This window comes from Salvelinus namaycush, chromosome 39 (genome assembly GCF_016432855.1).
Source record: "Salvelinus namaycush isolate Seneca chromosome 39, SaNama_1.0, whole genome shotgun sequence".
NCBI classification, from domain to species: Eukaryota; Metazoa; Chordata; class Actinopteri; order Salmoniformes; family Salmonidae; genus Salvelinus; species Salvelinus namaycush.
Window position 1 is genome coordinate 9670716 of NC_052345.1, and position 213290 is coordinate 9884005.

Consider the following 213290-nt stretch of genomic DNA (forward strand, 5'->3'; position numbering starts at 1 on the left):
TCATATTAGCGTCCACAATAAATAACATTGACGTGTTAGAGAGAGGATTGCATTTTTGTTCTTAAATAAGAAGATGAGCTTACGTTAGAATAATATACACAGTATTTTCCCAATTTTTATATCCATTAGCATCCATTTGTGGCCAGTGTATTTGTACATTTTTACAGTTTATCCTTCCTTTTATCCTTCCTAGTGTAGGCTAAATCATGGCCATTTTGCTGTAGAACCTGTCCACACTACATCCATCAGTCAATGCTATTGAAACAACCCGTCCAAGAGATGCTGCTGTGTCAGATTATATGTTAAGTCATGTTATGCTATGTTATGCTATGTTATGTTATGTCATGTTATGTCATGTTATGTTATTAGACAGGAGCCTTTGGCCATGACTGAAATCTTGTATCAGTGGTAAAGTGAACTTAACTTCTAAATGATTTCAACACCCAAATCTGATTTCAGTCTGAGTCCCTTTCAGTTTCACAGGAAAATCTATAGGCACCGCCAGTAAATCACTGCTCCCTATAAAAAGAGCTCTCATTTATCAGGTGAATACAATATACAGTACACACCTTGGCTTGCCCAAGGCTAGGGTCTCCGCTTAAATCAACAACACATTCTCAATCAGGGAACTTTGGAATGTTTATAGCAGAGAGAGAGAGAGAGAGAGTGTGAGCGAGAGAAACAGAGAGAGAGAGAGAGAGAGAAATAAAAAGAGAGAGAGTACTAGTAGTACATAATGCCAAAAATTGAGAAATAATTTGTAAAAATTCCATAAAAAATACAAATTCTGACAAATCTATATAGTTTGAAGTCCTGTTAGTTAGTTAGATATTTCCATACAGTAACTTCCTTTGATTTTTCTGCATGCACCAGTGTGATGAATGTGATGTAAAAAGACATACATGTTCTGTTATGAAACAGTTAACATGGGATGGACAATCTAACGACAACCAAGATTGTAAATGCTGGTGCCAGTGGCAAGGGTAAGAAGTCACTGAATATTCTAGAGAAAATACATGTTTTATTTTGCTTTGCTGTTTTGGCTTTATAGAAGCTTGTTTTGATTTTGGTACAGACTGAGGGTTTGGAATGACACACACAAATACAAATGTGTCTCTTTGTAGTGGTTCTCAATGACCAAATATGGTCTATAGATGTCACCTATCGGCCACAACACATTATTTGCAGTGTACCATGATATTGAACCTGGTACTCTTCAAATAGATTATTACAAGTGTGTTGACCAGGAATACATTTGAACATGAAACCTATTTATGAATTGTCAATGTATCTTTTTTTTCCATAGTCGTCAAAGAAACAGTAACCACAACAACCCGGTTGACATCACTGCCGCCAAGTGAGTTGTGTCCTTTCTGAAGGTTTTCGTAATTTATCCACACTACATGTACCTGTGAATAAATATCCCATAAATATGAATTTATCCTCTGTCCATCCGAACATTGAGTTTTTATAATTCATAAAAAAATATATTTTCATACTATCATTATTGGTAGTGAAGTTTATTCATGATCATTTTCAGCAGTCTGGGGCCTTGTTCAGAAATGCATCCTTCCTACCTTCCTTGATGCAATCACAGATCTGAATGGTTAGAATGGTGAAATAAATGGGTGGTAACCGTGCTTGCACCTATTCAACCACTCATAGTTCTGTGCTTACCTCAAGGAGAAAAAAAGGAGGATGCATTTCTAAAGTATTCAAACAGGACCAATGGTGTAAAGTACTTGAAAGTACTACTTAAGTAGTTTTTGGGGGGTATTTGTACTTTACTTTACTGTTTATATTTTTGACTACTTTTACTTTTACTTCACTACATTCCTAAAGAGAATCATATACTTTTTACTCCATACATTTTACCATTTTTAATGCTCAGCAGGACAGGACATTTTTTAAATTCACACCCTTATCAAGATAACATCCCTGGTCATCCCTACTGCCTTTGATCTGGCAGAATCACTAAACACACCCACTTCATTTGCAAATGATGTCTGAGTGTTGGAGTGTGTCCCTGGCTATCCATACATTTAAAAAACAAGAAAATGGTGATGTCTGGCTTGCTTAATAAAAGGAATTTTAAACTATTTATACTTTCACTTTTGATACTTAAGTATATTTAAAACCAAATACTTTTAGACTTTTACTCAAGTAGTATTTTACTGGGTGACGTTCACTTTTACTTGAGTAATTTTCTATTAAGGTATCTTTACTTTTACTCAAGTAAGACTTTTGGGTACTTTTTCCATCACTGAACAGGACCCAAGTCCTCAGCATTGGTCTTTGACAGTACCTCATTTCTCCACAAGAGGGAATCACTAACTCTATCGTCTCCAACCAGAAGAGCGTGTCCTCTAGCAGTTCTAGTGGAGTTTCAGTTGTGGAGAGGAAGGTCATCTCTCAGAGCAGTGGTAGCAGCAGCAGTAGCTATGCCATAACATGTTAAAGACATGCTCAGACAGAGCGCCAGTGGAAAAAGTCTACATTTAAAAAAAATCTAGATCCAAAAAAACATCTGTGTCATTTTTCTTTTTTTGGCACAGTGTGCCAGTTTTTAACACCTGCTCGTTTGGACTGCAGTCAGAATCCTGTAAAAGACAATTTTTCTTGTACTGTCAATCACAGCCTAAACTATTCCAATGAAAGAGTTTAGATGCTCCTATAGAACTCCTATGGTAACTGATATATAATCCATTACTTATAGGATTCAATAGATATATAGACACCTAAGCTAAATTCAGAGGCGTCATGCCCATAGGGGGCACAGGGGCAAGTGCCCCCTGAAATTTGTCCTATATAAAAAAAAGATATATACTTTTTTGGTGATTGTTTGTTTATTTTCTTTAATACCACTAGCCACTTAGCAATTTTATGAAGTTGGCTTCAGCTAGCTCAGATAGGTTCCCAATCTCCCAACCTCATAACTAGCTACCATGAAGCAATTTCAGGCTATCAATCAAGTTAGAGTAGCTAGCTTGTATAACTATCTTAGCTGGCATGCCTGCTGGCAAAGTTTGTAGACTTTAGAAAAGCAAACAATAACTAAATGTACTGAATAAGACTCACATTCCTTTCAATCTTTTACCCATATTTTACCAGAGAAAAAAACACACCAGTCAGGAGGTATGCTTAGATATGCAGAAAAATATACATATTTTTGACGTAGAATTAAGCATCATGATTATGGCTCTAGATTTCAGGAAAAAACAGTTTCAAGCGTTTGAACAATTTCCCCGTCCATACCCCCCCCCCAGCCATCCTCAGGTACTTTGTGCCCCTTCAGATTTTGGGGGTGCATGACCTCCCTGGCTACATTGTTATATGTCAGGCTACTGGATAAGAAAAAGTCACTCTCTCTCCGCTCTGTATAAGTCCTAATCATTATTTTTCTCTTTTCCTCCTCTAGCCTCAGGTGGTCTCTCTTCGAGGAGTGGGCTGCTCTCTATTGGAGGAGGAGAGTCTACCAGTAGAGCCATCACAGGAGGCAGTAGCTCAGTGCCAGTATCCTCCTCTGCTGCAGCCGGGTCTGGGGGTGGAGCTAAGTCTGGGTACGGAGGGGGATCCGTCAGCAAATCAACCACCATTAGCACTATAGAGTCCCCCTCTTTATCCTCCGGTGCTTCTGGCGTAGCTTTTCGGTCTTCAGGGGCCTCGGGGGCATCGTTTGGGGCTAGCAAAACCAGCGGTCTCATGTCAAGCTCCGGTTCCAGTTTTTTCACTGGTTCTCTTACTGGTGGTTCCAGTTCTGTTTTTGTCTCTAGTTCGAAAGGAGCAGGAGCAGGAGGAGGCAGTTTTGTCACTGGTTCCAGTTCTGGTTCTAGTTCTGGTTTTGCCTCTAGTTCTGGTACCGGAATTGGAGGAGGGGATTCTTCTAGTGCCAAAATGTCGGCCGGCGGCTTTGGTTCTGTGGCTGTTTCCACGGTTACCAGGTCCAACTACAGCTCCTCGGCAGGCGCGGGTTCAGGGGGCGTGAAGAGGGGCGGGGCACAGGGGTCTGCATCCTCTTCTGTCAGCTTCTCCCCCACCCCCATGGAGAGAAAGAGCATGACCACCACCATGACCGCACGCTCCATGGGCTACGAAGGTCAGTGACAAGGTCAAAGGTTAACCCTATTCATATGCTGGGTTCATAACCAAGTGGGATGGTGGTGATTAGCAGTTGTGAAGTCCTAAATACCAGTTGGATGCATTCAAGTGCCCTGAACTCATTGAGAAACACAAATTGGCTAATGGCCAACAAGCTGCGTCAACCATAAACTAAACGTACAGCTATCATGCTTGTAAACTAATTATAGGGTTCAAACACCATATTAATAGATTGCTTTTTTTAAATAATGTTTTGTTGTTGCATTTAATGGCTGAAAATGCTGTTATCAAGGTCATTTCCTTAGTAGATGTCAGAGGTCAGCATGTGGGAGAAGTCGAAGCTCAGGAATAATAGACAAGGTTCCCACTGGTAATTTCCAGTTGGAGAGGCATTCAAGTGGACTTTTCCCAGTCCCATGTGGTAAATACCACCTTCCCACTTGGTTATGAATGTAGCCTTATATCCAGGGCTAGGATTTTTTTCCTGACCACATGACCTCTGGGGCCGAAGATCAGATATCGGGCGCTTTCCTCTGCCCAGGTGTTGCTGATGCCTGCCAGATCTTACAACGCCTGGATAGGTATTTTACGTATTAGCTAACCACATCATATGTTATAGCAATCTGTCGGTCAATGACACAGTCGATGACGTGGCACGTAACCATTGGTTGACGCATGCAACGTCTGAGCGAGGGAGCGCAGCCATTTCTTGGTCATGTCATGTGGTCAGGAAACTACTGGCCCTACCTAAGGTCCTCTGATGCTCTTTAGTACAGGTGCAGATATCAATAATAATGTCATTAGGAATATCATTAGGAAGTTGAAGTATGACTTCAGTTATGACACGAAGAAGGAAAAGTAATCAATAGTGGTGTTTTTCTTCCGTGTATCCAGGAAGATCCAGTGGAAACTCATCTCCGGAATACACAAGGAGAGAATATGGTTACTACCAATCTTAAATGTGACTTCAAAATGTATTTAATTCCTAAGTTTAATAAAAGTGGATATTAAAAATGACATAATTGATTTTTGATAATTGATTGTTTCAGCTGCAGCAAGTGCAGCTGCCAGTACACCCACCAGAGGGCGGAGCCACAGCAGAGGTACTAGCTGTTAGCGCACAGCACCATCAATCAGACCATACACTACTGCAGAATGCACTTTTTTTTTTTTGCAATTATAAGTGGCTGTATTTGAATAAAATAGAACACATCTGATTACACTACTCTATTCTAATCTATTCTATACTTTTCTATTATATTCTATTCTATTCTGTGTGTCCTGTTCCAGAGAGTGAGATCAGATGCAGACTGCAGAGTGCCTCTCCCACAGCCAAAAGATGTGAGTTGCCTAATACCACGCGGGCTCTTATCACTAACCTATGACTCACCCAAACTGCCCTGGAAAATACACGTGGACCGAGATGATATTAGTTTGACTTTAACAAATAGGGAGACAATAAGACTCAGTCAGAAAACGTGGAAAGGAAATGGAACGTGAAAGCTTGAAGATAAGCTAAAAGAAGATAAATACAGTTTGATAAAAATCGGTCTTTATAATGAAAAAACGGTTGAAAAGCCTGCACACTGTACGTTTCCTAAGTGACATTAGATGACACCAGAGTCTGTTCCCCCGTGGCGTGTAGGGACGGAGCTGGATGATGTGAAGCGGCTGCTGAAGGGGAGTCGCTCCAGCAGCATCAGCCCCCCTCGCTCCCCCACCAGCACCCTCCCTATCCCCAGGAAGGCCAGCGTAGAGACCAGAACCATGCCAAACAGCTCCCAGTCAGGTACACACTCTCACCAGTATAATCATGATAAAACTAGGGAAATGAATAAATGCTGTAATAAATAAATGTTTAAATGCACTCTGAAGTAAATGAATAGGTACATAAGTAGTAATTACACAAGTAAATAAGTACATAAATAATCACTGATGCATTAGATGGCCAGAATATGTTCTTAACGGACTCACCTGGTTAAGTAAAGGTTAAATAAAGGTTAAATAAACATACATAAAACCAGTTAACCCTTTCCCTCTCTCCCAGGCCAGTACGACAGCGCCACCCTGGACTCAGGAATGCCTTCCTACGTGTGGTCAGGCCCCACGGCTGGAGGCTATGGTTACCACAGCAACACCATCAACCTGTCCCCCACCTCCACCCTCCGACATTCACCTACCACACTCACAGGTCAGCAATAGACATCACCAAATATACAGTCACAATTACTCTAATATGAATGGCATGATACGGAGTGATAATAGTGCCAACAGAAATGTAATCTGAATTTAATCCTTCACACCATCAACAAAGCTATTTATATAACTGAACAGATTTAATCCAAGAGATAAAAAGTACATGATTAAAATGAACTAGATTTGTGTGCGACATAAAAATCACAAGAAAGTATAAAAAAGAAAATGTCTCCTAATTTTCTCTTTGTCAATGAGTACTGTATATGTTACTGTGGGTGTGACCCAATCGATGTGGGTGTGTTTATCAATGTTTCTACAGCCACAGGGCTTCAGAACAACCTGGCCCTCAGCTCTACATCCATGAACTCTGGACTCTCTGCCTCTAGCACTGGTAAACATCTCCCTCAACATCTATCGTCTCTCTATCGGTGCGTGCCAAAAATCTTTCCTTTCTCCCAAAGTGTTCACTTGTTCCCTTCCCTTCACGGATTTGAAAGTAAGACTGGTATGCAGAGACGGGCAGTATTTGTATTACATGTATTTGAAATATGTATTTAAATTCTTTCTGAGTATTTAGTCATTTGTATTACACTGGGCTGAACTTCACTCCAATGTATTTTGTAATAAGTTACTTTCGAGAGCGGTAATTTGTATTTTTAAAATACAAAATACTTTTCTATACCATTTTTCAGTGGTGTAAAGTACTTAAGTAAAAATACTTTAAAGTACTACTTAAGTAGTTTTTTCTGGTATCTGTACTTTATTTAACTTTTAATATTTTTGATAACTTTTACTTTTACTTCAGTACATTCCTAAAGAAAGTAAAGCACTTTTAACTCCATACATTTTCCCTGACACCCAAAGTACTCGTTACATTTTGACAGGAAAATGGTCCAATTCACACACTTATTAAGAGATCATCCTGGGTCATCCCTACTGCCTCTGATCTGGCGGACTCACTAAACACAAATGCTTCGTTTGTAAATGATGTCTGAGTGTTGGAGTGTGCCCCTGGCTATCCGTCAATAAAAATATATATAAAATTGTGCCATCTGGTTTGCTTAATATAAGGAATTTGAAATGATTTATACTTTTACTTTTGATACTTAAGTACATTTAAAACCAAAAACTTTTAGACTTTTACTCAAGTAGTATTTTACTGTGTGACTTTCACTTTTATTTGAGTCATTTTCCATGAAGGTATCTTTACTTTTACTCAAGTTTGACAATTGAGTACTTTTCCAATGACAGCCATTTTTTTATATCGGTTCACAATTTTGTGGCTTCCTTTTCACTCTGCCCTGGTATCAGAAGTCTGACGGCACTATGGTGTCATAAGAGTGTCTGCTAAATTAACTAAATATAAATGTATATGTAAAAATGAACAATTGCAAAGCATTCTGTGTCAAGTGAAACGTTTCTGTAACTGTTACTGAGAATATTGTTGCTGTTTGGGCCGTTTACTTGCAAACGTATTTCTGTATTTTAAAATACAAAAGACATGTATTTTAATTAAATATATTTCAAAATGTTGATACATTGATCTTTATAGTATTTTGTCATTTTTGACAATCCCTACTGGTCTATAGAAACTCCCTCTAGCCCATGTCGACACCAATCCAATGCTTTAAGTAGTAGTAGTGTATCGAATGTTTTCTCTCCTTTGTCCAACTCTAGTTCACGGTATGCAGAATAACCTGGCCACCGCCACTGGCGGTATCCTAACAGCTAATGGAGTCAACGCACAAACAGGTATGGATGGAGTGTTGAGTGTTCAGAAATCCACTGGGATCAAGAGAATAATGCCCATGTTCATTGTGGGAGTTATATTTCACACGTGTTTAAATCATGTTAAATTCACCCTGCATGTCTTTCTATTTTTGGCAGTCTATGGTGTGCAGAAAAATGTCACAAGCACAGGGGTGTCCACAACTACAGGTGAGTCCAAAATACTTTGTTTTGCATCGATAACAATTAGGCAACCATGACATAAAACATTTGACTTGATGTATAGATGTACAAGCAGCAGCAGCACCAAGACAAGTATAGCGCTTTCCTGCAGTCAAATGACCAAATCGCCCTCTAGTTGCCTCATGGGTGAAATGTTATTCATATTTTTCCTCTTGTTTGATGTATATGAAGTGTAATATTGGGATGCAAACTCAAAATGTAATACATTTCAACTGTATATCTGACATGGTACAGGTGTCTTCTCTTTATTAAGCCCATAACCATGTGTGTGAGGTGTATACTTTTGTCTCAAAGTAGATGAGTTTAAGACTACCAAGAAACACTCTGTGTGACCCTGATTTAGCCCACTGCAGTAAAAGGATATCCTCTCCTACTCTATCTTATCATGTATTCATGACACTTACCAGTTTATACTGAATGTTTTTGCTGGCTATTTCTCAGTGGTGCCCAGCAGTCCTACCAGTGAAGAGGCCAAAGAATACAAATTCATGCTGCTGGAGAAAGAGAACGCTCCCGTCAAAAAGGAGACGGAGAGACTCATCATGGCCAAAGATACTGGCAAACAGTTCTCCTCTGCTGACACTGCTATTGGTAGGCAACACTCAAATCAAATCAAATGTTATTGATCACATGCTACGTCAACAGCAGATGTAGACTAACAGTGACATGCTTACGGGGCCCTTCCCAACAATGCAGAGAGAAAGAAAATAGAAAAATAATAGAAAAAGTAATAATACTGTTATGGCTCTCGTTGAAAGGAGTGGACCAAAGCGCAGCGTGGAAAGTGTTCATGATTTTTATTTTCAAAAAACACTCAAACAAAATAACCAAAGTGAAAACTAAAGCGCACAGTTCTGTCAGGTACAGACACAAAACAGAAAACAAGACTCCACAAAACCCAAAAGGAAAATGACAACTTATATATGATCCCCAATCAGGGACAACGAATGACAGCTGCCCCTGATTGGGGATCAACCACCCCAACATGGAAATAAGGAAACTAGAATGCCCACCCTAGTCACACTCTGACCTAACCAAAATAGAGAACAAAAACCTCTCTACGGCCAGGGCGTGACAAATACGTAATAATAAATACACAATGATTATATATACCGGGTACCAGGACTAAGTCGATGTGCAGGGGTACGAGGTATTTGACGGAGATATGTACATATAACTAAGAATAAAGTGACTAGTCAACAGGATAGATGATAAACAGTCGCAGCAGCGTATGTGATGAGTCAACAACAAAAAAAGGCTGAATGCAGATAGCCGGGTAGCTATTTGGTTAACTATTTAACCAACAATTTAGCAGTTTAATGTTTTTTGGGGTTGAAGCTGTTCAGGGTCCTGCTGGTTGCAGACTTGGTGCATCAGTTGCCATGCGGTAACAGAGAGAACAGTTTATGACTTGGGTGGCTGGAGTTTTTGACAATTGGTATAGAGGTCCTGGTTGGCAGGGAGCTCGGGAGTACTGGGCCGCTCTACACTCTGTAGCGCCTTGTTGTTGGATGCCAAGTAGTTGCCATACCAAGCGGTGATGCAGCCTGTCAAGATGCTCTTAATGGTGCACCTGTGAAACGTTTTTAGGATCTGAGGGCCCGTGCCAAATATTTTCAGCCTTCTGAGGGGGAAGAAGCGTTGCATTGCCCTCTTCGCGACTGTGTTGGTGTGTACGGACCATGATAGATCCTTAGTGATGTGGACGCCGAGGAACTTGAAGCTCTCGACCCGCTAAACTACAGCCCCATCGATGTGTATGGTGGCGTGCTCGGCCCTCCGTTTCCTGTAGTCCATGATCAGCTCCTTTGTCTTGCTGACGTTGAGGGAGAGGATGTTTTAAGAGCAATATGTTTGCAAAATTCCGGTAACTTTCCCAAAATTCCCAGGTTTTCCTGAAATCTTGGTTGGAGGATTCCAGATTCCCTGCTTATTCTGGGAATCTTCAAAGCATGATTTCTAGAAACATGGGAATTGGGGGAAAGTTACCGGAATATTGCAATACAGTACGTGAGAATAGCAGAAATGTACACATAGAGGAGGGTTTTCACTAAATACATAATATTAACTAAATATTCAATTGTCTGCTCAATTAGAAGAACCTTCTGAGGAAAAATGGTACCAGTCCTATCAGATCTTAAATGTTTCCATGCCCAATAACATACTACAGTCCCCCTGTCTTAGTGTTAGCCATTGCCTGTGAGTTATGGGGAAGTTTCTCTTTTCACATTTAACAGCCTATTCTGAGGACTCACTGAAGAAGGAGAAGAAGAAGGCGTCCAGCTTTGTGGAGACAGCTACAGCCGGAACCACAGAAACTAACGGTAGATAACGGAAGTGAATAGACATTTTCACCACACCTTGACTTGTGTTACTAACACACTGTTCTTCCACTGCTGTTTTTTAAAGCTGGATCCTTGATGGAAGTGTCAACGAAAGACAAAGCAACCTATGCAGGTTCTAAACATACTTTGAAATTGAAATGGCTGCATCCCAATGTAACAATCTTCAGCCCTGAATACCTATTCTTATGCTTTCTTCATGATACTCTACTGATGCTGGTTCTTGACCACCGTGTCCTCTATCTCGCTCTTCGATCAGTGATACGTAAGGACGAGTCTGGAGGAGGTCTGGGCTTCTGGTCCTGCTGCTCCTGGTGGAAGTGGCTGCTGGGCCTCCTGCTGGGTCTTCTGCTCCTCCTGGGGCTCCTCCTGGGATTCATCGCCCTGGGTAAGAGAGGAGGAGCGGAGCTGTAGGGCACTGGGGTGGTTTGATTTATGTGGTTGTCTCTGTCATAGAGAGCTAGAGTTACATCCGTGTCTAAGTAAATCTCTCTCCTGTATTTATCTGTTTCTCGCTTCTCTCACTCGATCTTTGTCCTTGTTTCTCTCTGTTTCCCTCTCAATTTTCTCCCCCTCCCTCTCTTTCTCTTCCAACCACTTACAGCCGAAGAAGTCAAACGTCTTAAAGCTCGTGTGGACGCCTTGGAACAAGCCTCCAGCTCTTCCTCAGCCCATTCCAGTCGCCTCTCCTCCTCCTCAGCCATCAACATCATAGACCCTCTGGAGTCTGCATACATAGACAAGACCTCCTCTCCCTCCTCTACCACACTGCTCCGCTCTGATAATGGTATCAATCTGGGAGTGGCAACAGGAGCAGGTCCAGGATCAGCTAATGGACCAGGCCATGACCCTGTAGCTCTGCAAAGGGCAGTACAGCAGATAGTCATGACTGAGCTGCAGTCAGATACTGTACGAGGTACAGAACCAGAACCAGAACTTACACTGTGCACCAGCCTTGTGTTTTGTGGGTATATGTTGAGCTTTTCAACCATTAAAACAAAGGGATATATTCAGTCAAAAATCCAAAATCATGCAAACTTGTGAATTGTATGAATATTTTTGAAAGATTTATACATGTGTGGTTTTTATTGGATTCTATATATTGACAAAAATGTTTATTTATTTGTTACAGCAACACTTGCACACTCAATGAAAGGAGCGAGAGGAGAGCCTGGGACCAAAGGTACTGTAGGGCATCCACTGCATGGACATGGAAACATACGTAGATGGATCCATCCATCCATAGATGGAAACAAACTGTATTGGCAGAGCAAGTGTTGGCTGTGTCTGTTGATTAACATTTCAGCTGTTTTATTTCAGGTGACCAAGGTGGTCCAGGAGTCAAAAGTCAGTGAGCCATAGACCTACATTTCATTTCAATGACGTCACACATGCAAATACTGTACACGTTAGAGTTATACTGTACAAATGGAATTCATTCATTCATTTCAGGTGATAATGGATTCCCTGGCCTACCAGGTAGGAATACAAACTACTAGTTTTATTCTGGAGTGACTACAGTAAATAACCATCTGCTGAATGATAGCAGACTGATGTTCGGCTTCTCTTCCTTAGGTCCTCCAGGTCAGATGGGTCACAGTGGACAGGAGGGCCCGAGGGGACCTAAAGGAAGTGCAGGTAATGCTTAAGGACACAATTTGACTTCAAATTACAAGATCTCAATCTTGCAACAAATGAGAAATGTATTGTATAGACTCTCACTCCCACAATGCATCTCTTCTCATCTGTGAATAGGTGAAGCTGGTGCAGAGGGCTCCCCAGGCCAGAGGGGCCGAGAAGGACCAACGGGATCACGTGGAGAGCCTGGTCCTCCAGGGTTTGGAGAGAAAGGGGACAAAGGTATGTTCATTAGTGTATTTGATGGCGTCACAGTATATCTTCAGAGAAAAAAATCCATAAAATGTATATATTTAAATGATGGGTTCCTGTTCAAGCTCTTAAGTAATGTTATGTGATGCCATAGGTTCTCCTGGTGAACCCGGAGGCCCCGGACCTGCTGGCACTGCTGGGCCTGTTGGGCCTAAAGGTAAGGCCAAAGGTCATCATCAATGCAGGAAATACGTCTAGATTGATGAGATACATTAAACTATCCCAAATTGTAAGTCACTCTGGATAAGAGCGTCTGCTAAATTACTAAAATGTAAATGCAATTCATCAACACTGAGACTGTAACTGTTGGCCGCCGTTGTGAAAGTATATTTATTTTTGTTTTCCAGGGTCAGTGGGTGGTCAGGGTGCTACAGGTATCCCAGGTGAGTGCTCTTTGCCCTTTTTGTGTACCATTGTATTGGAAGAAGACACAAGCATGTGATTTCTAAAGTTGTGTATTTGTCACTTTTCTTTAGGAACTCCTGGTCCACAGGGTTTCCGAGGTGAAGCAGGCGCTCCAGGACCGAAAGGTATTGCAGACCAACATGTTGAGATGATGTACAGTACTGTGTTGTATGCAGGCCTATTTCCTTGATTTAGATTCATAAAGAGAAAGCTACAAATATAGCTAGAAACCTTAGTTGATATATCCTTTTTTTTTTACTTAAACATTTATGATTCCCATTGACTGTTGAATAATATAACTTATTTATGCCTAATGAGCTTAGTTTTAACTGCCATACTCCATCAGAACTCCAAAAATAAGCTTGCTTTACTAACATTTTAGTAAAGAATGTAAATGTAAACAAAGACTGTATAGCCTCAAAACATGGTGAAAACTATACATTTGATACTATGGATGGTCAGTCCTTGCATCTGTAACCAGTGTGAAATGGCTAGCTAGTTAGCGGTGCGCACTGGTAGCGTTTCAATTGGTGATGTCACTCGGTCCGAGACCTTGAAGTAGTTGTTTCCCTTGCTCTGCAAGGACCACGGCTTTTGTGGAGTGATAGGTAGCTATGCGTCGAGGGTGACTGTTGTCAATGTGTCCAGAGGGTTCCTGGTTCAAGCCCAGGTTGAGGTGACGAGAGGGATGGAAGTAATACTGTTACACATCCTGCTCTCTATGAATTTGAGAGTGGGTACATTTCTCCAGCCCCCATCCCTTTGTTTTTTTCTAGTGAAAGAGTGGCGGGGAGGTGGCTTTGTTATTGTTTCAATGGAGGATTATAGCTTTAAGGTTGTAATATGCAGAAGTCGCTCTGCCATTTCCTGGTTGCGAAACATCTAATAGTTCGCCTAATTTCAGTTTGTGACAAACCGAGCAATTGTGTAGAGAATCATTGTGCCATCTAAACCTTTGTGAAATACCGTATCTTTTCAATAGCTGTTTGAAAAACCGAAAGTAAAAGACGCAAAAACGGAATTTAAGAATGGAAACATAGAAATTGAGCACATAGAACATATCAACCACTTCTTAGACTTACGTTCAATGAGAATGACGGATCTATAACTCACATTTCTATGTGAATTTGGTCAGGTCGCCCAGAAAGTGACATATTGCAGCATCAAACAAAGATCATATCAGTAAGGCTATTGTTTCTCTCCTCGTCCAGGAGAGAAGGGACCAGCTGGACCTCCAGGAAATAAGGGCGAGCCAGGAGAGAAAGGACCCCGCGGAACATCAGGTGTGTATCTGTCTGCCCTGAATAGTTAGAATCACATGGGATTCAGAACTTTGTGTCTCCTCTTTATTTCTTCTCTCCTCCTTCTCTAGGAAAACACATCATTGAGAGAAATATGCACTACATACGTAAACTGGTGTGAAAATGAGTTGTAAGCACATTTCATAGTGGTTATGTACCCTCTCCGTCATCATAGGTGACCCAGGTCAAAGAGGACTTCCAGGACCAGACGGAGCAAATGGATCCAAAGGACCCGCAGGTAAGTGAACAGAATAGTGAAGAAAAGATTGTGCTGCTAGAATAATCTCAGGCTGTCCGAATATTGACACCGTAATAGTGAAATTCTTCACTCTTATCAATTCTGTATGTGTGGGTGTAATTCAACAGGTGCTCCCGGGGCTGACGGTGAAAAGGGTTCTAGAGGTGAGAACAACAGCATCATTTTGTAGATAGAAACCACAACAATATATTTTGGTAGAAAAATCAAGTTGTCCATATGACAACTTTTAGATTTTTACAGGATAATTGATACCTGTATCATTCCAGGTGACAAGGGATTGGATGGGTTGCCAGGTCCCAGAGGACCAGCAGGACCTCCAGGAGATACAGGTCTCCCAGGTAAAATCAATTAATCAATTTATTAACCCGTATATCCATCCACCCATCGATGCTTAGTATTCACTATTTAAATTTCAATAACATACATTTTCCACTTGTTTCCGCTGTAGGCATTCCCGGGCTTCAAGGTCCACCAGGTATGACTCTTTGATGCAAAATCATTCCTTGATTTACATTTCAGATGCATGGTTCGTCAAATATTGTACAGTAGGCTATAACATTTTTGTAACCCTCCCCCTCTACCCCATATAGGTATACCAGGTAATCCAGGTCAGCCTGGAGGTAAAGGTAATGTACCTATTACATACTTCCTCTATATCTTTAGTCAAACAGGATTATGCTTTCATTCAATCTATCATCATGTTATCTTATAGGTGAAGCTGGAGAACCTGGTAGAATCATCAATGCAGGTAAGTCAGAGGAAACGATAAGGCGAATTAGAGACATCGCTACACTGGTGGATAGGCACTCTACATCTACAGCTGTAAATATTTCTTGAGATTACTTTATAGTACAGTGTCCACAGTAGGACAGCATCACATATCCTTAAGTAATGAATGGTCATTGGTCAATCTCCTGTTTGAATTCCAGCTGGTTCCAGTTCGGTTTCCATCCCCGGACCTCCAGGCAGCCCCGGACATGCTGGTGTTGCCGGATCCCCTGGACTCTCAGGTTGGTACTGAAGCTCTAAATTCTAAAATGTTCTAAGACAGGTATTCCCAAACTGGGGTATGCGGGGTATGCGCAATGCCGTCAGGGGTACGCCAAATAAAAATGTGATTCACTTTTTAAAAATTAAATAATGATATATATATATATATATTATTTTTTTTACAAAAAAAATGTCTTCACATTTTCAAATAGTACATTTATATTTTCCAACAGGGCTATACATTTGGGTGAGTTTTTTCTCTCGCCTGAGTAGCCTCATTTCACTGCCCAAAATAAAATTAAACCATCTAGTGTTCAGCGAAAAAACAACACAATGTCAAATACAGGTAGCCTTGTCAAATAATTAGCATCCAATCACATTAACCGTTACTCTCTCGTGGGAAACCTTCACTCTTACGACGTTTAGAAACGAAACATGACAATTTGAGAAATAAGCCACGGGAGTTTTTTGAGCGAGAATAAAGATGACTTTCGAGTAGTAAGACATGTATAAAAGCAACAGATATCATTACTAAGAAAGGGCAAGAAGCGTCTTATATGGTGAGCTACCGAGTGTCTAGGACAGGCAAGCCCTATACTATTGTGGAGGACTTAATTATTCCTGCTGCCGCAGATATGGCTGGGACAATGCTGGGGGAAAAGGCAAAAAAAAACTATACAGACAATGTCTTCATCAAACATCACTGTTTCACGACACATCAGTGACATGGCAGGAGATGTTTTGAAACAATTACTGTTTCACATACATGTCAGTGAATTATATGCGTTACAGCTGGATGAGTCAACAGACGTGGCGGGCCTGGCACAGCTCCTGGTATATGTCCGTTACGTTTATTGGAGGTCAATTAAGGAAGACATCCTCTTCTGGAAACCAGGACAACATGAGAGGATATTTTTAACCTCTACCGACCACCAAACCCGGATCCGGGATCCCCCCCAGCATAATTGCTGACTAGCATAGCCTAGCCTAAAGTTACAGGGATATCATAAAAAAAATTGTTCATGAAATCACAAGTCCAAGACACCAAATGAAAGATACAGATCTTGTGATTCAAGCCGTCATCTCTGATTTGTAAAATGTTTTACAGGGAAGACAAAATATGTAAATCTATTAGCTAACCACTGTTAGCAAAAGACAACAATTTTTTTACTCCACCATTTTCTTACTGCATCAGTAGCTATCACCAATTCGGCTAAACTAAGATATTGATAGCCACTAACAAAGAAAAAACCTCATCAGATGACAGTCTGATAACATATTTATTGTATAGGATAGGTTTTGTTAGAAAAATGTGCATATTTCAGGTATAAATCATAGTTTGCTATTGCAGCCACCATCACAAATCTCACCAAAGCGACTAGAATTACTACAGAAAGCAACTTGTATTACCAATTTACTCATCATAAAACATTTCTTAAAAATACACAGCACATAGCAATGGAAAGACACAGATCTAGTGAATTCAGACAACATTTCAGATTTTCTAAGTGTTTTACGGCGAAAACACAATAAATCGTTATATCAGCATACCACATATGCAAACGTTACCCCAGCATGAATTCAAGCCAAAGAGAGCGATAACGTAATCATCGCCAAAATATATTAATTTTTTCACTAACCTTCTCAGAATTCTTCCGATGACACTCCTGTAACATCATATTACAACATACATATATTGTTTGTTCGAAAATGTGCATATTTAGCCATAAAAAAACGTGGTTATACAATGAAAATAGTAGCAAATCAAGCCTCAAAATGTCTGACGTCATCTTTCAGAGTGATCTAGTTTAATTGAAAGCTAATCATATACTTGACTAAAAAATACAGGGTTGACAGGAATCGAAAGACAAATTAGTTCTTAATGCAATCGCTGATTTACATTTTTTAAATTATCCTTACTTTTCAATACAGGTTGCGCCAAGCGAAGCTATAGAAAACAAAATGGCGCCATAAGCGTTTAAAATTTTTCGACAGAAACACGATTTATCATCATAAATTGTTCTTACTGTGAGCTGTTCTTCCATCAGAATCTTGGGCAAAGAATCCTTTCTTGGGTCTAATCGTCTTTTGGTCGAAAGATGTCCTCTTGTCCGTCGAAATGCCCACTAACGTTCGACCGGGACCCCGAAACGTGCCCGGCGCTTCAAAGTGCAACACAAAGCAATGCCTCAAAATCGCACTAAACGGATATAAATTGCTATAAAACGGTTTAAATTAACTACCTTATGATGTTTTTAACACCTCTAACGAGTAAAAACATGACCAGAGAAATATTACTGGCTAAACTAAAGCTTGGAAGGAGGCGAGTCCGATGTCCTTCGCGTGCAAGGCGCAGGCAGCAAAGGGAAGCTACTTCCGGTATTTGCTGTTTTATACAGCCCCTGATTGCGCAATCGACTCCATTCAAAGCGTCATCACGCACTGACATCCAGGGGAAGACGTAAGACGTGTCTGTTTCTCCATAGCATTTACACGGACCTTCAAACTGACTCCAGATCAGTGGCCAAAATTTTGAAATCTGACTCCCTATCATGAAAAGTGCTGTAGATTGAGTTCTGTTTCACTCAGAGACAAAATTCCAACGGCTATAGAAGCTAGAGACTGTTTTCTATCCAATAATAATAATAATATGCATATTGTACGAGCAAGAATTGAGTAGGAAGCCGTTTAATCTGTAGTGCAAATTATGCTAATGCGAAACAGCACCCCCTATATTCGCAAGAGGTAGTACTGGACAGCTTTGTGACATCAAATGGACTTTGGTGGTCAAAATGTGTTGGTATCTGTACTGATGGTGCAAAAGCCATGACAGGGAGACATAGTGGAGTGGTAATGCATGTACAAACAGTTGCTCCCGAGACCACTTGTGTACACTGCAGCATCCACCGAGAGCCTCTTGCTGCCAAGGGAATGCCTGACAGCTTGAAAGACATTTTGGACACTAAAGTGAAAATGGTTAACTTTGTTAAAGCAAGGCCCCTGAACTCTCGTGTATTTTCTGCATTATGCAATGATACGGGCAACAACTATGTAACGTTTTTATAACATACAGAAAGAAGTGTGCTGGTTATCAAGGGGGAAACTATTGACGCGTTTTATAAAATTGAGAGACAAGCTTAAAGTTTTCTTTACTAACCATCATTTTCACTTGTCTGACCGCTTGCATGATGACGGGTTTCTCACACGACTGGCCTATCTTGGTCATGTTTTTTCTCGCTGAATGATCTGAATCTAGGATTACAGGGACTCTCCGCAGCTATATTCAATGTGCAGGACAAAATTTAGGCTATGATTAAGAAGTTGGAGCTCTCCTCTGTCTGCATTAACAAGGACAACACACAGGTCTTTCCATCATTGTATTGTTTTTTGTGTGCAAATTAACTCAAACTTATGGACAATGTCAAATGTGATATAGCGAAGCACCTGATTGAGCTGGGTGCGCAATTATGCAGGTACCTTCCCGAAACATACGACACAAACAACTGGATTCGTTATCCCTTCCATGCCCTGCCTCCAGTCCACTTACCGATATCTGAACAAGAGAGCCTCATCGAAATTGCAACAAACAGTTCTGTAAAAATGTTATTTCATCAGAAGCCACTACCAGATTTATGGATCGAGCTGCGCTCAGAGTTTCTTGCCTTGGCAAATCGTGTTGTTCAGACACTGATGCCCTTTGCAACCACGTACCTATGTGAGAGTGGATTCTCGACCCTCACTAGCATGAAAACTAAATACAGGCACAGACTGTGTGTGAAAGGATTTAAGACTGACACTCTCTCCAATACAACCCAACATTGCAGAGTTATGTACATCCTTTCAAGGACACCCTTCTCATTATGTGAGATGGAGGACAGAGGGCGCTGTTGTCACTTTGGGGGAAAAACGTGCCCAATTTAAACGGCCTCGTACTCAATTCTTGCTCGTACAATATGCATATTATTATTACTATTGGATAGAAAACACTCTCTAGTTTCTAAAACCGTTTGAATTATATCTGTGAGTGAAACAGAACTCATTTGGCACAAACTTCCTGACCAGGAAGTGGAAAATCTGAAATCGATGCTCTCTTCTGGGTCCTGCCTATAAATGGGCATGATACCTATTAGTATACATGCACGTCATACACCTTCCCCTGGATGTCAAGATGCAGTGAGAGAAGAAATGGAGTGTTTATCTTGGTCTGAGATGGAATACGTCCTCTTGGAATGACGTGTCACCCATTTCATGTTTTCAGGAAGGCGCAAAGTTGGACCTGGATTTGCCTTCTGAATAGCTGTCGTTATAGGCGACTACTATCTCCGGCTTTGATTTTATTTGATACATGTGACAATATCATCGTAAAGTATGTTTTTTTCAATATAGTTTTATTAGATTTTTGAAATTTATTCGGGACGTTAGGCGTGTTGCGTTGTGTGCCTTTGTTCAGAAAGGAGAGCTTCGCGCCACTTGGCCAGTGTGCTTGCTAATTCAAGAGGGAAAAACGATGTTCTAAATCCAAACAACGACTGTTCTGGACAAAGGACCCCTTGTCCAACATTCTGATGGAAGATCACCAAAAGTAGGACCCATTTTGTGATGCTATTTCATATATCTGTCGAACTGTGTACTAGTAGTTTTGCGCCCAGGTTTTGGCCACTCTCTCGCTATAACATAAGCCTTATGTCGTAATGAAGATATTTTTAGAATTCTAACACTGCGATTGCATTAAGAACTAGTGTATCTATCATTTCCTATACAACATGTATTTTTTTGTAATGTTTATGAATAGCTATTTGGTCAGAATAGGTGAGAGTCATAAAAATATCCGCACATTCTGGGAAAAAGAAGCTACGTTAGCATAATGGATAACCACTGATTTCAGCTCTAAATATGCACATTTTCGAACAAAACATAAGTGTATGTATAACCTGATGTTATAGGACTGTCATCTGAGGAAGGTTTACGAAGGTTAGTGAAAATTAATATCTTTTGCTGGTTTATTCGCTAACGCTAACGTGCCTATTGCTATCGCTAACGTGCCTTGATGAATGAATGCGGTAGTGTGGTAGGCTATTGTAGTAAGCTAATATAATGCTATATTGTGTTTTCGCTGTAAAACACTTAAAAAATCTGAAATATTGGCTGGATTCACAAGATGCTTGTCTTTCATTTGCTGTACACGATGCATTTTTCAGAAATGTTTTATGATGAGTATTTAGGTATTCCACGTTGGTCTCTATAATTACTCTGGCTGCTTCGGTGCTATTTTTGACGGTAGCTGTGATGGTAGCTGCAATGTAAAACTGATTTATACCTCAAATATGCACATTTTTCGAACAAAACATAGATTTATTGTGTAACATGTTATAAGACTGTCATCTGATGAAGTTGTTTCTTGGTTAGTTTGGTTGGTTCTTGGTTAGTTAGGTTGGCGTTGTGCATGCTACCTGTGCTGTGAAAAATGTCTGTCCTTTTTTGTATTTGGTGGTGAGCTAACATAAATATACGTGCTGTTTTCGCTGTAAAACATTTTAAAAATCGGACATGTTGGCTGGATTCACAAGATGTGTACCTTTCATTTGCTGTATTGGACTTTTTAATGTGTGAAAGTTAAATATTTCTAAAAAATATATTTTGAATTTCGCGCTCTGCCTTTTCAGTGGAATGTGGGAGGAGTTCCGCTGGCGGAACGCTGGAGCAGTAAAGGTTAAATAAAGAGCAAAATTATTGACTATTATTATATTATTATTTGTGCCCTGGTCCTATAAGAGCTCTTTGTCACTTCCCGCGAGCCAGGTTGTGACAAGATCTCACACTCATTCTTATGTTTAATAAATGTATCGTATAGTGTGTGTGTGGCAGGCTTACAATGATGGCAAAAAACAACATTTGAGAGTGCACTGACCCTGGTGCTAGAGGGGGTACGCAGCTGGAGGTTGAATATTTGAAGGGGTACGGGACTATAAAAAGTTTGGGAACCACTGTTCTAAGACGTTGTTCTACAGTTTGAGTAAACACTGTATCGCCTTGACCAGATCTGAAAGAAGATCTAGATGTTGGAGATCTTTATGAAGTTCCTCATAGACTTTCCATTGTAGTACAATACGATTTGTGCTCAGTGCTTCTGTCGTGTTTCCTCAGGTCCTGTTGGCCCTGCTGGTCTTCCTGGAACGCCTGGTAAGACTTATTTCTCAGATATCCAATGAGACATCAGGGTCCACATACTGTACGTACTTTCCCTTTGATTGTTAATTGTCTTTGTCTCTATAGGTCCCAGGGGAGAAAGGGGAGAGGAAGGAGAGAAGGGAGGCCAGGGAAAGCCTGGTATTACTCTACAGACTGTGGAAACCACAGAGAGTGAGTATGTTTGGCTGAAAATATGTTCTTGTTTTAGACTCGTTATAGTGTATGACTTTCTTATGACCTCTACACTTACCTTACCCCTTACAACAGGACGTGCACCTGTGGCTAGTCTTCCTGGCCCACCTGGCCCTCCAGGGCCCCCAGGACAACCAGGTGCCCAGGGTCTTCTAGGTAAGCCATGTGGTTCATTCTCCATGCACTTCAATGTATTTTTTGGATGGATAGCTGTTTTATTTTAGTTTGTTCAGATCCCTTTTTCTTATGGATTCTGTCCTTTTTAAAAAGCTACTTCATACCTTATTCCTTCTCAGGTAAGGGTCCCCCAGGTCCTGAAGGTCCTCAAGGAGAGCCAGGTGTACCAGGTAAGCCATAACATTTCTACCTGAGAAGAATGGAACAATATTATATTGAAATTATATTGTAAAATAATTAAGCTATTGTAAGAACTGGTTTGCGTCATCTGTTGCAAAGTTCCTTTTCAAACCATTTTGATGAATTTCAACTCAACCTGACCCATTCCTCTCACAGGTGTTGGTGTGCCCGGCCCCCGAGGAGATAAGGGAGAGCCAGGTAGCTTCGTGCCCAACTCAGGTAGATGGCACTTACCAAAACTACACTACACTCTCCATACTGTTACCATCTGATTACTCAACACAATCACAATGACTCTACTGTCAAAGATGTCAAGATAGAAGCTGTTGATCAGTATATATTTTACCTTTATTTAACTAGGCAAGTCAGTTAATTAAGAACAAATTCTTATTCTCAATGACAGCCTAGGAACAGTGGGTTAACTGCCTTGTTCAGAACAACAGATTTTTACCTTGTCAGTTCGGGGATTCGATCTTGCAACATTTCAGTTACTAGTCCAATGCTCTTGCAACCTTTCAGTTACTAGTCCAACGCTCTAACCACTAGGCTACCTGCCGCCCCATATGATATGGTATGATATGGAAGGTCACTTAATGTAATGCAATGTGATGTTGTAGTGTAATGCTGTGTTGCCTTTCAGGAACCTTCTTCGCTGGGCCCCCAGGACCTGCTGGCCCAACTGGTCTTCCGGGATCACCAGGTACAGAGGGGTCCAACTCACTGTCTATACCATTTGTGTTTTTATCATAGTCAATTTGGTCGAAACTGAAGTTATGTACACTCATCTTGTAAATCATTTTATTGTTTCCTAATGTAAACCAGGACCCCAGGGTTACCAAGGTAAGCAATTTTAAAGGCATGTCCATGTCAAAGGGCTGGATTGATATCATAGTAGGCTATGAACTGGCTCAATCACATACTATTTACATGGCAGACTTAGTGATAGACTTAAAATGTCGACCTTAACGCAATTTGATCTATGTTTCAGGTGACCCAGGTCAGCCCGGTTTACCAGGAGTTCCCGGAGATCCCGGTGTCGGTGGGTGGATCAAATATTTATCAGAAGCATAGTTAAACATTCAAGCCTACACCTGTGGCTTGGGTTACAATCAACATTTACTTCTGAATTTACTTGATCCTGGTGGGTATATGTTGTATTGTTCATTGTATTGTTTTCTCCCCAGGTTTCCCTGGACCCCAGGGACAACCTGGAGGTCCAGGACCAGAAGGGGACAGTGGACTTCCAGGGCCCCAAGGTCCAGAGGGCCCCGAGGGGCAACCGGGTCCAAAAGGTACACCCTTACACCCCTTTAAAGATGCAGTCTGGGATCTTAAGTACTTATACATTCGTAACATATCATACGAATTGCAAAAATAATTAAAACTGGGACCTGTTTTGGCTCATGAGCACTATTTTCAAATCTACTGGCTAAAATTATACAAAGGCTCTGGAACATCACTTTAACAATGTCTATCCCCCAATGTGGATAATTTGTGTAAGTTAATTAAGCCTACTTATATTTTTATTAGGTGAGGCTGGCGTTCCAGGTGCTCCAGGAATCCCTGGCTACTCCAGTGGGGGATCATCCAGGAGTTCACCTGGACCACCAGGTCCACCTGGACCTCCCGGGGACCCCGGCCGTGATGGGCCACCTGGGTCTGGGGATGGAACACCGGACGTCCGTCAATACATCACAGAATACCTCAAGAGTGAGTGAGATGATAGGATTTTAATTCTTACCTCCAATGAAAAGGAGTGGGGCTAAACTACGTCCATCCAAAGACCGTTACAATATTTGATAGCATACGTGACCTCCGTTGGACAATATGGTCGACAAACATGATTTAGATGTTGTTTGCGTAGTTGATGCTAACTAAAATGATGCCTAATGATCTAAAACCTTTTCTACGCTACTGTTTAGCAGTGCAGTAACTTGTGTATTGTGTTGTCCTTCATGGAGGCGATGGTGTCAGAGAGTACATGTTGGGTCCTCCGGGTCCTCCGGGTGTACCGGGGCCCCCTGGTGGTGGATCAGTGGAGTCAGTGGACGACCTTGCTAGTCGCGTCATCGCGTACATCCAGAGTGAGTCCAGACAAACCAACATCTTATCAAAAGCATTACATATATAAAGTATATCATATTGTATGTTTACCTGGATCTAATACTTCTGTTGACATTTCAGGTGGAGGTATTGCTAGTGGGGTGCCTGGACCTCCAGGCCCGCCTGGCGCTCCCGGTGGAGGCAGTACATCGCTAAATGACATCATCAGCCTTCTACAGAGTAAGTCAGATGTTTGAGCACAAATGTTGATAATCGGGACGGAATAAAGAGATAACATTGTGTCATGAGACAGTCAATGGTCAGTGAAGTGCCCTTGCCTGATCCGTACTTCTCTTAGGGGAGGAAGTGCGACACTACGTCATCGGTCCTCCTGGCCCTGCTGGACCTCCTGGCATCCCAGGGATCCCATGGAGAGGAGGCTATGGCTTTAATACCCATGAGGTGGCTGGACGAGTCCTCAATCTAATGAATGGTAAGGAATCACTGTGACACAGCCATGTCAGATTCACATTTAGATTCATACACACACCATTAGCTTCTTTAACCATAGTGTGTGCAAGTGTTTCCCAAATGGTGGGCCTGGACCTACAGATGGATCTTGGTAGTTCAATTGATTTTAAATAGTCACATGATAAGAATTCAGGATTGTGATTGGTTGTGGCATCTGTCTGTCATCAGAGCAGGGTATGGTGGGCATGCTCGGACCCCCTGGACCTCCTGGCCCACCAGGCCTACCTGGGTCCTACAGTGACATCTCTTATCTTCTGCAAAGTAAGAGCTCTGACTAGAGTTCCAAAATTCTGGGAACTTTCAATAAATATTTTTTTTTCTCCCAAAATCCCGGCTGGAGGATTTCCGGAATCAGAAGGGAATAGCAGGAAATCCGGAATCCTCCAACCGGGACATAAGAAAAACCTGGAAAGGAATAGAAAGTTCCTGGAATTTTGCAACCGTAGCTCTGACTACGGACTTTATACTAACATTAGCGTTTAGCACATGTTTTTTCCGCAAGAGCTAAAGGACACGGTTTTGGCCACACATTATATTCCAATCATCTATCATACAGTGCATTCAGAAAGTAGTCAACCCCCTTGACTTCTTCCACATTCTGTTACGTTACAGCCTTATTCTAAAATGGATTAAGTAGAATTTTTTTCCATCAATCTACACACAATATCCCATAAAGACAAAGCAAAAAGTTTCAGACATTTTGGCTAATTAATTACAAATAAAAACCTGAAATATCACATTTACATAAGTATTCAGACCCTTTACTCGTGCTTTGTTGAAGCACCTTTGGCAGCGAGCACAGCTTCAAGTGTTCTTGGGTATGATGCTACAAGCTTGGCACTAGGGCTGGGCGATATGGTAAATAAATTATCACGATATCTATATATTTTTTCATTCGATAACGATAATTATCACGATATTAATCAAATGATGTTTAAAAGGTGCATATCTGCTTCAGACTCAAGAATGCCTGAACAAACCAAAGGCTTTGGGGTGGCAGGTAGCCTAGTGGTTAGAGCGTTGGGCCAGTAACCGAAAGGTTGCTAGATTGAATCCCCGAGCTGACAAGGTAAAAATCTGTCTTTCTACCCCTGAACAAGGCACTTAAACCACTGTTCCCCGATAGGCCGTCATTGTAAATAAGAAGTTGTTCTTAATTGACTTGCCTAGTTAAAAAAAGGTTTTTAAAAAATGTATTATGTGAGCTACACATAAAATTACATTTAAGGAAAATTGTTCCATGTTTGCGGCCAGGGAACACGTACCTGGGGTCAATTAAATTGATAAGCCTCTTGAAAACTTACTTTTCGACTGTGCGAATTGGTAGCATGTCCTTAGCAATGCAATGCATAATAGCATTTGTGATGTCTTTGTCTTTTCAATGTTTGCTTGCAGGGCATAAACGCTGTCAGTGTTGACCGCTTCGGGCAAACATCCCTAGATTGGCTAGTGCTTGAGGGGCGTTTATCAATACCGCGGCGCAAACTCAAACTTCCTGCATGTTCCAAAGAGTGATTTTGCTTCAGATGTTGAAAATGGTTTGTCGTATTACCAGACTTGGTAGCCACCAATCTACGGCACAATTTGCACCGAACATTGCTCTGCTCTTTGTCGGACTTCAAAAAGCCAAACCACTTCCAAATTACTGAAACAGTTTAACCCTTTTTATCAATAATTTCTTAGTTGGAAGCTGCTCCTTCTCCATGGTTATCACTGCCACTGTTTTCGCCTACATCACTCATTTTTCGTGGTTAACAGTGGCTACTCCATCACTCGAGATGCTAAGTGGTTTTTAGTGGGCGTATACATCTCCACGTGCATATTGTCACTTCTCCGCACGTTCCTGCTGCGTCACAGAGGTGAAATGGACTGCTGTATCTAATTATTCTATATCGACATTATCGAAAATGAATCTAAACGTTTTTATATCCTTATTGAGTGAAGTAATTACCTCGATAATTATTGATATTGATTTATCGCCCAGCCCTACTTGGCACAACTGTATTTGGGGAGTTTCTCCCGTTCTTCTCTGCAAATCCTCTCAAGCTCTGCCAGGTTGGATGGGGAGCGTCGCTGCACAGCTATTTTCAGGTCTCTCCAAAGATGTTCGATTGGGTTCAAGTCCGGGCTCTGGCTGGGCCACTCAAGGACATTCAGAAACTTGTCCCAAAACCACTCCTGCGTTGTCTTGGCTGCATGCTTAGGGTTGTTGTCCTGTTGGAAGGTCACCCCAGTCTGAGGTCTTGAGCACTCTGGAGAAGGTTTTCATCAAGGATTTTTATTTTATTTAACTAGGCAAGTCAGTTAAGAACAAATTGTTATTTACAATGACAGCTTATCGGGGAACAGTGGCTTAACTGCCTTGTTCAGGGGCAGAATGACAGATTTTTACCTTGTCAGCTGGGGGTTTCGATCAAGCAACCTTTCAGTTGCTGGCCCAATGCTCTAACTAGTAAGCTGCTTGCTGCCCCAAGGCTCTTTTTGTACTTTGCTCCGTTCCTTCCCTCGATCTTGACTAGTCTACCTGTCCGTGCCAATGAAAAACATCCCCACAGCATGATGCTGCCACCACCATGCTTCACCATAGGGATGGCGCCAGGTTTCCTCCAGACGTGACGCTTGGCATTCAGGCCAAAGAGTTCAAACTTGATTTCATCAGACCAGAGGATCTTGTTTCTCATGTTCTGAGAGTCTTTAGGTGCCTTTTGGAAAACTTCAAGCTGGCTGTCATGTGCCTTTAACTGAGGAGTGACTTCTGTCTGGCCACTCTACCATAAAGGCCTGATTGGTGCAGTGCTGCAGAGATAGTTGTCAGAGTGGCCATTGGGTTCTTGGTCACATCCCTGACCAAGGCCCTTCTCCCCCGATTGCTCAGTTTGGCTGTGCGGCCAGCTCTAGGAAGAGTCTTCGTGGTTCTAAACTTCTTCCATTTAAGAATGATGGAGGCCACTGTGTTCTTGGGAACCTTCAATGCTGCAGAATTATTTTGGTACCGTTCCCCAGATCTGTGCCTTGACACAATCCTGTCTCGGAGCTTTACGGACAATTCCTTTGACCTCATGGCTTGGTTTTTGCTCTGACATGCACTGTCAACTCTGACACCTTAAATAGACAGGTGTGTGCCTTTCCAAATCATGTCCAATCAATTGAATTTACCACAGGTGAACTCCAACTAAGTTGTGGAAACATCTCAAGGATGATCAATGGAAACAGGATGCACCTGAGCTGAATTTCGAGTCCCTTAGCAAAGGGTCTGAATACTTATGTAAATAAGGTATTTCTGTTTTTATATTTGTAATAAATTGCACACATTTTTTAAAACCTGTTTTCTCATTGTCATTGTGGGGTATTGTGTGTAGATTGATGAGAATTTTTTTTATGTTGTGTTTTTTAATCCATTTTAGAATAAGGCTGTAACGTAACAAAGTCAAGGGATCTGAATACTTTCCGAATGCACTGAGCCAGAATGACTTACTGGACAGTTTGACTGATGTCAGTTCTGCCTGTCCTTTCTAGATGCTGAATACAGAGGTGTCTTGGGTGCTCAGGGGCCTCCTGGTCCACCTGGTGTCCCAGGCCCTGCTGGCCCTCAAGGCCCTGCCGGTCCTTCAGGACAGGCCCCCTACAGCAGCTCGGGATACAGGCTGGAGGAGGTCAAGGACTACATACAGAGTATGGTCAAATCAATAAGGGTTTCATAAATTGTTTTCGACTGAGTGGATAATGATATGGTTTTACAGTACTATCCAAAGACTCCTAGAGTTACAACAGTACAGAAAGAGTTAGTTTGCCATTATCCACCCTGTAGGTCTAAAACCAGGAAATAAAAGTTAATAGATTACTTGAAATGCATTGAGCCTGTACAAAAGGTTACACTAATTACATCACTTTATGGATGTCCTCCCCAAGATAAAAAGGTTACTTATTAAAATGAAAAATAGACATTGATAGGTGATTTTACGGACTCCCGTTCATTTCAAAGCAATAATTTACCCTTGGCATTGAGTTACTGCACTAGAGCAGTTGGTATCAGTGGGTATAACTGGCAAATTGTATTATCCTCACTAGGTGATGGTATAAGAGGGGGAATGTTTGGGCTTCCAGGCCCCCCAGGTCCCCCTGGATCCCAGGGACACAAGGGAGAGCAGGGTAGCTCTGGGTACAGCCACGCCTTCGACCACAGGACCAGCGAGGGAAGAAGGCTGGCTGAGACTGAGACAGACTACTCCAATATAGCGGTACGAGTGACTGACTACATCAAGTGTAAGTGAAACTGAATATCCAATACTGTCATCGCAGTGCTACAATATACTTTTCAGAGTTAGACACATTTAACTCAACATTTAAATGCAATTCTTCAAAGCTTATTTGTTTCCAATGACAATGGATCAAAGGAATGGCACATTGACTTGAATTGGGATGCCAGTTCTAGTAATTCTATTTCTATGCCAATGGGACACAGATGTTCATCAGTAAAGATAGCGACCATCAACAATGAATGAAGAGTCCTACTTTTGCTGGTCATTGGATGTAAATGCATATGCTATCTCTGATCTTGATTGTTTCCCATCCCGTAGACCATGGTCTGTTGAGGGACGTGGTTGAGAACCGGTCTCAGCTGGAGAAGTCACAGGTTGTTCAAGGACCCCCAGGACCCCCTGGCCCTCCCGGTGCGCCAGGATTCAGCCGTGTGTTTGGTTCCCATAGTAACGCCACTGACCTTGTGGAATACATCAGAGGTGAGAATAATACAGTATAAATGCAATTCATTAACGTACAGTACCAGTCAAAAGTTTGGACACACCTACACACCTAAGGGTTTTTCTTTATGTTTACTATTTTCTACATTGTAGAATAATAATGAAGACATCAAAACGATGAAATAACACATATGGAATCATGTAGTAACCAAAAAAGTGTTAAACAAATCAAAATATATTTTAGATTTTAGATTCTTCAAAGTAGCCACCTTGTGCCTTGATGACAGCTTTGCACACTCTTGGAATTCTCTCAACCAGCTTCACCTGGAATGCTTTTCCAACCATCTTGAAGGAGTTCCCACATATGCTGCGCACTTGTTGGCTGCTTTTCCTCAACTCTGCAGTCCAACTCATCCCAAATCATCTCAATTGGGTTGAGGTCGGGTGATTGTGCAGGCCAGGTCATCTTATGCAGCACTCCATCACTCTCCTTCTTAGTCAAATAGCCCTTACACAGCCTGGAGGTGTGCTTTGGGTCATTGTTTTGTTGAAAAACAAATGATAGTCCCACCAAACACAAACCAGATAGGATGGCGTATCGCTGCAGAATGCTGTGGTAGCCATGCTGGTTACGTGTGCCTTGAATTCTAAATTAATCACAGACTAGCAAAGCACCCCCACACCATCACACCTCCTGCTTCATTCTTCACGGTGGGAACCACACATGCGGAGAGTAATTTCTCTTTGCTTATTTGAGCTGTTCTTGGCATAATATGGACTTGGTCTTTTACCAAATAGGGCTATCTTCTGTATACCCCCACTACCTTGCCACAACACAACTGATTGGCTCAAACGCATTAAGAAGGAAAGAAATTCCACAAATTTACATTTAACAAGGCACACCTGTTAGTTGAAATGCATTTCAGGTGACTCCCTGATTAAGCTGGTTGAGAGAATGCCAAGAGTGTGCAAAGCTGTCGTCAAGGCAAAGGGTGGCTATTGTTCTACAATGTAGAAAATAGTAAAAATAAAGAAAAACCCTTGAATGAGTAGGTGTCCAAACTTTTGGCTGGTACTTTATTTCACATTATACATTTTAATTAAGAACAGTACCAAGTGTGAAGTCAAATTTGTCACGATTGAACATTGGTGGGGCTTTGCCAAAATGCTGATTGCAGCTTTAACTTTATATGAAATAACCTTATGTATCATCCATAGCCCATGGAAACATTATGGGACCCCCTGGAAGGCCAGGACAGAAAGGGGACATAGGACATACAGGTCACAAAGGCGAGAGAGGTACTTTTTGAACCATTACGCCTTTTAAATCTTTAGAGTTGCGCTCTTGATCATTTGCCAGGTCTTTGTAAACCATTGTGTTAAGCTACTCAGGCGAGACAAAGTCATAAAATCAGTCCCATTGTGACACTTTCACTCTGAATTCTGGTTAACCAGGACTAGATGGCATCCCAGGAAGTACAGGCCTCCCTGGTCTGGAGTGGAAAAGGGGGGGAAAGGGGGAGAAATGTACATCATGATAATCACAGAGAACCTATTCAAGTTTTCCCTACAGTAGGATCCATTCTAGGGACACTATATGTAATTCTAGGATGGTAGTACCCTCAATACAAGTGTCCCTGCTATGCATGATGTGTCGATCTGACCTAGTTATGCAAAAGAGACATGGCTTCATTAAGATTTCAAATTTTTTCCACAGGAGAACACACACTCGTGACCAACAGAAGAAAGAGGAATGTTGGTGTTTGAGAAACAAGTGATTGATAAATACTCATTAAATGTGAATGAAAGTCCAATGAAATATGTCATCAGCATACATGACTGTGGCCTAATGCCTTGGAGACATTACCGATGTAAATATATTGTTTTCTATAGGAGAAACTGTTGAACAGGACAGTATTCCATGCGCTGATGTATTGTGTTGTGTCCAAGATGTCTTTATGATCTATTTTTACTAGTATTTGATCTGGAGTATGTTTCCAAATCCCCTCCTTGCATGTTGATAGCAGGAATAGTTTAACTATGTGATGAAAAATAGAACAGGGTGTGCTATTTTTATTCAATAGCTTTTGTCCCATTATCGTTATTGTACTTTTGTACTTGAGGAAAAACACATTTCGTATATCGAACGAAACTCAAACCATTGTCAAAATCTCCTTTCAATGTACTGGTATCACTTTATAAAAATAAAGGTTGGTCTAACTTATTGAATCAAAGTGGAACGTAAGGTTCACATTGTTGCTATAGACTCACTGAGGAAACAAACAGGTACACGCTATATTGTATACAGGAAATTGTTTATTTACAGAACAATGCAAATCTACAGTACATAGGCATTCTATAAACTATAAAGTAAACAATTTTTTAATGGTAGTTCAATTTCAAAAAACATTCTGAAATCAATCATGATACAATTTGAAAATCAGAAGGAAATCATGACACTAATAACATAACACATATTGACATGATTGGTATTTAATTATATTTTCAATTCAGTTTAAGTTTCAGATTAGAAATGAACTATTTGACAATTGAGGAAACTACAATACTGTACCGTAAAGATACATTTCCACATAAATAACTACTGGCGGAGAATCTTCATTTTGTGTAAGGTGCACAGCACTCCTTCATTGTGTATGATGTTTTGTTTTTGTTTGCCACTATTACAGACCAATTATAAAATAGCATCGACTGATTGTTGTTCCTGCAGCCAATCAAAAAAGGGTGATAACAAATGGACCAATCAGAAGCCATGATGGCCTAAACCAGTCAGGTCCAACAGTTCCTTTTTAACAAATGATTTTCAACTGTATTGAAGGTTATAGGCTACCACCACTTTAGAGTAGATCATGCATATCTATCATAAAATAAGCTAAAACTGTAGTTCTGAAAATGTTATCAAAACTGTTCAACTCATGATAACGGCATATTCATTATCCTTAGATTAAATAAGTAACGAACAAAACATTTGACTATGATACAGTAGGCTATACGAATATAAAGATCACTTGAGGGCGGGACTTGAACTAAGTCTGATTAAAATAACTACAGAGGGCCACAACATGAATATCGTATCTTCATACATTTTGTTGAAAACATTAAGGCTATTAGCTAGTATGAATGATAATAAAACAGTATCATAGTTTCCTTACAAACAAACCCAAAAGCCATGCAGGTGAACTGATGAATATGGTAATGGGAGGCAATTTCATAAACAGTACACAGACATACCAAACATTTGCATGAAATCCTAACAAAACAGACCTTCATATAGGTCCTCACAGATTTCTATCGAATTATATAACAACGCCACAGTGAAAACCTTGTCTCTGTCTGGATATATAAACAAACACCATTTTAATACCCCCTCCTTGGTATGCTAAAACAAAATGGCCACTCGCCGACTACACCAAATTACAAAAAGAGAGAAACAAATCTCATGAGGCATGCTCATGAAACCTGAAGAAAGATACTAGCCTGGGAATCTCAACCATTTCACAAATGTTCAAGTAAAACAACAGTGAAAGTAGTGATTCAGTTTGGATTCCAGGCTAGAAGAAAGGAACCATTTCCGACAGAAAAATATAAATCCCAAACTGTTGTTAATAAGCTCCAAAAAATAACATTTGATACCATAATTATAACATAAGAAGTCAAACTTGCATTGAAATCCATGCACAACTTCAGGCAGTCACTCCCTAGTCCATTGGAAACTAAATTCAATATCTTGTGTGATTGCATAAAAATATATCATGCCTTTGTCAAGATTCATTATAAAAAATGTGCTTTTCATCCTTTACCAAAAGTACATTCTTATCAGATCATTAGCTCTCTCAAAACATCACCAAGGATATTGGATATATAAGTTTATAATATTGGACTTCAGTGGTACAAAATGTTACTTCATCCTTTATATTTAGTGCAGGGCTGCTCAACCCTCTTCCTGGGGGTCTACCGTCCTGTGGGTTTTCAGTCCAACCCTCTTCCTGGGGGTCTACCGTCCTGTGGGTTTTCAGTCCAACCCTAATTCAACACACCTGATTCTACTTATTAGCTGCTCAACAAGACCTTAACTAGCTGAATCAGGAAGAGGGTTGGGCAGCCCTGATTTAGTGCAAATAACTAATGGTATAAAAATCGAGCAGCAACAGTTTCTTTTCAGAGGAAGCTTACATTTGAAAAGCCAGTCCATTTAAATAAAAGTATACAGGCACTAGATTCTTCAAGAAAAAAAAAATTTCACAAATGAAAAAGAATCAGCAATAAAAGAAATTAAATCTGCCTGAGACACTTTAGTGACTTGGAGGTTAGGATTTGACGAACACAGTGCCAAAGTATCAAATTTGAAAATGCATAATGTCAAGAATCTCCTTCATAACTTATTTCAAAAGAGGAAGCTATAAGAAATAAAACTGGGTTTTGTTCAGTCAGTGGAAAATGATTTGAAATGGAGTGAAACGGGGAGGTACTACTTCTACAATAAGAACACAAATTCAAACTCTTGCTATGGTGTGCCCGACTGAACACGACCCTATACAATGAAAAAGAGGTAAATTATGTATAACAGATCACCATTAAAAGGGTCTTCATGATTAACACAGTCTGTAGCTTGAGGGCTACTGTCCCATCCTCGTCCAGAAACCGATAGAGGGGTACACACACTCTTAGAGGGGTACAAACACACCCCTCGGTGATATCGCCCCTTCGCCCCCCTGATTGTCATCAGTGGAGACGGGGCAAGGCAGCAGAGGCTCAGTCTTATTAGTCTGTGTGTGTGTGTGTGTGTGTGTGTGTGTGTGTGTGTGTGTGTGTGTGTGTGTGTGTGTGTGTGTGTGTGTGTGTATCCATCCAGAGTGTGTATATCTATTCATTGTGTGTGCCTTCAATATGTGGGTGTGGATATATGTTCATGTCCATCCGGAGTGTCATGAATAGGTTAACCCCTAGAAGCCAGTGGAGTGGACACTGGGGATGGGGTAGAACTTGGAGATGCGGCTCTGGGCTGAGGGGTTAAGGCACTCTGACTCTCCACTCATCTTAAAGAAGACCACCTGCTCCTGAAGCTTCCTGGCAAACTCTTCCTCCAGAGCCTAAGAACATCAGACAAATTGTTGGTGAGCGGATCACAAGCAAGAGATTACATAATAATAATTTGGCGGCTGCTTATATTTGTACTGTTTTACACATGTACAAGATACGCATGTGTGTTTTTTTTTACATATCCCCCTGAGACACCCTCAGAGAGTGGGGTCACAGTCAGGGTCAGGCATTATCAGTGGAGCAATTAGGGTTAAGTGTCTTGCTCAAGGACACATGGACAAATGTTTCACCTTGTCAGCTCTGGGATTCAAACTAGCGGATTTCGGTTACTAGCCCAACACTCGAACCGTTAGGCTACCTCCCACCCTACCTGCCACCATGTGTTTCAACTACAAGTATCTCATCTCCGAAACAAAATATGTGCCAAATACTCAATAGAAAGAGAAATAATTTCCTGTCAAGGGTTAACTGGTGTAATGGTTACCTTCTTCCTGGGTCGTAGTTTCTCCCTCCACTCCTTCAGCTCCTGGCTGTGCTCTTCATCCAGCTCCTTCAGCTTCTGGGTCTCATGCTCTATCAGGATGTGGCACTTCTCGTTCTGAAACACACAATACACACATTGGGTGTTACATGGTATACTGAATCACAGATGAGTCAAAGTGTGTTGGTGTGCTTATGTGTGTGTTTTCTATTGCACCTTGTGCAACTGCAGATTCCCTGATATGCATGTGCGTGCGCGTGCTATATATTTTATACCATACACTCTTGGAAATAAGGGTACGGTATTGTTCCCTGGAGTACAAATATATCAAAATACATATAATGTGGCTTCAGAGGTAAACATAATGATCTCACATGGTACTGTTTCGTACCTTTGAGGGTACATGTGCAGACAAAGAGTATAATGGTACATTTGAGTAATTTTGTTACCCATATTATGAATATAAAAAGGTACAATCATCACAGTCAAAAAAGGGGTACAATGTGAAGGCTATTTTTCCAGGTTCCAAATTCATTTTGTTTACCCTCAATACCCACCATACAATGCTGACTTTTTGCCACCTAAAAGGAACTAACGGTTTTGTCACTGGGGCGGTATCCCAAAAAGCCACATTTGTACCATAATTATTATCTTCATATTTCCCAGCATGCTCAACTGCAGGTTGATTTTTTAAAGAATTGTTTTTAATATCTGTGTTTTTGCATGTACTTTGATTGATTAATCTTATGCTACACAAAGATAAATAACATAAATGTTTCTAAACTAATCCAATCTGTTAGTTCGATTTTTTTCTCCCATTACTGAAATAGTTGTTCCAATTTAGGTAGTCTCCTCAAAATGTTCCTAACTCTGGCAGTCATTATGAATGCAGGTTGCAGGTGAATACAATTCCAACAGTTGGATATCTTAACTCTGTCTGGATTCCAATAGGAATTACAAATCACTTTGCAAACCAGCATAAAATGACTTGCAGGTAGACTTGCAAAATTCTGGTGAATTTCCCAGGTTTTCTAGAAATCACAGTCTGAAGATTCCTGGAAACAGGAGGGAATAAGGACGAAATGCTTCAAACAGAATTTTCCAAAAATCTGGGAATTTTGGAAGCAGGCCTGATGTGTCCTATAAACCATGAGTTTCATGACACTGTATTAGGGTAAAACTAGGCCTCAAAATAAGGCCTCATGAGATATGTAATATATTGTCATAAGGAGTTTAATTGTAATGGTAATATATGCTTAGGAACTCACTTGGTGAAGGCCACATGACTGAAAATGAAAGAATTTAACAACAACGTTTCTGTTACTAACAAATACAGTCATGGGTGGTAACTCTACAATTCAATCAAAAAGGCAAATTGGGAAATTGTATTTGAGGCTTGCCACAGCGGTGGAGTGCCTTTCAGATAGTTATTTTTGGCCACCCGTGAGTGGAAATATTGCACACGTTTAAGTGGTCTATGGTAGAGGTCCATTTTTGCCACTTACAAGGAACAAATCTACACCTTTATTTCTGAGAGTGTACCTGTAACTGCTGCAGCTCCCTGATGTTGGCGTCACACTGCAGCTGCAGGTCTCTCATCTGGTTCTCATGTTTCTGGTGCTGGTGGAGCCTCTCATTCTTCTGCCTCTTCTCCTCCTGGGCTGCAAACTGTCAAACACACAGCAACATCTCAGTTATTCAACTCCCACGAGTATTAAAATAGGCCCAATTACAGTTGGAACTTGATACATGCTTAATTTGCACTGGGAGTCTCAAGCTTGACCTAGCATTGCCGAAAGTACTGTAAATCCTTCAGTGCCTGGGAAAGTCCCTTTGACTTGGATCAACAAGCTCTGAGACTTTACTTCTGTCTCCACTGAAAGCAATGTCTATAATCCCTCATTAGCTGGCAGCATTGGCGCAAAACTGTAAGCGCAAACCACCGCATTTAACCATGGCAAGGTGACTGGGAATATGGTCAAATAGAAACAGTGTAGTTATTCCCTCCATAAGGCAATCAAACAAGCAAAACGTCAGTATAGAGACATAGTGGAGTTGCAATTCAACGGCTCATACACGAAACGTATGCGGCAGGGTCAGCAGGCAATCACGGATTACAAAGGGAAAACCAGCCACATCACGGACACCGACGTCTTGCTCCCGGACAAGCTAAACTCCTTCTTCGCCTGCTTTGAGGAAAACACAGAGCCACTGACGCGGCCCGCGCCCAAGGACTGTGGGCTCTCGTTCTCCGTGGCCGATGTGAGTAAAACATTTAAGCGTGTTAACCATCGCAAGGCTTCCGACTAAGACGGCATCCCTAGCTGCGTCCTCAGAGCATGCGCAGACCAGCTGGCTGGAGTGTTTACGGACATATTCAATCTCTCCCTATCCCGGTCTGCTGTCCCCACTTGCTTCAAGATGTCCAGCATTGTCCCTGTACCCAAGAAAGAAAAGATAACTGAACTAAATGACTCACTTCTGTCATCATGAAGTGCTTTGAGATACTAGTCAAGGATCATATTACCTCTACCTTACCTGACACATTAGACCCACTTAAAATTGTCTTACCGCCCTAATAGATCCAAAGACGATGCAAACGCCATCGCACTGCCCTATCCCATCTGGACAAGAGGAATCCCTACATCAGAATGCTGTTCATTGACTATAGCTCAGCCTTCAACACCATAGTACCCTCCAAGCTCACCATTAAGCTTGGGGCCCTGGGTCTGAACCCCGTCCTGTGCAACTGGGTCCTGGACTTCCTGACGGGCCTCCCCCAGGTGGTGAAGGTAGGAAAAAACACAGCTCAGCCCCCTCCTGTACTCCCTGTTCACCCATGAAAACGTGTGTGGCCACACAGTCAACTCAATCATTAAGTTTGCAGATGACAACTGATTACCAACAATGATGAGAACGCCTACAGGGAGGAGGTGAGGACCCTGGTGGAGTGGTGCCAGGAAAATAACCTCTCCCGCAGCGTCAACAAAACAAAGGAGCTGATCGTGGACCTCAGGAAACAGCAGAGGAAGCATGCCCCTATCCAAAGACAGAACCGCAGTGGAGAAGGTGGAAAGCTTCAAGTTCCTCGGCGTACACATCACTGACAATCTAAAACGGTCCACCCACACAGACAGCGTGGTGAAGAAGGCGCAACAGCGCCTCTTCAACCTCAGGAGGCTGAAAAAATTTGGCTTGGCCCCTAAGACCCTGACAAACTTTTACAGATGCACAATTGAAAGCATCCTGTTGGGCTGTATCACCACCTGGTACGGCAACTGCACCGCCCGCAACCGCAGGGCTCTCCAGAGGGCGGTGAGGTCTGCCCAACGTACTGCCTGCCCTCCAGGACACCTACAGCACCCGATGTCACAGGAAGGCCAAAAATATCATCAAGGACATCAACCACCTGAGTCACGGCCTGTTCACCCCGCTATCATCCAGAAGGCAAGGTCTGTACAGGTGCATCACAGCTGGGACTGAGAGACTAAAAAACAGCTTCTATCTCAAGGCCATCAGACTGTTAAATAGCCGTCACAAGCCAGCTACCACCTGGTTACTCAACCCGGCATCATAGAGGCTGCTGCCTTATATACATAGACATGGAATCACTGGTCACTTTAATAATGGAACACTAGTCACTTAAATAATGTTTACATACTGCTTCACTCATCTCATATGTATACACTGTATTCTATGCTACTGTATTTATTCAATGCCACTCCAACATTGCTCGTCTTAATTCCATTCTTTTACTTTTAGATTGTGTGTATTGTTGTGAATTGTTAGATACTACTGCTCTGTTGGAGTTATGTGTTCTTTGACCTTTATCTCTCACCTGTTTGACCTTCTCCCTCTCCTGCTCGGGTGTAATGGGGCCCCCAGTGATTCGGAGGCTCTTCTTGAACATGGCCATGCGCGTCTTGGCATCGCTGCGCTGGATCTTGGGTAAGCGGGCCCTCTCCTGTGTCTGCCTGTTCTTCATCTCCTCTATCAGACGCTGGTTGTAGCGCTGCATCTGCTCCATCTCCTACAGACAGAGAGACAGAGAGAGAGACAGAGAGAGAGACAGAGAGAGAGACAGAGAGACAGAGAGAGAAAGAAAGAGAGAGAGGGAAAGAAGGAGAGAGAAAGAAGGAGAGAGAAAGAAGGAAAGAGGGAGGAAGATAGGGAAGGTGGGAGGGAGAGACAGGGGGAGGGAGTGGAGAGAGAGGGGGAGAGAGGGAAATGATGTAGGGAGGGGGGGAAGGAGGTAGGGGGGTCAGAAACACATCATTAGCTTCCATAGAAATTAGATATTTGAGATACTAGAAGGGTTGCCAAAGTGTTAGCCATGTAGTTGTCTTGTCAACGTTACTCAGTCCGCATTTGGCAAAACAATGAGGCATCATTGTTGAATGCAGAAACAGATATACCCAGGCATATTTCCAATCTGATTTAAGATGTCAAAACTAGTCAAAACTAGTCATTCAGTATTATGCCTCACTCTTTCCCCCGAACTGTTCAGGTATTTTGCTCCTAGTGGTTCTGTTCAGGACTAGGCTTATGAGATCTGATCCTGAATCAGCTGTTGTTCGTCTATCTGGAAGCCTCACTGTACCTTCTCGTGTCTCTTGAGCAGCTGGTGTCTCTGCATGAAGTACTGGTCTTTCAGCTGTTGTTTAAACAACTGGTGTTTCTCCTGTAGGTGGCGCTCTTCCAGCTCCCACATGGCTGCTTCCCGTGCTGCAAGGACCAAAGACACAAACTCAGTACAAGGAAACACTGCATTACACGGAAGTTCAGCATATTATTACCAGACACAATACCACACCATTGTAATCAGATCTTTCATCTGTATTCCTTTGTATTTGACGTTGACGAATCTTGGCATCCAAAAACAACATGTCACTAGATTTGACTAACTGGTTAGCTTGGAATGTGTTTGTGAGACACTTCCTTCAGACGTTCATTTTCTTTATCTTTCTAACATGGTTCATACCTTTCAAATCAGCAAGTCATCAAGGCCTAGAGCTTGTGAACATTTCTGTGGAGCTATTTCTATAAGCTGATGTGTATGGGGTGACTGGAATCTGACCAGGCAGGGTTAGTAGGCTGCTCTTCAGTTCAGTTCATGTTAGGTTCTCAGCATTAATAGGCATTATAAACTGGGTGGTTCGAACCCTGCATGCTGATTGGCTGAAAGCCGTGGTATATCAGACAGTATACCACGGGTATGACAAAACATGTATTTTCACATTGGTAACCAGTTTATAATAGCAATAAGGCAGCTCAGAGTTTGTGGTATATGGCTAATATACCACGGCTAAGGGTTGTATCCAGGCACTCCGGGTTGCGTCGTGCTTAATATTGGCCATATACCACACCCCCCCGTGCCTTATGGCTCAACTAGAGTCAAGGCCTGACGGGGCCTTAGGTTGAACTCTGTAGAGCTTCTGTTTTCAGTTATATACTGTGTCACTGTGGGTTTACGGTTTCCATCTCACACACAGACAGTAAGGTTTACCATATTTCCTTTAAGTATGCTGGTGATAGCGGCTAGGGTAGACTGTGTTTCTATGTGGTGACTGACCTTTGTAAGGTAGTGTATCTATCCTAGTGCAATGTGCATCTGTGCTACTTGCGTCTCACACAGAGCTATGCATCTTCTGGTGTGTGGTTAAGGCCGGGTTTCTCCCCTCTGAAAGGTGCTATTACTGACTACCTATCTATAGTTTATGTATCACGCAGAGAGATGCATCTTCACCTCTGAGGAGCTGTTGTTTGTGGTTGAGACAGTCTCTCTCGATGGTGGCCAGCTCGTGTTTGTGTTGCTGGATGATCTTCTTCAGGTCGCAGTCCAGCTCCTGCTGCTGTTTCTGCAGGAACTCCTGCTCCTGAGGAAGAAGAGGGAAAGACAGCTGGATAAGTAAAGAATCTCTATATGCCTCTCAAACGACACTCTGGACCTTTCATTTTTTCATTGTTCCCCCTTGCATTTTTTCATTGTTCCCCTCTAATCAGGGACTGATTTAGACCTGGGACACCAGGTGTTTGAAATTCATTGTCAAGTAGAACAGAAAACCAGCAGGCTCCGGACCTCTTAGGGTAGGAGTTGAGTACCTCTGCTATACACTGTGTGATCCAGACAGAAGAAGAGAGAAAGAGAGTGATATTAGTCAAATGAAAAGGCCATTAGCAGGCCAACTGAGACCAAATTCATAGAACCAAAACACACCAGGAGTCACAGAACACTGTGTCATTTCTTAGTTAGTCGATGAGTTGTTACACTTACTCAGATTGCCAATACAGCCCTAAAACCAGGCCTACAATGTCACTTGAGTAAATTAAGAAACACCAGGAGAGAACTGTGTCGGTACAGTTTAAGAGATGAACAGAATAGAGACTCAAACGAACCGTAATAGCACAGCAAACAGAAACCACAGGCTGACGACGCCAAACAACACGTGTCTGTCCGTCAATTTGGAATGGCTGTCTTCACCTCACCTGCTCTAGTTCCCCCAGTCGACTCCAACAGCACGAGAGAGAGTCATCGTAGAGTAGCTGGCAGACAGATCTAGCTTGTTGATGTTAACCCCCCTCCCCCCCATCAGGACAGACGCGTAATCTGACCAACCCTACTGTATGGGGCCTGGGTCTGGGCTATGGGTTTCCATAAACATATATATTTTTTAAAGAGTTTACCTGGGGATAAGTATGGCTTGAGTTAATGGACCACACTGTGGAAGCTGGCAACAACGTGGCGACAGGACGTAGACTAGACGTGCTGGGTCATCGAAAACATAGAGCACCAGATGTCGACTGGCGGACCTGACTCGTTTATGGGCAATGCACTGTGAATGTTGTTTTTTCATTGCTAAGTTCCAGGTTGATTGAAATGCCAAGTTCAGGGTTGATGGCATTTCCTCTGTAGAAATGTGTCGGCCAAATCCCAAAATAGAACACTGCTGCATTCCCTTTAAACCAGCCCTCCACATGTTGATCAGTCCAGGTGTTAAGGAAAGGAGAACGCCCACAAAGCATTCCACTCACACACACGCACCAACATAAACCCCGCCGTCTCAAAGTCACTGAGTGAATCTACTGCCATGTGAGAGAGCAGTAAGAGGACACATTTCAAACCAGGGGGGGGGGGGGATCTTACAACTTACATCCTGCATGGGGGCGTTGAAGAGAGTGCAGGAGGACAACTGAAAAGATAGGTTCATACCCTGGGCCACTCCCTGTAGATCACAACAGATTAGACCTATACTCTACGAACTCATAACATGTAGCCTGAATGCCAGTCTGCTTGTTGCATTACTGCCAACACTCGTTATCATGCATGACCGTAAGGGAAAAGGAGTTGGCAATAGTGCACAAGCAGACTGGCACTCAGGCTCCATACAGCACAGTAACCTGGGCCACACATTGTAGACCAGAACAGATTATACACTACTAATCATCAGCCACTCATCCATAAACATTGCTGGCTAAGTTAACCATTCCACTGACACACTGTTACACCCCCGTAATATACAGGCAATGTGTTCCACTGTGATTCACAGGTGGGTGGATTGTGTTAGAAAACACATCAATAGGTGTTGGACCGTCCTGTAACTTATGCTGGAAGATACTGTAAACCTACTTGATTCGTTTTGAATGAAAATAATCTACTGTAGAATAATACATACACACACACTCTATTTTTAACCAAAAACAAACCACACAAAAGACAAGTTTTGGAAAAAAAGATTAGCCCCAAAAATTCCCAAAGGGGCTTAATGACAGTGATCTTGAAAGCAGTCAACAGAAGAATTGGAGACTGACATTGAAGGGACAGTCCAAGTAGGAAAGCCACACCAGAAGTTTTCCACAACAAACTACCTCTTCACGTGGAGTTGTGATTATGTCCTTTCCCCCCCGTTTCACGATAGCGTTTCTCTTGTGCCTGGGCGAGAGTCGCATTTCCTGTTTGAACTACGGCATGAGGCAGCCCACAAACAAACACACCACAGTGACAGCAGAAACAACACAGACACAACAAGGCTTTGATATGGATTTGTGTTTCAACTTATTAGCCAAAGTCTATGAGAAGTAGCCTGGTGCCAGATTTGTATGTATACGCTGCATGAGCCAACATCTCGGACTATAGCCTAGTCAGAATCATTTGGATACAGCACATAGGCTACAGATCTGGGATCAGGTGACGAGAAGTGACCGTTTCAGACTGATTTAGACACAGGTTATATGAACCCTATGAGAGAGATCTACTGTAACCACAGGTGTGTCAGTAAAACGCTAGCTGCTATAAATAGGCATTGGATTGTTGTGCTGATTGGGCTATCCTCTTACGATGGCACACTATGGGATTAATAGTGAGGACGAACTGGGGAGCACATGGATAGACATCTAAACATTCACATGACTGTCAATGCTAAACAAGAGAAACCCTTCCAAACAATATTGAGAATATATCATCTCTGTCAGCTGGACTTAACTACCCTGTGAAACGTAAGACATTGAAAATAAGACTAGTTCTTAGAATTTCCTGTGGCATGATGTCACCAATACATGCATATTAAAACCACTCTTAGTGATCCAGTTCAACAGTACATCATGCATATTAAAACACCTTTTAGTGATCCAGTTCAACAGTACATCATGCATATTAAAACACCTTCTAGTGATCCAGTTCAACAGTACATCATGCATATTAAAACACCTTTTAGTGATCCAGTTCAACAGTACATCATGCATATTAAAACACCTTTTAGTGATCCGGTTCAACAGTACATCATGCATATTAAAACCACTTCTAGTGATCCGGTTCAACAGTACATCATGCATATTAAAACCACTTCTAGTGATCCAGTTCAACAGTACATCATGCATATTAAAACACCTTTTAGTGATCCGGTTCAACAGTACATCATGCATATTAAAACCACTTCTAGTGATCCGGTTCAACAGTACATCATGCATATTAAAACCACTTCTAGTGATCCAGTTCAACAGTACATCATGCATATTAAAACCACTTCTAGTGATCCGGTTCAACAGTACATCATGCATATTAAAACACCTTCTAGTGATCCGGTTCAACAGTACATCATGCATATTAAAACACCTTCTAGTGATCCAGTTCAACAGTACATCATGCATATTAAAACCACTTTTAGTGATCCAGTTCAACAGTACATCATGCATATTAAAACCACTCTTAGTGATCCAGTTCAACAGTACATCATGCATATTAAAACACCTTTTAGTGATCCGGTTCAACAGTACATCATGCATATTAAAACCACTCTTAGTGATCCAGTTCAACAGTACATCATGCATATTAAAACCACTTCTAGTGATCCGGTTCAACAGTACATCATGCATATTAAAACCACTTCTAGTGATCCGGTTCAACAGTACATCATGCATATTAAAACACCTTCTAGTGATCCGGTTCAACAGTACATCATGCATATTAAAACACCTTCTAGTGATCCAGTTCAACAGTACATCATGCATATTAAAACCACTCTTAGTGATCCGGTTCAACAGTACATCATGCATATTAAAACCACTTCTAGTGATCCGGTTCAACAGTACATCATGCATATTAAAACCACTTCTAGTGATCCGGTTCAACAGTACATCATGCATATTAAAACCACTCTTAGTGATCCAGTTCAACAGTACATCATGCATATTAAAACCACTTCTAGTGATCCAGTTCAACAGTACATCATGCATATTAAAACACCTTCTAGTGATCCGGTTCAACAGTACATCATGCATATTAAAACACCTTTTAGTGATCCAGTTCAACAGTACATCATGCATATTAAAACCACTCTTAGTGATCCAGTTCAACAGTACATCATGCATATTAAAACACCTTTTAGTGATCCAGTTCAACAGTACATCATGCATATTAAAACCACTTCTAGTGATCCGGTTCAACAGTACATCATGCATATTAAAACCACTTCTAGTGATCCGGTTCAACAGTACATCATGCATATTAAAACCACTTCTAGTGATCCAGTTCAACAGTACATCATGCATATTAAAACCACTCTTAGTGATCCGGTTCAACAGTACATCATGCATATTAAAACCACTTCTAGTGATCCAGTTCAACAGTACATCATGCATATTAAAACCACTTCTAGTGATCCGGTTCAACAGTACATCATGCATATTAAAACCACTTCTAGTGATCCGGTTCAACAGTACATCATGCATATTAAAACCACTTCTAGTGATCCGGTTCAACAGTACATCATGCATATTAAAACCACTCTTAGTGATCCAGTTCAACAGTACATCATGCATATTAAAACACCTTCTAGTGATCCAGTTCAACAGTACATCATGCATATTAAAACACCTTTTAGTGATCCAGTTCAACAGTACATCATGCATATTAAAACCACTCTTAGTGATCCAGTTCAACAGTACATCATGCATATTAAAACCACTTCTAGTGATCCGGTTCAACAGTACATCATGCATATTAAAACACCTTCTAGTGATCCAGTTCAACAGTACATCATGCATATTAAAACCACTTCTAGTGATCCGGTTCAACAGTACATCATGCATATTAAAACCACTTCTAGTGATCCGGTTCAACAGTACATCATGCATATTAAAACCACTCTTAGTGATCCAGTTCAACAGTACATCATGCATATTAAAACCACTCTTAGTGATCCAGTTCAACAGAGCTCATCAATAACCTGGGAAAACTAATCTCTGCAAGAGTAGCTTAGTATATTTTTGTCTTTCAATAAGTGTTGTTGGTGTCGAAAAGACAACTAGTCCTTGTGGTCTTTTCCTACCAGCACTGACTTTGCTGATAGCTTCTTTACTGAGGACAAATGTACTTGCGACGACGGTGATATGTGGCGACGACGGTGATATGTGGCGACGACGGTGATATTCTCACCAAGCTATCTTAAGGTGACTGTAAGTTGCTCTGGATGAGAGAGTCTGCTAAATGACTGAAATGTCAAATGTAACAGCAAGACATTGTAGTGAAAACAATCCTGCAAATCACAGACAGCCAATGAGAGTCTAATCGCTGCTTAGCCTAATCTAAGATGGATCAACATGTTTCTTTTCCACAAATGTACTGTACACCGCAAGCACACACACAGCCAGACCTTTACAGCATCAGTTACAACATTCACATACCACACACACACTAGTGTTGTCATGATACCAAAAATGTGACTTTGATAACGATACCAGGATTAGTATCATGGTACTTGATACCATCACGATACCACGGCTAAAAAAGGCGCATTGGCCAAATGTACAGAATGGCACTTGATCCAGATAGCCATGTATGCGTTAATGAATCAATTATACGTTAATGAATCAATTATACAATTTGACTTCGTTTTTACTAATCTAAATACATAACATAATGGTAGTCATTTATTTGAATGGTAAATCTCTATTGATAAACTGGGTAAATCAAGATGTAGCATAGGCATATTCACAATACAGATGAATGCCCCTCCGTTTATATACATTTTAAAAAATGGCTCTGCCTTTTGGGCCCCTTATGTGCTTGGGCTTCGAGGAGTCAGCCCTTGTATTAATCAGGCGCTGGGAGTGTGTGCATGCTGGTTTTGGCTGATTTAATGTGGTAACAGATGAAAAACAATCCATTTCCCTTCCATTGTGGCCTTGTTTATTGTACCGATCAACAACATTTGCATAGCAGAAGCAATATCTTCTTTTATAAAAGTGTGCGCGCTGTGTCTAACACTTAATGATGTCATTCAAACACAGTGACAGGAGAGACCTGAGGCGAGGGAGACCAAGTGAATGAATAACGTTTTTGGCAATGACTGTATGGTTTTTGGTGACAATCAGCTTTGAAATCAGCATATTTTGCATTATGGTTTGCATTACTATCACAAACAAAGTCCTAGGGTAGGGAATTGACGTTAACGTCAGCTGTAAGCTAGCAAGATAACTTTTTAGCTTCCAGCTTTGTAGGCTAACTTATCTTATTACATTGTAAAGTGTTCTAGCCTGTAATGAACATTGTTTTGCAGACAGTAATTAACAGTTGCACAATTTCTACATGCTGTGTTGCATTATTCAAGTGTGTTAACTTCTGTGCAACATGAGAGGAGAGCTAACATGATGCAGCCCAGACTCCCAGTGAGTGTAGTGGTTCCTCAGGACAGACTAGTCAGTATGAGAGGGGAGCTAACATGATGCAGCAGACTCCCAGTGAGTGTAGTGGTTCCTCAGGACAGACTAGTCAGTATGAGAGGGGAGCTAACATGATGCAGCCCAGACTCCCAGTGAGTGTAGTGGTTCCTCAGGACAGACTAGTCAGTATGAGAGGGGAGTTAACATGATACAGTCCAGACTCCCAGTGGTTCCCCAGGACAGACTAGAGTCACTATGAGAGGGGAGCTAACATGATGCAGCCCAGACTCCCAGTGAGTGTAGTGGTTCCTCAGGACAGACTAGTCAGTATGAGAGGGGAGCTAACATGATGCAGCCCAGACTCCCAGTGAGTGCAGTGGTTCCTCAGGACAGACTAGTCAGTATGAGAGGGGAGCTAACATGATGCAGCCCAGACTCCCAGTGAGTGTAGTGGTTCCTCAGGACAGACTAGTCAGTATGAGAGGGGAGCTAACATGATGCAGCCCAGACTCCCAGTGAGTGTAGTGGTTCCTCAGGACAGACTAGTCAGTATGAGAGGGGAGCTAACATGATGCAGCCCAGACTCCCAGTGAGTGTAGTGGTTCCTCAGGACAGACTAGTCAGTATGAGAGGGGAGCTAACATGATGCAGCAGACTCCCAGTGAGTGTAGTGGTTCCTCAGGACAGACTAGTCAGTATGAGAGGGGAGCTAACATGATGCAGCCCAGACTCCCAGTGAGTGTAGTGGTTCCTCAGGACAGACTAGTCAGTATGAGAGGGGAGCTAACATGATGCAGCAGACTCCCAGTGAGTGTAGTGGTTCCTCAGGACAGACTAGTCAGTATGAGAGGGGAGCTAACATGATGCAGCAGACTCCCAGTGAGTGTAGTGGTTCCTCAGGACAGACTAGTCAGTATGAGAGGGGAGCTAACATGATGCAGCAGACTCCCAGTGAGTGTAGTGGTTCCTCAGGACAGACTAGTCAGTATGAGAGGGGAGCTAACATGATGCAGCCCAGACTCCCAGTGAGTGTAGTGGTTCCTCAGGACAGACTAGTCAGTATGAGAGGAGAGCTAACATGATGCAGCAGACTCCCAGTGAGTGTAGTGGTTCCTCAGGACAGACTAGTCAGTATGAGAGGAGAGCTAACATGATGCAGCAGACTCCCAGTGAGTGTAGTGGTTCCTCAGGACAGACTAGTCAGTATGAGAGGGGAGCTAACATGATGCAGCCCAGACTCCCAGGGAGTGTAGTGGTTCCTCAGGACAGACTAGTCAGTATGAGAGGGGAGTTAACATGATACAGTCCAGACTCCCAGTGAGTGTAGTGGTTCCTCAGGACAGACTAGTCAGTATGAGAGGGGAGCTAACATGATGCAGCCCAGACTCCCAGTGAGTGTAGTGGTTCCTCAGGACAGACTAGTCAGTATGAGAGGGGAGCTAACATGATGCAGCAGACTCCCAGTGAGTGTAGTGGTTCCTCAGGACAGACTAGTCAGTATGAGAGGAGAGCTAACATGATGCAGCAGACTCCCAGTGAGTGTAGTGGTTCCTCAGGACAGACTAGTCAGTATGAGAGGGGAGCTAACATGATGCAGCCCAGACTCCCAGTGAGTGTAGTGGTTCCTCAGGACAGACTAGTCAGTATGAGAGGGGAGCTAACATGATGCAGCAGACTCCCAGTGAGTGTAGTGGTTCCTCAGGACAGACTAGTCAGTATGAGAGGAGAGCTAACATGATGCAGCAGACTCCCAGTGAGTGTAGTGGTTCCTCAGGACAGACTAGTCAGTATGAGAGGAGAGCTAACATGATGCAGCAGACTCCCAGTGAGTGCAGTGGTTCCTCAGGACAGACTAGTCAGTATGAGAAGAGAGCTAACATGATGCAGCCCAGACTCCCAGTGAGTGTAGTGGTTCCTCAGGACAGACTAGTCAGTATGAGAGGAGAGCTAACATGATGCAGCCCAGACTCCCAGTGAGTGTAGTGGTTCCTCAGGACAGACTAGTCAGTATGAGAGGAGAGCTAACATGATGCAGCCCAGACTCCCAGTGAGTGTAGTGGTTCCTCAGGACAGACTAGTCAGTATGAGAGGGGAGCTAACATGATGCAGCCCAGACTCCCAGTGAGTGTAGTGGTTCCTCAGGACAGACTAGTCAGTATGAGAGGGGAGCTAACATGATGCAGCAGACTCCCAGTGAGTGTAGTGGTTCCTCAGGACAGACTAGTCAGTATGAGAGGGGAGCTAACATGATGCAGCAGACTCCCAGTGAGTGTAGTGGTTCCTCAGGACAGACTAGTCAGTATGAGAGGAGAGCTAACATGATGCAGCCCAGACTCCCAGTGAGTGTAGTGGTTCCTCAGGACAGACTAGTCAGTATGAGAGGGGAGCTAACATGATGCAGCAGACTCCCAGTGAGTGTAGTGGTTCCTCAGGACAGACTAGTCAGTATGAGAGGAGAGCTAACATGATGCAGCAGACTCCCAGTGAGTGTAGTGGTTCCTCAGGACAGACTAGTCAGTATGAGAGGAGAGCTAACATGATGCAGCAGACTCCCAGTGAGTGCAGTGGTTCCTCAGGACAGACTAGTCAGTATGAGAGGAGAGCTAACATGATGCAGCCCAGACTCCCAGTGAGTGTAGTGGTTCCTCAGGACAGACTAGTCAGTATGAGAGGAGAGCTAACATGATGCAGCCCAGACTCCCAGTGAGTGTAGTGGTTCCTCAGGACAGACTAGTCAGTATGAGAGGGGAGCTAACATGATGCAGCAGACTCCCAGTGAGTGTAGTGGTTCCTCAGGACAGACTAGTCAGTATGAGAGGGGAGCTAACATGATGCAGCAGACTCCCAGTGAGTGTAGTGGTTCCTCAGGACAGACTAGTCAGTATGAGAGGAGAGCTAACATGATGCAGCCCAGACTCCCAGTGAGTGTAGTGGTTCCTCAGGACAGACTAGTCAGTATGAGAGGAGAGCTAACATGATGCAGCCCAGACTCCCAGTGAGTGTAGTGGTTCCTCAGGACAGACTAGTCAGTATGAGAGGGGAGCTAACATGATGCAGCCCAGACTCCCAGTGAGTGTAGTGGTTCCTCAGGACAGACTAGTCAGTATGAGAGGAGAGCTAACATGATGCAGCCCAGACTCCCAGTGAGTGTAGTGGTTCCTCAGGACAGACTAGTCAGTATGAGAGGGGAGCTAACATGATGCAGCCCAGACTCCCAGTGAGTGTAGTGGTTCCTCAGGACAGACTAGTCAGTATGAGAGGGGAGCTAACATGATGCAGCCCAGACTCCCAGTGAGTGTAGTGGTTCCTCAGGACAGACTAGTCAGTATGAGAGGGGAGCTAACATGATGCAGCAGACTCCCAGTGAGTGTAGTGGTTCCTCAGGACAGACTAGTCAGTATGAGAGGGGAGCTAACATGATGCAGCAGACTCCCAGTGAGTGTAGTGGTTCCTCAGGACAGACTAGTCAGTATGAGAGGGGAGCTAACATGATGCAGCAGACTCCCAGTGAGTGTAGTGGTTCCTCAGGACAGACTAGTCAGTATGAGAGGAGAGCTAACATGATGCAGCCCAGACTCCCAGTGAGTGTAGTGGTTCCTCAGGACAGACTAGTCAGTATGAGAGGGGAGCTAACATGATGCAGCCCAGACTCCCAGTGAGTGTAGTGGTTCCTCAGGACAGACTAGTCAGTATGAGAGGGGAGCTAACATGATGCAGCAGACTCCCAGTGAGTGTAGTGGTTCCTCAGGACAGACTAGTCAGTATGAGAGGGGAGCTAACATGATGCAGCCCAGACTCCCAGTGAGTGTAGTGGTTCCTCAGGACAGACTAGTCAGTATGAGAGGGGAGCTAACATGATGCAGCAGACTCCCAGTGAGTGTAGTGGTTCCTCAGGACAGACTAGTCAGTATGAGAGGGGAGCTAACATGATGCAGCAGACTCCCAGTGAGTGTAGTGGTTCCTCAGGACAGACTAGTCAGTATGAGAGGGGAGCTAACATGATGCAGCCCAGACTCCCAGTGAGTGTAGTGGTTCCTCAGGACAGACTAGTCAGTATGAGAGGAGAGCTAACATGATGCAGCAGACTCCCAGTGAGTGTAGTGGTTCCTCAGGACAGACTAGTCAGTATGAGAGGAGAGCTAACATGATGCAGCAGACTCCCAGTGAGTGTAGTGGTTCCTCAGGACAGACTAGTCAGTATGAGAGGGGAGCTAACATGATGCAGCCCAGACTCCCAGTGAGTGTAGTGGTTCCTCAGGACAGACTAGTCAGTATGAGAGGGGAGCTAACATGATGCAGCCCAGACTCCCAGTGAGTGTAGTGGTTCCTCAGGACAGACTAGTCAGTATGAGAGGGGAGCTAACATGATGCAGCCCAGACACCCAGTGAGTGCAGTGGTTCCTCAGGACAGACTAGTCAGTATGAGAGGGGAGCTAACATGATGCAGCAGACTCCCAGTGAGTGTAGTGGTTCCTCAGGACAGACTAGTCAGTATGAGAGGGGAGCTAACATGATGCAGCAGACTCCCAGTGAGTGTAGTGGTTCCTCAGGACAGACTAGTCAGTATGAGAGGGGAGCTAACATGATGCAGCCCAGACTCCCAGTGAGTGTAGTGGTTCCTCAGGACAGACTAGTCAGTATGAGAGGGGAGCTAACATGACGCAGCCCAGACTCCCAGTGAGTGTAGTGGTTCCTCAGGACAGACTAGTCAGTATGAGAGGGGAGCTAACATGATGCAGCAGACTCCCAGTGAGTGTAGTGGTTCCTCAGGACAGACTAGTCAGTATGAGAGGGGAGCTAACATGATGCAGCAGACTCCCAGTGAGTGTAGTGGTTCCTCAGGACAGACTAGTCAGTATGAGAGGAGAGCTAACATGATGCAGCCCAGACTCCCAGTGAGTGTAGTGGTTCCTCAGGACAGACTAGTCAGTATGAGAGGGGAGCTAACATGATGCAGCAGACTCCCAGTGAGTGTAGTGGTTCCTCAGGACAGACTAGTCAGTATGAGAGGAGAGCTAACATGATGCAGCAGACTCCCAGTGAGTGTAGTGGTTCCTCAGGACAGACTAGTCAGTATGAGAGGAGAGCTAACATGATGCAGCAGACTCCCAGTGAGTGCAGTGGTTCCTCAGGACAGACTAGTCAGTATGAGAGGAGAGCTAACATGATGCAGCCCAGACTCCCAGTGAGTGTAGTGGTTCCTCAGGACAGACTAGTCAGTATGAGAGGAGAGCTAACATGATGCAGCCCAGACTCCCAGTGAGTGTAGTGGTTCCTCAGGACAGACTAGTCAGTATGAGAGGGGAGCTAACATGATGCAGCAGACTCCCAGTGAGTGTAGTGGTTCCTCAGGACAGACTAGTCAGTATGAGAGGGGAGCTAACATGATGCAGCAGACTCCCAGTGAGTGTAGTGGTTCCTCAGGACAGACTAGTCAGTATGAGAGGAGAGCTAACATGATGCAGCCCAGACTCCCAGTGAGTGTAGTGGTTCCTCAGGACAGACTAGTCAGTATGAGAGGAGAGCTAACATGATGCAGCCCAGACTCCCAGTGAGTGTAGTGGTTCCTCAGGACAGACTAGTCAGTATGAGAGGGGAGCTAACATGATGCAGCCCAGACTCCCAGTGAGTGTAGTGGTTCCTCAGGACAGACTAGTCAGTATGAGAGGAGAGCTAACATGATGCAGCCCAGACTCCCAGTGAGTGTAGTGGTTCCTCAGGACAGACTAGTCAGTATGAGAGGGGAGCTAACATGATGCAGCCCAGACTCCCAGTGAGTGTAGTGGTTCCTCAGGACAGACTAGTCAGTATGAGAGGGGAGCTAACATGATGCAGCCCAGACTCCCAGTGAGTGTAGTGGTTCCTCAGGACAGACTAGTCAGTATGAGAGGGGAGCTAACATGATGCAGCCCAGACTCCCAGTGAGTGTAGTGGTTCCTCAGGACAGACTAGTCAGTATGAGAGGGGAGCTAACATGATGCAGCAGACTCCCAGTGAGTGTAGTGGTTCCTCAGGACAGACTAGTCAGTATGAGAGGGGAGCTAACATGATGCAGCAGACTCCCAGTGAGTGTAGTGGTTTCTCAGGACAGACTAGTCAGTATGAGAGGAGAGCTAACATGATGCAGCCCAGACTCCCAGTGAGTGTAGTGGTTCCTCAGGACAGACTAGTCAGTATGAGAGGAGAGCTAACATGATGCAGCCCAGACTCCCAGTGAGTGTAGTGGTTCCTCAGGACAGACTAGTCAGTATGAGAGGAGAGCTAACATGATGCAGCCCAGACTCCCAGTGAGTGTAGTGGTTCCTCAGGACAGACTAGTCAGTATGAGAGGGGAGCTAACATGATGCAGCCCAGACTCCCAGTGAGTGTAGTGGTTCCTCAGGACAGACTAGTCAGTATGAGAGGGGAGCTAACATGATGCAGCCCAGACTCCCAGTGAGTGTAGTGGTTCCTCAGGACAGACTAGTCAGTATGAGAGGAGAGCTAACATGATGCAGCAGACTCCCAGTGAGTGTAGTGGTTCCTCAGGACAGACTAGTCAGTATGAGAGGGGAGCTAACATGATGCAGCCCAGACTCCCAGTGAGTGTAGTGGTTCCTCAGGACAGACTAGTCAGTATGAGAGGGGAGCTAACATGATGCAGCAGACTCCCAGTGAGTGTAGTGGTTCCTCAGGACAGACTAGTCAGTATGAGAGGAGAGCTAACATGATGCAGCAGACTCCCAGTGAGTGTAGTGGTTCCTCAGGACAGACTAGTCAGTATGAGAGGAGAGCTAACATGATGCAGCAGACTCCCAGTGAGTGTAGTGGTTCCTCAGGACAGACTAGTCAGTATGAGAGGGGAGCTAACATGATGCAGCCCAGACTCCCAGTGAGTGTAGTGGTTCCTCAGGACAGACTAGTCAGTATGAGAGGGGAGCTAACATGATGCAGCAGACTCCCAGTGAGTGTAGTGGTTCCTCAGGACAGACTAGTCAGTATGAGAGGGGAGCTAACATGATGCAGCAGACTCCCAGTGAGTGTAGTGGTTCCTCAGGACAGACTAGTCAGTATGAGAGGAGAGCTAACATGATGCAGCCCAGACTCCCAGTGAGTGTAGTGGTTCCTCAGGACAGACTAGTCAGTATGAGAGGGGAGCTAACATGATGCAGCAGACTCCCAGTGAGTGTAGTGGTTCCTCAGGACAGACTAGTCAGTATGAGAGGGGAGCTAACATGATGCAGCAGACTCCCAGTGAGTGTAGTGGTTCCTCAGGACAGACTAGTCAGTATGAGAGGAGAGCTAACATGATGCAGCCCAGACTCCCAGTGAGTGTAGTGGTTCCTCAGGACAGACTAGTCAGTATGAGAGGAGAGCTAACATGATGCAGCCCAGACTCCCAGTGAGTGTAGTGGTTCCTCAGGACAGACTAGTCAGTATGAGAGGGGAGCTAACATGATGCAGCAGACTCCCAGTGAGTGTAGTGGTTCCTCAGGACAGACTAGTCAGTATGAGAGGGGAGCTAACATGATGCAGCAGACTCCCAGTGAGTGTAGTGGTTCCTCAGGACAGACTAGTCAGTATGAGAGGGGAGCTAACATGATGCAGCAGACTCCCAGTGAGTGTAGTGGTTCCTCAGGACAGACTAGTCAGTATGAGAGGGGAGCTAACATGATGCAGCCCAGACTCCCAGTGAGTGTAGTGGTTCCTCAGGACAGACTAGTCAGTATGAGAGGGGAGCTAACATGATGCAGCAGACTCCCAGTGAGTGTAGTGGTTCCTCAGGACAGACTAGTCAGTATGAGAGGGGAGCTAACATGATGCAGCCCAGACTCCCAGTGAGTGTAGTGGTTCCTCAGGACAGACTAGTCAGTATGAGAGGAGAGCTAACATGATGCAGCCCAGACTCCCAGTGAGTGTAGTGGTTCCTCAGGACAGACTAGTCAGTATGAGAGGGGAGCTAACATGATGCAGCCCAGACTCCCAGTGAGTGTAGTGGTTCCTCAGGACAGACTAGTCAGTATGAGAGGGGAGCTAACATGATGCAGCAGACTCCCAGTGAGTGTAGTGGTTCCTCAGGACAGACTAGTCAGTATGAGAGGGGAGCTAACATGATGCAGCCCAGACTCCCAGTGAGTGTAGTGGTTCCTCAGGACAGACTAGTCAGTATGAGAGGAGAGTTAACATGATGCAGCCCAGACTCCCAGTGAGTGTAGTGGTTCCTCAGGACAGACTAGTCAGTATGAGAGGGGAGCTAACATGATGCAGCCCAGACTCCCAGTGAGTGTAGTGGTTCCTCAGGACAGACTAGTCAGTATGAGAGGGGAGCTAACATGATGCAGCCCAGACTCCCAGTGAGTGTAGTGGTTCCTCAGGACAGACTAGTCAGTATGAGAGGGGAGCTAACATGATGCAGTCCAGACTCCCAGTGAGTGTAGTGGTTCCTCAGGACAGACTAGTCAGTATGAGAGGGGAGCTAACATGATGCAGCAGACTCCCAGTGAGTGTAGTGGTTCCTCAGGACAGACTAGTCAGTATGAGAGGGGAGCTAACATGATGCAGCAGACTCCCAGTGAGTGTAGTGGTTCCTCAGGACAGACTAGTCAGTATGAGAGGGGAGCTAACATGATGCAGCCCAGACTCCCAGTGAGTGCAGTGGTTCCTCAGGACAGACTACAGCTAGCAATGGGTAAGTGAAGCAGGCACGGTGCTCTCGCGCTATAAGTAGACATTGGCTGTGCTGATAGACAGACTTTATCCTCTCTCAATCAGTAAACGACGTGAGACACATTTGACAGAAGAACCGAAAGTACTGAACCGTTTTTCATGTTCTAGTATAGAAAAAGCACAGAAGTTTGGGTATACCGTGCAACACTAACACACACTGCCAACTACTTCCTTACCTCTTTCTTGCGGTTCTTGAGCATGTTCTGGAACTTGGACAGCTCCTTGTCCTGCTCGGCCTTGATGCGCTTGGCCTCGTCCCTCAGCCGGTTGGTGTGCTCCTGCTCCAGCCTCTCGATGGTCTGCTTCTGCTGTCTCTCCAGGTTCTCCACTTCCTGATCGTAGTGGCGCTTCTTACTCTGTAGAATGAGGGTGTCATTTTGATTCGGTGTCAGTTCGTCCCTTTCACCAGAAATAGAACTAGTATCCAAACACTGGTCACCAAAGAATGACTGGCATATTACAGAAAGCCATGGCATTTCAATGGCATCCCGTTTGCCTTGGATTTACTAGCTGGCTAGTGGATTCAGTCTCTGTCTAAACTGTGAGTGGCAGGTTGACTGACATACAGGAGGATTTACCTAGTCCAGAAATAAGTCATGACGTAACAGGAGCAAAAGGCACATGGAAGCTGTGGTGAGGACGGGACATACCTCTGTAATACTGGGCAGGGACCAACTGGTCTTACTGGACTAATTCAGCTTACTGTTTCACAGTCATGTGTGGTTTAGCATGCTCCTTCAGGATTGGTTGTGACCACACCAGTAGGCAATCTTCTGTCACTGTGCTAGGTTGGACACAGTGTGACTGGGGCCAGGGTCGCGAATAGGCAATTATAGTACTACAGCACTACCTGCAATTACAGTACTACACGGTACCTTTCAATAGGTATCAAAGCACCTCCCACTGAGGCTTTGACAAAATAGATAGTGACTCACGGTCGTCTCCTGTTCGAAGCGGCGGCATATCTGCTCTTTCTGCTGCTGCAGTTTATTGCTGAGCTGCTGCTGGGCCCTCTGTTCCTCTTTTTGCAGGAAACGCAGCTCCCTCAGCTCCTGACGCCTGGGAGAGGAGGGGGAAAAAACCATGAGAGGAACATATTTTTCTCCAAAAGGAGATTAAACAACCCAAAGCAATGGAGGAAGGGTCTCTCTCAAGAGACCAATGAAAACGTTATATAACAAGATATCTCTATGCATGCGACTCAGTAGCACTTTGATATGCAAATGAACTGAGGGCAAAAGGGGGTGCAACTCAATATTAGGAAGGTGTTTCTAATGTTTTGTACACTCAATATACTAAAATAGCTACATTTGCTAGTTCAGTTAGAGCCTAAGCTTGAGCTTATACTGCAGGAGAGATGGATTATATCCTTGCATAATATTAGCATATATACATATATTTCAATGCATAATGCTCAAAGTGCTAATTCCTGCAACAAATCTTTACCTGAGGAACCTCATCTCCTCGTTCTTGGTGTCATTGTCGGTGATGATCTTCGACGTCGTCACGCTAACCTCGACTCCATCCACCACGAACCTACGGGTCTTCTTCAGTGTCTTCTTCTGGCGCTTGGTGTCCTGAAAAACAAAATGGTGGCAATAAATATGCCATCAATATACTGCAGTTGGACTACTTTATGGGATAAAGCGGTCATTATAAACATTACAATTCCTAAGCATTTATAACACCGATAATAATGTATGAAGCATTTATAATGGTGTATTCATGAGGGTTACTACTGGATTACTTAGCTATTACCAATGGATTTGATCAAAGACATCCTCTAAAGAGAGTGTATTGTGATGCCGTACCTGTATGGAGAGGGGTCCTGGCTCCTTGGTTTTGGTCAGGAAGCTGGAGATGGACAGGTTCATGTCTATGCTGCCGTTATCTGCAGCAGAACTACTCCCAGAGTCCGAATCCCTCTCCTTCTCATCCTTAGACTTCACTGGAGTCCCTGTCTCCGCAGTTGGCTTATACTCCACTCTCTCTTTCTCTCCTTGCTCCTCTTTCCAGACAGCTGAAGATGCAGGTGTGAGTTTGTCTTCCACCTTAGTCTCCTCTGGGGTTGTCACGGTAACCTTTGCTTCTTTGCTAGGCTCCTCGTTGGCTGGTTCCTCCTCAACTTCTATCTTGCCTTCTGTTGGCTCTTCCTTGGCCTCTGACCCTTCTGTGGTGATCTCATTCGTCTGGACCTCAGCTGTGTCCACTTCCTTTTCATCTTGATTGGATATGGCCAGTTGTTCCATCTCCTTGTCACCTATGGTGACTACAGCATTGGAAACGGTTCCTTCTGGTTGAGGCTCTGCTGGTTTCTCAGCTGGTTCTGAAGAAGCTATCTCACTGGGTTCTGTTGGGGAAACCTCTGTTATTTCTGGAACCTTCTCCTCCTCTTCCTTCACCTCTACTGGTTTCTCACTGGCTTCTGTTGTCTCTCCATTTATTGGAGCACCAAGGGTCTCATCCATTTTCTCCACTTCTGCAGGGACAGCAAGCTCCTCGACGAAGCTAGTGTCCACAACCAGGTTCTCCTCTGGCTTGACAACGCTTGGTTCAGGGATCTTTTCAACAATCTGTGGTGTTGGGATAACCGGTTCAGCCTTCTCCGGTAAAGACTCCAAGATGGAGGCTGAGGGAGACTGAGGGAGCTTCTCATCCTCCGAGCTGGCAACACTGGCATCGGACGGTGCACGTTTGTGACCCTGAAGAATACGTGATGAAAATCAAAATGTAGGTTAAAAATAATCAACAGATAATGTCTAGATTAGCAATTCAAATAATAGAAGATTCTAAATATATCCTTCTAACCAATAGTCAATCACTTTCCTTATTTTTGTCAAGTCAGTAGAAGTCAGCTTGTTCTTTATAACGAAGGATGAAGACCACAGAAGAATACTCACTGTCCATCTATAGCGTTTCACACTCTCATCTGGTTATTTTTCTAACTGAGCTGTCTGTGGTGTGACATACCCGTTGTGTCTCTCCGTCCTCCTCCTCCTCTTCCTCCTTGTGTTCCTCAATCTCCTCGTAAACCTCAGCCTTTGCTTCAGCGATCAGCTCCCTCAGCGGTCTGCTGTCTGTCACAGTACTCAAAAATGGATGCTGCAACGATAAAGAAAGAAAAAGATGCACAATATTGAGGACACTTTTAGATATAAAGACTGTTATGTCCCCTTGAAGTGGACTACTTACACTGCACCTGAAAAGACAACGTCAATATTTGTGCGATTTCAAAATTGCAGTCGAAGAGGTGCAATTGAGACATCACACAAATCAAGATTTAAAGAGAAAAAAAACCTGACATAGACTGACCAGGTGAATCCAGCTGGAAGCTATGATCCCTTATTGATGTCACCTGTTAAATCCACTTCAATCAGTGTAGATGAAGAGGATGAGACAGGTTAAATAACGTTTTTGAAGCCATGATACAATTGAGACATGGATTGTGTATGTCTGCCATTCAGAGGGTGAATGGGTAAGACAAAAGATTTAAGTGCCTTTGAACAGGGTATGGTAGTAGGTGCCAGGCACACCAGTTTGAGTGTGTCAAGAACTGCAACGCTGCTGGGTTTTTCACACTCAACAGTGAATAAAGAATGGTCTACCACTCAAAGGCCATCCAGACAACTTGACATAACTGTGGGAAGCATTGGAGTCAACATGGGCCAGCATCCCTGTGGAACGCTTTCTAAACCTTGTAGTCCATGCCTCTGAGTTGAGGCTGTTCTGAGGGCAAAGTGGGGTGCAACTCAATAGTAGGAAGGTGTTCCTAATGTTTTGTACGCTCAGTGTATATTTAGTCAAAAAATGTGAAGTACAATCTTCATAACAATCTGATTAATAGACAAAGCACACTGTCTTCCCTACTGTACTGGTACTGCAGTCATAATGCATCCCGTTTCCAAACAACAAAACCAAAGTCTTACCTTGTCCTTCTTTTGCCAGGACACCTGCTGAACATAATTAATCGCCGGCCTAAGAATTTGCAGCTTCTTCGCTATCAACACGTTCGCCGGTGGTAGACTACTGTTCTGTATTTTCGAGCCCATTTGACCTTTTGGTAAAAGATACCAACGATACTCCTGTTGCACTGTCCCACACTGAGCTCATGTGTGTTTATGTCCTCCGTACGCCATATCTCCTTACTGTCTGTCTGGCAGTCATTCTGTCTAGCTTGGCGGTCGCTCTTTAAACCCTTTTGGAAAGAAAAGCCTGTTGTGCTGACGGAGGCGCAGAGGGGATAAGTGAGTATCGTTAGCGCGCTAGCTAGCACACCAGGTACCTGGCTGACACAGATGTACCTTAGATGCACCGGCTGAGCAGCTATCGCATCATGATCAGGGCCAATATGGCCATGTATTTAATTTGACAGGTGGCCATGGGATGGATTGGCGCGGAGTGCTGTGCTAGGGGGCGGGGGGGCGAGGGAAAAAACAGGAGGAGGTGGGGTGAGGCGAAGAGGTGGTGGGCTGAGGAGGAGAGGTGGTGGGCTGAGGAGGAGAGGAGGTGGGGTGAGGCGAAGAGGTGGTGGGCTGAGGAGGAGAGGAGGTGGGGTGAGGCGAAGAGGTGGTGGGGTGAGGAGGAGAGGAGGTGGGGTGAGGAGGAGAGGAGGTGGGGTGAGGAGGAGAGGAGGTGGGGTGAGGAGGAGAGGAGGTGGGCTGAGGAGGAGAGGAGGTGGGGTGAGGAGAAGAGGTGGTGGGGTGAGGAGAAGAGGTGGTGGGGTGAGGAGAAGAGGTGGTGGGCTGAGGAGGAGAGGAGGTGGGGTGAGGAGGAGAGGAGGTGGGGTGAGGAGGAGAGGAGGTGGGCTGAGGAGAAGAAGAGGTTGGGTGAGGGAACAAAGAGGAAGGTGAGGGCAAAAGGGGGCAACAGGTGTGTCACCATTACCTGTAGAAGTTGTGCCACATTCCATCTGTTGTCCACATTCTTATCGAGACACTTTCTTAGGAAATCACTGAACTCTGGAGACCTGAAGAGAGTGAATGGAGATCCCTTGTCATAACTACAACATTGAAAATGGGCTACAAATAAACAGTGTCATGTATTCCTCTCAAAGGCATTGAGGTAAATTAGAATAGGTAGAACCATCAACAGATATGGCATGTGCAGAGAGGAGTGAATTAGTGATACAATCTCTCTAGGCAAGAAAGTGCAAGAAAAGGAACATTGTGCAGAGTGACAGCGTATCAAAGGGGCATTTCTTCCTTCCCATTTAATTGAAGGTTCCTGAGGCCAAACCTAGACAGAAATAACTTGTCTGCCAGGCTGCCACATCACTGACTGACACGCCAGACTTACCAGCGCGACGGCTGCATCAGGGTAGGAGGATCGGCCTTGGCTATTTTCAGCAGGACTCTCATTGGGTTCATCTCGTGGTTGGGAGGCTCAATCTGGGCCATCTCGATCAGAGTCACCCCCAGGGACCAGATGTCAGCCTTGTAGTCGTACGGACGGTCCTTAAACGTCTCACACATCACCACCTCCGGGGCCATCCTGGGAAGAACGGATAAAAAAGAACCAATCAGAGGATATGAAATGTTTCAGTGAAATATGAATGACCAATGAAAAAAAGGGACAAAATATATTAGATGAAATGTAAATGACAAAGAAACGAATTGTGTGGAAATGTGGAATTGTATCATTTTTGTACAGTAATATTGGGATTTTGTAGGCTATACATTAAGGTTTCTATAAATTGAAATGCAAGTAAATATTTTTTGGGTAAATACATTAAAAAGTAAATCATGATGCCTGGCCAATTCAGAAGAATGGGGAGAAAGAGTAATTTGATGAATTACGACAACATGACATGTTTTCATGTTTGACTCACCAGTATGGCGTCCCGATGAAAGAGTCTCTCCTCTGTAGTGTTTTGGTATTTTTGGCCGACACACCAAAGTCAGCTGAAACACAGAAGGGAAACAGTGCTGCTATTAGCAACTAGGGTACAACATGTTGGTGTTGTTCATAAGAATTAACCTAAACCAGGGGTATTCATCCTGGGGTCCGCGGCCCCCTAGAGGTACTGCAGGGGGTCCGCAAAAATATACACAGTATATATTGAAGTGCTTTAGATGTTTTTTTTACTTAAATGTTTTTAATAATATCGCTAGCATCAACAGAACATTTTTTAAATGACATACACTACTGTTATAAAGTTTGGGGTCACTTAGAAATGTCCTTGTTTTTGAAAGAAAAGCAATTTTTTTGTCCATTAAAATAACATCAAATTGATCAGAAATACAGTGTAGAAATTGTTCATGTTGTAAATGACTATTTTAGTTGAAAACGGCAGATTTTTGATGGAATATCTACATAGGCGTACAGAGGCCCATTATCAGCAACCATCACTCCTGTGTTTCTAAGTGACCCCAAATTTTTGAACAGTAGTGTACCTATACATGACTAACCTTTGTTTAACCAGATAAACAGATGCTCTTAGCAAAGATGTGTTTGGTGTTTCCATTCTAGCTAATAGGCCATGTTCAGAAACACAATGGAAATAAGCCTTTATTGTGTGTTATCCTCTATGATTTCACTCGTGTGCATGTATGTCTTTTTCAAGTGTGCTTGTTTTTTTAATATGGTCGAATTAATAAAACAATTGGGCTCCTGAGTGACGCAGCGGTCTAAGGCACTGCATCTCAGTGCAAGAGGCGTCACTACAGCCCCTGGTTCGAATCCAGGCTATATCACATCCGGCCATGATTGGGAGTCCCATAGGGCGGCGTACAATTGGCCAAGCTTCGTCCGGGTTTGGCCGGGGTAGGCCGTCACTGTAAATAATAATTTGTTCTTAACTGACTAGCCTAGTTAAATAAAGGTTAAATTAAAAATAATAAACCAAACAATTATGTGAGAGTTCCTCTTCCAATTATAACACAGCTAGAAGAAGGAGCCAGATGTCTCACCGGATGTACAAATCTGAAGCGTCCGCTTAAAACGACCAAATATAACGATGAGAGGAAGTCCAGTGGCGGGAAGCGGAAGAAGCTGAAACTAGATGAAACTTGCCGACATTCGACTAATTTACTCATTGATTAAACAATACAGTTCTCTTCCAAAAACTACAATAACTGTTACAAACAGAGTGCACTAAGTTTTGTAGACTTGACCCGTTAGAAAAAATTTGAAGAAATTGCATTGTTTAGGAGTGCAAGGGCGAATTGAGTTATTGCACACCCTCAGTTCACAGACTAGGCGTTCCCTAACAGAAATATGCAAATACATGCTAGAACGCGACAATAGGATTGTGCTAGCTGGTGCTTGGCTCTGCCCAAACCTGGCTTGTTCTGCCCATTGGGAACAACACCGTTGGTGTATCTTGGGTTAGTTACCAGTATCTTTGATTATGATGTGGGAGGACAAAATAATGAAAAAACTATCTACCAAATCTATTCATTTAAACATGTTATTTACTTATCCTTGCCAGTATCATTCACCTGATGATAAGACGTGACATGTTTGTTTTTGCTAACGTATGATAGTGGTCCCAGGGTCGCTGGCTTTCCTGGGAGGGGGTCGCTGGCCATGAAAATGTTGAAGACCCCTGGCCTAAGCCAATCTATACATGTTAGACAATGGTTTCTGAAATAGATATAGGCTTTCAGCCAAATCCAGGCTTATTCAAAAGCATAACAGTAATCATGTTAGCGACACGGAAAACATGCAGCAACAGAAAATATTTTTACGTAACATGTGCATCTGAACAATGACATGTGTTGTTTATAACAGAGTGTGTGTGTGTGTGTGTGTGTGTACGTGTGTTTGTGATTCATCTTTCCCACAAAGTCTCTCACTGCCTGTCACTGACATGCAAACAGGCACTTTCACAGCCACCTTTGTTATGTCACTGTACTGATACAAACCCTACTTTGTTCTGCATTATCACATCAAGCCTGTTACAGGCACAAAGTTACGACTCATCCTAATACACAACCTACTGCATGATGAGTCGGGAGCTCACTGTGTGGAGCACCCCTCACTGTGGACCAATATGACAGAACAATGATGACATGCAGGCTTTCCTAACACGCTATCGATTTGTAGGCAGTTAGCATTGCCATAATTGAGTGACATAACTGATTCGTAGATGAGCGCTACAATATTACGTGATGGAACATTTCTGTCTGTATACTGTGTTATAAATGTTATGATAAACATAACCAACAAATACCACCTTATTCCTCTTTTTTCTCTTCCACATCTGCGCTAAACATATTTGGTGTTTCATAGCGGTGATATCATGCGTTTATTTTTGACCAGATGCACTCTCTAACATCCAAGAACGCACTTCTATGGTGCATCCAAAAACTCCCCCTGGCCCTACTAAAAGCGGCAATATGTCACTTTTTGGGGAACCAACCAAATTCACATAGAAATGTGAGTTATAAATCTGTCGTTCCCATTGAAAGCAAGTCTAAGAAGCGGTAGATCTGTTCTACGCGTGCTATTTCTATGATTCCCGTTCTTATGCTTAGTTTTAGTGTCTTTTACTTTTGGTTTTGTACACCAGCTTCAAACGCTGACAATATGGTTGCAGTCATTGCAGCTAAAAGGTGGCACAACCAGTTATTGAGTGGAAGGGGAAAATTACTTTTTCACACAGGGGAATTGCTTGTTGCATAACTTTGTTAATTAAAGAAATAAAATAACTATACATTTTTTGGGGTTATTTCTAAACTCAGGTTCCCTTTATCTAATATTAGGTTTTGGTTGAAGATCTGATAACGTTCAGCATAAAAAATAAAGAAAATCAGAAAGGAGGCAAAGACTTTTTCAAGGAACTGTGCAATATTTTGGATGATTGAAAATATATTTCACAGTGGTTTAGATGGTACAATGATTCTCTACACATTGCTTGTTTTGTCACAAACTGAAATTAGGCGACCTATTAGAATTTTAGCAACCAGGAAATGGTGGAACGACAGTCGAATAGCCTTTTTTCTAAGAGTGTACGGTGGTTCATTCCACCTTAGTGGTGGTGTGCATTGACTGTAAAAGTGTCTTCTACTAAAGGACTACATGTACATGTTAAGCACGGATAGTTGGTTAGGACAGTGGTTTTCAAACCCCTCCTCGGGGACCCCTGGACGTTTCACAATTTTGTTGTAGCCCTGAACTACATCACCTGAAACACCTCTCCAGGGGTTTGATTGTTGACAAGTTGCGTCAGGTGTTCTAGCTGTGGAATAGTTCTAATACATGGAATGGCTGCGGGTCCCCAGGGAGAGGTTTGTGAAACACTGGGTTAGGTAACTCCCAGCCCCTCTTCTCCAGTCTCTTACCCAGTTTGACGTCTCCGTTCAGGGATAGCAGGATGTTCCCAGCCTTCAGGTCTCTGTGGATCACCTTGTTGTCGTGGAGGTAGAGGAGGGCCTGGAGGGTCTGCTTACACACCACCCGGATCTGGGGCTCCGTCAGGGGCCTCTCTAGCTCTGAGGGACCGGGGCCACAAACACACACTTAGCATTCCTCCTCACACACTGGGTTTCACTCACACAGTCACACACACACACCCTCAGTAATAGGACTGAGCCACCGCTCCACCTGCACAGAACTCTATCAGGATCTACAAAATAAGAGAAGAATGGTTACAGTAGATCCAGTACAGTGGATTAAAGGCTGTATCAATGAAGAATGTTCATACTGATACCTTATCAATGTAGTATGAGGGTGGTCTACATCGTGTTGGTGCTAATCACTTGTAGTTAAAATCAGTTAACTGTTACTATACTGTTATATCATCACATTTCAATCCCATAATATTGTTAAATACATTACCAATGATTTATCACTCATCTGCTTATCATATTCTTTAGAAGTAGGATATAGGAAGGCTGACTCACCCAGCATGACGGCATCCACCGCTCCACCTGCACAGAACTCTATCAGGATCTACAAAATAAGAGAAGAATGGTTACAGTAGATCCAGTACAGTGGATTAAAGAAAACTAACAGCATTCATCTAATAAGGTAAAAATACCATAACAGCTTAAATACCATAGTAACAGGTAAACACACCATACATTTACAACATGTGGTCTTTGTCAATGGAGTCCTGTCTGGACCCAGTAGCCTTACAATTCAATGCAAAGGGTCTTAAAGGGTCTCAAGTTCAATGATATCAAGACGCAACACACTTAACTCTACCTATCCATCACGTAGGCCTAAGTTGTTACACTATGGACCAGCAAACCTTCTCCCCTCCATACTTAAAAGCCCCCCCCCCCCCCCCCCCCGTCACCTGCTTCATACAAAAACAACACTTTAAAAGTCTCTGTGGCCCGTATTCTCAGAGTGTCTCGGAGTAGGAGTTCTAATCTAGGATCAGTTTTCCCTTTTAGATCAATGACTGAATATGATTATATGGACATTAGAGAGGACCTGATCCTAGATCAGAACTCCTACTGAGACGTTTTGTGTATACAGGCCCTGCTGTGTAAAACAATTTGAAAGTGAGTTGAACAGTGAACCTCCTCCTGCCCAGGTTCAGTGAATGAAACCTGCTGAGCCTTAAATGGTTTCAAGGAGCTCTCAATATGGCTGCCTTGCGCCGCTGAGGTAAGAGGATTGGCCAGAGGGGCCATTCTGTTGCTTTGCTCTGAAGGCTTTCTCAGAGTATGCACATGCAGCCTAGCCTAGCGTAGCAAGCCAGAACATAGCCCTTTCCCCAAATAGGATTAGGAGTTTCCATGCACGCCTCAGGTAGGAGGGGGCTATCTTTAGCTGTAGCAGCGATGAGGCTAGGTATTTGGAGGAGAGACACACCTAGCCATTCAGTGTAGGGAGGTAGTATCGTTAGACTAGCATAGTCCTGATACGTCAATAGACTTTGGACTGTATCAGGGATATAACCTAGCCTAGCATGCTGCTAACACTACGGATACAACAGAGAAACAATTAGGCTAACAAAAACTAAATAACAAGCTAAAGTGATCCACGGCCCTACTGTGCTCAATACAGTAGAAATGTAGTTAGTTAGGGCTGAGTAGAAAAGAGAAATGCTACTGACAGTGAAACAATGTAAGACATATTTGGTGAGAGGTGCCAAGAAGAGGCAGACAAAACACACTTTCTCAATGTAACACAGTCAATGAAAAATTTTAGGTACTCCCTATTCTCCTTTTGGCTAGTATTTAGAGAGAAGTTGACCTGTTCACCTATTGAGGTTTATAGTCAAACATAATTATTGCAACAACGACCCGTGTGAACTTTCTAAGAAGAGGGTGGGTAGATCATCTTATATATTGCAGATAGATTGTGGCTTCCATTAACGTAATTTCCAATCCCCCATAATTTTTTTTGTAAATATATATATACACACACACTTGAAGTCGGAAGTTTACATACACCTTAGCCAAATACACTTAAAACTCAGTTTCTCACAATTCCTGACATTTAATCCAAGTAAAAAGTCCCTGTTTTAGGTCAGTTAATATCACCACTTTATTTGAAGAATGTGAAATGTCAGAATAATAGTAGAGAGAATTATTTTATTTCAGCTTTTATTTCTTTCATCACATTCCCAGTGGGTCAGAAGTTTACATACACTCAATTAGTATTTGGTAGCATTGCCTTTAAATTGTTTAACTTGGGTCAAACATTTCGGGTAGCCTTCCACAACCTTCCCACAATAAGTTGGGTGAATTTTGGGCCATTCCTCCTGACAGAGCTGGTATAACTGAGTCAGGTTTGTAGGCCTCTGTGTTCGCACACCCTTTTTCAGTTCTGCCCACAAATTTTCTATAGGATTGAGGTCAAGGCTTTGTGATGGCCACTCCAATACCTTGTTGTCCTTAAGCCATTTTGCCACAACTTTGGAAGTATGCTTGGCGTCATTGTCCATTTGAAAGACCCATTTGCGACCCAGCTTTAACTTCTACTTGCACACAATCCCGGATCCGGGAGCACCCTCATCAGTAAAAAAGCTGACTAGCATAGCCTAGCATAGCGCCACACGTAAATACTAGCATCTAAATATCATTAAATCACAAGTCCAAGACACCAGATGAAAGATACACATCTTGTGAATCCAGCCATCATTTCTGATTTTTAAAATGTTTTACAGGGAAGACACAATATGTATTTCTATTAGCTAACCACGATAGCAAAAGACACAACTTTTTTTTCCCACCATTTTTTTCCTGCATAGGTAGCTATCACAAATTCGACCAAATAAAGATATAAATAGTCACTAACCAAGAAACAACTTCATCAGATGACAGTCTGATAACATATTTATTGTATAGCATATGTTTTGTTAGAAAAATGTGCATATTTCAGGTATAAATCATAGTTTTACATTGCAGCCACCATCACAACTCTCACCAAAGCAACTAGAATAACTACAGAGAGCAACGTGAATTACCTAAATACTCATCATAAAACATTTATGAAAAATACACAGCGTACAGCAAATGAAAGACAAAGATCTTGTGAATCCAGCCAATGTTTCAGATTTTTTAAGTGTTTTACAGCGAAAACACAATATAGCATTATATTAGCTTACTACAATAGCCAACCACACAACAGCATTGATTCAAGCCAACAATAGCGATAACGAATAAACCAGCAAAAGATATTAATTTTTTCACTAACCTTCTCAAACTTCTTCAGATGACAGTCCTATAACATCATATTACACAATACATATAGAGTTTGTTCGAAAATGTGCATATTTAGCGGCACAAATCGTGGTTATACAATGAGAATAGTAGCCAAGCTGCCAACAAAATGTCGGGAGAAATCTTGGGAGAGGCACCTAATCTAATCAGTAACTAATCATAAACTTGACTAAAAAATACAGGTTGGACAGCAAATGAAAGATACATTAGTTCTTAATGCAACCGCTGTGTTAGATTTTTAAAATTAACGTTACTACGACATACAGCGTGCGTTAAAGCGAGACCGCACCGAAATTAATGGCGGAATAGTAGTTTCACATTTTTCAACAGAACAACGAATTAACATCATAAATAGTTCTTACTTTCAGAATCTTGGGCAAGTTGTCCTTTGTCCAGAAGAATCGTTGCTCGGTTGTAGATTGTCGCCTTCAACTTTGGAATTAGCAGTAAACATTAGCCATGTGGCGAAGACGTGCCCAACTCACTATAACGCAGCACAAAGAAATATCCGAAAATCGCAATAAACTGATATAACTCGGTTTAAAATAACTACATTATGATGTCTTTAACACCTATATCGAATAAAATCAGAGCCGGATATATCTAAGGCCTATAACGAGAGCTTTCCAGAGCGCCATCCTGAGGTCTGTCTTGCGTCATGGCGAATGTTGAAAAGAGTGTACCCCACGTTCCAAAACCCTTTATATGGCCTCAGATCTGCCTAGCAACACCATTCCAATTCTCACCGCTTGCTGACATATAGGGGAAGGCGTATGCAGTGCATGTCGACCAATAGAAGACATGCAAATTAATAAACTGACCCTAGAACAGACTGCCTGATTTCAGATTTCTCGCTTCCTGACAGGAAGTTTGCTCCAACTTGAGTTCTGTTTTACTCACAGATATAATTCAAACGGTTTTAGAAACTAGAGAGTGTTTTCTATCTAATAGTAATAATAATATGCATATTGTACGAGCAAGAATTGAGTACGAGGCAGTTTAATTTGGGAATGTAATTATTACAAAGTGAAAACAGCACCCCCTATTGAGAAAAGGTTAACTTCCTGACTGATGTCTTGAGATGTTGCTTCAATACATCCACATAATTTTCCTTGCACATGTCATCTATTTTGTGAAGTGCACCAGTCCCTCCTGCAGCAAAGCACCCCCACAACATGATGCTGCCACCCCCGTGCTTCACGGTTGGGATGGTGTTCTTCGGCTTGCAAGCCTGCCTCTTTTTCCTCCTAACATAACAATGGTCATTATGGCCAAACGGTTCTATTTTTGTTTCATCAGACCAGAGGACATTTCTCCAAAAAGTACAATCTTTGTCCCCATGTGAAGTAGCAAACCGTAGTCTGGCTTTTTTTATGACGGTTTTGGAGCAGTGGCTTCTTACTTGCTGAGCGGCCTTTCAGGTTATGTCAATATAGGACTCGTTTTACTGTGGATATAGATACTTCTGTATCCAGAACCCGTCTCTTTCCTGAACGGTATGACAGCTGCGTGGTCCCATGGTGTTTATACTTGCGTACTATTGTTTGTACAGATGAACGTGGTACCTTCAGCTGTTTGGAAATTTCTCCCAAGGATGAACCAGACTTTTGGAGGTCTACAATATGTTTTTCTGAGGTATTGGCTGATTTCTTTTGATTTTCCCATGATGTCAAGCAAAGAGGCACTGAGTTTGAAGGTAGGCCTTGAAATACATCCACAGGTACACCTCTAATTGACTCAAATGATGTCAATTAGCCTATCAGAAGCTTCTAAAGCCATGACATCATTTTCTGGAATTTTCCAAGCTGTTTAAAAGGCACAGTCAACTTAGTGTATGTAAACTTCTGACCTGCTGGAATTGTGATACAGTGAATTATAAGTGATGCACAAAGTAGATGTCCTAACCGACTTGCCAAAACTATAGTTTGTTAACAAGAAATTTGTAGAGTTGTTGAAAAACGAGTTTTAATGACTCCAACCTAAGTGTATGTAAACTTCCGAGTTCAACTGTATGCATTTATGTATATAACAACAACAAAAATCCCTTATTATGTTCCCCTAACCCTTCCATCCCTCCCCCAATTGGAGTAAACTAATGGACAACAACTCTTAGGCTTCTACTTCCAGCTTATACATACTATATACATTTTACGGACACAGTATATTTTAAAATATTATCTTTTTGTTTGTTTTTAGTCCCATCCTTCAGCTCCACTCAACCCCTCCCATCTATCTCTGAACACCATCCAGTTGATTTCTATTTGCCATATATTTTTTGAACTGTGCTGTGATGTTTTACAAAAAAAGAATCAATTCTTAGTTTAGCCTTATTACAATCATATCAAACATAAAATTCAACAAAAACCTTTCTTTCTACCCAACAAAACTCTTGTAAAAAAAAAAAAAAAAGGCAGTATGCTCCGCCTAGCCTTGAAGCAGTCTTGTCATTCATACAGGCCCTTGTAGTGTTGTTTCACTGGTAGGCGGGCTGTTGTTTTAGTCCAGCTGCATGTACAATAGTGTACAATAGGCCAAACAGTGGGTCTTTACAGTGGCAGGCGGGTAGAGAGGAACTACAAGGCTGTCACCATGACTTCCTCTCCCAGCACACACACAGCCCTCTGAGGAGCCATTCATGTGGTGTAGAGAGAGACGGAGGACACAGCTCTGAGATAGCAGCTGCGTGGCTAAGATCCTAACCAAAGGTTAAAGGTCAGGTAAATTGTGGTTTGTGTGACAAAGATATGCAACATATGAAAAAAAATAGGTATATGATCTGACCCATGATTAGGCCTAACAGTCGAAGGTCAAGTACATTGTGGTTAGGATAGGAAATTAGAATGGCTGAGTCTGCGGATCTGTAGGTAACAGCCCCGTCCCTTTTCCCCAGAGCTGAAGATCTGAATCACGTACTGCGCATGTTTCTTTATCTTTACCCAAATAATGTTGTGGTCACCCTCCATTCACATTTCTCACTGTCAATCGTTAATGATCATTCTTTAAGTTTTACCAGTGAAATGTCCATGAAGCATCTGCATACCAACCATTTGATCTCAATCAGTTTCATGGGGATGTGCATTTACTGTGCCTTCGGAAAGTATTCAGACCCCTCGACTTTTCCCACATTTTGTTACGTTACAGCCTTATTCTAAAACGGATTAAATATATATTTCTCAGAAATACACACACAATACCCCCATAATGATAAAGCGAATGTATACATAAGTATTCAGACCCTTTGCTATGACACTTGAAATTGAGCTCAGGTGCATCCTGTTTCCATTGATCATCCTTGAGATGTTTCCACAACTTAGTTGGAGTTCACATGTGGTAAATTCAATTGATTGGACATGATTTGGAAAGGCACACACCTGTCTATTTAAGGTGTCACAGTTGACAGTGCATGTCAGAGCAAAATCTGAAGATCTGGGGAAGGATACAAAAACATTTCTGCAGCATTAAAGGTCCCCAAAAACACAGTGGCCTCCATCATCTTAAACGAAAGAAGTTTGGAACCACCAAGACTCTTCCTAGAGCTGGCCGTCCGGCCAAATTGAGCAATCGGTGGAGAAGGGACTTGGTTAGGGAGGTGACCAAGAACCTGATGGTCACTGACAGAGCTCTAGAGTTCCTCTGTGGAGATGGAAGAACCTTCCAGAAGGACAGCCATCTCTGCAGCACTCCACCAATCAGGCCTTTATGGTAGAGTGGCCAGACAGAAGCTACTCCTCAGTTAAAGGCACCTGACGGCCCACTTGGAGTCTGCCAAAAGGCACCTAAAGACTCTCAGACCATGAGAAACAAGATTATCTGGCCTGATGAAACCAAGATTGAACTATTTGGCCTGAATGCCAAGCATCACGTCTGGAGGAAACCTGGCACCATCCCTACAGTGAAGCGTGGTGGTGGCAGCATCATGCTGTGGGTATGTTTTTCAGCGGCAGGGACTGGGAGACTAGTCAGAATCGAGGCAAAGATGAACGGCGCAAAGTACAGGAGAGATCCTTGATGAATATCGTCTCCAGAGCACTCAGGACCTCAGACTGGGACGAAGGTTCATCTTCCAACAGGACAACGACCCTAAGCACACAGTCAAGACAACGCAGGAGTGGCTTCGGGACAAGTCTCTGAATGTCCTTGATTGGCCCAGCCAGAGCCCGAACTTGAACCTGATCGAACATCTCTGGAGACACCTGAAAATAGCTGTGCAGCAACGCTCCCCATCCAACCTGACAGCGCTTGAGAGGATCTGCAGAGAAGAAAGGGAAAAACTCCCCATATACAGGTGTGCCAAGCTTGTAGCATCATACCCAAGAAGGCTCAAGGCTGTAATCGCTGCCAAAGTTGCTTCAACAAAGTACTAAGTAAAGGGTCTGAATGTGATATTTCAGTTTTTTATTTTAAAAACCTGTTTTTGATTTGTCATTATGGGGTATTGTGTGTAGATTGTTGAAGGGGAAAAAAATAATTAATCAATTTTAGAATAAGGCTGTAGCCAACAAAATGTGGAAAAAGTCAAAGGGTCTGAATACTTCCCGAAGGCACCGTAGATCTTCTTGAGTTATACAGTGTTGTTTCGAGGTAGCCTACAGTGTTGTTTCGAGGTAGCCTACAGTGTTGTTTCGAGGTAGCCTACAGTGTTGTTTCGAGGTAGCCTACAGTGTTGTTTCGAGGTAGCCTACAGTGTTGTTTCGAGGTAGCCTACAGTGTTGTTTCGAGGTAGCCTACAGTGTTGTTTCGAGGTAGCCTACAGTGTTGTTTCGAGGTAGCCTACAGTGTTGTTTCGAGGTAGCCTACAGTGTTGTTTGGAATGATGTACAGTGAGCGCATTTTTAGAGCAGATGGTGTTAACAAACTGTATCCTACACGTGTTTAGTTTCAATCAAATCACATGTTTTACCTAGTGGCACGTTCTGTTATGTAGAACACTGTCATTATGTGATCTTGCAGACATTGATTCAGCTTTGATCTAACTTTATTAAACAAGCACCGTTCGCCAGAGTAGCCTGTTGTCTACGAGTAGAGCAGAGACTGTGGGCAAAGTAGAGAATCCTGTACATGTGCAGAAGCTTCAGGACCTTTAGCTGGTGGGAAGAAGGGTCCAGAAAAGGGGATTCCACAGCCACTATATAGGGCTAACTCTGGTCTATCCATTAACTTGCAAAGTAGGAACGTACATGGTAAAAGAGTTAGCTTCAGTCACACATTGTGGAAACCTAAGTGAAATTGAGGAAACATAAAATGGCTAAAGTCACTAATCTAACCCTTAAAAACTATAGTGTGGTTACCACATTGTTATTAGAGCCATATCAAATGAGGAAGACAAAATAAATCACGCTCCTCAGACTTGACTTCTACACAACCTTTTAGAACGTCTAGTCTTTCATCTACAGTAAGAGCTCCTGTGCTAATCTCTTGCTCTCTCTATTTACACACCAGCTACCATGTAAGCGGCATGTAGGCGCGGTAGGTAGCCTAGTGGTTAGAGCGTTGGGCCAGTAACCGAAAGGTTGTTAGATCAAATCCCCGAGCTGACAAGGCAAAAATCTGTGGGTTAACTGCCCCTGAACAAGGCAGTTAACCCACTGTTCCTAGGCCGTCATTGTAAATGAGAATTTGTTCTTAACTGACTTGGCTAGTTAAATAAAAAAATACAAATAAAAAGCCTAGATAATAATCAATACACAACCGCCATTGGGCTAGAAGCCATTGTTCGGCAGACAACAGAGAGGAAAGGGCCGGGCACTCAACAGAGCTGCATTGTAACCAAATACTGCAGGTAATCATCACAGCTTTTGATGAGTCCGATTACTGATAATATGTCTATGTGGATGTTTCTATGTCAGCAGGGAGGGAGACACAGGGAGCCACTGTGTCGTACCACTTATTATTTCCCAGCTTGAAAAAAGCAATGGAGCTTTTGTCTCGTTCTCCTTTGGAGCTCTTGGGAGGCTAGGGTATGTAACCTATCAGGTAGCACCTTAGAAGAACTGACCTTGTGGATTTAGACGTTATATTATGTATTATTTGTTGAATCCAGTTTTCCTGAAAAGGTAAAAATACCTTTGTTTTATATGTATTATATTCCTATATAGCTTGTTTCACTTTAGGTGTCCTATGCCAAGAAGACCAAAACAAAACAGACGGGCCCTTATTTACTAGCTAGTTAGATATGATTGAACTACTCCTTGCAATCCCTGAGTGCACAAATGTCCTAATTTATGCATGACCACTTTCCCAATGCAATTATTTCATCGTTATCTTCGGACACAGGGGTGCCCTGGGAAAAGTCATCTGAAACTAGATCCCCAAATCCAATCAAAATTCATAGGAAGTGACCACCATCCCCAAGGTGAGGACTAGAACAATGTGTACACGAAGAGAGGGTTATATGGCTGGACTCTAGTTATTTAGAGAGGTGACAGAAAGACACATCACTCAGTGATATCGTGACGATGAAAAAGGCAATATAATAATACACTGTAATACAAAAAATTAATTTCCATATCAGATATGGCAATAACCTACAAAAAATGCTGCTAGTATCTGTGCTAGTTTGAACTTTGACCCGGGAAGACGATAACAGAGGTCGCGTAGGTGTGAGAGGAGGATGAACATTCCATTGTACTGATGATCGCCATGACACAGGTCAGTCCTCACAACAGCCTAGTTAAGAGGTCCCAACAAAGGATGACACTGCAGCACACTGCTGATCTAAGCTGATTCTCCATGAACCATTCCATCTCACAACCAATGTTCCGGTGAATAGACAGAGTTTGTGCTATTCAGAGATTGTGCTATTACTAACATCAATACACTACTACAGCAGCACCGCTAACAAAGCACAGCCTCCGCTGAGAACGCCACTCCCCACTCACCCATAGCTTGCTGTCGTAGTAGAAGGCGTCCAGCAGCTTCACTATGTTGTGATGGTCGCAGGAGGCCAGGATATCGATCTCTACCATATAGTCCTCCAGCTCCTCCTCCGTCTTGGTATCGATCACTTTAGCTGCAGCCAGAATGCCTGTTAGCTTGTTCTGGGCCTAAGAGACACACAGGCAGAAGTGAGAGGGTTATTAATGGTGGCTTCTGACAATGGAATAGACTTGAGTTCTGTTGACATTAGCAGAAGACGCACCAAGGTTAAGTGAGTGTGTTATTTTGGGGGCTTCGTGACAATGGAAATTATAGAACAGAATGGGTCCCGTTGTTGCTCATAATAGGAGTCAAGAGAGAGTTGAAATCAGATTTCACATGCCGTTCGCAAAAAGCTAAACGCAGCCAACTGACACTTTTTTCAAATGTATTTATCACATCTTTGATGAAAACCCTCACAGCATAAGTCCCAATTCCATTTGAAGTTGAACTGTCTGCCGTTTGTTTTGGTTGTGTCTCATAGCAGGATGTGTTGGATGCGGTCCGCGGTGATATGGGATATGGCACTTCCTCTTAACCTGGGCGTGTTCCTCAGGTCACGTCTGCCATCGAAATGATTTTAATACATTATCCCGTATTATCACATCACACACGCTGGATCCATATTCAGCACACACAAACAGACTCTTCTCTTTCACTATGAATCGATGGGGTGTTTGGAGGCCGGTTCAAATAGGGCGACTCATCATGAGATTGCAACATATTATAGTTGGTATCGTAGAGAACGTTAGAATATTACTGGGAAATGTACTTCCCACAGATGTGCCTCGATTGGATTGTTGTAGCTCTAGTAATGCCAGAAAGGTCCATTATTTACTATTCTTAGGAGTAGTCTTATAGTAAATGTTGTTATGCTTTGTTCATGGAGCAGCCAAGAGTTTGGTAGTAGGCAACTTCACATGGCATCTGTTACTAAACTGACTAAGCCATATGGGATTCTCTACAATAATTAATAGTTCGATTTGGAAAACATAACTGACCACACACAGTTCTATTAATAGATCAGAAATAAATTGAAAACAGAGCACAATCATGGTAGGGATCCAGATAGCTATTATTATACCATTACACCATGCCCAAAAATAGGCTAGTGTCTACAGAAAAACAAACACGCTAATTGGAATAGCGTCGACAAAGCACCCCGCTACTGGTTTTGGCCCTCCACTCACGGGTGATCACATTCAATGTCACTCATGTAAACAAGGCTTTTTGCTCTGCCCATGCATTGAGGTCGGTGAAAACAATGCCACAATGTATTGGGACTCATCTAACATGGTTTAGGGCTGCTGTGAATGGCCTAACAATCAGACTTCAGGAAGAAATAGCTGTGCATGTGTGCGTGCGTGTGTGGACTGGAGGCAGTGTAGTTGCCATTGTTGACCAAAATGAAAAGAATGGCAGTCATTAATCCAATGTTGGGCTTAGTCCTAAACATAGAGTAAGAAGGAACATTTCCAGTCGTAGCCTAAGGGAAGAATTCCAAGGAACACGATGTAGGATATATTACTCCAATGGGTTACAACAGAGTGGACTGAGATGAACACACACACACGACACGATTGATGATTCTTGAAACATGGTTTTAAACTGTAAGTGTAACGTGTTTACAATGTCATCGTCATTGCTACAATGAATCAGAAGAGGTCTACAACGACCCAAAGGGACCTATCCTACCTTATAGACTTTTCCAAAGGCTCCATCCCCCAGTTCGCCAATGATCTCCCATATCTCCTCTGGGTTCTCGTCTCTGTGGACATGCTCGTACTGCTTCTTCTTCTTCTCTGCACCCAATTTAAAGATTTTACGGAAATTGAAAAAGGATGCCATTTTCAAGCCTGCCGTCTTCCGATAGACAGTTGACAAAGGAATGAATATCCAGCAATACAAAGATCATCCGTGCGTTCTACAGCGTAGGACTTGAATGGTTGTGTTGACTTAGGTCCCTCGGTGTGTTCTTCTGAGTCAAGCAGACTCTGAGGTGGCATATTCAATATGTTACAGTATTATAACAATTCAGAATGATTTCAAATACTGTTCAACTGAAATCATTGATGATCAACCCGGTATTATGGCAACGATATCACAGTTACCCCAAAACAAAATGAAGTTCAACCGAGATCATGGCCTATTGTTGATTCTTACACCAACCAATATTCACTTTGATGTCTCCTGGCATTGTATTTCCGTCCAAAGAATAGACTTTCACAGTGCAAAGTAATCACGGGAAGCTGCTGTTGTTCCAGAACAACCCACATTGGCCTGACAACGCAAGCGGCAGGGCTCTTTCCTCAACCAAAGAGCAGACAGTGAAGGTACAGAAACGACCCTTCCAAAGAATTCTATGCCATGAAATGTTATATTCGATCCCCCAAAGTCACTTGAATTTATATATAGCGAATAAAAACACCGTTGGTATAGTAAGACAATCTTCTTTCCCTTGGCGAGGCACGGGGTCCAGTAATCTAGAGGATTTGGTGTCAAATGCGCGTTCATGAGCCCGCAGCTGTAGTTCTTTCACTTCTTCACGCTTGATTGATGGTGGAGGAAAGAGCATCTACAGCGCGTTGTTTCCACCCTCAGCACTGGAGGCTAGCAATATGTGTTAGACATTATTCATAAATTAAAGAAAACTTTTAAATAATATTTTAAGGAGTACGACATTTTGTAGAAGCCTATTCAATACTTTTCTAGCCTAGGCCTATTGTTCAGCCCTGCAACATTTTGTAAATCCTAAGTAAAATTGAACGAGCAAGAAAAGCCATATAGCCTCATTAAAAAGGATAGCACATTTCCCCTAATATTGAAAATGTCCAATTCTGATAATTGCATCAATATGATAGATAATACAGTATCTGATACAATGATAGGTTTCTTTCTTCTCTCATTCAATGGCTTAAAACCACATGTCCCAGATACCCATGCGAGACGTGCATTCGCACGCACAGCCGCAAACTTTTTAACATTGTTATCTTTACCACATTTACATCTATTAATAATCGTCCTTCACGATTAAAAAATGTTTACATAAATGCATGGTTTATTTAATCTGTTCTATTTTCATCTATTTTCTATTTCACGTGACCGGAAACTCGGACTTTTGCGGAAGCTGTGCAAATATTTGCTAAAATCTCAAAACATTTCCCGGGAAAACGAAGTAAAACAAACTAACCAAGCGAGGGAAAGACGAGTAAGCTTTCTTAAGTAGGTTAGCTTGCTACTTTTGGTTGTCTTTGATCGCGTGTAGTGAGTCGCCTATGATGGTATGCAGTCTGAAGCAAAGGAACCAGAGGAGGATAGTGTATGGGAGGAACCTCCTTCAGTGCTGTGGGGACTGGACCCAATGTTCAACGCTTTCAACAGGCTCTATGTCAAAGACATCCTACAGATGAGAGAGTCCTGTCAAGTGTCAGGTATTGTTACCTTCAGTTTTGACAACATGAATGCCACTGTCATGTTTATTCAACTTTACTAGCTAACACATTTCATTTCCCCTAACCTAGGGATATATTTCTACAACTCTCACCCGATATTCAAAGTTGATGTGCTCGGGACTGTGGTGTACAAGCGAGAGCGAGAAGACTTCTTCTGTTACGGAGGTAATGATGAAGCTCAAGTGATTCGTTTGAAATATTCCTACTTTGTCTCTTCATATCAAACTATTATCCACATGCAAATATTGAGTCCATGTAAATCCAATATGGTTGCTGTTATAATTGCTTTACAGTTGATGATGGTACTGGTGTTATAAACAGCCTTTGCTGGAAAGATGAACAGTGGAGGGATCAAGGTGACCCTGCTACATGTAAGTGCAGATATTCTCATTATAACTATGTCAGCCCTGTTCAGATTCACGGTTGGCTGTATCATCTTCAGCAGGAGCAAGGTCTTTCGGTAGCAGCGCACGTGGAGACTTCAACCCAGCCAACGAGCTGAAGAAACTACGGCAAGCCCAACACAGCAGCTCCCACCTGGAGATAGGAGAACTGCTCAGGGTGCGAGGGCCCGTCAAGACCTCCAGACAACAGCGAGAGATAATGGCCTCTACATACTGTGAGTGGAGAGGTGACACATGTGAATATGGTCACACAGACGCGGGCATGCACGGTCATGCGCATATGGACACACACACACACTTCTGCATTTCGCAACTATACACAGTTTATTAAACCTGACTTATTGTTGTCCATACAATCTCTATTGGCCCCCCAATTCGTTGGTTGTAGATAAAGTGTCAGACCCGGTGATGGCGGTCCAGATATCCTGGATGATGGAGGTTCCTCAGCTCTACAGACAGTGCTATGATAAACCATTCCATCTGGACAGCAGTGCACAGAACCCTAACATTCAAGGGTAGGTCTGATAATCTCTAGCTGTATTCAATTGATGGTCAGTGAGGAGCAGCATCATTTTGGCTATTATGTATGATATTTCTTCAAACTTTGATTTTACTGACATTTTTGTGAATATCTTTATGGCTTATTTGGTATTTCCTACAGTGGTTCTGCTTCCTACCTGCTTGGCAGAGCCACTCGTATCCTGAAGGACTTCCTGAAAGAGAAAGAAGTCACCAGGTTCAGACCCTATGATGTCCAGGACCTTTTACAGCCTCTGGTCTCCAGACAACCTCAGAAGACAGCATCAGAACAGGTAGAACATCTATGAACATCTATGTAGGCCTATAAAGGGTTTGTGAAGGCATCATTAAGCTTTTAAGTTGTTCATTTTAAAGTGGGACTGCATTTTTTTCAAATGTGATTTGATGCTAGGAGCCTGAGGCTGGTCCATCATCGGGTCCACCAACATCTTTCAAACAGCTCAGGGAGCTACTCCAGAAGAGCCTTCAGATCCTGCAGGACGAAGGCCTGGTGTTCCGCAAGGTCAAATCTCAGGATGAAGTCTACCATGTAAGCAGCAGCAGCACATCAAGATGGATGTCACAGAGGATCTAAGTGCTATGTGAAGCTCATCAAACACATTGACCCTGAGGCTCATGGGATGTGGGACACAAGCAAAGTGCTCAGCATACAAGAATGAAAGATTTTGAGACTGATCTTTCATTGTATTACTGTGGTGACTGAGGGTTATATTGGAACGACACAAGTAAGTATTGATTCTACTGTATTTCGCCCCTTTAGGTAACGGAACAGGACAAGGATCTTCTCATGGCAATCAGAGACATTCTTCGGGAAGATTGCAGACGAGAGAAATGTAAGGGCATTTCCCCTCTTCTTACTCCTTCAGAGTACTTTACAATATACTGCTCCTCCAGTGCTATAACAGGGTATTATAATATGTATTGATGGTCTTTCTCTCGCGTTGCCAGATGCGGAAAAGGGTTGCCACATCCTGCACGTCCTGTCCAGTGTGAGACAGAGGTACAGTCGCAACGTGAGCAAGGCAGCCTTGGAGCTGGTCCTCAAAGCTCTGGAGTGTAATAGTGATATCATCAGCACCAGCGACAGTCATTACACTATCCTCTGACGCTGACTTAGACATTCTGGGACATTCCACAAACTGTCTGAAATGGAGTGAAACGGGGAGGTACCATCCGACCTTGTCCAATAAGAAACGCATGTTTTTGTTTTCCGTTGGAAAAAAATATATAACGTGTGACCTAATAAATATGACCCTTAATACATTTGATTATTACTTAACATGGCCATCTTCAAGATATCAGGTGCTATCAATCATGCTAGAGCTATGTACATTTGTAAGAATGTATATTTAAAGAGTACAGGACAAGCTGTTTTGTGCAATATATATATTTTTTTAAATGTGCAAAAGTTGTGTAAATGATGTGTATAATAACTGGATTTAGAATTCAACTTGGAGCATATGTTCATTTTGCACACGGGGGCAGTATTTCGTCGTTTAATATGCACCGCGATGCAGCCCATCGCTGATTGGTCCACTTTGAAACATCTGTATCCATACGTCCAAGCTATTGATGAGAGCAGCCTATAGCGTCTTATGACTCAGTTGCCACCTCTGTCAAAGAAACTGCGAGGCATAAGAAGCAATATATGGACTAGTTTATGCTATCTAGGCCTATGGAACAAATAGGTTGTTATAGCTATTTGTAGCCTTTTTAATTGTTTTTTAACCATAAATGTTTTTGATAAGGGAGAGAATTGAATTGTTATGCTGAAACCAATCACATCCATAAAAAGTATCCTTACATGGTCCAAGCGCAGTGTGACGTTCACATTTTTCTTGTCATTAGCTACATTGTAGCCACTCTTGGGAGCACTTTAAGGAAACGTTACAGCTTGTGAAGAGTATTACAATGCTTACGCATCTTTTCCAACATCATATCTAAATGTTTACAAACATATAGACATTTCCAAGATACTCAGAACTAGATGCAAGTATTCCATAAACTATGAGCTGGAATGGGACTTCAACCTTCTAGCACAGTTTACCTCAAGTGCTTCATCCCACTGGAGGACGCACGACAAGCAAGCCCATCCCACTAGCCCCCCCCCCCCCCAAAAAAAAAGAATTGCTCTGCGCCTTGCTTGCTTCTGGAGGCATTTGGCGGTGAATTCGGTGGCTTTTTTTTGCCTACCCCAACCCTATATAGCCTACAGGTATGCACCCCTCGCCGAAGGTATTGTGGTCCACACAAAGGAACTCGCTCCACTTTCCTATTTGAGGTGACCTCCTTCTCAGCACGCGACCGCTGGCCAGCCTGCCTTGTTGTCCAACGTGAAGATCTCGCCTTTTGGATTTCGGGCAGAATGTTTTAGCCATATATAAAGATAGATTCTCAATTGATAGGGACTATGATATATTCTGCATTTGGGTATGTTACGCATTGTCAAGGCAAGACATTTGATTCCTTGCGCCTGAACATTAGCTAGAATCGACAACCCAATCAATGAATGTCCTTTTTGAATTCTTCTCCAACGTTTCTTGAACTGCAGAGGCTATAGCCTACTACAGAAACTGGAATATTGCATTTATTGTATGTGTACGCTGTAGCCATTTCCAACGTCAAGATGCAGTTTCGGACAGTGTTGGATGTAAAAGTCGTGGACGTGGAGAAGCGGCGCAATCCGTCCAAACATTACGTGAGTAGGATATACCCCTCACCATTTATCTACCTACCTGGTTCCATTCAAAATCCGAACTACAATGACTACCTCATATATTCTGTATATATTTACGAATAGAATACACGGTGAAAGGTTTCACCACTTATAGCCTATACCAGTCATCGCAGCTCATCACAGTTTTGATTAAACTAGCCAATGATTCATGAGTTATTAATTCAGTCTGCCAATCAATATCTCCATTTATCAAATTGTGTAGGAGATGATATATTCTGTGTATGGCACTGGCCTCTTAGAACATATATGTCATTCTTGCCATTCATTTGAATGTGTTATAGCCTAACCAATGAATGTAAAGAAGGGTTATAACTAGTGACAATACAGACACTATAAGTAATGACAGGTTACAACTGTGCCATATCTTTTTCAATAACATGGGAACCCGAACTGTAATGCATTATTCAACTGGAACTAATATAGACTCGTTTTGTATATCTAGGGAGTTTCTTAGAATACCACATCTGTAGAGACTAGGTCATGAGAACGATAACAACCGTTGTCATAAATGGTGGTATGACATACTACTTATGACGTAAGTTGTCCAGTGTGGCTCAGTTGGTAGAGCATGGCGCTTGCACCGCCAGGGTTGTGGGTTTGATTCCCGGGGCCACTCGTTCGTAAAATGTACCCACGTATGACTAAGTCGCTTTGGATAAAAGCATCTGCCAAATGGCATATATTATATTATAAATCACAAGACCTGACATAGTTTATTGCCGATTCAAGCTAAAACAAATTTAATTAGACGGATTCACTGTTAGTACCGTACTTCCTGTCTAGAATCATGCAGGCGTTAGCCAAAGTGAATGATTGGATAGACTACCCTTAAATGTTTATCATAAACTCATCTATTAGTTTAGTAGTCATCCTCGGTGTTGTACAATTGAACACAGAACTACTGTAGTCTACCTATGGGTCCCTCAAGGCAGCTTACTGTACTCTTGGGAAAGTGATATTTTTGAACTTTGCCTACAGCAGGCATACGAATCAATATCTCATTACACTCCAGACTCCTGGGACCGCTATACATCGCTAACAAACAAGTTATTATAAATCTCATTAAATATGATCATACTGGATGTTGTCAACTCAAACACTCCATGTTGCTGTTGAAATAATCATGCACTCAGGCAAATATATTATATTTTCAGAATTTGCCTGTAGTGTGCTTATACATCAATATCTCTTTAAGATTTACACACATGCAGGCTTTTGGGATGTCATAGCTTACAGACCATATATTATACCTAACCTGCAAGGAACATCATGCACCAACAGCCATCAGATCCACATAGACCTACTCAACCATTAGACGTACTACATGTATTGCATGTTGTTAGTTGTTGCTGGTGATTCCCAGGCCAGTGTTGTGTTCAGTTGTGTTTTAGGGCTGTGCAGTCTCATAGGCCTCTCTCTGGCCTAGTTTCCGTTGCTACCATGCCCCTGGGATCACCGCTAGCTAGTCACTGTGAGAAGAAACTGGAGGGAGTAATCCCCAGACTGTGTGTGTGTGTGTGTGTGTGTGTGTGTGTGTGTGTGTGTGTGTGTGTGTGTGTGTGTGTGTGTGTGTGTGTGTGTGTGTGTGTGTGTGTGTGTGTGTGTGAGCGTGAGTGTTTGTGTGAAAGAGAGAAGTGTGTGTGTGAGCGAGAGGGAGAGAGAGAAAGATTCTGTCCCTCCACCAATCTCAACACTGTTGGTGAAAACAGCTGGAAACGCTTATCCTATGAGAACAGAGTGAGAGAAAGGGAATGAGACACAAGTCTTTGTCAGGGGTGAAGTGGTCATGTGACCCAGGGGGACACATCTGCTTAGACACAGAAGCTATTACAACACCGCTTCTGTCTTGTTCAGGTGAGATGAGTGTTTAAAGAGCTGGTAGCAATCCAGCAGTATTTGCTTTTCAAATGAAGCCACCGCTACTCATTCAAGCCAACAACACTTGGAAACCTTTTGGACGTCCCTTTAGTCAGAACCAGCCGTGCTAGTTGTTGTTCAGCATCGTAAAACAGCCCTCATGGGATTGTTTCCTATTGAAATATTTATTAAGTCATCAAAAACAGAATGATGACCTGAGTGAAAAGGTCTCTGTTTTCGAATGGTTACTGCTCACTGAGAGAATCACATTCAAGGGTTTTTATTAGGCCAGGCTTTAGGCTTGGCCCGTTGTTTTCCTCAGTTTGACGATGATAGGGTCCAGCAGGAAAGAGAGTGGTGTCTGTATGTGTGTGAGTCAGGGTGATGTGCTGACGTCTGTCGTCAGTGAAGTCATTGTACTCTGTTCACTTCACACAGGCTTCGCCCCGTCACTGAACAAGAGGCCTTGGAAGTGTGTGTGTGTGTGTGTGTGTGTGCGTTACATTTGATCGTGTGTGCCATTTTATCTATCCTCTCTTCCAGCTCGAAATGAGAACTCATACAAGCTCAGATCTCAATCTTGTTTTATGCAAACTGTTCCCGAAAATTTGAACAGAGCCTGGAAAAAGGTCCTTTCATTACTCAGCCCCCCTAGTCTGGAATTCCCTCCAAGCCACCCTAAAACTACAGGACCTGGTGTCCCTGGAGGAGTTCAAAGGGCAAATAGATGAACAGGTTGTTGAGACATGTAGCTGTTTCTAGTTGTCTCCCGATGTCACTAGTTTGCGTTGCCTTGTAAGGAAGCATGTGGTTTTAAATGACACATACATACATCTACTGTTTGTATTTGTGCTGTTGCCAGTGTCTTCTGTCTGTGTTGTCCGTTTTGTATTATATCATCTTTAATCATTGTTTTATCCCCTGGCCCCACATGAAGCGTTTTGCCTCGTCAGGCCGTCATTGTATACTGAACAAAAATATAAACGCAACATGTAAAGTGTTTGTCCCATGTTTCATGAGCCGAATTTAAAGATCCCAGAAATGTCCATGAACACAAAAAGCTTATTTCTCTAAAATGTTGTGGACAAATTGGTTTACATCCCTGTTAGTGAGCATTTCTGCTTTGCCAAGATAATCCATCCACCTGACAGGTGTTGCATATCAAGAAGCTGATTAAACAGCATTATTATTAAACAGGTCCACCTTGCGCTGGGGACAATAAAAGTCCACTCTGAAATGTGCAGTTTTATTACACAACACAATGCCACAGATGTCTCATGTTTTGAGGGAGCATGCAACTGGCATGCTGACTGCAGGTATGTCCACCATAGCTCTTGCTGGAGAATTGAATGTTCTGAAACAAATCTGTAAATGTTCCAGTTCTTGCATAGCCTGCATCACCAGACATGTCACCCATTGAGCATGTTTGGGATGCTCTGGATGGATGTATACAACAACGTGTTTTTAGTTCCGCCAATATCCAGCAATTTCACACAGCTATTGAAGACAACAAGGCCACAATCAACAGCCTGATAATCTCTATGCAAGCAGATGTGTTGCGCTGCATGAGGCAAATGGTTGTCACACCAGATACTAACTGGTTTTCTGATCTATGCCCCCACCTTTTTTTTAAAGGTGTCTGTGACTAACAAATGCATATCTGTATTCCCAGTTATATGAAATCCATAGATTAGGCCATAACTCATTATTTTTCTTTAAAAATTAAAAAAATTATTTTATCCCATTTTCTCCCCAATTTTCGTGGTATCCAATCGCTAGTAATTACTATCTTGTCTCATCGCTACAGCTCCCGTACGGGCTCGGGAGAGACGAAGGTCGAAAGCCATGCGTCCTCCGAAGCACAACCCAACCAAGCCGCACTGCTTCTTAACACAGCGCGCCTCCAACCCGGAAGCCAGCCGCACCAATGTGTCGGAGGAAACACCGTGTACCTGGCCCCCTTGGTTAGCGCGCACTGCGCCCGGCCCGCCACAGGAGTCGCTGGAGCGCGATGAGACAAGGATATCCCTACCGGCCAAACCCTCCCTAACCCGGACGACGCTATGCCAATTGTGCGTCGCCCCACGGACCTCCCGGTCGCGGCCGGCTGCGACAGAGCCTGGGCGCGAACCCAGAGACTCTGGTGGCGCAGCTAGCACTGCGATGCATTGCCCTAGACCACTGCGCCACCCGGGAGGCCCAGGGCATAACTCATTTATTTCAATTGACTGATTTCCTTATATGAACTGTAACACAGTAAAATCTTTCAAATTGTTGCATGTTGTGTTTATAATTTTTTTCAGTATAAATAAGAATGTGTTATTGATTGACTTGCCTGGTTAAATAAATCAAATAAAAAGGAGGGATTAGTGGATTTTATTACTGGAGCCCTGAACACATGTTGCTGAATGTCTCAACAACAGACAGATGTTGTCTAGTCACTTTGGAGAACTTTATTTGTCTGGAACAGTGGGAAGTCTTTTTCAACCTAAGTCTTTATGATTACTATAAAACAAACAGATTATTACAAGATGGGATGTGTATTAGGCAACACGTCTTAATCATCACCAACATGTACAAACAGTTATTTTTTATATATATATATTTTTTACAATATAAAATATGTAGCACATCCCATTATTTTGATATCCAGTAAACCACATGAAACATTGCCCCTGGCTCCATGTCATTTCTGTATGTCGACACATTCAGGAATCACAATGCGAAGACGGACGACAAGGGTGGGCATTATGTGGGGCTTGCAATGGTAGCCCTTGCCCTTACCGTGAGAAATTGGCCATACAGTATACTGCAACTGTACCTCACTGTGTGTGTAGTCTAGCAATGTGGCAATTTCAAAGTGAGGTCTCTAGGATTGCGTAACCAAGCTGTACTGATTGAAACAGGATACAATGAACAACTCTATGTGGATTGTTCTACTGTACATGACAAGACTGAAAGCAGAGAGTGAGAGAGGTAAGGGGAGAGAGAGAGGAGGAAATGACAGCTGAATGGACACTTTTCCGCTTTTTCCTTATCCCTCTCAGAAAAACTTCTGTTTGCCTGGTCTAGGCCTTCTCTTCCTGTTTCCTGTTGGCTGCTGCACTCTTAGAAAAAAGGGTTCCAAAAGGGTTCTTCGGCTGTCCCGATAGGAGAACCCTTTTTGGTTCCAGATAGAACCCTTTTGGGTTCCAGGTGGGACCCTTTTGGGTGCCATTTAGAACCTTCTGTGGAAAGGGTTCTACATGGAACCACAAAGAGATTTACATGGAACCAAAAGGGTTCTATCTGGAACCAAAAAGGGTTCTTCAAGGGGTTATCCTATGGGGACAGCTGAAGAACCCTTTTAGGTTCTAGATGCCACCTTTTTTTCTAAGGGTGTGGTTAGGGAGAGGAAGAGAGAGAGAAAGGAGGCATGCACTTCCTATGCCCTGGGTAGAGAACGTGGAGAGAGGCGAAGGATGTGAAAACTGATAAGGACCACAGTTTTAGGAGGGGTGTTTGTGTTGGTGGGCGATCAAGGGCAGTATATTGGCAGAGCTTATGCAAACCTGTATTAAAGGGGTTTCCCACCATAGAGCCACTGCCAAACCAAAGCCCTTGGTCTAGTTAAAGTTAGACTTGGATGGCAGGCTGTTTTCGTTCTCTTGGTACAGTATGACCTGGTGAATGAGTAGAGGAGATACACACACATGGACCACACAGGAAGCTGCTGAGTGAGGCTTATAATAATGTCTGGAATGGAGTGAATGAAACAGAATGAGATACCGTTCCATTCACTCCATTCCAGACATTATGAGAAGCCCTCAGCAGCTTCCTGTCGTCCACTTGTGTGGATCTCCTCTTCTCATGTGCTTGTTGAGTTCGATACCAGTCCATTTATTCTGTTACCGTGAGCCTGTCCTCCCCAGTGAAGGTGCCACAGACACGCATGTGCACGTCTTCAAGCTGTCGTGTCATCCGTAACCTCTTTTCACCTGTTTGTTTAATAAATCTGTCTCTATTAGCTTAGTTGTGGTTATTATGGAAAGGGGATTTCCCTTTAGACCTATTCTCAAGCGAATGATTTTTCCATCCTTGTACTTCATTCAATCCCCACGCATAATCCATATGAAAGTCATCTGGCTGGCAGTATGTAATGCCTTTCTGTTTTAGACGTTAGGTTAAGTATAGTGTTTTAGGCGGGGTTCGGTGTAATTTTGTGGCTAGGCCCACAGTCTATGCTCCACCAAGCCCTCTGCTCAGCCCTCCTCACTCTTAAACTAGGAAACTGGGAAACACAAGGGTTCTACAGAGACGGTAAGTCATTTTCTCCATTCGTAGACACAAACTATTGTAGTTTGGTTTATTTAGAGTCTTATATTGTGGTTGCTAGTCACTATATGTGGTGGAAAAGGGTGATTAATTTGTGAAAAGCTGAATAAAAGCTGTCAAACCATAACTAAGCTAATCATAGCAATGTGTAGCCTATGATTCGTGGTTGATTCATTGAAGAAATCAGAGATCCAATTTGCTCTTTTTAATCTTTCTCCGAAATGCCGGACATGAATGAGACTTACATTTACATTTACATTTAAGTCATTTAACAGACTTGATGGCAAGAGATGATGACGAACAAGGGCTTTCTCTTGCTAGGTCTGGGTGTCTGGGACACAAACTTGTTTGATTCATTTGTATTTGTCCATGCATGTACTTTCCCTCTTTGTTTTTCAATGTCTCATCAAACCCATTTGGCTGTTGACATGAGTGCAGAAGAATAGAATTGAATAAAAATTGAATATAATATAATATTTATTTGCTGTATTTCTTTTGGTTGCTGATGTCGCAGGGTATCCAGAGAGTAATACATGTAATTATATTGTAATAAACTATTATAAATAATTAAAATCACAGTAATAAACTGAATCACCATTTATAGCCGAACTAATTACCTTAACCTCCTATTTATATGATATATTATGTAATCTGCTACAGTGATTTACGATTTAGGTTGGGCCCATTGTTTACATAAATCTCCCCCACCCATCTAGCTGTCAAATGTTCCGGTTGCCAAACCAAGAAGTGGGTCTGATGGTAACAGCTGATCTTTAGAAGCTAGGGCTAGCGTGCCAGCCAGTACAGGTTTACGACTGGATTGCCAAGAGTGATTATGCAGGAAATGTTTAATGGTGTTAAATCTGGGTTCTCTGTGTACTGTAAGTACAAATCAAATTTTATTTGTATTTATGTGTCGAATACAACAGGTATTCGGTATGCACCTTACAGTGAAATGCTTACTTGCAAGCCCTTAACCAACAATGCAGTTTCAAAAAAAGGAAAAAAAAGAAAGAAAAGTAACAAATAATTAAAGAGCAGCCGTAAAATAACAATAGCCAGGCTATGTACACGGGGTTCCGGTTAGTCGAGGTAATTGAGGTAATATGTACATGTAGGTAGAGTTATTAAAGTGACTATGCATAGATAACAACAGAAAGTAGCAGCAGCATAAAAGAGGGGGGCATTGCAAATAGTCTGGGTAGCCATTTGATTAGATGTTCAGGAGTCTTATGGCTTGGGGGAAGAAGCTGTTTAGAAGCCTCTTGGACTTAGACTTGGTGCCCCTGTACCGCTTGCGTGCGGTAGCAGAGAGAACAGTCTATGACTAGGGTGGCTGGGGTCTTTGAAAATTTTTAGGGCCTTCCTCTGACACTGCCTGGTATAGAGATCCTGGATGGCAGGCAGCTTGGCCCCAATGATGTACTAGACTGTACGCACTACCCTCTGTAGTGCCTTGCGGTCGGAGGAGTGATGCAACCCGTCAGGATGCTCTCAATGGTGCAGTTGGTTTTGTCGTTCCCTCTTCATGACTGTCTTGGTGTGCTTGGACCATGTTAGTTTGTTGGTGATGTGGACACCAAGGAACTACAGTGTCGTAGAATAGAGGGTGTTATGCAGTAAAGGTAATGTTGGGTAATGTATAAACTTATTTATACATTTTGTAAACTTTTTGTTTTGTCTCTTTTGTTTTCTGTTTTGGAACTGCAACATTGTTTGATTTGCCCAGACATGCATACTATTGAAGAATGTCTAACCGTATGGCAAGGCCAGGATTTTATCTTGACTTGAACGATGCAGCAACACTTGACTACACACCATCTGGGATTCCATCAGCACACCTTCTGTTGCTGTGAAGACAACTCACTCTTATAACGCTGTGTTGTTCAAATGTGTTAAACCTTTGTAAAATGAGAAAACAAATCTAACTCCCTCTAACTGACAGTTAGTGAGTAACTTTGTGTGTGTGTGTGTGTTTGGTCCCCGAAAAAAATGATTCAGAGTGTTTTGGCTGTGTGGACCATCAGGTGCTCACGACTGGCTGTACTTGAACCATGAGTCAACCTGCAATGCATCGACATGCTATTTTAAAACGTTGCTGGAATTTTTTACCCTCATCTGAGAGTCGATGAAAAAATTACTTTTCAAGCTGTCAAATTTTTCACAAGTCAATCCTATATCAATCCAGAAATATAATTGAGGTGACACCTACAGTATAGGTTTGTTTTGCTTTCAGGTAGTGATGGGCTGTACTAGGCTGTTAACTCACATTCAATCCCATTCACTCCCTGAGGGATGATATAGTCTATTTTAGGTTGGACACAGGCATTAGGTTTAAGCTTGATATTTTGGGCATGGGTTGTGTGTGGTGTGGATATAGACTAGTTCTGTTTTCCATTGTGGTTGCTATGAGGACAGATCCATCTGTTCTGCTGGTTGGGATGGGATCGTTTTAACTGAGTCCGTGTCTTCCTTCCTCTTCCCTCCCTCCCTCTTTCCCTCCCTCCCTCCCTCCCTCCCTCCCTCCCTCCCTCCGTTGGCCCATCCCAGAGAGGTTTTTCTCTACGGTCAAATTAAGCGGCCAAGTGGCATCGGGTGGTGGAGGAGGGAGGATGACAACATGCCGTTCAGGTCAAAAGCATTTATAGAACAACACACCCACTCGCTGGAAGTCCGGGCAAGCCCACACACACTTGCTTGAGGTGCACGCACGCACGCACGCACGCACGCACGCACGCACGCACGCACGCACGCACGCACGCACGCACGCACACACACACACACACACACACACACACACACACACACACACACACACACACACCAGTACAAGTGCAGGCGGGCATGCAGCTCTTCCAGACCCTCCAAGGGAAATGGTCTCAGATAAAGTCCATATCTATGTGGATTGCTATGCTCTAACAGCATGAAGATATTTGGGGTATTTGGGATAAGGTCTTTACTCAGTATCAGACTCATTGCTGAGGCCTCATTCATTCACCAGTTTCTTCATTCATCTAACCTCCCTTAGTTTTGGCTTTCCGTTGTGATTCATTACGCAGTTTCTCATTTGGCCTTGAGCTGTAAAAAAATATGGTTTAATGTTTGGTGATGTATAGTGTTTCTGATAAAGGATAGCCTACTTCACTGAAGGTGGAACACAACACGTGAAGTCCTTACAGAATAACTTAACTGTCTGACTACAGACTCTGTAAAGACTCCAGTAAATACATTCACCAACCTCCAGCACCACTGACTTTGGCAGCAGCAATACAAATCAAGCCAAGCCATTGAAAGTGTGATCCTATGGAGTCACTAACGCATCATTAGCTAGCATAGCATAGCATGACAGACTTCAAGTGGACATTGCCATAGGAGTCGCTAACAGGTCATTAGCATGACATAACAGACTTCCAGTGGCTTTGATGTTAGCATAACATTTCCATGGGAGTGGAAAGGCGAGTGCTGGAGCCACTACTCGCTAACACAATACAAATCTAACCAAGCCGCTGACACTAACCCTATGGAGTCACTATCACGTCATTGGCTTAGCATTAGCATGACATACTTCCAGTGGCTTGGATGTTAGCGTAACATTTCCACAGGCGATAATTGTGAAAACACTAGCGTTGGAAGCTAGCCAGCAATAGCTGGTGTCATTCCAGCAGCAACAAGGCCTTTTAACACAGGGCTTTGTTCTTGGAAGGGTATTTTGTTTCAAGTGGCTGATTCTCTTACGTCAGGTCTCTTTTGTTTGGGATAATTCTTCTAAGGCTAGCTGTTATGACTGTTCTTGGCAGGTTGCTGCAGGGACCAGTGTGTAAAATGTATTAGGACGAGGGTTAGCTGTGCTAGTAGACCAGGGGATTAGGGTTACGCCTGTGTCTGACACATCACAAAGGGAACTTGAGTTTCAATGGCCAACATATCATGAGGTGATTTTCATCTATAGACATAGTGAAGACGGCAAAATATTTCATGAGGTGAATTGTTCCTATATTGACAAGTCGACGACATTTAGTTCTCAAAGTGCAACCATAGGCCTACACAGTGCTGTAGCTTCATTTAGCCTATTTGGATGGCTGACTTAATCTTATTTGATTGTCAATCTTTTGACAATGGCTGTTTTTGTTAGCGATCTTTGCCCTGATTTTGAGTGCACGCCAGATGTAAACATGTTTGACATGCTTTATGATTATGAAGTATATGGAAACTCTATGAACTTAAACAAATGGTGTTTTTTTGTAGTAGAGGTTGGGCTGAGAACAATGAAGCCAAATGGCCAATGGTATAGGTTTGTGACTTAACCTCAATGTCCTCAGTACTATAGCATATTAGAACTGTGAAAGGCTATGTTCAGTAGCAGTTAGCCTTGATTTTAACAGTCACGTTTCAAACATATGTTTGTTGCTTGCTATTTTGTGACTTCAAATAGCCATTTCACCAGATATCCTACTGTATATTGGCACAACACTTCCTCTGTAGATATCCATCATAAACCCGAGGTCCAGCCCATTCAACCCTCCTGACTGACCTCTCTTATGGGAATTTTCCAGACTCCTTGATATCTTTCCTATGTTCCGGTATGTTAGATTAAAGCGGAGATGATATCAGCATCAATTACATTACCAACCCTCCGGGTCTGGAACAAAATGGTCGGTTTCTATACGTCATCTATCATATAAATATAGTTACTGGAAGGAACAAAGCGCCTCAGACAAAGCCCCATCCACTTGAATGGGAATGGCTTTTGTAATTGTAACTCGTGGCTGGGGCAGGAAGTGCAGAGGGTCAATGTGTAGAGAAGGTGAATGAGATCACCATAATGTTCCCCCGCTTTTACGCCTTGGCAGATATATGTGCGTGTCATTGACCTTTGAAGTTCAGGGGTTGTTGCCTTGGAAGGCCGTGTGCCGGCTCCACAGTGTTAACCATGCGCTTTCTCTCATTGCAGGTGTATCTCATCAATGTCACATACTCTGACACCACCTCCCACATAATCTACAGGAGATACAGCAAATTCTTTGACCTTCAGGTAATGTTGACTCTCTCCTTATTCTCTATTATTCTCTAAAAACATGTCTGCACTACTATTCTCCACACATGGTTGAGTCAATGAATCAATGTGAGTTTTAGTAATTAGTCTGGGAGTGGGGGAGAGGTACGGTCTGTATCTCTTGTAGCCTCAGAGACGCAGTAGTGCTACAACACGTACACACACACACACACACACACACACACACACACACACACACACACACACACACACACACACACACACACACACACACTCTCTCTCTCTCTCTCTCTCTCTCTCTCTCTCTCTCTCTCTCTCTCTCTCTCTCTCTCTCTCTCTCTTTCTCTTTCTCTTTCTCTTTCTCTTTCTCTCTCTCTTTCTCTTTCTCTCTCTCTCTCTTTCTCTCTCATCTCTGCCTTGGCCCCAAAACGTCAAGGAGCTGACAGGCTGTTTTATAGTACAAGAGAAATCCACATGGAAGTCAATTTAATGTACTGTAGCATGTTTTATAGCGGCCTGCCGGGGGACTCTCAGGTGATGTGTGTGTGTGTGTGTGGTGACTGTTGGAGCGTTTCACATATAAGCTTACATGACTCTTGTGTTTAACATGCCAAAACTACCCTTCAGATTAGACCTGTATTTTCTTTGGAATGGGAGCTGGGCTGCTGCAGTAAAAACCCTGCAGGTTGAGGAGTGTGTGTGTGTGTGTGTGCGTGTGCGCGCGCACGCATACACTCTCTACACCCCTGCTCTTTGCAAGCTGATAGGCAGAGTAGCAGCATAGGTCTTGGGGTCTCCCGGTCATTCTGGTCAATATGAAAGAGCCATACATAGAGAAAGACTTGGGTTGATCTCAATAGCCTTAGTGTGCAGCCTGACAGGAAATGAAGGTTCCTACCCTCAAAGGTCCCATTGATAACCAGTGGGTGCAACGGAAAAAAGCCTCCCCCTTGGAAGTGATCACTCCCAATGTGTAATAAAGAAAAGGTAGAACAATAAACAGGGTTGACTGAGGAAGTTTGTATCTTGGTTCCACTGCTGAAATGTAGACTATGAGGAGATATAGGTGAGCGCACACACACACGCACGCACGCACACACACACACGCACGCACGCACGCACGCACGCACGCACGCACGCACGCACGCACGCACACACACACACACACACACACACACACACACACACACACACACACACACACACACACACGAGGGGTTCAAATTGCTGCTTGGGTGTCACGCCCTGGCCATAGAGAGGCTTTTATTCTCTATTTTGGTTAGGCCACGGTGTGACTAGGGTGGGCATTCTAGTTTCTTTATTTCTATGTTTTCTATTTCTTTGTGTTTGGCCGGGTGTGGTTCTCAATCAGAGGCATCGTTGTCTCTGATTGAGAACCATACTTAGGTAGCCCTTTTTTCCACCTGTCTTGGTGGGAAGTTAACTTTGTTTGATGGCACATTGCCTTAAGCTTCACGGTTTGTTTTGGTATTGGTTATTGTTTTGTTGGCGACATCTACTATTAAAAGTATGTACGCTCACCACGCTGCGCTTTGGTCCACTTCTTACAACGGCCGTGACAGAACTTCCCACCAACAACGTACCAAGCAGCGTGTAAGGAGGAGCAGCGTGTCCAGGATTCATGGACTTGGGAGGAGATCCTGGACGGTAAGGGACCATGGAGGCAGGCTGGGGAATATTGCCGTCCACGGGAGGAACTGGAGGCAGCAAGAGCAGAGCGGCAGCGTTACGAAGGGACACGGCTAGCAAGGAAGCCCGAGAGGCAGCTCCCTAATTTTTTTGGGGGGGGGCACACGGGGATTGTGGCTGAGTCAGGTTGGAGACCTGAGCCAACTCCCCGTGCTTACCGTGGCGAGTGTCATACTGGTCAGGCACCGTGTTATGCGGTGGAGCGCACGGTGTCTCCAGTGCGCGTGCACAGCCCGGTGCGCTACCTTCCAGCTCACCGAATCGGCCGGGCTAGAGTGGGCATCCAGCCAGGTCAGAGGATGCCGGCTCAGCGCATCTGGCCGCCAGTACGTCTCTACGGGCCGGGATATCCTGCGCCGGCTCTGCGCACTGTGTCTCCGGTGCGTCTGCACAGCCCAGTGCATCCTGTGCCTGCGCCCCGCATCTGCAGGGCGAAAATAACCATCCAGCCAGGACGGGTTGTGCAGGCTCTACGCTCAAGACCTCCAGTGCGCCTCCACGGCCCAGTGTATCTGGTGCCTCTGCCTAGGACAGGGCCTCCTGTATGTCTCTCCAGCCTGGTGAGTCCTGCGCCTAGAACTAATCCTCCCGTATGTCTCCCCAGCCTGGTGAGCCCTGTGGCAGCTCAACGTACCAGACTGCCCATACGTCTCCTCCCTCCAGTGATGATCCATGGCAAGAAGCCTCCAGTGATGATCCATGGCACAAAGCCTCCAGTGATGATCCATGGCAAGAAGCCTCCAGTGATGATCCATGGCACGAAGCCTCCAGTGAGGAGTCATGGAACGAAGGCCTCCAGTCCGGAGCCTCCAGCGAAGGTCTCCAGTCCAGAGCCTCCAGCGACGTTCTCCAGTCCGGAGCCTCTAGCGACGTTCTCCAGTCCGGTGCCTCCAGCGACGTTCTCCAGTCCGGTGCCTCCAGCGACGGCCTCCAGTCCGGAGCCTCCAGCGACGGCCTCCAGTCCGGAGCATCCAGCGACGGCCTCCAGTCCGGAGCATCCAGCGACGGCCTCCAGTCCGGAGCATCCAGCGACGGCCTCCAGTCCGGAGCCTCCAGCGACGGCCTCCAGTCCGGAGTCTCCTGCGAGGGAGCTCAGTCCGGGGCCCGCAACGAGGGTGCCCAGTCCGTGGCCCGCAACGAGGGTGCTCAGTCCGGGGCCCGCAACGAGGGTGCCCAGTCCGGGGCCCGCAACGAGGGTGCCCAGTCCCAGTGGTTATTGTTTTGTTGGCGTCATCTACTATTAAAAGTATGTACGCTCACCACGCTGCGCTTTGGTCCACTTCTTACAACGGCCGTGACATTGGGAGCTAATGGCCTCTAATGGGTTGTGGATGGTTTCACACAGAACCACTCAGTCACCAACAGAAAGATTGATTTTGTTAGCTTTTCTGATTGAGAAGGGCAGAGGTCCTCAGACTCGGTGGAGAGGCCAAACGTCCCCTAGACTAAGGCTATAGTTTATTGTGTTGTCAGAGAAAGCAGTATTCACAACCAAATGCATTTATTTATTTATTCAGCCTTTATTTATGCAGGTTTGTCTCACTGACTTACTATGTTTTGCAAGAGAGACCTATTAAAACCTTGATATAGGCTAATAATGACTCGTTTTCAGTCTTGCACATCTGGCTATGCAACTGTTAATATAGCTGGCTTTAAGGATCTCTTCATGTCGTTGATAGACACAAGAGTAGGTCAAGTTGCCCCTAACCACTAGTCCAGGGTCAGATGTTTCTTTAAATCCTCCTGAAGGTACGCTGTTTGGTATATGATACTCTGATCCTAGATCTGTGGTTAGTTAAGGGCACAACTTCTACCTCAAAGCTGAGACACACGGCTGTAGTCAGAGAGACTACCATTGGCAACAACCATTGGTCTTCTCTTAATACTCTCACACAGGGGGATGTTGTTAACTATTAACGAAGCCCTTATGCCAGGAGAAAGGATATACACGGGAAATGTCTGTCTGTCATCTCTCCGTCTCTTTCATCTGTCTGTTCCATCCCTCTTTTTCACCCTGTTGTTTTTAGACCTGGAGCCTCTCTTGTTGAAACACGTATCTGGTCCAAAGAGAGCAGCCTTTGCAAACCCTGAATGGGCAGCACCTCTCTATATCCACAGGCAGGAGCTGCTCAACTCTTACTCACAGCGGCTGACGTAATGGTTTTAGAGGGCGGGAGCTCGTTGCCTTTGTCCCGATGGCTCAGATGGTTACAGTGTGGTGTGGAGAAGGCCACCGCTGTGGGTTCAGTTCCAGCTCGGGCCACATGGTTCAGTTCCAGCTCGGGCCACATGGTTCAGTTCCAGCTCGGGCCACATGCACGGACTGTGTGCTCACTGTAAGTTGCTTTGGATGAATGCGTCCACCAAAATGACCAACTACTGTGAGGGTGGAGAGTTCCAAGCCGTGTAGGTAGACAAAAGCACCAGAAGTAGTTAGCACTCTGTACACGTGCAGAATATCCCATGACCTCTGACCTCTCTTTAAGGTAAAGTGTTTGGTGTATTGGTGACACAGGACCAGAGTGTAGCATAAATAAAGATATTTGGCCTCGGTTGAATGAGTACGATAATACACCCCTTAATTGGATTTAGAGTACACTGTAATGTGTTTTCTAACTCAGTGAGTTCATGAATGCATTAATGCACTGGTAACAGGATATATATTAGTGCTAGTGGGTGCCCACTGTAGTCTTTATGTGTGTGTCGCCAATGTAGAGAAGAAGCTATTAACTGGTAATAGAGAGACCATTCATTTCAAATGATACTAGAATCTCACAACAGGGAATCATCTCCTACTTAATCATTTGAATTATTTCCCCCCAATTTCTCAGCTTCAATGAAAGGGTTGGTCATTTTTGACAGGGCAGAGGAGAGTAGTCTCTCTCTCTCTTTCTTTAATTCTCTCACCTCTCCTCTCTCTCCTCTCTTCTCTCTCTCGCGCGCTCTCTCTCTCTCTCTCGCTTTCTCTCTCTCTCTCGCTTTCTCTCTCTCTCGCTCTCTCTCACTCTCTCTCTCTCTCTCTCTCTCTCTCTCTCTCTCTCTCTCGCTCTCTCTCACTCTCTCTCTCTCTCGCTCTCTCGCTTTCTCTCGCTCTCTCTCGCTCTCTCGCTTTCTTTCTCTCTCTCGCTTTCTCTCGCTCTCTCTCTCTCTTACTCTCTCTCTCTCTCGCTCTCTCGCTTTCTTTTATTTATCGCTCTCTCTCTCTCAATTTAGGTTGTTTATTGGCATGTAAACATATGTACAAAGCAAATGAAATAGATAATAAACAAAAGTGAAATAAACAATAAAAATTTACAGCTAACATTACACTTCCAAAAGTTCCAAAAGATTAAAGACATTTCAAATGTTAAATTATGTCTATATACAGTGTTGTAACAATGTGCAAATAGTTAAAGTACAAAAGGGAAAATAAATAAACTTAAATATGGGTTGTATTTACACTGGTGTTTGTTCTTCACTGGTTGCCCTTTTCTTGTGAAAATAGGTCACAAATATTGCTGCTGTGATGGCACACTGTGGTATTTCACCCAGTAGATATGGGAGTTTATCAAAATTGGATTAAAAAAATAAATCTTTGTGGGTCTGTGTAATTTGAGGGAAACGTGTGTCTCTAGTATGGTCAAACATTCTGCAGGAGGTTAGGAAGTGCAGCTCAGTTTCCACCTCATTTTGTGGGCAGTGTGCACATAGTCTGTCTTCTCTTGAGAGCCAGGTCTGCCTACGGCGGCCTTTCTCAATAGCAAGGCTATGGTCACTGAGTCTGTACATAGTCAAAGCTTTCCTTCATTTTGGGTCAATCACAGTGGTCAGGTATTCTGCCACTGTGTACTCTCTGTTTAGGGCCAAATAGCATTCTAGTTTGCCTTGTTTTTTTTGGATAATTCTTTCCAATGTGTCAAGTAATTATCTTTTTGTTGTCTCATGATTTGGTTGGGTCTAATTGTTTTGCTGTCCTGGGGGGCTCTGTGGGGTCTGTTTGTGTTTGTGAACAGAGCCCTAGGACCAGCTTGCTTAGGGGACTCTTCTCCAGGTTCATCTCTCTGTAGGTGATGGCTTTGTTATGGAAGGTCTGGGAATCGCTTCCTTTTAGGTGGTTGTGGAATTTAACGGCTCTTTTCTGGATTTTGATAATTAGCGTGTATCGGCCTAATTCTGCTCTGCATGCATTATTTGCTGTTTTACGTTGTACACACAGGATATTTTCCCATTTTGTGAATTCTTGGTTGGTGAGCGGACCCCAGACCTCACAACCATAAAGGACAATGGGTTCTATAACTGTATCAAGTATTTTTAGCCAGATCCTAATTGGTATGTCGAAGTTTATGTTCCTTTTGATGGCATAGAAGGCCCTTCTTGCCTTGTCTCTCAGATCGTTCACACATTTGTGGAAGTTACCTCTCTTTCTCTCACACACATTCTCTCTCTCTCTTTCTTTCCTTATTTATCAATTCAATTCATTTTGCTTTATTGACATGACGTAACAATGTACATTTTACCAAAGCTTATTTACAATATAAAAATGATAATCAAAATTGTCAATGGAACAACAGTAACAACAATAACCAAGTGTCAAAATAACCATACATTCAACAATAACAATAAACATACAGTAGAGGACATGTGCAGGTTGATTGGTCTGTCAGACACTGTCCCTCATCTTATGGCAGGCAGCAATGTAGTGCGCTGCCAACCCACAGCTCTCTGCGTCCTCCCCCAACAGGACGGGTACCCTACTCTCATCAGAGAGGTCTTTGAAACCTTGAATAAGGGTTTCAAATTTGTTGAAATGACACTCTCTAATTGTTTTATATTTTTGACATTTTGTCAGGAAATGCAGCTCAGTCTCAGGTTCTGCTGTTGTGCAGTGGTTGCACAGCCTTTCCTCTACAGGGAGCCAGGTTTTCCTGTGTCTACCCTTCTCAATGGCAAGAATGTGCTCACTGAGCCTGTACTTTGTCAAGGTTTTTCTAAGGTTTTGATCAGTAACCATGGTCAAATATTTAGCCACAGTGTACTGTCGATTTAGGCCAGATAGCACTGCATTTTGCTTTGTGTTTGTGCTTGTGTTTCCCAATAAGCAATATAGCTTTGTTTTGACTGTGTTGTAATTTGGTTTATCCTGATTGATTGGATATTCTGGTCCTTTCTCTCTCTCTCTCTCTCTCTCTCTCTCTCTCTCTCTCTCTCTCTCTCTCTCTCTCTCTCTCTCTCTCTCTCTCTCTCTCTCTCCTCTCTCTCCTCTCTCTCTCTCTCTCTCTCTCTCTTTCTTTATTTCTCTCTCTCTCTCCTTCTTTGTCTGTATTTTCTCTATCGTTCCTTTTCAGTAGTTCAGTTTGGGTTATGTGAGGCCAGAATTGAAAGATTGATTTTTCTCTCACTTCACCTGAGAAGTGGACAGGGCACGGGATGGAAAGCGAAGGATGAGATTAGGTGGAAAGAGAGAAAGAAAGAAAGAAAGAAAGGAAGAGGGACTGTTGTGGGGTGAGTGAATGAAACGACACAATCAGTTCCAAGAGGAAGAAAATACATTTTTTTTCAGAAAAAACACACTCACTCCCGCACTTTATACTTACCTCACCTTGACTTGCTATATTTAGAGTAAAACACTTCTAACTACTTAACATGTAGTGTAAATAAGTCCCCTCTAGTCTGTGGGAAACTGTACCTTCCATTGCTCTCAAACTCATTTCTGTACCTTCCCACATCCTGTTGATTACAAAACAACTCATCCTAGTCTTTACTACTAGTCAGGCACATGACTGGACCGTCCTGGCTTGTCTACAGTCACGTTAATATAGTGACTCTCCACTTCTGTTTCAGTTATGACCAGTTAGTCAACTACTCTGTTTCCAGGCGTCTGAAAGGAAACCAGTTGGAACAGGAACTAAGGTTGCTCATGGGTACTGGGAAGGCCAAAGACATTGATGGGAGCTTCTATTGCTTCTTATACCAGCTTTATCGTAATAGTGACACTGAAAACCCCTTTAATCCAGCATAGATCTTCAACATATCAAAACTGGCACGTCTTAGTTTAGGTTGTGATTAGTACGTGGAGTTTTTCCCAGTTAGGAAAAAGTCCCTTCCTTAATGATGAGTAGCCTTGCCATTTGAGGAACCTCTGAGGCATCTGTGAATGGGCCTGTGTCCTTCAGTCTGGCACAAGGCTGGTCTTTTTTAAAACCCTTCCGAAGGAGGGAACTAACAGACTGACTGATGTTTTTATGAGGCTCTCCTCCGGTTTTGTATTCCTCTCCACATCCCTACCTTTCCCTCTGTTTCGCAAGTCTCTCTGACTGACCATGGCTTCTGACGGAATATTTAGGTTTCGGGGAATGTTAATGCCAGGACTGAAGTTTGAAAGAATCTTTCTCAGTTGAATATTTGAGATTGTGTGTTGATAAAAAGAAATATGGATATTCACATATTTTGCCTTGCATTCCACTTACGTAGTCAAATTCCACTTGCATAGTTGATATATTTTATGCCCTTTGAAAAACATTCACAAAAGCCTACTGTATAGCCAGGACCAAGGCAGCCCGTATTCAATTCAACTCCGCTCGGTAAATTATACAGTATCCCTCTGCCAGAGCTTTTAAAACGAAGGTCGCCCAAAGTAGAATCCCTTACCCTCGGACCGAGGATTGTTTGATTGAAACACATCTAGACCACAAAGCATTATTGATATTCCATCTCCAAGGATGGATGGCTGAATAGCTTCAGTGCCCTCAGCTTCCTCGTTCCTCTCGGCCTTCTCGTCCTTGTGGGTGTTCTTTGGATGTTCTGTACTGTACTGCTGTGCTAGGCAAGGCTAGGCTGGGCTATAAGGGTTCCCATTGTCTGGGGTCAGGAATAAAGGACTACTTTATGAGCCCAGAGTGGAGAAAGAGGGAGGGAGAGAGAGAGAGAGACATAGGGAGATAGAGCGAGATGGCGAGGGATCAAATCGAATTGTGTTTGTCACATGCTTCGTAAACAGCGGCTGTAGGCTGACGGTGAAATGCTTACGTACGGGTCCTTTTCCAACAATGCAGAGTTAAAGATAAAAAAGAAAAAAGGAAATAGAAATAGTGACACTAAAAACACTGTGAATAACAATAACGAGTAAAAAGAACAATCAAATCACATTTTATTGGTCACATACACATGGTTAGCATATATTAATGCGAGTGTAGCGAAATGCTTGTGCTTCTAGTTCCAACAGTGCAGTAATATCTAACAAGTCATCTAACAATTCCCCAACAACTACCTAATACATACAAATCTAAAGTGAAGGAATAGGAATATGTACATATAAATATATAAACATGACTATATACAGGGAGTACCAATATCGAGTCAATGTGCAGGGGTACGAGGTAATTGAGGTAGCTATGTACACTACCTGTCAAAAGTTTTAGAACACCTGCTCATTCAAGGGTTTCTCTTTATTTTGACTATTTTCTACATTGTAGAATAATAGTGAAGACATCAAAACTATGAAATAACACATATGGAATCATGTAGTAACCAAAAAAGTGCTAAACGAATCAAAATATATTTTATATTTGAGATTCTTCAAATAGCCACCCTTTGTCTTGATGACAGCTTTGCACACTCTTGGTATAAGTATAAAATATATTTTGATTTGTTTTAACACTTTTTTGGTTACTACATGATTCCATATGTGTTATTTCATAGTTTTGATGTCTTCACTATTATTCTACAATGTAGAAAATAGTAAAAATAAAGAGAAACCCTTGAATGAGCAGGTGTTCTAAAACTTTTGACCGGTAGTGCACATATAGGTAGGGGTAATGTGACTAGGCAACAGGAAAGATAATAGACAGTAGCAGCAGCGTATGTGAAAGTGTGTGTGTGTGTGTGTGTGTGTGTGTGTGTGTGTGTGTGTGTGTGTGTGTGTGTGTGTGTGTGTGTGTGTGTGTGTGTGTGTGTGTGTGTGTGTGTGTGTGTGTGTGTGTGTGTGTGTGTGTGTGTGTCTGCCATCAGTATGCATGTGTATGTGTGTGTTGGAGTGTCAGTGTAAGTATGTGTGAGTGTGTGGCTAGAGTCCACTGTGTGTGCATAGAGTCAGTGCAAGAGAGTTATTGCAGAAATGGTCAATACAGGTAGTGTGGGTAGCTATTTGATTAGCTATTTAGCAGTCTTGTTTAGTCTTTTGGCTTGGGGGTAGGAGCTGTCGTGCCTTCTTCACAAATGTGTGGGTGTGTACGGACCATGATGGATCTTTAGCGATGTGGACACAGAGGAACTTGAAGCTCTCCACCTGCTCCACTACAGCCCCATCGATGTGGATGGGGGCGTGCTCGGCCCTCCGTTTCCTGTAGTCCACAATCAGCTCCTTTGTCTTGCTGACGGTGAGGGAGAGGTTGTTGTCCTGGCACCACGCTGCCAGGTGTCTGCCCTCCTCCCTATAGGCTACCTCATCGTCGTCGTGTCGTCAGCGAACTTGAGGATGGTGTTGGAGTCTTGCGAGGCCACGATGGAGGAGAGAGAGGGAGGCCCAGATTGGAGTGTTTTTCACCCGCGGGATAGGAAAGACAAGTACACGTCAGACACAGCTGCTATTCTTGTGCTTCGTGCTTTGCGCCGCTGGCGTACAATCGGGCACTTCACAGGACAGACTGGCTCGGGTCTTCACTCAGGTCGGGACGGAGGGGGAAATATGTAGCCGTTTCCCACAGCCTTGGCACAAGGGATTAGGAGAGAGAGCTAAATTTAGGATGAATAAACGGAGTTCAGTCCGTTTGTGGGACGTTTCATCGTGGCCCAAAGCTCACACTGTGGCTGAGCTGAGGTGCGTTTAGGGGGAGGGAGAGAGAGAGAGCGAGAGGGAGCGCTGGAGGGAAAGAGAGAGGAGAGAGAGACCCACCTAGGAGAAGGAGACTTCTGTGTGACTGCTTTGTGTTCTATGTGAAGAGGTTGAGAGCCCCTAGTCAAGGACTGAAAGTCATTGTGTGTGTGTGTGTGTGTGTGTGTGTGTGTGTGTGTGTGTGTGTGTGTGTGTGTGTGTGTGTGTGTGTGTGCGCATAACACGTACAGTATGTACACCACTGTGTGTGCCTGCTTGTCAGTTTCACACTCCAGTCTCTCTTTTGATCTACCGTAATTGCTGGACTATTAAGCGCACCTGAATATAAGCCGTACCCACTGAATTTTTTACAAATATGTATTTTGTACATACATAAACCGCACGTCTATAAGCCGCAAGTGCCTACCGGTACATTGAAACAAATGAACTTTACACAGCCTTTAAACGAAACACGGCTTGTAACAAAAATAAATAGGCTTTTAAACGAAACACGGCTTGTAACAAAAATAAATAGGCTTTAACGAAACACGGCTTGTAACAAAAATAAATAGCAGTAAACAGTAGCCTACCAAGAAAGTCAAACTTCATTGCGGTGGCGATTGTTTTGGCTTTCAGTCGGATCTGCACAGTTCCAACGTCTTATCATCGACTCATTAAGGCCAAGCTCCCGTGCAGCAGCTCTATTTCCTTTTCCAACAGCCAGATCGATCGCCTTCAACTTGAAAGCTGCATCATATGCATTTCTCCGTGTCTTTGCCATGATGAGGGTGACAAAATGACTACCGTAATCAGAATGATGGCAAGTTTGAGCGCGCTCGATTTACGTCACATTATGTGACGGTGCTCAGTTTTTTGGCGGCATGAATCTTGTGAAAAAAAAAAAAAAAAACATAAATTAGCCGCGTCATTGTATAAACCGCGAGGTTCATAGCGTGGGAAAAAAGTAGCGGCTTATAGTCCGGAAATTACGGTAGTCATATATTTCCAATGCCTTGCACCGGTCCAACAGCTCGTTCCTGTTTACTTCTCCAATCTAACCACCTGTTATCAGAAGATATATGGCCGCTGAAAGACTTGGTCTGTAGCTGCCTGGCTAGCTCTCTCTCTGTCTCTGTCTCTTTCTCGCTGTCTGTCTCTTTCTCTCTCCCTGTCTCTTTCTCTCTCTGTCTCTTTCTCTCTCTGTCTCTCTCTTCCTCCCTCTTTTTCCCTTCTTCTCTCTCTCTCCCTCTGTCGCTCTCCCTTTTTTCTCTTTCTCTACTCTTTCTCTCTCACTCCCTCCCTCTTCTGCCTTCTCTCTATCTCTCTCTCTCCCTCCCTCTTTCTCTCTCTCTGTCTCTCTCCCTTGCCTCTCACTCCCTCTCTGTCACTCTCCCTTTCTCTCTCTCTCTCTATATATATATAATTATAATTAATGAATGTAATTATATATATATATAATTACAGGCCTCCTGTTCAACTCCCTCAAGGTCTTCTCAGGCTGAGGGGGAGTCTCAGGTTTTTGCCTTCAACATCAATAGTTAGTGCTATGGCTTGTTTTGCACAATGGCTTGCAGAGTGAAGACTGTCAAGGTTTCATAGAAATGTCCTTTTGGATTTGATAAATAATACGCTTTTTATTGAAGGAAGGTACATCTCTTTGTCCGAGAATACAATGTGTAAACTGTTTTTAGTTTGCAGGGCGGTCGCAGTGGATAGAAATTATACAGAGTTGAAGGTTGATTGGAGAAATGGTATTGTTGTGGCAGTGACATCTCAGTATATTATGAAATAGCAGGGTTACATTTACAGCTACACCTCAGATAATGTGGTTAACAGGATATAGAATACATACCCATACATTAATAGGGTTCTGTGTTTTTCCTGATCAGGTCAAAGGTTCAGGACCATACCCATATAGGCTACAGGTACAATACTCTAGAGCAGCGATCATGAACTAGATTCAGCCTCGGGCCGATTTTGTCATGAGCAGATGGTCAGGGGGCCTGAACATAATTACAAATCATTTGTAGACTGCAAATTGATCGCAAGAAGCCCAAACATATATAATATTTGACTAAAACATAATCATTTCAAACCTTGCTTACATTTGTATACGATCACATATACTGAGTGTACAAAATGTTAGGAACAGCGTCCTAATGCTGCCTCAATTCGTTTCTCTCTCTGTCTCTCACTCCCTCCCTCTTTCCCCCTTCTTCTCTCTCTCTCTCTCTCTCTCTCTCTCTCTCTCTGTCTCTCTCTCTGTCTCTCTCCCTCCCTCTTTCTCCCTTCTTCTCTCTCACTCTCTCTGTCTCTCTCTCCCTCCCTCTTTCTCCCTTCTTCTCTCTCACTCCTCTCTGTCACTCTCCCTTTCTCTCTCTCTCTCTCTATATATATATATATATATAATTATAATTGGACTCAGGTGTCGGAAGCATTCCACAGGGATGCTGGTCCATGTTGACTCCAATGCTTCCCACAGTTGTGTGAAGTTGGCTGGATGTCCTTTGGGTGGTGGACCATTCTTGAAACACACGGGAAACTGTTGAGCGTGAAAACCCCTGCAGTGTTATAGTTCTTGACACAAACCGGTGCTCCTGGTACATACCCCGTTCAAAGGCACTTCAATCTTTTGTCTTGCCCGTTCACCCTCTGAATGGCACACATAGACAAGCTGTGTCTCAATTGTATCAAGGCTTAAAAAATCCTTCTTTAACCTGTCTCCTCCCTTTCACATACACTGATTGAAGTGGATTTAACAAGTGACATCAATAAGGAATCATAGCTTTCACCTGGATTCACCTGGTCAGTCTATGTCATGGAGAGAGCAGGTGTTCCTAATGTTTTGTACACTCAGTGTATATCTCTCTATTATGCGTGGGAATACTTTGGAACAGATTTCCAAAATTAAAATCATATATAATCACATATATGAATGTTTTTTGCTCAGAAACCTTGAAGGGCCAAATAAAATCACCCGCAGGCCAAATTCGGCAGGTGGGGAACCCTAGTTAACTCTGGTCTGACATATAAAACCACAAAGGACCTCTGTATGACGTGTCTCATGCCACTTCCCTGGTATTCTATCCTCCTTTGCTATAGGTAGCATTGGTTAGCGGACCAGGTGTCCTTCTATGCCATTGCAATAGCAATAGCTCCTCTCCAGCCTCCAGCCGAACCCTTGGTTAGTGTTAATGAACAATGGTTCAGTAAACAGCAGTCCTGTCTGTCTGTCAGCACACGGCTTCTCATCACTACCTCGTCAGCCTGGAACGGCCCTGAACCTGGCTTCTCACACAGTGGTTCACACCGTTAATTATAATCCGGCTGTCTCTCTCTCTGTCTTTCTTTCTCGTTTCCGTCTCTTTCCTTTCTTGTTTTGCTCTTAATGGAGAGCGAATATTCAGCTAATCCGAGGCCCACTCCACCTACAGGTCAAATGCATTAGTTTACGCACAGCTAGGGGCTAGAGACTTTTGAGGATGGTGGTCTTGTGAGGATTTGTGTGTGTGTGTGATGTATCGCTGGTGCTCATCCCAATTACCCAGCCAATCTTTCTATTACAGATGATCCAATTTCACCCTCTCTCCTCTCTCTCTGGCTTTCCCCCTCAATCGGATTACATCTGATGGGGATGGGCAGGAAGAGGTTTGAGGAAAGATCTTAAGTTCAGGTACAATATCCCTTTCAGAAATAGACTGACAAAAACACTACTTTCCATTAAACCCTCATTTATAAAGGTTGGCCTCAAAAGTATTTTGCAGGAGATACATGTTCAAGATAGCAGCTGGCATTCTCAACCGTGTCCTATGACCAGATTCTCAACTCTGCCCCACTTTTCATTTGAACTATATTGTCTTATAATGAAATAGACCCGAAATAACCCTGTTTTTTTTGTGGAAAGGAGAAAAATGCAATCTCTGTCAGGAGTCTCATTTCCCCTCCACGCCCTTGGGAGCGCGGGCAGAGCGTACGGGGCACACACCAGGGGCGCTGACATCCCTTCCCGCTGCATCTCCTTCTGGGCTTGTGGTCTGGCCACGTGGCTCAAAGTTTGTCCTGATTCCAAGCATGGAAACTCTGAGAATGTTGGCTGAGCGCTAGGCTAATTTCAGTACCGTTACAGGGCTGAGGGCTATCTCTCTCTCTCTCTCTCTCTCTATCTCTCTCTCTCTCTGCACTCAACTGTAAGATGGCTGGCCTATTTTTCTACCTTTAACTGAAGCAGAAAGCTACAGTTGGTAACCTGAAGCCATGTTCTTAGTGCATTGGTGGGGTTTGTGCCCACTGGCCACAGAAGTAGAGGATGTTCTGAATCAAGTATAGAGTTAGTTGTGGTCAGAAAGAGGGTGGCAGGGTTACTGGAAAACTACCATCAAAGCATTCAGACCCCTTGTCTAGAGTGCCAACCTTCTCACACTAAGAGAGTGAAACGTGATACTGGTTTCGTTTCTCACAGTATTTAAGTAATGCACTACGATAGGAAGGGCTGCCTTGGTTTCATTGCAGTAGATACACACGGCGACTAAATAGATATTCCTCGACTTAATGCCGTTAAATTAGGAGCAGAGATGCAGAGAAACTCAAACCACTGCACTTTCCCCTTCTCCACTTCAGTGTTTATTTCAGTGTTTCTCTCATGTTCTTTCATCCCATGGGCTCATGTGTTCTTTCATCCCATGGGCTCATGCATTCTTTCATCCCATGGGCTCATGCGTTCTTTCATCCCATGGGCTCATGCGTTCTTTCATCCCATGGGCTCATGCGTTCTTTCATCCCATGGGCTCATGCGTTCTTTCATCCCATGGGCTCATGCGTTCTTTCATCCCATGGGCTCATGCGTTCTTTCATCCCATGGGCTCATGCGTTCTTTCATCCCATGGGCTCATGCGTTCTTTCATCCCATGGGCTCATGCGTTCTTTCATCCCATGGGCTCATGCGTTCTTTCATCCCATGGGCTCATGCGTTCTTTCATCCCATGGGCTCATGCGTTCTTTCATCCCATGGGCTCATGCGTTCTTTCATCTCATGGGCTCATTGCGTTCTTTCATCCCATGGGCTCATGCGTTCTTTCATCCCATGGGCTCATGCGTTCTTTCATCCCATGTGCTCATGCGTTCTTTCATCCCATGGGCTCATGCGTTCTTTCATCCCATGGGCTCATGCGTTCTTTCATCCCATGGGCTCATGTGTTCTTTCATCCCATGGGCTCATGCGTTCTTTCATCCCATGGGCTCATGCGTTCTTTCATCCCATGGGCTCATGCGTTCTTTCATCCCATGGGCTCATTGCGTTCTTTCATCCCATGGGCTCATGTGTTCTTTCATCCCATGGGCTCATTGCGTTCTTTCATCCCATGGGCTCATGCGTTCTTTCATCCCATGGGCTCATTGCGTTCTTTCATCCCATGGGCTCATGTGTTCTTTCATCCCATGGGCTCATTGCGTTCTTTCATCCCATGGGCTCATGCGTTCTTTCATCCCATGGGCTCATGCGTTCTTTCATCCCATGGGCTCATGCGTTCTTTCATCCCATGGGCTCATGCGTTCTTTCATCCCATGGGCTCATGCGTTCTTTCATCCCATGGGCTCATGCGTTCTTTCATCCCATGGGCTCATGCGTTCTTTCATCCCATGGGCTCATGCGTTCTTTCATGCCATGGGCTCATGCGTTCTTTCATCCCATGGGCTCATTGCGTTCTTTCATCCCATGGGCTCATTGCGATCTTTCATCCCATGGGCTCATTGCGTTCTTTCATCCCATGGGCTCATGCGTTCTTTCATCCCATGGGCTCATTGCGTTCTTTCATCCCATGGGCTCATGCGTTCTTTCATCCCATGGGCTCATGCGTTCTTTCATCCCATGGGCTCATTGCGTTCTTTCATCCCATGGGCTCATGCGTTCTTTCATCCCATGGGCTCATTGCGTTCTTTCATCCCATGGGCTCATGTGTTCTTTCATCCCATGGGCTCATGCGTTCTTTCATCCCATGGGCTCATGCGTTCTTTCATCCCATGGGCTCATTGCGTTCTTTCATCCCATGGGCTCATGCGTTCTTTCATCCCATCGGCTCATTGCGTTCTTTCATGCCATGGGCTCATGCGTTCTTTCATCCCATGGGCTCATTGCGTTCTTTCATCCCATGGGCTCATGCGTTCTTTCATCCCATGTGCTCATTGCGTTCTTTCATCCCATGGGCTCATTGCGTTCTTTCATCCCATGGGCTCATTGCGTTCTTTCATCCCATGGGCTCATGCGTCCTTTCATCCCATGGGCTCATTGCGTTCTTTCATCCCATGGGCTCATTGCGTTCTTTCATCCCATGGGCTCATTGCGTTCTTTCATCCCATGGGCTCATTGCGTTCTTTCATCCCATGGGCTCATGCGTTCTTTCATCCCATGGGCTCATGCGTTCTTTCATCCCATGGGCTCATGCGTTCTTTCATCCCATGGGCTCATGCGTTCTTTCATCCCATGGGCTCATTGCGTTCTTTCATCCCATGGGCTCATGCGTTCTTTCATCCCATGGGCTCATGCGTTCTTTCATCCCATGGGCTCATGCGTTCTTTCATCCCATGGGCTCATGCGTTCTTTCATCCCATGGGCTCATGCGTTCTTTCATCCCATGGGCTCATGCGTTCTTTCATCCCATGGGCTCATGCGTTCTTTCATCCCATGGGCTCATGCGTTCTTTCATCCCATGGGCTCATGCGTTCTTTCATCCCATGGGCTCATGCGTTCTTTCATCCCATGGGCTCATGCGTTCTTTCATCCCATGGGCTCATGCGTTCTTTCATCCCATGGGCTCATTGCGTTCTTTCATCCCATGGGCTCATGCGTTCTTTCATCCCATGGGCTCATGCGTTCTTTCATCCCATGGGCTCATGCGTTCTTTCATCCCATGGGCTCATGCGTTCTTTCATCCCATGGGCTCATGCGTTCTTTCATCCCATGGGCTCATGCGTTCTTTCATCCCATGGGCTCATGCGTTCTTTCATCCCATGGGCTCATGCGTTCTTTCATCCCATGGGCTCATGCGTTCTTTCATCCCATGGGCTCATTGCGTTCTTTCATCCCATGGGCTCATTGCGTTCTTTCATCCCATGGGCTCATGCGTTCTTTCATCCCATGGGCTCATGCGTTCTTTCATCCCATGGGCTCATGCGTTCTTTCATCCCATGGGCTCATGCGTTCTTTCATCCCATGGGCTCATGCGTTCTTTCATCCCATGGGCTCATGCGTTCTTTCATCCCATGGGCTCATGCGTTCTTTCATCCCATGGGCTCATGCGTTCTTTCATCCCATGGGCTCATGCGTTCTTTCATCCCATGGGCTCATGCGTTCTTTCATCCCATGGGCTCATGCGTTCTTTCATCCCATGGGCTCATGCGTTCTTTCATGCCATGGGCTCATGCGTTCTTTCATCCCATGGGCTCATTGCGTTCTTTCATCCCATGGGCTCATTGCGATCTTTCATCCCATGGGCTCATTGCATTCTTTCATCCCATGGGCTCATTGCGTTCTTTCATCCCATGGGCTCATGCGTTCTTTCATCCCATGGGCTCATTGCGTTCTTTCATCCCATGGGCTCATGCGTTCTTTCATCCCATGGGCTCATTGCGTTCTTTCATCCCATGGGCTCATGCGTTCTTTCATCCCATGGGCTCATTGCGTTCTTTCATCCCATGGGCTCATTGCGTTCTTTCATCCCATGGGCTCATGCGTTCTTTCATCCCATGGGCTCATTGCGTTCTTTCATCCCATGGGCTCATGCGTTCTTTCATCCCATGGGCTCATTGCGTTCTTTCATCCCATGGGCTCATGCGTTCTTTCATCCCATGGGCTCATTGCGTTCTTTCATCCCATGGGCTCATGCGTTCTTTCATCCCATGGGCTCATTGCGTTCTTTCATCCCATGGGCTCATGCGTTCTTTCATCCCATGTGCTCATTGCGTTCTTTCATCCCATGGGCTCATTGCGTTCTTTCATCCCATGGGCTCATGCGTTCTTTCATCCCATGGGCTCATTGCGTTCTTTCATCCCATGGGCTCATTGCGTTCTTTCATCCCATGGGCTCATTGCGTTCTTTCATCCCATGGGCTCATTGCGTTCTTTCATCCCATGGGCTCATGCGTTCTTTCATCCCATGGGCTCATGCGTTCTTTCATCCCATGGGCTCATGCGTTCTTTCATCCCATGGGCTCATGTGTTCTTTCATCCCATGGGCTCATGCGTTCTTTCATCCCATGGGCTCATGCGTTCTTTCATCCCATGGGCTCATTGCATTCTTTCATCCCATGGGCTCATGCGTTCTTTCATCCCATGGGCTCATTGCGTTCTTTCATCCCATGGGCTCATGCGTTCTTTCATCCCATGGGCTCATGTGTTCTTTCATTCCATGGGCTCATTGCGTTCTTTCATCCCATGGGCTCATGCGTTCTTTCATCCCATGGGCTCATTGCGTTCTTTCATCCCATGGGCTCATGCGTTCTTTCATCCCATGGGCTCATGCGTTCTTTCATCCCATGGGCTCATTGCGTTCTCTTGCGTTCTTTTCATCCCATGGGCTTATTGCGTTCTTTCATCCCATGGGCTCATGCGTTCTTTCATCCCATGGGCTCTCGCGTTCTTTCATCCCATGGGCTCATGCGTTCTTTCATCCCATGGGCTCATGCGTTCTTTCATCCCATGGGCTCATTGCGTTCTTTCATCCCATGGGCTCATGCGTTCTTTCATCCCATGGGCTCATGCGTTCTTGAGCACCGCGTGAAAGTAGAACAACCACAAGACAGAGTTCACCTGTACGTTATAATGTACAGATCTAGACCCAAAGATCCATTGGTCTTTCCAGTTCCCACGGTTGTGTAATAAAGCCTACAAAAGCGTGCTCATGACTAGTCCCAAAACTACTGCACCAAGCCTTGGGATACAGTAAGCTTGAAATTCGAACCCCTGGTTCCCATTCCCGTTCCAATCCATGGAATGATGATGGTGGGCTTCCTAAGACGTCCATAGCCTTTCCCTGGAGTCTTGTTGCAGGCCAAGGCCGGATCTGGAGTCTAGAAGCTGGAAGAGGAGAGCTGCAGCTGGGAGTGATAGACATTACCACATCCCAGCACCTGTTGCTTTGTGACTGGGGAGCTTCAATTGGAACCTACAGGGTTATAACCTAACAACAAGCCCCATTGACTTTACCAGAATATAGCCAATTTCTCCAGCAACTCGAATCCATACATCACCTCACCCCCTTCTGAAATGGGTTAATACATGTTCCATCAAGATACCTGGAGGCACCGAGCTGTGATTTGTCGAGATCGAATGCCAAGGTTCCAATTTATATATAGAGCCGCAACTGTGAATGATTGTGGTTGGAGGGAGCACTAGCTCGCTATTCGCTAACCCCTGTTCCCCGGATCCAGACATCTGTCTCTAGAAACTCGATACCCCGGGCCACTAACGCGTGTCCAGACTTGATTCATGTTGTCCATTCGTTTCCTCAGTCGCTCTGTCTTTTGTGTGGTAGCGCTGGAGTGGTATAGCCTGGTCCCAGATCTGTTTGTGCTGTCTTGCCTAACTCATGGTCAATATCACAAGATAGCACAAACAGATCTGGGACCAGGCGAGTAGTAGTAGGATTAAGAAGGAATAAGGGAAGAACCTGCATTCTGTTCTGGCAATACTAGACAGGCAAAATATCAATTACTTTTAACCCTTCCCTCCCTCCTCCTTCAGCCCCCTTTTATTTCCTGTCTTGTTTACACCAACATGTCTTGTAATTAGTGGATTAAAGTGAGTTGCTAGAGAGAGAGAGTCCAGGGCTGCGTCTCACATGGCACCCTATTCCCTTTATAGTGCACCACGTTTGACCAGGGCCCAAAAGGCTCTGGTCAAAAGTAGTGCAATGTACAGTATAGGGAGCAGTGTACCATTTGGGCTGCAGCCCAGGAAATAAATGACTTCGCCTCCGCCCACCATTTCAAGCTACAAAGACTCACTATGTTGACATTACACTGAGTAAATCTGACTGCTGCTGATTGTTTAGAGTTCATTTGATTCTCAGTGGAACCATGTGATCATTACCGTGGAAATGGTGGGACCACATGGTTCTTCAGTGTTATGTGGGTCATGAGTTTGTTTCATAAGTGGGGAGCTGCTAAGTGTGTTTGTGTGTGTGTGTGCGTCTATCTGTGTGTGACTGTGTGTTCTGTCACCTGTGTGGTTCAACCAAGGGTAGCTCCTCTTGAGTCACTCTTCACAGGAAGTGATGCGTGTCCATGCGCTCGCTCTCTCTCTCTCTCTCTCTCTCTCTCTCTCTCTCTCTCTCTCTCTCTCTCTCTCTCTCTCTCTCTCTCTCTCTCTCTCTCTCTCTCCAATTAAAAGGGTATTTATTGACATGGGAAACATATGTTTACATTGCCAAAGCAAGGGAATAAACAATAAACAGAAGTGAGAAGAAACACATTTGACAACATCAACAAAAAACTATTAGAAATTAACAGTAAACATTGCACTCAAAAAGGTTTAAAGAAGATAAAGACATTAAGTGTTATATTATCAGCTATGTACAGTGTTTTACAATGTGCAAATAGTCTCTCTCTCTCTCTCTCTCTCTCTCTCTCTCTCTCTCTCTCTCTCTCTCTCTCTCTCTCTCTCTCTCTCTCTCTATGTCACACCCTGGCCTTAGTTATCTTTGTTTTCATTATTATTTTAGTTAGGTCAGGGTGTGACATGGGGAAGTTTGTGTGTTTTTGTATTGTCTAGGGTGTTGTATGGTTTAGGGGGTTAAGTAGAGTAGATGGGTTAGTGTTCAGTGTAGGTGTCTAGGAAAGTCTATGGTTGCCTGAATTGGTTCTCAATCAGAGACAGCTGGTTATTGTTGTCTCTGATTGGGAGCCATATTTAAGGCAGCCATAGGCTTTAGCTGTTTGTGGGTAATTGTCTATGTGTAGTGTTTGTGTCAGCACTATTTATATGTATAGCTTCACGGTCGTCATTTTGTTAGTTTTTGTATAGTTGTTCGTTTCTTGTTTTTCTCTCTTCTTTAAATAAAGAAGATGTATTTTGCACACGCTGCGCCTTGGTCCAATCTCTCACAGCAAGACGATCGTGACACTCTCTCTCTCTCTAAAACAAAGCGGACTCTTTAACTTAAATCCCAACTCATTCCCACAACTCCATATATGGCGTGCCTATTATAAGCCACTGTGCATGATATGAAGAGGGGCCTGCTGCAGCTGTGGGCCGTAGCCTTCAATGTTATCCATATTCAAAGCACATTTCCAACACCAACGCCTTGTTATACTGCACCTCGGATTTCGCAAGCAGTGCCGGGTTCACGTGCTAGTCGGAACTGTCGAAGCTAGGGTTCTAAATATCTTTATGCGACCAATAATATTTGATTTGATTTGACTAGGAAACTCCGAAATGTACGTCTTTGCTAACTGGTTGTAGTTATACACGTTCAACCAGTTAGCAAGTCAGACATTTCGGAGTTTCCGTTTTTTCCCGACTGGCATGTGAATGCAGCAATAATGATAAGTCCTCATAGCAGAGTTGGTGTAGGGATAGAATTCGTAGAGATACTCACTGACAATAGAGGAAAAGAAACATGTTCTGTGTGTCTCTTTTTTTTCCCGACCTGACTCTAATAGTGGTCCAGAGCCTCACAGCCTTATCCAATCAGAACGCTTCAGAACACTCACACTCATTCTCTCTAGGCTGGTTACCAAGGAGACAGTTAGGTCTGAGAAGTAGTAGCTACAGCCATAGTCCCAGTCGGTATGAGATAGAACGTTGCGGCCCTGCTCGCCTGTGGGGAAAACAACCTGTGGTTACCTAGGTTACCCCATTGGCTCACAGCAAATACTTGACCTTTTTCAGATGCAATTTTCTCGTTGTCTGCTTGTTTTAGTCAATTACAAAACAACATTTTAGAAAAGTACAAGATGTCTAAAGATGACTTTTCAACATTGCCTGCTCCCGAACGTTCTCACTACTGAGAAAAACATACTATTGTAGGGTTTCCCTCTCGCCACTTTTCGTGATGGTGCTAGCAGCCACATGAGTGAGTGGACTATGCAGCTACACGTAATGAGTGGAGTTACAAACTGACTTCATCAAGCAAGTTAAAAGTCTTACCTGTGATGAAATGTTTCCCACAGACATAGGTACGTGTGGCCTACTTGGACACGGGGATCCCGCATTTCCCACTCTCCAACGCCAATTAGCCTGAAGCCACAGCACAGGGCTCTTATAGCAGGCTCTATTTCCTTACGTGGGAGCATTGCGAACCGTAGGTCGGGATTTTTTTTTACCTGGTTACATTAATCGACAACAAAGTTGCCTCTTATATAATGGGGGTAAATTGTTCGGCGTGGGCGAGGAGAATTTCTTATTATTACGTGAATACCGACTGGGACTATTGTTCTGAATGAGGCTGCGTTTTTGTATTATTTTTTATTCTCCACCCCATAGCGTCCTGGGATTTCTATTCCCACCTGTTTTGGTGGTGCCGGAATTAGCACCCTCGCACCTGTTTGGAGAGACAACATTTGTCTGTGGTCCCACATTTCCCGATGGGATGGGGAAAATGCGTCTCCGAGAGCCAGGTGTCTGTCCAGGGGGAGGAGGAGAGATGGGGAGAAGAAAGGGAGAGTTCTGGGTATTTTAGAGTGAGGGAAGAGGAACGGCAATCGGCTGCGATTTTTAAAAACATTTACAAGTTTTGAATTTGGTCCAACTAGGCCAACTTGGATAATTTGGATCGAACCACTAATAAACAGAGTGGAGATAGTTAACTTGATTCAGTATGTTGAATGAGGAAATTAGGCAACTCAGTAAACACTTTGTTCAATTGAAGCAGACAACAGCTGGATTATGTTTTGTACGGTTTTAGTGATTCTAACCCTCAATTTATAACGCCTACACAGCAGCACAGTAACTTCACAGTAACTGTCAAAGTACCTCTTACGTTCCTTCTTCCTCCTTACCTCTTTAGGCTTTGTTTACATACTTTTACTGTGAGACAGTAACTCCTAGTTGTAAGATACTAACTCTCATTGCTACCTATTAGCTACCGCTACCTACTTCTCCCTTGCAGCTACATTTTGATTCAGAAAAAGTTTAAGCCCACCCTTTATGTAAAGCTGGTATCAGTTGTTTGGCTCAAGCATTCAAACCACCAACATTGCTTTCAGTACAGAGTGGACCACCACTCAGCATCTTACCCACTGGAAGACCAACCCCTCCACTGGGACAAGGCATATAGAGTTTTTCCCTGTGAGAGCAAAACCAAACTGAACTGAGCTGCGATCCCAGTCAGGGACGACAAAGCATACAAATAGAATACCGCCGGCCCACCCATCACTGTTTCACTGAAGCTGGAGACTCATATCTCCCTCTGTAACTTTAAGCACCAGCTGTCAGAGCAGCTCACAGATCACTGCACCTGTACATAGCCCATCTGTAAATAGCCCATCCAACTACCTCATCCCATACTGTTATTTTTTTGCTCCTTTACACCCCAGTATCTCTACTTGCACACTCATCTTCTGCACATCTATCACTCCAGTGTTTAATTGCTAAATTGTAATTATTTCGCCACTATGGCCTATTTATTGCCTTACCTCCCTTATCTTACCTCATTTGCACACACTGGATATATAGTTATATATAGGCCCCGTGTGGCTCAGTTGGTAGAGCATGGCGCTTGCAACGCCAGGGTTGTGGGTTCGTTTCCCACGGGGGGCCAGTACAAAAAAAAAAAAAATGAATGTATGTACTTGTAAGTCGCTCTGGATAAGAGCGTCTGCTAAATGACTTAAATGTAAATGTAATACTTTTCTATTGTGTTATTGACTGTATGTTTGTTTATTCCATGTGTAACTTGGTGGTTGTTGTTTGTGTCGCACTGCTTTGCTTTATCTTGGCCAGGTCACAGTTGCAAATGAGAACTTGTTCTCAACTGGCTTACCTGGTTAAATAAAGGTGGGGGAAAAAAGAAGAAAAAAATCACAGACCCATTGATTTGAATGGGAATTTCTGTTCTAGTAAATCTAATTCTATGAGAAAGAGAACCCCAGCGGAGTTTAGTTTCTGGAAAAACCCAGTCAACATGGGGCTGTGTGTATACGTATGCTGACCCAGACACAGAGAGAGAACTGGGTTTGGACCAGTCCCTCGTTCCCGTTCTGCTAGATTGTTTATTCGCCTGGTTCCTCTGGGTCTTTACCCTGCCCCGATGCACACCAGATTTATGGTGTGGTCTCTCTCTCTCTTTCTCTCTCTGTTTTTCTGTGTCTCTTTCTCTGTCACACACACCTGCATACATAAGCACGCAGGAACACACGCAGGAACACACGCAGGAACACACGCAGGAACACACGCAGGAACACACGCAGGAACACACGCAGGAACACACGCAGGAACACACGCAGGAACACACGCAGGAACACACGCAGGAACACACGCAGGAACACACGTACGCACACACACACGCACGCGCACGCACGCACGCACGCACGCACACACACACACACACACACACACACACACACACACACACACACACACACACACACACACACACACACACACACACACACACACACACACACACACACACACACACACAATAAATACTTTATTTGAATCCACCAATCAAATTTACATTAAAAAAGGTTCCAAACATTTCAGAGGTTCCTGTATGCATGGCACTCAAGGGTACAGACAGCACCTACTTCTCCAAACAGCTATGCTTCCCAGGACCGCTGAAACAGAGCAGTATCCAGCCTACTGCGTCGCCCTAGTTTTTGTCAGGCCTGCAATCTGGAGGCCGCACACTGCAAGGCTGTGTACGTGGCTGAGACTGCCAAATATAAGCTCCAGCAGCTTGCACCTCCACCCGAGGCTGTCCAAGCGTGCCGTGAGGGGCTGGTATTTAAGCAACTTGTCGGCAAAGTCCTGTTCCATGTAGCCGTCAAATGAGCAGCCCACTTACAAACACACATGCACGCACGCACACACACAAACACACACACACGCACACACACATTTCCCTTATCTTTTTCTCTCTATCTTTTCTTTCTCATTCTCTCTCTTCTCTTCTTACAGTATATATGCTGCAGACAGTATAGGCTTCTTCACCCACAGCCCCATTTACGTTTCCTAATCCCTAAAATCCCCCCTTTTGCATGATTTATTTAGGGGTTGAAATTGGATAAACACAATATGGCCGACACTGCCTGGCATCTCTGACCTCTGCAGTTTGTGTGTGTGTGTGGAAAAAGTCCCCCTGTGTGTATGTGTGTGTGTGTGTGTGTGTGTGTGTGTGTGTGTGTGTGTGTGTGTGTGTGTGTGTGTGTGTGTGCAGTTCCCTCTAACCCCGGTGTCAGCACTTCTCCTCCCTTAGTACCACAGCGTTTTTATGAATAAATCGACTCACATTAACTCCTCTCCACCACGAGCAGCAAAACACCATGCAGCGTTTGTCCTTGTCCGACTGGGAATTTAAAATGTGTCCAAGCTTTGATATGATATAATCTCTGATGCTGTGATCGGAGTGGCGGGGAATTTTAAATACTGAGCCCAGCTGTTTCTTTCAATGAAATTCAATGAAATGAAACACTATTGAATTCCTCAGTGAGCTGTATTGAGAAGAAGTACATTTGTAAATGTTTGCCAAATATTTCTCTCCCTCTTAATAAATGAATTTAAAAAAAAAATGCTCTGTGTGTTGCTCTTTACAGATGCAGATTCTTGACAAGTTCCCAATCGAGGGAGGGCAGAAAGATCCCAAGAAGAGAATCATCCCATTTCTCCCAGGTGAGTCTCCATCATTTCTCCCTGTCCAGTCTCCATCATTTCTCCCAGGTCAGTCTCCATCATTTCTCCCAGGTCAGTCTCCATCATTTCTCCCAGGTCAGTCTCCATCATTTCTCCCTGTCCAGTCTCCATCATTTCTCCCAGGTCAGTCTCCATCATTTCTCCCAGGTGTGTCTCCATCATTTTTATCTCCCTCTCTCCTTTTCTTCTTTTCTCCACACGCATAAAGTCTTTTACACGACGATAAGCCTCTGTCAACCTCATTTCCCTTAACATCGAACCCGACCAACAGTCTAATCGATCCCTTGCCATAGATGGCCATAAGATCTAATGACATGACATTATCCATAGGGGCGTATTGGGGTTTATAAGGAAGTACAGTCTGACTTGAGGCAGACAGACACCACCATGACAGTAAAGTCACCGATAGCGCTGACTCGGAAAGAAGTTACACCGCATCAGTATCCTGTGTGTGTCAGTATCCTGCTCGTCTCGACGCCCCTCCTAGTGTCGTTCATACATTATTCATCTGTCGGTCCATCCAGTTGACTGTCTCTCTGAGGTGCAGCAGCAGGGAGGTGCTGACAGTGTGTGTTTGTCTGATGTGGGAGTGAAAGACACAAAATGGAAAAAGAGATTGAGGAAGAGATGGTAGAACAGAGAGCGAGACAACACTCCTGCTGTGTGAGTGAGAGGCTTCTGTCTGTTTACGGTTTATGTTGATTAGGCTGTCTTAGAGCCTGATGGAGACCACATGCTCTCTTAGAGCCTGATGGAGACCACATGCTCTCTTAGAGCCTGATGGAGACCACATGCTCTCTTAGAGCCTGATGGAGACCACATGCTCTCTTAAAGCCTGATGGAGACCACATGCTCTCTTAGAGCCTGATGGAGACCACATGCTCTCTTAAAGCCTGATGGAGACCACATGCTCTCTTAGAGCCTGATGGAGACCACATGCTCTCTTAGAGCCTGATGGAGACCACATGCTCTCTTAAAGCCTGATGGAGACCACATGCTCTCTTAGAGCCTGATGGAGACCACATGCTCTCTTAGAGCCTGATGGAGACCACATGCTCTCTTAAAGCCTGATGGAGACCACATGCTCTCTTAGATCCTGATGGAGACCACATGCTCTCTTAAAGCCTGATGGAGACCACATGCTCTCTTAGAGCCTGATGGAGACCACATGCTCTCTTAGAGCCTGATGGAGACCACATGCTCTCTTAGAGCCTGATGGAGACCACATGCTCTCTTAGAGCCTGATGGAGACCACATGCTCTCTTAGAGCCTGATGGAGACCACATGCTCTCTTAAAGCCTGATGGAGACCACATGCTCTCTTAGATCCTGATGGAGACCACATGCTCTCTTAAAGCCTGATGGAGACCACATGCTCTCTTAGAGCCTGATGGAGACCACATGCTCTCTTAGAGCCTGATGGAGACCACATGCTCTCTTAGAGCCTGATGGAGACCACATGCTCTCTTAAAGCCTGATGGAGACCACATGCTCTCTTAGAGCCTGATGGAGACCACATGCTCTCTTAAAGCCTGATGGAGACCACATGCCTTCTTAGAGCCTGATGGAGACCACATTATATCTTAGAGCCCAATGGAGACCACATGCTCTCTTAGAGCCCGATGAAGACCACATGCTCTCTTAAAGCCTGATGGAGACCACATGCTCTCTTAGAGCCCGATGGAGACCACATGCTCTCTTAGAGCCCGATGGAGACCACATTATCTCTCAGAGCCTGATGGAGACCACATGCTCTCTTAGAGCCTGATGGAGACCACATTATCTCTCAGAGCCTGATGGAGACCACATGCTCTCTTAGAGCCTGATGGAGACCACATGCTCTCTTAGAGCCTGATGGAGACCACATTATCTCTCAGAGCCTGATGGAGACCACATGCTCTCTTAGAGCCTGATGGAGACCACATTATCTCTCAGAGCCTGATGGAGACCACATGCTCTCTTAGAGCCTGATGGAGACCACATTATCTCTTAGAGCCTGATGGAGACCACATGCTCTCTTAGAGCCTGATGGAGACCACATGCTCTGTTAGAGCCTGATGGAGACCACATTATCTCTTAGAGCATGATGGAGACCACATGCTCTCTTAGAGCCTGATGGAGACCACATGCTCTCAGCCCTTTCCCTACCCATGCCTGGCTACCCAGACTCATTGCTCCGGCCAAACGCTACACCCCGAATGTTTGTTTCTTCTCAACAACGAGTCTGGTATTGACTTCCTCCACGACCCTTCTAGAACGCGAACACATTCGGGCCGTCTGATTGGTCCTGGGGCAACCCAGGGGAGTCAGAGGTGAAACTCACAATAAAATAAGACAGAGGGAGACTGCCTTGCGATGCTCAAACCAAAGTTGTTCTTTAATAAAGGTTGGGGAGAACGGGGAGGGGAGAAATACAACTGAAAGGTCTCTCCGGTAACGGGTGGCTCACTGTGTCCGGCGGGGCGGCTCCTCAGACCGCCTGTGTTAATGAACAAAAGAGAGAGAGAACGATGAGTCCGGGGTTTCAATACATGCTCTCAACTTGCGCCGGGTGGCGTGCTGCCCGGGAATGGGTCCTCTTCCTTTGGGGCCAAAGAAAAGGAAGAGAGAGAGAGTCAAACATCACCTAGTATCTTCTTAGGCATCTGATCGAGGTGCTTCTCATTCTCACTCCGGTTCTTCTGAGGACTAGGTGTACCCTCTGCCTGTCTGCCCAAGCCCCCGAGTGACTGCACCTCTAATTATACCCATTTGGAGTAACGAGGGCCAGGTGGGACCAATTCCAGGTGCCAATTGGTTGCAGCACCTGGACTGGGTAATATTGGTGTTGATTCACCAGCCCCAGTTGGTGCCTGTAGAGCTGTCCATGGTGCTGACTCACCTTGGCCTGGCAAGCCCTCTGGAGCTGACCAAGGTCCTGCTCCTTCATTTGTAGCTCCCTGCTGGCCCCCTTGGTTGCCACAGTCCCAGAAACCGATGGGTTGGGCCCGAGCCAGAACACATGTAGGTAAAAATATGTTTTGAATATTGGTCATTGGTTTTGATACTCTGGTTAGAGATTATCCATTCGCTTATAACTTTGTTTTGTACAACACCGCTCGTCGCCGCAAACGACTTCTATGATGGCAGATTCAAGCTGAGGTATGTAGCCAACACATAGCATTGGGAGAATTCAGAGTCGTCAGGCAATCCCCACCCCGCCAACCCACCTCACATTAAGCCACCAAAACATCCACCTCTATCTGTTTACATACCTTTTGTGACATTTATTTTGACCGGATAGTCTCATTGAGATAACATCTCTTTTGCAAGAGATACCTGTTCAGGAAGTAGTCAGCAGCGTTACAAAATGAGTCACACCGAATACAATATCTTCGTCTAAGTTCCAGATGTGGAAATGTGTCCATGGCAACTTCTTTGAAATAGTCACCCATAGGATTCCCTCAATTACACACAATGTTAGCAGCTGGCCATCAAAGACTTGGGTTAGCTATTGCAAGTCAGCGTTATGGTTGAAGAACGCCTGTTGTTTACATGATGGTCTCTGATCTAAGAAACTCCAGTACTGCACTATTACCTCTCTACTATTCATCATTCAATGTATTGCTGGCAATCAGAACGCACGCAGTCTGTCCCCAGCTCACCCTCTCGTCCTCTGGGTCTTCAGTTCACAAGAAGGGTAATTTGATCACTTCCTGTGGGACTGTAGTGACCGTGGCATACCCTGGAGTAGGGGGCGTTCTGATTGGCCGGTGCCATTTTTCTTTGAAGTCACTGAGTTAGACTAGATACATAACCTCCAAGCGCTTAAATCCCATTTGATATGTTAAGAGGGCAAGTCACAGTTAGAGGTCCACGCAGGACAAGACCGTTCACTATGAGAGTATGAGAGTGAGATTGTAGTGGTTCAGAAGTCTTTCATGTGTTACTGACATCTAGTGTTAGCTTGTGGTAATACACAAACAAACCGAAGGGTTGCCCACTGCTACGAGACAGGATTGTACTGGTCTTTAATTTATTATGGTTTTACACTCTCTAACGTCTAAAATGTGTCCCTTTTCATCTATTCTCTCTCTCTCTCTCATTTCCTCCCTCCCTCAGGTAAAATCCTGTTCAGGCGGAGTCATGTGCGTGATGTGGCCATGAAGAGGCTACGTTTCATCGATGACTACTGCAGGGTGAGCGAGGAGGCATTACGCTCAAAACACACACACACACACACACACACACACACACACACACACACACACACACACACACACACACACACACACACACACACACACACACACACACACACACACATCCTGTCCCACTTGGGGTCCCCCCTGTCACATGTTAGGGGTCAGAGGTCAGGGGTGACAGATGGTAACCTGACACACGTGTCAGCGACACCTCAGGCGTGACGGGTGTTGTAGGGACATGTGTTGAGTCAGGGGGGTTTCCAGTTTGCACCACAATAATATGGTGTTGTTGTTTGCACATTTCTGTGCAAATACGTGATGCAATACAGTCTTGTCTCTTAACTCATCTTATCGCAGAGTTTTAAAAGCTAGCAAACCTACAACGGTCCATCTGAGGAAATGTGTTTCGAATACTTAGCTAGTCTGAAAACACATTGTCATACTTACTGGTCTCTAAGGCTTTGGTTTATTCTGGTCATGAAGTTTTAGAAAGAGATTTGACCTAGTTCTGTTTAGTTTAGAACACACAAGAACACTTCTGAGTGCCCAACAAAAGATAGACTTTAAAAAGCTACCCCCACTCTTTCAAAAGCCAGATGAAGGCTATGCCCTCAGCTGAGTATTTAATTTAACGAAAGTTTTCTACAACTCCCCCCAAAAATTAAGCCTTTGGTCATTCAACAGTCTGACTTCAAAAAAGCTCTTATCGTTTCCCCTTTGTTAAGCTTCTCTCTCGCTCTCGCTCGCTCGCTCGCGCTCTCTCTCTCTCTCTCTCTCTCTCTCTCTCTCTCTCTCTCTCTCTCTCTCTCTCTCTCTCTCTCTCTCTCTCTCTCACTCTCACTCTCTAAAAAGTGAACAGTAAACATTACACTCACACAAGTTCCAAAAGAATAAAGACATTTCAAATGTCATATTATCTCTATATACAGTGTTGTAACGATAGGCAAATAGTTAAAGTAAAAGTTTGTTCTTCACTGGTTGCCCTTTTCTTTTGGCAACAGGTCACACATCTTGCTGCTGTGATTGCACAGATAGATATGAGAGTTTATCTAAATTGGATTTGTTTTCAAATTCTTTGTGGGTCTGTGTAATCTGAGGGAAATATGTGACTCTAGTATGGTCATACATTTTGCAGGAGGTTAGTAAGTGCAGCTCAGTTTCCACCTCATTTTGTGGACAGTGTGCACATAGTCTGTCTTCCCTTTTTTTTTACCCTTTTTTCTCCCCAATTTCCTGGTTTCCAATTGGTAGTTACAGTCTTGTCTCATCGCTGCAACTCCTGTACGGACTCAGGAAAGGCGAAGCTCGAGAGCCGTGCGTCCTCCGAAACACAACCCAACCAAGCCGCACTGCTTCTTGACACAATGCCTGCTTAACCAGGAAGCTACCCGCACCAACGTGTCGGAGGAAACACCGTACACCTTGTGACCGTGTTAGCATGCACTGTTCCCGGCCCGCCACAGGAGTCGCTAGTGCTCGATGGGACAAGGACATCCCTGCCGGCCAAACCCTCCCCTAACTCGGACAATGCTGGGCCAATTGTGCGCCGCCCCATGGGTCTCCAGGTCGCGGCCCGCTGCGACAGAGCCTGGACTTGAACCCAGAATCTCTAGTGGCCCCTAGCCTGTCTTCTCTTGAGAGCCAGGTCTGCCTACAGCAACCTTTCTCAATAGCAAGGCTTCTCTCTCTCTCTCTCTCTCTCTCTCTCTCTCTCTCTCTCTCTCTCTCTCTCTCTCTCTCTCTCTCTCTCTCTCTCTCTCTCTCTCTCTCTCTCTCTCGCTCTCTCTCTCTCTCTCTCCCTCTCTCTCTCTCAAGATTTCAGCTAATAGGGAGATGTATCTGACAAAATAACTACATTATTGCAATCGTTAATCATAAGCTATTTACATGATAGAAATGTTGGTACATTTGTGGACAAACTTCTTGCTTACTCAACTTTTAAAGGTTTAAAAAAAGAAAATAGCTCATCTTTTTACTTAATATGTCTTAAAATGTGTTTATTTTTGGAGATGTGAAGAGATTGTTCTGCCTGTCTATCACTCATCATCTTCTGATCTGAACTTTACTGTTTACTTACCATTTCCTGTTTGTTGTCACAAGACAAACAACAGAAGGATAGTGATTACACAGAAGGCCCTCTCAAGGGATTGTGAGAGGCTGGAGCCAAACCATCTGTATCACTAGCTGTCTTTTAATATAATATACACTTCCTCAATAACACATGACCAGAAAATGATCATATGAGTACGGACGGGTATTTGCTCTTATCGTGAACAATGGAATATTATTCAAGTTGTGCACTGTCCCTGTGAAATAAATCCCATGAATATGATATGGATATTGTTCAACGTAAATCTCAAATATAGTACAATATGTCCACTATGTCTACCTTGTCATTGGCTCCTATTGATCTGTTCCTATAGTAGTGTGACTTAGCATGATCATTACAAATGGATGTCCATCCTCAGTGGAATAGGCTGACATATGATCTTCCATTGAATTGAAGCCAAACTCTGGGCTAAGGATTATACTGTTGTGTATTGTAAAGGTAGAACGTCAAATGGATGTTGGAATGCATCCTCCGTAGCTCATCATTCCAAGAGTTACTTTGTGTGGTGCATCGTTGTACTGTATCTTACAGAGGATGATCTCCCTCCCCTCTCTCTATCTCTCCTTCCCTCCTTCCCCTCTTCCTCCTCTCCCTCTCTTTCCTCCCTCCCTTTCTCTCAGGCTCTGGTCCGTCTCCCTCCTCAGTTGTCTCAGAGTGAGGAGGTGCTGCGCTTCTTTGAGACCAAAGCTGATGACCTCTACCCCCCAGTAGAGTGAGTATCTAAAACACACACACACACACACACACACACACACACACACACACACACACACACACACACACACACACACACACACACACACACACACACACACACACACACACACACACACACACACACAGTCTTATACAACTAACCTTGTGGGGACACACAATTCAGTCACATGAAAAATCCTATTTTCCCTATCCTCTAACCTTAACCCGGACACCTAACCTTTACCTTAACTCTAACCTAACCCTAGCTCCTAACCCTAAAACCTGAACCCTAGCTCCTAACCCTAAAACGAATCCTAGCTCCTAACCCTAAAACCTGAACCCTAGCTCCTAACCCTAAAACGAACCCTAGCTCTTAACCCTAAAATGAACCCTAGCTCCTAACCCTAAACCAAATTCTAACCCAAACACGAATTCTAACCTTAACCCTAAACCCCCTGGAAATAGCATTTGACCATATGGGGATCAACAAAATGTCCCCAGTTGGTCAAATTTTTGATCGTTTACTATAGTTAACACACGCACGCACGCACGCACGCACGCACGCACGCACGCACGCACGCACGCACACACACACACACACACACATACACACACACACTCTCAGTTCAATTCAAGGGGCTTTATTAGCATGGGAAAGCAAATGAAATGGATAAACAAAAGTAAAATAAACTATAAAAAGTGAACAGTAAATATAAGTAATTGCGAAAAAATAAATTAAATAAAATGTATCTATATCTACATTTATCAATCTATAATTCTATTTTTTGCTGAAGAACTCAGGAGCCCATGGTCTCTTTATCTCTCTCTCTCTCTCTCTCTCTCTCTCTCTCTCTCTCTCTCTCTCTCTCTCTCTCTCTCTCTCTCTCTCCCCCCAAACTGGGTCAGTATTTCGCCCTGTCTCTTTTTCAAGACTTTCTCATCCTGCTGTGCGGTGTGTCTCAGAGAGACTCAGAGAGGCTGAGGCCTCATTGTTTACGGTGTGGGTCCTTTTGAACAGAGGAAGTGGAGGCCAGGCTTTGATGCCACCAGCAGGAGGGTAGAGGGTTCACGCACTGAATCATATGGACAGAGTCTGTAGGGCTTGTAGGGCGGCCATGTTCCAAACACTAAAAGGGAACTATGGGGGTGTATACTGGGAAGAAGAGCTTCTAATGTCCTGTATATGTGGTAGATATTGGGCTGTCTATTGTGGGGTTGTGTGTGTGTGTGTGTGTGTGTGTGTGTGTGTGTGTGTGTGTGTGTGTGTGTGTGTGTGTGTGTGTGTGTGTGTGTGTGTGTGTGTGTGTGTGTGTGTGTGTGTGTGTGTGTGTGTGTGTGTGTGTGTGTGCGTGCGTGCGTGCGTGTGTGTGCGTGCGTGCGTGTTTGTGATACTATATCGTTCAACGTCTTCCTACCTTCTACACCTTTCCCATGAACTGTTGGTCTTATTGGGAAGTACTCATGGCATGTTTAACAATGTGTAATAAAAAGTGCCTTTGAACAGGGTATGGTAGTAGGTGCCAGGCGCACCGGTTTGTGTCAAGAACTTCAACGCTGCTAGTTTTTTTCCCCACGCTTAACAGTTCCCAGTGTGTTTCAAGAATGGTCCACCAACCAAAGGACATCCAGCCAACTTAACACAACTGTGGAAAGCAATGGAGTCAACATGGGCCAGCATCCCTGTGGGCACACCTTGTAGGGTCCATTCCCCGGCGAATTGAGGCTGTTCTGAGGGCAAAGGGGGGGGGGGGGGGGGGGGGGGGGGGGGGGGGGGGGCAGCTCAATATTAGGATGGTGTTCTTAATGTTTTGTACACTAACTGTACGTGACCAGGTTCCAAAGTACCCTCTTTAGAATGTTTTGGTGTGTTCCCCACTCAGCTCTTTTTCCAAGCTACAAAAAGTTCTAGCAAGCCTCTACACATTTGGGAAAAGGGAGAGAGAAGGTAGGTGTGTGTGTGTGTGTGTGTGTGTGAGTGTGTGTGTGTGTGTGAGTGTGTGTGTGTGTGTGTGTGTGTGTGTGTGTGTGTGTGTGTGTGTGTGTGTGTGTGTGTGTGTGTGTGTGTGTGTGTGTGTGTGTGTGTGTGTGTGTGTGTGTGGACAACAGTATGTGTGTGTGTGTTGGAAGGATGACAAGTTTCATACTTCTTGGAGATGTTCCTTTCCCCTCTGGGTACTTTTTAATTAGGGGAACGAAAACTGTGCTCTCCAAATTCACATTCGAAAGCTCCAAATCATTTGTAATAGACTGGTAACACACACACACAGGCAAACACACACACACACACACACATGAGGCACAGACTCCCTTGTTAGACGCTGACAGTTTTTCTCATCCATGTTTCAATTACTCCTCTTATTATTTTCCTCCCTTCCTTGCTTCTCTGCCTCTCCTCTGCCTTGCTACTCTGCCTCACCTCTGCCTTGCTTCTCTGCCTCTCCTCTGCCTCACCTCTGCCTTGCTACTCTGCCTCACCTCTGCCTTGCTTCTCTGCCTCTCCTCTGCCTCACCTCTGCCTTGCTACTCTGCCTCACCTCTGCCTTGCTTCTCTGCCTCTCCTCTGCCTCGCTTCTCTGCCTCTCCTCTGCCTTGCTTCTCTGCCTCTCTTCTGCCTTGCTACTCTGCCTCACCTCTGCCTTGCTTCTCTGCCTCACCTCTGCCTTGCTACTCTGCCTCACCTCTGCCTTGCTTCTCTGCCTCACCTCTGCCTTGCTTCGCTGCCTCACCTCTGCCTCGCTTCTCTGCCTCTCCTCTGCCTCGCTTCTCTGCCTCACCTCTGCCTTGCTTCTCTGCCTCACCTCTGCCTTGCTTCTCTGCCTCTCCTCTGCCTCACTTCTCTGCCTCTCCTCTGCCTCGCTTCTCTGCCTCTCTTCTACCTAGCTTCACTGCCTCTCCTCTGCCTTGCTTCTCTGCCTCACCTCTGCCTCGCTTCTCTGCCAGTGTCATGCGGTTGTTTAAATCCTTGCTTCTTTCACTGGAGTGAAGAAAGGATGCGACGAGAAAAGAGAGAGAGAAGAGGAGAAGACAGCAGATATAGTGACCTCTGTCTCACGGTGATTTCCTGCTGAGGCTTAATAGAGTCTCTTCCCTTCCTCCTCCCTCTTCCCTCCTCTTTTCTCTCGTTCTGTCCATCCCCAGCTCATAAATTCAAGTCTGCTTCAAATGACATGACAGCTCAAGGTTAGAAACACTATTGCCAAAGTGGTTAGGATTCGATCAACTCTCTCTCTTTCTCCCTCTCTTTCTCCCGTCTCCCCCCCCTAGCTGTATCTCTCACTGTCTTCCTATAGCTCCATTCATCGCTCTCTCCATCTTTCTCTCACTTCATTGTCTCTCTCTTTCTCTCTCTCACTCTCTCGCGCTCTCTCTCTCTCTCCCGATGCTACCTCCCTCCTTCTTTGTATTCTCTATGACATGAGTGGTGCGGTCTATTTTGGTATGTAAAGACAACACATTAATCATGTAGTCCAGAGACTAGTCGGAGAAGATGAAGTCACATATCTCCATCAATAATACACACATGCACCCTGTGCCCTCAGTGCTCTCTCTCTCTCTCTCTCTCTCTCTCTCTCTCTCTCTCTCTCTCTCTCTCTCTCTCTCTCTCTCTCTCTCTCTCTCTCTCTCTCTCTCTCTCTCTCTCTCTCTCTCTCTCTCTCTCTCTCTCTCTCTCTCTCTCTCTCTCTCTCTCTCTCTCTCTCTCTCTCTCTCTCTCTCTCTCTCTCTCTCTCTCTCTCTCTCTCTCTCTCTCTCTCTCTCTCTCTCTCTCTCTCTCTCTCTCTCTCTCTCTCTCATTGCATTGCATTGCATTGCATTGCATTGCATTGCTCTTGGCCAGTCCTCATCTCTAAAGCCTGGCAAAGATTGTGACTCCATTATAGCATCAATATGTATGATAATGGACATGGAAAGTGGGGTAGACTAAATGGACATGCTAAGCTTGTTCCTGTCTATTGTAACAATGGAAAGTAATGGTGGAGGTGCATTTTATCCATCTCTCATGTACTATTCTAGCACTCACACATTACATAGTGGTGGTGCATTGCATCCAGAAAGCCTGCATCCTAAATGGCACACTATTCCTTATCGCCTCTGCAGAAAATGTGTGCACTATATAGGGAATAGGGTGCCATTTGAGATGCAGACATTGACTATTCTAGCAGTTACACATAATGATTCAGAAGTAGATTTCTGTCTGGGGGGAAATTGGATGGGCTTTCATCTTGGTTCCTTCCCTTCACATCCGCTAAATGGAAACGAATTAGAGGACATTTAGCAGTGAGATTGGCCACTGATTTACTACCATGATTAGTGTGTGTGTGGTAGGGGGGAGGGGGCAGTGTGTCTGTTGTGTGTGTGTGTGTGTGTGTGTGTGTGTGTGTGTGTGTGTGTGTGTGTGTGTCTGTTGTGTGTGTGTGTGTGTGTGTGCGTGTGTGTGTGTGTGTGTGTGTGTGTGTGTGTGTGTGTGTGTGTGTGTGTGTGTGTGTTGAATAGTAATTAACTAGGAAGTCGGGGTACGACGGGAAAATGCTGTTTATAGAGTTGCAATTTCCCGAATATAACTCTTCAGAAATTTTATTATCTTATCGATTACAGTCTTCTATTAATGTAGTATTACCTCATCAGTCTCATTCCTGGACGTAGCAAACCCTTGGATATCTGCACGAACCCTAGCATCATAAATCATGAATCAGCAATATACAAATTGGCTTAAATATTTATTTACTAACTAATCACAGAATTGCATAAACACACACACAATAGGTCATACATTGGTTACTAACATGATACCAAGAAAAAGTCCCTAGTGGACGAAACCGATATGATGGCTAGGTAGACAAAGGAAAGGGGTGGGGACAGATAAGAAAGAGCGGGAGAACAGAATGGACCCACTACGTACATACAATACGTTCATCGTAAATATGGACCCTAACAACCGCTCATTTTGGATTTTATAAATGCAATTTACGAGTGTATGCCTTTGTCGTCCCTCTCTGTGACCGCCGGTCCGTCTGCTGGATAGATTGTCGACAGAAAGTCTCTGGTTTGTCCACCAGAGAGCAAAGTCTTACGTAGTTGTAGGTTTTTATAATAGATACGTCAGAGTACTATTCAGAAATGTTCTTCGAGCGGATGCGTTTACCAGACTAAAGTATTTAAACAGCTGCAGCCTGGTCTTTAGTTTGTAGATTTCTTCACCATTTCAGCGTAGGGATGATCTCCACGTTCTCTGTGTCACGTTCGTCGTCCTCCTCATCTGAGGAGGAGTAGTAAGAAGGATCGGAGGACCAAAATGCAGCGTGGTAAGTATCCATTTTAATTAGAATACTTGAAACAAACAAACAAAATAACGAATCAACGAACAGACACAAAACAGTCCCGTATAGTGAACAAACACAGGAACATAGTAACAGGAACAATCACCCACACCCCACAATCCAAAACAGGCTACCTAAATATGGTTCCCAATCAGAGACAACGACTAACACCTGCCTCCGATTGAGAACCATATCAGGCCAAACACATAGAAATAGACAAACTAGACATACAACATAGAATGCCCACTCAGATCACACCCTGACCAAACAAAACATAGAAACATACAAAGCAAACTATGGTCAGGGCGTGACACTCTGGTCTTGTCCTTTTGTAGAGTTGTAGTTTAAACCATTTTGCAACATCCGGCTCGCGCCTTAGTCTGCTTGGTCTATAGAGTGATAGCCATTCCAACGCGGGGACCTCGTCCCTGTGTTCTCTTGACTATATTTAAATTGCCAACCATTTCAACATGTTACGACAGAGCCATGTTTTCTGATCTCAATGGTTGATTATTCAGGTCACAGCTAGAACCACTTCACACACCGGCAGCAACCGGCATGTTTTGGTCTAATGTACATTTTGTCGGAAGTGGTTTTAGAAAAGGGGGCGTACCATGACGCCGATGTAAATGTCTGTGCTCAGGGGGGGGGGGGGGGGGTGGTCACTGACTAGTTAAAACTTTATATGAAAAACCATTCTCTCATTTAGAAGGCTAACATCACATTTCATCTTCTCACAAATAGTTTCATATTTAATCATATACGTTCAACAATATTTAGATGTAAATCTAGTAACTGGGAAATATACACATTCAGAGAAACAGTTATATTGTTCTGCTGTGGTAGTTACATTACAAATTAGTAAGGAATTCGACATGATTGTTCTTTAAGTACCCAAAGACAATTTCAATTTTTTGGAATAGAGAAATATTGTTACATTATTCAACCTTTTGAGGTTACCGTATTGCAAAGTCTTTCTCTGTGGTAAGAAAGGGATTCTCAACTTTCATTTTGGCAGAGTGGGGAAAAGAGTTTGGTATTTATGACCGCCATAAACCTGTGGTGGGAGGGAGAGAGAGGGGGGGGGTGGGGCTATGATACTCACCCAAAAGGGGAATGTCATGACAGTGTGTTGTGTATCCATTTTTCCATTGTCCTCATCTGTTCCAAAAGAGAGAGAGAAAGACCCATGGAGAGATAGATAGATAAAAAATAAAATAAAATTTTATTTGTCATGTGCGCCGAATACAACAGCAACCTTACAGTGAAATGCTTACTTACAAGCCCTTAAGAGACAATGCTTTAAGAATTTTAAGAAAAAAAAGTGTTGTGTAAAGAATTGAAAATAAAGTAACAAATAATTAAACAGCAGCAGTAAAATAACAATAGCGAGGCTATATACAAGGGGTACTGGTACAGAGTCAACGTGCGGGGGCACCGGTTAGTCGAGGTAATTGAGGTAATATGTTCATGTAGGTTGAGTTAAAGTGACTATGCATAGATAATAAACAGAGAGTAGCAGCAGCGTAAAAGAGGGGTCTGGGTAGCCCTTTGATTAGCTGTTCAGGAGTCTTATGGCTTGGGGGTAGAAGCTTTTAAGAAGCCTTTTGGACCTAGACTTGGCGCTCCGGTACCGCTTGCTGTGTGGTAGCAGAAAGAACAGTTTATGACTACGGTGGCTGGAGTCTTTGACAATTTGTAGGGCCTTCCACCTGGTATAGGGGTCCTGGATGGCAGGAAGCTTAGCCCTAGTGATGTACTTAGCCGTACGCACTACACTCCGTACGCACACTCACTATACTCTAGTGACCTGTGGTCGGAGGCCGAGCAGTTGCCATACCGGGCAGTGATGCAACCAGTCAGGATGCTCTCGATGGTGCAGCTGTAGAAACTTTTGAGGATCTAAGGACCCACGGCAAATCTTTTCAGTCCTGAGGGGAAATAGGCTTTGTCGTGCCCTCTTCACGATTGTCTTAGTGTGTTTGGACTTCTTGACACAATGCCCACTTAATCCGGAAGCCACCCGCACCAATGTGTTGGAGGAAACACCGTACACCTGGCGACCGTGTCTGCGTGCACTGTTCCCGGCCCGCCACAGGAGTCACTTGTGCGCGATGAGACAAGGACATCCCTGCCGGCCAAACCCTCCCCTAACCCGGACGACGCTGGACCAATTGTGCGCCACCCCATGGGTCTCTGCCGGCTGCGGGAGAGCCTGGACTCGAACCCAGAATCTCTAGTGGCACAGCTAGCACTGCGATGCAGTGCCTTAGACGACTACGCCACTCGGGAGGCTCGGAAAGGGCAGTGTTGAGTGCAATATTGATTGCATCGTCTGCGGATGTGTTGGGGCGGTATGCACATTGGAGTGGGTCTAGGGTTTCTAAGATAATGGTGTTGTTGTGAGCCATGACCAGCCTTTCAAAGCACTTCATGACTACAGACGTGAGTGCTACGGTCGTTAATCATTTAGGCAGGTTACCTTAGTGTTCTTGGGCACAGGGACTATGGTGGTCTGCTTGAAACATGCTGTTATTACAGACTCAGTCAGGGACAGGTTGAAAATGTCAGTGAAGACACTTGCCAGTTGATCAGTGCATGCTTGGAGTACACGTCTTGGTAATCCGTCTGACCCTCCGACCTTGTGAATGTTGACCTGTTCAAAGGTCTTACTCACATCGGCTATGGAGAGCGTGATCACACAGTTGTCCGGAACAGCTGATGCTCTCATGCGTGCTTCAGTGTTACTTGCCTCAAAGCGAGCATAGAAGTAATTTAGCTCGTCTGGTACGCTCGTGTCACTGGGCAGCTCGCGGCTATTCCTCCCTTTGTAGTCTGCAAGCCCTGCCACATCCGACGAGCGTCGTAGCCGGTGTAGTACGATTCAATCTTAGTCCTCTATGGAAGCTTTGTCTGTTGGATGGTTTGTCGGAGGGCATAGCGGGATTTCTTATAAGCTTCCGAGTTAGAGTCCCGCTCCTTGAAAGAGGCAGCTCTACCCTTTAGCTCAGTGTGGATGTTGCCTGTAATCCATGGCTTCTGGTTGGGGTATGTACGTACAGTCACTGTGGGGACGACGTCATCAATGCACTTATTGATGAAGCCATTGACTGATGTGGTGTACTCCTCAATGCCATCGGAAGAATCCCAGAACATGTTCCAGTCTGTGCTAGCAAAACAGTCCTGTAGCTTAGAATCTGTTTCATCTTACCCTTTTCTTATTGACCGAGTCACTGGTGCTTCCTGCTTTAGTTTTTGCTTGTAAGCAGGAATCAGGAGGATAGAATTATGGTCAGATAGTGTGGTCTGAAGCTTATCGTGAGATACTCTACCTCAGGCGAGCAAAACCTTGAAACTTCCTTAGATTTCGTGCACCAGCAACCAGTTGTTTATAAATATACATAGACCGCCACCGCTTGTCTTACCAGAGGTCGCTGTTCTTGATAGAACTTGTATGTATGTGCACTCTTGTACCTGTGTATAATATGGGAGCAGTCTGTCTCTGACTGTGACTACCAGACCATACAACATATCCTCCCTCCCACCTCCTGCTCCGTTGTCCCAACTCCCTCTCTTACCTCAGTCAGTGATCTCTCCACCTCTCTCCACCTCCCCCTGTGCCTCCCTCGGGGCTGCCTGTGTAACAGATAGGCCAGTTGAAGTAACAGATAGGCCAGTTGAAGCAGCAGGCTAACAGCTCCAGCTAACAGCTTTACCCACTCAACCCTGATGGAAAAGCTACTACTCCCTGCCCCCTGTAATCAATACTGGTCTACCCAGAGTATTGGGAGGCCCATAGCATTGTATCCAAAGTGATATGCTCTGTTTCAGCTTCCGAAACAGTGGCAAAACCACTCTGAACCTAGCCTGGCATACAAACTGATATATATGTGTGTGTGTGTCGGAGCGTATGGCCCTCCTACTGTTTGTGTTGATTTTCAAACGGAGCACACACACACACACACACACACACACACACACACACACACACACACACACAGACACACAGACAGACAGACAGACAGACAGACAGACAGACAGACAGACAGACAGACAGACAGACAGACAGACAGACAGACAGACAGACAGACAGACAGACAGACAGACAGACAGACAGACAGACAGAACAGGCAGCTGACATGTCATCCTAATACTGAGGGTTGGGCTCAGTAACAGTACAGTTCAGCACTGGGACCTACGGTGTCTGTGTGTGTTAGCACAGATGTGTGTGTGTGTGTGTGTGTGTGTGTGTGTGTGCGCGCGCGCATGAGTATGATGAATAGTCTCAGTCAGTGCAGCAGTCAGTGTGGTGAAATGTGTCCACCTCATCAGTTACTGTAAAAGGAGAGGAAAGGATGAGGAGGAGGGTTAGGAGTGGGGTGAAGAGGGACCCTAGGGAGAGTATGGGGCTCAGGGGTGGATGATTGATGGTGTAGAGTTAGCTCTTGAGCTTGACAGTCTAGACAAGAACACTGTCTCACATTGTTGTCGAGCACCCCCTTTCCTTTGTTTGCTGAAGCGTGGAGGTCCACCTGAACACTGTCTCACATTGTCTCATAAAGCATAACAAAAATAGGCAAACTGCTGTTAGAATACACAGTAAAACACAAATACATCCTTTTTATGCTCAATAGGGTAACACTTTATAGTAACTTTCATTAACAAGCCATGAATAATATCATTGATGAGGCATGTGTTGGTTATTAGTAACACCAGATTGAATGGCACACTTTTTATACTGTACTTTCCTTCCTATAGTACCCTCTGCTACTCCTGTAGTACACTCTGTTACTCCTACAGTACCCTCTGTTACTCCTATAGTATCCTCTGCTACTCCTATAGTACCCTCTGTTACTCCTGCAGTACCCTCTGTTACTCCTATAATACCCTCTGTTACTCCTATAGTACCCTCTGTTACTCCTATAGTACCCTATGTTACTCCTATAATACCCTTTGCGACTCCTATAGTACAGTATGTTACTCCTATAGTATCCTCTGCTACTCCTATAGTACCCTATGTTACTCCTATAATACCCTATGTTACTCCTACAGTACCCTCTGCTACTCCTATAGTACCCTCTGCTACTCCTATAGTACCCTATGTTACTCCTATAGTACCCTCTGCTACTCCTATAGTACCATATGTTACTCCTATAGTACCCTCTGCGACTCCTGCATTACAGTGTGTTACTCCTATAGTATCCACTGCTACTCCTATAGTACCATTTGTTACTCCTATAATACCCTTTGCGACTCCTATAGTACAGTATGTTACTCCTATAGTATCCTCTGCTACTCCTATAATACCCTATGTTACTCCTACAGTACTCTCTGTTACTCCTACACTACCCTCTGCTACTCCTATAGTACCCTATGTTACTCCTACAGTACCCTATGTTACTCCTACAGTACCCTATGTTACTCCTACAGTACCCTCTGCTACTCCTATAGTGCCCTCTGCTACTCCTATATTACCATATGTTACTCCTATAGTACCCTCTGCGACTCCTACATTACAGTCTGTTACTCCTATAGTACCCTCTGCTACTCCTATAGTACCATATGTTACTCCTATAGTACCCTATGCGGCTCCTATAGTACAGTATGTTACTCCTATAGTATCCTCTGCTACTCCCAATGTACCCTATGTTACCTCTATAATACCATATGTTACTCCTACACTACCATATGCGACTCATATAGTACCATATGTTACTCCTATAGTACCCTCTGCGACTCCTACATTACAGTCTGTTACTCCTATAGTACCCTCTGCTACTCCTATAGTACCATATGTTACTCCTATAGTACCCTATGCGACTCCTATAGTACAGTATGTTACTCCTATAGTATCCTCTGCTACTCCTATAGTACCCTATGTTACTCATATAGCGCCCTCTGCGACTCCTACATTACAGTCTGTTACTCCTACAGTACCCTCTGTTACTCCTATAGTACAGTATGTTACTCCTATAGTATCCTCTGCTACTTCTATAGTACCCTATGTTACTCCTACAGTACTCTCTGTTACTCCTACACTACCTCTGCTACTCCTATAGTACCCTATGTTACTCATATAGCGCCCTCTGCGACTCCTACATTACAGTCTGTTACTCCTACAGTACCCTCTGTTACTCCTATAGTACCCTCTGTTATTCCTATAGTACCCTATTTTACTCCTATATTACCATATGTGACTTCTATAGTACAGTATGTTACTCCTATAGTATCCTCTGCTACTCCGATAGTACCCTATGTTACTCCTTTAGTATCCTCTGTTACTCCTATAGTACCCTCTGCTACGCCTATAGTACCCTATGCTACTCCTATAATACCCTCTGCGACTCCTATAGTACAGTATGTCACTCCTATAGTATCATCTGCTACTCCTATAGTATCCTCTGTTACTCCTACCGTACCCTCTGTTACTCCTATAATACCCAATTTTACTCCTATAATACCGTCTGCTACTCCTACAGTACCCTATGTTACTCCTATGGTATCCTCTGCTATGCCTATAGTATCCTCTGCTACTCCTACAGTACTCTCTGTTACTCCTATAGTATCCTCTGCTACTCATATAGTGACCTCTGCTACACCTATAGTGCCCTCTGCTACTCCTACAGTACAGTCTGTTACTCCTATAGTACCCTCTGCTACTCCTATAGTACCCTATGTTACTCCTATAGTACCCTATGCGACTCCTATAGTATCATCTGATACTCCTATAATATCCTCTGCTACTCATATAGTACTCTCTGCTACTCATATAGTACCCTATTTTCTCCTATAATACCCTCTGTTACACCTACAGTACCCTATGTTACTCTGACAGTACCATCTGTTACTTCTACAGTACCCTCTGCTACTCCTATAGTAGCCTATGTTACTCCTATAGTATCCTCTGCTACTCCTATAGTACCATATGTTACTCCTATAATACCATATGTTACTCCTACAGTGCTCTCTGTTACTCCTACACTACCCTCTGCTATTCCTATAGTACCCTATGTTACTCCTATAGTACCCTCTGTTGCTCCTATAGTACCCTCTGCTACTCCTATAGTACCATATGTTACTCCTATAGTACCCTATGCGGCTCCTATAGTACAGTATGTTACTCCTATAGTATCCTCTGCTACTCCTATAGTACCCTATGTTACTCCTATAATACCCTATGTTACTCCTACAGTACTCTCTGTTACTCCTACACTACCATATGCTACTCCTATAGTACCCTATGTTACTCCTATAGTACCCTCTGCGACTCCTACATTACAGTCTGTTACTCCTATAGTACCCTCTGATACTCCTATAGTACCATATGTTACTCCTATAGTACCCTATGCGACTCCTATAGTACAGGATGTTACTCCTATAGTATCCTCTGCTACTCCTATAGTACCCTATGTTACTCCTATAATACCCTATGTTACTCCTACAGTACTCTCTGTTACTCCTACACTACCATATGCTACTCCTATAGTACCCTATGTTACTCCTATAGTACCCTCTGCGACTCCTACATTACAGTATGTTACTCCTATAGTACCCTCTGATACTCCTATAGTACCATATGTTACTCCTATAGTACCCTATGCGACTCATATAGTACAGGATGTTACTCCTATAGTATCCTCTGCTACTCCTATAGTACCCTATGTTACTCCTATAATACCCTATGTTACTCCTACAGTACTCTCTGTTACTCCTACACTACCGCCTGCTACTCCTATAGTACCCTATGTTACTCATATAGTACCCTCTGCGACTCCTACATTACAGTCTGTTACTCCTATAGTACCCTCTGTTATTCCTATAGTACCCTATTTTACTCCTATACTACCCTATGTGACTTCTATAGTACAGTATGTTACTCCTATAGTATCCTCTGCTTCTCCTATAGTACCCTATGTTACTCCTTTAGTATCCTCTGCTACTCCTATAGTACCCTCTGCTACGCCTATAGTACCCTATGTTACTCCTATAATACCCTCTGTGACTCCTATAGTACAGTATGTTACTACTATAGTATCGTCTGCTACTCCTATAGTATCCTCTGTTACTCCTACCGTACCCTCTGTTACTACTATAATACCCAATTTTACTCCTATAATACCGTCTGCTACTCTTACAGTACCATATGTTACTCCTATGGTATCCTCTGCTATGCCTATAGTATCCTCTGCGACTCCTACAGTACTCTCTGTTACTCCTATAGTATCCTCTGCTACTCATATAGTGCCCTCTGCTACTCCTATAGTGCCCTCTGCTACTCCTACAGTACTCTCTGTTACTCCTATATTACCCTCTGCTACTCCTATAGTACCCTATGTTACTCCTATAGTAGCCTCTGCTACTCCTATAGTACCCTATGTTACTCCTATAATACCCTCTGTTACTCCTACAGTACCCTCTGTTTCTCTGACAGCACCCTCTGTTACTTCTACAGTACCCTCTGCTACTCCTATAGTAGCCTATGTTACTTCTATAGTATCCTCTGTTACTCCTACAGCACCCTCTGTTACTCCTATAATACCCAATTTTACTCCTATAATACCGTCTGCCACTCCTACAGTACCCTGTGTTACTCCTATAGTATCCTCTGCTACTCCTACAGTACTCTCTGTTACTCCTATGGTATCCTCTGCTACTCATATAGTGCCCGTCTGCTACTCCTATAGTGCCCTCTGTTACTCCTACAGTACTCTCTGTTACTCCTATATTACCCTCTGCTACTCCTACAGTACCCTCTGTTACTCCTATAGTATCCTCTGCTACTCCTATAATATAATCTGCTACTCCTATAGTACCCCCTGCTACTCCTATAGTACCATATGTTACTCCTATAATACCCTATGTTACTCCTACAGTACCCTCTGTTACTCTTACAGTACCCGCTGTTACTTCTACAGTACCCTCTGCTACTTCTATAGTATCCTCTGCTACTCCTATAGTACCCTCTGTTACTCCTACAGTACCCTCTGTTACTCCTATAGTATCCTCTGCTACTCCTAATGTACCCTCTGCTACTCCTATAATACCCTCTGTTACTCGTTACGTACCCTCTGTTACTCCTATAGTACCCTCTGCTACTCCTATAGTACCCTCTGCTACTCCTACACTACAGTCTGTTAGTCCTGTAGTACCCTCTGCTACTCCGAAAGTACCCTCTGTTACTCATACAGTACAGACTGTTAGTCCTGTAGTACCCGCTGTTACTCCTATAGTACCCTCTGCTACTCCTATAGTACCCTCTGCTACTCCTACAGTCCAGTCTGTTAGTCCTGTAGTACCCTCTGCTACTCCTTTGGTACCCTCTTTTACTCCTATAGTACCCTCTGATACTCCTATAGTACCATATGTTACTCCTATAGTACCCTATGCGACTCATATAGTACAGGATGTTACTCCTATAGTATCCTCTGCTACTCCTATAGTACCCTATGTTACTCCTATAATACCCTATGTTACTCCTACAGTACTCTCTGTTACTCCTACACTACCGCCTGCTACTCCTATAGTACCCTATGTTACTCATATAGTACCCTCTGCGACTCCTACATTACAGTCTGTTACTCCTATAGTACCCTCTGTTATTCCTATAGTACCCTATTTTACTCCTATACTACCCTATGTGACTTCTATAGTACAGTATGTTACTCCTATAGTATCCTCTGCTTCTCCTATAGTACCCTATGTTACTCCTTTAGTATCCTCTGCTACTCCTATAGTACCCTCTGCTACGCCTATAGTACCCTATGTTACTCCTATAATACCCTCTGTGACTCCTATAGTACAGTATGTTACTACTATAGTATCGTCTGCTACTCCTATAGTATCCGCTGTTACTCCTACCGTACCCTCTGTTACTACTATAATACCCAATTTTACTCCTATAATACCGTCTGCTACTCTTACAGTACCATATGTTACTCCTATGGTATCCTCTGCTATGCCTATAGTATCCTCTGCTACTCCTACAGTACTCTCTGTTACTCCTATAGTATCCTCTGCTACTCATATAGTGCCCTCTGCTACTCCTATAGTGCCCTCTGCTACTCCTACAGTACTCTCTGTTACTCCTATATTACCCTCTACTACTCCTATAGTACCCTATGTTACTCCTATAGTAGCCTCTGCTACTCCTATAGTACCCTATGTTACTCCTATAATACCCTCTGTTACTCCTACAGTACCCTCTGTTTCTCTGACAGCACCCTCTGTTACTTCTACAGTACCCTCTGCTACTCCTATAGTAGCCTATGTTACTTCTATAGTATCCTCTGTTACTCCTACAGCACCCTCTGTTACTCCTATAATACCCAATTTTACTCCTATAATACCGTCTGCCACTCCTACAGTACCCTGTGTTACTCCTATAGTATCCTCTGCTACTCCTACAGTACTCTCTGTTACTCCTATGGTATCCTCTGCTACTCATATAGTGCCCGTCTGCTACTCCTATAGTGCCCTCTGTTACTCCTACAGTACTCTCTGTTACTCCTATATTACCCTCTGCTACTCCTACAGTACCCTCTGTTACTCCTATAGTATCCTCTGCTACTCCTATAATATAATCTGCTACTCCTATAGTACCCCCTGCTACTCCTATAGTACCATATGTTACTCCTATAATACCCTATGTTACTCCTACAGTACCCTCTGTTACTCTTACAGTACCCGCTGTTACTTCTACAGTACCCTCTGCTACTTCTATAGTATCCTCTGCTACTCCTATAGTACCCTCTGTTACTCCTACAGTACCCTCTGTTACTCCTATAGTATCCTCTGCTACTCCTAATGTACCCTCTGCTACTCCTATAATACCCTCTGTTACTCGTTACGTACCCTCTGTTACTCCTATAGTACCCTCTGCTACTCCTATAGTACCCTCTGCTACTCCTACACTACAGTCTGTTAGTCCTGTAGTACCCTCTGCTACTCCGAAAGTACCCTCTGTTACTCATACAGTACAGACTGTTAGTCCTGTAGTACCCGCTGTTACTCCTATAGTACCCTCTGCTACTCCTATAGTACCCTCTGCTACTCCTACAGTCCAGTCTGTTAGTCCTGTAGTACCCTCTGCTACTCCTTTGGTACCCTCTTTTACTCCTGTAGTACCCTCTGCTACTCCTATAATACCCTCTGTTACTCCAATAGTACCCTCTGTTACTCCTATAGTACCCTCTTTTACTCCTACAGTACCCTCTGCTACTCCTATAGTACCTTGCCTACCAGGCTGGTAGTGTTAGGACTGGAACAAGACTACTCCTGTAGCTGTTTCAAACTGAGTCAAGAGAATGAGTCAAACCTTTCCAAAGGGCACGGCTGCTAAGGTAGATTGAAATCTCAGACCATGATCTGATTCCACTGCGGCCATGTGTCTCTGTACAGTAAAAATCAATCCCACCAATCACATCTTGAAAAGGGCAGACCTTGAGGGATCCGGATCAGTTACAGTCTGTGTGTGAGGTGCAGGGATATAACACCATTGTAAATACAACCTATATTTATGTTTATTTATTTTCCCTTTTGTGTTTTAACTATTTGCACATCATTACAACACTGTATACAGACATATGACATTTGAAATGTCTTTATTCTTTTGGAACTTTTGTAAGTGTAATGTTTACTGTTCATTTTATTGTTTATTTCACTTCTGTTTATTATCTATTTCACTTGCTTTGGCAATGTAAACATATGTTTCCCATGCCAATAAATCCCCTTAAATTGACATTGAAATTGATATTAGGGACATCTGCCTGTGAATGGGAGTACTGCAACAGAGAGACAAATTCAAGGCTGATGTCATTGATGTGCCCTGGAATAGCTCAACTTGGTTTTCAAATGAGAGTTCTTCATCTTTTATGTCTTAAATGAGATGTACATTCTTTGTATGTCAAGTCTTTCTCTGTGTAGCGTCACATGCTGACCAGACCGGACACGTCGCGTGCGCGAGCGTCGCGAAATAAATGTAGAAATCCATGTTATTCAATTATTGCACCCACACTGCTCGCGCGCACCAACAAGCGTCTGTGACGCCAAGGGCTAAAATAGAACTCCTTTCTATTTCTGATGCAGATCGCGCTGGAAATCCTGCCTCTCCCATCTCCTCATTGGTTTATAGAAGCAGGTACCCACGTGCCATCTCCTCATTGGTTTACAGAAGCAGGTACCCACGTGCCATCTCCTCATTGGTTATACCCATGTGGGTGATTGAAAGACGAACTTTGTTGCCGGTTGTCGTGGTAATACTATGAAAGTATAGATGCCGATCACCATATAAGTTCAAAGATGAAAAAGCCTGGAAGGAGGAGAGATGACTAGAAACGATTCGGTTGGCCGTTTTATGTGTGGATTAATTGTCGGAGTAGAGGACCTTGTGCATTCCAGGTAAAATAACAACTCAATGTTTATATCCCAGGACAAATTAGCTAGCAACAGCAAGCTAGCTAAATAGGACAAATTAGCTAGCAAGTGCAAGCTAACTAGCTAAATTGCCATACATGTTTAATGCTTTTCGACCTGTCCCCAAATTAATGTCATTGGTTCAGAGTTTGTTTTGCTATTTTAACCTGCGTGTCGTGATCGCGTTTGGTGTAGGGGGACAAAATACATTTATGCACGATAGCGCACGATGGCGCACGCGCACAGCCGGTTTGGGTTCCGTGTCAGCCTATTTTTCAGTCTTTACCTATTACACACCAACACAGCAGTGTCAAAGCTTCAAAACATGTGCAGTTTATTTGTTGATCCTTCTCTGCACAAATTAACTTGAAATATATGCTTGTGAGCTTGTGTTTCACCTGGAATCAACAACCAACACATTAAAGACATCTTGAAGCTTCCCTTTTAAGCATTTCCCTCAAGTACAGCAGCATGGTCATGTTCATTCCAAAAACTCACCACGAGGTGGCGTTTGGCCCCATCTGGAAACAGCTGTCTAGACCCAGATCAGCTGGAATACAGTGCAGACTGCAGGGCTGCAGCCAGTGACCCTGTGGCTCCAAACTACAGTAGGGAGAGAAGTGTCCCAGGGGGCTTTCCGTCAGAGATAAATGTGTCCACTGTCTGGTATTTTTCTGTCATTTTTTCCCCTGTCGTTTTTTTTCTCTTTGTCATTATTTATGTAAATTTTGGCCCCGGGCTGTTCCTGTGAGAGATAGATTTCCAGACAAGATTCCTTGTCTTTCTGATCGTTTTTAAGACTCTCTCTCTCTTTTCCTCTGTCTGACATGGGAGGAATTTTCACACTTTCTTTTAGCTGTGATTTAAATTGTGGATGAATTTGAATGGAATGGGTATTTCCACAGCACCTGTATCAGTGCTCAAACTAGGCTAGACAGTACAGTATTGTTCATCAATAGATGCACTTAGAATATTGTATTATAATCCCTGTCTGACTGTATGAAGGATGAACATTTTTATACTCTTCAGTTGAATGTCAAGATAATTATCATACTATCAAATCACATTTGGTTGGTCACATACACATATTTAGCAGATGTTATTGCGGGTGTAGCGAAATACATGTACAAAGTTGCTTTGGAGCTAAATATGCTAAATGTGTCAGCACTATCTGACATCATCGTTGCTCAGAACTCACATTGTTCATCACCTTCTTGTAAATAACAACTACAATTCCCTTTGAGTGACAGTGGTCCCAGTCTTCAGTCTTCTTATCAGATTATAACTGAGATAAGTCATGGACTCAAGTGATTGGTCAGCTGTTGGGGCCTCTCCGCAGGCTATGAGCTAAGTAGCATTGTGTTGTCCCTAGTGATGGTGTAAGTCTCCAATCAACAGACTGGGCTTTTTTTTGGCTAATTAGAAAGAAGGGATGGGGTGTGGGTTAGGGGAGGGGGGTAATTGTGTGTGTGTGTGTTTGTGGGGGGGTAATTGATTATCTGTACCATTTTAGGGGAGGGTTGCTAGTGGGCAGAAGGAGCTTGAGCCTTGGCCCAATAATTAGGGGGGAGGGGAGAGTTGAGTGGTGGTGATATGGTACTCCTCAGGGATTTAGGGTTCAGGTTAGGGGGGGCTAAGGGGGCTGAGGTTCAGATTGGGTTTACTGAGCGAGAGAGAGAGAGAGAGAGGTCTCTATTCCTTTGACACTTTTGTGAGTGTAATGTTTACTGTTCATTTTTGATTGTTCATTTCACTTTTGTTTATGATCTATTTAACTTGCTTTGGCAATGTAAACATATGTTTCCCATGCCAATAAAGCCCTTTGAATTGAATTGAGAAGGCAAGAGAGAGGGAGGGGGGACAGATTCATTTGGAGAAGTGCACATTCACATTCAAAACACCAGGCCAAACTCTGGGGGCCGTTGGGTGTAATTAGTGCACAACCATCATGTTATTACTGTAGCTAAAGACCCCCTCAGTCTTTATCTCTCAATCTGTTCCAGTTCATACACTGTCAATAAGAAACAGATTGCCTGGTTTGGATAGTAGCTCCCAGGTCCCAAATAGCTCCTTACCCCTCCTTTTAGCCCTAACCCTTCAATGTTTGTAGATCTGTAAGGTAGAAGCAATATGGTGGAAGCCGCCCCACTACACTGCTTATACCCAGACCTTTGAGATCTGAAAACATTGGAGGGTTAGGGAGTGATTTGGAACCGGCTGGTACAGAGCATAAAAGTGGTTCAGGAATGGCTTGACTAACCTAGTGTCCTCGCTACTGACCTATACCACAGAGGGTCAGAGGTCACATTTGTTTGACCTGCTAATCAATCAGTCAGTAGATCTGTTTAACTGGCCTCACGGCTTCCTAAATGTGCGTTCAGTGATTGAGCGGAGTGATGACATGCTCATGTTTGTGTACGTGTGTAGGCCTACGGACAGTTTGTCACACACACATTCTTACTGTAATCAGTCGAATTTCACTTTTCGCCCTGGAATCTTCGAGTGACAGGACTTCCTAGACATATGAAGGTCATTGACCTTTAACTTCTGCTGCCATGTGTGATCAGTCTTCTAAATGTAGCATGGTTGTACAGAAAGAACAAATACTTATTTTGAAATGGAGACAGCATTTTGATTCCCGCTGCCTGTAAAGGGGAAACACTAGCCCTCAGAAACCACACACACACACCCTCTTGAAATATTCTACAATATACTTACATATTTCCCCCCCTCCTTTTCCCTTTCCTCTTTCCCTCTGTCCTTAAACTATTTATCTTATTACAATACATAGGAAGAGAGCTATCGGCCAGAACTCACCGCCTCACCCCCGAGGGAACAGTATTATTTCAGCCTCGAGTAAACTGGTCACTAGCCAGAGGGCCCCCCCCCCCCCCTAATGTCTTTCAGATGCCTCCCAAAAACCCGGGACTCAAAACTGCAAAAAATAACCATCCCTAGTCCCATTGACCACAAGCCAAACCTGGATGCGACCTAGCTATTAGCTTAGCGGCTAGGCTAACTCCGCTAATGGGCTAATTTAGGTCAATGTTTACTTGTATTTAACACTAGCTAGTGTACTGTAGGCTAATGCTAGGTTAATGGGATAATTTATGTCAAGGTTTACACATACTTAACAGTTTGTTGAGTAGATGTATGTAGCCCACTCTGTTGTTGAGGGTTAATGCAATTCCTGAATGCTTAGCTAAGCTCAGGACCATCATATGATGATAATCAGGGGTGCAACTTTGGTTTCAGAAGTGGGGGGGGGGGCATTATATATATATATAGAACGGGTGGGTCTAATCCTGAGTGCTGATTGGTTAAAAGTGCTTTCCAGCCGGTGTCTATTCCACAAGTTTCCACCAGCTAAATCTATGACGTTAAAATGCTTATTTACTCTGTTCCATCTGACTGTGGAATCCACTGTCTCATCAGCCCAGCCAGGCAATTTATAAACTTGAACTCCATTATAAAAAGCATCTAGACATTATCTCACATTTCTTTTAGACTAACATTTTGTTTTCAACTGCGGAGGTTTGTATAAACCTTGCTGTCTGTCTCTCCAACATTTGCAACATTGTTTCAATAGTCTAATTCGATCTCCTGCTGTCGTCCCATAGTAATGAACGTGTTGGGAGTCGGGACGAGACAGACAGGCAGGCAGAATTTCCCAGTCAGTCGAAATCATGAATCAGCTGGCATCATTTTTATGAAAAAAGGTCAAATCAAAGGCAGCTAATTTGCTGTCTTTCCATCTTCAGTTTGATGTGATTGTGTTACTCTAGCTGTGTTGTTGGCTAGCTCCTCTGAACAGCAGTGTTGTGACGAGTGAGCACAGTTTCTATGCCAGGCGAAATCGTGACTCATTAGCTCCTTGTTATGGATGTATCCAAATAAATGTCACATGTCCACCCCCGTCCCCAGTGAAAGTTGTGCCCCTGATGATAATACACCTCAAAGCGTTTTTAGTATGACCTTTATCAGGGTCCTATTCATTAGTCACCAAATGGAGGACAACAGACTGAAAGAGGGAGCGATTATAACTTGTCTATTAACAAAGGCTTGTTCGTTTCCAATTGCAAAACTATATACGCTGTACGAATGAATACTGTACGACCCTGTTTACCAGGACGTAGTTAATAACTGAATCGAAACACACACAGTATCAATTTAACCAGGAGACTGTTCTTGTTCTCAAGTATGAACGGTTATTAGTTAGCTACTGTAAGTCTGTCATTGTTGATCCATCCATATAATAGTCATTCTATTTCCATGGATCCACCTATCTCACTCAACACGATGACGATGCACAGTATTGCTAATAGAAAGAACTGGACAGAAATTCCAAAGCTGGAGTTGCTGGTTGTGGTTGATGCACAACATTTACAGTTGGATGAAAAAGTGCTTACGCAGTTGACTTTACTTGATTTTGACTTCTTTATAAGATGTTCAGGACAGGTTTCCCTTGTAAATGAAGCCCAGCAGGCATTGTTTAACAGTCTCCAGGGTAGAGGAGTACAATTAAGTACTTTTCAGCCTGCTGCGGTGTTCGACCAAACAAGCCCTTTCCTTACTACACAGCGTGAAACATGGAAGGCAGTTTACTTGTACTATCTGTACAAGTTAAGTATTGATTGAGTTAGGATTTTAGTGTTTTAAGTGCTTAAAAAGATATTCAACTTGAAAATATGTCTCACCTCTCCTGTCCTCTCCTCTCCTCCTCCACTATTTAGGTTTTGACTGTCTACTTGAGAGCTATCCCTCTGTGTCTGTGTAGTTATAAATGCCCTGGAAGCCCACTACCCCTAGCTCAGGTCACATTGTGTTGTAAACTCTGTAAGTGAGACCTCTTCTCCTGTTAACTCTCCAACACTGGGGACTGGCATAGCCAGTTGGGCCTTTGTTATGGGGTTATAGGTAGACAGCACTGACAGTAGACTAGTGTAGAGTAGTGTTAAGTAGTGTTCAATACAAAACAGACGTTTGTGATTGGAGTTGAATTGTGAGATTTTTATAGAAATATGTACCAAATAATCATAGAATTACAGAATATAGAATCATAGAATTCTATTGTGTAAAATTATAGAAATATATAGAATTGGTGTTGTTGTTCTATGTGGGTATATCTATATGGACATGTATATCTGGATGTCTATAGAAGCATAGCAGTGGATCCTAAGAAAGTGAACATAAAATGTTGAAAATCCTGGAAATCTCTATCACCCATAAAGAAGAGGATATTGGCAGCATTGCCAACACTGCAGCAGGCAGGACCAAGTACAGAAAAAGCAAATATCCTGCTAGTTGGTGCAAGAATTCTCCTTCCACAAATGATTTCCATTAAAATCCCAGCTCTAACTATAGTCTCACTGTCAGCTGAATACAATAGCTTCAGTTGTTTCTCTTTAGCTGGAGGGTCATCTGCCCAGAGCGGCTGACCACTGATGACACCAGGGTCGGAGCTAGAGTCTGTCTGGTCACAATGGACAGTATTCTGACCTGACTTGGCTGGCCATTAGAACAATATAAGGGCATTATTCATGATCCTCTGTGGAGAGCTACAAAGGGGCTAATTGAGGCAGGGCATTGACTCTGAAAGGGCTATCATGCCTTCATGCCACTAGGGAGGTAGAGAGAGATGGCTACAGACCTTGGATTGGTCTTTTGGTCTCGGGTGAAGTGTGTGTGTGTTTGTGTGTGTGTTCACTCACAGCGACAGCCCAGGAGAGTAATTTCCTTAACCTCATTAAAAAGACCACAAACTGCATCGTCATCCTGATGAAACACCAAGCTGTTCCAAGCATCATTCTGCCCTCTGTAGTTAACACGCACGCACGCACGTACGCACACACACACACACACACACACACACACACACGCACGCACGCACACACACACTCTCGCTCGCTCTCGCCACCAGCAGTCACAGCATAGCACAGCACAGCACAGCACACCATAACACACACCCATTCAGCAGGGCTAGTTCCGCTCCGCAGTCCGCATATCCTTAATTTAGCCGTAGTTTAGCTAGCAACGTAAACCAATAATAATCCATTAAGAAGAATTAAACAGATCCTCCCTTTCTTTCTCTCTGATGGAGGAAATGAGGAGAGGGGAGTTGAAGAGGAGGGAGGGAGGGAGGGAGGATGGTGGTGCCGTTTCAAACGTCACATGATCAGGTTGTCAGTTGGCCCTACTCATTTCTCTCTCTCTCTCTCTCTCTCTCTCTCTCTCTCTCTCTCTCTCTCTCTCTCTCTCTCTCTCTCTCTCTCTCTCTCTCTTTCACATACATACTCTCATACTCGCTCACTCACTCACTCCTCTCACACACACACACGCCTCTCTCCGTCTCTGCGTGCGGGCTGAGCTGTGTGTGTGTACGTGTGTGTGTGTGTGTGTGTTAACGAGGTCAAGGAGTGACAGACACCCTATGTGCGTCTCCTCTGTGCTGCTGTCCTTCACTTGACTCTCATCATGTCCCTCTGTTGTTGCTTCTTTTTTAGGGACTATGGATCATCCAAGCGCAAATCAGGTAAGGCACCTGTCTTTCGCCCTACTGATTTAAAGTGTCTTCATGTTTTCCACAGTATGTATGTTGTAAGACATTGTAATTCTGTCAGCAGACTATATCCTCTATAGGGTAATTGATTGACTTAAGTAGATAGAGGGAAACTTTACAACCCCTTCTTCTTCAACCTGTAGCACTGAATGATCTGTCATCCCGGTGAATGCTACTTGTCACACAGCGTGATCTATCTGTCCCTTTAACTGTCGCTTTCATGTCTATCTGTCGATGTGGGTTTTGTTTACTTGTCCGCTGACGGAACAGAACAGTGACAGACTGTTGACCAGTGTTTTTGGGATGTGTTCCAACTGAACAAACCCTCTGTATAGCCTCGCCTCGCCTTGAACCCTGGGTGGGGTCGATGAAGTGTTGAAACTCCTGGGGATGTCTCAGCAAGGATAGCCGTTGATGTTCCTGTTCTGTCTGCCAGGATTCATTATTTTCTGTTGTGGGGAGAGACAGATTGCATCCTAAATGGCATCTTATTCCTTTTGTCCTTTTGTCCAGAGCCCTATGGTCAAAAAAAAAAATAGTGCACTATAAAGGGAATAGGGAGCCATTTAGGGCACTGCCATGGTCAAAGCCGTTAAAATATTTCTTGGCTGTGGGCTTTGGTTTAAGGAATAGAGATAGCTTTATATGACATATACAGTTGAAGTCGGAAGTTTACATACACCTTAGCCAAATACATTTAAACTCAGTTTTTCACAATTCCTGACATTTAATCAGAGTAAAAATTCCCTGTCTTAGGTCAGTTAGGATCACCACTTTATTTTAAGAATGTGAAATGTCAGAATAATAGTTGAGAGAATTATTTATTTTCAGTTTACATAAACTCAATTAGTATTTGGTAGCATTGCCTTGAAATTGTTTAACGTGGGTCAAATGTTTCGGGTAGAGTGGTCTAAGGCACTGCATCGCAGTGTGCCACCAGAGATTCTGGGTTCGAGTCCAGGCTCTGTCGCAGCCGGCCGCGACCGGGAGGCCCATGGGGAGGCGCACAATTGGCCCAGTGTCGTCTGGGTTAGGGAGGGTTTGGCCGGCAGGGATATCCTTGTCTCATCGCACACTAGCGACTCCTGTGGCGTGCCGGGAACAGTGCACGCTGACCAGGTCGCCAGGTGTGCAGTGTTTCCTCCGACACGTTGGTGCGGCTGGCTTCCGGGTTGGATGGGCATTGTGACAAGAAGCAGTGCGGCTTGGTTGGGTCGTGTTTCGGGGGACGCATGGCTCTCGACCTTCGCCTCTCCCGACTCCGTACGGGAGTTGCAGCGATGAGACGAGACTGTAACTACTACCAATTGGATACCACGAAATTGGGGAGAAAAACGGGGTAAAAAAATATATCTGTTAAATTGTTTAACTTGGGTCAAACGTTTCGGGTAGCCTTCCACAATAAGTTGGGTGAATTTTGTCCCATTCCTCCTGACAGAGCTGGTGTAACTGAGTCAGGTTTGTAGGCCTCCTTGCTCGCACACGCTTTTTCAGTTCTGTCCACACATTTTCTATAGGATTGAGGTTAGGGCTTTGTGATGGCCACTCCAATACCTTGACTTTGTTGTCCTTAAGCCTTTTGGCCACAACTATGGAAGTATGCGTGGGGTCATTGTCCATTTTGAAGACCCATTTGCGACCAAGCTTTAACTTCCTGACTGATGTCTTGAGATGTTGCTTCAATGTATCCACATCATTTTCCTACCTCATGATGCCATCTATTTTGTGAAGTGCACCAGTCCCTCCTGCAGAAAAGCCCCCCCACAACATGATGCTGCCACCCCCGTGCTTCACGGTTGGAATGGTGTTCTTCGGCTTGCAAGCATCCCCCTTTTTCCTCAAAACATAACGATGGTCATTATGGCCAAACAGTTGTATTTTTGTTTCATCAGACCAGATGACATTTCTCCAAAAAGTACGATCTTTGTCCCCATGTGCAGTTGCAAACCATAGTCTGGCTTTTTATGGCGGTTTTGGAGCAGTGGCTACTTCTTTGTTGAGTGGCCTTTCAGGTTATGTCTATATAGGACTCGTTTTACTGTGGATATAAATACTTTTGTACCTGTTTCCTCCAGCATCTTCACAAGGTTCTTTGCTGTTGTTCTGGGATTGATTTGCACTTTTCGCACCAAAGTACGTTCATCTCTAGGAGACAGAATGCGTCTCCTTCCTGAGCGGTATGACGGCTGCGTGGTCCCATGGTGTTTATACCTGCGTACTATTGTTTGTACAGATGAACTTGGTACCTTCAGCTGTTTGGAAATTGCTCCCAAGGATGAACCAGACTTGTGGAGGTCTACAATTGTTTTCTGAGGTCTTGGCTGATTTCTTTTGATTTTCCCATGATGTCAAGCAAAGAGGCACTGAGTTTGAAGGTAGGCCTTGAAATACATCCACAGGTACACCTCTAATTGACTCAAATGATGTCAATTAGCCTATCAGAAGCTTCTAAAGCCATTACATCATTTTCTGGAATTTTCCAAGCTGTTTAAAAGGCACAGTCAACTTAGTGTATGTAAACTTCTGACCCACTGGAATTGTGATACAGTGAATTATAAGTGAAATAATCTGTCTGTCAACAATTGCACAAAGTAGATGTCCTAACCGACTTGCCAAAACTATAGTTTGTTAACAAGAAATTTGTGGAGTGGTTGAAAAACGAGTTTTAATGACTCCAACCTAAGTGTATGTAAACTTCCGACTTCAACTGTACATGAAAGTAATGTAGAGTGTGAAGGATGCTGGGGCAGATCCTAGAGGGAGACACCATTGTGTATACTGTATCACTACTATATTGGAAAGTGGGTGGGTTAGCCTGGTTCCAGATTTGTTTGCGCTGTCTTGCCAACCCCCATGGTCAAAGACCTGGCAGGACTTGGCTGGATGGGTGTATGTGTGCGGTAGAACATATGACCTCCTCTTATTGTATACTAGGCCATTCAATATGACTGACCTATGGAATATGAACTTGTTCAGTGGATCAGATATATACTGTGACTTAGCTGTTTATCCATACATTCATACTTAAAAAGGATTTGAGGTCGACATTAGCCATCTTAACGTGTTAGCATGGTGATGATATAGAAATAGTTGCTTAGCCATAGCATAAGCGTGAAGCTGTATTGCGAAGTTAGCTAGGAGCTAGAAACAGGGTGATCGTGTCTATCAGCGCCATCTTATCCGTGCTATGTTTTATCTTAAAGGGATTGCACAAACAATATGGGCATCTTAAAGGGATAGCTCAACCAATATGTGCATCTTAAAGGGATAGCTCAACCAATATGTGCATCTTAAAGGGATAGCTCAACCAATATGTGCATTTCAAAGGGATAGCTCAACCAATATGTGCATCTTAAAGGGATAGCTCAACCAATATGTGCATCTCAAAGGGATAGCTCAACCAATATGTGCATCTCAAAGGGATAGCTCAACCAATATGTGCATCTTAAAGGGATAGCTCAACCAATATGTGCATCTCAAAGGGATAGCTCAACCAATATGTGCATCTCAAAGGGATAGCTCAACCAATATGTGCATCTCAAAGGGATAGCTCAACCAATATGTGCATCTTAAGGGGATAGCTCAACCAATATGTGCTTCTTAAAGGGATAGCTCAACCAATATGTGCATCTTAAAGGGATAGCTCAACGAATATGTGTTTCTTAAAGGGATAGCTCAACCAATATGTGCATCTCAAAGGGATAGCTCAACCAATATGTGCATCTTAAAGGGATAGCTCAACCAATATGTGCATCTCAAAGGGATAGCTCAACCAATATGTGCATCTTAAAGGGATAGCTCAACCAATATGTGCTTCTTAAAGGGATAGCTCAACCAATATGTGCATCTTAAAGGGATAGCTCAACCAATATGTGCATCTCAAAGGGATAGCTCAACCAATATGTGCATCTTAAAGGGATAGCTCAACCAATATGTGCATCTTAAAGGGATAGCTCAACCAATATGTGCATCTCAAAGGGATAGCTCAACCAATATGTGCATCTCAAAGGGATAGCTCAACCAATATGTGCATCTCAAAGGGATAGCTCAACCAATATGTGCATCTCAAAGGGATAGCTCAAACAATATGTGCATCTTAAAGGGATAGCTCAAACAATATGTGCATCTTAAAGGGATAGCTCAACCAATATGTGCATCTCAAAGGGATAGCTCAACCAATATGTGCATCTTAAAGGGATAGCTCAACCAATATGTGCATCTCAAAGGGATAGCTCAACCAATATGTGCATCTCAAAGGGATAGCTCAACCAATATGTGCATCTTAAAGGGATAGCTCAACCAATATGTGCATCTCAAAGGGATAGCTCAACTAATATGTGCATCTTAAAGGGATAGCTCAACCAATATTTGCATCTCAAAGGGATAGCTCAACCAATATGTGCATCTTAAAGGGATAGCTCAACCAATATGTGCATCTTAAAGGGATAGCTCAACCAATATGTGCATCTTAAAGGGATTGCACAAACAATATGGGCATCTTAAAGGGATAGCTCAACCAATATGTGCTTCTTAAAGGGATAGTTCAGCCGAAACCATGCTAATATTGGACTTCTATGGTTTTAGAAAATGCTAGCTAGCTAAGTAAGCGGTTGGTGACAGTGGCTAAATAAACAAAACAAAAGCATGGATTGCCCTCTGTTCTTGTCCATGGACTGCTTTCAGGGTAAGACCATTAACCTGTCTGGCACCGGGGTTCCGCTAGCGGAACTCCTCCCACATTCCACTGAAAAGGCAGAGCGCGAAATTCAAAAAATATTTTTGAGAAATATTTAACTTTCACACATTAACAAGTCCAATACAGCAAATGAAAGATACACATCTTGTGAATCCAGTCAACATGTCCGATTTTTAAAATGTTTTACAGCGAAAACACCACATATATTTATGTTAGCTCACCACCAAATACAAAAAAGGACAGACATTTTTCACAGCACAGGTAGCATGCACAAAGCCAACCTAACTAACCAAGAACCAACCAAACTAACCAAGAAACAACTTCATCAGATGACAGTCTTATAACATGTTATACAATAAATCTATGTTTTGTTCGAAAAATGTGCATATTTGAGGTATAAATCAGTTTTACATTGCAGCTACCATCACAGCTACCGTCAGAAATAGCACCGAAGCAGCCAGAGTAATTACAGACACCAACGTCAAATAGCTAAATACTCATCATAAAACATTTCTGAAAAATCGATGGTGTACAGCAAATTAAAGACAAACATCTTGTGAATCCAGCCAATATTTCCGATTTTTTAAGTGTTTTACAGCGAAAACACAATATAGCATTATATTAGCTTACTACAATAGCCTACCACACTACCGCATTCATTCATCAAGGCACGTTAGCGATAGCAATAGGCACGTTAGCGATAGCGAATAAACCAACAAAAGATATCAATTTTCACTAACCTTCATAAACCTTCATCAGATGACAGTCCTATAACATCAGGTTATACATACACTTATGTTTTGTTCGAAAATGTGCATATTTAGAGCTGAAATCAGTGGTTATACATTGTGCTAACGTAGAATCTTTTTCCCAGAATGTGCGGATATTTTTATGACACTCAACTATTCTGACCAAATAACTATTCATAAACGTTACTAGAAAATACATGTTGTATAGGAAATGATAGATACACTAGTTCTTAATGCAATCGCCGTGTTAGAATTCTAAAAATAACTTCATTACGATATGCAGTTTACGTTATGGCGAGAGCGTGCCCAAAACCTGGCCGCAAACTACTAGTACACATGTACGACAGATATATGAAATAACATCATAAAATGGGTCCTACTTTTGATGATCTTCCATCAGAATGTTGTACAAGGGGTCCTTTGTCCAGAACAATCGTTGTTTGGTTTTAGAATGTCCTCTTCTCCAGTCAATTAGCACGGAAAGCTAGCAAAGTAGCGCGAAGCTCTCCTTCCTGAACAAAGGCACACAACGCAACACGCCTAACGTCCCGAATAAATTTCAATAATCTAATAAAACTATATTGAAAAAACATACTTTACGATGATATTGTCACATTTATCAAATAAAATCAAAGCCGGAGATATTAGTCGTCTATAACGACAGCTTTTCAGAAGGCAATACCAGGTCCCTTCTCGCACGCTCCAGAAAACAGGAAACTGGTGACACGTCATGCCAAGAGCTTTTATTCGACCCCAGATCAAGTTATACACTCCATTTCTTCTCTCACTGCCTGTCGACATCTAGTGGAAGACGTATGAAGTGCATGTATACTAATAAATATCAAGGACATTTATAGGCAGGCCCTAGAACAGAGCATCGATTTCAGATTTTCCACTTCCTGTCAGGAAGTTTGCTGCAAAATGAGTTCTGTTTTACTCACAGATATAATTCAAACTGTTTTAGAAACTAGAGAGTGTTTTCTATCCAATAGTAATAATAATATGCATATTGTACGAGCAAGAATTGAGTACGAGGCCGTTTAAATTGGGCACAATTTTCCCCCAAAGTGAAAACAGCGCCCTCTGTCCTCAACAGGTTAAGACCAATAAGTAGATTTGGTCATTTAGGTAAACTATCCCTTGTAATATCTCTCTTTCCCACACACAGAGGTTGGGAGAGTGAAGGGAGAAACACAAGTCAGACTTTTGCATGGATTTTTAAATAGAAAAGTGCAGGAAATGCTTTGTGGTTAATGATCAATGACATTTCCGTCCTTGCTGAAGCCTAAAAGGCAACTTTTTGATAGTTTAGTAGTGGCTGACTGCCCATATCTACAAGCCAATATGATTTTCAGATTGTTTGTTATATTGCATGGTGATATCAGGGTGCTTTGCAGTAATATTATACTGTAATAATTGGCCTTCAACTAGTTTTCCTTCTAACTTTGGTCTTACTTTTTTTCAATCTGTTTTTAAAATCAGTTCCAACATGCTTCAAAAACATTGAGTTTAATCAGAATGACTAATAGCAGTTAATCAAAGTCAATCATAATTTGCTAAATGTAACCGACAAGTTGTTTGGAGCATAGAACACGAACCCAACGAACTTCCTTAAACCATCAGGTTCGCCAATGCCCCGAATGAGATCACATCTATTCGATTAAATCCTTTTTTTTCTCTTTACCAGAACCCTCATTTAATTTCCTTAGAAACTGACTGCTTTAAATGAGATATAAGACATTGTCACCTTTTCCTCATCCTCTTCCAGAGTTGATCTAGGATCAGTTTAGCCTTTTAGATCATACTGAATGAGATTACATGGACAGCGAGGACCTAGTTCCCCCATCTGACAGGTTGTTGCATAATAGACTGAGTTTTTACTTAACTTGTTGGTTTATTGAGATCCCCATTAGCTTTTGCCGAAGCAGCAGCTATTCTACATGGCATCCACACAAAAACATCAAACATGACAATAACAAGGATACACTGATAGACAAGAACAGTAGACAAGAACACAAATGGAAAATACAAACAATACAACTAAAGAATAATGCGTGTGGAGATTGTGTGTGTGTGTGTGTGTTAGAGTGTGTGTGTGTGTGTGTGTGTGTGTGTGTGTGTGTGTCATGACCTGACAAGGGAAAACTCTGGAACCTAGTTATAGCCTCAGGGTAATGTTTATTTCTGGTCAGGTCAAGTGGGCAGGAAAAGTCCTAGCCTGCCCATTATGTGTGAAGGGAGGCTGAGGCTTCAGGAATCCCATGATAGGCTGGTGCTGCTACACGTCCAATGGATATCGACCAATAATGGTATCTCTTTGCGTATGAAAGATAGTCTCGCCATATCTTCCCGACCCAGGATGTGAACTCGAAACCCTGTACATAAGAACACAGCATATAGGTTCCCTGTCGTTTGTTCCTCAGCAGGAATCACCATAGGAGGGAGTGACTCTCTTAGCTGTATGTTAGAACCAGTAGTTAACATGAGGGACAGGGTTATAGTAGCACGCTACTGTAGTTTGTGGTGCGTTTTATTTGGGTTTTAGCTGCAGTATACGTCTAGAGATGACATAGTGTTAGCCTTCCCATAGACTCTGTTTACAGTATGGTCTGCATGGCTCCATGTCTGCAATGCCACAAAATTGCATGGAGTTAGTTACAGCACATAGGCTACACCACTAACTGAGTATGTGACCTTTTCCAAGTTAATACTGATTCCTCTATTAACTTTAGATGTTTCATTCAGCTTTTACACAATATTCGTCCCTTTTTACCAATTTGACATTTACTTTCTTCACTTATCATCTTAATCTACAGTGCATAGTGGTGGAATAATCCTCATATAAAAAGCGAAACCTCCTCCTTCCAGATGAAGACCTCCCAGGTAATAAAGGCTGTGAGGAAAATAAAGGTCAGAAGTGGATTGGAGGGGGTCCCTCCTTCCCTCCCCGTCAGAGTTTCTGCCTTGCATGTGAACGCCAGATGCAGTGAACAGAGGTTTGCTTCCCAAACGGCATCATATTCCCTTTATAGTGCACTACTTTTAAGCAGGACTCATAGGGCACTGGTCAAAAGTAGTTCACTACAGAGAATAGGGTGCCATTTGGGACGCACCCAGAGTGAATGTGGAGGCCACGGGTTGAAAGAGAATGTCAGTCTGAATTCAGGCCCTGGTCTAGTGTTTACGTGGCATGGCGCATAAGATTCCAGCGTGACGTAGAAATGCCTAATAGGGTTGACGTGGGGCCTGCCGGGCTGGGGAGAGGAGGAGTGTGGGCGTTCAATTGTGCATGTGTGTGTGTGTATGCGTGTGTGTATATATGTGTGTGTGTGTTTGGTGTGTTCGAGCCTGTGTGTGTTTTGTTAGGAATGGTAAGAGGGGTGGTGATTCTTTTTTGGGGCGTAACACAAGGAAGAAGACAACACCACATGGTTATGACAGCTCATCCTCCCAAGAAACAACAAATATAGTCATTCTTCCTGCCTCGCTAGGACCTTGTCATTCTCTGCATTGAACCTCATCAGGCAGCGAGCTCTTTAAATGTCAACGTTACATCCTTTGCTATTAGGCATCGCTACAGACCCAGGTTTGATCCCAGGGTTTGTCTCCCGGTCCGTGACCAGGACACCCATGAGGCGGCGCACAACTGGCCCAGTGTCATCCCAGTTAGGGGAGATTTTGGCCGGTCGGGATGTCCTTGTCCCATCGCGCTCTAGCGACTCCTTGTGGCGGGCACGGTGCATGCATGCTGACTTCGGTCGCCAGTTGTGCAGTGTTTCCTCCGACACGTTGGTGCGGCTGGCTTCCGGGTTAAGCGGGCGGTGTGTCAAGAAGCAGTGCGGCTTGGTAGGGTTGTGTTTTTCGGAGGACTCACGGCTCTCGAACTTCGCCTCTCCCGAGTCCGTACGGGAGTTACAGCGATGGGACAACACTGTAACTACCAATTGGATGTCACGGAAAGGGGTTAAAAAGTACAACAACAAAAAATGAAATAAAAGTAAGAAAACTCGTAACTCTTTCACCCAACATTGGCTGCAGTGAGTGCAGTCATAAGCCACTGCAGTGAGTGCAGTCATAAGCCACTGCAGTGAGTGCAGTCATAAGCCACTGCAGTGAGTGCAGTCATAAGCCACTGCAGTGGCAATACAAGCAGACAGTCCAACAATACCCAACACTAAGAGATATTTGCTCTCTATTGTAATGGTTGGCTTAGAGAGAGTGTATCTGCGTTTGCCTAGCTCTTGTATCGGCCGAGGTCTCTCCCAAAGAAAAATGAGAAGGATAAATGTTTTAGCAGCCAGATCCCACTGTGACTGAGTGACGTGACTCAAAACAAAAGGAGAGAGAGAGAGGGCAGGGATGGCGAGAGAGTGAAAAATGGAGAGAGAGAACCAAACACAGTCCCAGTCTAAATAGAAAGAGGGTGGAGAAAGAGAAATAAATAAATAAAGAGAGAGAGAGAGAGAGAGGGAACAGACCAGACTGCGAAACAGATGTAGCTTGCGCTATTTGGCCTCACCCCTCACTCTGTCCACCCACACTCTGTGACTCCCAGCTGGGTGAGTTAGCGACTATTTTTGTCACATGGCCGTTCCACGCCAGTATTTTGTCGTCGCCACCGCCAGTGTTTGTCATTGCTAATGGTTAGCATCACTCTCGGTTTGCGATTGTCATTGTGATCAATGTGAGTGGTTGGTTCACATTTGGGTGTCGACTCAATAATGGTTCGTAGTTGTTTTTTGTTTCTAGCTGTAGTCTTGTCGTTGGCAATGTTTGTCTTGTCTGTGATCCTCGTTTGTCATCGTGAATGGTTGTCTCACAGTTGGATTACTGTGTCTTCACTGTTAACTGCTGTCGTCTCAATATTGGTTGTTTCTAGCTGTTTTTCTAGTCTTGGCATTGGTTGACAAGTGGTTGTAACTTCTTTCCGGACACATCCTGATGTGTGCTGACAGCTAGCTCTGTGAGGTACCGTCACTAGGCCCAGCATGCTAGAGTCTCTCTTTGCTTTGACTCACATGCTTTTATGTTATGAAGACATCTTGGAAATGGGACTTGTTATTTTGGCAACACAATCCACCAGACAGGTTCCAACACTTAATGTGTTGTGACATCTGTTGTGAAATGTATTGTAATGTTTTTAAAATGGTCTATCTGTCTTAACTTTGCTGGACCCCAGGAAGAGTAGCTGCTGCTGCCCTTGCAGCAGCTAATGGGGGATCCATAATAAATACAAATACAACTGAACATCGACCAGACAAGCTGTCTCAATTTCTTTCAGTCAAAACATATTTCACAATTTCTCTTCTCTGCTTGAAAACGTATAGTGTAGAGTGATTGTAGGCGGGGGGATAGGTGATTATGGGGGGATGGATGAAAGACAGAAAGAGACAGAGAGAAGGAGGGGGAGAGAGAGACAGAGAGAAGGAGGGAGTGGAGAGAGAGAGAGAGAGCCAGACAGCAACTAGCTTTTCCAAACATAATCTACTAAATCGATGAAATTACGGGACAGATGGCTAATAAGCCGTTCCAAACAAAACCTGGAAATTAGTGACCTTAGAAAAGCTATTTGTCACCGCCACAAGTCCCTTCATTGCTGGGTAATATGGACGTTGTGGGGTTGGTGGAAGGAGGAAAATGACCCACACCATACCAGCAGGAGAGAAAAAGAAAATACAGTGACTGAAGTCTACTCGGGTTAGTGGGCCATCATCAGAGAACCCTGAAAGGATTTAAGCTGTGTGTGTGTGTGTGTGTGTGTGTGTGTGTGTGTGTGTGTGTGTGTGTGTGTGTGTGTGTGTGTGTGTGTGTGTGTGTGTGTGTGTGTGTGTGTGTGTGTCTCTTTCTGTGTGTGCATGCAGCAGCGGGTCTCCACTCTCCAGTTAATATCAATCATATGTTGAGTGCTGCGCTGAAAGAAACATCTCATCTTTCGCTAGCTGGGTTTAGTTTGGAGGGTGTATGTTAACTGGGGTTGACCCGGCTGACCCGGCCCACTCTACAAGCCTCCCTGGAGGGACCAGCATCAATCTCCTCAGCTCCGTGCGACTCTGGAGAGAAAGAGAGAGAGAACAGCGAGAGAGAGAGGCTCTGACCTTTATTATATCATTTGAAAACTGAAATGGATGTGGATTTTCCCTCACAGCGGGGGGAGTGTGAGGGAATGGGGTGGAGGTGTGGTAGGGGTCGAGGGTCACAGGGTGGGATAGAGCCTCCTGTGGTGTTCTGGCTCGAATGAATTCCCTCCTGAAATTTTTTCAAGGAGAATGTCCCACAATGTTTTCAAGATAATGACATCCTACTATGCATTTGGTTGGGACATTTTCCTTGTTCTCTGCAGGCCGCTGGTTCCATACCGTCGTTGTTTCCCAACCCTTCATATTGGTTATGGTTGGGGTTTATGGCCGGCCCAGACAGCTCTAGTTTTGTTTGCGTGCCCAGGTGAAGGATGATTTCAGACAGCGCTTCCGAGAAGAGAAGGATAGTTTGGACAGGAAATTTGAAAATGTAAAAGCTCATTGATGACGACAGACACCCCTGCCTTGTCCACCTCCTCTACCTTTTTTCTAATACCCAGTTTTCACAGATTTTGATATAATGGACACACACACACTGGCACACACACACCCTGCTGACGTGTGGCATTTCATTTCCTGACGAGATGGGGATGTCTGAGCTGTGTTTGTAGAGAGAGAGCCTTCGAAGGGGGCCAACACCCCCCCCCCCCCTGACAATCCAGGACGGGATTGAGGGAGAGAGCGGGATGAAGGGAGGGGTGTGCCACGAAAATTTGTGTCAGCCCAGGATCATGCGAGGCTATTTCAATTCTACTGTTACACTCTCAATTGCTACAATATGTGTTGCTGAAGAAAGACAGCAGACATTTCTGCAATAACAGTCTTCTGTGATGGTCATATGCAGTGTATCACAACCACATGAAGGTGGATTGAAGTACTTTCTGCAAAACACTGTGTTTTGATGTAAATCAGTGCTCTCTACAATGGCAAAGATATTATATTTGGTTTGCACTGTAGAGATTGTTCAGGTCCTGCTGTTTGTGATCAGGAGGGAATAACAGGAACAATATGATGTTGATGAGATGTTTGTGTGCTGAGCATCATGGACTGAATAACATCCCCTTTCCTCTCTTCCTCCCTTCCTTCTTCTCTTCTCCGGGCCTACAGTATGGATGTACGGCTTTACCGACAGTCCAAGGAAAGAGGCCTCAGGTAGTCCTACTTGTGTGCGTGGCACAGGAGGTTGGTGGTAGCTTAATTGGGGAGAATGGGGCTCGTGGTAATGCTGGGAGCGGAATCAGTGGAATGGTATCAACTACATCAAACACATGGTTTCCATGTGTTCGATGCCCTTCCATTTGCTCCGTTCCCAGACATTATTAAGAGCCGCCCTCCCTTCAGCAGCCTCCTGTGGTGCGTGGGTGGGGGGCATACGCTTGTGCCTGTGTGATATGTCGCAACGCTGGTGTGTGTGTTGTGGTGGCGATGCTTTCTATAACCACATGCCCAATGGCTTTTCCATGTTTGTCCATTTTTGTGGGGGTTTCACTTATTTTGCTTCGCATGCATTCACTGACTGTCACTGGTTTCTGTTTATTTCCTTACCCATCGGCTCAAGATCAACCGTTCACGTTCTGTCCTACTTTGCTGACTTTAATCTCTGCATCCCTATGGACCTGCCTGACTGGATGGCTGTCAAACATTCAATGCACTTTAAACATAGAGCCTTAGGCACCTTGCCAAACTGTAGCTGCCTGGCCACAGTGTGTTACACAGTACAGTTGAAACCAGGAGTCTGGTTCTTTACGCTTGAGTTCAACATGTAGATCTAAGATCATGATGGTCAATCAACGACAATGAGAGACAGAGAGAGAAAAAGAGAGAGAGAGAGAGAGAAACACATCTGCAGCTCTGCAAATAAACATCTCAGCGATGAATGTGTTTTTCTCCAGAAATAAACACATCACATCAAGCGTTTAACAGGAATAGAAAGGGCCTGAATCCCCCAGCATCTGGGGAGCATTTTCCAAAGGTTCTCCCAGTCAACTTATGCGTAATTGGTGCAACATTTAGAGAGAGAAAAACGTTGTTTCCTTGTATTAGCACTTTCAAAGTGTCAATGTGAGTTTTGAAGAAAACATGATCCGGCCATGGCCCAAGCTATTATGAGATTGACACCAACATATAAGCAACTGTATTGATTCATGATGTTTCCCCGTTGTACACACAACAGTCGACCGTATCCATAGAGACAGCATGCAGCATGTGGACGGTTGATCCGGTGTAATTTTATAACTAAGTTTGACCCCATTTTCACCCTGTAGCGCCTTACATGTGTTAATTTTCCTGCATGTGCTTTGGCCATATCTCAAATTACACCCTATGCCCTATATAGTGCACTACCTTTGACCTGAGCCCACATAGGGGTTGGCTATATAGTAATAGTGAACTCACTGTAGGGAATCAGAGTAATATTATGCTGTCATAAGGGTTAAGAGAAAGGAAAATACTTTCCGTTCTCAAACAACACGAGTAGAGGGAGGGGTAAGGGAATAGGAGATAGGAAATAGGAAATATAAGGCCCATCAGAAAGATTTGAGACTCAATCATCGTCTTTATTTGACCATATTAAGCAGTCACAGGGGAATCTTCGATGAGGAGTGAAGACTAACAGTGTTACCTTGTGTTGTTGGCTAGCCTTTTCGTTTATATAGGCCCATGTGGAGATACTTAACTGTGTTATATTCCAATGAAGCGTCTTGAGTTTGACCGTTAAAACGCTGCATTTCTTAATCCCCTCTCTCTTCCTTGCGACATCGCAACGTTAGGATGTTGCAACGCTCGTTTTATAATACTTAGGTTTGTTAGCTGTTGTTTATTTGACCGTAGAAATTGAATTTCGCCATGTTCTCAATGATAAACGTTTGACAGACATCTTGTGTCAACGGATTGGGAAATAACCTGTCTTTAAATCCCATTGAATTATTACATCACAATCATTTTAATTGGCTTATAGCACTGAGTCCCAAATATCTGAGTCCCAAATTGCACCCTGTTCCCTATTTAGTGCACTACTTTTGACCAAGGGCCATATTAGTCTTTAGCCAAGGTGTTGCTTTGAAATTCGAGGCTTGCTCCCAGATATGTTTGTGCTGTATAGCCAGCTCTGTCTATGGTCTGTCATGGCAATGACAATAGGATTTGACAAGACAGCACAAACAGATCTATGACCAGGCTATAGCAAATACACAGGCGGAATGATAGAATGATACAATAGCTGGTAACAATCATACAGTATAACCATATTCATATGTATACAGCATTTGGGTGGGTGTCGAATTATGCTGACGCGGCACTGTCTTCATTTTCCCACTTAAAGTACTTGTTATGCACTGATATTTGTATTGATTTTTCTTTTTGATAATTATTGGACTAGAGTAGAAAATAATAAAATAGAATAGGACAGAGATCTACATGCAGCAGCAACTAGCCAGGTGCTGTGGAGCAATATTATGACTGTTACCCAGACCCTTTCACACAACAGTAACACACACACACACACACACACACACACACACACACACACACACACACACACACACACACACACACACACACACACACACACACACACACACACACACACACACACACACACACACACAGTAGTGCGTTTTAGGATCATCTGCCTCCTGCATGTTCTTCTGTTTTGACCATTTCTCTTACTTCACTACCTTTATGTCTGCTCACAAATCAATGTCCACAAGAACTCGCAGAACGCATGTCCGTGTGTGTGTGTGTCCAATGTTTGGTTTCCACATTCGTTCGCACAGAAAGTGGAGGTCCTCGGACCTAGCTAGGTGCCTAGAAAACAAAGATGGCTGCCTGTGTTTGGGGTTTCTCCTCGTGACGTTTGGAAATGCTCCTGGAAAAGAGACATAAACAACAGACATGTCATAAAGGGACACACGTGTTGACATGGTGCTATTTACTGGGCAACGGATCGCGTCCCCTTGTCTATTGAATCCTAGACAAAGAGTTAGTGGTGGAGGGTAATTCACTTTACTGGAGTGCTGTGATATCAATTTAGGAATACATGGGATGTATATTTAAACTCTTCAGACTCAGGTTAGATAAGACATCAATGTATTTATGAAAAAGGACGAAGAGAAATCAAGTAGAGCCTTTTAGAGGGCAGGAAATGAGTTACAATTTGAAGAAAAATCCCAAAGCGTTGGTACAATCATACCAATGCGTAGAAAAACGTCAACAAACAGTGCTTGTGACTTAAATCAAACACACACCACGTGAACTTTGTGAATGAAGTCATTGCTGGCACTCAAGAGTTTATCATTGGGAGCTAGAATGAGAAGAAGAGAGAGGGGAAACAAGGAGAAAGAGACAGATGCTGGGCCTATGTTTATGTGAAACACAAGAAGAAAGCGTTTCAACTTGGGTTATGCCGCACTCTTGTTTTCTCCCCCCCCCCCCCCCCCCCCCCCCTCTCTCTCTCTCTCTCCGTCCCACTCATATGTTTCTATTTAAGGCCCTGTAGGCCTGACTGCCTTGATTGGCGTGGTACAGCCCCCTACTCCTCGTCCAACGGCAGGCTCCCAAACAGAGAGAGAGAGGAGGGGAGAGAGAGAGAGCAAGCCACACTACTGATTTTCCAGAGGAAAACTTTTTCTGTTCTTCCAGTCCCGACTCGAGTCTGTCTCCAACTCCAACCGTTCAGCAGTTCTCCCTGTCCTCTCCTCCCTTTCTCTTTCTTTTATCCTCTCTTCCCTTCATCTCTCTTTCCTTCGGACGTTTGTTTCGATTATGGAGGCCCTGTAACGGAGAACACGTTTTTCTCTCTCTTTATTTCATCCCTCCTTTTTCATTTTGACTTCTTTCAAATGCTTCCTGGTCCGTTGGTGTGGGCCGGGGGAAGGTTCCACTATATGGCCAGACGTTTGGGAATAAAATGCAGCAATAATATCCTGAGCGAGCGTTCTGATTGGCTGGGGAGGAGCAACGGCGCGGATTCGGCCTATGGCGGCATACCGTTACCGGGCGCGCGGTGGCGGCGGGCGCTTGCGCCCACCTCGGGGTAGGGGTGCCATGGTGGGGACTGGGAGCTGGCTGACGGCGTGTTTCTTCCCGTCCTCCCGTGCAGGCATTGACAGCTCGGACCCTATGGTGCTGGAGCAGTACGTGGTGGTGGCCAACTACGAGAGGCAGGAGAACTCTGAGATCAGCCTGCAGGCTGGGGAGACGGTGGACGTGATCGAGAAGAGCGAGAGCGGTGAGTAGTGTGTTTACATGCTGTATGTACTGCTTTGTGTTGTATTTTACTTATCTTTCTCTCTCACAAACAGACACACACACACACACACACACACACACACACACACACACACACACACACACACACACACACACACACACACACACACACACCTACCTTCCTTCTTTCCTCTCATGGTGTCACTCCATGTTCTGTTTCCTTCCCTCTGCCCCTCTTTGTCCTCAAGGATCCCCCCTTTTCTCCCCCTCCTCCCTCTCTACCTCTGTCGCTCCCTTAAGCGTTCTCTCTGTCCTGGAGGCTTGCCGTTTGGCCAGCAGTCCGGTGTGTGTGTGTGTTGTGAGTAGGTGTGTGTTTGTCTGTGCTTGCATGCTTGGGTTTGTGTGAAGGTGTAGCGTGTGTGTTTGTGCGTGTGCATGTGGCAGCGTTTGGCTGGAGGCCAATCTGTTGCCTTGTGCAGCAGGAATGTGGACTCATAATTAATAGTCTACTTTACTTTAGTGGGGAGTGAGATGTGTTACGAGTTCCATCTTGGAAAGGCAACGAGCAAAGTTTTGAGGGGAGAAAGAGCCAGGGAGACAGAGGCAGAGAGATCAATTCTGCCTCACCAGCTTGATTCCTTACTTGTTATTTGGAAGCCTTGGGATACCTGGCTGCGTGTACTATTTTCAACCTTATGTTTGCCTCCAATTTCATTGTACTTCACAATGTTCTCAAAAACCAAGGACATGGCAGTTGAGTTGTTGAATTAGTAACAGTTTGCTCTGAATAAAACCCTGAATAAAATCGGTTGAGTGAAAAGTCAATGTGAGTATGTTGCCCTTTACGTTTTGTTTTCATCTATGCCAACCTCGATTTAGCAACACGAGAGCTGGATCTAACTTGCCATGGTAACAAGCCATTGACAGCTTGCACAACTCAAGATTAATTAACAACCACAACAGCCTAACAGTCCACCATCAGCAGAAAACCCTTTGGCAGTGATACATCCACAGACATCTTTCTTTCAAATATTGGTGTGTGTGTTTTCTCACAGCGTCTTTAGCACGTCTTTGAGTCGTTATGCTAATGAATCTCTCTTTTTCTTTAGTTTTACAATCGACCCAGCAACCCACTATCCTTCAACAGTTGACATCCCCCCCCCCCCCACTCTTTCAGCCCATATGTTTTTGACATCAGGCTGTTTGAACAGCTTTTTGCTGTATTTCCCATTCCATTCATTGTCAGTACAGTGAGACAATTGTCCGCGCTAGCCAAAGCGGCAGTTCCGCCAAACTCCGTATGAGAATAGAGGTGTAGATGTTTTTGCAATGCCGATCTTCTTCTGTGAATATTCAATGTATTCAATGTCACACATGGCGAAGGGGAATCTTAATGTCATCAGAAAATGTGACCGCTGGGACGTGCAGTACCGCAATGATTGTGAGATGTGCTTGTTTTTACCTATCTTATCTTGCTTGTTTTTACCTATCTTAGTTAAATGAACTGATCGTCCAAAGTCCCTTTAGCGAAGATTGTCCGCTAAATGACTAAGATGTAAATGTGAAATGTCATGTGTTTTTTTCAGTCTCTCTTCTCAGTCTCTTTTGTGAGGTTTCGTACTGTCAGCCTTTAAGCTGCATTGAGTTATGTTTTGAGAGATATGTGACTTGATGAGGCTTCGATTCCCAGAGATTTTGTAAGAGTCACACGCTAGAGTGAGAGTCATTATATGTTTTGTTTGATGAATATTCAAAAGTTAATTGCCTGTGTGTATGCCAAAACCACGCCATAATTATACAATTATTGGTGGCACTGACACACTACATTGGAAACCCCAATTACCCCCACGATCGGGCACATTAAAACTAAACTAGGACAAGATCCGTAAATATTCAGTACTCGGACAGTTTCAATACAAAAATATAAAAACAAATAAGAAAACAAGCTGTGCTGTCACTGGAGCTGAACGCTCATATACTCAAACTAGTGCACAGACTAAACCTGAAAAAGATCCATAAAATCTTAGACAGTTTCAATACAAAAGTGCAGGAAAAACAAACAAAATATAATTCATAAGGAAACAAGCTGTCTAGTGACTGTCGTTGGAGTTGAAGGTGACTGTAAACATGCTCAAACGTCTCCATATCTCTCCACCATTAGGCCAAAGAACTAGAGCAACGGTCTACGATGACATCATTGGCAGGCTATGCCAAACCAAACAAGTCCTAGTGCCTTGTATATCCCAGAAACCCTGTCACTTTTTCAGCACTTTATTGCGACTTTGGAGTCTCCACAGCTCTGCTTGTTTATGTCCTTTGACATTTTGATCGCAGAAACACAGACGGTAATTTAACATTGCAATCTCCCAATTTACCAGACCCCCTATTTCTTTAATGTTATTTTAATGTTGCTTTAATGTTCCTCACCCCATGCATCTCGGCATTATGACAACTTATGCTTTTAAGTTAGCTTCTACCAATCTTATCCAGACTCTGTGCTTTTTACTCTCCTCTCCATACAATCTCTATACAGTATATCATATGCAGTTAGGAATGGATCGGGTCAAGCAACAGCCAATGAAAAAAACATCCACTGCAGTAAACCACTTTACTGTAGCATCAGTTTTTTCCGCTTCATGCACTGTTTACCTCGATAGTCGCGGGTTCCTAATCCCGAGTCGGATGTTATTGTTATACCCTACCCCGAGAAGTTATCGGCCGCGTGCGCTCTAGTTCAACGCCAGCTATTTCACAGTCAACAAGACACCAGTATCGCTACGTGAGACTGTACAATGTGTGTGTGTGTGTGTGTGTGTGTGTGTGTGTGTGTGTGTGTGTGTGTGTGTGTGTGTGTGTGTGTGTGTGTGTGTGTGTGTGTGTTTGGTGGGTGTGTGCTGATGTCATGAGTTTTGGCTGTGAGATATGTGTCTAACTGTCTGTCCGGAGATTTACGAGCTACTATCTAGTAGGGAGAGATTTATGGAAGGGCAAGTAGGAGGACACGCCAGAATCCTCTTGAAAGGAGGGAAAGAGGAGGAGAAAAGGAGGAGTGGAGGCTATGTATGGGCTAGTGTCCTGGTTTTCTCCCACTCCGGTCATTCCTTGGACATGGGAAATCACAGAGAGTCTGGAGGGAAGAGGCCTCACATGGGAAAAACATCACTTGCATGTGTGACCAGACGTTATATTGAGCAATCAGTTTATTGTGCTTCCTGCAAAGTTGTTATCATCATGATATACAGTTGAAGTCGGAATTTGGGCACGCTTTTCATCCAAAATTCCAAATGCTGCCCCCTACCCTGGTGAAGTTAAGGACAACAAAGTCAAGGTATTGGAGTGGCCATCACAAAGCCCTGACCTCAATCACATTGACAATTTGTGGGCAGAACTGAAAAAGCTTGTGCGAGCAAGTAGGCCTACAAACCTGACTCAGTTACACCAGCTCTGTCAGGAGGAATGGGCCAAAATTCACCCAACTTATTGTGGGAAGCTTGTGGAAGGCTACCCAAAACGTTTGACTCAAGTTAAACAATTTAAAGGCAATGCTACCAAATACTAATTGAGTGTATGTAAACTTCTGACCCACTGGGAATGTGATGAAAGAAATAAAAGCTGAAATAAATCATTCTCTCTACTATTATTCTGACATTTCACATTCTTAAAATAAAGTGGTGATCCTAACTGACCTAAGACTGGGAATTTTTACTTGGATTAAATGTCAGGAATTGTGAAAAACGGAGTTTAAATGTATTTGGTAAGGTTTATGTAAACTTCCGACTTCAACTGTAGGTGATGTCAAATGTATATTATATAAAATAGTCTTTGAAGACTGGTAGGTCTGTCTTTTTTTGTTCAGTTTTGGCTCTGTTATAGTTGACCATACGCTAACAAATCTGATGCCATAGTTTCACGAAAATGACTGGTTAATCAATGCAACTGGGCCTCCATGCTGTGGCTCCATACTGTAGCTGAATATGGAAAATGTCCCTATTTTCTGTGTGCTTACCCCGGCCTAATGGATCTTGCAGGAGGACTGTGATGCTATGCAGCAAACAAGATCCCTTTGGGTTACTGTGCCGCTCCCTCAGCCCACAAGCCCAGCCGGAGAAGACATTTGCCCCTCGCCTCTCTCTCTATGCGATCTTTGCCAGGTTGAATGGGGGAATTTGTCACCATAATCCTAAAGAGCTTAGGCACGCTTACCGTACAAACCCCGCCTAGACACACATTCACACACATGGTCACGTACTCCCACACATGCGTGAAATTATGTATGCACATGCAAACACACACGCATAAACACCCACAGGCTCATGGTCACGTACTCACACACATGCGTGAAATTATGTATGCACATGCAAACACGCACGCATAAACACACACAGGCTCAAACGCACACACACACACCACCCCCACCTACCCTCTTTCGCTGCCTGCTGTGCCCACAGCGGAGAAAGTTAGGTTGGCATAGCCCCCACTAACCCACATAATCTTTCCTGAAATCTACCCAGTTCTGACTGAGTTTGGGCTGGGCTGGGATGTGGGTGTTGTTTGCCTTGGCCTAGGGCCCTGTGTAGATCAGCTTTAGTAGGGGAAAGCACTGGGCCAAGTTTTACATAGGGAGGAACACAATTTGTGTCAAATCCTACACTCCATCACTCTGGCTACAGGTAGTTTAGCGCTAGTCTCACCTTGAGGCTACATTTGAAACGGACAGCCTAGCCTGCTCTTCTGTCTTCAGTCACGCCGATAAGGTTGTAAACCGTCAGAATCTTGGCCAGAGGGCTGCTGAAGACAGGCCTCACACACAAGAGGCCATACAGATGTAGGATATGAATTTGATCCCCCTGTTGCAGGGGAACTTTCCGTACAGAACCTTGTATTGTATTTGACGTTTAAAAATGCTTCTGAAGTTTGTAATTTCCACTTTGAAATTTCAGACTTTATTTTCCCTTACGAAAAATGTATCAACCCCTACAAAATGTAAATGAATTATATTACTTATAATCCACATACTAATTCTAATTTCCTGTTGCTGCATGATTATTTTCCTGCTGTAGCAAACTCGCTCAAATGAAGATCCTACATCTGTAGTCTCACATAGCCTATACAGTGGTTCTTCCTTTAAAAGTTGTGTCGCCTCACCTCTAGGCAATCAAATCGGACAGACGGCTTCAATCAAAGAGCGTTTAGCACTAGAGAGGTTTGCTAAAAGGATGTCCTGGTCAGGCTGTTAAAATGGATAGCCAGCTTCAATCAGGAAGTAATACTTATAAGCCAAGAGATAGCTATAAGCCAACAGATAGCGTAGCTGGCTATTAGTCATACTATACATGCTACCCATAATAAGAGGCACTTCCGGGTTGGATTTCCTCAGGTTTTCGCCTGCAAAATCAGTTCTGTTATACTCACAGACAATATTTTGACAGTTTTGGAAACTTTAGAGTGTTTTCTATCCTACTCTGTCAATTATATGCATATTCTAGCATCTGAACCTGAGAAATAGCCAGCTTACATTGGGAACGTTATTTTTCCAAACATAAAAATTCTGCCCCCTAGCTTCAAGAGGTTTTAAAGGATGTCCTGGTCAGGCTGTTAAAATGGATAGCCAGCTTCAATGAGGAAGTAATACTTATAAGCCAAGAGATAGCTATAAGCCAACAGATAGCGTAGCTGGCTATTAGTCATACTCTACATGCTACCCGTAGCCTTAGCGTAGCTTTTCACCCAGAGGCACAAGACTTGCTAATCTACGTCAATCGACTCAGAGAGGTTACCTATAAGCCCATTAGAATCTTCTGTATAGATAGGGTCACATGAAAGGCCATAGCTGGCCAAAAGACTCACCTACAGGTTTTTGAAATAGAGCTTGTTGCTATTAGCATGATTACTGAGGTGATATGCATGGCTAAAGCTAGCTTAGCGTTAGCCGCACCTCCCATGCTTTGAAATGGCCAGCATGACACAGGGGGTACTTAGCTGGAAGGAAGCTTTGAGATGGGTCTCTCACACACACACACACGGTATGTTCTTCTATCCTCGTGGGGACCTAAAATGTATTTAAATTTAAATTCCTTAATCTAACCCTCACCATAACCCTAACCTTTACCCGTAACCCAAACCCTGAACATAACTCCCCACACACACAGACGCACACACACACACACACACACACACACACACACACACACACACACACACACACACACACACACACACACACACACACACACACACACACACACACACACACACAGAGAAGAGAGAGGGAGAGAGCGGTTCAAGTTCAAGGCCTGGGGACTTAGCCCAGGCATGCTGAGCGTGATATTTAGTCAACACGGTCTAATGAACTTCCTTCCACCACGCTATCCCCTTCCACTTGTAACACAGCTAACAGTAACCAAACCCCCATGTTTTATGAAAACTTAAAGCAAGGTAACACAATCTCCACAGTGGGATGTGAGTTCCTCTGTCTACCGTCCCGTTAGACATTGTCAATAAAGATTTGGGGCCTCGAAATAAACTGTGACTCTCTAGGAAGGAACCGACCAGCTTGAGGATTCGGGTGAACCCGATAATCCTCATAACTTCCCCTCAGTTAGAATGATCAGACGATGCTTTGATGTATCCCGTCTTGGGTGATTTTTATACATGGGATGTTTTATGTCTCTTTACATTTCCAATTTGCTACACCATCTTTTCAAACAAAGTTCACACTAAAGGGAACGAAAATGTGTTCAAAGGAACTTGTTATTAAAAGACTCTGATGTCAGAGAGATTTTGGCTGTTCTTCGTTTGATCCCATCCAACAAAATCATATCCCTAAGGCCTAACTAGGCGTTTATCATATCATATACTGTATCGACTTGGAGGTCTTGATGGGATTTCAATCCAATTTCCCTAATTAAATAATCTCGTTCAGGCCTCCCGAGTGGCGCAGCCGTCTAAGGCACTTATCGCAGTGCTTCAGGCATCACTACAGACCCGGGTTCGATCCCAGGCTGTGTCACAACTGGCCTTGACCAAGAGTCCCATAGGGCGGCGCACGATTGGACCAGCGTCGTCCGGGTTGGTGGAGGGTTTGGCCTGGGGGACTTTACTTGGCTCATCGCACTTTAGTGACTCCTTGTGGAGGGCCGGGCGTCTGCAGGCTGACTAAGCGGCCGGGTGTAAAGAAGCGCAGTTTGGCGGGTCATGTTTCGGAGTACGCATGACTCCACCTTTGCCTCTCCCAAGCCCGTTGGGGAGTTGCAGCGATGAGACAAGATCGTAGTTGGATCGCAATTGGATATCACGCAATTGGGGAGAAAAAGGGGGTAAAATACAAATAAACTAAATAAAAAATGGTATAATCTCGTTCTGTATTAGCTTCAGATTTGATTACGTACTGTATATACTTTCTTGCAACCTGTACAGTATCTTGCTCACCCACAGGGTTTGTGTGATTAGATATAAGGATGAGAATAGTCTCTGCCTTCCAGGCCTGATTCTCCAGTCTCGGTTTAGACCTCCGTAATTATTATGGTTCTATTTTAAGCCTCAGCTTTCTGTGTCCCTTAGTTCTGCTTACTCTGCAGAAAGCGCACATTGTGGTTCAATTCAATATTCTGTCTTCCTGACTCGGGCTCAGCCGCATCCAACTCAAAGCTCATATCACATATCAGATCTGTTGTTCATTATGGCAAAGCAATGAAATGAGTAACACAATCACATCGCGGGATCCCTTGGTTTCCTCAAAGGCACATTTGAAATAAGTGTCGTTGACGAAACGTTTTGATAGCCCCGTCCCGTTTCACCGTTCCATCAGGCCAAATATAGAAAGTGAAAGGAAAGGTTCTGTGGTGGTTTTGGACGGGGAAGTGCGTGGATTACTCCCCGCTTTGAAGCCCTGGCCAAACATCTGCTCTCTCTTTCCCTCTCTCTCGCTCTCTCTCCGTATATCCCTCACTTTAGCTCCCTACTGCTCTCTCTCTCTCCCTTTTTCATTCCAGCACTCCATCTCTTTCTCACCTTCACCCCCGCTCTCTCTCTTTTTAAATGATCACCCTCTGTCTCTCTCCTCTCTCTCTCTCTCTCCTCTCTCTCTCTCTCTGTCACCCACTCTCTCTGTCTCCATCTTTCTCTCCCTACTAGGCATTTACCAGCCAATGATGAGTATGTTCTGCACAATTACTGTAGCATTTGTTTTCCATGTGACCTTATTCTCACTGAGCGAAAGGGGGAGATGGAGAGAGAGGGAAAGCGGGAGAAAGCACTCCACTCTGCTAAAACCAACCTATGTTCTACCAAAGCACAACACAGTGGAACTGTAATTAGCCTACTCGTTACTGTCTGGGTTAAACCAGCAGGAGTACTGTCAATGTTAAGAAGGTTTTGCAGCTGTCACTCTTTGACCTTTTAAGATGGTTATCTTTAGTTCCACATCATGAATCCGATGACGTAGAGCAAACTGGGTCATTTCTGTCAGGACACAACCCGGACCCAGAATCTAGTGTTTATTGTAGTCAAAGGCTGCCTAAAAAGTGGTCTGATTTAATTTTGACACGGCACCTGTACAGTAAAAGGATCGTACTTAGACAGGAAATGAGCACTCGTGAGCGTATTCCTCTAAATGCCTTTTACTGCGTTGTTTGAGGTCGAGTGAACTCAGCCTAAGCACGGTTTCTAGTCTGGTGTGTGGGAACCCAGTGGACACACACACACACACACACACACACACCACACACCACACACATGGGTCCCTGCAACCAATAACACTGCCATGATGACTGAAACCTGTTGAAACAACAGCCCATTCCTTTTGCTTTCTACTCTACTGTCTGTTCAGATGGTGGTCAATATGCAGTTGATTAGACGACCCGCCTTTTATATGTCTTGTTTTAGCTTGTTTCATTTTTACAGCTGCCCACAACCCCCCTTACTGCCCTGCCCCCCCCGCACGCGTCCCATCCCTGCTGGAGAATGACACTTGTTTTTCCACTTTTCCATGTTCTATGATTCATAACCTTTCGAGGAAAACATGGTCTATTTGTTGTTGTTTGAATCCCAGATTGCCCCTTTAGTCTCTCTCTAGTCCACCTGCACTGTAATGTATTCCATACACGTGCAGTACAGTAAAGCAAGACATATAGCTATTTTAGAACATATAGTCACTTAAAATAACTGACCGTCAGCAATGGTTATTACATTCATAGTTGATGTAATATGGTAATGTTAGCCACTGTAATCAAACAAAACATGTGTGCTTCCAATAACAGCTCTTGTAGCATTTTATGATTAACTCATCGTTTAGGTGGTGTGGCCGTCCCACTAGAGAAAATAAACATATTTTCTGTGTTCATTGGACAGGATAGATAGAAAGAAGTTTTTTGGAGGAGAGGAATTGCTAAAGTGGTGGGTCAGATTTGAACCCATGGTCGCAGCGTTAGTACTTGTTATCCAGAGGCAGTAGCGTCGACCGCTCGAACACCCCAGGCTACGTGAAACGTTTTCGCGATTTTTCCCACACAAAACACAACAAACCCCGCCAACAAACAGAAAAGACACGACAAACATGGTCAACATCAGACAATGCCACGTAAACAGCTCGATCCCATGATAAATCTCTTGGAACCTAATTGAGCTGCCAAGCCAATTGGCTTCCACTGTGTGAATGGGCAAACCCTGACTCGAGTCTTCTCCAAGGGGGATGTCTTCTCTCTTCTCTGGGAAAACAGCGTTTATAGCCTGTCTGTCTGGAGGCTAAATGGCACGGCCAGAAAGAGGGAACACCAACTAACTTCCTACTAACAACTGTCCTGAAAGAGAGAGAGAGAGAAAAGAGAAAGAACCAGCTTCTGTCCATATTGCAGTTGGACAGAGTGAGTTTCCTGGAAAATGTTGACACACGGACAGTAGTTGGTTGGAACATATGAGAACGTTCCCTCGCTTTCTCCCTCTGGTCTCTCTCTCTCTCTCTCTTCCTCCACAGTCTCTCTCCACTCTGGTAACTGCCTATGTGTGACGAGATCCAGCAGCCTTTCTGTTTCTAATTTCTCTGCTCTTTTACCGCATCTGACTTTCTTCAGAACTGGATTTATAGGGGAGCTGGGCCTTGTCAAAGCCATGTGGTGTCTGTCAGCCTGGGAGCTGAATGTATAGGGGAGCTGGGCCTTGTCAAAGCCATGTGGTGTCTGCCAGCCTGGGAGCTGAATGTATAGGGGAGCTGGGCCTTGTCAAAGCCATGTGGTGTCTGTCAGCCTGGGAGGTGAATGTATAGGGGAGCTGGGCCTTGTCAAAGCCATGTGGTGTCTGTCAGCCTGGGAGCTGAATGTATAGGGGAGCTGGGCCTTGTCAAGCCATGTGGTGTCTGTCAGCCTGGGAGGTGAATGTATAGGGGAGCTGGGCCTTGTCAAAGCCATGTGGTGTCTGTCAGCCTGGGAGCTGAATGTATAGGGGAGCTGGGCCTTGTCAAGCCATGTGGTGTCTGTCAGCCTGGGAGGTGAATGTATAGGGGAGCTGGGCCTTGTCAAAGCCATGTGGTATCTGTCAGCCTGGGAGGTGAATGTATAGGGGAGCTGGGCCTTGTCAAGCCATGTGGTGTCTGTCAGCCTGGGAGCTGAATGTATAGGGGAGCTGGGCCTTGTCAAAGCCATGTGGTGTCTGTCAGCCTGGGAGGTGAATGTATAGGGGAGCTGGGCCTTGTCAAAGCCTTGTGGTGTCTGCCAGCCTGGGAGGTGAATGTATAGGGGAGCTGGGCCTTGTCAAAGCCTTGTGGTGTCTGCCAGCCTGGGAGCTGAATGTATAGGGGAGCTGGGCCTTGTCAAGCCATGTGGTGTCTGTCAGCCTGGGAGGTGAATGTATAGGGGAGCTGGGCCTTGTCAAAGCCTTGTGGTGTCTGCCAGCTTGGGAGCTGAATGTATAGGGGAGCTGGGCCTTGTCAAGCCATGTGGTGTCTGTCAGCCTGGGAGGTGAATGTATAGGGGAGCTGGGCCTTGTCAAGCCACGTGGTGTCTGTCAGCCTGGGAGGTGAATGTATAGGGGAGCTGGGCCTTGTCAAGCCATGTGGTGTCTGTCAGCCTGGGAGGTGAATGTATAGGGGAGCTGGGCCTTGTCAAGCCTTGTGGTGTCTGTCAGCCTGGGAGCTGAATGTATAGGGGAGCTGGGCCTTGTCAAGCCATGTGGTGTCTGTCAGCCTGGGAGGTGAATGTATAGGGGAGCTGGGCCTTGTCAAAGCCTTGTGGTGTCTGCCAGCCTGGGAGCTGAATGTATAGGGGAGCTGGGCCTTGTCAAGCCATGTGGTGTCTGTCAGCCTGGGAGGTGAATGTATAGGGGAGCTGGGCCTTGTCAAGCCATGTGGTGTCTGTCAGCCTGGGAGGTGAATGTATAGGGGAGCTGGGCCTTGTCAAGCCATGTGGTGTCTGTCAGCCTGGGAGGTGAATGTATAGGGGAGCTGGGCCTTGTCAAGCCATGTGGTGTCTGTCAGCCTGGGAGGTGAATGTATAGGGGAGCTGGGCCTTGTCAAAGCCTTGTGGTGTCTGTCAGCCTGGGAGGTGAATGTATAGGGGAGCTGGGCCTTGTCAAGCGATGGGGTGTCTGTCAGCCTAGGAGGTGAATATATAGGGGAGCTGGGCCTTGTCAAAGCCTTGTGGTGTCTGTCAGCCTGGGAGGTGAATGTATAGGGGAGCTGGGCCTTGTCAAAGCCTTGTGGTGTCTGTCAGCCTGGGAGGTGAATGTATAGGGGAGCTGGGCCTTGTCAAAGCCTTGTGGTGTCTGTCAGCCTGGGAGAGGCTGGCAGACACGCACACAGCCGTGACCTATTTCTATTAGCCCCTACTAGGTAGGCAGTGATATACAGCCGTGGCAGCTCACACATGCAGCTGATAATGGCTGTGACTCACCAGGACCCTGTCACATAGGGATTTAGGAGACTGTATATCCTCCGCTTGTCAAGTCAGGTGACCTTTTGAAGAAAATGGCTCCTGAATTGTCTCTTTGCTAAACTATGGCCGAATTCCATAGAGGTGGATGGGTGGGATTATTTTCTTTTGAACATTTGCGGTAGCTTGATCTATAAAGTTTCTTCGCTAAAACTATGACCAACTTCCATTGAGTCGGCACATAAAAGTGAATGTGTTTCGTATGGTATTGGCAATTTTTATCGAGGGAGCATGTTTCACACATTGAATGTAGGACTTTAAAAAAGAAAGGAGAGCCCTACCGTACTGCCTCTCATCTCACTACTATATGTGTTGCATGCCATTCATCAAAACATATGTTCAGTCTAGGAACTAGCTAGCCAACAGTAGCATAATAATGAATTAGCATAGCATCAATGTCACAATGTCAAATTCACGTTGGCAGTTAGCACTGAGGAAAACCTATGCCTCTACAGTCAGTCCAACGTTAGCGTTTTCGCTAGGCTAAACATTAGCATAGCATAATTTGCATAGTATTATTAGCATTTTGTGAAGCTAACCGATTCTGACAGGTTTCCAAACTCACTGTACTGTGTGCTGTCAGACCCCAGACTCTGCTGTAATGTCTACAGTGGGACCTACTTTGAACTTCAATGCCTTTTAGACAATGCCTATGGGTTGAAGCCTCAAACACTGTGGTGGACCATTCAGAGCTTCAAACATAGTATTGCTATAGTAGTCTTGTTATGAGTGACTTCCAACCTGGATTTATGGAAAACCAAGGAATATTTGGGAAGTTACTGGAATTTCGCAACCCTACCAATGACCAAGGTTATTTTTTTCCGATGAAGAAACTGTTGTACACAGACATGTTTTCCATATGGGTCAAATAGGTCTCATTTCCCAATGTGACTTGGCGGGTCTTGCAGAGACATGAAATGGGGCGTGTGAGGACTTGATTTACTCAAGCCTGTGTGTGTGTGTGTGTGTGTGTGTGTGTGTGTGTGTGTGTGTGTGTGTGTGTGTGTGTGTGTGTGTGTGTGTGTGTGTGTGTGTGTGCGCACAATGTGGTATCAAACCACATTATAGGACCTCGCCATATGACTGTTAATACAGTCAAGAGCTGATTGTTGGACTCTATTGGAGAGAAAAGAAATTGTTGTGCTCGTTGCCTCACTCTCTTCTCTTTCATACTGTCAGAGCGTGTGAGTTATTGTGAATGTGTACATACGTGCATCCGTCAAGAGTGCGTGTTAGCATATGGCGTACGCCTGGTTGCGTTATAGGCTGCAGAAAGTCATAAATTATCCTGTATCTTCGAGGTTCACTGAAAGGCAGCTTCCCTACTATTTACGACTCTGAATAGTCCACTTTGAACCCAAATGTTACGGATGAAATGCTTGGGGAGCCTCTGAACTTCGAATAGACAGTCGGAGAATCTGGATTCGTGCTACCGCTGCAGAACTACAACACAAAGACACATGCTAACTGTCAGGGAGGGATCGATGGCTTCTTTTCCTCTCTCTTTTTGTTTCGGTTTGGTTTGGTTCCCGATTTGACATGTGTTTTTGCATTCAATCAGGTCTAGGTAGAGGCGAGTCAATTCGAATCAAAAATATGTATTGTCCCACAAACACCTCTCGAAGTACTAGACTAGGATTTTTTTCTTTTTGAGACTAAGTTCAAGTCAATCCTTAACCATTGCACTGATACAGGGTCAGCTCTTATTTAATCCCCTTGATGGTTTCAGGTTAGAACTCAGTTATGGTCATCTGATCCTAGATCTGTGGTTCAGGGACAACTTCTACCTCCTTGAGGGACAACTTCTACCTCCTTAGTGTCCTTCTACCTCTCCTTAGTGTCCTCTCAGGGACAACTTCTACCTCCTTAGTGTCCTCTGCACTCTGGGCACATATGGGCTCTCACCCTGTCCCTCAAACGTGAACCTAGCCCTAGAGTGCTGATCAGGTTCTCCGTGTCCATATAATCTCAATCATTATGATTTAAAATGGAAAACTGATCCGTGATCAGTACTGCTACTCTGACACGCCTGGTGGTTTTGTAATGACAGCAGCTTTCCAAGCAGGTGAAAAGTTCCCTGGTTACATCACTTCACTGCTCTCCATGTAGCCGATATAAATGAAATCCTGGACCAAGACAAACACTAACACCCGATCAATTCTGGAGTTCTTTGGGAATTGTAGAACAGTTATTGTAATTTATAGCCTTAGCAAACTGATGCGGATGAAGGAGCTAGAACGATGACATATTTCCATTATTGAATGTAAATCAAAATGTGTAAGTGTGTTTGGAGTCCAAGCACAACTATTAGGTGTCATGCCTAAGGCCTTAGTAATGATGGTAGTGATATTTAGCAGGGAGAATGGCTGGTAAATGTGTGTGTGTGTGTCTGTCTATTTTCTTTCTGTGTCATAGTGTATAAAGAATGTGCGTGTGTGTGTGTGTGTGTGTGTCGCCACGTGACTCTGCACAAACTAATGTGTGTGTGTGTCTCTTTGTTATAGGTTGGTGGTTTGTCAGTACAGCTGAGGAGCAGGGTTGGGTGCCGGCCACATACCTGGACTCACAGAACGGCACTAGAGATGACCTGGAACTTAGCACCGTCAGGACAGGAGAAGGTAACACACACACACCAGCCATTCTCCCTGCTAAATAGCCCTACCATCATTACTAAGGCCTTAGGCATGACAACTAATAGTTGTGCTTGGACAGCAGGAACCTCGAGGACCAGGGTCAGAGCAGGAAACAGACACTGTAACGAACCCAGTGTCTGTTTCCGAAGGAGTCTTGTCTTGTCATGACCTCTTTTTTTTTTTTTGCAATAATGTTTAGTCTGATTGTTTGGAGGGCATATTTCATCACTAGAGAATACGCTCCCTTCCCTTTTGGTGCTTCGGGATGACACTGTAGCGCCTTAGCTGTGTGTTACACCCAGGCAGGCAGACATGCACACACAGACATACATACACTCGCCCACCGTTAAAGTCATATTACCTCTGTTTTCCATCGATTTTAGTAACCCATGGAAACTACCTGGTATAGTGTAGTCATTATGCCGTAATGCTTTGTGTGTCATAGACTGCCACCAAGGTATGTAAGGCTCTCTCCCTGTCCCTCATTAAGACACATTGCTTTATGATCCTCGCGCTGGCCCATGGCACTGTTACACTGTAAACTGGCACGCCACATCCCAGCATGTGATGACAGGTCCTCTGCAGCTGCCGTGGCCCCCAGCTCCCCTTAATGCAGACTGCAGTCACTCCACAGAGAGAGAAAGAGAGAGAGAGAGAGAGACGTACTGGGCTGGTAGTGAAAGTCTGTGATAGCCTTTAAGGAAAAATAAGGTAATGTAGCTGGAGCCTGGAAATACCTAGGGATCTGAAACAGGCACACACAGAGAGGAAATGCAGACACACACACACACACACACACACACACACACACACACACACACACACACACACACACACACACACACACACACACACACACACAGACACACACACATCCCTCCCATCCCGCAAAACACTCCTCTATCAACACCTTCCCCATTAGAGCCTGCCGACTCAGTTTTCACACACCACTGCTTATCTCATATCTCAGGTAACTATCCTGTCTCCCCTACCCTCCCAACCTCCTCCTCATACTCATTAAGCCCCAGTCTGCTGTCATATAAACCAATAGCAGACTGTAGCTAGCTCACTGAGGAGGAACGACAGGGCCTGGTAGGTCTGGTCTATTGGAATTACCCTGAAATAACGTCTGCCTTTTGTGGCTGTCTCCAATCGGATATTTCAATTAGGAGGTCAATGGGAGAGGGAGAGAGCGAGAGAGATGAGAGTCGTTTGATTCTGTCCTCCTCTCCTCACTCCTCCATTTCTCCCTACTCCTCTTCCCTCCACTATGAAGGGAGAGATGACAGTAATTTGATTCTGTCCTCCCTCCTGGTCACTCGTTCCTCCGTTCTGAAAGTCTGGTTTATGTCCCGCTAGGGAATGCGTTAAGGAAGGGAGGATAATGACGAGTCATCAGAAAGCAACGAGTTGGACAGTATCACAAAGGGCTGTTTTACTTTACCGTGAGTCAGTGGTGTTGCAAGAGTGGACCCTGCTTATGAGGGCGACTGGAACGGAACAGTTTACCAGAGGACGTAGCAAGCTGTTATGGTAGGCTAACAGGCTAACATGAAGATTTACCCTTATCTATTTTCTCCTATACAGTTGCTAGAAAACCTATTAGCAACACATTGGACACATATGTAGTTTGCTGGGTAATCTTAAACCATGTGTACAGTACGCTAGGGGCTAGTATGATACTATGTCACACAGATGTAGCATGTCTGTGACCATTTCAAAAGTCCCAGACACACAAAACGTTATGTATGGGGATTGGCCTTCTAGAATACAGTCGTGGTGAGAACCTTGAAGACTAACAGATTTCAGTATTCCAGACACACTAGATTGGATGATACTGTATCACACATCATGTCATCAGTGCCATATAAATAGAATGAATAGAACAGGCTTGGAAGCTCTAACCCTGGCATTTTGTAATGAATGGAGACGCCCGTTCTATTCATTCTATTTCTATGATACATCATGTCATCTTTGCCATAGAGCGAGAATGAATAGAACAGGCTTGTAAGCTCCAACCCTGGCAATGTGTAATGAATGGAGACGCCCTTTCTATGCATTCTATTTCTACGATTACTACTTCCTCTTTTGATGTGGGGCTTGTTCTTTTGATGACAGACGATATGGAGGATAGTTTCTCTTTCGTAAGGAAATACCTCTGTATTGATGACCTAGCTGTCACTGTCCTCAGGATGTCTGTGGTTCCACTGGTTCCTTCATAAGGTCAGCATAACTTAGTCCCCCAGAAATACTCACCCTTTAAGAAGTTTAGCTGCTTGACTGTGAAACGTGCGTGTGAACTCATTATCATGACAGCAATGAATATCAATTCTTTCTGCAAAACCATTTGCTACTACACTATTACAAATCATGTTATTTACTATGCATAGCTTAAAATGGACACCGTTTATTTGCTGGCTTTCCATGTAATGTTTTCACCATCCAACTAACTAACGCCGGCTTTTTGCCTTCTTTCATTTTGTAATACGCTTCTTAAGTTCATGTTTGTTTTTCTTTGGTTTCTCCGTCCGTCCCTTCATCAGTTACTAAGAGACGCAAGGCTCATCTGAAGAGACTGGACCGCAGATGGACCTTGGGGGGCATAGTGAACCGCCAGCAGAGTCGAGGTGAACACACAGTCAACACACAGTCAACACACACACACAAACACACACACACACACACACACACACACACACACACACACACACACACACACACACACACACACACACACACACACACACACACACACACACACACACACACACAAACAAACAAACAAACAGACACTCTCAAGTGGCCTCTCTCAGAACCACACACATACACACTCATTCCTTCATCGTAAGAAAACTCATTTTAAATCCATGAACTCCAGCTTAACGCCAACATCACAAACAGCACATTGGGTGGTCGTGTAGATTTCAGCTCCCCGAGTTACATTTACCACACTTTTCTCTACTTTTAGAAAAATCATTATTTCTTCATTATGCTCTGCGTAACAGAATAATGTACTAACATTAAACAGATGAGATAATGAGGGGTATTTGATTCAGACATCACAACAGTAACAACCTTGATGGCTAATAACTGCTCAACATTACTGTGTGCAGTGCTACTTCATGTACTTATACAACTCCCTCCAGGTTCAGAACCATTCGATTTTAATGACTGAGCATTTATTGGTAAAGATATGTTCTCACACTCTTGAATGTATCACGTTGCCAAGCTCCCCTGGACACTGCAATACTGGAATACGTCTCAATGGAGAGTTGCTGTTGAGTCATAATGAATTCTCTTTGATGGACCCAGACAGACATGAGCCTATGTCTCATATTGTCTAGTATTTCATCAAACTGGTCCAAGGTCAGCTTTGCATTTATCCTCTAATGGTTATGGTTAGAATCCGGCTAAGGTAAGCTGATCCTAGATCTGTGGCTATTAAAAGGCTACTTCTACCCATATTTGATAAAAAAAAGTAGTCACTATATTGAAGGATGAAGTTGTTATATACGCTGATTGAAGGTCTGTTAGATGTTCTCTGTCATTGATATAGATAGGATTTGGGGAGGCTGATCCTAGATCTGTGTCTGTGGCTCTAATGAGACCAGGAGAGATCAGCCATCTGGTTTTAGGATTAGTTTTAACCCACTCACTCCACCTGGCTCTGTCTTTTGTCTGTTTGTTTACTGAAACTGACCTGGGACTCATATAACTTCCCAGGCTACCAATAACATACATGGGGCGTGACTCACCTGGTATAGCTTAACTCTGATCCCAGACCAGTCAAAGAGACAATAAACATAAGTGACTCAGCAGAGCTCATCCAACACAGGGGGAACTTGTGTCAGATGGTATGAGTTAGTGCCTGTGTTGATGAACTTTATACAGGCCTACGATGACCTATATACTTCATGGCCAGGCGTTTTTCCTAACCACATGACCTGACCAGGAAAAACTCCACTTCCTATTTGTAGTCTTACTAATTTATAACTTGGGACATCGTTTTTCCTTTTTAGATCCTCAGGAAAAACCCCAGGTCCTATTTATACTGCACAGGAGAAAAAATACTAGTTCAATACCCAGCCAACGATTTCCATGTGATGACTACATCCAGCTCTTTTGGATACTTTTGGTGAATGTACTAATATGGGATGCCAGAGCCTCGCCATAGTCTCCAGCCAGAGCTGAGCGAAGCATTTACAGTTAGGTAGCTAGCTCTCTCAGAGGAGTAACAGCAGGATGAATGGGCTGGCTGGAATAGGCTGGTGGAAAGTGTGAATGTGGGGCAGTAGCCCGTACTGAAGCCTGGCTTTAATCACAGACACGAGCCTATAACAGTGGATGGAGCCACTTTTGTGTGTGTCAGCCACTGATGTAACTGTTGCCATGAAGGACTCAGGACAATCATTGCGTGAGGCATAATTAGTAGGCATTGTCATGTCATGTATTTGTTTGTAGTACTACTGATATTGATTACTGCATTGTCGGGGAAAGAGCAAACAAGAAAGGCATTTCACTGTACCAAAACCTTGATATCAATATTCTATACGAATATCATATCCAACCTCCCAGATGACTTCACTTGAGACTCTGGGTCAACGTACTGTACATGCCTGTGTAAGGATGTTGTACTAGAGACATCAACCAGCAAAAACAGATAGTAGTGATATATTGTCCCCTGTTGCGGCTGACACATTTTAACAGCCAGGGTTTCAGGTCATTTGGCAGTCCAACGTTGCTTTCAGCTGGCACCATCAGAAGCACTGCTGCATGCTAACTCATTTATGACTTCTGGATTAGAGGTCTTGTTTCCACCCTACAAAATTATCCCACCATGAAAATACTGCTGACTGTGGTCGGAAACTTTGTTTTTGAATTTGTTCCTTTTTCCACATCTCTAATTCTCTAATTCTCTCTCTCTCTCTCCCCCCATCTTTGCCTGGCCTTCCTTTTTACTCATTCCTTTTGTCGCTGTTCTGAGGTGGTAATGAGAGTTATGAATGCCAGGCGAGGCATGTTTGTATCAAGCAGCGCCTTGAGGCAGCATGCACAGACCATTTCAAGCAGTGCTGAGGGATTAGTGCTTTTTGGGGTCGGTTCGGTTTCAGTTCGATTATAAAAAACAAACGCGGTTTTCGATAATTTAAAAAAAACATTACATTCATTGTGAAATAATGGCATTAAAATGATTTTAATGGGAATTACAAAGCCAAAAATAGTGAACATTCAATTGCCCAAACATTGAAAATATTCTATTGTCTCTGTCAGGTCCACATTGGGTAGACATCAATAGAAAGAAGAAAAAAAATCGCTGTGAAATAATATTTCACTTGTGTATATTACTTTGTTTTATTTGATGACTTTATTATCTTGAATTCCTTAAAGTCATCATCTCATCTCTGCTCAGGCCGTAAAAGCCAAACAACATTATCTCTGTTCTCCCCACGTTGTACTGTCTTTAGTCACTCTATTTAGCTAAACTAGCTTGCCTTAGTATGCTGCAGAGCTGTCTTCTGACAAAATCATTTTACTAGTCCTTCAAAGTAGATAAGGCACACTTTGACAAACTGTCTCTATCCCTCTCTCTCATCATTGAGTACAGTCCTCTCTCATGCAGTCTGTGTATAGTAAAAGTCTATCCATCTCTGTCTGCACCAAAAAGAACAGGTGCAATGGATTATGGTCATTGTAGTTAATTACCTAATTTCTGCACTGAACTAGATTGAATATTTGCCTAATGAAAACTACAACTCCCTTCAGCCAGGTGTCCCACATAGTTCTTGACTTGATTTATTATTATTTGATTTCTCACTGGAGAAATGGAGTGTTGGGCTCACAAAAAAACTAAACTAAATGGAATTCAAAAATTGAACCAACGTCGGATAATCGCTCAGCACTCGTTTCTAGGAAGCTAAAAGTAGAGTTAAGCGTATCAGGGACATGATCATTGACCATAAAGAATACTTAGAATTACTCTGCCCTGAGTGTTTTCTCCATAGACATACATAATGGATAAATACTGTATCTCATGGTTCACTCTTTGAAGATGCACTCTTGTCATTAGACATGGACTCTTTCTTAATTTATCTTTCCACGATTACATAAATACTCTACCAACCTCCTTCTCAACCTTATTGCAAGAGTTTTGAGAAAGAGGTGAGGAGAGAAGATGGGAGGAATTAAGGAAAGATCCATTGAGAAAGAAGCATGCATGAGTTAGAGAGGAAAGTAGGGAGTCTAACCTTACAATATTAATGAATTGTCTTCTTAACAACTTATCTGAAACTACCCCGAAACACTCTTTACTAATGGAATACTTGACCCATTTGCTAAGAAATATAATATTTTCCCCAGTAGTCAAGGTTTTAGTTACTGTGGAAACGAGATAGTAAACATTGTAAGGAGGGAAGATAAGTGCCAGGTGCTAAATCTTATGGATTAACACCACAGAGGAGGAAGCAAAATTGATTACTTTGTTGTTGTTCCTTCCCTACATCAGGTCAATCGGTCTAAAGTTGTTAACTTTATCGCCAAAATACTCCCAAAGAAGACAAAGGAGGAAGCTAAATGGATCGCTTTGTTATTGTTTCATAGTCCACTTACTCTGACCCTACCTCAGGTCAATGGGCCTGCCTTTGGTAACTTTATCGCCAAAAATACTCCCAAGAAAAACAAATGGATCCCTTGTTATTGCATTGTTCGGTCAAACGCACAAATTCTTCTGACCCAATGTTAGGTCAGTACAGTCTGATTGACTGGTCCGATGAAATCCATAGGTGTTGATTGGCTAGTGACAGCAGGATGACCTCACCTCATTGATTACCTCATCTGTTGTTGACAGGGCGAGTCGTTGGGTCAAACACTCTATCCATTCTCCTCCACCCTGTTCCTCTGTCTGTATGTCTAGAGAACGGGATCAGTTACAGCAGAGTCTAATGTGATTTATGGCAGTGTGCTGATAACCTCCTTCTCAACTCACTGTTTGGGGCTTTGGGCCCAGCTGACTGGTCAAACATTCACTAAGACGGTGTGAGACACATACAGATACACAGATACACATACAGTACATGTCCAGAAAGCATGCTCACACACGTGATACGTATGTTTGAATACACACACACACACACACACACACACACACACACACACACACACACACACACACACACACACACACACACACACACACACACACACACACACACACACACACACACACACACACTCACACCGTATTCCCTCTCCACCTGCAAGTACTCAGACATCCTCAACCACACCCACACACACACACCCACCCTACACACACTCCCTGTGCTACCCAGTCCCAAAGCCCCTAGACATTCCTTACAGCTCTCTATAATTGACCCAAGCCCCTCAGCTCCCTCTGGAATGACAGGCAGCAGTAGAATGTGTTCCCACTAAAACCTCACCTCACCCCACCCATTGTAAACAGACTGACACACACACACATTCACACCTCTGAAATCCCTGTTTCTCCTGTTTCACTTCCCCATCCCACCCAGGGACACATTGGCTGTGTCCCAAATGACACTATAGTCATCCTATAGTTCACTATTTATTGCATAGTGCACTGCTATTGACATAGTCACAAGCCATTCTCACTGGACCAACTCCGATTCTCTCCCTGTCTTTATCCCCATTCCCTCCCATGCCCCTGTATATCCAACCCATTGACGCAACAGCTGCTTAAAGTGGCCCTATCTATCTACCCCCCACTACTACCTCTCATACTTACACTTGGCTTTTCCCACAGTAGTTGAATCCCCCTACGGATCATCCCACTCTAGAGTGGCCGCGGGGATTTCCCTTGTCTCCAAGTGGAGCCAGATAAAGATCTGAGAGCTTCCACAGGTTCCTTCTCTCCAACAGGGAGGCTCTGGCTCCACACTGCAGCTCTGGAGCTCTGCAGCCATTTCAAAGGGATCCAGTCTGCAGTGTTGTTCACTCAACAGTGTTTACAGTGGCTTGTGAAAGTACTCACCCACCTTGGTATTTTTCCAATTTTTTCACCTTACAACCTGGAATTAAAATAGATTTTTGGGGGTTTGTATAATTTGATTTACACAACATGCCTACCACTTTGAGATGCAAAAACAAACAAGAAATAAGAAAAAAAATAAAGAAAACTTGAACGTGCATAACTATTCACCCTCCCAAAGTCAATACTTTCTAGAGCCACCTTTTTCAGCAATTACAGCTGCAAGTCTCCTGGGGTATGTCTCTATAAGTTTGGCACATCTAGCCACTGGGATTTTTGCCCATTCTTCAAGGCAAAACTGCTCCAGCTCCTTCAAGTTAGATGAGTTCCACTGGTGTTCAGCAATCTTTAAGTCATACCACAGATTCTCAATTGGATTAAGGTCTGGGCTTTGACTAGGCCATTCCAAGACATTTAAATGTTTCCCCTTAAACCACTTGATTGTTGCTTTAGCAGTATGCTTAGGGTCATTGTCCTGCTGGAAGGTGAACCTCCGCCCCAGTCTCAAATCTCTTGAAGACTGAAACAGGTTTCCCTCAAGAATTTCCCTGTATTTAGTGCCATCCATCATTCCTTCAATTCTGACCAGTTTCCCAGTCCCTGCTGATGAAAAACATCCCCACAGCATGATGCTGCCACCACCATGCTTCACTGTGGGGATGGTGTTCTCGGGGTGATGAGAGGTGTTGGTTTTGCGCCAGACATAGCGTTTTCCTTGATGGCCAAAAAGCTACATTTTTGTCTCATCTGACCAGAGGACCTTCTTCTATGTGTTTTGAGAGTCTCCCACATGCCTTTTCGCGAACACCAAATGTTTTTGCTTATTTTTTCTTTAAGCAATGGCTTTTTTTCTGGCCACTCTTCCGTAAAGCCCAGCTCTGTGGAGTGTACGGCTTAAAGTGGTCCTATGGACAGATACTCCAAACTCCGCTGTGGAGCTTTGCAGCTCCTTCAGGGTTATCTTTGGTCTCTTTGTTGCCTCTCTGATTAATGCCCTCCTTGCCTGGTCCATGAGTTTTGGTGGGTGGCCCTCTCGGTTTGTTGTGGTGCCATAATCTTTCCATTTTTAAATAATGGATTTAATGGTCCTTCGTGGGATGTTCAAAATTTGGGATATTTTTTAACTCAACCCTGATTTGTACTTCTCCACAACTTTGTCCCTGACCTGTTTGGAGAGCTCCTTGGTCTTCATGGTGCCACTTGCTTGGTGGTGCCCCTTGCTTAGTGGTGTTGCAGAATCTGGCACCTTTCAGAACAGCTGTATATATACTGAGATCATGTGACAGATCATGTGACACTTAGATTGCACGCAGGTGGACTGTATTTAAATAATTATGTGACTTCTGAAGGTAATTGGTTGCACCAGATCCTATTTAGGGGCTTCATAGCATACATATACACGCACCACTTTTCTTTTTTTTCTTTTTTTTTTCTTTTTTGAAACAACAATTTTTTTCATTTCACTTCACCAATTTGGACTATTTTGTGTATGTCCATTACATGAAATCCAAATAAAATCCATTTAAATTACAGGTTGTAATGCAACAAAATAGGAAAAACGCCAAGGGGGATAAATACTTTTACAAGGCACTGCATTATGGGTCCGCAGTGGGTCCTGGCTGGGTTGCCTCTGTCGCATTCTAGCTGTGATAAGGAAGGGGTTGAGAGTGTTGTGGATGTGATGAGAGGTTCGGCCAGTAGAGGGTGCTGTTTTGTGTTTGTATTGGAGGATACGTTTGGAATGAATACAAATAAAACAGATAAAATGGATAACTGGGTGGTTCCCGATACTTTTACCTCTGTGTTGCTTTCTAAGAGAACATTAATCGATTGAAATACTTTGGTTGTTGCAGTAGATATCTCTTGACTGGGAAATTCAATGGGAGTTCTCCAAGGGGTTCATTACTGGGATTTACTGAACAGAAATGTTGATTCTCTCCTTTTTTTCTGTCCTTCCTTCCATCGACCCGTGTAGAAGAGAAGTACATGACGGTGCAGCCGTACGCCAGCCAGGGGAAGGACGAGATCGGCTTTGAGAAAGGGGTCACCGTGGAGGTCATCCAAAAGAACCTGGAGGGCTGGTGGTACATCAGGTGAGCATCACCTCCTCCCATTTGTCCTTATGGTGGAGGGCTTCCTATGATTGGTCCTCACTATGGAGTGACAGGCACCTTAGCCAAAGGAAAACAAAACATTGCTCCGGGTTAGAATTCACACCTATTAGTGATTTTATGTTGGATTGGCCCAGTTCCAATTACAATTAAATCCTACACTCCCTTCAACAAGACCTATAGGCTAGGGAAGTGAGTGAATGATCATATTGGAATCGGACCAAAAGTGAATGTACATTTTCTCACACTCTAATGAAACGAGTCCCCAGAGAGAGCGTTTATATCATTATTTTCGGAGATGTGATCAAGGCAGAGGTACATCTTGTCTGTTGAATGGTATTGTAAACCATTAACATGTGGCTCGTTGGAGATCCGGTGAATGTGTTGTGTGTGATCTGTTCGGTGGAAGAGCGACAGAGTGTGTTGCATGCTCAGTAAATGTGCATTTCCTGGCCTGTTGTTTGTAGCTTCCTCATGGCCCCGAAGGCCTTGTGAGCTCCACTCCCCAGCGGATGATTACCACATGCTACTCTGGCCTCTGCTCTGGCTTAAAGAACAGGCCAGAGGCACCTTGATAGGGGAGGACGGGCTCATAGTAATGGCTGGAACGGAATCAATGGAATGGTATCGCACACATCAAACACATGGTTACCTTGTGTTTGATAACATTCCACTTAATATGACCCCCCCCCCCCCCCCCCCCAGCAGCCTACTGGCTCACACACCCCACAGTGTTCTACTGCTCTGCTCAGAATCAGGCTATGTTCTTCTATGTGTATGAGGACATCTAGTGGTCGTAGACAGTCAGTGGGAGAATAAACAAAAATAAAGACTCCCTTTGACATCGTAAATAATTCTTGCATACTTGTCAACTTTGGCTGACAATGTAGTAAGATGTTTTACTGTTGATGTACCAGTAGTATTACTGACGGACATAACGTGGAAGTAATTACAGTGTATTGCTTGTAATGACTTTGTAGTCAACACAAGACGCACTTTTTGACCGGTAAGGGTTACTGTTTGACCGGTAAGGGTTACTAAAGGTAACGTAAAGGTAATGGCGGACTGAACGAAGTTATGTAGAGCACCTCAAGATAAAACATAATATTCGAAATATCTGCTAAATTAGACTAAAATATTAGCACTAAATAATCTGGTGGGTGATAACCTTCAATCTGGATAATAACACAAAACAAATCCTAAGACTAGAGACATTTATCGACAAATATTACGAAAACAAGCAACACCCAAAAATGACGGAGAGTAAGACAGGGGAACCGATTCAAAAACGAAAACGTGACTCCTCAACCGACACTGATGATCTAATATTCTCACCACCGGCAATGGTAAAGGTCGAAACCGATCTGTTAAAATCAATAAATGACAAACTGGGTATACTTGAATTAGTTAGTAAAGATATAAAAGAGTTGAAGGCAAGCCTAGAGATGAGTGATGAAAAAGCTGCGGCTTTGGAGAAGGAAACACACGCGCTAAAAGGGACAGTCAATAAGATTGAAACCGAAATGAATGAATTTAAAAAGGAGAACAACGTTCTGAAGGAATGCTTACTGGACATACAAACTAGATCCATGAGAGAGAATTTGGTACTTACAGGTATCCAAGAGAAAGAAGGAGAGGTTCCTGAATCTGTAGTTAGAGAGTTCCTTTTTGCAGCGCTTCAGATTCCACGCGAAGTTATCGATAAGATCCAACTTGAACGTGTACACCGCCTCGGACAGAGAGGGCAGAGGTACGAACGCCCAATCGTTGCCAAATTTGCTTCATTTAAAGATAAAATAATGGTTAAAAGCCTGGGTAAAAGACTTGCTGGGACCAAAATTGGCATGAATGATCAGTTTCCGAAAGAAATTGCAGAACGGCGCAAAGTTCTGTATCCAATTTTCAAAGAAAATAGATTAAAAGCGAAACGAGTAGCTCTCGTCGTTGATAAACTATATATTGATAACCAGTTGTTCAGAGACACAAAGATTACTCCATGGTTATTTTAAAAATTACAAAGTTCTCATAGATGAGGAAAATAAACACAATTCAAGCCCGGTTACTGATTGTAACAATACAATACAAAATATAGCTTTTATATAAATCTTCACATATAACTAATTGAACACAAGCACTATTTCTACATAGTGAAGATAAAAACTAAGTAAACAGAAGGCACAGTATGTGTGGATGGTGTGGTGTGTGTTTATTTTTATTTGTTATGTTTGGAAAGTTGAGTGAGTGAGTAATGAAATAGTTGCATATCCCAGAGCCAGTGTATTGCTGTGGGCCGGGTATGAGAGGGCTTTCAATGTTGTTCAGATGATGGATATACTTTTATAATGAATTATACGTCTTATTTATTTATTGTCCTATCATGGGGAACTACATTTTTTAAATAAATTATATCTAATTATTTATTATCCTATTTTAATGGTACGGTCCATGGCCCTATACCCTAGACACCCACATGAATGGCCCAGATACTAAGGAGAAGTCCCTAACTGTTTTATGTGCATGCTGTAAGCGGTCTGTATGCAGCCAAAATGAGGTCAGGGACCAAGAGCAGCACTGCCCCCTCAAGATTCTGAGCCTGCTTGGCAGGGTTGGTCCTGCAAAGCCAAAGCCCCCTAAAGGGAGAGCATAATAAACAAGGAAATTCTCAAAGCTGCTAATGAGAACCTTGACGACCTTGTACCTAGCCGGTGGGGATTCCAGTGGGGTGCCCCCACCCAGGCAGTGGCAGTGCTGGCAACACTAGCTGCAGTAACCCATGGGGAGGGGGTCACACTCGGACATTCAGAGAGGGGGTATATTATTGTGGCCCTGGTGGCACGAAACCAATCGGACTGCATGGAGATGCTTGGGAACATGGTCAAAATGGATGACCGTATTGTGGGTGTTTCAGGAAGAAGGTGTACATTTGACCTCCATCATCTAGGATGTGACAATGGTAAATAAATCTCTACATTTATGCTCATTTTTTGCGCGGTCTTGCAGGCCTTCTCATGCAGCTGCAACTGCAAGTACATTTGTAAATCATGACCCATCTTGAGTTGGGCTCTGGGATGGTGCAATTGTTGAGAGGGTGAGCTTATGGTTGTGTGGGGGTAAGGGCTGAATGTGTGTGGGTGTATGTGTGTATCCCACAACTGTTGCGAAGGAAGAAGTAAAAGATGTTAGGGACTATAGAGGATGATTCACAGCAATATGTAATAAAAATCGAGGTGAGGGCGATGGAAATGCATTTGGCAATGGATCTGCTTCGGTTCGGTGGATGGCGCTGTGTGCACTTTTCGAAGGATGGATCCCAGTCGGTCCGGGGCTGTGCGATGCGGGGGGTCGGGGGTGGTCTGCCGGGCATTGGGATGACAACCCAACTCGAGATGGGGGCTTTTGGCGGGTGGAATAGTGGGGACCAATTGGAGGTTTGCTTAGTGGAGATGCAAATGTCATGGTACAACTATATAGAAACTCAATCATTATGTTACTTTTTAATAGGACGTTTACAAACATATATTTTGATAAAAATAATTGAAAGGTGTGTCTCATTATGGTAAGTGGTGAAATAAGTATAGCCAGTTACAATTGTAATGGCTTAGCAGATAATAAGAAAAGACGATCAGTATTTACCTGGCTAAAAGAGAAGGATTATAATATCTACTGTTTACAGGAAACCCATTCGACAGTTTTAGATGAAGTTTTGTGGAAAAAGAACTGGGGGGGCGAAATATATTTCTCCCATGGGCAAAGAAATTCAAAAGGGGTGATGGTTTTAATTAATAATAACTTTGATCCAAATGTGCAACTTGTCCAAACAGATCCTCAAGGTAGATGGATTATTTTAAATATGTTATTGGACAATAAACATATATGGCTTATTAACCTATACGGTCCGAATAATGATGATCCAAGCTTCTTTGACAATATATATAAGAATGTATCAACTCTACAAGCAACACTAGACTCTATTATTATAGTGGGAGATTTTAATACGGTCTTAAATACCTCTATGGACCGGAAAGGAAATCACACTACAAACTATCACCCTCAGGCACTTAAGGAAATCAGGAATGTCATGGATATATTGGAATTAGTGGATATATGGAGACTTAAATACCCTGACCTAGTGAGATATACATGGCGGAGGCTTAATCAAGCTAGTCGCCTTGACTACTTTCTTATATCATTCTCTCTGGCACCAAAAGTTAAAAAGTGTTTGATAGGGGACAGAATGCGGTCGGACCATCACATAATTGGCATATATATTACTCTTACAGAATTTCCACGTGGAAGAGGATATTGGAAATTTAATCAAAGCCTACTAGATGATAAATTGTTTAGAACTAGGACAGAAGAATTTATAACTGACTTTTTTAGACATAACATAGGTACAGCAGATCCCCATATTGTATGGGACACTTTTAAGTGTGCCTTTAGAGGCCATGCAATTCAGTACTCATCTATAAAACAAAAGCAATTTCGATCAAAAGAGTCCATATTAACAAAGGAAATTGAAGGACTAACAGTACAGTTAGATAACAATAAAAACGGTACCATAGAGGCACAGAATAAGTTAGAGGAAAAACAAAAAGAAATGGAGGAACTTATTCAAGAAAGATCCAGTGTAATATATTATAAAAATAAAGCGAACTGGATGGAATATGGGGAAAAATGCACCAAATTCTTTTTCAATCTTCAATATAGAAATGCTACCAAAAAAAACGTATTAAAACTTGTTACAAATGATGGAGTCACGCATGATTCACCAAATGATATTTTGAAAGAGGAAGTAAAGTACTTTAAGAATATATTTTCGTTTCAGGCTCCTCCATCTCCACTAACTGAAACTAATTGTATGGATTTTTTCCCTAATAATAATGTAAAATTAACATCTGTACAGAAAGACTCATGTGAAGGCCTAATTACAGAGGAGGAACTACTTGATGCAATTGGGGCCTTTAAGGATGGGAAAACTCCAGGACTGGATGGCATACCAGTGGAAGTATACAAACATTTTTTTGATATACTCAAAGGACCATTATTAGCTTGTTTTAACCACTCCTATATAAATGATAGATTATCAGACACGCAACAAGAAGGTGTGATATCATTATTACTGAAACAGGACCCAAGTGGTATATATAAAGATCCAGTCCATTTAAAAAATTGGAGACCTCTTACACTTCAGTGTTGTGATGCAAAAATCCTAGCAAAATGCTTGGCGCATAGAATAAAAAAAGTTTTGTCAGATATTATTCATCCTAATCAGACAGGTTTTTTACATGGACGATACATTGGAGATAATATAAGGCAAGTACTGGAAACAATAGAACACTATGAAATATCGGGGACACCAGGCCTGGTTTTCATAGCTGATTTTGAAAAGGCTTTTGATAAAGTACGACTGGAGTTTATATATAAATGCCTAGAATATTTCAATTTTGGGGAATCTCTTATAAAATGGGTAAAAATTATGTATAGTAACCCTAGGTGTAAAATAGTAAATAATGGCTACATCTCAGAAAGTTTTAAACTATCTAGAGGAGTAAAACAAGGTTGTCCACTATCGGCATATCTATTTATTATTGCCATCGAAATGTTAGCTGTTAAAATTAGATCAAACATTAATATTAAGGGATTAGAAATCCAGGGCCTAAAAACTAAGGTGTCATTGTACGCTGATGATTCATGTTTTCTTTTAAAACCACAACTAGAATCTCTCCACGGCCTCTTAGAGGATCTAGATACATTTGCTATCCTCTCTGGATTAAAACCAAATTATGATAAATGTACCATATTACGTATTGGATCACTAAAAAATACACATTTTACATTGCCATGTAGTTTACCAATTAAATGGTCTGACGGTGATGTGGACATACTCGGTATACAAATCCCAAAAGAAAGAAATGATCTCACTCCAATAAATTTTTATAGAAAGTTAGCAAAAATAGATAAGATCTTGCTACCATGGAAAGGAAAATACCTGTCTATTTGTGGGAAAATCACCCTGATTAACTCTTTAATCATATCACAGTTTACCTATTTGCTTATGGTTTTGCCTACACCTAGTGACCTGCTTTTTAAATTATATGAACAAAAAATATTCAATTTTATTTGGAACGGCAAGCCAGATAAAATTAAAAGGGCCTATTTATATAACGAATATGAATTCGGAGGGCAGAAAGTATTAAATATTAAAGCATTAGACCTCTCACTAAAGGCATCAGTCATACAAAAGTTATACTTAAATCCAAACTGGTTCTCTAGTAGATTGGTACGAATGTCTCATCCTATGTTCAAGAAGGGCCTTTTTCCCTTTATTCAGATTACACCTGCTCACTTTCGGTTGCTTGAAAAGGAAATAATCTCCAAAATATCTTTATTTTTTAAACAAGCCTTAGAAAGTTGGTTGCAATTTCAGTTTAATCCACCTGAAAGGACGGAACAAATAGTACAACAAATCTTGTGGTTAAATTCAAATATAGTAATTGATAAAAAAACTGTATTTATCGAAGAAATGTTTAAAAAATGTATAATTTTTGTGAATGATATCATAAATAGGACTGGTGGAGTAATGTCACACATGCAGCTAACACAGACATATGGAAATGTCTGCTCTACCCAAAATTACAACCAATTAATTGCAGCATTACCACAAAAATGGAAGAGGCAGGTGGAAGGGGATAAAAGTAAGGAACTTGTATGTCGGCCTTATATTAAAGAACATAAATGGTTAAAGAAAAGTGTGATAAATAAAAACATATACCAATTTCATTTAAGGACCAAAAAACTTACAGCTGTGCCATATAAATTGCAAAATAGTTGGGAAGAGATTTTCGATGTACCCATTCCATGGCACATGGTTTATGAATTGATACGCAAAACAACGCCGGATTCAAAACTTCGAATTTTTCAATTTAAATTATTGTACAAAATTCTTGCAACTAATAGAATGTTATATATATGGGGGATACAATCTTCCCAGCTCTGTAGATTCTGCTGTGAGGAGGCAGAGTCATTAGACCATTTATTTTGGTATTGTCCGCATGTAGCTCGTTTTTGGTCACAGGTCCAGGAATGGTTGAAGAATTGCAACATTTGCGTAGAACTAACGCTACAGATAGCAATACTGGGGGATTTGAAAAGCCATAGTCAATCAATCAATAATATCATAATTATTTTAGCAAAAATGTTTATTTTTAATTTACAATCCGTGGAAGCTATGAGAATAGGAAGATTCAAATCTTTTGTGAAGCATCACAGCACAGTTGAAAAATATATGGCAAATAAAAATCCGAAATGGATGATGTTGGAAGATAGATGGGAAAGGTTGAGTGGAGCTGAAGGGTGGGACTAATAACAAGATAAACAATGTAGGGCATACGGGATCTGTGAAATGTGTATAGGTGCGGAGCTATTGTGAAATAGCACAGTTACAAGTGGAAATCAAACTGGATGGACAACAGAAATAGAGGAAGGACTAAGAACAAACAAGAGAGAACTATTATAAAGTAGACTGTGTCTGTAAAATGTGTATAAGATGTATAAATTGAAGGTAAAAACAGAAATGTTTATCAGTTTACTCCAATTGGGGGATCAGTGGTAGGGTTTGCGGGGAATAATAATAAAGGTATACTCTTTAAAAAAAGTATGTATGTCTATGTAGGTATGTGTATGTATATATGTGTATATGTATGCATACGTGAATGGATATATATATTTACCCCAAAAAATATGGGGGATTGGAAATGATGCAGACAATTACATTGGAAGCAACATTCTTTCCGCAATATTAAGCTGATCCACCCCCCAAAAAAAAAAAAAAAAAAAAGGGTTACTGTTTGACCGGTAAGGGTTACTGTTTGACCGGTAAGGGTTACTATTTGACCGGTAAGGGTTACTATTTGACCGGTAAGGGTTACTGTTTGACCGGTAAGGGTTACTATTTGACCGGTAAGTGTTACTATTTGACCGGTAAGGGTTACTATTTGACCGGTAAGGGTTACTGTTTGACCGGTAAGGGTTACTATTTGACCGGTAAGGGTTACTATTTGACCGGTAAGGGTTACTGTTTGACCGGTAAGGGTTACTATTTGACCGGTAAGGGTTACTATTTGACCGGTGAGTTAACTTCCATTCTGCTGCTAGGTACCTGGGGAAGGAGGGCTGGGCCCCGGCCTCATACCTGAAGAAGATGAAGGAGGACTTCTCATCCCCGGGCAGGAAGAAGACCCTGACAGGCCCTGTGGAGATCATCGGCAACATCATGGAGATCAGCAACCTGCTCCAGAAGAAGTCCAGCAGTGAGAAGGTAAGGTTTTAAGATTTCACTTTTAACTTAATATTTCATTTGATTGAACTTTTTAGTTTTTAAGCACTTTTTTCTATTTTATTAGCTTTTGTTTGATTTATGTCTTGTATTGTATAGTGTTTATTTTACTATAAAGCGTGTTGCCATTTTAAATGCATTTTAAATAAAGTTTGATTTGATTCAAAGGATGTCCAAACGGATGGAGATTCCACCAGTCCTGAGCGCCACATCTCCAAGAGTGAGATCAGCCTGCCCATGCCCTATGCCCCAGGTTACAACCCCAGCCCCGACCACGGCCCAGGTCCGAGTCCCAGTCCTGGGCTGAGTTCTGGATCTGGGATGGGTACCTCCAGTCCTAGCCTGGGCCCTGGTGCTAGTGGTCCTCTACAGGACAGTAAGGGGAAGATGGAACCTGGTTCCCCTGCTGTAGCACGTGTCGCTCCACACAGAGTGTCGATAGGTGAGTGTCATCGATTATGGAGTTGTATGGTGATTCAAATTAGACTATTTACTTGACTGAAGTAAAATATTGTTTTCTTCTTGCATAGGCTTTGAGGCTATAGGTAAGACATGGAAAGACGAAGGTGTATAGTGTGAATCTAATATTAGACTAATGTTTGGGTGCTAATATATATCTATTAGACTAATATTTGGGTGCTAATATATATCTATTAGACTAATATTTGGGTGCTAATATATATCTATTAGACTAATATTTGGGTCCTGGGATATATTTGTGTAACTAATATTTGGGTGTAATAAAATGCAATAAAAACATATATAGTGCTGAGTGATATAACATTTTGATTGGGGTTTTACGGATATACTAAGGTTTGTACTCGTCTGGTATGTGTTTTTGCAGTGTGTACAGTAGACTACTAATTGCACTTCTATCAGTTCTACATTTGACAGTAAATGAGGCTAATCTATGATTCCATTCATTAGGCTCTCCCAACCTCCGACAAAAACCCCCTCCTAGAAGAGAAACAAATCTGGTAAGTCACTTTCAAATACAGTATGTATCAGAAAACGTTTTTTTTTTTTACACATAAACATAGAACATTGAACTCAAGATTGCTTCTTTTTCTATTCCTCTTGTTTGTGCAGGGCTTCCAGTTACCCAAGCCACCAGAGCCCCCTACTGTGGAAGCAGAGTACTACACCATCGCAGAGTTCCAGTCCTGCATCTCTGATGGCATCAGTTTCCGTGGAGGACAAAAAGCTGACGTAAGCACCCAGAATCATAGAGATACAGTATCTATACAGATATTTAGTTTCTGGATAGATGGATAGGCTACTGTCTATATGATCTATCTCTATGCTCAGAACTGCTGTACATATGTCGGTATTGAAATCTGTCTGAGCACATTAAATGTTAATGACACCTGACAGCTCACCAGAGACACAACTGCTGAAGCTTCATAGATAGATATGGCCTTGACGGTCTGTTCATTTTGATGATGCTGGCAACATACTGTATAGAGGCCAATTGGATGTCAGGGTAGACATTTGAACTTAGAAGAAGCGAGCTTGTTTTGATTTCTCTAACCGTCGCACCAAGAATGATACCCAGAATATGTAGGATGTAGGATCTTAATTTGAGCCAGTTTGCTACAGCAGGAAAATAATCCTGCAACAACAGTTCATTGGGATTATTATTATTATTATGTGGATTATAATCATTTTTGTAAATTTGAAATTTCAAAGTGGAAATTTCACTTCAGAAGCCTTTTAAAATCTCAAATACACTACAAGTTTTAAATGTCTTGCGTTGCAGGAAAGTTGTCCTGCAACGGAGTGATCAAATGAAGGTCCTACATCTGTAAATGGGGAGACTGATTTTGTGATAGTGGAGGAGATGTTAGAGGGAGGGAGAGAACAGCAGTAGAACACTATTACTCTGACCCTCTCCCTATGCATTATATATTCCAAGTTCTCCTGCAGCAGGGTGATCAAATTAAGATCCTACATCTGCATAACCGCAGTGCTCAAGAGATCTACATGTATGAGAAACATTGTCTGCTTCCAAAATGGCACCCTATTCCCTTTATAGGACACTACTTTTGACCAGGACCCATTGTTAAAAATACTATTTTCATCAGTGTGAAGTTCAAGTGAGTGTTTATTGTAAAGCGATAGTTCCATCAAGTGTGTATCTGACTGTTGGTTATCTTCCCACCTCTCTTCTCTGTAGGTCATAGAGAAGAACTCCGGGGGCTGGTGGTATGTCCAGATCGGGGAGACGGAGGGTTGGGCCCCCTGCTCCTACATCGACAAACGCAAGAAGCCCAACCTCAGCCGACGAACCAGCACGCTTACCCGCCCCAAAGTCCCGCCCCCAGCTCCACCCGCCAAAAAGCAAGACTCAGAGGAGACGCCCTCACCTTCACCCAGTCACTCCATCTCCTCATCGTCCAAAGCCCCAGAATCCCCTAGTCGGCCCGCAGTATACGAGGAACCAGAATACGACATTCCCGCCGTTGGATGCGAGGGCGAGTCGGACACAGATTCCCTGAAGGGAGAGACAATACATCGCCCCCTGGAGGTGAAAATCAACAGTGTGGTCTGTGAGAAGTACCGTAATTCTCCTCCGGTCTGCAAGACCTCCCCTGTGATTATCAGCTATAGAAGAAGGTCCTTCAGGTCTGTTGAAGAGATGGTCAAGGAGGAATGTATCTATGAGAACGATGGCTTCAGGCGCAGTAGTGGTGATGAAGGGGCTTTGGCCAAAGGCTGCGGCGGTTCCAACTCCCCAAGGATCTACCACTCCTCAACTGTACCCCGCAAACCCTCAGGGTCTTCACCTCTAGCAGGGGGAAAGCCATTGAAGAAGATCGCCTCGGAGCTGAGCCGGAGCCAGTCCCTAGCCAAAGCCGACACCAGCCCCAGGTCGTCCTCAGACGAATCAGGTAGAGGTTCCAGGAGACCTCCAGGCATCAGGACGGTGGAGCAAAGGATAGGCCAGAGCCCCTCCACCAAGCTCAAGCCCTCGGTGAGGCCTAAACCTCTCCTCACCACCAAGTCAGAGCCACAGTGCTCCGAGAGGATGGACATCACTTCCCTGAGACGCCAGTTGAGGCCCACGGGTCAACTCCGGCATACCGTCCATGGGCTCAAAGACTCAGAGACGTCCTCTGTCATCTCGTCGGAGGACTCCCATTCTTCCCGCAACAGCACCTCAGACCTCTCCTCCATCTACTCCAAGGGGAGCCGGGGAGATTCTGATCTGGAGGGGTTCAACTTATACCGGACCACAGACGCCTACGACAAGGTCCAGGAGTCAGAGCTGAGCTTTCCATCTGGGGTGGAGGTGGAGGTCCTGGAGAGGCAGGAGAGCGGCTGGTGGTACATCCGCTGGCGGGACGAGGAAGGCTGGGCGCCCACATTCTATTTGGAGCCCATCCGCCAAGGGAGGAACGGCGGTGGGTCCGAGTCTGACGGGCAGCGCTCTGGGTCGGGCAGCGGCACTGGGAGCAAGTCCAACAGCCTGGAGAAGAATGAGCAGCGCGTGCTGGCGCTCAACGACATCAACCTCCAGGGACTCACCAACCACCACCAGGTACACCACACGCCAGGGGGTCTGAGATCGAGGAACACTCCCCCCATCCCCTCCAAGCCTCCGGGGGGCTTCTCCAAGCCGGCTGTGCTGGTTAACGGCGCTGTGAGAATGAGGAACGGTGTGGTGAGACCGCAGTCCGCCGTCAGACCCCAGTCCGTGTTCGTGTCTGTGCCACAGCCCGCCATGGACAGTCAACACTACATGACGAGTTCCCTAAGGCGGAACGAGTCATTGGCCGCCCACAACCAGTACCGTACGGACCAGTACCTCTCCGGTTCCGCTACCCTCGGCGTGCGCCGTAACTCCTCTTTCAATGCAGTGCGTGCGCAACCCGTCACAGTCGAGACCCGATCGAGACCCTCAGATCGCTCTATCACCACCAGGGGGTCTTCGGCGGAACGATTTGGCGCCGGTGGCGGGACGGACGCCTTGAGCAGGGTTGGGGTTGTTGTGCAGCGTAATGGTATCCCCGTCTCCACAGTCAGGCCCAAGCCTATCGAGAAGAGCCAGCTGATCCATAACAACCTGGGGAGGGAGGTATATGTCTCCATCGCTGACTACCGGGGGGACGACGAGACCATGGGCTTCCCTGAGGGCACCTGCCTGGAGGTTCTAGACAGGAACCCCAACGGGTGGTGGTACTGCCAGGTCCAAGATGCCCTGCACCCCCGCAAGGGCTGGGTCCCCTCCAACTACCTAGAGAGGAGGAAGTAATGGCCTAATAATAATAACAATGTCCCCCTTTGATGATGTCACTAAGAATATTGGTGGTGACATCACTCCATAAGAATGTTACCCTACAAGAGCTACCACAAGCAATATGCTTCAAATATGTAAACAGATGATTGATTCTGAAAGACTTTATGTAAAAAAAAACATGTTGTTTTAACCTTATAATGAGAAAGAGACACTTTTATTTCTGGTTTACTAAAGTGTACACATGAAAGACTAAAAGTCCAGATTGTTGCCTGCGATATGGGATGTAACGAGAGACTGAAAACGGGGTTGGCCACCCGCCGGGGTTAGAAACACAAAGATGTTTTTGGAACTTTGGAACGATGCGATTTGACACAACACCTTCTAGAAGGGGTTTACATTAGAAAGAGAAGATAGCTGGGCAATGATGGCAAGCCTTATACCTGCCCTTGTGACTCTAATGCCAAATAGGTGCCTTTCGTAGATGATTAACTGAATGGGGGTTTGAAGAAGTGGACGGAACATATCAGTGATTCAATGTCATTACCAAATGTATTACTGTGCCATAGGCCTATGAGCATGAATACCACCAAAATTATTTTTGTAACGTTCAAGAGAATCACTTGAGTAGAAGTGTTTAGGAGCGTTACCGAGCGAATAGGATCAATCTAGAGTGTTGTAGTATTATGAATAAAATAAGAAAAAAACAAGAGAACGGGAGAGATATCAGTGACTCTCAGTGAGTCACAATTGACTCACTGAAAATGACTAATCCTTTGATTATCTTTTTTAGACATTACTGTATGTTTTGTTCTTTAATGTCTTTGTGTGTCTTTTTGTCTGTCCTTAGAGATGTATTTCTGCTTTCTTGTGTAACACTCCACTGACAGCCCAGAATTGGAAAGAGTCAAAGTTTCCTCTCTCGGATATTCAATTCTCTGAAGTTTCACTGACGGAATATCTATGTTGAGGTACACGTAATTAGACGAACTTTGTAGTTTCACCCCATTTTTGGAGTCCCACTTCTTATTCTAAATTTTCAACCAAGCCTACAGTATCTTGCACACAAATAAAGCCGAAACCTGTCAAGCTTGAAATCTAATCAAAGTATACTTATTGGGAAATAAATTTCAATTGAAGGTGCTTTTCAGTTTAAAAAAAAATTACCTACCACCAAGATATTACTTTACACAATAAGTTTTAATATTGTCTGTCTGTATTAGTCCCAGACAAATATATTTGTATATATGCTTTACTGTATACAGTATAGCAACCGCAATTGCAGTTGCACAGAAAATAAGTACAGGAAATATGGCTTAATAATGATCTTTAAATCCCAGGGATATATTTACATAGCCTCGAGCCCACAATGTGATCAAACCAAAGAGGAATATCATTTCATTGGCTATTTTGTAGCTTTCCTATTTTAACGAGTGCGCTGAGAGCCTGGAAGCAAGTTCAGGGAGTGTGTTTTAATAAATAAATGTAACATAATACAAAACACAAACAACGCACCTGCAAGAAACAGAAACAATGACGCCTGGGGAAGGAACCAAAGGGAGTGACGTAATATAGGGCAGGTAATCAAGTAGGTGATGGAGTCCAGGTGAGTGTCTTTATGCGCTAATGTGCGTAACGATGGTGACAGGTGTGCGCCTTAACGAGCAGCCTGGTGACCTAGAGGCCGGAGAGGGAGCACACGTGACAACTATTTATTTATGGATACAAATAGCCTAATATTCTAAAAAAAATACCTAAAACAAAGTTTAAAAAGTGAAGAATAAAAAAAATTATGTTTTGATAACATCTGGACTCAGTTAATGTTCTGAACCCAAATAAAAGCATGTTGAAACATGCGGATATTGCTGTGCAGTATTGGTTTATGTGGTATGCAATAAAGTTTATGTTCACTTCCTTGCTTTAAAAGTAGTTTGGTATCTACTGGATTTAGAATAGTACTGCAGGACTATTTTGAGTTATTACTATTTACTTATAACGTTTTCCCCAAACACAATACTGATATTAGTTCAAAACGATCCCCAATTGAAAATCCAAATGAAGTACTATTTCAACTGGCTGGTGTTCAAGACTGCTGAAATATTTTTCTAACAGTGTGTGACATTTTTCATGACATTTTCTGCTGGACAGTATTATAGTATTAAACAAAGTATTGTACCTGCTAGATCGCAGTTATATCTGTTTTAGCCAACCATAGTTGTTTTTTGTTGTTACAGTGTGATCACACATAGACAATAATGAAGATTGAAGTTCCGTTTTTTGTGAATTAATGCACTTTAACACTTGTTTACGGTGCATTAATGTAAAGATGCAGTTGAAATACTCAGCATATTATTTATTGATTTTTTAAAAATAACTATTTAATAAGAGTATTTTTTTACCTCAAGTTTTTCAACCCCTGTCTTTTCACAGGAGTTGCAAAATATCTCATTCATTGGAGGATGCCAAAGCTCCTCACAATATAATAATTGGATACTGTACATGGTACTCTCTTGTGGGAGACAAATGCTACTGCAACATATTTTTTTCATGTTGCCCAACAAACCGGCAGTTACAATGCAATACCAAATGCACTGCTGGTCAGTGAAACTACCAACTACAAAATGCCTGTACATAATTGAATGTTTTCAAATATTAATGCAGCTAAGAGTCGGTTTTTTTTTGTAGTTTGTAAAAAAAATTGTTCACTTTATTCTATTTGGCTATCTTTTTTTTCAACCTTCTAAATGACTTTTTCCCCCCATGCTGTGTGCTGCAACTAGCAAAATCATGGACACTTCCTTTCTCCTTATTGGTCTGTACGTAATGCCTGATTCAAATCGTATTTATTTTGAACTAATGTTTATACCTCCCATTTGTGGTTTGACAATCAAATATGTATCCACTGCCTCACTAGACTGGACTGTCAACCTAGTACAAAAGTCAATAATGTGTGATATACTGTGTCATTGTTTTGACATTTCTACAGTCTATTTGGTATGAATTTCAAGCCGTTGCATACAGATCTATAGAAGCTGAAGTTAGTTCTGCTTCACAAATGGAGGGTAAAATGCTCTTTATCTCACCCATCATATCCTATCTAAAGCAATGGAAATCAATAATTAGGTCTATGTATAGTACAACTACAGTTGATACAGAACCCCTTGAACCCCTAACCCATCTCCCTCCCCTCGACGAAGGCATTATGTAAACGTGTTGAATCACCCATAACCTTTCGCTTCAGCCCATATTAATGCATATCGCTATTGTTTAATTGAGCTCAATTTACATGGCTTCTCTGCCTGCGCCTGCAAATTACAAGGGAATTGTAATGTGTCAAACTTGTCTTTTTCATATTGTATTTTAAAAATGTTTAAATAATTTGTTCAATGTTTTGGTCAAAATGATCATTTTTGTCTGATTTGTTTTTCGTTTTCACCCCATTGTATTTGAACATCTTTCAGAAATGTAATAATGAGGAATTGTGCAATAGAAATAGGCATCTTTAAAAAGCATAGCTAGAGAAAAACATGATCAACATTACCTCCTCTTTCAACATGTCTAAGGATATATGATACAAAAATATATTGTCTATCCCTTAATCCATTCAAGCCATCATCGGTCATGTAAACACCTTTAGGTCATGACTCATTTCAGGTCCACTGCTTTTTTCATATTAGCCTTTTTCAAAACAGCAACAGTTGCTAATGGCACTAAACATACTCCAATCCCATTGGAGATGCTTACTTCCATTGAGCTACACAGCACAACATGTTGTGACATGATGGACAGGATTTTTAACCAATGGCCACGTAAGAATCCCTTCTGGTCCTTCCTCCTGGCTAGCGTGTGTGGCTAGTGGACTGTGAATGGCACCGGCAGAACCCAATGACCCGGGTTCCGACCTCGTTAACATCTAGCTGTTCTCTACCACAGATCCACAGCGGTAAGAGTTGTGTCAGCATCGAGGGCCTCTAGGTACTCACCAGACTGCCTTCGAGCTGTCACGTTTGTGCCTGAACAAAATGTTTTTGTCCTTCGAGTATCTCTCTCCTCCACCTACTGTACGCAGATGCCTCCATGCCATTTGAACACAAGCCATGCCGGCCTCTTCAGCCCCGTTGCCATGGCAAGAGTGACATTTGTAACCATCACAGATGTCAACCGCGTAATGTAAACTGGGAGACTGTTAACCGGTAGTCTTGTAGGGAAACAGTGATGTGTACTACAGGGCCATCGTAGTTTAATCCATCCGCTTCCAAACCTATACCTACCACCAAATATAAGAAAACACTTTTTTTTAAATGTATCTCCATGTCCTCGATTAAGCCCCATGGGAATTCATTTCAGACTTGACCATGTTCAGAATGTTTAGAATCTTCTGAGGAGAAAGAGAGAAAATACTACATGGGTTTGGTTCTTTGTCCACAGATTACAACAGTGATGTTCTTGAGGTCCACTAAAGCTGGTTAGTTTAAAAGTTTCCTCTACAGATGATTTTTTTCACTTATCCCCACATAACAGTTAAGGTGCTTCCCGGCTTTGGAAGGTCTCGGTTCATTTCTTTTCCCCTCCAGTAGGTTTGATAGGGAAGAAACACACACACCCTTGAGTTTTAACTTTGGTGGAGGGTGCCACAGATTTGTGGTAAAGTAGCACCCATGCACGGGCCACACACACACACACACACACACACACACACACACACACACACACACACACACACACACACACACACACACACACACACACACACACACACACACACACACACACACACCGACGAGGGATGCCATTCATGTCAGAGGGAATAGATTAGAGCCTCTACCATATTTGCGAATTCAGCCAAGTGAGACCGTCCCTACTGACGCCACACTGCCTCGACTCTCTGCCCCTGCCTCCTTTCTCTCTTTTTATTTTAACAAATTGGCGGGCCTTCTCGAGCGTGACGTTCCCTTAAGCCTAGTAATCCTAGATAGCACCAGCCGGAATGTCCTTTTTCCTTCCCGGATCTTTTTTTCTACTCTTCCTTTACTAGTGCCTCCTTTCTCACTCTTTGGCCTTTTCCTCCATACTTCCGCCATGTTCTTTTTCTTTCTTTCGCCTCAACCAAAGCTAGTAGTTCCCAGTGCCAAAAGCTAGTCACTTGAAGAAAGAAGAGATTGCATATGTTGACTGTATCTAGTGTATGAGGTTTGGGTCGTAGAAGCATGTGAAGTGAGATATTGTGTGTTGCTGTGTTTGAGAGAGGACGTGTGCACTGTGATGAGATGGATTGCGTGCAGGTGAGGTCAGGAGAAAGATAGGAGGAGGTCAGGGATGAGGTTGGTTGTGTGTGGGGTGCGTCGGGAAACCTGAGATGGATCAGATTGTGGATTGTAGATGACATGGCAAGAACGAGAGAACGAGACAGAGATAGTGAACGAGAGAGAGTGAGAATGAGAGAGAGAAAGAGAGACAGGAGCTGGATACAGTTGTGGACATTGTGCTCCTCTGTTCATGCTGACTAGACTTCCGTTAAAACCAGCAGCAACAGCTTCCATCAGAGACAATGAATAACACTGCATCATACTTCCTCCTCTTCTCCCATCTCCCACGGCTTGGGCTAATGAACTATCCAATGTACGATGCGTGGCTGTGAAATCTCATTATCAAAACACCATTTTAATTGCGGTAGTTAAAGGTTTGAAGGCCAGTAATTCTCGCGCTGGTGGCGCCCTGATAGCGGGGCAGCACAGCCACGAGGGGCTAATCTAAAACAAATGAGATTGCGGCTGTCGAAGATGGATAGATGCTCTCACTCTTTGTCGCTCTCGTTCTGTCTCTCTACAGCTTTTTAGCGGGTGGCATATTAATCATGTGTCTGATTTATTCAGCTTTATATAATTTGCTGTGGTGAAGCTTCAACTTCTGTCTGATGGCTTATGCTGTCCTGGTGTGAAGGGAGAGGCTGGAGAGCCAGGTTAATGAGAGAAAGGGTAGGTTAGGGGGGTAGGAGATGTGATGTTTTGAGAAAGTTAGTATTAGGTGTTTGTGAAAGGGGTGTGAGGTGTTTAACCTAAGGGTTGTTTTTAGTAGGTATTTTTAACGGAACTTTTTTAGAGTTCATTTTTTATGTTGTTTGCTCATGAAGGAAGTCAATGAATGAAAGAAAAGAAGAAGAAAAGGAGAGGGATGAAAGCTTACTCAGTGCTAGAACTGATGGTAACGCTTCAGACAGGTGGAATGGGACTGCCGACTACGCCAAGTGTTACTTAACACAATTACTTAGCACAACAGGTGGCGTCGGGGCATTGTTTAGAATGCTAATGTGTCGCTTGGCTGAGGAATAGTGCATGCTGGTTCTTTTTTGTGTTTCCTGCTGTGCTGAGACTCTCACTGTTTGACTTCCTGTTCTAATTACTACTTTATACTCTCTTTAATTAACCCTCAGACAGATGCATCATGTCATATCACTCTTAGCAATAACTGCTCACACTGCTTTAAACTACCTTCCTTTTTTTGTATGGGTACCAATTTGGACCATATTTATTGCCACATCCATCTTTTCTGGAGGGAGTATTTGTCAGATAAAGATGTGTGTCATTTGATGGGTCACCGAATACATTTTAGTTGGCGTAGTCAAAAGTCTTGTTATTACCTAAGATCAGGCCTTCATGAGCATTCTCTGATGCCAGTTATAGTCTAATTCCTATTTACAGTAGAAAGTAGTGTGGCAAATCTCCAACACTGTCACAAAAACCTAATTTGTAGACAAGGCCTCAAACCAAAGTTATACTCTCTAAACCTATGCTCTGTAAACCGTCTAGGTCCTTATACCCAAACTTGAAACAATAATGACCCACTACCAGTATGTCAACTCTGTTACATCATACCACCAATGCTTCGAGTTGGACCAAAGGAGTTGCTATAGTATTTGTTTTTCTCTCTTTCTTTATTTGCATTATTCTTATGCAACATTTGTGTTCAACTCTATAGAGACAACTCTGGAGACTAGTCCTGTTTTCAAAAGAAAGGTGTCATGGGAGGATGGAGTTCAAGAGAAACGTGTTTTCTGATTCCTTTTGTAAATGTCACCGACGTGAGTCATTCGGTGTGACAGAATGTAATGTGGTGTGACAAGGCGATAAAGAAGCAGGACATGTCATGATATTACCATTTTGCATCAGTGAGTCAATAAGTGTATGTGAAAGTACAGCAAATGTACAAATAATCAAATCAGTCTACTCTTCAACGGGAAACATAACACTTGGTCTGTGTGCTAGCGGTTCTTTTTGGAAACAAGGCTGTCCCCTTTTACCGTTTTCATTCTGAAAACCTTTTTCGTTGTTGTACCTTGTTCATGTTTACATTGTATCTTGCATTGCCCTGACGAGAAACACTATTAAATGTATTATCTTTGTTTAATTAATGTTTCCTCTCTGTTTTCATTTGTTAGCCTGAACACTCACATGCCATACATTATGACACAGAATATTTACAGTATTATTAAATGTTTCAGTCATTTAGCACTTATCCAAGCAACTTACAAGAGTAAATGTTCATACTTTTCCCCTGTACTTTTTCCCTGGTCCCCCATGGGAATAGAACCCACAACCCTATCATTGCAAGCGCCATGCTCTACCAGCTGAGCCACACGGGACCAACTGAGCTGATGCGACTCACATTCATATTTAGATTTATTTTTAACTTTTACATACAATCGTAGGCGACAGTCATTTTATGGAACGATACATATATCTTCATTTGTTGTATGGTATAAATCAGAATAAGTATATTTAGACTTAGACTGTACAATTGAACAACCCTGTTTTAGATGTATATTGTATGAGTTATGAGAGAACTGTCAAAATTGTAAGGGCAGCAAATGAAGATGAACTAGTATGGTAGAGCCCTCCCTACCGCTAAAGAGAAAGAGGAAGGAGAAAATCTATACACATGTAGAAAGATGTATCACATACGTCTAAATGAACACGAAAAATGTGCACAC

General features: G+C 43.6%; 3 protein-coding genes across 4 annotated transcripts; 2 read left to right on the forward strand and 1 right to left on the reverse strand.

Annotated features, from left to right (window-relative positions):
* Window positions 1-34286: 34286 nt before the first annotated feature.
* LOC120032405 (serine/threonine-protein kinase 10-like) lies at window positions 34287-77912 on the reverse strand. The gene is made up of 18 exons (XM_038978486.1): window positions 77099-77912; window positions 75367-75531; window positions 65711-65759; window positions 65150-65299; window positions 61693-61765; window positions 61161-61355; window positions 60750-60831; window positions 58836-58967; window positions 57677-58567; window positions 57312-57442; window positions 56801-56924; window positions 56042-56221; window positions 40750-40879; window positions 39604-39728; window positions 38842-39033; window positions 36546-36671; window positions 35007-35120; window positions 34287-34572 (listed from the first exon to the last, which is right to left on the reverse strand). Exons 1-18 carry the CDS (start codon window positions 77249-77251, stop codon window positions 34426-34428), a joined length of 3159 nt encoding a protein of 1052 aa, XP_038834414.1. The 5' UTR covers window positions 77252-77912; the 3' UTR covers window positions 34287-34425.
* Window positions 77913-78539: 627 nt separating this feature from the next.
* Window positions 78540-81597, forward strand: LOC120032875 (CST complex subunit STN1-like). The gene is made up of 9 exons (XM_038979098.1): window positions 78540-78834; window positions 78925-79020; window positions 79149-79226; window positions 79298-79474; window positions 79648-79774; window positions 79921-80071; window positions 80191-80328; window positions 80560-80632; window positions 80748-81597. The coding sequence occupies exons 1-9, from the start codon at window positions 78687-78689 to the stop codon at window positions 80903-80905; spliced, it is 1146 nt and encodes a 381-aa protein (XP_038835026.1). The 5' UTR covers window positions 78540-78686; the 3' UTR covers window positions 80906-81597.
* Window positions 81598-81974: 377 nt separating this feature from the next.
* LOC120032833 (SH3 and PX domain-containing protein 2A-like) lies at window positions 81975-206815 on the forward strand. Of its 2 annotated transcripts, XM_038979035.1 has the most exons (15): window positions 81975-82497; window positions 93659-93739; window positions 119967-120042; window positions 124164-124240; window positions 126977-127068; window positions 151282-151310; window positions 167958-168086; window positions 182490-182603; window positions 185162-185245; window positions 192596-192713; window positions 200886-201048; window positions 201235-201508; window positions 201994-202043; window positions 202156-202275; window positions 203243-206815. In XM_038979035.1, exons 1-15 carry the CDS (start codon window positions 82426-82428, stop codon window positions 205319-205321), a joined length of 3558 nt encoding a protein of 1185 aa, XP_038834963.1. In that variant the 5' UTR covers window positions 81975-82425; the 3' UTR covers window positions 205322-206815. The 2 variants fall into 2 exon arrangements, with proteins under 2 accessions (XP_038834963.1, XP_038834964.1); XM_038979036.1 differs by lacking the exon at window positions 185162-185245.
* The last annotated feature ends 6475 nt before the right edge of the window (window positions 206816-213290 follow it).

Bases quoted from the DNA above. Each gene is read 5' to 3' on its own strand.
- LOC120032405 (XM_038978486.1), bottom strand. From the start codon at position 77,251: ATGGCATCCTTTTTCAATTTCCGTAAAATCTTTAAATTGGGTGCAGAG. The intron at 61,766-65,149 runs GTAAGAGACTGG...TCTGTGTTTCAG, and splicing joins GAACGGAGACGTCAAACTGG to CTGACTTTGGTGTGTCGGCC. The intron at 60,832-61,160 runs GTAAGTCTGGCG...CACTCTCTTCAG, and splicing joins CTGATGCAGCCGTCGCGCTG to GTCTCCAGAGTTCAGTGATT.
- LOC120032833 (XM_038979035.1), top strand. From the start codon at position 82,426: ATGCAGTTTCGGACAGTGTTGGATGTAAAAGTCGTGGACGTGGAGAAG. The intron at 120,043-124,163 runs GTGAGTCTCCAT...TCCCTCCCTCAG, and splicing joins AATCATCCCATTTCTCCCAG to GTAAAATCCTGTTCAGGCGG. The intron at 192,714-200,885 runs GTGAGCATCACC...TTCTGCTGCTAG, and splicing joins GAGGGCTGGTGGTACATCAG to GTACCTGGGGAAGGAGGGCT.
- LOC120032875 (XM_038979098.1), top strand. From the start codon at position 78,687: ATGCAGTCTGAAGCAAAGGAACCAGAGGAGGATAGTGTATGGGAGGAA. The intron at 79,227-79,297 runs GTAAGTGCAGAT...TATCATCTTCAG, and splicing joins TCAAGGTGACCCTGCTACAT to CAGGAGCAAGGTCTTTCGGT. The intron at 80,329-80,559 runs GTAAGCAGCAGC...TCGCCCCTTTAG, and splicing joins CTCAGGATGAAGTCTACCAT to GTAACGGAACAGGACAAGGA.